Source organism: Argiope bruennichi, chromosome 6 (assembly GCF_947563725.1).
Source record: "Argiope bruennichi chromosome 6, qqArgBrue1.1, whole genome shotgun sequence".
Lineage (NCBI taxonomy): Eukaryota > Metazoa > Arthropoda > Arachnida > Araneae > Araneidae > Argiope > Argiope bruennichi.
The window spans coordinates 44,140,306-44,411,223 of record NC_079156.1 but is presented as its reverse complement, the minus strand read 5'-3'; the positions used below and the strand labels follow the sequence as shown (position 1 = coordinate 44,411,223).

General features: G+C 27.4%; 1 protein-coding gene and 1 non-coding gene across 4 annotated transcripts; one reads left to right on the top strand and one right to left on the bottom strand.

Annotated features, from left to right (window-relative positions):
* Positions 1-184: 184 nt before the first annotated feature.
* Trnad-guc (transfer RNA aspartic acid (anticodon GUC)) lies at positions 185-256 on the bottom strand. Its single transcript has one exon. It is a non-coding gene; the product is annotated as a tRNA-Asp (tRNA).
* A 34,304-nt stretch (positions 257-34,560) lies between these two features.
* LOC129971084 (zinc finger protein 13-like) lies at positions 34,561-241,598 on the top strand. Of its 3 annotated transcripts, XM_056084557.1 has the most exons (4): positions 34,561-34,592; positions 163,071-163,175; positions 205,797-205,842; positions 239,348-241,598. In XM_056084557.1, the coding sequence occupies exon 4, from the start codon at positions 239,368-239,370 to the stop codon at positions 240,823-240,825; it is 1,458 nt and encodes a 485-aa protein (XP_055940532.1). In that variant the 5' UTR covers positions 34,561-34,592; positions 163,071-163,175; positions 205,797-205,842; positions 239,348-239,367; the 3' UTR covers positions 240,826-241,598. The 3 variants fall into 3 exon arrangements, with proteins under 3 accessions (XP_055940532.1, XP_055940531.1, XP_055940530.1); XM_056084556.1 differs by lacking the exons at positions 34,561-34,592; positions 163,071-163,175 and adding an exon at positions 195,504-195,653; XM_056084555.1 differs by lacking the exons at positions 34,561-34,592; positions 163,071-163,175; positions 205,797-205,842 and adding an exon at positions 238,200-238,304.
* Positions 241,599-270,918: the final 29,320 nt, after the last annotated feature.

Sequence of the window (270,918 nt, the reverse complement as noted above, 5' to 3'; positions counted from 1 at the left end):
TTATTGGTATTAAATGACAATTATGCTAAATTTTTAATAATTTAAGTTCTTATTATAAATTTGATGTCAAATTTTTGATAGATGTTAAACCAATCTAATTTACTTAAATATAAAACTATGATATTGATTAAAATAAGCAAAGAAAGAGAAATTATTTGCAGGAAATCATGAAAGAAAAAAAACCCTCCCCGGCGGGGAATCGAACCCCGGTCTCCCGCGTGACAGGCGGGGATACTGACCACTATACTACCGAGGACACAAGCATTGTGAAATTTTAATTTTAAAAACAATTACACCAATCGTAATGTTTTTCTTTTATTTATTTCATTTTTCAGCCGGAAATTTTCATTTCTTTTACATTCTGCTGAATTTCAAATATTTTTAGTAAGATAACAAAATTCCATACACGCAACAAATTTCACGTCGAAGTTTATGCTTTAAATATTAATCTGAATATCAGTTGCCGAAAAAGATGAATAGTGATGTATTGTTGCTTTTATATATTTGTATTTATTTTCTATCAGCTTTCCTCTTTGTCTTTTGTCATTGTTTTATCTTTTTACTCTTATCCTTTTCGAATAAACGTTTTAAATATTTTTAGTAACGTATCCAAGAAATATTTTTTCCAGAAGTCTTATGCCCGTGGCGCCCTCTTTTAATAAAAATTAAAATAACATTTTTTTTTGTTTTTTATATACCGATTCGATGCAAGTTCTTTTAAAGAAATAAAATAATTAAAGGAATAAAAATTAATGTATAAAAATTATCTATGCTCCCTTATATTTGTTTCGAAATTTCAGATTAAAAGATTCTGCAAAGCCAGTAATAAATTAGTGTTGCGATTATTTCGTAAATGCTGACAAATGTATAATATAATATCAATATTTCGTTATCAGTAACAACTATTATTAATTTATGTATTTAAAGAATAAAATATACATATTTTTAGTTTATACATTGTAACTATAAGATACATAGTTTAATTTTCAGTTAAAGCTGGAATTGTTTTTTCATAATTAAAGGTTATTCAACACCAACCAAACAGAACAAAATTGATTCAAGTTTTATAAATTTAAAAATTATTGAATTGAAAATATATTCATATCAGCTTTGGATAATTTATATGTATTTGCAAATTTTTATAAATTAAAGGCATTTTAATAATGAAAGACACACACTCATAAAAAAATGTCAAATGCTTAAAAAAAAAAAAAAAAAAAAAAAAATATTACTTTTAAAAATTGTGGTAGTTTTATTATTTGAACGATAGATGGCGCCTCAGTTGCTTATTTCATTTCAGAAGGATCGTTTTCTTTTTTAAAAAAAGTAACAAGAAAGTATGAAATAAATTTTAGATTGAGAAATAACAAATACTCGAAATTTGTGTTATATTTATAACCTAGAACAGATTCACAAACTTATTAATCAAAATAATTATAGTGATTATATATAGAAGTATTTGCTTAAATAATAATAATAATTTAATTATATATAAAAATATTTACTTAAATAATAATTCTCACTCAATTGAGTAAAAAAGGAAAAAATGTACCGTTTATAACTGCAAAGATTTACTTGTTATTAATATTTTTTTCCTAAAATTTAATTTAGTAGTATCTGAAATATGTAAGCTGAAAGTATGGTTCATAATTATAATTAAACTAATATCAAGATAATGTAATTGATAGTAATACTCATTGTAGTAGCTAGAAATTGCGAAGGACTTCAGCCAAAGAAAGATTTGGAAGAATGCAGGACAATAAATGCATTTGTGGATGAATCGGTACTGTTTACCACTATTTAAAGGAATGTATTGAAATCTCGGAGTTAAGAAAAAATCTGAAAATTATAAATAATGACTTAAGTACAGTACTGATGGTACCAGGTAATCTTAAAACTCTGAAGGACATGATGTCAAAAATTGTCAGTTTTTTACCAACTATTTGAGAGTTTGTAGATAAGGAAGAAGGACAATAATTGACCACTTTGTGGCCAATTACCTCGAGGAGAATGTCAGTTTGACAAATCGGTCAATGCAAGGATGGACAATACTCAAGATAGCAGTCGGCCACAACAAATCCTGTCGATACTGCTACGTTCAGTGGTGGCGGGGTGGTCGGCTGTACGCAAGAAGAAGAAGCCATAGAAAGATACCCGATAATAATATTTTTTTCGTTTATTTTACTTTTTAAGATACGGAATCCTAAGAATGAGATAAAGGAGGTAGAAAAAAATACATACTTAAAATTAGACACCATTTATTCTTGTTACGCTTCTGCTATGACATAAAACATAACATGAAAAAAAAATAATTCATGAAATAAAATCTTATTGAAGACATTCTAAATAAACTTACTACTATTCAAAGATAGTTTTTGTTTTTAATAATAGTATGCATTAGAACTCTTAAAAGTATGGGCACAAAATAAATGAGCTCTTCTGAATGAACATTCACCCTATTGCATCGGTCAACATAAAAATCACTTCTAAATTGCCCCATACAATTTTACGGACTAAGCAATATAGATTGATTTGCATAAGTCATATTATATAATTATAGCTTTCATTTCAATCTTATTATATAATATTGCATATAAATAGTAATTCCTTTTATTGCCTATGTATTTAGTTCTCTTCGAAGTACTGCATCAGATGACAAATTTTAATTAACCCAATATTGGAAGATTAAAATGGGAAATTAAATAAAAATATTTTCAAAAAGAAGTCGGAAAATAATCTCATTTTGAGTTTATCATAATTAAGGAAATGAAGACCATTTATTAAAAAAAGTTTATGTATATAATTTGAAATATGTATGCCTGAAAGAAATGTCTGAATAAAAGCAACTAACACGTATTTTAAAACTATATTCTACTCACACCAAAGTCATTTATATTCACAGAAGAATACGTATTCTATTTTGCTAATCTTATGTCGAGATACGTTTTTTCGGTTTGAACCTTGACATAAATACCGAAAATATAATGCACTGTTTTCTTCCTGTCCTTGAATTCTAAAACCATTGTACTGTATTAAAACTTCTTAAGTTTTATTCCACTCTTATTTATTCCACTCTATTTATTCCACTCTAGCATTATTACATATAAAACACAACGTGATGTAGTTTCATAAGGAATTTTATATAATAACCAGAAAAGAAAGATATTCACTACATAAATCTGAAATTGAATAAAATACATAAATTGCAAGGCAGTTTTCAAACTAAACTACAAAAAACCGTAACCACAATGTATTTTGTGTGTATATTCTCAAAGTTCATTCGGGTATTCATATTGAGACTTATAGATTGGCTGGCATTTCAAGAAATTTTAAGAAATCTTTAATTTCTCTGGTCTAATGGTGCAGCGAAGGTTGTAAGATAGTTATAGTTTTAGCTGGCGCCTTCAGGGCTTGGAAGATCTTTGGGGGGTCATCCTTTGAGACTTTCGGTTTGGTCTGTATCCTTTATTAGATCAGTTTTCGGAATAAAAGTTTGAACAGTTTTTTTCCCACGGCTTTTTTGTGACCCTTGGTATCCGGAAATTCATCCTGTTATTTACGACAGTAAGATCCATCTCCCCTCCTTTCTAAAAAAGCATTCTACAAAACATTCCATTTATCTATGAGTACTGACCAAAGAGTGTCGTCCCCTGACCGATTTCGCTTAAGTAAAAGAAATCAGACAATACCCACTGTCCTCCATGGGTGACATTTGCATGAAAGGGGGAGAAAGGGTAGAAAGATACCATACAAAGTTCGCCTTATGAATATTTTAAAATACTAGAGTTTATAGAAATCTTAAGCAATTTATAGAAATTATGCTTCAAGATAAGAAACACTTTAAAACAGTCGATTTCAGATGAATTCTTGTTGCAATTTACCAGTCTTTCAAAATTATCTACTCCTTGAAGTAATGAGTTATACGTTTTGACTCTTCATTTCATTATCATACTTTAGTCTACTTCAAAAATATGGAAACTTTCCCCAAGTTTATTTTGGATCCACTAGTAACCAAATATTATCTTATCTTAGTATACCAAATATCTTTGCTTACATTGCCGACCATTTATTGGCATTACCGACGATTTGATTACATTGCCATTTATTTTTTATTACATTTACATCCTGTTATTTACGACAGTAAGACTCCTCCCCCTTCCTTTTTAAAAAAGCGTTCTACAAAAGATTCCGTTTATCTATGAGGACTGACCAAAGGGTGTCGTCCCTTGACCAATTCTGCTTAAGTAAAGAAATTCAACAAAATAATATTCAGCAAAATGGGTTTTCTGACCGAAAGGCTTGATCAAAAGGTGCATTAAGATTTACGTTGTTGAAATAAATTTCAACATATTTAATCGCTTTGCCTAATCACTTTTAATTTTTTTCTTTCAATCTGCAAAATATGATCGAAAAGGGAAAAAAGTATATAGTTTATATAATAGTTTTATAACACAATAGCAGATTTAATATGCATCAGATACAAGGTGAATATTGAAATGGGATTTTATTTTTGAAACTCTGATCCACACACACACCATCACGCACTCTATCACTAGAATATAGAGGCCTATTAATTAATTTTTAATTCTCATTTCATTGTTATTTCATAATATGTACGAACAGAAATTAATGATACTTCTCACAAACAGTTTTTTTTAATTGAATTTCAGATGTTAGGTATCTTAAAGGTTATTTTCCTTTATTGTTTTTAATTCTTACCATACACAGTGGGTATTGAAGTAACATGAAGAAACCCAATCAATCTATCTAGAATATTCAATTAATTTACAAACAATCAGGTGAAAGTCCACACTGAGCAAGACAAACAAGAAGAGGCTTGAAGATTGGCCATCTCTTATAGCTTCCATATAGCATAAAATATAAATCAGATATAGCCACAGAAAATGGGACTTTAGAAAGGATAAAATATACAACTATAACAGAATTTTTAAAAATGGAAAAAGCTTGTAAATAATAGCAGGTTTAAAGAATAATAATGTAAAATACAAAATAATAATAATACAAGATATAAAATAATAATAATAATAATAAAACTATAAATAAATGACTAGCAAAATATAAAATAAATAACCCAGTAAAAGTAAATAACAAGAAAATAATATAAATAAAAGATAATTAAATAATTATTTTAATTTAAAAAAATATTAATATGTCCTGTTTTTAAAACAGACTAAAAAGTATGAAATAATTTCTTCCTTATGATTGATAACCTCATATAATTTGTTCTGAAAATTTGTGAGTATGAATTTTAAAAATTCGCAAAAACAAATTTTCAAGGTTAGGATATATAAATTTGTATAACCTCATGCAATTTTTATGGATTTATAACCTCATATAAATTGTTCTGAAAATTTGTGCTTGTGAATTTTAAAAACTCACAATAACAAATTTTCAAGGTTAGGAATCTGTATGGGGTTAGAAGAAATTATTTTTCTCTTTTTAGTCTGTTTTAAAAACTGTGCATACTAACATTTTTTTATTTAAATAATTATTTCTTGAAAAAATCCATAATTAAATATTTTACTATTTCATTTTTTTTTTTTTTTTTGAAATTTGTTATTTAAAACGACTTAAATCAAGGTTAAAATTCACATTTAAAAAAACTGGCTTTTGGAAATTAAGGGGGAGGAGAGGAAAAAAACCGCCTATGAGCCTTTGGTAGGTTTAATATGGTCCTGACCACAGTTCATTTTTAAACGATAAATCAACTCACGGAACTATGTGAAAGGGTGTCTCCGTGAGAAAATCTTACAATAATAATTAAGGAGACCCCTTAGTGATTTTCAATCGCATCCGAAAAGAGGTGAGAACTGAAGCGTAGAGCATAAATTGGATGTGGTCACAACAAACAGCATCGGTCCTTATTTTTTTTCCAGGAAAGGGGACTTGCACACCCTTAGGGGAAAATAGCCCTGCTTCTGAAGCGTGGGAAAAATTCCCCACCTATTTCACCCGTTAAGCGTATTTATTGATAAGCAAGTATTTTGTCTTTACATTTATAGTTGAAATTCAACAAATCAGATTATAACAAATGATTTATATTTGCGGTATAAATTGTCTGTTGAAATTTTTCAATATTTTGCTTTCTCAAACTATTGTAATCGTCAAAAAAAAAAAGTCGGATGCGAGATTTTGAAAAACCTCTAAGTTTTGTAAGTTCCTGAGTTCGAAAAACTTATTTTTGGAATTATGTTGCTATCATGTTAATAGGCAGTTGCTAAGCGTTGTTTAGCTCTAGCGACAACACTTAGAACTAGACAAATTGAAATTTTGTATGTGTCTGTACATTACATTTTTACCAAATTTTGCACGAAATCGATTCATAAGAAGTCAGGCTGTTGGTTGCCCAACACGATAACTAAAAAATGAAGAGAGAAACAGGGATGCAATTTAGAGTATAGATTTAGCATTTAAATTATAGATGTGTAGCAAATTTAAAATCAAATTCATCAAAATGCTGACCGTCTGTCGGTCTGTATTTTTGTATTTATATAAATGCGATAATTCAGAACGAAATTTTGTTCACAGTTTTAATATCTAAAATGTAGATCTTTATAAAATTTAGTACTACATTAGTTAAAGCACTGGCCGTCTGTCGGTCTGTATTTTTGTATTTATATGAATGCGATAATTCAAAACGAAATTTTGTTCACAGTTTTAACATCTAAAATGTAGATCTTTATAAAATTTTGTACTACATTAGTTAAAGCGCTGACCGTCTGTCGGTCTGTATTTTTGTATTTATATGAATGCGATAATTCAGAACGAAATTTTGTTCACAGTTTTAACATCTAAAATGTAGATCTTTATAAAATTTTGTACTACATTAGTTAAAGCACTGGCCGTCTGTCGGTCTGTATTTTTGTATTTATATGAATGCGATAATTCAGAACGAAATTTTGTTCACAGTTTTAACATCTAAAATGTAGATCTTTATAAAATTTTGTACTACATTAGTTAAAGCACTGGCCGTCTGTCGGTCTGTATTTTTGTATTTATATGAATGCGATAATTCAGAACGAAATTTTGTTCACAGTTTTAACATCTAAAATGTAGATCTTTATAAAATTTTGTACTACATTAGTTAAAGCACTGGCCGTCTGTCGGTCTGTATTTTTGTATTTATATAAATGCGATAATTCAGAACGAAATTTTGTTCACAGTTTTAACATCTAAAATGTAGATCTTTATAAAATTTAGTACTACATTAGTTAAAGCACTGGCCGTCTGTCGGTCTGTATTTTTGTATTTATATGAATGCGATAATTCAAAACGAAATTTTGTTCACAGTTTTAACATCTAAAATGTAGATCTTTATAAAATTTTGTACTACATCAGTTAAAGCACTCCCCGTCTGTCGGTCTGTATTTTTGTATTTATATGAATGCGATAATTCAGAACGAAATTTTGTTCACAGTTTTAACATCTAAAATGTAGATCTTTATAAAATTTTGTACTACATTAGTTAAAGCGCTGACCGTCTGTCGGTCTGTATTTTCAAAAGCATGCAAACGAATTAACGAAAAAGCGCATCGATTTAAATATCTAAAACAGCATTTGATTTTATAACTACTACTATAGTTCTGTGTCAGATTTTTGTTTTAACCAATCAATAAAGCCACCCAAAATGTGCATTTGGTAATTGTATATTAACCTCATGCTAATGATAAATTGCTAAAACCCTCACTCTAATAGATTTTTTTGGGTAACTATTGTCCACTGTATTATATACGAATTATATCGACGTACTATCTACGAAAATTTAACCAAATTGGAAACATATATATAGTTTTTTTTAGCAATTTAAAGGGCGGGAGGGAGAATAAAATGAATTAAAAAATGAAGAAAATGAAAAATCCGCCCTGAAGACTTTATCAAAGGTCACCTTCAGGAAAGGATTCAAACCATGAATTTTATCTGTGAGGTGTCAGGCTTTCGCCCAATTATTGACTCCTTATGCACCAAAAATCCCAAGAAATTAAAGTTTTTTCGAAGACAAGAATTATTATAAACAAGCAATGACATTGGAATTGGACAAAAAAAATTAGTAATATTAATTTTGTCGGAAACAATAATATTATTTCCGAAAATATACTTATCTAGGTAATTAATTCCAATAATTTCACAAATTTTCAATTTATAGAAATTGAAAATTTTATTGCTGCTAAAATTTTTACCGAACAGAATTCCAATGATTCTAACTAAATCATTTGCATATTAATTAGAATTGGTTTGCATTATCGAAATGAAGTTATGTTTGGAGACTTTTGAAGAGTTTCAAGTTATATTTGGTTATTGAAGACTTTATTTATTGCATTTCTTCATTATTTTTAGTTATTGTATGTAATACTGTAAAATATAAAAAGCAGGATAAATTTTTACGTAAATATATTTTGTATAAACCATTTTTATCATATTATCAAACATTTTCAAATACAAAATTTTTTTTCAAAATTTATTTTGTCGAACAGAAATGTATTATACGAGAAAAAAATATTTCGTATAATCCTAAGATTCCAAATAGTTTTTTTTTTCTTTCTTAAATATTAATAATACATTTCAAATTATGAATGCTCTGCTAAGTAATATGCTATAAGAATAGCACATTGATATGTTGGATTTTCTAAAGAAATTTATTGACATTCCTTTAAGCACTGTTTTAGAAGAAAGAAAGAAAGAAAAATCGTAATTGGCAGTTTATAAAATTTAAAGTTCTTGTAAAAGTATTTATAATTTGATGACCAAATTTTAATATTTACTTAAATTTCCGCAAACTGCGAATACGTTTTGAATTAATTTTATTAATATTAAATTATTTTTGTCCATGTTGGATTCTTGTTATTCTAACAAGAGTTTTCTTTTTTCTTTTTCTTTTTTTTACGAAGATTAATCTTTTAAGGAAGTAACACAATCCGGAAATTGCTAACACTCTTCATTCCTTAACCAGCTTGTGAAATTTTTAGCAAATACACATCCCTATGCACAAAGATATCTTTATCTTTATAAATCTTATGAAATATTAAACCTGAGAATAACAAGGGAAACAAAATTAGAAATGAAACGAATGCTCTCTAAAATTGCCAGGAACCTATTTAATGGAAAATAGGAAGCGAAATGAGTTGTCCTAACAAAAATAAAATAAAATCGTCTGCAGAAATTTTTCACCTTAACGAGACAGGATTTATAGGCAGGTGGAATGCCGAAAAATAATATCGAAATTAGTACGTTATGACAGATAGGAGTGACGTAAATTTGAGGCAGGTGATAGTTAGGGGGACAGCAGCAGTGAGCCCCTTTTTTATGATGTCATCTTTTGTCGCTTGTCAACTAAGTGGCGCTCATGATTTACGGTGTTTGTACTAAGCTGGCAACTAATCCGAACAACGATTTATCTGATAAAAAAAAAAAAATGGCTAATAATACGGCAATTATGTTGGTACATCGTAAAGCACTGTCAGTAAGAAATTTTTCATTCCTGAAGTTGCCTTATTTTTAAGAAGATATTATTCATAGATCTGTTTGTTATACGAGGCAAATAAATGATGAATGAGCATTCTATTCTTCCTTAAAATAATTTTAAAATCTATTTCAAGGTTGTTGATGATAGTTTAACGCATTTGAAACTTTCTTTCCTATTTTTTATTATTATTATGTAGGGAAGATACCACCATTTCGTCCCTACCACAAGAAACTATCAATTTTATTATTTCCTGTAATAATTAATTCACATAAAATCTGAAAGAGATGATTTAATTTATTCATTCAAATTAAATGTATTTAATCAGCTGCATGCTTACAAAATATTCAGATGCAAACTCACAAAAATGTTCTTATGTTCTTAGAATGAAATATAAATTTATCTAACTTTCTCTGGAAACTATCAATTTTATTGTTTCATTTAATAATTAATTCACTTAAAAATCTGAAAGAGATGATTTAATTTATTCATTCAAATTAAATGTATTTAATCAGCTGCATGCTTACAAAATATTCAGATGCAAACTCACAAAAATGTTCTTATGTTCTTAGAATGAAATATAAATTTATCTAACTTTCTCTGGAAACTATCAATTTTATTGTTTCATTTAATAATTAATTCACTTAAAAATCTGAAAGAGATGATTTAATTTATTCATTCAAATTAAATGTATTTAATCAGCTGCATGCTTACAAAATATTCAGATGCAAACTCACAAAAATGTTCTTATGTTCTTAGAATGAAATATAAATTTATCTAACTTTCTCTGGAAACTATCAATTTTATTGTTTCATTTAATAATTAATTCACTTAAAAATCTGAAAGAGATGATTAAATTTATTCATTCAAATTAAATGCATTTAATCAGCCTTATGTGAGTGAGATATTCGGATACAAACTCACAAACTGGTTTTTATGTTCAGTAAATGAAATATAAATTTATTTTAACTTTCTGAATTTTTTGTAGACTTATGAAAGCATGTCGAATAAAACTGGAATGAACTTTTCTTCTTCTTTTTTTTCCTTTCTTTTTTCTCTTTTTTTATTATTATTTTTTTTAATTCTCACTATCTGGAAAAATACCACCGTTTCAGCCCTACCACTAGAAATCAATTTTATTATTTCCTATAATAATTAATTCACGTAAAATCTGAAGGAGATGATTAAATTTATTCACTCAAATTAAATGCATTTAATCAGCTGTATGTGAGCAAGATATTCGGATACAAACTCACAAAATAATTTTTATGTTCTGTAAATAGAATATAAATGCATTTAACTTTTCTGAATTCTTTATAAATTCATAGAAGCGTATCGAAAAACTGGCTTTGATTCTGTTACGCTAAATTCTTCCGATAGTCAAAATACATATTAGATATTTTTAGTTATTAAAAAGAGCCTTATTTTCGGAGAAAAATAAACACTTTTGTTGAAACATTTTTTCATATATTTTTGTGTCTTCTGAATTAACTTTAGATGCTTAAAAATCTGTTTAACTTGGTTAAAATAAGTGTTGGGAGAAATTTAGATAAAAAAATTATCAGAAGTAGCAGTAATAAGTTGTTAATTAAATTGTTTATCTTTGTCAATAATAATTTTTAATATGTTTGCCATATTCAAAAAATACTCTGAATGAAAAGAAAGTTTTATGAATATTATATTTTTCATCTGTGTTTACGATTTAGATTCCAAATATCTTTATAATATGAATTTACTGTTTTCATTTATAGATTTTTACTCGAATTGAAATCGTATTTTGCTTGAAGCGTGATGACATTTTTTTGTTCGGCGATGAATTTATATAGGGCGTATAAATTTTAATGTTTCGATTTTAATAAAAATTTTGATATGTATTTTTAATTTCCAAGTAACTTAAATATTGATAAAGGATAGAGGAATTATCTAATTTAAAATGTTGTCGACTCGGGAAATTTTATTATCTTAAAAGCTGTTGAAAATCGTTTTTTTTCCCAAATAAATTCGCTTACATTGCATTTTCAAAGAAAATTTTTTTGGTAAAATGTAATTAAAAAATTTTAACGGTTAATATTTTTGTAATTTTTCCTTTTTAAAAAAAATATATTTTTCTCTTATTTATATATATTATGTTGGAAAAGGATATAAAATTTGTTCGGCAAACGAACGTGAAGTAATTTTTAAGAATATTTACTTGTTTATTAGATTTTTTTATTACTTTTTTTTACAGCCACTGCCCAGATTTTGCGCTAGAAGAAATTCGTAACTCACCATTGTTATAAATTTTTTGATCAAAGAAAATAAATACTAAATTTATATATTTACATTGTAGCATCCCATTTCTGAAAGTTTTCTTTTTGATATTAAATAATGATAACTAAAATAATAATATAATTATAATAACTTTTGATACTAATTAAAAATCACAATTAACAGAAGAAGTATCTATAATTATTATTTATTGACATTATATACAAGATCATATTCTGACCAAGCTGCAATGAATAATAAAAAAAGAGGCTATTGTTTGCCAATTGATTCTATAACCCTCCGCGCTTTTTGCGCATGCGTTAGAATGGTTTTAATTCTTCAAAACAGGGCAGATGTTTAGATTTCACAATAAAGTAAACTCGGATTATTCGCGGACTGAATTGAAATAAAATAATACTGTCAGAAACAACACAATACTGACATATATACGTGAATTGAACGAAAATTATCAAATAGGGCGGAAATCAAGGTCAAAGAAGGGCTCTGGAAATGCGTTCATCCTTTCGCGTTATCCCTCTTCGTGAGATAGAATCGTCGAAAATTGGTCATCTCAGGATAGTGAAATAAACAGTATTTCAAGTGAAAAATAAAATTTTCACTTGTTAAACTTTTAGTTAAGATAAAGATAAAATAAAGCTTTTGAAAATCTAAGCTTTCTGAAATATTTTCTCGTGCTAAATCCCGATTCTCATAGATGCTATCTATAGCTCCAGTGTAAGTAATCCTTAGTTTAGCCACTTGCTACAAGAAAGCTAACGATCAGATATTCTCAACACCTTTTGTTACGGACTCTCTGAAGAAGCCGATTTTTTAGAAAAAGTAAAGGGTTTCTTTTCCCACGCTTTTGTAGCTGCCCATTTTTAACAAGTTAAGATCCATTTTCACTTTGTTAAGACATCAGAAAGGAGTGGAAAGGAGATTGATGGGTCTTGCCGACACATTTATTGATGTTGACGCCACGGTTTTCTCTTATGTTGCACATCCCCTTGGACAACAAAAGGTTCTTCAAACAGCTACAGGGGACAAGGGTTAAGATTGAAAGAAGTCAAATGTTTACGCTACAAAGAAAAGAAGTGTCTATGTCACTTCAATAGTTCTATTAAACAAACGATAAGCAAGGCAGAAAGAGTGGCGATTGCACAGTAGCTGTTATTTTGCCTTCTACTTAACTGATAAAGACCTCCTAACGTTTCCCTAGACTTACCCTAAAGCAATTAGGGTAAGTCTAGGCAGTGACAGATAATATTTTCGGGTGGCCTGTTTGCTTTAAAGATGGATAAAGGATACCGCAATTTGGTATGCACCATGACTTTTGCCGCCACAGTCAAAACTCTGCACGGTGATTCCCACTTTTAAAGTAGCGAAATACTGGGAAAATTACTTTTGTTAAACTTACTTTTAACCAAAATATCATCTTCACTCACCATATACTACTAAAATTTGAGCAAATAAATATTTTAGAAGCCGAGTTACTATTAATTTTTTTAGTAAATAAATTCACTTTTATTTAGCTTGATATGTTTCATATTTATGAAAATGAAATTTTTTGTTAATTTTTTTTCAGCTCATTTCTTAATGTACCAGAGTTTTAAAATTATAATTTTTAAAAATTCTTAATGTCATTATATGATTTTAATATTTTCAGATCTTAATTATCGATTAATCGGTCCTTAATCGATTAATTTACTTAAATTTTGATTCTTAATGAATGGCGCCGTCTGGTTGTGGATTTGAGTATTATTTAATAATGAATGACATTATTTAATAATGTTGACCTAAGAATTAAAAACTAAATTATAATTAAAATAAAACAAAATCAACTCTTGATTATAGAAATAAAAGTGTGTTTTTAAAAATAGTTCCTATTAAATTTATTTCATGCTAATATGTGAAATAAAATTAATGGAAATGATTTACTTAACAGGGAATAAATTATAAAAATAAATTAAAAAGAAAAAATATCAATAATTAAAATAAAAAATCAAATTCTTTAGTTCTTATTTTTTTTTCTTCTAATAATGAAGAAAAATGTGTATGGGTATTGGCTCTCAACAGGACAGAAAATTAAACTTAGAGCTACGAAATGTTTCAATCACGCTTTTAGATTAGTTGCAGGTTAATCACTTCTCAATTAAAATTAAAGTTTTAATTTCCGGTAAAATAATTATAAATTAGAAGGCCATCGAACAAAATGAACATAACCGCATAAGGCTTCAAAAATAGTTTAAATCATAGGTCTATCAAAAGTTGAAATTGAAACAAATAATTTCAGCGAACTATCTATTTGGCAGTCTTTTATTTTGGCTAATCTTCACTTTTATTTGTAACTAACTGTTTTTGGCGAACCCTTAATTTGTCGGGATTAATGGCTATCAAAAATGTCCTTCACATAGCTCGTATAATTTGTTTTTAATGGTTTCTTCAAAAAGATATTTCGAGCTTCAAATTTTTATTAAAAAATTTGTATTGTTTTAAACGTCGTACACCGTTTATTGTTCTATGTATTTAACTGATGTTCTGTCTATATCCTTATACATTCTATTAATCGCTCCGGGGGGAGGGACGTCTCAAAAATGGGAATAAGAAGCTTCTGGCATATAGGTTGGTTCTGGCCGCCCTGGTGGGCACAGAAATGGTGTGAAATGGCTCTCTTTACCGATGACGGAAGGTGCTCCTTACGGAACCGGGTGGGTCGTGATCGGTGGTGGGCTTTAGGACTCAACCACAGCTCATGCCAAGGCTGTTGCTGTATTTCGGTAATTCAATTATTCCCCTGAGTACCTCCGAAACCGGGCGAAGTAGCCAATTGTAGCTATGCATCCAACTGTAAATATCACAAAATTTCTAAAATTTTATTAAAAGAAGCCTTACACTAAAACCTACTCTTCAAAGAAGACCGAATCTTCATATTTTGTATCATCAACAACAGAGAAAAAAATGCCATGCTGAAATGTTTAGAAGCAACAATGAAAATCTACTTGAATTTCGCTTCAGCAACAAAATGCTTTGTTGTAAAATGCAATTAAAATATCATTTAAAAATTAATTAAAAAATAGAGAAAAATTTGAATGTATATTTCAAGAATTTATCTGCACATGTTTTGTGATATCATCTGCAGAAATTGCTCGATTTCGTTTTTCTAATAAATAAACTTTATTTTAAAATGATCATTCATATTATCACCAGAAAATTATTTATTTGTTATTGTGATGATGTTTAACTTTGAATATCTGACCATTTAAAAGACTGCCGCCAGAATTCAAATATTTCACTTGTTGAAGAGCATATACAATGAAACCTCATAACTTCTTTATCATAGTACCAAAATAGATGAATATTGCCTGGCGAATTTTATGAATCTCTTCAATTTTTGTTGTTAATTCTCATGCAATTTTCATCGTCCATCTTTATCCTGTCCTTCCTTCTTCTTTTCCCAGTGGACGTTCGATTATTCCATCGTTAGAAGACAGAGTGAGACGGAAACAGAATTATTTTAATTTATTGAGAATTAGTCCTATAATTTCGCATCACTAATCTGTTGTGCTAATTTTTATTAATCTCATATTCCTAAATTCTGGATTAATCTCATATCTTCAAAATTCCTACCAACCCTTTCAGTAAATATTTGATCGATCTGTAATTGCGTCGCAATTACGTAACCCTGGGTAGATATCAAGATAATATGAAAGACCATCATCGGTACAGCATGGAGACAGGAACTAAGGTTGAATTCCAATAGAACCACCGATCAAACCACGATTAATCTCGCAAAAGGTACACCCTCTCTTAGTAATGGGGACAACTCCACTCCAGACGATAATGTTGGAAACTTCTCAGCCCCATATCTCAGGTGTCTTTCAGTGGGAATGGTAGTGGACTGTGAATGACCGTCGTCTTCACAACATGGAGACGGGATCTAAGGTTGAATCCTTATACAGCCACCAGTGACGTCTCAATGCCTCCCACTGGAGGTGTATCCTATCATAGTGGAGATAATTCTACCCCGCAGCCTTAATATACTAAGCAAAATATGAGAACAAACCATCATACTTAGGGATTGCAATACCGGTATACCGGGATACCGAATACCGGTATTTTGAGCCATTTGTACAATTTTGTAATACCGGTATTCACAAGTTTAAATACCGGTTTTTCGGTATTTACTAGAAATTTTTAAATCGTCTCCACTATATGTTCAGGGATTGCCAACATAGCAAAATAATATACGTTTTTGATGTCTCCCTAACGGGAGAAATTAATTAGCTAATTAATGGCTTAATTAATTGCTTAAATCTAAATTAGCGAAACATGGATTATCCCTGAAAGAAGATATTGTATCCATAACGACTGATGGAGCAATAGTTATGAAAAAAGTTGGAAAGTTGATTGGTGCAAATCAGCAATTGTGTTATGCTTATGGAATTCAATTAGGAGTAATATATGTATTATACCAAAAAAATATAGAACAGAAGAATCCAAATACTGTGGATATAGAAACTTTGAATTCCGACATTGAAGAGAGCAAGAGTGAGAGTGATATTGACAATGAAGATAATAACAATGTAATTGTTGAAGAAGATATTGCTAATGAGGATGGAATATTAACCCATCAAGAATTGCTCCCTATAATTTATAAAGTTCGAAAAATTGTTAAGATATTTAAACGTTCCCCTACAAAAAATGACAGTACAATTGATGCATTATGTTTTTTAAGATCACATTTCAAAAATTTGTAATAGTACCACAGACTTAATAGTGACATTTACACTTTTTTGTGATTTAAATAAATAAGTTGTTCCTTTACTTTTTTTGATTCTTTATATGCTGTTATAATTTATAAGTTACATATTTTTTGTGATATTTACACTCTCTTATAAAACTGGCAAATAAAACAAAGAAACATCTGTCTTTTCTTTCTTTTTCTAAAATTTCTAATACCGGTATTAAAACCGGTATCCCGGTATTAAGATCTAAAAAATACCGAATACCGGTATTGAAATTTTGGCCCGGTATTGCAATCCCTAATCATACTGAAAGCTTCTCAGTCCCAAATTTGAGATTCTTCCTGGTGGGAATGACAGATTTGGTAAAATATTTGACACAATTTTATAATAAGACCATATAAAAAATTATATTAATCACATATTTGCCTTTTAATTGTCATACTCACATACATTGATAGACAGACTTCCTTTCGGTACTTCAACAAAATTTGATTAAAATTTAAAATGTAGATATAAAGATCATATCGAATTTCTTTAGTGCAATTCGTTCTGTTTTTTAGTTATCGTAGTAGCAAACAGGCAGATTTATGGCACAAAACTGATGTTCTAGATTGAATTTTCTTTCTCTGTAACTTTCTAAACGTAGAAATTCATGAAAATACCAAGGTCAATTTTTTAATAAAAAATAATATTATGATGAAGGGGAATATATGAAAAAGGGGAATATCCCAGGGTACAAGGAAATTATGAAACGAAAAATACATAAAATTGACTAGAATTTAGTTAAAAAAAATTTTAATTCGTGCCGTAAGCAAGGGAGGAAAGAAGATCAGTAGGTTCTGTATCTAATAATAACTAATCATTTAACGAGACTATGATAAACGAATCCCCGATCTTTTCTCGTTGAAATTGGTTGGGGCAGGTTTGTTTGATTTTCAAATCCAGTCTTATCACCCAACAAATTAAAATCAAAGCCACACCATCAGATTATAGGCTTGCTTGCGAATTCATTTAGATAAACCCTGAAACACATTTAGCAAGACTTCTGGCGGGGGAACAAGCAGTACTAGTCAATTAATCAAGATTAGTGCAGAATGTTAATTCAGATTTCATCCCTCCATACGATCGGAAGTGCAGCGAGAATTAATCCCATCTTAATGTTTACGATATAATTATAGCTAAGCTGAACTCTAATCAGCTTATTATGTTGACAGTAATTTGCTAAAATTGATATACTAGATTGACCTTGATAGGCCAACCTGACCAATAAGAAACAGTCTGGTCTAAGGAAGTTTAAAAAAGTGTAATCCCAAAAGTACCAACTTTAAGCCAAGATAATAAGAGTTTTCCGTTGGTGGAAACGTGACTTTGTCCTATTTTTTTCTTTTTTTTAATACTAGACCACTTTTAAACACTAGTCTGCTCGAAATGTTTGAAAGATAAATAACTAAATAACAGACATGGCGAAGATTAGGTCCATTAATACATTTAATTGATGATCACCCCTTGGGGGGTCAAGTGGTTGTTTGAAGTAAGTAATTACCGTCGCCTCTTTAGAAAAGATACCGTTAGAGGCTTCCTTAAGAAATCGGAGATTATCGCTTCGATCTGAACGTTTTACACTGGGGAGAATCTCTAGGCGAGATTTTGTTCAGTTTCTTTTTGCTTTGTTGTTGCGGCTTTCATGAAAATATATCATTTATTGCTGAAATGACATCGCGGTGTTTACTTCCTGTCGTGTAGAGACGTAATAGACTAATCACGCGTGTTGGGAATAGATATATCAGAAAATCGTGTGGTTACCATTATATTCAGCAGATAGTGCCTGCCTTTGTGAAATTTGCCTCGATCCAATGAATTGCCATGGCCATTAAAAAAAATCCAGGTGTAATGATGGTTTATAATCTTATATTTTGCTCGCCATGTGAATCACGTTAAAGAAAAATTGAATCAAATTTCAACATCCGATATTGCTTTCTTACGTAAGAAAATCAATGGTTACTGGCCTTAATTGCCTCAGAGCAATTACAGTATTGGATGGTTCCGTGTGAAGCAACAGTCAAGAAATTAATCTGTTCAATGACCACAGAAAGAAAAATATATATACGGTGTGATCATTAAATGCTGTAACACTCTAAAAATAAAAATTAATTAAATTTTTTTTGATAAAATTTATTATTTTCTGTATTTTTGTAGTTGGCAACTTTTTATAAGTGCAAATCCTTTTTTGTAGAAAGCAAAAATTTAGAATGCTTTTAAAGATGGAAATCAATAAAATAATGATGATGTCTTTTTGATCATGAAGTTTTGGCAGATATTATCTTTAAGATATTTAAACACCTTGCTTTTAAGATGACACACACACACACACACACACACACACACACACACACACACACACACACACACACACACACACACACACACACACACACACACACACACACACACACACACAAACACACACACACAATTAATAGCTGTATATATCGAGTGAAGCATAGCCGTCCAAGCTGAATTCGTACAAAAGAGCATCTCGAAAGAATGAATGAATAAAAAATGCGCAGAAATTAACAATGATTGTAGGAGGCAATGTGGGCCATATAACTAAGAAAGATACCTCAAATGAAGATTTGTTTTTTCATTTTATCGCAAGAAAACTTAAGGCTTAGTGACCCAAGCAACTAATATAAAGCTATAAATATACCAGAAATTGTTGACCATGCACGATAACAAAAGTGTTGATAATATTTTCCGACAAATAACGGGCTATCCCCCCCTCCACCAAAAAAAAAAAAATGTAGTGTATTAACAGTATGTAGTGGTAACAAGCTTCAAGAATATATCTGAAAATCTCCGAAAGGTTATTCTTTTTCAGAAGAACTTTGTGCTTTGGGCTGCAGTTCCAGACAATGCAAACTGAAATTCATCAATAAAAGGATGAAAATTGTAGGATTTTATTAAAGGGACAAAATGACTACACATTTATGTCGATTGCCTCCCGAAAATTCGATATTTCAGTAAGATTCAGCACTACTGGGGGTTTACTTCAACGTCCCTTTTAGACTATTGCCTCTTTTTGTTTAGGAGGTGGGGACTTCAGAGAGTCAAGTAAACGCCAAATAGGACAGAAAACTTTCAAAATTTCAGTTCCCCATATAAGAGATTATTTCTTAAAATAATTCGGGCCTCCATAGGACAATAACATAAGAGATTATCTCAGGTAATAAATGTAATGATAGTGGCGAATTCGAATAAAGTAGCTTCAGTTAAACTTTCATTTATGATATTCATCATATTGGCGTAATTATCATTTCTTATTTTATATTTGTAAAATAAAATGGCTTTGTAATATTGTTTAGTTGCCAACTTGTGCTTAACGTCTTCACTAGGCGCATATCAACTAACTTGTGCTTAATGTCTTCATTAGAAGCATAGCGGCCAACTTACATTTAATGTCCTTTCTAGGCGCATATCAATCACTCAAAGAAATGAGTAAAATTTCGCTTTATTCTTAGTACTTGATTTTCTTGCTTGATTTAGGTATTCGTTGGACTGTCAATGCAAACACGTTTTACCACAGTCTGAGTATAAAAGGGAATCTTAACAAAAGCCCTTTAGAATAAGATTTATAACTGAATCGGAACAAATTCGAATGATTTTGAGTTTGAAAAAGAAAGGAATTCAGTTCGGCCTCAAATTCGATAATTCTCAAAAAAGGAAAGAAATAATTTTTTGTTGTCTCTAAAAGGTATGCATGTTTCTATTCATTGAGGGATTTTTTTTTTTTTTTTGCAGTTATGATTTTGTAAGGATGATTACTTTATTTGGTTGAGTTAGATATAAGCAGATCCTAAGAATTAAAAAAAATCATTTTGCAAGTCATTATGCAATGCATCTGAAAGTAACCAGCCTTGCTAATACGATCACTTAGCGTTCACAGTTTTACTATGATTTGCTATTTACTATTACACAGTTACTCGCACCAAAAACACCCTACTGTTATAGAAAGAAAGCTAAGAACTGTTACTCGCACCAAAAACACCCTACTGTTATAGAAAGAAAGCTAAGAACTGTTACTCGCACCAAAAACACCCTACTGTTATAGAAAGAAAGCTAAGAAGATACCACAATAGCTTTCTGGACCAAATTAGTTCAATAATCTTTCCTCCGAATGACATTAAGTTTACTCTTTTTTCCCGAAGTTATTAAATTAAAGAACTGTTATCTATTTTTGAATCTGATCAGAATTTCAATTCTCTTCAACAGGATATGATTTCTCATCGAAGGATATTTTATCTTAGATTTTATCATTTAAGATAATATAAGGATACTGTAAAGATATAAGGCCATTAGTGACTGCAGTATCTGCATATTATTATTTTTTCAAAATTCAAGAAAATTTTTTTGAAATGCTTATGATTTTGGCGATAGTATCGAACTTTTTGACAGTTAGAATTTTTAATAACATAAAAAAAAAAAAAAATTTGGTTTGTTTCGATTTTTTTTTCATACATATTGTTATTTCAAACAGAAGTAAATAAGTTTCTTTCACTAAAACAAAGAATTTATATATTTTTGTTATTGTTGCCTGTCATAGTTGAGATAAAAAAAAATCAATATAAGTACATTAATGGAGAAAAATTGGAAAATGGTCGAATTAACTTTATTGGTCATATTAAAGTTTGGATTTTTTAAAGTGATTTTATTGGTCATATTACATAAGGATTAAAAAACCATCATAAATTCATTATTAAATTTTAATTTTGATGCAGAAATCAAAAGAGAAAATAAAAATTATTTTTAGAATCTTAAAAGTGCTAATTTTCTCAATCATCAAGATTTTTAGTTTTTTTTTTTTCAAAGTTGTCTCAACTATTATATTTTTAGTTTGAAATACGGATGCCCAATTATTCTTAAGTATCTTGTGATATTATTCTTTTCTTTACCTTAGTATCATGATATGAAGAATTAATTATATAAATTTTGAATTTCTCTAGTATCTGTTATTGCTGCGAGCGTAAGAGATTTTAGCTGGGTATATCAAAATAAAATAAGTTCTTGCTTGGGCAGCAGGAACTTTTCTTAGTGAGAGCAAAGAATGTCTGACATTTAAGAGAAGGCTTAAATGGGCTTTTTGTTCCAAATTTTGTCAGCAATATAATTGACAGTTTTTTATTATTTCCAAATGTGATAACATTTTGAAATTTCAACAACTTTGCATTAAAAACAGAGAAATACTGACAAGAACAATGCAAAATGCGTATATGTAAAATTTAAATTAATTCAGGTATAAAACATTTGATAAAAATTTAACTGGTTTCGGTTTATATTTTCATGTAAAAAAAAACCCCCGATTTCGTAGATTAAATCCATATGAGCTTTCGTCTCATTTTTCAAGATGAAAGCTAATTTCGCCACAAAAATCTAGTGATCGAATTTTGTCTTGGAATCATTTGCAAAAGTAATGTAATCTATTACAAAACTGGACTCTATTTACTGAAAATCAGTCAATCGTTTCTGTTCGTAAAAATTCATTGCCTGATTATAATATACTTTGCAATATTGTGTGAATCAATGAAGCCAATTGATGTGAAAATAATGTAAAGTCCTAAGAGGAAAAAAAAAAAATTCTTGGGAAATAACAAGAATTTTTTTGTATTTTTACTCATGCATTCATTTATATAAAAACATCAAAAATTTTTTTTAAAAAGTTATTATTGGAGAATTATTTTCGTGCTTAAATAATAATTAACTGAAAAAATGACACATTTTTTGGGGAAAAAAATACTGCTTTATTTTATGCAGTAAAAAAACATTACCAGTTTTAGTTCCGCGAGACCCATTTGAAAAATAGTTTATCATTTTTTGGCAATGAAAATAATTTCATTTATTTTTGTCTGAAAACGTTCTACAGATGGCAGCGAAAAGTTCCATAATGACAAGTTGTCATAATGGTATAAAGGCCAAATTAAATTGTACAAAAATTCTTATATCAACCAATGTTCATGATTTCTGATCTATTTATTAATTTTATCGAAACTCGACCATATAGTACAGGAATGGAAATTTCAAAGATATCTTTAATCTTAATTATATTCTAACTGAAAGGGAGACAGATCGATATAATTATAGTAGACAATATAATATATGTCTACAATAATTATTATCTATTTAATCATTTTAAGACATTATTAATAATAAATAGGTTTTCTATACATTTTTGTATGTGACAGTGCGCGTTGTAACGAAACTACCAAATTTTAGATCCATTGCTCATGTGTTTACAAATTAGTCGGCTGGTTTTCCGAGAACATTAGCTGTGTTTCATTTTCATTCTCTAATGCTCAACTTCGATGTTTGTGATTTAAAAGTATTTTTTAGTGTCAAATTCTAATATATATCATAGCCATTATTTAATCAGCAACAAACTTCTCTGTTTATTTTGTAAATGCCCTTTCTAAATGTAATCAAGTGTTATGACAGCATAGTGACATAAAAAATGTAAAATCGGCGGATAATCTGCCTTTTAATTGCATGCCATCTTTCATTTTACAGTAAATGCATTTTCTGTTGCTTCATATAAAGTGTGTAGATTATAAACAGAATTATTTTTTTTTTTAAATTTTCTACAATGGAAGTATATTTACGCGATTAGGTATTTGATGAAATAAGATTAATAATAAGATAATAATTTTTTTCCTGTTTTTAAAAGGATGAAAAATTGTATTTGTACTGTTTTATGTTCTACAGTTATTATGGAAACTAATAAGTGCCTATTAACTGCCTTAATTTTTAATTTGTAAAATGTAAAAAAAGTCGTTCCCGTGTTTCATTTTCCATTCTTCAATGAGTATATCTGAGCCAAATTTAGTGGTTCTAGCTCTAATGGTCTGTTCTGTACACTGTCGACACGCACACACGCACGCACACGCACGCACACACACACATACACACACACACAGTTTAGTAGCAGATGAAAAATTCTTCTTGAAGATGGTAAAACTTAAACGATAGTGAAGAAATTTTATGAAGAAATACATACAGAGTGCTTGAATACTACCGACAAAGTGTGCAAAACGAGAATCGTCGCTTTGCTTTAATGTTATCCAAATTACCACATTTTTATGACGCATAGGTTTTTTTTTTTTTTTTAAATGAAGCCACCATGAAATTATTGGGGTTTAATATACCAATTTCTTTAGATGTTTTCATAGAAAATAAATCCAAAGGAATCAGGTCTGATAATCGGAATGATCACACAAATCCCCCCCCCCCTCAACCCCATCTCCAATACAGTGAACAGGGCATTCCATTAATTTAGAGCGAGTCGATAGTTTTACATAACAGATGTGAGCCCTAGTTAAAAATCATTCACCTTTTGTATAACTGTAGGATACATTTTTTAGATTTAAAATTTCTTGTTCTTTGACAACTGTTACTCATCCGTTTTGCAATTTCATGAGGTTCAATAAAACTTATTATTCATATGGCTGATGTGACGTCATATTTCTTCTTTTACATTTTTCTAGAAGACTATGTAGCTATGTAGCTACATATACACCATGTTATAGCTATGTAGTTCTTTGAACAAATTTATGTACTCAGAACAGGAATTTGCTTTTTTTAGGCAGTTTATGCAGCTGTTAGCATAGTTTAGAACAATAAAGAAACCTGAAGAAAAAGAAACCATAAAATGAGATGCAAAAATATATAATAATCAGATGTAAAAATATATAATAATCAGATAGAGAAATAATCATGATAGAGAAATGGTGAAATTTCTAGAGGTCAAAAATAGAGTACTCAAAGCTGAGATAGTAAATCTTTAAAAACCTCAGCAAAAACATCCCGATAGCAGATAAGGACATGTATATGCGTATTAGAACATACTTATTAGGACAGATAATATCAATAAGTAGCCTAGAAAACTTCAGCAGGAAGTTTCAATAGTTTTATATCCACAGATGGCTAGTGAATTTTATCAGCGCTCTAGTGTAAAAGCTCCTAATGGCTGGAAAAAGCTACATGTTTAAAATGCATATAGCTGTTAATAATAGATCGTATAAACTACCGATCAGATAATAGGATTGTTAAATGATGCGTTTTCAAAAATAAATGAAGATGAAGTGCTTAAATAATTACAAGAAGCAGATCTTAGGTATATTTTTCAATATTTATGCGACCCATGGACATCTGCAACAATTTTAATGTAAATATTAAAAAAAATGTTTGTTATTCAGGAAACAGCCACTTCATGCACATAGTTACTCTTTGTCAAAGATAGAAAATATTTTAGTTGTTTTTCTTAAATTACTGGATTAATTGATAGTAATTTGTTTTGAAAGGTGTATTCCGCACATTATCTCTCATTTATTATTTAGAAGATTCAATAAAGCAAGCTTGAAGTTGTACTATCCGCTGTTAGAGAGCTGGTTTATCTGATTTCGCTTTGGGTTGTCTGATTATAATTAACATTTTAGATGTTGTTAAAATAAGAGTAAATAAACAAATTTATTTTTTTAAAAAATGAAAATCTGTTATCTCAAATTTCAAGTTATGATCTGAGAACATTATTTTTTTAAAAGTCACTTGGTACAATTCGACAGAAAAAAAATCATATTCCCACATGACTCATATTTTGTAATCACCAGCAGTTAGAAAAGCGATGGTTTTTGACCCTCTCAAATTTTTTTCTCAAAGCCAGAATTTTTGCCTTGTGAAAAGCCAGCTTAAACCGGTTTTAAACAATACCCTCGACTATCAGATTATGCATGCGTCAATATTTAAAAAACGACGTTTTTTTTCCCACCTTAAAATGTTCGAGCTCTAAGACTTGATATAAAAACTTTCGATACCTGACCTCGCTGTTTCGCTTTCATTTCCATTTTCTTCTTTGTGCTTCTTTAGGGAGTATAGCTTCCTACGACCCTGCCCTTTATTGGCTAGACAGGAGAATTGCGTACATGGTGGACATTAGCGCCAAACTGTAACTTCTTTGTTGGTGATAAGTCGCCAATTGCGATAACCTTCTTTATCATTTTCTAATAACCTCAAAAGCGATATATTGCCAATTTTCTGCCCATGGATTTTGAGGTTACAAAAACCCCAAAACAAAACAAAATCATGTTCTCACATGATAAAAATTTAATTGATTCAAACTTTTCTCATTAACTGATGTGCTTGGTAAAATTTCACTCAAAGATCAGCATTCATCTGAGTCAATTCATAATTCGAAAACGTGAAGCAGCGATCAAATTCAGGATTTTGCTTTACCGATTATTCAATCAGTCTTACTCTATGACTCACCTATTTAGGGATTAATTAGTAATTACAGCAAGATTAAAGAAGCCACGAATATTTCAAAAACCAGCAAATGCAATCGTTAAATGCCTCGTGTCAAATATAAGAATCTCAAAATTAAACCTGTTTTAGATTATATCAAATATATACGGTCAAAATTTTATTTATCTTTGATTTGTATAGTTTTTTTTATCATCTCCTTTCTTTTGTCATGTTTCTCAGTGACTTCTTACCATTTTGGATAGATCATTCAAGCATTTTCTATTAGTTAAGAAAAGACGTATTGCTTCATAATTTAAGTGCAAATCGGGGTGACTTTTTACGAAGTTTTCTAAATTGTTTCTAAAATATCTGAAACACGCTGTCTTGTGTATGTGGCGATCATTCACGTGACCTTTTAGATTTTTATCAACTGTACATTAGTTTTTTCCTGAACTAAAAAAGCTTTTTTCCTTAGCATCGTGGCCTTTTTTTCTGCTAATTTAAAACAATTTCTTTTAGTGAAATTCCATATAAAAAAAGCTTTCTCTTTTAAATTAAATCTCTCTTTTTTCTTAAAAAAACCCTTTTTTTTATAAAATTAAAAATTATATTTCAGTTAATTTAATCAATTCAATTCCAATTAATTCTGATATGGGAGTACAAAATTGTTTCTGAATTAGAAGTACATTTTAACTGTGATCCTGTTGATAGATTGGAAACATTATTTTTTTTCTTATATATCCATTTTTTTTAACTGCTAATTTAAAATTATTACTTAAAAATGACCTGAGCTTTTGATCAGTACAAACTACAGATCATGAATATAATGATGGCTAAAAATACAAAAAATTTATTGGAAACTCTAATCTTTAGTCAAAAACATCGTAACATGATATTTCAAAGTTGATATGCCATGGAAAAAAAATCGAAACTTAAGAAAGTTTTTATTGCCAATTAGCAAGCAAGATTTCAAGCAAGCTGAGGCTTGTTACCATTCATTTTCTGAAAACAGAATATCATGGTTATCGAGTTCAAGTGGTTTCCTAAATCTATATCAAAATAATCAATTTCCCAAATAAAATGTTATGTGAAAATAAACGATCAAATTTATCTAGTGTATATATTTATTCTGTGCTTAACTAGGATTATATCAAGCAGTTTACGGAAATGATGCCAGCCTAAAAACAGGATCATGATGAAAACGATAATTCATTAATATTTATTTGTCAGTTACTATTATAATATCTTATCATTCTTATTTATTTTGACTTAAATGACTGTTGAAAAAATAATTGGGATTATTACTTTGTGGTTTATTAAATTTTTTTCACAAATGCGCTCTGTTTAAATAACTTTAAGCTTGATTTTTTTTAATAATCCAATTATATATAAGCCATTTAGTAAAAAAGGTATTCATTATCTTATTTTATTATGGATTAATATTCTATTGTACAGATTCAAAAGTTCATTCACACATTTCCTTTGTCATTCTTTTCCGTATGTGCTTATGATTATGAGATGTATGATTGCACGATTGTAATACATGTGTATGATAAAAGATAATAATGTTATGGCAATGTTACAGACAATTCATGAACATTAATGTTCAGAAAGTAAAAGATTTGAAGGCTTTAAAATGATAATTTTTATAAACAATTATTCGCTTATCAGTTAAGGAAAAAATGTATTACAACTTCCATTTGGAAGGATATGTATGTATTTAAAATTATTAAGAAAATCAAAGAATCAGTTCCCAAGTTTAACCACTGGTTCTATAACCCAAATTTTATTTCATATATAAGCTCATGACCTCTAGATATCTCCTTAGTTGTCATCTGTCCTCCCCCCATATTCGAAATCTCAGAAACACTATTTCACTGTATATTTTCATTTTTAGAAAAACTAATGGGAGTGTTACCCATTCCCAATCACAGCAACAATTTTTTACTTTTATTTCATATGAAAGCTGACTGTCTCTAAGATCTGTTATGAATGGAAAAATAATTATTTAGAAATGGATCAGGATTCTTGAAAGGAGCATTCGGCAGACTATGTCTCTTCCCAACATCTCCCTCTTTGATAGAAGTTTTAAAAATACTGATTCTCTGCACATTACGAATGAGGGAAAAACTTGATAGACTTCCCCACTTATAACCATTGCACTGATGTCGTCAATTTCTATTTTAAGATTCATGATCTTTAGTTATCTCATTTACATCATCAATGACTGCTTACTCCTCATCTTCCATTTTCAAATGATATTGCAGAATAAAACTTGACAGACCCTTCAGCTTCACTCACTGGACCGATTTTGCCAATTACTTTCTCCACTTTGCTTGTGTAGTTAGTTAATCAGAATACTCTATGTTGATTTTGCATACATAATTTTAAATAGTTCTTTATTTGAAGAAATAGGATTTAATTCAGCGTAATTGTTTGACATTACTAAATTTATATAATAAATATAGTGGATGGATACCTGGTCACTGGCTAGTATTTTTGGAAAATCGCAATGCAATGACGTTTTATTAAAATTAAAAAATAAAGTTTCCGAAAAAAATTCTAGAAGAATTTTTTATTAGAAAAAATAAAACATTGTATCACCTAACTGTAGAGCTTTTGAAAAATATTCATTATGATTTTTATATGGAATTAAATAATTAAAATATTAAAATGACACTTCTTTGTAAAAATTATTATACCAAAAAATGTAAAAATAACATCATGTTACTTTTTTTTTTTTTTACAAATAATTATTTATGGAATATTTTTAGTGTTAATTCATAAGCTTTGTATTAATAATAACTGGTTAGTATTTTACTGGTCAATGTTTGTATTTTTTTGAAATTGTAATGCAATGATATTTTATTAAAATTCAAAAATAGTACTTCCGAAAAAGATTGCAAAAGAATTTTTTTATAAGAAAATTTTTTTAAAAAAATGAGTCACGTAGTTGTAATGTTTTTGAAAAATATTCATTAGAATTTTTATCTAGAATTAAACATATTAAAATAACTAGAATTAAACATATTAAAATAAGACTTATTTCTAAAAATCACTACAGCAAAAAAAAAAAAAAAAACATACTTAATTTTTTTTACAAAATAATTAGCCACTGAATATTTTTAGTGTCAATTTTTAAGTTTCCTATTTGATCACAAAGTATTAAAGATTATACAAAGTATGTTATTTAACTTTCTTTTCACTCAGGAACCTTTGCAATTTGCTGTTGAAATAGTTCTAGAGATAGATATATTCTTTCAATCACTCACAAGACATGAATTTTATCTTTCTGTAAAAGGGTTCTGTGATTGGTTAATAGCCTCAATGTTGATGATGAAGAATCATACATCATTGTGAGATCACTGCAAATGAGATATTAATAATGTTGATCTCAACAATCTTTTTACTATTCGTGGCATTATAATTTACCTAAATCGCATAATTTCAGATTGAATGTAATTCCTTTCAGACTGAATTTCTTTTAACATAATAATATTCATAGGCTCGTATATAATTCGAAATTCAAATTCTTTGATGGAAGTCATTAAGAGCTATCTTGCTTAAAATATTTAATTGAAATCTTTAACAATTATTGATCCCAGAAAACCAGCTGATAGACAAGAAACGGCTAGTTTAAAAATATAAATTTAAAATAATTAATATTATGATTATAAACACACCATTTAGGATGAATCAATTTTTAAATGGAAAATGTTTTTTTAATATTTTATATATTTTTGATTCTTTTTAATAAAGGATACAATTTATAAATACCAAGAATTTTTATTATATAGTAACAAATATTGCCATTTTTTTTTGATGCTGTTGACTGCGATACTTTTTAAAGACAATACTTGTATCTTATTTAGCAAAAATTAATCGAAACTTGTGCTTTTTTTTTTCTGAAAAATGTCATCAAAAATCTAATGAAAAAATTAAAAATGATTATAACAATAAATATGATAAAATCTTATGAAAGCAGGTTTCAATTTTCTAATATACTTCAATAATACCTAAGTGTTTTAAGTCCTATTATTCATAGAATTTAACAATCACACAATTTATATTTTAGACAAATATTTAAAAAACTTAAAACTAGTCAAAATATTGACAAAAAATAATTTAACTTATAATATATAGCACGCGAAACCTCTGAAGGAAAAATGCTCACAGCTTTAAGCCTCTTCTAAAAACTTAAAAAATCAATATGTTGCTTTAAAAAGAACAATAAAAATAAATGCACTGATTTTGTTAAACAAAGTTCTTTGTGATCATAAAGGCATTTAACTACTTTTATTTTCTTGACATAAAACGTTTTAGAAAATTCCCTTTTTATACCTATCAATAAAAATTTAAACATTAAAAAAACAAGAAAGCCAAAAAAACAGCTGATCGTTTTCGGAAATTGTTTAGAACCTTGTTTTTAAAATAAAAGACTCCTGTTAGGAAAAAAAAAGTTTTGAATATTTTTTTTCTCGTAAGTTCGTCATCATAGATTAAAAAAAAATAACTATAATTTTCAAAATGAATGTTGAAGACACTTTTAAACATAAGAATCTTTTTTAGTGAAATAATGACATACTGAAGAAATGTGAAAATTGAAAAGTTGGAGAAAAATGCCATTTCAAAAAGGAAAGAAATTATTATAAACTGTTGACGCATTTCCTATTGCCTCGATTCCGATAAATATATTTCAGTACCAAAAAAATTATTTAAAATTTTTTCTTTAAAGATTTATATTAATTAGTAATTATACTTAGTATAAGTAGAGACATTAAATCGCAGAAAAAATCGCCTTATTTCTCATGGTTTATCTGCAGAATATTTGCTTATTACTAAACTCTCATTTTTAAAATGAATTCGTAAGAAAATAACTAGCTGATTATGTATTTTAAAAAGAATTCTAAACATTTGTTTTTTAAATAAAAAAAGGTTTAGTTAAAAAATATTTTACATTAAATGCAAAAAAATGCCAATAAAAATGTTTTAATTAATTAACATTTTTTCCTAATACAACGATTAAAAGTGCATTTTTTTTTCGTGAATGATCGTGTGGTAACAAGTAACAGCAAACGATTTTAATCTCTTAAAAGAATTCCATACTCAATTTTCTTATATCGTTGTTTAAAAGTAATGTATTTTGTAGCAGAAAAAGAAGTTCTATAAGTAATACTGAAAATAATGTTTCTAAAAATATTGAGAAAACTTTAATCTTTATCGTTTTTTCTGTTACGTAAATCCTTAAGTAATGTGATTTTTGTATAGATGTTTTTTAATAAGTCAGCTATAAAAAGCGCAAGGTAATTTTTATGATTAATCATTTTATAAGAATTTTAGTGATACAATATTTCATGATAGTAATAGAATATTGTTTCTTATTGATATCTATTCATTTTTCTATGTGAATGTTTAAATATTATTGTATCCCAATTTTTGTAAAAACAGTTAAGATTAAGATAACGATTTTGACTCTTTGGTTAGTCAGAATTTTACATTTGGATTTATATGCTTGGAACATTAAATTTTAAAATTTCTTCAGTGATTTAAAACATTATTTGCACTTTTAAACAGTTTCATACGAATGTAAGACCATGCATTGGTTTCTTAAGGATAGTATTTCTTAGAATATATTTATAATTGGTGATAATTAATGTAAAATATGTGACATAATATTTTAAAATTACTGCACTTCCTTGTTATTCTGATTATAAGTGTGAAATAATCCAACAATTTCCTCTCAATTTTAATACAGTTATGATTATTTGTTCTTTTGAAAAAAGCAGGGTTTTTTTTTCTTATTTAATTTTCTTTTTCCAATTTTAATTGCTTGTCGAATTAGTTATAGTTTTTATTTTACCAGTATTATTGCCAGAATGTAAAGAAAATTATTACCAGAATGTAAAATAAATCTACTTTGTGACCAATGCATACTATCAATCGCAAAGAATTCTATAGCTAAACTTTCCTGGAAAGAGAAGAACTTGTCTATCAGTATTATTATTCGAATTAATGTTGAATTCATGCTACTATTAAAATAATAATTAAAACGCTAATAAAAATTTAGTATTCTTCTTCAATGCCATACTTTTATAACATTCAGCTAAAGACTGAAAAGCAAAAACACATTTAAATTTTATTTCCAAAGAATTCTGAATATGTATCCATAAAATTTCATTATCTACAATTAGCATTAATTTATCTAAACAATTATTTAACAATAATAGGAGAAATTAATAATTGAAAGTAACTTTTTTGCTTTTATTACATATTTTAAATAATATTTTATTCTATATATTAAATAATTTTGTTATTAAATAATACTTCCCTGTTTTAAAAAGTAACGCAAGTAAGAAGTATTATCTATTATTTTTATAACTTTCAGAAGATGCATACTTATGAAAAAGGTTCTTTAAAAGTTACAAAAAAATAATTTGAGTAACTTTATTGCTGAATTATTGTATAATTTCATAATTTTGAATTTATAAATTCCTCAGTATATTTAAAAATATTTAATAATGAATACTTTAAATTATTAAAATAGCTAATTTTCTTGTGAATTTATAATTTCAAACCTAGAATTACTATTGAATTTTGAAATTTACAGAATTTGATAACGATACTCTAATTTCAGATACCCTGTTTCAAATACTGAAAATTGTATTAAATGTCTTTTTTTTAATTCTCCGGAATCATCCTTCTCAGTTTGTGAGACAAATTTTTAATTGCATATTTTGTAGTATGCGATTTTTGACAAAACTGACTCTTCATAGGTGACGCAAAGTTGATAAATGACACACACACACACCTTGAACAGTGCACAATTTTTATATGCCGGAAGTTGAGATATATGATTGAGATAAAAATATTTGTTTTGGGTATGCTGTTTAGTAGGTTCGTTGTTTAACTGATTTTATTCAGTTACTTTTAAGTTTATTTACTGTTGTTCAATAAAATAATAAATTTTGTCCTTTAATGAAAATATAATAATCGAAATTTATTGGATTTTAGAACCAGCTTCAAAGTATTCCTTTTTTTAAATTTACTTGCTTTCGCTCAGAATTCTAGAAAATCCTAAGTAGATACATTTTTCGAAAACTGATTATCATATTATATGAGTATACTGAGAACGCCCAATGACTTCGAATTTGTTCAATTTTCGAAAGGTTCGTTCTAAAGATTCTATAGTAAAAAAAAAAGTAAATTGTCATTTACGTTTTTATTAATTAATATTGTATGTAAAAAAAAAACACCCTCGTGTTTGTAAAAAGAAAAGAAAAAAAAGACAAATTTGGTTTCTATGATATAAACTAGCCAATTAATATCAACATCCTATTATCAAATAGGAAAAGTAGGTAACAGCCTAAGGATCCATAAGTATAGGGAGTCACAAAATATTTTCCCGATATTTTAAGGATAATCTTAATTCTTTCATTTGATTTACCACAGCCCAATATTCGGAAATATTCAAATTATAACCAATTATCTCAAATTTATGTATATGAAGAATTCAGATTTCCTTTGAACAGATTTTACTCAAAATTTGAAAGAAATCTGCAAATTTGGTGTAAAGACCGTATGCCAAATTCCAACGGTCAAGCTCAATCGTTTTTTAGTTATCTTTGTCACAGACAGACGGACAAATGGGTATTTTTCAAAAAAAAAAAAAAAATGAATTTATGGAGGTCTAAAACGTAAAAATTCGTCAAAATCTCGAATTCGAATTTTTTGACAATTATTATACTTTTAATATACGACGTATACGATAAAGTACATATATTTATAACATATATATATAGCATTTTTAATAAAACCATTTAAGTTAGCAACTGTCAGTATGAGCACATTTGGTAGATCGGAGAATGCAAGGCGATATTCCATTACATTAGCATCTGTGATCCTAAGCTTGAGTTTATCAATATCTTCAACCGATATTGCAAACATTCTATTCTTTAAGAAATCCCAAAATTGAGAATTGAACAACAATAGCCCCGTAGCATCAAAGAATTTATTGATTTTTTTCGTCGCTGACGCCATTTTTATAACAATAGAATGTAAAATAATAATTTTGCCTTAATTGTACTATCTGTTGAACTTACAAAATTATAAGAACACGACTATTCCATAGTAGACATTTTATAGCATTTTATTTAATAATTCTTTCATAATCATTTTTAATAATTGAAGAAAGACTTTATTATTACCCTGTATGTGTCAACTTGTTGACACATGTGCTGATATAATCATTCCTTAAAAATAATTTTATGTCATAATTACAATACTGAAAAAAAAAATCGTTTATTGAATGAATTTCTAAAATTTTGTGTTATAAATTCATGCAGTTCCATTTTCTTTAATGTATCGTTGTATTTTATAGTTATTTTTAAATTTTACTATCTCATTTTCCGCTTACTGGAATAAGAATATTCGTTACCATTTCACCTACATTGAAGTACGGAAACACATGGCACTGCTTATTTACACCCTCCACTTAGAGCAGCTGAATTTTTACTACTGAAAGATGGAGTTACCCTTTGAAAACAGCGAGCACCTCTCGGGCCTCCGACGAAAATCAAGGACAACTTTTTTGAGCACATCTGTCCCACTGAAGAACGGATGTGTGTCTGGTAGTCATGTTGCTGCTGGCTTACAGAGGATTTGTGTATCGCCAAATTTCTCCTGTGTTAACAGGTTTTAAGGAGCTGCCATGGATAATAAGTTCAATTATGGAACAAAAGGATTTGGAAATGAAACTGTGATTAAGCATTCAAGGTTGTGATGGTTAAGGATTGACTTGGAGAGGATGTCAAGAGGATTTGCTGCTAAAGATTTCAGAGGTAAGTGGTAATAGTCGTTTTTAGTTTTAGTTTTGAATAATTGTTTATCATTTAATTATTCAAAGTTGTGTCGTCAGAGATATTAGTTATCTTCAAATTAAAAAAACAAATGGCGAGGATCTGAGAAAAAGCTTGAAGTTTCAATTATGTTGTACCGACTTATGGCAGTGATGGTGTTTAACTAATTATTTTAAGGATGGATTACTAATTATTTTAAGGTTAATTTGCAGCTTTTTTTTTATTAAAAGCGGTGCTAAATTGTTTTTTAAAAATATCGACAAAGGAAAAAGAAAATTGATAATATTTACTTTACTATTTTTTTTTATCTATCTTTAAAATTAATTTTTCATCTGGAAAATTTGAGATTAAAACTATTTAAAAGAATTTTAATTCAAAAAAAAATTCAAAATAATTGTACACATAAATTTTCTGGAATCTGCATACCATGTTACAACTATAATAGGACACCTTGTTTAAAAATAAAAATAAAAATATATATTTTTTAATATTGCTTTTCTGAAGGTTAAAAAAACCCTCGAATTTCTTTAACTTTAAACGGAAGTGGATACAATATTCTGATATAAAATATAAAAGGATTATTAATATTATACAAGATTTTTTTTCAAGAAATTATTTAACCAAATATTGTGTACATGTTTATTACATACTTCCTTATTTTTTGTTATATCATAAATATATATGATAAAAATGCTTTTTGCCCCCCTTTTTTAGAATTTTTTTTATTTAGCTGGATACACTTCAAATCGTCATCAATCTTAAATTATATATTAAATTACCTGTAATAAAACTTTTACAAGAAAAAAACTATATTAAATGTTAATTGACTTTATTTTAATTAATTAACTAAAAATAAAACTAAGAAACTCAGTAACTTCCCCCTTCAAAAAAACAGCTTTAAAAAATTTATAATAATAAAAGAAGTTTTTTTCTGTTTGTTGAAATTTCAAAGAACCAGAACTTTCAATTTGGTACTAAAAAATTTGTTTAAAAATGTTTTTAAATTGAAAAGAATTTTTTCTTAAAAAAATTGAACGTTATTTAAGTTTCAGAAAAAAAAAATATTATGTTTTTTTACTGCTTTTTTTCTAGTTTTTGAAAACAATTTCTGCAAAACGTTGAATTTCAAAAATGATTACTACATTATGTATACATTTTCTTTTCATCGAAATTTTCGATAAATTTTAAAAACTCATATAATAATTTGTGTGCATTATTTATTTTTATTGTTATAACATGAATAATATAAATTTAACATGAATAATATATTCTTCAGTTCTAAAGTATTTTTTGGTTGAACATTAATTTTGTAAAATTTCTTTCTCCTTTTGTAAATTTCGTTTTAAACCGTTTTTGTAGAATTTCATTTCTGTTTCGCAATTTCTGTAATACAAGAGAAAAAAAAAATCATTCGATATTTTCGCTTTTCAAACCGTGTAATAAATATTTTCAGATCATTTTTATCTGTATTAAAAAGAAATTATTCTTTCATATCAAATTGAATCTTGTAAATTTTTAATGACTTTACTTATTTTTAATACATTCAGTTAGTATGCATTTGTGTTTAAAATATTTTATTAGACAGTTTATAGTTTATTTATGTTAAATATTTTATTTTATTTACGCAAACGCTTTTCAGCTGGCAAAGAATTTATTTCCTTTTAAATAATAAAAATAGAAGATTGCTTTAATTTTCTAGCTGCTTTTGTTTTCTATATCTAACTTGGTAACTAATCCATTTGAATTCTATCTTGAGAGAGAATTGCCACGGAAGTCTCCATTTGCATTTTCCCTTCTTTTGCATTTACTTAATCGAAAAATCATTGAACATGATTTTTCACAGAGAAATTTTCGTTGGATGTTTCTTTTCAATTTTATGATTTGCAAAGAATCAAAGGATTTTGTTTCTTTTTATTTGATATTTTATAAATTTTGCTATCTTTTTATTTTAATCTGCTACCGTTTCAATATTATGATAAAGATTCTGCTTATTTTCATTCTTATTTTGTGCGTTCTGGGTCTCAGAAAATAAACGTTAATTGAAATACTTAATCAATATTTTTCCTTATTTGGTTTATTTTGGCTGCTTTTCTTAGGGAGGGGGGTATCATGTTCTAATTTCTTTTCCCTTCTTTTGAATAGTTTAAATATTTATTACTTCTTACATTAGAAATAAAATATCTCAGAGATGGTGAGACGCAATGGTATTGAATACGATCATGATGATAATTATTTAATTTTTCATAGTAATAAATGCCAGTATATGGCCATATAAAAATTTCACTAATTACAGAAATATTATTAGAAGCATAAAATGCGTATTTTGTACTGATTTTAAAAAATATTTTGGTTTTATTTTCGATATTTGATAGAAGTTTGAGAAAAAGAAATAATTTTATATTTTTCTCAAGATAATTATTCGCTAGATAAGTGCAAGTTATTCTTTTTCTCCTCAAATCTAAACTCATTTTTAAGTTCATCTTTAAAGATATTTTGCAATAATACTTTTTTTTTGTTATTTTTCAATTCAAAATGCATTTCTATATATTTTTTGTTATTTTTAATGGTACTTATTTTCCATAGATTGTAAAGTATAAATATATGTTTATTTATTTATTTTATTTTTTAAATTTATTTAAAACTTTGCCTAAATTTTGAATTTAAAGTTGCTATATTTCAGTTTTTTAAAGTTTTGCGGAGAAGTCTTTCTTTTTTTTTTGGGGGGGGGGTGATCACAGAAATAATTTCCTGACTTTTTTTTTTTTTTTTTTAATACTTTTTGGTTTAGAACCTTTTTTATTCGAAATATAAGCATGAAACTCACTTTTTAAAAAAATTTATAACCGAGAAAGTTTTGTTGAAAAATCCATTAAGGGATTAACTTCCAAATTGGATCTTAATTCTAAATTTATGTTGTTTCAAATATTCTAACATTTTGATAATTTCGAATTTGTTAAAAAAAATACAACCTCTAAGACAAATATTCAGAGTTTTGCTCCTCCTCTCGCGAAAGCTTGTTTCTCTATGTTTAATTATTTGAGCAGTATGTGAATTTTTAAGAGAACAGTTCTTTAAATGTTTTCAAATGAAAATGAAACACGGTCTTATAATTATACTGTAAAATAAATTTGTCATCAGAGGAGTTTCTCTTAATATCATTCATGGATTTCAGAGTAAAATGTTAATCGCAAATGTGGAAAATCAAAATAAAATTGATATCGCATGCTAGCTTACTTTAAGATTAAAATCATATAATATAGTAAATTAATCGTTGTTAATTATTAAGTCCTTTCACTCTTAATATGTCTGAAGCACATTACTTTCGAGCTATATTTTATCTCTCTTGAAAGAATGCACGATATGAGTTTACTTTCTTCAAAGTATATATTGTGATTAAAGCTTTTCTTTTAGGAGTAGTTATTAAAATATTTCAAAGGTTTGTAAAAAATTTTTTTTGTCTAATCTTATACTACAGTGCTCTATAAAGCATCGTTTTTAAAATTCTGCCATTACTTTAAAGTGCTATTAAAATTCATTGTGGCCACGACATTTCAACAATTTAGAAATAGGTCAAATGTTCTTCTCATGTAAAAACGTGCATGATTTTTCCATAAACAAAGTATAGCATGAGCCCTTGTTAATGAAAATACAATGGATAGATAATAACGTAACTGCAATACTGTTGTGTACTGCAATAAACGTAAACATATGCAAACTATTAACATTGTAGTTGTAATGATAAAACTAAAGTATTCTACTTGCCTCTAAAATATCTATTAAAGGAGTTAAAATTTCTATAAAATCCTTTTACATTGATCATATATATAGAAAATACTTAGAAATCAAAAGTACTTAATCTCTATTGAGAATAATAATTTTCAAGTTTCAAAATGGCAATTTGAAAGATAATAATAATTTAGCAGAGAAATTTTTTTTAAATATGTTCATGAAATTTTTGCTTAGAAAAATTTAAAAATAAAATTAGTAAATAAATGCAATAGGAACAGAATATAAGCATGAGTGATGCATAAAAAAATACCGGTCTCATAAATAGTTACAGCTTTAGAAGCATTTCTGAAGAATAATTTCAGAAGTGTTCATGTAAATATAATCTATTTTAATAACATATTTCTTGCATTAAATAAGAAAGAGAGAGAGAGTATGAGAAAAAGAATCATAAATGGATACAAAGAATTCTTGTAAGAATTTCTAATTTTTTCTAGACATTTTTCCATAAAAATAAATAAAAGGTAATTAATTAGATAAATAAAATTGCTTTCTTTTTATCCAATTTTTAATATGCACACCTTTAAACGTATATTTTATGTTATTAATAATATGTTTACTTATTTCGGGAAGTACAAGGCGAGCTTAATACTGTAATAAAAAAGTATAGAAAATATTACCATAAAACAAAAGATATCACTTCATTAGTCAATATTTATTGCATCTTTTTTCTGTGTAATTTTTGATTGCAATACATTTTTGCCAACGTATACCTGATCCTCAAAACATATTGTACCCAGTTTTCTGATTATACAGAAGTAATTTTAACCGAGACACTTGTTCAATTTTTTTTATCAAAAATTTAAAAATAATAAAGGAAATGTAAAAAAGTGCAGTGCAAAACACATGAATTATCTCGTAACAATTCAGGCCATTTGTTACGTTTCCTGTGAGAGAGAGTATGAGAAAAAGAATCATAAATGGATACAAAGAATTCTTGTAAGAATTTCTAATTTTTTCTAGACATTTTTCCATAAAAATAAATAAAAGGTAATTAATTAGATAAATAAAATTGCTTTCTTTTTATCCAATTTTTAATATGCACACCTTTAAACGTATATTTTATGTTATTAATAATATGTTTACTTATTTCGGGAAGTACAAGGCGAGCTTAATACTGTAATAAAAAAGTATAGAAAATATTACCATAAAACAAAAGATATCACTTCATTAGTCAATATTTATTGCATCTTTTTTCTGTGTAATTTTTGATTGCAATACATTTTTGCCAACGTATACCTGATCCTCAAAACATATTGTACCCAGTTTTCTGATTATACAGAAGTAATTTTAACCGAGACACTTGTTCAATTTTTTTTATCAAAAATTTAAAAATAATAAAGGAAATGTAAAAAAGTGCAGTGCAAAACACATGAATTATCTCGTAACAATTCAGGCCATTTGTTACGTTTCCTGTGCAAGAATTTCCTTAATAATGTCTAACTGACGGCAACCACTAAGCACCTGTTTTGGGATTTGATCGGTGAATTGATACGCGTTATCAGCGGGTGGGTTACTACAACGTGATTTATTTATGTTGCTTTCTCTTTCTTTAAACATTTAAGCTAATTTAAATACCCTTGTTTTTTGTAAGCTTGCTATCGTTAAAAGTTTTTAAATTTTTAAAATATTTCTGTGGCAGATGTTTTATTGCGGGAACAAATTTTAATTTTAACAAATTTTTAAATTCAGTTACAATCTTCATTTTCAAAAATAGACAATTTAAGACTTTTATATTATTAAAATGAATTTTCTTTTCAGATGATAGCTTGAGTAATGCTAGATTTTGAATAATTCAGAAAAATATTTCATAAAAGTTTGCAGTGTGTGTATATATATATAATATGTGTGTGTGTGTGTGTAATGAAGCATTTAAGATTTTTTCGATCACCATCGTACATCATTCAAAATTATATCATCTGAACGACATATCTGCTTAAGAATATTTTAAACTTAACTAACCGAAATCGTAGTCTCTAAATTATTTTTTTAACCCTTTGTAGGGCCGTAGGAAGTATGCTTCCCACCAAATTTATCAATCTTTGTATGAATTTATGTAGGTTGGCATCAGTTCTGACAAATTTTTTTATTAAGTCAGAAACTTAGATGCTTCAGTTCTTTATCTTACACAAAATGATGTTTCTTGATTTGTTACTTAATTATTAATTTACCAAATTAATTAATTAATCAAATTAAATTTATCTAATAAGCTAAATGAATCCCTTTTCTTATTCTAATTTCAAGCCTAAAAATATTTAAACATAATATGACTAGAAAAAAATGGCCCTTTAAAGGATTAAATTAAAATTAGCCCCAAAATTAATTACTAATTAATTAATCAATTACTCTAACTACATGAAAATATACCAATAAAAGAACACTAATTACTGAAATTAACAATTAAGTTAACATAAAAATTACAGGGGAGAAGTTATAAATTCTCACTGATAAAAAGAAACTGCTTTATACAATACAAACGATGATTGAATCCACAGAAAACCTACTAAACATGGCATTTATTTTAGCTTGTGCAGTTTCTTCTCAATAAGCATTTTTAAAACGTATTTTTTTTCTCCAATAAGCCATTGATAAGCTGTAAATACCCAAGTTGATCAAAAGTAGGAGTAAGCAGAATATTAAATATGTTTATAAAACTTTCACAATGTCTTCATTTTTATAAATTAATTAATATTTGTTAACAATATCTTTAAACAAAGAGATAAATAAAAAAATACACACATTTATAAGCACATTAAAAAGTAGGAAATTTATGATTTTTTCTCTTCAGTTTTTCATTTATAATTCATCATTAGAAATATTGCAGGAATTTAAAAAATTTTGTTCTTAAAATAACTAGCTAATAGTTTTATTAATATTAAGTAAAAGTTTAATAATATTAATCAATTATTTATTCTGAAAATTTTGAAATACTCTAACACATCAGGAAACATTCTGAAATACAGCACATCAGGAAATAAATGAAAAATCGATGATAAAATTCCATATTTACAAACATGAAACAAGTCATTTTTGATAAAATTGTATCAAAATTCATCCAGACTTAAAGTATTTCCTTACTATTTGTTAAGTATATCTTTTATTTCTTCTCTATTTAAAAGTAATAATTTTTCAAAAATTATTTTTCAGTTGCGGGTTTCCAACAATTTTCTCCGAATTAAAACAGCGCCATAAAAATACTTTTCTAAAAAACTTTATGAAATATAAAAAAATAATTTTTCTAAAAAGCTTATAAAACATAAAAACAAATATTTCACTAAAATATTTTTTTATAAAAAATAAATATTTCTAAAACAGTTTCATTATTATAAAAATATTTTTCTAAAAAGCTTATGGGACAAATATAAATAGCCATAGGATCATAGCCTCCAGAAGGTACAGTATCATATTTCATTCATGAATATCGAGATTTAACATGGGTATTATTGGTTCCACACTGCTCAAGTGGAGATTCTTTCTGTGGATTTTTCCCCTCTTCAGATAATTCCTGTATTTTTTTTCTTTGTCAATCTCAGTATACAACAAGTGAGTTAATTTCCGTATATTGAATGTTTTCGTTGATAAAAGTAGCAACTTTTCGGGAAATTTTCGGAAATAGTTGTAGGTATATTCTGATATTTTCTTTCAAAACATTACTTTGAATCCATGAAAACAGAATGTCTCTAAATTGTCGGACTATTCATTGGTTAAAATCTAGAAATCTAAAATTCGTAAAAATCATAAATAGTCTTTCACATTTAGCTTTATTTCAATGGTGCTTCTAATTTTGACAATGATATTATTTCCCCTATCTGCGATATCTATGCCAAAGAATTACATATTAAGCAAACCTTTAACACACTAATATATACATGTGCACACAGGGACACACATACAAAGAAAGAGAAGTGAAAAAAGGAATTATTCACATTACACTGGTTTAAAATTGTCATACAAAATTTAATTTTTCACGCGCTTAGAAATCCGCTTGAGCGTAATATGACGAAACATTATGCGTTTAATAAGAAGAGTAATAAATATATTCACAAAATGTGCTCCTTTTATTTTTTTCATATTTTATTCCTTTCATTTACATAGAAAAATATTTTATATCTTCTAGCAATTGTTGGCAAATATAAAATTCAAATAAATCATCTGCTTAAAAACCTTTTATTCGGATTTATATTTATGTAATAAAAATGCTTATTGAAAAGAGCAGATTAATTTACTCTTTAAAAAGCAATAAATTCTTTTTCAATTCGAATCGACATTAATGGAATATCATTTTCATCTTTTTCAAAGCCTTTTCATACTTTTACTTTAACATGATTTGCCTTTGAAATTTAAATTTTTCCCAGGAGAAAATAATATTTTAAGGAACTCTATTTATTTTAATCTTTTTACGAACGAAAATACAACTCTTTTTCTCTCGTATAATAAATAGAATATGAGTAAAAATTTGATAGATTTAATAGAAATTCCACGATTTAAGGACGAGAGAATGTTATAGGAAGACAGCTATTGTTTTATTAAAATTTTTTAGATGTCAATTTATAGAATTTAAACCAAGCTTTACTGGACGATTACATTTTTAATTAAATAATTTATTATTAAGATAATAAAATAGTTTAAATATATATATATATTCAACTTCGTGCTTTACGTTTTTTTAAAAAATTATTTATTGATGTACATATTTACAATTTTATATTATGTTATATATTAAATGTATATTATATTATTAGATTATTATTATATTTATATGATTATTATTACAATTATATATTACATTATATATTAAAAATTTAGTTTATTATTTTAAGCTGCTTTAATCGGTAGCAAATTTCTTTGAATTACAGTAATTATTTATTTTATTATTGCATTTAGTGTAAATGATATTTAACAGTTACCAAGCTAAAATGAAACACAATCTGTTACCTACGCAGGTAATTTCTTGGTTTATTAATTATTATAGATTATATCGTATCAAACTAGTTTATTAATGTTTTAGAATTTCATAGAGTTTAGGAAGATGAAAATAGTTTTATTTAAATAATAATATGCGTAATTATTCTGGATAAAATCTCAAATAATTACGCATATTATTATTTATCTTACGCATATTATTTTATTTTGTGGATCTCTATCTCAAGCAGAGTTGCTTAACAACATTTAAATCCTAATTGTTTATTTCGTATGAAATCCTTAGTAAGAAATAAAACCAAGTTCTTCAACATTGAAACAAAATATTAACTCTATTTTAAGTGAATAATACAGTTTTGAAAAATAAGTATATATTCTCTCTCTCTCTCTCTTTTTTTGTGTGTGCTTATTATTAATGATATTTCCTTCATTTCTCTGATTATATTCCAACTTTGCATTGTGGAATTTTCTGCCCCTTGAAAATATAAAAGGTAGGAATAGTTGATGTTCTAAATGAAAGATAATCTCAGAAAAATGAAATTTCTGAAAATCTCATTATAGAGTTGCCCCGACACCTAATTTTTTTTTATTAATTTGATTTGACTTTACTGTAAGAAAGTCAACATTCTGTATCAGTAATTCATAATTTTTTTGTAAAAAAGACGTTTTTGTTAAAGGAAAATATTTTAAATGACAAAAATGACTTGAAATTTTGATTTGGATCTGGTTAACGAAATGGCGACGGAACCTTAAATTCTCTTATAAACGATTCGAACAGAAAAAATATTCCGGCCAAATATATAAATACTTGGTTATAAAAGAAGTTTTTCATGTAAGGCTAAAGAAAAAAAGTTTTCATTAAAGATAATGTACGGTATCAGGCCATTACATTCAAAATCTAGCTTCATGACTAGTTTTGAAACCAGCCAAAATCTCTTGTATAAGCTTTCTAAATTAAAAATCGAAACAATATAACAAAGCACACTCAATGAACAAGATGGCTATAGCTTTTGTTCCGGCAAGTATAAGGGAACATACCATTATAATTATAGAATATAGTTTCTTTAATTAGATCGGGTGTGAATCAAATCTCAGTAAAACAGGCATTGCAAAAATTCATTCAAAATTGAACAGATTTTTATTTTTAGAGTAAAAGGAAAATATAATTTCTAGATAGGACGGAATTTAAGTCATCCTTAATATTTTCATATTGGAGAAGAATCTTTTTCCTGGTTCTCTCGTTTGTTAATTTTTCAGCCGGGTCGAAAATAATTATTTAATTTCAAATGTTGCTCATATTTATTGTCAGTTATATTAATTCTCCAAGTATACGTGACATGCCATTATTTTATTAAATATTTTGACTAAACATTGTTATTGCAAGCCTCCTTTTTGAATGATTTTTAGGAATATTGCAGCTCACGTTTTATTTGGATCTTATTCCATTGCCCTGATGTTTAAAGAAATTATTCTAAAATCACTATCTAATTGCTTTTTCAATTTTGCATATAGTTTTCAGCGATACTGAAGGCACTTTCTTTCTATATTTTCTAAAACATCAGTTAGATCTAAAAGATTTATCTAAGCCATTTTGATTATCCCAAAAAGCCACCCGGTTAGCCGGGCTTCGTGCGTGAGATCTATCGATCGTTATCGTCAATGGGAGCTTAAAGCTCTTACTAGCAACAAAACTGTCCAGAAAATCTCCATTTGATCCATGAATGCACAAATGAAAAATGCACAAATGCACAAATGAAATGAATGCACTCCACATGCACAAATATTTGGCAGGTTTTTCATCCATTAGAAGTTTATCCTAGTTTTTTTTTTTAATTATTTATTTCCTCGTATATAAAATATAGAAGTCGTCTCGTAATCTTCAAGAAATTCGAAATCAAGATTTTGATGCACGTTTAAGCTTTCCCTGAATTACACATCTACACATTTAAGCTTTTCCTGAATTCAAAAAACATATTTTGGCATTATGTATGTTTGCGAGCACGATGACTCAAAAAGGTACATGGAATTACGCCAAATTTGGAGATTTCTATGAAATTTTGAATGAAATCCATTTAGAGGAAGTCTGTCTGTTTGTTAGAGTACATGAGAACTATGTAACTCTAAAACACAAATAGCTAAATAGTTAAAATTTGGTATATAGGTTTAATACCTTAATTATAGGATTTTATTTTAATTTTGAACCAAATCCGTCAAATAATTGACCATCTGTCGATCAGTACTTTCACATGCAATGTAAACGAAAGGACTTGTAACTATGAATTCGTTACTTTATCTTGTCAATTTATCTGACCTTGTTTCGTGTCAAATTTTGATGTCAATCGGCCGGCAAAAAGAAGCCGAAGTTACATATTCTCGTAATAGATTCGGTAAAACTGCTAGATTAACATAAAAGAAGTATATTTTCTAACGATCCTTCACCAATCCTATACAGGAAGTATTCGTGGCCTTATCCAAAGCTCAGAATTTATGCGGAGAAATGGGGATAAAAAATTTATTGTAGAGTGCACGAGAAAGTTACGAGGTGATAACAATTGATCGCTATTAATTCTGTGTAATGCTTATTGTTTATCTATTCAAAATTTCAAAGTTTTGCAATGGTATCTCAAAAATAGTACCTCCGTACAACAACTTTTGCTTAGTAAGCCAAATTGAATTTGGAAAATAAAAAAAAATTACCTGTTTTAAACTTTAAAAATAAATCGAAAGTTATTTTGCCTTGTTTCCCTTACTTTTAAAGAGCATATAAACCACATTAATATTAAAAAAAATTGGAATGCTCCTTATTCTTACTCGGATGACTCAATAAAACTGAAAACATTTCTGGCTTAGAAGGTAGTTGAAACAGGCATCGAATTTATGGAGTCGGAGAAAGTCAGATTTCTGAATTCAGGCATTTGAAAAGCTCTTAACACCAAAAACATAAAGCGGACGTGTTAAACTGTAAATAGGATATAGATTGAAACATCATTCAATCATTAACTTTTTAGATGGTAGAGAAAAATTTGACAAATGTGGAATTTTCTCAATGCAGTAAATAAATTACAAATTTGAAATTAAAGTTAGAAATTTTAATGTAAATGATACGGAAAAAATAATAATATGTAGTCTGAAATGAAGAGGAAAGAAAATTTTCTAGGTTCACATTTAATGCTTACTAATCTATTTGAAACAAGTCATGAAAGTAGTTTGCTATATATATATATATAGCAAACTATTATTATATGATTTTGTGGCCACTTTTTTTTAAGGATCTGATGCTTTAATCATGCACTTTAAGTTTGTTTAAAATTTTAAAAAATCGATGAAATGACTTATAAGAAAGAAAATTACTATTTATCGTTATTTCATCTCATGCAATCATGTCATAAATTTTATACTAATATGCCTTTATTAATACAGTCAGCAAATGTAAATTATTAAAAATAATTCGAAGTACTATCTGCTCGAAACACAGATTTACAGAGATTTTATTTTGTGGTAATGTAAATTTGTTTTGTCGTCACTATTGATAGACTCACAAAGTTCCAAAATTTTTTTAATTCAAATTATATATATGCTTATTACTTAAGTAAAAACTAATTAATGAAAAAAATATGTGGGATATCATATGTGCTGAACTAATCAGCAACAGACAGATGCATTTCTCATTTGTTTCCTGAACAGTTTTTATCAAATGATTGTAAGAACAAGGATTCATATATTTATGCTGAATATGTATATAATTTTTTAATGAATCGAATAATAGAATGGGCAGATGAAATCCATCAACAGTTATTTAGATTTTATTGCATACAAACTTCGAAGAAATGATTTTTTTAAAAATAAAATTATCCATATATTAAAGCAGAAATGATTAATCGGCCAGAATTTTTTTTTCTTATTCTTTTGACATTTATCTCAACATTTTTGGAAATCCTCCTTTTCTAACGATTTCAAACTGCAAAATTATGTAATTCTCCATTTTTTAACTTTTTTCTAAAACTCATATTTTATATAATGTCTTGGAGCGGACGATAATTAGTGTTTACCTTTCTGTTTCGACATCTCTTTTGCAAAATAGTTCTTGAAGAAGATTATATTCAATAAAATACATTAAAATAATTTAAATCCCAATTATTAAAACTGGAGAAAGTTTGAATAAATTATATTTATATATTTAAATCTAACATATACCATCATTTTTTTTTCAATAAATTTTTCTTTATTTTTAGTTTCGATTAGCAGAAATGACTATTTAATACAAACTATTTTACAAAATATAAAAAATATTAAGACAAAATATGACTATTAATACAAAGATAATTTAAATCCTGTTTTATATTTTTCTTCTTGGATCGGAATATCTTATACCACAAGTAATCAGACAGAAATCCATGACATAATGTCTTTCATCCCAATGTTAAAGAGAAGAAATAGGAATTATAAAGGATGCTGTTTTGATTAAGACATTCTTTTTAAATAAACAAATGTATTAAATACAAAAGCTTCATTTACTACGAGAAATATTTAATTTAAGTGTCTTGTATTATGTTAGTTAGTTACTTATTTTCTCAGAAAAATCTTACAGCCTAAAGTGGGGTCGCAGGAATTTTTTCAGGTTCTGAAGGGGTCGGGTGGAAAAAAAGTTTAAGAAGCTTTAGCTTAAATGTTTAATGTTGTTAAGTGGACTTTTTTTCGCTTTTAAAAACATAAAATAGGTATTAAAAAAAGTCGTAAGAATTTGAAATTAAAGAGATGATACACAAGTACTTAGTCAACTTAGCTTTTCTTTTTTGTTAAGTGTTCCTCTGGGTAAAGTAGACTTAGATTTCCCATTAAACACTTACTTCTAAAAGATATAAAACACTTTATAAAAAACTTTATTATCTCTTACATTTTAGTAGGCATTTAAAGTATGTCCCTGTTTAAATTTTTAGTTTATTCCTTCAAATTATATTATTTGTCTTTGTTAATTAATTCCTTAAACCTAAGTAATAAACTTCAATGACATTAAAAGCAACAATTTAAAATGTTAGCAAATATCTATCAGTGCTTAAAAAGATTGTTTTATGTAGTATTAACAACTCAGGATTACTCTGATAAAATATTTGATTAAAACTCAAACTGACGCACTTTATTATCAAAACATTATTTTACGTATATAAGTTATCATTAATGACATATCCGAAGCATATTTTGCATTACCTTCTTCTAAAACCAAAGTTAAGTAAAATTCTAATTGATTTAATTCATATTTTATATTTATTCTTCTTGAAAATACTAAAATAATGAAGTAAATGAAAATGAGATATGAAAATACCAATAATCTTCATTTATACGGCAGAAATTTCTGAAAGTTTATTTTCCTTGTAAATATTATTTAAGTTTTTTTAATCAACCTCATTCAAGGAATACTGGTGTAAACAGCAAAACTTTTAAACAGATATTTAAAATATTATTGACTAAAGCTATAAAATCTATTAATTGACACTTCTGACACTCCTCATTTACAGAAGAAATAAATAAATAAATAAATAAATAAAACCTGACATGTCTGTTTTGTAATAAAATCATCTTTAGATTTTAAAAGGAACCGAAATATTTTCTGATCAAAACTTAAACTACAGAGTATTCATAATTAAGGAAAACATTTAATTTATTAACGTTACTATTATTTTTTTATTACGTAAACTATTTTAAAACGTTTTAAATTAAGAATCACTCATCAGAATGACTTGAAATTTGATATGAATGCATTTGTAGGAGTGGGATTTTATTCGATGAAGGTACAATATATCCCCAAAAATTTACTAACTGATAGAGCTATCAAGATTATTATGAGAAATATTCACAAAGAAAAATTAGATGGAAAGTTTCTCCCAAAACTTCCCCACATATTTTCTAATAAATGTGATTTTTCCTTGCCCTTGCATAAATCGTGGACATCTTGTAATGCCATGAATACCTTGCTTGACGCTGGGGAACAACAGTTAAGAAATATTGATCTAGGCATGATGTAAAGTACGAATCTATATTTTTATTGAATCTAACGTGCGATCGTTGCGGTAAATATGTGGTATGCGGTTATTATACAGGTACCCGAAAATCGAATATGAATTTTCATGCCTTTTTTATAACAGACTAAAATCAAAATTTAATATAAAATTTAGTCGTAGCCATAAGACCACATACTAAATTTCATTTACCTAAGTCTTTATGTTTTGGAGTTATTGCGTTTACATGCATGTGACAGTAATGACCGACAAACGGTCAACGCGTTGACAAATTTTATTCAAAATTTGATAGGATTCTATATTTTAGATACGCTATTTAATATATATTTTAGATACAAAATTCATTTATTTTAGTTTTTAGGTTTTACAGATATTGTGTTCACTTGTACTCACACAGCTGGACAGACAGAAATTATTAAATTTATTAAAATTTTTTCACCACGAATTTTATTAAAGTTAACTTTTTTTGTTTTGTTATTAAAGCATTATATATAGAGAAAATCTAGAAAATTTTGAGATTCTCCGTTCTAATCAGCTTATGAACTGCAACTCCGTGGTGTGAGCAACGTGGTCACCTCCACGTCGTAATTTTAATAACAATTATAATTTGTAAGTTAAGGTAAAGTTTAAAATTATTTTAACTAGTTTAGAAGTACGTGTAAAGCTCTAACATCATAGAATTACCTTTGAAAGAATTATTTTCCATATTTGATGAAAATAAAACACACACACACACATGCACGCACGCACACACACATGCACGCACGCACACACACACGCACGCACGCACACACACATGCACGCACGCACACACACACGCACGCACGCACGCACACACACACACATGTAACTAGCTGAAACGCTTAGCTCAAAACGCTTTCACACGCAGACAGATGGACGAAAGGACAGGCATAATTTTAAAAATACTTTTTCGGACTCGGGGTTCTATGAAATGAGGAGTTTCATCAAAATCTTCAATTCGAATTTTACTTGAGTTATTATAACTCAACTCCCCTTTTATATTCTTCGTATGCGAGAAAGTAAAAATAGATTCGAGTGAAATATATTGTATGAGCTTCTCAAACACTTAAATATTGTTACTAAAAAGGAGCTTTCTAGAGGCGCTGAGGCAACAGAAATCTCGAGTTCCATTTCCTCCCATCACACTTTCAAAACCAAAATTTTTTTTGTCGATTTTAATTTAATTTTTAAGTAAGAGGTTTTAAGAAACAAATTTTGACAAAGTGAAATAGTAATTTTATTCCAAATCACTTTTTAAAATGTTTGCATCAATATCTCTCGTATATATATAAAAAAAAAAAAAAAAAAAAAAAAAAATGCAAAACTGAAAACTAAAATTAATTTTAAATAAAATGACGAAGAAAAAAATAAAAATTTTCTTACCACAATTAATATCAGACATTTTTTAAAAATATTATAAAGTGCCATAATTTTTTAGAATTGCAAAATAATACAATATCAAAAACATACAACTGAATAATATAAGAATAATGTTTCAAATGTAAATATTACCTTGTTTTAATTCAAATAAGTTCAGTCGCAAGTCCTTTATAATTAAATAAAAGCCCAAAATACCTCACAAAATATAACCTTTATAATTCAATAATTTTCAAATTTGCGCAATCTTAGGACCTCGGGCCCTTTTCTAAGTAATTATCTATTTATTCATTCAATAACCCAGTCTTAAACTACTAAGCGAAAACAACAAATATATTGTAAGAAACAGTAATATATATGAACAACATCTTTCTTAGAGGCATTATGAATCTTAAATAATCAAAGAAATATTTACCCCCCCCCCCTCCCAAGAAATATTCCTACTGCTTTTCTCTGGTTTTGAAGTAATTTTTTTTCCCTTAGTCCAATAAAATCACATAGTAGTTTCAAATTTGCAGCGTTTTAAAAAACATAACTTTAATTATACACTTCCTGTATCTTACGCGCCCAAAAAGAAATATTAAATATAATAAAAGAATAAACAATTCTTCAAATATCTTAATAAAAATTAAAAATTCTAAAACATTGCTTTATTTGTTGTTACTATACTTATATAAGTAAAATGATTTTCTACAACGATTTTTAAAAAGAGTTAAAAAAAAAATGTATCGTTTTTACAAGATTTTAATAGAATACGGAACTTACTTGGCACAAAACGTTGGAATGGGAGAAATCCCGAAATGGAAGATTTTTTTTTCTTTCTCCCTCTCCCCCTCTTTTTGTTGTTCAACACACAATAGTCAAAGGTGGAGAGGAAGGGTATATCTCTGAAGGTCATTTCATTGACTAACAAATCTCCTAATGAACAAAAATTCAAGGGCAAATGAATGTCAAATCAAATTATTCAATTGAATTAACTAACGCGTGCTTTGATTATATTAATAATTAATTCACACAATTTATTCTGATAATTATGCTAATTTCTAATCATGTATGAGATTTCTTTTACATTCGTACCATTTCTTTTTTTAAAAAAAAATATATTAAATTTGATTCATCGGGAATTTTAAAACAATTTCATGAATTCTTGGTCTGCAGTTTTGATACTACATGCTTATTAGTTGAAAATTAGAAATTTTTGTTCTAATCAAAATCAATCATTATTTTGTTGAATCAATGAAATAAAAAAGTGACTGTGCATTAATTAAGATGTTTTACATTTTAAATAAATTATAAAAATATGTTTGTTAAGATGGTGGAATTCTAAATGATTGTTTTATCCTTAAAGCCATTTGATTACAGAGCTTAAAATCCAAGACTTCCCCCCCCCCCCCAACACACACAAAAGAAACAATATACTTCGGATATTGGAACAATATACTTCGGATATTTAAAGGATGTGGATAACTGATTGTAACCATGTTATATCACCTATAGATTTGATTTTATTAATGAAAAAATCAGTATAAGTATCAGACATTTTAAGACTAAAACTTTTCAAGTTGCTAGAAATTTTAAAAACCATTTTGTTACTTCTTCAGAATGAAGTTGAGTTGTTCCTTCCTATTACCCTGAATCTTTAAGCAGACGAAAGAAACTGCATTTTAGTGTATTCCAAATGCATTCCGAATAAAAGTGAAAGAAAATTGCATGTTCACTCAAAATTTTGTCAATAAACTTTTTTTAAAAATTTTAATTGCTTTTCTTTAAGGTCGAAATTTTGTTTCTGGAAAAAAAAAAAAAAAAAAAAATCCTAAATTTTTTTTTTTATTAACAAGTGAGAAGTAATATGGAATAATTCTGACACTATAGTATGTACTTATATAGATTTTGAAGATTCATACTTCAAGAATGAAACAATGCAATATGATCACATGAGAAGTGACGTAATGAAGTAATTTTTCAAAATATTAGCATTAATATGACGCTAAATATGGCATATTAAATAATTACTTGTGCAATTTGACTACGTTCAAAGAATCAGATCGAATTTAAATGTCTTAATACATTGTAGTTGAAGTTGTTAAAGGCATTTTATAATTGCATTTATTATTTTCAAGATAAATGTGAAGATAAGATTTTAGAAATTAAATATTTGAATTATTATGATTTATAAATTTAAATCAATTATCATCAACATTGATTTAAATAAAAGTTAGATTATAAAAGAAACAAATAACAAAGTAAAGAATGTTTGAGTATATTTTTCCAATTAATCTTGATACGCATTATTAAAATTTTTCGGAGATATTTTCTAGTTTTAAAATATTGATGGCTATTAAAGTGATTATAAATAAAATCATCAACAATACTAAGTCCGCAGAAAAGTTCAAGCTCTTGTTGTTCGTCGTGTATTGAACTAATTGAAAAAAGTTTTGTGGTTTAGTTCCGACTTCGTACCTTCATATTTCCATGTTCAAAACTTAATTCCATTATGGATCAATCATTTATATAAATCATGTTGAATTTCACAGCTAGAATCAAATGTACTCAATTTATAATGATGCGAAAATTTGGACAGGTAATACTGGTTCAAGTTGATGTCTTAATCATCTGGCGACGGTTGAAAATTACGAGTCCGTCTCCTTTCAAAACCAAATCGTTTTTTATTAAATTCAAGGGCGATGTAATACCAAGAGCATTTTGCAGTAAGTTGGAGTTCTCAATTTTCTTTTAAAATATTCATAAAATTTTATTTCATAAACTTAAAAACGAAAAATTATGGACATTTTGAGAACATTTTATGATGAAGTTTAAAGATACATTGAAAACATTTTTTAAAACATTCTTTCATTAGTGAGTAAAAAATATTTATTCTTATTTTTATTACTTTTCATGTTGGATATTTAGTTTTATAATTGATTTTTATCAATATTATAAAATATTAAAATCAATTTTCCTCTGATTCGCTATTAATTAACATGATTAGAATGTAATCAAATTTTATAAAATTAATCGCTTACTATCTAAAAACTATTATTTATTTATTTATTACTATTTACTATTTATTAATCTCTTTTTTTACTATTTAATTTTTTCTATTTAATTTTATCGTTTACTATTTTATTATTTAGAATGTTGTTATGGAGGCTGAAAAAGTGTACAAAATTCCAGAATTCCTTTATATCAACAAGAAAATAAAAATAAAAAAATTACAAAAATCCACTTTTACAAATATATAGCAAGTCAGGTTTAAAAAAATGCACATAAAAATGCATATAGGTTTAAAAAAAAGCATATTTATTCATTAATAAACAAATCTATTATTAATGTTGCCCAACATTTATTTGTTTCGTAAAATAATTCTTTATTCTCAAATTTTATCCCTTCTCTTTCTCATTGTTTATGGATTTAAATCTACCCTTTTGGGACTGCCAATAGATGCAAAATTAATACTGATCAATTGTCTTATTTGTCTTATCAGCTTTTTTAAAATCACACAAATAATGAAATAAATTTATGAAGTTGAACTTTAATTAATGTACTGAATTGCCTCTTTTGATAGCCATAATATATCAATATATACTCAAGGAATTTGTTTGTTTGTTTGTTTCTGTTTAGGAGATCTGATTGATCCAGATTTAGTGACCGTTCACTAAATCTTGTCAGATAGTCATAGTGCCATCATTGTTATTAATATCTGCCCTACTACTTAATACGAACATATTTACGAATTATTACATCAGGCAAATATTTATTTATGTTATATGTTACTCAGATTGTTTATAAGATTTTATAGAAATCCAGAAATGATTGGTGACTGGCTGAGAACTTGAGTTGGAGATGATCTAAAACTCGGATTGTTTAAAAGATCTTAGAGAAATTCAGAAATGCTTGCTGGGACTCTGAGAGCTAGAGTTGATCAATTTTCGTTAAATTGAGATAGGTTGTGTTGTTTAAAGCCCAATTTATTTTTCAAGCTCCGAGAAATCATAAAAAAAGAGAAGAGAACAAACAGAACGAATTTATTACCAGAAGCTGGTGCATAAAAATGATTAGTAATCGCTATGAAGATTCAGGCATTTGTCAGAACCAAATTTAATGTTCCATCTACGAAGAACGTTACTACCAGTGATATGACACTGGCTCCAACGTTACATTGAACCTTTTCAGTAACGTTGGAGCCAGTCTGGAATAGTCTAGAATATCTTTGAATTTTCCTTTAAGGAGTATGTAGCAGGAATGTCTAAGTTTGTAGTAAGAGTATGTAACAGGAATGTCTAAGTTTGTAGTAAGAGTATGTAACAGGAATGTCTAAGTTTGTAGTAAGAGTATGTAACAGGAATGTCTAAGTTTGTAGTAAGAGTATGTAGCAGGAAGTCTCATCTTCAGTTTGGCATATTCGTCGGCCAGCTCATTGCCAGGGATTTCAGCATTCACTTTGTTTTTTTGTTGAACAAAATTTCAAGAAGAGTGTTTAACAGTCTTTCATCCTCGTCCACCTTCATAGAGAATGCGGCTTAGAGTCGAGTAATTTTCATCCTTTCCCTGAATTGTAGAATTGGCTAGGATGCCAAAATATTGATTCTAGACGAATGTCAGGTTTATCTTACATCACTGGGGACAATATTTTTCGAAGTGGGAATCTGATATCTAATCTAACAAATATGAAACATGTCTGAATATTGACGGTAATACCATAAAGTAACCATGATTGTGCATGCGTTTTTATAGTAAATTCATTTTCTTTCTAGTCTTGTCTTATTTTTTATATTTGATTTTTAAAAAAATTTAAAACAAAAGAAAATGACTCTCGTATAAGCATAGAATCCACTTCCAAAGATTAGAGTAGCAGGAACGGTTTCGGTCCAGTCTGGTTTTGAAAGAAAATGCGTTTTAGTTTCCTTATGATATTAATATATATGATGCTTCGGAATTTTTACTGAATCCGTATGACTTTGAAAAGACCTTGAATCCGTATAAGCTCTTAAATTACAAGTTTAAGTACCCTTGTGTAAATACTGATATGGTTATTATAATTAGAATATAAATTTTTAATCCAAATTTCTTTAGAAACATTTCTCCGCGTCATTTAATTAATTGATAAAAGATATAATTAATCTGTAAACGATACTGCTCAATTACAACACTAGCTTATAATCTTAGAATTTGAATGAGTTTCTATGTTATCTTTAAAATTTTATATCTTAACAAAATTATTAACATCTAAAATATTCAAATTTATTAACCTTATTTTAACACTAATTAAAATATATAATTCAAAGTCGCATGCTCGTGATCTTTCATATTAACATCTCATTTCATATTTCTTCTCATAGCTAAGCGAATGCACTTTCAGAATTATGTAGAATTTAACAACACCTACATTAAAATTAATAAACATTTAATTAATTATAAGATCTGAATTTCGTTAACTTGAAATCGCCTATTGCAAAGTCCCTCAAAAACATTTAGTTTTCCTTTAGGCGAATAAAAACTCAATTTTTATTCAAAAATATTTTTTAAATAGTGCGATGTTTTGTCTGAAATCGAAAACGAAATGACATTTTTTTTCAGCAATTAAATATTGGATTTTCTTCTTTTTACGCCATATAATTTTTCTAGATACAAATGTGCTGAATTGGATTCATAAAAATTGTTCTGAGACATTTTTAAGTAGCGATTTTGCAGCGTAAGTAGCGATAGCTGCAATTATTATAAATAAGGGGAGGAGATATCAAATAAATTCCGAATAAAAGATAATAATCTTGTGATTTTTCATTTCTGTGGATAAATTTTTTCACTTGCTTTAAAATTTGTTAACCGTTTATTGCAATAAACAATAGTTTCTAAATAATTAAATTTTGATGTGTTGGTTTTAATGAAATGCACGAAAATTGTAAATTTCAAATCTTAAGCCATAATCAAATCGTTGAATGGATGTTATTATTTATATTTTTCCTTGAAATAATTAGTATTAATAATGTAAGAAAATACAAGCTTTTCATCTTTTTAGATTATGCGAGATCTGGTTGGGTGAAATGATATCAAGTTTTGAGTTAACGAAAAAATTATGTGTCATTTAATCCCATGAGCAGCTGCAATCATCTGAAATTTTTTTGCGACGTATATTTAAAAAATAAACTCGTTATATTTTTATTAATTAAAATTAATTTAGCTTTCAATAAGTATAGCACACTATTGCACAAAATTTCTATCTGCGATCTTTAAAATTCTAGATATGTTTAAAATTATTTTTCAGATATTGCAGATGTCGAAAATTATCGGTACAAAATTCACAGTAATTAAATTTTATTCTTCTTTTTTTGAGAAAATATTGAGGAAACTAATTTTGATTTTTAATAAGTTGGTTTTTAAAATATTATGGAGAGTTTTTTATATAGATAAATATATTCCAGATTTTATCAGAGTGGTTGACAAATGCATTAAGATATTTATAAATATCATAAATAATAATTTTTAACTATTCAGATTTTTTTCTCTTCATGATTATAATTTTTAATTAATTATTTTTTTATTTTAGTTCAACAAAATAATTCAAGATAAAAATGCAACCATGAAACAATCTTCAATAATCAATTCTGAAATTTTATGGAATGATTTCAAATTATTTATATACATGGGCTAATCCGTCGAAAATAGGTTGAAATAATACAATTTAATGCACTTTAAATATGATATTATTTGATAATATGATAAAATTAATAGTAAAAAAATAATATTTTAATTATTTATGGGATTTGAAGAAATCTGATGTATTTACGTTGCTAGTAAGGCACGAGTAACGTAAATCCATCAAATTTCTCCCACCTCTATAAATAATCAAAGCATTATTTTTACTATTAATTTGATAATATTAAATCAATAAACAAAAATACTGAATTCTATGACGTTAGAGCTTTACACGTTTGTCTGAACTAGTTAAAATAATTTTAAACTTTACCTTAACTTACAAATTATAATAGTTATTAAAATTACGACGTGGAGGTGACCATGTTGCTCGCACCACGGAGTTGCAGTTCATAAGCTGATTAGAACGGAGAATCTCAAAATTTTCTAGATTTTCTCTATATATAATGCTTTAATAACAAAACAAAAGAAGTTAACTTTAATAAAATTCATGGTGAAAAAATTTTAATAAATTTAATCATTTCTAATAAATAAGAATTGAATATTATCTTTTGTAACTGGAAATCATGCACTGAAAGATGGATTTCAATTCAAGAAGAATTGTTCTAGCTTAAAATTACAATCAAAATAAAAATTTCTGTTGTATGTGACTAACAATATAAATTATTATTTTAGAACATTGACTCAATAATACATCAAGCAGTTGATCGAATAAAATAAAGGAAATGCTGTCAGATTTTTTGTAAATAAAAATTTTATGAATTAAATTTTAAAGACTAAAGAATATTAGAAAAGTGGTACAGAACATTTTTCATTAATTTGAACATTATGATTAAAAATTTTCTTTAGATAATTTAGGCAATATTTGCATACTTAAAGAATATTTATTAAAGTAATTTATAAAAGTTTTAAATATTTCATTAATTTTTTTACGAAAATTATTTTTAAAAAAATTGCATTTTAACATATACATTCTCCAAATGAAGCTTATGTTAATCAAATTTGCCTAAATATTCTTTTCAATTTTAATTTTCAGTTAATATTCACTTAATATCACAATCTTATGACAAAAGTAATAGCACGAGACACCCATCATTTACTGCATTTTGTCTTCCGATTTGTTTTAACGTCATTGTGCAGAAATAACTTTGTAATATGCTGTTATTTCCGAATTAATTTGTCGGGGAGCATTTAGCGTGCATAATGTGAGGGCGAATTGATTTCACTATAGATTTTAAAAAGATCGCAATTTTATATTCAAGAAAATTGAGGGAATGTAACACAACAATTTAAATGTAAGAGATTGTTTTAAAGCAGTGAAAATTATTTCCTGCATATAAAAAATTTCTTTCAAAGAATTTTGCAAAATCATTTCAGAAACTGAAATGATTTTGCAAACGTTTTTGTTGTTTATACAACTTATATTTAAGCATTTAATTAAGATTAAATTTGAAGAAAAGTATTTATTTCCCCGATTGCGTTTGTAGTTAAATAAAGCATCTTTAATAGTTTCTATAAATGTCTTATATAATTTTATAAATATAGTTTTGGATTTATAAATTTCTATTTTAGATTGAAGAGAATCTACACAATCTTAATTTAAAAAACTTAGCGTTATTTTTTTCTTTCCTGAAAAGTTGGTGTTGACGATAATGTGACAAATCTGTCTCTTTTTTTTTTCGGGGGGGGGGGGGGGGTGAGGCGTTTTGGCTATGTTGATCACAAGTTTTCTGTAAGTAGTTTGTGAAATCTATATCTCACCTAAAATAATAGCTTTACAATTTTTTAAAATCATCTATAAAGAATTAAACTCCTTGTTTTCTGAATATATTGATGAACATTCACGGAAAACTAAATTTCATCATCTATTTCGTTTCTTTGCTCCAAAATCTCTTTGAAGTCCTGATTTCTTAAGTATTCTAAATAAATGAGAATCTTTTAGACAAAAAATGCCTATGATAAAATTTTCATCCTTTTCTTATATACTTTTTTTTTTCAGAAAAAAAAAAAAACTTATCTACTACTGTACGGTTTTGTAGATACAGAAATAGATTGATATTATAAAAAAAATTTAGAAATAAAAAATTATTAAAGTAAATTATTAGACGAAAATGAGAATAGAAACGTCGACTTTCTGTAAAATGTCCTTAAAGATAAAAAAAAAAGTCCAAAAATTTTCCATAAATATCGAATCTATTAGTGAATTAGTTCATTGCCATTTCATCACAGAATATATTAAGCTATCGATATTTTTGAAAAGAGGTTGAAATTCATATTTAGAATAAAATATATTTTCTTATTAAAAGCATTTAAAATCTCTGTTCATTTAATAGCAATCTATGATTATATTTCGTTATTTGATTTTTAAAAAATGTTTTGAGAATTTTTATATAAGTAAAAACTCAAAATACTAATAAAATAAAGTACGTTTTTCATTCTTTCGTTGATATATATTAACTCTTGTCACATGGTGTCTTCATTATATTTAATTTACACGCCTTTGTATAATGAGAAACAAGTACAATGGGTGCTCTTTAATATAGTATCCTTCGGTCATACGTATTCTGTAACCGAGCATTGATCGTGCTGTTCAAGCTTAAATTTCCATTGATCGTATAGTCCTGATAAAAACAGTGCCGAACAGCCCTTTCAAAAATATACTTTGTTGATAAGTTAATTATTGGGTTGAAATCGGCATAATTGTACCGTGATGGAACAAATTGTTTATTGTGAATACGCTAGGGGGAGAAAAAGATACCCATGATTATTTTTCTTTGCCATAACGCAAATGGTTGCATTGTGTTTTAAGTATTCTTCTACTGTGCTAATTTTCTTCAACATTCCCTTCAAAAATGTATCGATGGTCGATAATTCAGTATTGCGATAATCCAAATTATGCTTGATTATAAAACAATTCTGTATATAGTGAAAGTTGGGTGTTTAGTTTGATGATTGGTTACTTATCAAGAGCTCTATTTTACGTCATTAAGAAATTTGTGGTTCTCCAAAATTTGGGATCGAAATTTCATTAGAACACTGAACAGAGATAAAATACATAAAGCTTGCTTATAAGTCTTCATAAAACATCTTTCCCTTTGTCGAAGAAAAAAAAAAGTATCTGAGTGCATGTAAATTTAGCAAATTATTAAAAATTCGAAAAAAATTAAATTTTATTCGAAAAGATATTTTTAAATATATAATGAGACGGATATTATTGTATCCTATGATCAATTTTGAAATATTGAGATCATAATGTTTGAATTTGCCTTTACTCTATTTCATTTTTTAAGGACTTCTACTTTCGTTTTTTAAGACCAAAGGAATGTAAGCACTTTAAGCATATAAACAACTGTAAAAAGCAAAATAAATAAATAAAAAATAAAATTCAGACTATCGACGATCTAATCTAAAAAAATGGGGTTTATGTGGGTTCAATATTCTGGAAATAGGGGAGGGGGGGATATTGAATGTAGATAATAAAAATTCAAGGTGGTTGAGCAATATATGGTTAGATGTAATTAATCAATCGGGAATCAACATCCATCTTATATACTATTGTTTCACTATTTACTGGTTCGTAATTTGTCTTGAAAAACTGTATCACTTGTAATATGCTAAACGTTATGCTACTTAATGTTATAATAATTAGAAAAAAAAATATCTGGATTTCCAAGCTGGTTTCTTATTGTATGGCTTCATTAAGATGAATATTTATGATTCATATTAGAAAGAATTTTTACATCGGGCACATTCCTCGCTTTCTACTTGGGTTTACGCTATTTCTGATATAATACATGTGAGAAAAGGGTTCACTATATTGGACTAATATTGATATAATTGATGAAAATCGTAAATTACAAACTGTTAAAAGAAATGAAACGACAAGAAAAGACTGCATAAAAGTTTGAAAAAAAATCCGAGCGATTTTGAACCTTATAAAGAAAGAATAAAAGAAAAAGGAAAGAATGGCCTAAATTATAATTTTAAACTTCATAATTTAAACCATTTTACAGAACTGATTTTTATTTTAAACAAATTGGCCATTTTCTCCTTGTTATTAGAATGTGATATCATGTCTGGCCCATATTTTGTCCAGTATACAAAATTTGTGATGAAAGCAGGAATCAATCTAATGGGTAAGACGATGTCTGTATAAATTGACGCCAACTTATCTCGCCAGCTAGTTAATAATACTCTTAGAACAATTGATATACAATATGAGAAAAAAATAAAGAGCAGAAAAGAAATAGAAAGAAAAGAAGAGGATGGAAAGAAATAGCATCTAGAGCCAGATAATTCGTTTTTTCCAGGTCACTGATCACTTCTAGCTGGGATCCTTAAGCCCTTGGTCGTTTACGAACATATGATACTTATTTATAAAATTTGGCGCTCTTTCAGATAAAATTCACGCACCAAGTATCTATATCTAAACTTAATATTTTATTTTAACGAATTTTTTCCCGGACAAACAAACATATTTAAAAATAAATTTAATAAGAACAGTTTTTATGTCATCAAAAGTAAATTCTTTATTTCATTTTTTTTTCTATCTGTCAATTTATTTTTATAAACATTACGGAATCTTAAAATAATTTTTTTTCTCAAATTCACCAATAATGTTACTAAACCATAACTATATCAATTAACTAACTGATGATAAAGTTCCAAAAAGTTTAAAATAATATATTATCATTTAGAACGCAATATCCATTTTTGCTTACAAAATACATAATCTCTTACATATCAGTTGCGAAATTTCGGTTTTACGAACACGAAACAGTTCAAGATAAATAAATATGTTTAAAAATGTATTTAAATATCTTTATTTTTTTAACATTTAAGGCCTATTTCTGTTTTACATAAAATTCAAATTATAAACTAGAAAGTAAATCAATAAACATAGAAGAGAAAACATCATACACAGCCTCAACCAATAAAATTTATCAAAATGCAATATTAAAGACTTTGTTAGAATAAAATGTGATTTTTTTTTATTTCAGTTCCAGACAATCAAAACTCCCAAGATGTCTGTTATAGGTTGAGATTTTAAAATTCTTTTAACATTCAAACTATTTCATCTGTCTATTATAAAAAGAAATCCAACAGTGTTTATTTTCCTAATATATATTTGCTATATAATATGTAAGAACTGGTGTAATTGAAAGAAATTGACTGCGAATGTGTTATCATGCAAATTTCTAATCGCAGGTTCTTATTTTTTTAAATATATGAGCGTAAAAAAAAAAGGAAATGTCATATAACAGATTAAAAAAAAGGTTCATAAATTTCTTTGAATTGCCAGAACTGAAAACGATTTTGAATTTAAAATGCAAAATATGTTAATATGAATTTCTATGTCGGGGAAGATTTTTGTATCCATGAAATGTATGCTTTGAAGAACTTTAGTGAGTGAACTTTTTCCTGGGATGGCTTGAAGACGGCATTTTTGGATGATTAAAATATCTACCTTTTAATTTATCAAGCAACTAATGTATCATTTTTACGTATAAATTCAAACCTGATAATACGAAAGATGTTTTTGCTTAAGAGTTTTATTTTTGAGAACTACTATGTGTTTTTAAATATACGTGTATAATTTTATCTGTTTGCTTATATGATGTGATCCATAATTTAAATTTCAGTCTTTTTTCAGGAATGCAAAATATTATGTATGCATTATAGATAAAATAACATAAGTTACTTCAGAATATTGAGAAACATAGCTAACAATAAAAAATTTTCGAATAGAATTCAGTTACGAAGGAACTTTTAGAGATTGTTATTTCCAAAATTGATATTACTATTACCAAATCGGCCTAATTTTTGAAGTAATTACTTAGTAATTTGAGTCGTACTAATGCATGCCGTACATTTCAATTTTTATCTCTTTTTCATTAATTTTATTATTTTGCTTATACATTTAATAATTCACGATATTATACATTAAATATCAACGGTATAGGTTAGACTTTGCAATTAAATAAACCTTGGATTGCACACAAAGTTTGTCAAAACTGCGTAGTATATGAAATGTTTTAAAAGTTCAAAGAAAAATAAATGACTATAATCTTGATTTGAAATTAGCAAGATTACCTGTAAACCACACCATCATAATATATATGTGAGATTTTCACACAAAATTTGCCAAAACCACGAAAAATATGAAATGTTTTAAACGTTCAAAGAAAAATAAATGGAATAACATTGGTTTGAAATTAGCAAAACTATCTGCAAGAAATTAGCAAGATATACATGTAAGAGTTTCCACATCATTTCCTAACATTTCTTCGTCTGACTAAGGTAAATAGGACTTTGAATTTAATAACAAAAGTGAATAAATAATAAAAGCGAACTTGTTAACACTACAATAATTCACTGGAGGAAATGATTTATAAGTGAATTTTTAAAATCTTAATTGAAGGGAGCAAATTGTCTGAAGCCTGATGTTAAAATATCAGCTTACAGAACAAAAGAGAAAAAGATTCTTCCATAATTTAATGAAGATGTAGAGATTGTATATTGTAGTAATATTCCTTAACTTCTTTCCCCGATGAAAACTGATAGTGATTCAGAAAACTGGAGATTCGTATAGACATTTCGACAAGAAATCTGAAATACTTTATATTGTACAACAGCAATCATTAATCTTCCTTGCCAATTTTTAATTCTGTAAAACTTAAAGAAGAGTGTCAAAATATTAAAATGGACTTGCAGAAGCTTTGTGATCAGTAACACCAATAACTTATTTGTGTTAATCTATGAATGATCAAATTTTTGCTAAAACAACAAAGCCGATTTACGGATACCCCTGTTTTATTTATTAATTGGATATCAAATCATTCAAATATCTCCGACAAAAATGAAATATTAAAAATCAGTGACTATGAAAATAACGAATATTAGTAAGGAACGATTGATCGATGGAAATAAGACAATTTTTTCATCACTTCATATAAAACTTGATCGAATTTAGTAGTTTTTTCGGACACTCATTGAAGGTAATAATTGATTCCAAAACATTTGCAAAATATTCCTTAGACTGAGCAATAAAAAGCTACTATCAGGGTTTTTATAAGAACCTCGAATTCGGTGGTTCTACCATAAAATCATTAAAATATCATCGGCAATAAAATAAATAATGAGCAGTGTATTCCAAGGAAATTGCCGCATTCAGAAAAGGGTAGAAATAAATTTCGAACCCCCAAGTATTGATTTGTATCTGCAATCTCTAATTTTGTTTTTCTTTATTGTAAAAAAAGAAAGAAAGAAAGAAATCCTTAGTAATGTATATAATTATCTTTAGCATTTATTATACATGTGTCTTTATCGATCAAAAATTAATGAATAGTTAAATATACTCTGATACTCTGTGATGAGGTATTTTGAATTGTTCAAATTGTTTGTTCTTCTAAAATTCTATCTACTGATCAGCAAAGTTATATTATGTATTTCACGCACGCGATACAAACATGTCACTTAAAAGGTGATTTCAGTGTAGCAGAGTTAATGAAATCTTAAAATTAATATATATCTTCAAAGTTATTTTGAAAAGGATGTAAGGATTTTATTTTTTATCATCGTGATAAAAACTCTTTTATGTTTTTTTTTTTTTTTTAATTTGAGAAGAAGTAAGTGATAAAATATTCTATTTAAATGTAAGCAAAACTTTAATCAGCTTTATAACTTTACTAGACTTTTATTTAAATGGTTGTGTTTAAGTATCAATATATCATTAAACAAATTCAATAGCTAAGAATTTATTCTTTTTCCATTGTTTCAAAAATTTCCTGTATTTTTAACCAAGTCTTTCATTTAATAAATTAATAAAAAGATATTTCATATTTTAACAGCTGGAATTTTAAAGTTCATTAGTAAATTGAATCATTTAACCAGAAATTTTAATATAATTAGAAAATCGGTCAAACAAGATAGACCAAACTGAGTGTAATAAAACAGAAAAATATTTACATGATTTGTATTTCTGTTTCTTACATTTTAAAGAATTTAACTTTTTTTTCGGGTATTGAAAATTTGTACTTCAAAGCATTGCTGTCTTTCATTACGTTAATACCCTTGACTTGAGCGAAAATTCTTCTGTAGAAAATGCTGAAACTTTATATAAAAAAAATTCGTTACAGATTTTATTTATTAAACCTTTTATAATAACGTCCTATTATGAAAATTTGTCTAGTAAATTGAACGCTGTTTTGATGTAATTCGTGAAATATACGAAAGAATAGAAATAGAATTGAATAAAATGTCAGGGGTGAAAAGAAATTACTTCAATATACCTTATCCTCATTTTGTAATAATTTACATATCTATTTTTTTTTTTAAATAAAATCTTTAAATTCTAAAAAGGTTTCGTAGACATCGTATTTAATGCAAATGGTTTTGTTTGCGATATCTCTGACTATTATGACGATTTTGAATTGAATATGCATTAAAAATTTATATAATGAATTTTAGGGGAATTAGCCAAACGATGTTTAATCAAGTTTTCTGAGTGATCTCTCTTGCTTTGTGGATTAAAAAAATTTTTTTTTTAATGCTAGATTTGCTTTTGATTTACCATCGAGTTTCAACAATTTCAAAGGGAAGAATTTTCATAGATTTTAAATTTCATTATGAGGTACGTATTTTAATTGCTTTATCATTTCAGGCATAAATTTTGATTGGTCTTCTAGTAAACATCCATATAATATTTTATTGGATAATTTACAATTTCGATTATCTTTCAAATAGCCACTTGAATTTCGTTCCAATGCGAAATTATATTTCTCTAAGATGCTTTGTGCATTTCATTTAAATACATGATCCTACCCTCATCAATGATATTTTAAACTTCTGGAAAAATATTGGTCGGACCTTTTTACATAGAAAACTGTGAGTATTTGTGCAAATGGCGCGAAAGGGAATATCCATGTTAATCGATCAAACTTTATTGAACGATTCTGCAGATTCCAAATTTCTAAAAGCAGCATATTAGTCCATGGCCATCTTTTTATATCTAAAATTTAAAATCAGCTTAAAAGATTGTAATTAATAAAAATAATATAAAAAATATTTATTTCAGGAAATAAATAATTCAAAATTATCGATTGAAACATGAAACAATTTATAAACACCATTTCTTGATACGTTCTAAGAAATAGTCATTATTATTTATATGACGAAGGCGATTGTTTCGTTATTAATGATATTTATTCCACGAAATTGAAAATCTGTATTTAAAATTCTAGGATTGATTATTATCAAATATTGGTAGAAATCAATATAATATTTGTGCTAAATAAAATCATAATGCCCTTATTTAAGTAATAAAAATTTCTTAAGTACCCATTTCATATTGACTGTCTGTTTCTTTTGACATTTTGATATAATTTTTTATTGTAGTGATGTGAGCTTCACAGTTTAGGACTTCCATTATTTTCAACTACTGTGGTATGAAATTTCACATCTGAAGCTTTGAGACATTGGCGAAGTGCTTTTTTCCCTATAAGATTGTGTTTAATTAATAAGGTCATTTACTTCTTTTTTTATAAAGATGCTGCTTTCACCAGCATTGTATAAATTACTATAAATGCTTTGGGTTATTAGAAAAGTAAAAATTGTATTGTATTATATACTGAGAAAATCTCTGTTAGCTTTTACAAATGAGTAATAATATGCTTAAATATAATTTTTAAACATATAAAATAATATGTTTATAAAAAAGATGTGCTATATTCTATTTCATTCTATGATACACTTAATTTTTCTGATGCTTATGTGTGGTGTCTAATATTCATATAAATTTTTAAAAAATGATGTCTTTACTAGTGATTGCATAAATTCTAATAAATACTTCGAATTTATCTGAAAAATAACAATTGGAAGGTAATTAGGCTCTGAGAAAAACTCTGTTAGCTTTTCGAAATTAGTAATAATGACTTTAAAAAAGAAGATTTGCACGGGTTTTTTTTATATTTATACATTTAATAGTTTTTCTATTACTTATATGTGAATATTTGAACCCAAAATGTTTGCTCTGATTTTTAAATTCTGAAAAATATGATTCTAGGATACTGGGAAACGTAGCATTACAGTATTTGTTAAGGCAAGGAAAAGTGAGTTTAAAGAATTGCGATGTCTGTTAAATTTAGAATACATTTGTAATAAATCCGAGACATTTTTACTATAAAAATTTGATCTTTTTACAGTTTTATGTTTGAAAAAGTCTAGTTTTTTAAATGTCATAATTCAGAATTTTTTTTTCTTATATATTAATCACTTAAATTATGTAACAATATTTTGGATTCAAAATTGTTAGAAAACTCCATTTGGTTTTGTAATAATGTCTACAAACATATGTAGACAATAGACATTTCTCAGAAATATTATCAAAATGATTTATTTGTAAGTAATTATATTATTTTCTGCGCGAATTCTAAAGCTTGCTCAAGAAAATATTTGGGTCTATTTTTCAAATGAATAAATAGCAAACATTTACTGTATATTTTTTTCTAAGGGAAAAAAACATAAAGCATAATTATATAAATATTTTCAAAAATTGAGCGAAATTCTTAATTTGAAAGAAGGACCCTAAATATTATTAATAGTGAATTTTACATCTGAAATCTAACTTACAATATAAAAATATTTTTTTTATTGTTTTAATATAATAAAAAATATAAATTTAAATCGGTGAATGAAATAACAAATTTTTGCCAAAAAATTAGAAATATTTATTTCTTTACATGTTGATGCATTTTTTGGCGAGAATTTAAATCGCCAAACAAGGCGATAAAACGGGAGAAACAGCCATTCCTAGAGTTTCATTTTTTGTTTTTCATCTCTGGCAGGAGAGGGTTACGTTCTTTCTCCTATGCGCCGGCGAAGGCTGGAGTCAGAATAAAAAAAGGAAAATAAAAGATAAAGGAACTCGGGGGAGGAAAAAAAGTTCTGGAAACGAATATGCAGGCGAAGAGGCAGGTCAAGATTTACGAAATAAATGCGAAAATCTCACCTTCTATTTTATTTTAACACGCACTTTTTAGGGTTGCCTCAGAGAAATCCCAGCACGTCGCCGTATCGATCCGTGCTCTTCTAACGTCAAGCATGCGAGTTAACAGATAGTTAGACAAAAAATGGGTGAATAAAAAAAACTAATTGCGACGAAAAGTAATTTTTAATGCAAACTGCGCTCCAATTAAAAAGAAGCGTTTTTATTTTCTTTCTTTGCGGGCCAATCGGAAGACGAGGGTGGGTTCATTAAGGGGTATCCTGCATCTAATTAAAGCTTATCTCTGAATCCTATTATTTTACCCCTTTTTTTCTTCTTTTTTTCTTATTTTTTTTCAATCACGCACGATAGATGAGGGTGGAGAAAAGGTAAAACACTGCACGGTCATTCGCTTACCGCATGGCTGAATTTTAACAACAACTATAATTAATTTTCCTTCATCACGATGCATAAGAAACAAAGCGTTGGAAATTTTGATCCAGAGGGACAGATAAAGAAGAACTCATACATTACTTCATGTCATTATAAGAGAGATAAAAAAAATAGTTGGCCTAGCATTTTTTTTTTTTTTTTTTTTTTTTTTGTAAATCTTAAAAGGGCATAATGAAAATGCATTTCTTTCCCTCCCCACCCCCAACTTTCTCTTGCAATAATACGGGGGGGGGAGTGATATAGCTCAGCTTTGTAACGCGTGCTATCATGATGAAATTTGAAATTAATGCGGATATCCAATGCCGAAATAACCTCTTCTTTCATACACTAATGCTTTGTAATTCTATTAATTCGCGAGCTAAAATATGAATATTCACAAAAGAATTATCGCAAATGTTTTGTAAGACAAAAATAAGTAACTTGAAAAAAAAAATCGTTGTTACAAAACGAGAGGCAATTTTTTTATTTTTTATTAAACATTAAACGTTTCTAGCTGTTTTTATAAAATTAAAAATTCATAAGATTTTAGCGAAAAATATCATAATTTTAATTTAAAAATTATATACTATTCCTTATAAAAAGGTAAATACATTCAATGTGGTTGGAATTGTTAAACTTAAAGTTGGAACTTGAGAAACTCATTGTAAATGAAATGCAAACATATAGGGAAAAAATTATTACATGTAATATTTAGAATATCGTAGACATGTTCAAATTAATCCAAAACAGACTACATAAATTTGCATTAATAATAAATCACATTCGAAAAAATTCAATTTCACATTCAGAATAAGGAATTTGGTGGAATGATTTTGCATCCATACTATCAGCTATATTTAAGGATTTTGTTTTATGATAATCAGCACCTAAATTATTTATTCCATCACCAATTCAGCACCATTTCACTAATATCAACATTATTTTATCAGCACCATTTATTCCATCAATTAATAATTGTTTTGATATTGCAATACTAAATGTTTAATAAAATTAATAAATTTTTCGAGAGCAAGAAATGAATTAATAAACTTAACTATACATTTTTTACTCATAATTTTAATAAATTTGGCATTTTCTTGAAATATATTTTAGGATTTTGTTAAATGATTTTCCCCTTAGTTGCATATTTTTAATTTATAGGAAGTTGATTACTAATTACATGATTAGTTCATTCTGTGAAACAATATTATTATGATATAACACTTTTTTATTTCTAAATTAACAGAGTCAAATAGAACAGAAAAGGACTTGACTTTGATTTTACTTAAAAAATATGTCACTAACAACCATACTACGAAAATAAAGCTGCATTTATTTATCCCTTGAGAAGACACCAATTACTTTTATTTTTTTAATTTATGGCTTTAATTTTAAAAAAATCCCAAAATTTCTTTGTAAAATAATATTTTGCAGTTTGTGAAAAATTAGTTGTTACACATGGAAGATGTTGATACAAAATATCAACTAACATTACATATCAAACATTTGAATATTTATTATCCAAAAAGAAAGATTTTATTCACATTGTCTACATAACTAAGAAATCAAGCCGAAAAGGGAAAACTACCGCTATATGTAATGCGCGACGAATAGCAATTGCGTTTAGCTGACAGATAAGAACCCAGCGAGATCAATACATATTCGTTAATACCCCTTAATTTCCACTGCAGTCACGGTTCCTTTCAAAAAATCTTTTTAAGAATTTACCCCAAGAATAAGAAGAGAAATGCACTGAAATCCAGAAATTCCATACTTTTCCGTATTTCCCCTCTTTCTTTAAAGGTGACAGACAGAGAGAGAGAAAAGCAAAGAAACCCCTTTCATCTGCATAAATTCCTCGAAATCGCAGATGCAAAGGAAGAGGAGCTCGGCTCGTAAAAAACTAGAGACAGGAAAGAGCGACAGAGGGCGCAGGTAGCGGTTGTTAAATTTGTTGTTTCTGTAGGACGGCGGAGAAATCATTGCTAGCAGAAGAAACATGGAGACTCGTCATCGGGGACGGATTACTCGCTTGCAGGGAAAGTAGTGTTTGTTGATTTCTTGCTTGCTCCTCTTCCAGCGACGGTTATTACAACTAAGATAAAACTAGCTCAGATACGACCGAAAATCATCGCTTCATTCGACTAGGAAAGACCGGTAAAAATCAAGGTAAGAAATCTCTTAAAACACGTGCAGCAGATGATATTTTTTTTTTCAGTGGCGCTGTTGTAGTACTTTTTTAAACATTTTTTTCGGCACCATCTGATCTTGACCTCTTCATTCATGGATCTTCTTTTTTTCTTTGCTCTTAAAAGGTCAATACTACGAATTACTACGGTGGCCCATTAACTAACTGCCTTAGATGATTTTTTTCCCCGAGATATCTCGTTGTTTCATTTTTTTTCTCTTCGGACGGCGAGAAACTTTTTGAAAAGTAAACAAACATGGTTTTTTTTTCTTCCATCGGCTGTTATTGTCCGGGATGTTTCCAGAAATGACGCAATGATGCAAAATAAATATTTTTAAAATTTATTTTTATTTGCTTTTTAGTTTTTTTTAGATAAAACTTTAGTTTCGTTTTAATTGAATCCAAATATTAAAAATATTAAATTAAATTCTTTATACTTTTATTATTAGTGGTAAACAAATTATTTGAATATACATGCATTTATTTTTTTATATCCATACTTATGCTGCATTATTTTTGTTTTCGTTTTTGAAAAATAGTTTATACGATTAAAAAATTTTTAAATTTTTTTTCTTAGGCTTTATATAATGTAGACGAAGAACATTCTTACAATTTATTCTCTCAAACAAGTAAACAACAAGAAAGAAAAAACTCTTAAATAATCATTCGTTTTGAAATCAACATGCTTTTTTAAAAAGTAATTGAGTTTTTCAATAAATATTAATGAATTGTCTTCATAAAATATAGAAAATCTAGTAGAAAGCAGAATATTCCTTCAGTCTTTTGTGTAATATTTATAAAGAATTATTGAAGAAAAGAATCTTAACAGCATTTGCAGAAAAGTAGAAAGTAAAATATTGTATAGTAGTTCAAAACAAAACAGAAAACATAATATTTTTTAATGATTTGGACAAAGCTATAAAATTTCCTAGATAGCAAGAGACTATGTTGATGTGAGAAAGGAAGAAGTTTCATATTATTATAATAGTAATTCGGGAAACATTTGTTGACATTTTGATGTTCAAAATATTATGAAAATAATAGTTGTGTTTTCCATAAACTCTTTTTCTGCTTCAATTTCTTTTGTATCATTTTTTTTTTTTTTTTTTTTTGCGAACTTGATAAACATCTGAAACTGTAGAATGCATTTCACATTACCTTACATCAGCTTTTAAAAATTTATTTTAATCAAAACAAATTTTTTAAAAAATTGTTACTCTTCAATTTTTTTCCCCCCTCTCGAAATATGGATAAATTCTAAATGAATAAATATGCCACTATTTGATCAATATAATTTTTTTCCATCATTATATGGCACTTTCAAAAACAATTAAATTAATAAAATAAGTTATGCATTAGTAGATTAGCAATGGATATGATTATACATAAGATCAGTAAAGCAAATGTTGTTAAATAAACAAAGAATTAATTTTTATTAGAAAAAGTCTGCAGTATTTTAAAACTGGAGTTAATTGCTTTCTTTTCTTAAATAACAATCTGTCCAGTTGCTTCAAAATCTTCTTTAAAAAATATTTCTTTTAATATATGAACTCTTTATTTGAGTGTTATTTTGAAACATATTTTGCCAACCCACTTTAAAAAAATATTAGTTCTTGCGTGTGTAGTAAAAAAGACATGGTAAACGAAAACAATACAAATAAATTGACTAAAATTACTTATTTACATAGTACTAATTTATTATTAAATTAACGCAATGTGGCTACAAAATTAATTATTTTTTTAGATTATTTTTCTAAATCAATGTGATTGATTGATTATTAATAATAGTGGGCAAAAGTGTTAATTTTAACTATCAAACTGGCGGTTTTATTAATAACTGATGATTAATAACATTCACCATATACATGTATATGTTTTAGTATGTTTACATAGAAGATTGTTTATAGCATTATGATTAAATGATGACTTAAAAAATAAATGTAGTGCTAGAACAAACAATCTTAATTATTAATGATTCATTTCGAAATTATTGTTTAAATATACATTTGTTTATGAAATTTATATTTTTCATACCTTCATACTTATATTTTTCATACCTTTCATACTTTTTCAAGCCTTTTATTTTAAAAATTAATATAAAATTACATTCTTTGAACTATTTTAACATGAAATTAAATAATAGAAATAAGACTTGAAAAAAAATTATTGTTGACTTCCAAACTTTATTTGGATTAAAAAAAAAAAAAAAAAAGATGTAATTTTTTTGTCATATTATTGTTAACTGATAAGCAATTTATAAAATGAAATTAAAAAATGGTATTAGGAAAGTAGAAATGTATATTAATATGACGATATAAAATAGCATTTAAAAAAAACAACCACAAAACATGTGCTTAACTGAGTGATGTATACGTATACAATCGGAATTTGTTTTATACCTTGGAAAAAATTTATTGTACTGATCAAATGCTTATTTTAAACTTATAAATTCTTTACACTAATGTTAAAAACATTAGAAGAGCTTAGCACTTTTCTTTTTTGAAATTTCTTTATTTTATCATTTAAACAATTCATTAAATTTTCTTTGATTTTTTGAAAAAAAAATTGTTTATCATTACAAAGAAAATAATAATAATAATAATATTGTTATTTATATACTGAAATAAGTAAACATTCCGTTATAAATTAGCGACATAAGTTATTGACATTTAAAATTAAGATGAATACAGAAAGTAAATATTTGTCCAATTTATTTATTTATTTTTGTATTTTAATTGAATACATTGACAATATATAAATAATTGTTGTAGATAGACAATTTTTGTTTTTAATACAAATATTCTTTTCTATATACAGAAAAATATACACAACATCCTATACTTTTCTTTTAAATATATTATAATTAGATATTTATTATAATCTAGTCATACAATAGAATTAATATATATATATATATATATATATATATATATATATATATTATAGTTTTATATTTGGAGACTTATTATAAAATACAGCTATACAATAAGATTTTTGTTAAAAAATAAATTATACATTTGGATATTATATCATCTGATCATACAATAAGAAATCAAAAATTGTAATTGTTCAGCTGCTAAATTTTTTCACAGTAAATGTATTATGAATAAATGGTCATTTATAGCATTTAGGAAGTCATGACAAGGAAAATTTGCCGACGGTTATATATAAGTATTATATGGCATATTTGAAGTTGTTGCTTGACGTTAGTTTTGAATTAAATCTTTGAGCAGTTAAAGAATTAATTTACAATTACTTGGTTATGGCAGGAGTATTTTTGTAAATAATATATAAAATACCCAAGTTTATATACATAAATTATTTTTATATTCTTTGACTTTTTTGGAATTTTTTTTCAAAAAGGAATGTTAAAAGGAAGTAATTGTGGTTTGTAATGTATTATAACAACATTTTGTCGATGATGCAATGTAGTTATTGATCAACTTTTTTTAAATCTGAATATATGGCATTAAATCGATTGAATAGTGCAAAGTATGTTTAAGTAAAATGAGAATATTTACTGAAGATCATTGATTATTTTTCACTTTCGATTTAAATATTAGTAAACATGCTTGATTTTTTTTTTCTTAACCACCACAATTAACCATTATCGAATTCTAGAAAACACGTGCGCGCACACACATACATATATATATGACTAAAAAACAGTGTGTTTACTTTTATCTGGGTAATTTTTTTAGTATATGAAAATAAACATTTCATAATTTTTTTTTTTCATTTGGTATAGGACATTTTTTTTAATTTATAATGTAAAAATATGCTTATGAAATTTGATCTAGCTGAATTATAGGTATTTATATATGATATTACTTTGAAAGTCAAATGAATCTTAACATCAAATTCAGTGCTTTTTTTTCTTATTTCTTACAATTTATTCCAAAACAAAGAAATAAACAAACAAAACTGAAAACAATAAAATTTATTTTCAAATAATTAGAGATGTTATTTAATTACAACTGTCTACATATATTAGCACCCATTGTACATTTATTAAATATTAATATATTAAATAATTTCTTGACAAAGAATTAGGGAATTCAGTTACGCTAGATATCATTAGAGAAATATAAGCATGTATTGTAAATGCGTGGATAATAATTACATTTATAGATATTAATTTAAAAGTAATTTCGTCAGTCGACAACAGGTATATATTAGAAAAATAATCAATAGAAAACTTTATAATTGGCGATTACATAGTTTATAAAGTGTTTTGAAATCAGAAATTCCGAATTTTTGAACTTCATGTATCATTTTTGCAAATAATATATGATAATAATTGATTAAAAATATCTCCTTTTTTAATTTATTAATTTTTTTTTATTAAAATAACAATTTTAAAACAGATTGCATCTTTCTTTTATAAATCATAGAGGAAGGGGATTTTTTTATGTTTGACTTGTAATAATCTTATGCAAAAATAGGCAATAATGCATTATGCAAAAAACAATAGTTAAGTACGAGTGTCTTGCTTATAAAAATAAGTAGGAATTTGTTGTTAGGAATTATAATGATATTTGAATTTTTTTACTAAAACTTACTCTATTTTTTATTACCAGTTTTTTCTTATTTTTCAAATATCTTTTCCATTTTGTTCTCATAGATTTGATGAGCAAGTAAAATTTTATTCCGATATAAATATATACCGACAGTCGAATGGATATAAATATTATCTGTTTTTAGACTTTTAATGGTCAGTTTCTATTTTTATTAATATTATGAGAAAATTTGATATTAAATTGCGAATGAATTTGACCAATATAGACAATGTCGATGATGCTTGCAATGGTCAAAATGTCCCATAAACATCATATATAAGGAATAAAAAGAATTCAGTAAAATTTTGTAAAATCTGAATGTCGCTGGAAGAGATCTAAAATGCAGCAAATTATCCAAATCTAGACTTTAAATTCATTTGGAAATTTGTTTTCTTTATTTTATTCTATTTTTTTTTTCTGAATCTAAACTATATTACATTTTGACAAATGAAGGGGGGAGGAGTCAAGTAATTATGCTGCTGATAAGACATATAGATCTTTTTTTGAAAAGAAAAAAATTAATAATTTAGTTTCTTTGTGTATTTTTTGATCAGGCATTTTACATCATGGTGAATTATAATTATTAAGTGGATGTGTATAATGTGGTTAAAATTTTTTCGGAGAAAGAAATTTTAGAAGAAAATGTTCCCAAAATGCATGTTGGCATTTGTTATCATGGAATTTGAATCAGATGTTTTATTATTATCGTTGTTTACATAAAAAAAAAAAAAAATATTGTTAAGGGGGGGGGTGAGGGGTGAAAAATTATAGCTTTTTCTTCTAAAATTTAAAACTGTACAATTTTTGAAATTATCATAGATTAATTAACATGCTGGAAATAAATAATATAGATAAATAAACAAAAAAAGCTATTGAAAGATTTATGTTTGTGGCTAGAAATAGTTTTACATATGGGTCGATTTATATCCAATACTAGTGTATGGTAAACGAGGTTATATGTCTATATCGAATTTGTTTTATCAGCACATTAACAATTATATTTCGATTAATTTTGTTTAAAAATGCATTAATCAAATCGAATTTCTTCAGTCAGTTGGACTTTATTTTCTTTTCTTGAATTTTAGTCTGCCGTATTGGCAACAAACATTGCATCTTAATGATAAAAAAATGAATATTTTATCAGTAATGACTAATATAGCATTTCTATTTGATAAAAACTGTTGTTAGATTGATAACACTTCAATTTTTTTAAAAATAAATGCTTAAGTGAGTAGTTAGAAGCAATGACACATTTTCTGAAAGGAATATTCAATCTAGTCAAAAACCTGCATAAAAACGAATCAGAGCATAACCCTTTGATAAAAAAGACAATGGGATATTTCTCATTTTACTAATAATGAAATTATGCTGAACGTAAATACCACAATTAATAGGGCATAAACCCTGGAATGTCGTTCACTTGCTTTCGACTGAACTTGTTAATTTTACTTTCTTCAGACATTCGATTGCATTGTTTTCATCTTATTAGTCATGAATAGAAAAAAGCATAACAGTTATAACAGCTATTTCCCGTCGTTATTGTTCGGCATACAGTATGACGAGACAGACTTTTAATTTGAAATTATTCTAAATTTCTAGATCGTGACAAACCATATGTTTATTGCATTCTTGAATTGCAAACGGATGCAGTGTCAAATTTGGTGTTTTAGTCATCGTTTGAAAAAAAAAAATTTGCACTCTTAGACATGAACATAATAATTTAATTTTTTTATTATTATTACCGCATATATTTACTTAAATTTGAAGTTACCTGAACAATTTTAAATATTACTGGCTAAATAATTTATATTTAAAAAAATATTTCTAGGAATCATTTTTTTTTCTTTGCACTTTTATCCAAACTTTTACATGTATAGTCAAAATTTTAAAAATGTTTTATTTTTATTTAAATAACAGTACATCCCTTATGTATTTTAAATTGGTGAATTTGTTGAAAATGAACAATTATCATTTCCATATCAAAATTAAAAGATGAAGCATTTGCACACACAAAAAATAATTAATAACATTTTTTTTTTTCACTAAAAAGCAATTCTTTTATTTATAAGTTTTACCTGCCAACAGATATGTACAATTAATAAAAACACAGTGAAAAATTTTATCGTATGTTTATCGATAGAACTAGTTTTTATTTTAATAGTAAAAACAACACAGAAATATTTGTAATAATTTTCGAAAAATAGAATATAACTGTTATGAATTTCTATTACAGTTATAAATAATTCTGAAAATGATGTTATAATAAATAATTAGTTATAATAATTCAGAAAAACTGATGTTATTGAATATAGAATTCTAATCTTTTAATAATTTTTCCTCATGTTCCTGATTTTGTCTTTAATCTTAATTTAAATTTTACGTATAAGTATTGCAGTTGTTTTTGTCCTAAAAGTGTGAATTAAAAGAACGAAACGTTACTTCTGTAGTCACTTGAATTAATATAATTTGTATACATAACGTTTGTACATTAATTTGCTGTTCTATTATATCATTTTTTAAATCATTTTTTTTTCGAAAAATAATCTATAATGATTTACCAACTGGATACAAATTAAATGTACTTCGAATAGAATAGTTACTCTATTCATGTTTAATAGTGGTCATATTATTCGTTACTTGGTCTCCAGCTGTGGTGGCTGAAGAATTTTTTTAGTTACCCTGTACCATGTCATAAAATAGCATTACAAAAGGATGCTTCCACAAATAAAGTAGTTCGGAGAAATTCTCTTTTGTACGCACATAAAGTTTCTAATATATTCTTAAAACTGTCGCTGTAAATTCCTCGGGCTATTCTATTTTGGAGGTCTTACAGGCGTTGTCGTCTTTCAAGAAACCTGCTGAACAATATTCCCACAGGCAAGATTAACGCAAGGGGTTAGGCCGAATGACCCTTTGAGGACTGACCACTGGGCAAAAGAGTTGGGTGGATGTCCAATAAATCAGCAGCCCACCCCTTTCACTGGAAAACATCTGCTGGTCACAAAATGCCCCCTGTCGTAACTCTTCTTACGTACTGTAACGTAACACTTCTCGTCATCTAGCCTATTTTGTTTCTTTGGGGAGGAAGGTCATGGTGAAGGACATTCCTCAACCCTAAAAGGACCCCTTTCCTTTTTTACCACCCATTTCGCCCCACTTTTTTTTTGCCCCTTTTCCAAAAAAAGTCTTCCTTTTCCTTAACGCTCCCTCTTTGACGTTGCCCTAATGGCAAACGCTATGGGCCATAATCGGTGTTTTGTTGGTTTCCTGTTTACGACCGCATTTTTGGAACAGCTGAAAATATATAACGTGTCAAAAATTCTGTAGACTGGTTTTTGTTTCTTCATCTGCGCTTTAGTAGTACAAAGATGTATTCTCTGATTGACTTTTAGATTTTTGTAAAAATAATAGAGCTATTCAATTAAAATTATTTGTTTCTTTCCCCCCTTAAATTGAAGATAATTGGCTTAGAAATAAGAATATTTCATCTTCCAAGTTGTTAGTTTAAAATAGTATAAATTGGTCTCATTTATAAACAATCTATTTAAAAATTTGACCTAAATTATTTTCTGATAAAGAAACCACTTTTAATTCTACTTTTGACATTTGATGCAGTCATAATTCGCTATTTTAATTTTTTAGAAAACTTGAATCATTTATATAATTATAAAATGAAATTAATGTGAAAATCCTGATTAGTTCATTCAGCTAACCTATAGAAAGAAACATTATTGATTATTTTGAAAATATTTTAGTTATTATGGTTATATAATGTACGGTAGAATTTTTAATCTCTGTGAAAATAGTGATTAATATAAAATAATATAAATTCGAAGGAATTTAAATAACATTTAATGATAGTTATTATGATTAAATAATGTACGATAGAATATTTTATCGCTGTGGAAATGGTGAATAATAGAAAACAGAAAATAATATAAATTCAAAGGAGTTTAAATAAAATTTAATAGATTTATTAAAATAAAAAGGACAAAATATCAAATTCTTTAATCGGATCATTTAAAAATATTTTAATACTAATATTAGAGTTTAAATTTGCTTATATTAATTCAAGCTTTCTTCTTAAATTAAACGATAATGGTCAAAATTTTGATTTATTACATTATAAATATGATAAATGCGTAAAACGATTTCCTATCTAAGTTATCTGAAATGATGTATAGTTTTCGCTTCATAATTTTAATTTGAATTCACTGATATGATACTCACAATGTATGTGATTAAGGTAGGATGTTGTACTAATATACAGTGATTAATGTACAATTTATGATTTTTGAATGAATATGAACGATATGGCGTGATTCAAAAATAAAAGGTTATTTGATTATTCGATATCCACCCCCTCAACTGAATGTTTACAAAAGAAATTAGAAATCGCTTAACATTTTTTAAATAGATAAATGAAACTCAAAAAAAACATAATGTTGATTTCAAAATTAAGCATTTTTTTTAGATTTCCTAATTACATTGAAGATAGTAAACCATAAAGAATAAGCACTTGATTGTCCAGTATTTTTTTTAACTCGCAGGATAAAATAAAGCAATTCTGAAATTTAGTTTGGATTTTTTTAAATCAAAATATTTTAAAGTAATAATTACTATTAAAAGCATAGAAACACGCACTTTTATCTCTTCTCATTGTAAAACAATTATTTAATTTTTTCATATAATTTAATTATATGAATAATCAAAAGACGCAAAGTAATCGGCTACAAACAGTCTAATAACGAAATATATTAACAACGTAATAATATAAAATTAATTTATTATAGATATTGTTGCATATAAAGTATTACACATCTGTTAATCTTTATTTGAATAATGGAAAAAAGAAAGTAATTAAAAAAAATTGAAATTTAATACAAACATGAAACCGGCAGATAATTTTCTGTTTTTAATCTGTACGGCATAATGCAGAAAAGTTTGTAAAATATATCCGAAATGCATTTATAAATTCAAGATATCTATATATTTGATTTGTATAACTAGTTGTCTCCAAAAATAGGGAACAAAGTGTACGGGGGTAGATTTTACTTGGTTTTATTCAGAAATTAAAGTTTTGTTTTTAATGAAATGGTTTAAAAATATATAAAAAGCATTCTTATTATATTAAATAGCCTTAATTGCTTGTTAATTACCGCATGGTTTTTTCACTAAACTGAGTAATTACTTCTGGAAACAAAAATAAAAACAAATTTTCACTATTATTATATACGATAGTAAAATTCTTCGCACTCAAATAAATATTGATACAAATCTTTTCTATGCGATTTTTAATTGATTTTTTTTTAATTTAATGATTTTTTTATAACCTATTGTCATTTTGAAATAGCTGAAGAAATTGTTCCAGTTTATTGAGGAGTAGTTTTAAAGTAAGTTTACAAGTTAATTTTTGTTTCACTTTTTTTACCCCATTTTTTAAAATGCACTTACGAAAGAGTTTATCTCCAATTTAATAATTAATTAGTAGAGCATTTTTCAACGTATCTTATTTGGAAAAGTTAAAACTTTGTACTGAAATAAAAATGAAACAACAAACATTATTTGTGTCAATGAAATTTTAATGAATTCGAGTGAAATTTTCGTCAAAAACCTCAAAATAAAAATAAAGACTGCAAAATACACAGGATGAGAAAATTCTATTATCGTTCGTTAAAGATTTGCTACATCAATATAAAATTAAGGAATACTTAAAATTTTTTTTGCCATTTCTTCTTATTACAACTTACCTCGGAATCCCAGGGGACACAATTTTCTTATTTTGCTTCCTCCTTCTGACCTGTGCGGAACGTATTTTGACAGGATACTTCCACAAAAGAGAACAAATATTTGTATTAAACTCTTTCGCCTTAAGGTGCTAAAACAACCACCGTGTGTACTTTGAACACTCCTTAGACTTCGCCTTTTGGATTGTAAAAATTTGAAAGTACTCGTTCTATATCAAATTAACTTGTTCTTAATTTCGCAGGAGATTTAGCTCAAAGCGTCTCAAGGAAGGAAGAAATTTTCTTCCTTGTTATTATAAAAAGCTTTGCGTCTCTCTTAAAAGGTACTGGATAACTTTTAACCCTCTACTTTTAAGAAAGCGCAGAGAGTGATTTAACAATTAATCTGAATTATGATGAGTTTGCGGAGAATGCGTGGGGAAAAAAATGAAATAAAATGCAAGTTGTTGTTAAGAAAAGATGACATTTGGTAGGATTATTTTTTAATGAGTGGCATCAAAAGATAGTTTTTGGGAAAAATTTTACTTAAATATACGGGATGTTTTATTCTGTAAATGGAAAGCTGTTGAACTATAAGAAAGTTATGATTTTTATTTTTGAAGATTTTTTTTACTCTTAATTTGTTGCAGATTTTCAATTTAATGGCTTTACATTTAATCCATGCTTTATTTATGATTTGTCTGTGATGTAATTTCTATATGTTTTTTTGAACGTATCAAAATTGATGCATTGAAATGAAATAAATCACAAGAACATATTTCACTGTATTTATTCTTATGTTAACCTCTTCACATATAATGACGAGTTTGACTCGTGCATCGAATTACTGAATTTTGAATTTTAAATCTGCAATTAAGTAAAAGTATTATGTAATTTAAAACGCAAAAAATAGTTGAAAACGCTTCGATGTCTTAGATCCTTTTATATAATCTTATAGGAATTAAAATAATAATAAATATGTCAAATAGGATGCGTCATCTAATTAAGGAATTAAGTAAATTCATAGGTCAAGTAGTCAGTAAGAATAGGTATTAATTAATTGATAAACTTTCTTCTTTATGTTTATCTTCTTCAACATAAAATTACGTTTATCTAAAATAAGACTTTATGATTTTATTTATCTAATTACTTTTTAAGAAAAAAAATATGTTGATAAAATTAATTGAGTCAAAAAATGATGAAACATGTGTGTAGTATATTTTAAATTCAAAAAGGAGATAAAAAAAAGTAAAAAAAATTGTTTCAGATATACCGTATGAAATACTTCATTTGTTTGGTTCGTCATATTTGTGATGTATTTATTTAAATTTAAACTATTATTACTATATTATTAAATGAAAAAAATATTATACTATTAAATTATTACTATATTTTTAAATTAAAACTGTTAAAACTATATTAACTTCAGAATAGATCAGTTATCCGATTTAAATGTTGATGCGGTCGATTCGGATTACAACGTAAAGTTCAAGAAATGAATAAAGAAAGTTAATTTAAATTCATGAAATAGAAAACAAAAGTAGCCGCACTTAAATTTATATCATTAAATAATGAACGTGTTATTAGATTTGCATAAAAAGAAATTATTTTTAAATTATGCATAAGGTTTTTCACACACACACACACACACACACACACACACACACACACACACACACACACACACACACACACACACACACACACACACACACACACACGTGAAATGTTTCCCAAACTGAAAGATAATATCAATTAGTTTAAATTATGAAGCAGAAAATATTTCAGCATATATGCATACTTGTTTTTATTCAATTTATTCTGGTGGTTATTTAATCTTATATCTACATTAGCAAAAGTATTAATTTTCTCTCTCCACAAGCAAAAAACCCCGGGTCAATGACAAAATTTATTTTAAGGATAATAAGAGCAATTTCGCCGGCTGAATGAAAGTTAAATAAAATCTCGAAATGAATAAAGTTTGATGAAGAAATTACCAAGAAAAAGATTATTGTAAATAATACTAAAGCTAAAAGAGCATTGATTCTTTTCTCTTTTTCCTAAAGAAAAGAAATAATAATAATAAAAAAAGAAAAGGGTTCGCAATTAATGAAAGCGTATTTTTTTAAAAGTAAATTTTAGTGTTTGCTTAGTTACTTGATATCGATACTAAAACCGAAGAGCAACTTAAAGAATGATTATAAATATTTTGCTAACATTTTTATTCTGAGATTTAATAAAGGCTTTTCTCTCCCACTAATTAATCAAGCTATGTTAATTATACACCATTAGCGTAAAAAGGCGAAACTTCTAGTATCGATGTTATTAATAGCAGAAAACCAATCTTTCTTTTCGGAAAGAATTCATTTAACAGACGATCGATATCTTAAACAGAGAACTGCCGATTTATGCTTTCTGCCTATTTCTAAACCCTGCGTTCATTTCAGTCTATTGTTTCCACTGCCGATAGACTGTCTACTGATTGAATAAATTTAAAGAAATCTATGCAAGCGACACAGCTTTGCTTGTTTTGCTTCAGGGTGAATAAATTTTTGTTTCCTGTTTCCACTAATTAGCGAGGAATGATAACCAGGAAAAAAAATGGGGGGGGGGCACTTTTCTGATCACGCAACAAAAGAAATATTCTATTCTTAATGAATCTGAAACATTTAGTGTAATATTATTCTTTGGCAAATAGTTTGGGTAGGCACACTTCCACAAATACTTTTAGTACAAAAGAATTTTGTTTTTGCAGTGAAAAGTTTTATATTTATGCATAAACATGAATGAAAGTGGCAATTGTTAAGAAAATAAATATCGTTTGTCATTTATGATTTCTACAAGACAGCAGAACTCTATTGAATGTGAATCTTTTGTGGCAAGTTTTGTTTTTTGATAGAATTTTTTTTATTACTATTATTTTTTTCTGTTGCGATGGAATTCGTTAAACCACTTTTCTTAAATCTGTTTTTAACTCTAAACAATTCAAAAGTATTGAATATTAAATTCACATTTTACGAATTAAATTTTAAACCAAAATTTTTGTGCAAATTCGTACTTTAATAAGCTGTAATCATTGATATGGTGGATCACCCTTTCTCTTAAAGTTGTGGTTCTTATGCAATACATAAAAAAAGAAAAACATTTTGGTCTAAATTTTTTAATACTAATTATTCATCCACTTAATAGAATGTTTAATTATTACTAGATATTGTCAATTATAAAAGCTCAATAAATATATGTAAACCTCAAGCTTTTTTTTTTTATCTTTGTGAGTGGATACTTTTCGATGTTAAAAAAATGTTCAATATTTTTAAAAAATACTTTGCACTTAATTGAAAAATTATATGGATTTAATGAATAAATTTATCGGAATCTTATAGATTTATTAAATATACGCAGTAAAAAAATCCCTTTTTTTATGTTTTAGGATTTTAATTATCATGAAATATGTTTAAGCCTCATACAACTTTAGATATAATATGTTCTAATTAAAGAATAACAGCCGATGTCCATCATTTTAAAGTAATTTAATAATTAAACGATTAATTTGTTTTTCTTTAACAAAAAAAAAAGTATACTCTTTCATCTACCTTTAAAGCGGCTTCTTAATTGTCATTTTTTTTTTTTCAGGAAAGCTTAATATTTCTCTAATCATATTTTCTTAATCCTTTGCTTGCATGGATAGTTCGAAACAATTCCTTATTTTTTTTCTTCTTCTGTTTGAAAACTTCTCATCATATTTTAAAGAAATACATGATTAATGATTAACATACTGAAAAAAAAGAGCGTATAAAATATTCAAGCCTTTTATGCCATTTAGAATAAATAAATATCTTCTGAATTGTGAATTTTTGGAAGAGCTTTATTGATCCATTTTTCTTTAGCTAATCGTAGTTATTAATTAATATTAAATGAGTATTATATTTGACCGAATAAGTTTCACTTTCAGTTTTTTTTTTCCATTTATGTTTATATTTTTTGACTTTGAATATAAGTGCATTGAATATCTTTGATCACTTTATCAAAAACGGGAATTTCTGAAAATAATACAACAAAAACTATAATAGAGCACGAGCTTTTTGAAAATAATACGATAAAAACTATAATATTCCTTAGATCACGTTTTAGAATAAAAGTACAATGAATTTTACTTATCTGGCAACATTCTATTTTAATTGACTCGCTTCTTCGTTTTCATTTAATTTTTATGATTTCTATTTAAAAAATTGAAATAAAAATTTTTCTTATTTTTTATTTCAATTTTTTATATTATGCAGTCATCAGCAAATTTTTAAAAAATCATCCAAAAATCGTAATGTATGGAAAATAACCACCATCATTGGATATTTAATACGATTTTTATTTTACTTTCAAATAAATATAAAAAAAATCTTTAAATTAACAAATGATTTTTACCCCCTTATATCTTCGAAACGAATTTGTTTTGATATGTTACATTATAAAGTGCAGTCAAATATTTTTTTAAAGTTTTTAATTAGATCTTTGTCGTCTATTAATTTTAAAATGAGAAATTAGTTTCTAATCTTAATGAGAGTTGACTCTGACGAGTATTAATTAACTTAGTTCCTGATTTCACCTCTTAATTAAAGAGCTAGGGAATTAAGTAGATTAAAGCGCAGAAAGAGTATTCTCTTTAATGTTGCTAAAATGATTGTGCTTAATAATTTGGATTTTTCTTTTTAAATCAAGGCAGTAAGGATGTTGATTTTTGAGTTGGGTTATTTTACCATTTCATGGAAAAAGATGCTGCGATTCCAACTACGATTTGAATTTCACACTATCAAAAAAAAAAAAAAAAAAAACTTATTAGATTAAAAAAAAATTTTTTTTTTTCGTCTCCTTTTTTTAGCAGTGTTAACTATCTTATGGGACTTAGGTCTAGAAATCTTTTAATGTTTTTTATGAATATAATGTTTTTTTTCTTCTTTTACAATCATTAATGCTAGGAATAAATTGAATACTTGATTTCACAAGTTTTCTGGTTGCGATTCGAATTAAAAAAAAGTATTTAATTTTAACGCCTAATTTGAATTATTACAAGTTTGCGCTGTAAACCAGATGCGATAGTGCATTATTATTTTGGGGGACCTTTAAATGATCAGTATTTGTAACCTATTAGTAAATATTCAATCTTTTTATCTCTCTCTATATTTTTAAAAATATATAATAATTTTTTTTAATTATTGTAAATCAAAGTATAGTAATTGTACTATTAACTTTTATTATGTAATAAATTCTGAGACCCTCGGACGTAGCATCTATTTATTAAAAAAATAAAATTGAATTGAAATAGTAACTAAAGATAAAAAGAAAGACATTTTATGAAATGCTTTTAAATAAGATTAAGTTTCTTTTATTAATATTCTTTATTGACATTACAAAATTTGATAAAATGAACACTTCATGTTCGATTTTTTGTAATTTTCAAATTTATATGGCGGAACTTGCTTGATCGGAATCTTATCTAATGGTCAATTGGGCTGTAGCCTAGAAGCAACTTTCATCCCACTGCGGCACTGATTTCAAAAAATTAATATATTGATTTCATTTTATATTATTTAATTATGATTTTAAATATGCTAAAAGTAAAAATATTCTTGAAGCCTTTTAACAATAGAGAGATAGGATTTCGATATTAAGGAGAATAAATAAGTCTTTTATGATCGCATGAAGATAATCTGTGTTGAATGTTTTTTTCCATAGAATATAATATCTTAGAAAATATAGATCAAACCAAAATTATGGTTGTCGTAAAATAAAATATTTAGAAAACGACAAACGTATTTATTTTAATAATATATTCAATGATTAAAATACAAAATAAGAGATGCAGTATAAATAGAGTGTTTAAAACATAATTAATATATGTTATATTTTATATTATTATTATGTATAAAAATCTGTTTATTTTATTGGCCTAATTTTGTTCTTATACTATAAATTAAAATGCATACATATATCAAATCCACGAATAATTTAAAAAATATTAAATAAAAAATGAACCTTCTACATTTTTATGCTAATTTAAAATAAAATATATAAATTATATAAAATATATAAATATAATATTAAAAATATATAAATATAATATTAAAAATATATAAACATAATATTAAAAATATATAAATATAATATTAAAAATATATAAAATAGAGAAATTCATTTAAATATTTAAAATTTAATCTTTCAAATTAATCGTGTATATGATCATAGGTGGTGTAAGTAGATATTTTCAAAGGTCCATAAGGGCTCTTAATTTCTTTTTTTTTATACTGATGAAGGGCAATCATTCTAACCTAGAGTACTGAACTTTCTTAAATTGGGATCTGTGTTTGATTCTAGTTTCAAACTGCTTGGGATACATTATCTAGATAGGGCATAAACTATCTTAAACAGCACAGCCTTTTTTTTGTTACAATATTTTATAATAATGAATTTATCATGTGTTAACAAGATCCTGATATCACTGTCTTTATAAATCAAAAATGACTTGCATTAAAAAAACGCACTAACATGTTTTGTGCATGACAAATAATATATTTTATACTGATGAAGGGCAATCATTCTAACCTAGAGTACTGAACTTTCTTAAATTGGAATCTGTGTTTGATTCTAGTTTCAAACGGCTTGGGATACATTATGTAGATAGGGCATAAACTATCTTAAACAGCACAGCTTTTTTTTTGTTACAATATTTTATAATAATGAATTTATCATGTGTTAGCAAGATCCCGATATCACTGTCTTTATAAATCAAAAATGACTTGCATTAAAAAAACACACTAACATATTTGTGCATGACAAATAATAACAATAAAAAAACAAAACAAAAAAAAAACTTGCATTTTTGTGTGTATATATTGTGCAGAATTTTTAAAAAAAATTATCATCTCTATTGTATTTTGGTCAAACAAACGTAATCAAAACAATTCCATATTCAATAATGCATATTTCTTAGAGGTACCATTATGAACTGAATATTAAATTGCGGGGTGAAACCGATATTTACAGAAAACGGATGAATGGAACGAACGAAGCAGACCCGAGCACCATCTGTTTCTGGATTTCAGGTTCCTTTATTTGTAGAAATTCATACTGTTTAGTTTTCACCACCTGCGTTACGTCATATTAGATAAAGAACCAGAAATTATATCTGTTTACTATAATTCATGGATTTTTGTCATTTCCGAATTTATAAATGTTTTTATAGAGGATTAAAAGTCTTGGCGATATAGATTACTTTTTATCCTAATCATGTTCAGCTGTTGGCGACTATAAAATTTCTCGCGTGCATTTAATGCTGAAAGTTGCATTTTAACCAAACATCAAAGCAGCTGGATTTTTTTTCCCTTACAGCTTTATAAAATTTCTTATTGACATTACTGAGAGGTGAAATTTTTATTTCCGTGGTTGTAGGATATTTTTCGGATGAAAAAGGTTAACAAGAGTGGCTAAGTTAAATGACAAGCTTTTCAGTCTGTCTTTTATAGACTTTTATTCTTTCAAGGATGCAACAAGATACTCAAGTGGGCACAAAAACAATTTTTAAATGCTGCGCCATGGGCCCATTTTGCAGTTGAAGCTCTACTGAACGTGATGAATTGCATTCTTATATAATTCTAAAACTCTTTTAATAAAGATAAACACTTTTATCCGAAAATCTTATTAAAAATCATATCGTGTTTTGTGCGTAATATTAGCAGTGAATATAAAATACAATTTTAGAGAAACTAAGATCATAAATTGATTTTTTAAAAAATAAACATCGACAAAATTTTGAGATATAATTTTTCGCGCCTTTATAAATTTAAAATGAAATATCTTTTAATAAAACCTGATGCGTTATTTTGTGATAATGTTAGGAATGAATTTTAGTCAGCTGGATTATAAAAATAATTTGTAATCAGCTTTTTTTACTTTTTACATAGACTATTCTTAAGGGTTTTGTTTACATGTCAAGAAAATAAATGTACCTTAATGAGTAATTTTTTTATGATTAATTTAATTTTCGTTTAAAATGACAATTCATATAATAGAAGAGTTTAATGCTCGTTTGGACGTCATTTTTGGAGAATCCGTTATACTATATTTCGTTAAATTCAGTGCAATGCGTAAAGTTTATTAGAAAATATTCGATTTTAAAAATTTTCTAGCTTTTTAAAACTTTTTAATTTTTCTACTTTTAAGTTTACAATTAATTATCTTTTAATAAAACCTTATGCGTTATTTTGTGATGCTGTTAGGAACGAATTTTCGTCAATTGAATTATAGAAATGATTTGTGATCAGTTTTTTTTGGGGGGGGGGCGATCTAGAGAATTCTTAAGGATTTTTGCTTACATCTCAAGAAAGTAAATACAACTTTATGAGTAGTTTTATAACTTCGTTTAAAAAGGCAAACTCATATATTAGAAGATTTTAATGCTCATTTGGACGCAATTTTTGAAAAATTTAATTATAATTACATTTCATTAAATTCAGTGCAATGCGTAGATGTTTCATCGTATACATTTTGGTGTTTATTAGAAAATATCTGATATTTGAAAAATTTCCTATGGTATAAAAACTTATTGTTTACATTATTTAATACTTAATTAATAGTATTTTCAACATTTTCATACAAAATATAACCTATAAAGTTACCAAATATTTTGAATGTTAATGAATCTTGTATTGGGGTAACGTATTCGAGCTAAATAATAAATCAAGTATTATCAAAAAAAAAAAAAAAAAAAAATCACTGAAATTCTTAAATATTTTTTCATCAATTTATTTACAGAAACAAACTTAAAAATGACTTTTTCGAAGAGCCACTTCCATGTCGATTATTAATTATTGTTATATTACTCTAAATTGTACTGATAATTCTTTAATTATAACATTAATATTTCACTGCATTCATCCTGAATAAAAATAAAGAGGCGAAAAAGGTTTTTATAACTATAAAACAAAAGAAGAGAAACTATATACAACACTTCTAATTATATTTTAGTTTGATTCTAGGATGTCTGAAATCAGGTTCAGAACTGTTTTTCAGCAAATAATGAATAAAGGCACCCCTAGGAGACAGATTTTCATCTTTGTGCTCACAAACTTGATGTATCAGAATCTGTCTGGAAAATGGAAATCACCTGATATATGTGCTGACCTTTCATTCCCTCCCTAGAGAAGTGAGACTGAGCTTCATGTGGCCCTTTGTTGGTTCAATGAAAGAGGTGTTTGTGACGCTAAGTCTGCCCTTTGTCAAGCCTCTGGGCGTGCTTTAGGAGCTAAAGGGGAAAGGTGGACACAGCTGAAGTTACCCTTTAATGGTCAATGGCTTGTGAGGATTTCGCTGACCAATGGCTATTCACCAGTGACCATTGCTGATCCACTCTTACCTCCAGATTTCTCCAACGAAGACTCATAAATAATGCTATCAAAAATATAATAATAATGTCAAATAAATCATTTCCGACAGAACTGATACGCTAAGTTATTATCTAACTTTTATCAGAAGAAATAAAAATGTATCATTGCTGTTTCTTTTATTTATTGAAATTTTGCCAGGCTTTGAATAAAAAAGAATAAACCTCATTAACTTTTATTATTTTTGTTAAATTATATTTGGGGAATAATATTTTTTCTAACCAATATTTAAAAACATTTCACATTTTTTTCTCAACTATTAGATTTAAAATCTATTTATTTAAATATTCAAAACATAATTTTCTCAGAAAATGGTTTCTTATAGGCCATTTTATGCCACAGCTGAAAGTCATTGGTTGCATTATTTGAGCAAAAGAACCATTTCTACAACAATGCTTGAGAAAATTTATGATTATATTGATGAAATGGAATCGAGAATGCTATGTTGAATACTTCGCAATAAATTGAAAGTATATTGCTATTGGTTTCTTTACACATTCGGGTTTATTTAGTGAATATAACATATGAGAAAGTTTCCTGTTTTGGAATTGATCTTTATATTTAATAGTATCTTTTGTATTTACTGCTTTGTCGTGTAATAAATTATCGATATTTCTAAATGTTTTGTAAAGGATTTGAAAAAAAAAATGATAACAAATTTAACAATTTTTTCTGTTTTCTAAAACATTACTCTATATTTTTTCACTTCATTCCAAAATTATTTGCGTACTAAACTTATTTCTTGTATTTTTTTCTTTTTTGAGTTAAAACAGATTATTTCTTTACATCAATAGCACGAGGATTCTAACATCCAAATTTTTGGTACTTCATGATACTTTATATTATATTTCGGATACAGAAAAGTACTTTAATTTGTGATATTGAAAAAATATATTCATTTTCATCTATTGATTGAATTATTTTCCATAAAGAAATAGTTTTAATATTTAAAAAGAAACTTGTAAGAAAAGTGAGGATATTTCATTTCAAAACAAAGCTTTGAATGAAAAATGGAATATATAATTGAAATTTCTTTACAAACTAAATTAAAAGTGCCTGCATTGATACTTCTTTTAAGTGATAACTTACATAACTAATTATTCAATACTAGTCATCACCGACGACCCGCTGGTTCACCGGCAATCTTGTTTAGGTTAGCTCCAATTAAATTTTTTATGCATTATTTAATTTCATCATTCACCCAAGAAAATATTTTTAGCATCAAATTGGCAGACATAGTGCTTCTTTAATAGACTTGTATATGTTTTGTTCATTGTGCTTAGTTAATTTGCTTAATAGAATCAAGTGTATGACATCATACAGCCATTAAAAACATAACTTTAAAAGTAAACTATTGTATTGTTATTTCACTTTCTTAGTTCCATATAAATTAGAAAGATAATTAGTAAATTTCTTCATTAGCTTGACGGAAAAATGGAAGAAAATCTCATAGTTTAATATTTGAAAACGGTTTGAACTTCAATTCAACAATGGAATGTATTGTTGAAAATTGCCGAAATTGAGGACATTTACAGTGAGATACAAGCTGCATTGACAGTGATGTCATTAGAAGTACATTCTTTAAATTTTAAATTATGTAAAAATCAATTCTTTTGCAATAATGCGATTGGGAAATATTGCGGAAAACCCCTGAAATCTTGCTTCATTTTAAATGAATTTAAATCCTAAAATTAAAAAAAAAAATGCTTTGATGAGCATATTCCTACTTTTTAAAGTACATTTGAACTAAATTAGTAGCTCCTGGTGAAAAGCTATATCTTGTAGAAGTCAGATTATAATAAACGCAATGAATTCAGTTTTATGGTGTAATAAAAGGATTGTGTTTACAATAATAATTTATACAAAAATAGTTTTTGCAATATATATATATATATATATATATATATATATATATATATATATATATATATATATATATATATATATATATATTGTACGTGAAGTATTTAATTCCGAACAACGCCAGGTATATCAATAATAAATAAATAAAGGGGTTTTAAATCGATAATTTGGTAGAAACATCGCAGCATGATAATATTTCAGACTTGATTTGTCTATCTTTATGTTATTTTTCAATTTTTTAAAGCTTATTTTTAGAATCTACCACGTGCACATACACAAATACACGAGCTCGCGCGCACGTTTAATATTGTCTCACCGTGCATGCGTAAAATTTCTGTAATTTAATCAATGAAAAATAGATATTGCATATGTTGGTAGATATGCTTAAAAATTGTTTTTAGTTATTAAGATGTAATAAAAGATTGAAAAGAAATAAAAGAAATATTTTGAATCATTGAGAAATTAGGGGAAACTGAAATTACAGAAAAAACAAACAATTTGATCGGCGGGACAAGATAAAGAAAGACTTACTTTATGTTCTTAATACTCAAACTTCCATCACCTTACGGAACATTGCTAGCTCCACTCGGCTAGACACTAAAAATTGGCTTAGTGATATTGCTGCCACCATTTCATTGTTTATAAAGTGATGTTCATGCATTTTCACTGACGTTTTGTAATTTTCAAGGTCTATTGTAAGACAAATATATATTGATACTCACAGTCAGAAATATATTGTTATTCCTTTTTCTAAATAAATATATTGAACAACACACTTTTTATAATTACTATTTGTTCATTCATATCTTATATTTGGAGCAGTACAATACACTTTTTATAATCACTATTTGTTCATTCATATCTTATATTTGGAGCAGTACAATACACTTTTTATAATCACTATTTGTTCATTCATATCTTATATTTGGAACAGTACAATACACTTTTTATAATCACTATTTGTTCATTCATATCTTATATTTGGAGCAGTACAATACACTTTTTATAATCACTATTTATTCATTCATATCTTATATTTGGCGCAGTATGGAAAGATAAGCTCGTGCGCCAAAAAACCACATAACAGCAACATATCTTATATTCTTGTCAATCCTTCCGAAAGAATCAACCTTTTTAACGCTTTCATTCGGGGTAAGATGACTGAGAAAAGTTGGCGGTTCTCGTCATTTTGATTCAAATGCTATTTATTTTTTTCTGTTTAGCGTTTATATGCATTTATTACTTATTTCCTGCGATTTTCTTGATCAATATGAACCACAAACTGTTTCAAATCAAAGTAAAAATCATAGATCTGTAGATAATATTTTCGCAGCTTCTGCTTTGGAAGACATACAAATTCCAAAGGTAACAACACATAAAGCAAAAGACCGTTTAAAATAACAAACGCAAATTAGATTTAAAAGTCGAGATAATTAATAATAATAAAATCCGGATACAAAAAAAATGTTAATAAAAAGCTGACATTTTTCATGACACTCATGGTGTGAGCTCAATGTAAAGTGAGAAAGTACTGAACGTGTGTAAGAAAGCACAATGTAATTCTTGCATATTGTGAGATTTATTTTGTTTTTCTACGGGAAAATGATATAGAAAACATTTAGTAGCAAAAAGATGCTCAAATTCAGAATTTGTATTCAATTTTTTTGAAAGTAAAAAAAACAAACAAAAAAAAAACAATTTCTTTAAATTGTCCAATTAAAACAATTAAATTAAATTGTCATGAACCAGATTTTTAAATACAGCTCTCATTTCATTATATATTGTTCCAGAAAACGTACGTAATATGCTATCTTACATCGGCTGAGAATAAAAAACATATTTAAAGTTTATAAGGACTGTCATCTTGCCAAAAATGAAGATATAAATAAGATCAAAAGGTTAATATAAATAAATAATACTTTTATAAGACCAAAATCATCTTGTTCGGTATTGAGTCTAGATGACATTTTTGTATTATCTATTCAAAATAGCAAAATAATGTTTATTATATGAAAATAAAAATTTATTCAATTAGGGACAATGCATGAAAAAGACATTCTAATAATACAAGTAAAAAAAAAATATTATTTCAGAAAATGAATTAAAAAAAGTTAACTGTTAACATCGTTATATTTTCCCGGTTGTCCCTGTATACTTGAATTTTAATGTAAAAATGATATTTGTACAATAAAATGTTCCAGGCGTACAAACGAAAAACTTTGATATTTCGATACTTTTTAATTAAAAATATAAAGTAGTAAGAAATCATTAAATTCTGGAAATTAATTTAGATGTTATGGATGAAACATTTTCAGTAAAAACAAAAATTAAGGGAATATTTGGAAATGGAGGAAATTTCTCTATAAAATGCTTGTCAGAACAAATCGACGTAAATAGATAGATTTCGATTAACATATTATTGGGCACAGAGCAATTTTTTTCATTTTTTTTTCAATCGCAGTGGTTTTGATGTGTTATTTCCCCCTTTTTTTAAGCATTTTTTTCCTCCCTCACCCCTTTTTTTAAAGAAAATATAAAGATTTTTTTGTATTCAGGGCATTGAAAATTTTAAAAGATTTTGAAATAACGAAGGGGTCTAAATTAAGGATTACCATCTCGATCAATATAAAACCGTGCTCATTTATTTACGTTCTTTTCTTTTGAATTGGCTAGTCACGAAAAAGATGTCTTATTTATTCGAGCATTATAATAAGTATTGTATAGGCAAAACACCGTAGAATCAACGAGTGTAGGCCTATATAAACAACATAAATAATCTAATCAATCACTGTCGCTTGTTCGAGTACAGGTTTCTTATGTTAAGATGACATTGCAACAGTTTCACATGCCAATTTAAAACTGGCGTTAAATCGACATTATCTGTTCTATTTACGCTAAGCAGATTACACGACTTCGCATCAATCTGCTGACTGTCTGTCTGAGCAGAGCAAAAATAGAGTATTTTCAGCATTTTTTTTCTTCTGATTATCCGATCATCGGCTATATTTGTCATAAAAATAGACATGAAGTGAGATTTTACAGTTCTTTAGAGGCGATTTCTTTGCGTCTCTTACCAGATAAAGACGCATCTCTTTTTACTGCCTTGATGGTTGAACTGCCCCATTCTTTAACACTGAGCGCTGTTTGTGTGCCCAGACAATGACAAAATGCCGAACTGTAAAAAGAAAAGGGAAAAAAAGGCAGCTGTGGTGAGAGTTTTTTTCACACGCAAAGAAAGGATTGAAGTGAAAAAAAAGGGGAGTCCATGGTCAAGTATGAATGGGACCTAGGGGGTCAGGCAGTAGCCATAAAAAAAGTGAAGGCTTTGTTCGCCCAGGAAGATTGATATGTGCCTGATGCTTGACCGCTTTTCTTGAGTTTTTTTAGTACAGGTTTGTTGAAGAGAAAAAGCGTCTTGTTAGCCATTAGCATTTACGATTTACAAAGGTATGTAGATGCTGAATGAACACACTTCTACGTTCTTTTATGAAATTTTTTTTCATATTTGGAAATAAGTTTTTAAGAATAAAGAATACAAACTGCTTTTTATAGTTACACCATATTATTTTTCGCACTTCTTTTCAGTAAATAAGGGTTTGGATTACTTTTTAAGTTTTTCAGACTTGAAGGAAAAAAAAAAAGTTGTATTTTATGACTTGGTATTAGGAAATTTATTCTTCCCTGTATAACTTTCTTCAAAGAAAAATTATTGTCTTGTATTCTCATTTTTTAACTCATGTTTTTAAAATATATGACAGAGATATTTCAATATAAAATAGATATAAGTGATAATTTTTGTAATTTAAAGCTAAAGTACTTATTAAAGTAAAAAATTATAATCGAAGATCATTTAAAGCTTTTTTAAACAATAATATAGAGATTTATACATTTTTTAAAAATGATTTTGAGTAATAAAAACCAATTTTTTTACGTAACATTATCGCACTTTTAAGTGTTTTATATAATTTCTCTTGCTGTTAATTATGATTCCACATTTATTATTGCAGACAAAAATAGGATTTGTGAAATTAATATAAGCATTTCATTACCTACTGACCACAGCTTCCCAAACTCCGTTAATAATTTTACATATACGGTCGTCCGTTCTTTCAATATTCCAAATGCCCATGTGTGAGAATGTAATGATTCAACAGGAATATTAATATATATGTTTCTAATTTAATTTGTTTTCCAAAAATTTGATAGTGGATTTAGATGAATTGTTATTTGGTTTGTTTTGATAATATAATTCAGCTACATAGGTGCATAAATAAAAAAAATATGACTTTTCTTCTTTAAATCTCTAGTAGTAATAAAGATAAATATGTGTGTTGGCCCACTACAGACTGATAGTTTGACCTGCAGCTGCCACATTTGACACAAATATATTTTGGAGGGTAAGAATTTGCATTTCGGATCGAATTTTTAAAAATTTAATTCAGAATTTTTATTAATTAAAAGTTAAACTGAATTTGCAATTTTTCTGCGATAACTACCAAAAATAATATAATGCAAAAAAAAAAAAAAAAAATGACACCTTTTCAAAAATTAAAAAAAAAAATATTTTTAATTTTTCCATTTTTTTTTCTAAATTTTGTCAGTTTTTTTAAAATTAATCTCCAACAACGTATTGCATAATTTTTCTGAAATTCAAACCGATTTCATTATTTTATAAAAAATTAAATCGCGTGACTTTCTTCCATTCTTGAAAGCTAAAGAAGAAGTATTCTCTCTACTGTCTGTTTAGTTTACGAGGCGAATAAAAAAAAAGAAAGTTACAGTATCGCCAAATTTAGAAGTTAAATGAATGGAATATTTTAGCTTTTCATAGCACTATGATGTCATGGAACTGGTGTCAGAAAGGTTCATATACACAATGGAGAGAACTTACAATTAAAATGGCAACGGCAATTAAAATGGCACGTCTTTAATGACTGACAATTTGTTGGAATCATATACTGGAAAATGTATCTAAGCAATTTAACTGAATTAGATACAACGAATATCGCCAGCGAAGCAGTTGGTCGCCGAAAGCGACTAGTAATATAATAAAATATTGTTTTAATAATGTGAGAAACTGATTTTTATCTTTCAGTTGCCCTTATTCAGTAATTTTCAATTATATCACTAGGAACCAAAAAACTAACTTTTAAGCGATAAACAGCCTTACTAAAAGTTTCTTTAGTTCTTTTTTTGGGTAAGATTTCAAATTTTCTTCTTGATAATAATGAATAAAACTTTCTTTTAAAAAGTTTTCTTCGCTTTATTTAGTTTCATCAAATGTGGCTATACGTACCCATTTTTCAGCAAGAGACTTCTGATACAGAATTCTGGATCGATTTCTACTTTTCTGCTGTATGCCTAAGATGGAAAAAACAAACAAACATATGTTATATATAATATATTTAATCTAATTATATTTTAAACTCAAAGTGATATTAATCATTTTTATTCATATTAATTAATATAATAGCTTAAGCGATTCATTGATTTTTCTACATTTCTTTGAGTTGGTAGACTTTATTTTAAAATAAAATAATTTACTTTGAAACTATTCGCTAATTCTTTTGATTCGCTATTTTTCTTTTTGATATTTTTAGAATTATTTTCGTAATGGGCTAAAAATTTTTCCATTACTGTTAATAATAATATTTTACTATCTTTAATGGATTGAATCCATGGCGTTTGCAGTGTTTTTTGAATAGCAGAATCGGAATATTTCTCTTTCGATAAAGTGAAAACACGGACTCCTATTCATAATTTATATGTAAACATTGTTTCCAAAGAAAATTTTGTATTATCGGATGAGAATTTTAAGTCTCAACAACTAATTAATTACTAAGAAAAACATATTTCAAACGACTACGATTATTTATAAATTCAATTAAAAATATTCATAATAAGATGAGTGTGAGGCCTCTATAGCGAACAAGAGCAGTGCTGAAAACAAGTTTCATATTTAACTATTTCTATTTCTGTTCTTATTAATACTAGCAGTTCGTATCTTATTGAAATGTAATTTTTATCGATTCAACATCCGATTATCTTCAAAGAGAAAATTTTATTATTCTAAATCTCACTGTACTTCATACTTTAAATATTATTAATATTTGGGAAAAATAGACCTTATTAGATCTAATCGGCCAGGTTATTAATAATGGTATGAAAATGCTCAAACTGGATGGTTAAAATATTATAGCAAACTGACAGCTTTGATTTTTAATAGCTGTTTTTGTCATATTACCTTCATAATAATGACAGCATCCGGTACCAACTATTTATGAAATTAAATACTAAAACTGAAGTCAAATAATATTGAAACTATTCTATTAGAGGCAGATATACAGGCACATTAATACTGACATTTATCCTAAAAAAATGAGACTAAAACACAAAATTCCGGCAATGTGTTTTTTTTTAAATAAAAATTTTGAAATGGGATAAAAGAAAAAATTTCCCTCTTAACCTCTATCAGGAGCATAAAGACATATTTCTTAACCTCCTTTTATCTCCCCCTCCCCCGAAAGAGTACTTTTTTTCCCTTCCTTCTTTTGAAACGGCCTGCCGTCCTCTCTAACTCTTTTCTATTGTTGTGCATTGCTAGACTTTTCCTCGTGATAGATATGTTTATTTTTTTTCTGGATTCTTTTCTTCTCTTTTTATGAATATGATTGTTAAATAATACATTACGCCTTGTTTTCCGTTATTTTAAATTCATCTTACTAAACATAGCATGTCATGCCATTGATATAATAATTATACGAAAATTAAGTGGTTTTAATAAAATTTTAATTTTTGTTTCGGATTCAGATAGAATATACATTGTGAAGTAACGAAATAAATTTTGATGAATTTATTTTTATTGTTCAGGTTCATTCAAATTTTATTAACTTTATTTTCGAGTGAAATTAAATTCGCTTTAGGGTATTTACTTCTTAAATTACAGATAGAAGTTCACAAGTTGTGATACATGTGTTATTTAGAAATGAGATTCAGTTTTTAGAGAATGTGCCTTAAAAAACAAGTAGCGGTTATAAAATCTACATTGTCATTGTGATGCATTTTATAAGTATTTTTTTTATTTATGTTCATGCATAATTAATGAATATTAGGATACAATTTATTAGATTTTTATTAGCTATCACAATTGTATATTTCGATACTTTTATAAGGAATTGGCTACATTTAAATTTGTAATAGGACTACGGTAAATATCACCAGTATAGATCAATCGAATGCAGGTGCTTTGTTATTATCAATTTTTCTCAATTTCTTGATCATATCTAAAAATAACCAATCCAAATTCTTTACGTCATGTTTATTCATATTGGTTTTGAATAACGATAAAGAACTTTGGTGCAAGCATATCATAGCGGGCAAATTGCATTTTATTTGATTAAAACAAAAACTTAAAGCCAACATTTAAGTTTTGCGATGAAGTGACTTGGAAATCTATGTTATATAAATCTTAATGTGTCATTTATCAGTATTTCTAATACATAATTGCTATTTTGTGGATGTTACATAAAATTTCGTATTAGTTACTTTAAAGTTAAATTTCGTACTAGTTACTTTAAAGTTAAATTTCGTACTAGTTACTTACTTACTAGTTTAAATCAATAATAAGAGAATTCATATTACAAAAATTAATTTATCTTTATATTTTTGTGGATATATTCAGTTATTACACATTAAGACTTAATCTCAAAGTATTAGTGCATTAGAAATGCTTGGCTTCAGAAAGAATGCTATTTAATTAGGCAATTATTGCTAGGTCATACAAAATTTAATGCTTGAAAATCAAAGGAAAAAGAATACTATTAAAAAAGATATGGAGTGTAAAATGCTGGTTTTAATTGTTTTAAAAAAATGAAATATTATTAAAAAAATTTTTTTAAGCTATATTTATCCTTATTTTTTCAATTTAGGGGGGAAAAAAAAGCCAACTTTGTAATTTAAGAGTAAAACTTGTGTGTGTGCGTGTGTGTGTATGTGTGTGTGCGTGCGTATTGTAAGCAACCTTATAATAGTAGAAGAATCAATAACATGTTCAAAAACGTTTTTATATAAGCCAGTAAATTATTTTCTCTTAAATTTATTCGATACCAAATTTCACATTTTATGTACAATTCCAATATATGAAATTTTTGGAATTGTACATTTAATATGTGTACAATTCCAATTTAAGGCTGAATAATTTATAATAGTGTAACTTATTGTATCATTTATGCCATTAGTAACTGCTAATTAGAGATGCATGAATCAGAGCTGGAGTCTCATTCCGATATTTGTTTGTATGAAAAATTCTATGTCCTTTTCGTCAACCGGGGTTAAAATGGGATCTTCGAAAAATATCGACATTTTAATTAATGAGCCTTTAAAGTTGAATGCAGAAGTCGCTTATATGAGGATTAAAGAAAGATTTTTATTTAGGTAAGGAGTGAGTTGGGAAAGGTTTAACTAACTTTGTCGTTGTAGCAAGAAAAGGGTCTCAATGCGTTTTATTGCCACTTAGAGCGATTACAAAATATGTTAAATAAGCAGCTATGTAAAGGTCTCGTTGCGAATTGAGTATGTGCATGTGCATTATTTTCACCGATTTAATTTTAATTCTGAGCTCTTTTTAGAGTTGACTAGCTAAAAACCGTATTATAGTAAGTAGTAGTTAGAATGTAGAATTAGTATATAGAGCAGTAGTATAGAGTTAATGCTATACTTATAAGTAGGGATTGCAATACCGGGATACCGAATACCGGTATTTTGAGCCATTTGTACAATTTTGTAATACCGGTATTCACAAGTTTAAATACCTGTTTTTCGGCATTTACTAGAAATTTTTAAAATTACCTTCACTATATGTTCAGGGATCGCCAACATAGCAAAATAGTATACGTTTTTGTTTTTATGTCTCCCTAACGGGCGAAATTAATTAGCTAATAAATGGTTTAATTAATTGCTCAAATCTAAAGTAGCGAAACATGGATTATCCCTGAAAGAAAATATTGTATCCGTAACGACTGATGGAGCAACAATTATGAAAAAAGTTGGAAAGTTGATTGGTGCAAATCAGCAGTTGTGCTATGCACATGAAATTCAATTAGGAGTAATAGATGCATTATACCAAAAAAATAAAGAACAGAAGAATCCAAATACTGTGGATATAGAAACTTCGGATTCCAACTTTGAAAAGAGTAAGAGTGAGAGTGATATTGACAATGAAGATAATGACAATGTAATTGTGGAAGAAGATATAGCTAATTAGTATGAAATATTAACCTATCAAGAATTGCTTCCTATAATTTATAAAGTTCGAAAAATTGTTCAGATATTCCCCTATATAAACGTTCCCCTATAAAAAGGATATATTACTAACATATATACTAACTGAAAATAAAACAGAATATGTGTTAATATTAGATTCTAAAATACGTTGGAACAGTTTACTCCTAAAGATGGAACGATTTTTGATCCAATCCAAGAAGCAATAATCGACTTAAACCTGTAAATTAATTTTTTAGATAGTGAATTCGACTTAATATCCAGAACTATATCAGCTCTACTTCCAATAAAACTGACTATTGAAGCATTATGTCGGAGAGATTCTAATTTATTAACAGCTAATGCAACAATAAATTTCATGTTGCGGTCACTGAAAGAACAGCACACATTACTATATGAAGTATTATATGTTAAATTGAAAAATCGCACAGAAGAAAGGCATACCGAAATAGAAAATGTCTTATGGTATTTACATAATTATAATGATTTTAAAGATGAAAATTAAAAAGAAGAAAAGGAAATAACCATTTCGAATCTGATTAAGTTTAGAGTAAATTTTCTTAAAATTTTTTACGCACAAACCTATCCACATTCAGAAGAATTCGGTTCAATTATCGAAGATTATGATATCACTACTGTCGATATTGAAAAGGAATTGTCTCTTGAACAAAAATTAGAATTAGCGATAAATAAAAAAAAATCAACGAACCAAATTACAATACAGAAATCAGCTATATCAAAACCATCTGACGAGAAATCGATTTATTTGAAGATGAGGGATTTAGAGGTAAATATTTGGAAAAAGTATATCGCGCATTGCTAACAGTACCACCCACTAGCGTAGAGGAAGAAAGAGCGTTTTCGACAGTTGGTAATTTTTACACAAAATTACTTTTCAGGCTTAATGACAGTACAATTGATGCATTATGTTTTTTAAGATCACATTTCAAAAATTTGTAATAGTACCACAGACTGAATAGTGATATTTACACTTTTTAGGGGATTTAAATAAATAAGATGTTTCTTTACTTTTTAGTGATTATATACTGTTATAATTTATAAGTTACAGATTATTTTTGTGATATTTACACTCTCTAACAAAAATGGCAAATAAAACAAAGAAACACCTGTGTTTTCTTTCTTTTTCTGAAATTTCTAATACCGGTATTAATACCGGTATCCCGGTATTAAGATTTAAAAAATACCGAATACCGGTATTGAAATTTTGGTCCGGTATTGCAATCCCTACTTATAAGTTATTCTATTAATTCTATATTCTTATTAGAGTTGATTTAAGTTTCACTACACTAAGAATAGTGTAATTAAACTTTTGTAAATTATAACTAACTCTCATGTATATTCTAGACCATTATTCTTAAGATTTTTTCCCACAAGCTTTTAGATTTGGTGATTTATAATTGTGATCTTTTTTTATTCTTATACTTTTCTTTTTCATTTTCCTGACGAATTCACAAATCAACAGCTATATATAGCAAACGAGTATTTAGATAAGAGTATTAAATCAAATAAAATATATGTGAATTGTTTTAGATATTTGTTTTTTAGTACAAAGTTTTGATTACTCAGTTCTAATATACTTGAAAGCAAATCGGAAAGTTTGGAACGATTTTTTTTCTCTTATGAAATTTATACAGAAGAACATTATTAAAAATTTTCAAAGCTGTTGAAATTTATTTCCTTCAAACAGTACAGAGGCAGATTTTGAAAATTGTTCCATAGAAACACTAATTATATAGGGTCCTATTTAATCAGTATTTTTATGGAATAGAGATGCTAGGGTCCATGTGAAAAATAGGTTATCATTAAGGTGTATGTACACATTTAAAACTCCGAAAATCGTTCAAATTAACGAATATTTTTTTATTGCTTAATAATGTTCTCTGATCCTTTAGCTTTCAAACGATACCAAGATGTCGATATTCGAAATATTTCTCGAGGTATAATTATTTTTCTTGAGGTGCTTTCATTAAAAACTCTAGTTACGGTGTTTTTAAAACTCATTTTATGAAGAATGATATTTTTCCACTATGTTGCTTCATTCAAACAATCATAACTCAACAAGAAATTAACCAAATACAGTTATTTATATATCAAAATAATCTGTATGAAATAGCGGATGTTTTGTGCCTCAATCAAAGTTATATTTATGCAAATAAATTTTTAATAGCTGTTTAAAAGTTAAAATTACAGAAAAAAATCTCCCTTTTTCTTCTCATCGTTGATGAAAAAATTGTTTAAAAAAAGCTATAAATTTTTATAACTTTTTTGAGGCAGACAACATGAAGAGTAATATTAGGCATCATTTCCAACTAGAATTGTGTGTCTGTACAAATTAGAATTTAAGATATCATTTTTCAAAAAATAGGCTAATTAGCTCATTAAATCTTATTTAATTAATTAATAATTACTGTAATATGGTTTTTTCTCACTAAAAGGAGTTTAAACATATATTAATAACCTACTGTGAAAAAAATGGACTTTTAAAGTTAAAATTTTAAAAAAAATCTTCTAGTGTGTACGTACACCTTAATACTAACCGATTATCCACATTGACCATAACATAAAAACCGCTATTTTCTATGAGATGGAATGAGTAAGATGTTGAACTATCAATTATTGATATAAAATAGAAGATTTTGATTTATTTATATATTCCTGTAAGATTAAGAAACCAAAGACAAAGCAATTGATTATTTTATTTAAATATACATTAAAAAGTAATTAACTACTTCTATTATGAAACCTCCGGAATAGTAGTTTCTTCAAAACAATACGTGATGTGAACTCTTGAAGAATAATAAAACTATTCTTTTTGAAGGAATGGATGTCCAGCAGATATGATCCATACATACCTGAAGTTTCTTGTAGTTTAAAGAGGAGTGGGGGGGGGGGGCTTTTAGCGACAGTTGAAAATTTTTATGACTGTAGTTGCTAATGATGTGCCTATCATTATCAGTAAAAGTGGCGAAGGACTTTGAAAGCAGCACTGAAACTTTTTCTTAAAAAGCGTGAAGAGAAAACTGTTGCAGTTCGACCTTGGCACAGTGGACACTCCCTTAAAAGTATAGTGGGGATCTCTTATTAGTTAGTATTAAAAAGGAAATGCGTTCCTATCTTTTTTTTTTTTTTTTTTTTTTTGTCAATGTGGATATTTAAGCAATTTTGAAATAACAACACGTATTGTCACCTAACATGTAACTATAGATTGTCTTATAACACATTCTTTAACGTAGCGTCATTTTTAAATTTGCAGAGTGAACTCTACATTAGCACTGTGCATATGATGGATATCACGTGGATATAAACTATTATTATTATGGAAATCTTGTTATTTTTCCAGTATTGCAATGAAACAGTCATTGTAATACTGGTAAGATTCAAGGTATTCTTCAATAATTACACGATAATTTCATTTGCTTACTAATGGAATCTTATTTTTTTTATTAAACTCGTTTTAGCAAGGATTTCTTTCATCAGAAGGACCATATACAGGATTACCTTTAAAAATTTCTGATCATTAAGCTACAATAGTTTTAAATAAAGATCTGTAAGATCATTAATATCTGTAGGAATCGCAGGCATGACACATTTTCACGGAAATGTGAATTCTATCTGTTTTGAGATTGATCAATTTGTTTTTATCTAATAATTCTATAATATTTTAAATATCATAAACACTCTATGTATACATTCAATCATTTTATTGGTTAGTTGATCACAGTTATTTTACGTCTCTGTGAATATGTTGGTAAATTTATTATTTATTATAAAGTTCATTTTTTTAAAAAAAAAATCTGTATCATGTTTTCAATCAATCTGACCATTTTAGATATCAATGCAGAACCAAAGAAATCTAATAATTAGTAATATTGTTAGTTGAACCACTAGCTTAAGTATTAATGACGAATATATATTTAGCATAAGTATTAATTATGCTAAAGTGCTGAAATTCGTCATAAGTATTAATTATGCTAAAGTGCTGAAATTTAAAGTATTAATTATGCTAAATCATAAGTATTAATTATGCTAAAGTGCTGAATCATAAGTATTAATTATGATAAAGTGCTGAATCATAAGTATTAATTATGCTAAAGTGCTGAAATTTTTTATTTTAAGTATTAATGACGAATATATATCAATGCAGAACCAAGGAAATCTAATAATTAGTAATATTGTTAGTTGAACCACTAGCTTAAGTATTAATGACGAATATTTATTTAGCATTATTAAAAGGAAGTGTTGTAAAATCGTTTATCATATGATAGACTCCTTTAAATAATAAAGTAAGTGAACTTTTCGACTATAAATTGAAAAAATATGCTATGTGTAGAAAGCTAAAGTAAAAAAGAAAATTTAAGTGAACAGTATGCGCTACTTTTGAACCTCACAAACAGGTATTTGACATAATACAGCGAAGCTTTGGAATTTTAAATTACGGATTGTATAAATGTGGCTTTGAAGATTTGTATTTGAGATTCTCTTCTATATGCTTTGATATTAAGAGAAAAAAATGATCAGAAAACCTTTTTTTTTTTTTTTTTCATTTGTTTCTTTCTTTCATCAACATGCGAAACAGTTTTGAATCTTCCTCATAACTTGATTCAAGAGCGAGCCAAATTTACTCTAAATTATTTTAAATATATCAAATCTTTACTTTCGTATGAATTGTCTGATTTCAAGTGTTTCGAAGTTATTTATCATATAACTTTTTAAGTATTTTTTTTTTCATATATCAATTATTAATCAGTCGTCAAGTTTTATTTTATACTTGTATTCATTTGGATAATGGATAGTAATATTAATAATCGAATAAACCGAAGAATGGTCTCGTGAAAAGTTTTAAAAAATCCTAAAGATATTTTGCGCAGTAAGAAACTCATGCAACTTCATGCAGACTTGCAAATAGAAAAAAGGCCCGGTTCTCTAATATTTTAATTTTCCATAGACAATTTTTAAGAGTTTTGATTTAAGTTTTCGTAGAACCGGATTAGGAAAAAAAAATAATAATAATAATAAATTCCAGAACGATGCATCACTTTGACTATTTGCGTGTAAAGAAACGTTCTTTTATTATTAAGAATTTTTGAGAGAATTACCAATGCTTGCTTTGTTGGCTTAAAATTTAGACGAGATTCTTGTAAAGAGTGTATGAGCTGTCATGAAATTTCATTTGAATGGTTAAAATTTATTTATTACAAAACAAGAGACGTTCCTCGGATTATTAAGAATTTTTTAGAGAATTACCAATACATAAACCATAGACAAGAATCTTATATAGATTGTATGAGCTGTCATGATATTCCATGTGAATGATTCAAATTCATATCAAAACAAGAGACGTTCCATATAATATATTATTGCATATATTATAAAGAGTGTATGAGCTGTCATGAAATTTCCTTTGAATGGTTCAAATTTATTTATTACAAAACAAGAGACGTTCCTCGGATTATTAAGAATTTTTGAGAGAATTACCAATACATAAACCCTAGACAAGAATCTAATACAGATTCTATGAGCTGTCATGATATTCCATGTGAATGATTCAAATTTATATCAAAACAAGAGACGTTCCATTTCAGAGAATTACAAATGTTTGCTTTGTTAACATAAAACTTAGACAAGATTCTTATAAAGAATGTATGAAAGGTAATGAAATTTCATTTGAATGATCAAATGTATTTATAACAAAAATTTAAAAATAGCATTTCATAAATACATTTTATAAAGAAATGGCGAATATTTTTTTTCTTCATTGTTGTGACTTATCTTTAAAATTCATCTTATCATTTTAATCCTTCATATATGACTTATTTTTCCATTTCTTAAAAATCTAGATTCATATGAGATTTATTTGGTATAATTTGGCTCATGTTTACTATGTATTAAGTGTTCCTAAATACGAATAAAGTAGTTTCAACTTTTTTACATCAGCCTAGCGCGGAAAATTCATATGCCAGAAAGCTGAAAGCAGAGATTTTTGAAGCATCTTCTCCTGCGTTGTAAATTAACCTTCTCTCACTGAATAAATACTCAACCCTCTTTTAAACCGAAGCTTGTTTGAAAAATAAATCGAATCAATATCTCGCTCTTCGAAAACAAAACTTAAAAATAGCTGAATTTTAAAGACCGCTACAATGAGCTTGTTAGTATACAAACTCGCGCTCTCTCTTTTAAAACAGGGGGGGGGGAGAAAACAAAACAAAACAATAAAAAACACGTGCTTTTCCCTCAAAAATCAGTCTTTCCGCTAACTGGCAACCTTTTCCTCTCCAAATTGGCGAGGTTTAAGAGTAAAAGAGCATCGGGAGCGAAGGGATGGCGATTACCTTCCCATTTAGGCAACCTCCCCCCTGGATCCAAAATAAAGAAGAGAAAGAGAGAAAGCTACAGCTTTCTTAGAAAATGCTGCCGCTCTTTTAGCTCCATCGATCCCACTTCGAAGAGCAGATAAGGGTAAAGACGTTTGGGAAGGGGGCTGAGCGCGAGAAATAATGCTTTTGGAGAGATTTGTCTTCCTGCTTTTCTCTCTGCACCAGGCAGATATTTCCTTTTGCAAATAACGCATCTCTTCATCCCCTTACCCCACCCTCGGAACTGCGGTCGCTTTTCGCCAAGGCAAATAAGGCGAAATCACATCGACCCAATAGCTTTTTAAACGCTCATGCATTTTTAGCGACAGGAATATGGAGTGGCAAAAAGATCTCTTTCTCGTTCTGTCGATTACATATTGCATTTCCGATATTGTAGTGTGAGCGGTATTGATGGGTTTTTTTTTCCCCTTGTTATAAGCGTGCTGATTTTTAATAGGAAATGATCTGTAAAAGATAATAACATAACCTCTAAAGAATAAAAATGTTGGTTCCTTTTATTCAATTCTTTCCCGCTCGATTATCTTGTGCTCTGTTCGAATTCGTCAGAAATTTCATATCTCTTATTTTATCTTTTATAACTTTTAACACTTTTATAAAATTTTTATTTATCTCCTCTATTTTCCATAATACTTTTCTAATGCAGTTTTATTTATCTCGAAATAATTTTTTATTAAAAAAAATATCAATGTGATGTGTCTTATTAGAAAAGTCACATTTATTCTGTATAAATTAATTTATTATTACTCTACTTTTTTGTTATTTAGAATTCAGTTTTTTTAATACATGCTATACATTTACAGAGAGAGATTAATACTAGTTGATTAAAGCATTATATGGCTCTAGAACAAGAATCACAAGGAGAAGGTTATGGGTTTTATCTGTCGCTATGCCCCGTGCCGGATTTAAACTTGATAAGAATTTAAGGCTATTTAAGATAAAGACCCCTTTTTAAGTTCATTTAAGTAGTACATTTAATATATACGACATTTGTTCACTTGAATTTTTTTTTCGTCGGGAGTGGGTCGCCCAAGAAACTAGGGAGCCTATGCTATAAACTTGGGTAGCTTATATATATATAAATACGGCTTTGGTTGTTTCTCTAAACCAGTTGAATTTTAAGACTGGTAAAGTGATGTTCGTTTCAACTTTGGAAAGATTTTTCTGATACCCCCCCCCCTTCAATGTGAAACCTCAACGGGGGTTAGTTTCCTCCATTGATTTTTTTATATTTTTCCATATTGAGATCTCATCATAATAAATCAAAAGAACGTAGTGTCTATCATTTTTGGGGAAATGAGCGGTTGTTTGCCAGTGAGTATCTTCTATTTTTTGAATTTTAAGCCGTATTTATATCATCCAAATCAAATTTATTACTGAAAACCACATGGAAGAAAATATATTCTTCAATGCTGTAATATCAGATTTTTTTAAAAAATAGTCTGACATACTAATGAATTGAAAATTTTCTGAAATATTTCTTAATCGAAATGCAGAGCATAGACTGGAGAATTTCAGTTTTTTAATTCGGATCATTATAGAAATTAAATTAATTTTTTTTGGCATTTATATATATTACAGATTGTCAAATGTCGCATAATACACGTTTTCAGATGCCTGCATGTGCTCGTACACCAATAAAAATTTGAAAATACATGATATATGTAGCGTTTAAGAAAAAAGTATGAATAGTCTTTTGAAAAATTTCATTTTTCAAAATTCTTTGAACGTTCAGGAGACGAGCAAAATGCATTAAATGTTTTGTAAAGAAACCGTTTTGTTGCTATGTTAATATATTGATGACATAATTGAAAGAATATATATATATATATATATATATATATATATATATATATATATATATATATATATATATATATATATATATATATATATATATATATATATATATATATATATATATATAACATTATTTTCGTTGAAGCAGAAGGCAGGTTTGAAAACATAGGCGAGACGTTGTATTTTTAATTCTCTTTAATATCCATCTCGGGAAAGCAATTTATTTACAAGCAGACGCAGCGTGACACAAAAGCAGAAGTAAGAAAGAAGCAAAAAGGAAAGAAACAAATGATCACTAGCCTTATATAACATAGGGTTTCCGGCCACGAGCCGAGGGAATACATGTTTTTACATCAGATAAGGGCAAAAGTATCATTTTCATTTGATAATAGTTCTGATGGCGCATTAGTTTTACAGAGGAATTAATTAAACCGAAAGTGGAATTGCATCACGAAATAAGAGAATATTTTAGAATGAAGTTACGATGGGCTAAATTAAGATAAAGTTTTGGAAATTAATTTGGATTAAATTAAGAGTTTAAAATATCATTATATATATATATTGTTTGTTTGTTTCTTATGGCACTTGCCACTAACAAGCCCGCTGTTACGAAGACAGCGATTTACGAAGACAGCGATATATATATATATATATACTTTATTAGTCTATTCATATATATATATATATATATATATATATATATATAACTGTAATGTCTAAGACATCGAAAAGAAATTTTCAATCCGATCCGAGTTTCACTCGCTTTTCAACCTAACTTAACACCTCGCCATAGGAATTTCATCAGTTGCATTATGCCTCACTCTCTTTCATCTTTATCGTGGATTTCCCAATAAGCATATCAGGCAGCTGGCAAGAATTATCCGCTGAGATGGACCGTAGGCAGATATTTTTTAAAAAAATAAAACTTTATTAGTCTATTCATCAAATAAATTAATTTCTAAAAGCTACAAATTTTGAGAATTATAATACATTAGAATACAATTAGTACTTTATCTAGTAGTACTATTTGCAATCTACTCGGTTTCCATCCGAGTTATATAAATTCAATACAAACTGTTATCTAATAGCAATAATTTACCTTCAATTTTTTTTACAAAAATTAATTTTAATTTTAAAAAATCTCCGCATTTAAATTATTTTTCTATCTCAATTGTAAGGGAATTAAGGGGAACATATAAATGTTAACCTTCCGCCATTTCCCCCCCCCTTTTAATTTGGATGACTCATCTATGTACTCAGGCGAGATTTTTGTCCATAATATAACATATTCCTGGTTCAAATCCAATCAAATTTTTTAAAATTATCTTTTTCATAGTTAGTATAAAGGAAACTTTGCATATGGTCATATTTAAAGTTATTTTGATTTCACTAGTAAGAGCAAATCAAAACAAATTGTTCATTCGCTAGCATGCGATCAGATATTGTAAATCATTGATGTAATTTTTATAAAGTAATTTAAAATTAAAAGTTCTTCGGGCATTGCTAAAGAGGACAATACTAAAATGCCTCAATTTCTTTTATTTATTTTAAATGCAGTCAGTTTGGATGAGGTTTACACGTGTTCAATGTCGAGTTTTGCAAGTAGAGCCACAATCATTTCTGGTTACTATGTGCAGATAATTTCAATATTTTCTGAATAATGATTTCTGTATAGCAAGCATATCGTATTACCTGTTTTTTCCCGTAAAGGTTTCTGATGTACATACATTTCTGAATGTTTTAGAATTTTAGAACGAAGAACTATATCAACAACAAATTCTTTACTAATTAATTATTTTCGCTGATTGAGATGACGAAAATGAGCTGAATTTTTTAATTTTTTTATTTGAAAACTTTTGATGCTTCTTAAATTGTTTTTTTTGTTGTTATTTTTAAGCATTTGAAGCATTTAATCTTTATATCAAAAATTAGTTTTTTAATGATGTAGTATTAATTTTATAAGTAATGCAAATATTTACTTTTTTATACGCAAACAATTTTTATTTGTTTTACAAAGTTTTTCTTATAAGTGTGAACTATAAAAAGAAAAAGAAAAATTCGGCTTTCAACTTTTTTTTATTATTATTATCATTGCTGCGTAAGACAAGAAAAATAATTAATAAATATATGCTAAAATTGATTTATATACTTTTCTCTGTGACATAATTCTCAATATTTTTCAAGTCACAATTTTTTTAAAAAAAAGATTCATTGATATTTTTTTAAAGTTTTGTTTTATAGTCGGAGGCAAATTAATGGGAAGATGAAGAAAAGAACGTTGATGTTGCTTAATTTTCTTTTTATAAAGCACGAGAAATTCATAAATAAAGCAAATGCTAGTTTCGTTTAAATATTAAAAAAATCTATTTTTCTACTACAGTTTAAAAAAGAGTTATATAGATAAATGAATCTATGTCTTGCATTTTTTTTTTCTTTCAAAATAGCATATTCTGATTTTGTGATGTTATTATGGTTATCTACAATTTCTTTATTATAATATCATTATCTGCAGGAGAAATAATTTTTTTCACTGGCATTTTTATTATCTAAATTTCCTTTCCTCTCGTTCTTCATACCCATCTGCGCATCTGATTGCTTTAAGGAAGATTACATCAAATTTAAAAAAGCAAAAGTTTTTCTATTTGGATTTTCTTTAGAGTTTTTACCGTTTTTCATTGTATTTTATTTTGTTGATAAAAAGAGAAATTAAATAGTATGCAGTTTTTGCCAATTATGTTGGGTTGTCATCAGAATGTCATTATTTTGTTAGAAATCAAAGAGAATGGAAATGTTTACTATTTATCAAAATTGTATTCGTTTCTGCATTAAAAATGCAAGAATAAATTGCTAAATTATGCTTTTAAAATAATCTTGTTTGGAATCTGAAAACAATCACAGAAAGTATTTAATAGAGTATATCAAAATTCAATGATGAATGGAAACTGATATATTAGTTTAAACCTCTTATTTATTAAAATCCATTGCGCATTTGCCACAGATACATAATAGAAATAAAAATGTGTGCACCAAAACAATATTTATGCAATTTTAATTTAAATATTGCTGAAATTTAAACGAAATTGTGATGTTTTTTTTTCACCATTACTTTCAAAATAGTTTCAGCAAAAGATTTTTTGCATCATTTTAAAATTTCAAAAGATTGTATTTTTAATGATTCGCTTTATTTGTAGTTCATATTGTTTCATACATTTTTAATTTATTAAAAATATTTTGAGTGAATTTAAGAACAATAATTTCACCATTCTAAAGAAACTTAAATTGTTTTCATTATTGCTACAAATATTTAATAATTTTTTCCCCCGTTGTGGAAGATTTGCTAGGTTTCGGTCCTCCACCCCCATAATCAATAGTTTACAACAAAGAATTAACCTCACAATTTATAATGTACATATAAGCAATGTAGAAAAAATATTTTAAGTGTGTACATTTTTAAAAATTGCTGCTTTCTCCTGCAATGTAGTTGGTTGTGTAAAATCATATTATAATTCCTATCGCTTGAAAAGGGCTTTCTTATAATACAAAATGGAGTTATGGAAATTTTTATTGATAATTTAATTTTTATTAAATTATGCAATAACTAAATAGTGAATAAATTATAAAATGTATTATAAAAAAATTTCAATGCTGAACGATTCTATCTTATGTACTGATATTTTTTTTTAAATGTTTGGTTTCAGCAATTTTTTTTTTTTTTTTTTTTGTGTGTGTGTGTGTGTGTGTGTGTGTGTGTATTAGTTGGAATTTAATCATTTCCATTTCAAATTGTAGTGCAAATTTTAGGTAAATGACAGTAAATTCGAGAAAGACATAATATAATGAACAGAATACTGTAAGGCTGCTATAACAGTATGAGTCATTTGATTACGAAGCTTAAAATTATTTTTACGTAGAAAGCCATTAAAACCAAATTACATAAAATATTTAATTGGAAATTTTAATAGCTATTAATCCTGGCAAAGTAGCTATGTCGCCAAAGCGGCTTGATAGGCATATAAAGTAAATTAGACAATTAAAAAAAATAAGATAAAAATGAGAAAAAAAAATCTCACTGTCAAACAATGAAATTAAAAATTATTTCATATTTTGCAGAATTTCATTTAAAAGATTGTTTGTAATTTTTTATCGGCAAAATATGTAATTTAATATCCATCCCGATTCTGGAAACTTTATTTAACAAATTGAATCTAATCATTCTTTCAGATATTTAATCATTGCAACATTATGAAATTACCAATGATATTGAAATAATTTTTGTTGCATATAAATCATTTCATTATTTTTTTCACCATTATTTTTTTTGGAAAGATAATAATGATACCTAGATGAGAAAAAAAGTCATTGCATTGTTATCTACAGAACTAGAAAGCTTCTAACGATAATGAGGACCAATTACTTAATTTAAATGAGTTCATTTATGATTCCTCTTCCCGAATATTGGATTATTCAAGATCTAGCAGTCTTAAGAGAGAGCTTAGCTGAAAAGCTTGGGTATTGTATTCGGTGAAATATATTTGCATTTGCATATAATTCAGCATTCTAACGTTGTTTTAGCCTTTACCTCTAATAAAACGGCATCTGACATTCTTCAATTGTTGGTCTGCTTCGCTTTTTTTCATTATTTTTTTGTATACACACTCGTTTCTTAAGATTTAATTTTTGTGTTGTAGATCATAAAGCTAAATATAGATTTTTATTGAAAAGAAAAAAGGAGTGAGGAGGATCTATTTAAATGATGTCATCTTTATCATTAATATAAAATGTATCATTGGATAGTTTGAACACTATGATGCAAGTTACAGGTTTATTTTTGAACTTTTGTAAATACGGGAGCAACTTCCGAAGATTTAACTATGCTTAAGTGTCCAAATATTTTTTTGAATAATATTAAATTTGAAATAGAAATAGTAAGAATTTGGTATTAGTTAGAATTTGAAAGCAGGTGATTTGATATGATTAAGTTTACATGTTAAGAATTATACAATATATTTGAAGCGATGAGTTAAAAAAAATGTAAAAAAAATATTTATTCAATGCTTAAATGGTTTATTTATTTTTATTTAACTTATATATCGAGATTACTATTCATCAATCTTTATTAAACGAGTGATAACCAAATTCTTCTTTACACGTTGGCAAAAGAGTTTTAAAATAATCACCGTGATATATTCCAATCATATTGTAGAATCGAATTCTCAACTTCGAACCTGTATCACCAAAATTAAATTTAAAAAGTAACAGTAAAATCATAAAACTAATTTTTATTCATTTCGGTGAAACTTGTAACATTTTTTAAGTCTTACTTTTATGTTTATTTTATTTTGGCACATATATGAAATTAATAGATGAATGTGATATTGGTTCAGATCTGTGTCCTGAGAGAGAGAGAGAGAAAAATGTAATGGGGTGATGGTAGATGGAGTTTCTTAAAAAAAAAAAAAAAGCTGACCCTGATGAACTTTAATTGAATAAGATCGTTTTTTTTTCCCCTTCTTTTTTATTTTCTTTCTGAGATCCATTTGTTTATTTATTCGATCGAACAGTTAAATTTAATTACTATAATTCAGATTTTTTTTCGATCATTGTTATATTTTTTTGATAATTGTTTTATTCAATAGTCTCTAATAACTATTTAATTGATAGTTGTTTCGATGTTTTTTAATTAGTGACCATTTCAATTATATTTCTCGGATCGGCATGAATAAAAATTTTTTTATATCAATTATACCAATTATTTTTAATTGGATTGCATTCATAGTATCTTTCATAATTATTTTTAACATTCCCACATTTTTTTTTTTTTTTTTTTTTTTTTTTGTTAAATAGTAAAATTGACGATTTTTTTTTTCGAAAAAAATGCTGACATGCTCTTTGTATTTCAGTATTTTTTTCATTCAATTTGTTCTATGATAGTGGTGCCTTTTCTTTTCTTTGGCTTGTGTTTAACGTTTTTCATTGGAAGGGAAATACGAAATAAAAGTATAAAAAACATCTCCATTGTTGTTTTCTCTCTACATCGGTTAGTTTTCATAACATGGAGATATGAAGAAATTTCTGTAGGAAACAGTGAACATAGTAAAAAAACGGAAAAGTTTTTTTCGTTTATTTATTAACAGAAAAAGCTTTATTTGTTTTTATAGCTGGTGTTTTTTTTATCTTTATTTTATTTTGTAACTTAGAGAGACTAAAATAATATAAAAATGTAACTAAAAAAACGAATTTTACACTGATAATGATAAAAAAAAACCAGCCAATCAGAATTTTGTTAGTTACATTTTATATTACTGATACTTTATAGAGTCTGATTTGATTTGTGACATTTAATTTGTTGTGCAAGTAGATATTTTTATAGAATTTTTAATGGTAACCCTCATTCTTGTTTTTGTTTGAATATTGAGTAAAGAATTTTTATTTTAAAATTAGCAATGTTATTAACTTTGAGGAATAATGTTTATTGACTAACAAACTTTTCTTAATACTATGTTTTTACACAAATATGAATTGATATAATCTTAATATTAACTTGTTATAATTCGTATAATTTTATTTTGAGATATTCAAACATTATTTTTTTTTTCGGTTTATAGTAATAAAATAATTCAGAAATGAAAATGAAAAACTAGAGATCTCACATTTTTATTTCATAATATTTGCAATGGATGATTTAAGAATAGATAGTTCTTAACATTAATTTAACGCTTAATATAAAATAAAAGTTTTACTAGAGGATTTTTAAGTTAAACAGTTTTTAGCCTTAAATTAGTATTCAATCCAGATATTTGTGATTTTGTATTGTTACACTTTTTTTATGTGAATTTTTAAATTATGTGTCTACTAGAGATTATGCCACTGAACACTCAAACCCATTGAGTGTTCAGTGTACCGTGATTTTTCACGTGATGGAAAACTTGTACCATTTTGGGAAGTGTCAATCGTAATCGTATCAAGAAAAACCAATTCCGAACCCACTCATTGTTCATAATATATTATATGGATGCGTATGTAATTCCTGAAATATATATTATATGAATGCATATATCTGTACATATTCTTATATATTTTTTCTCCGAAAGCTGCTGTTTTCTGACGTCTCATCTCAATTTAGTAGTAACTGAGTTGTGAAATTGATATTATGATTCCAACTAGGTGCAAGTGTAATGTCAAGAACATTATTTTTGATTTAAATATGCAAAGCTATCATAAAATGTTCGTTGTTAAATAAGAGATATCGGGTGATGTAATAATATTGAGAACTGCTGAGAGAATATAAAAATTTGTGCACCATCTTCGCGTGTACGTCATCTCTGTATCGAATAACAACGGAAAACTCTACCCCTTTCAAGTTTGGTCTAATCTAAAAAAAGATTGTTCAATTTTTTTTCATTGTTATAAAACTAATTCAATTTTAAAAAAAATCTGCTCTCTTTTTAGATTATTTTGAAAGCCATTTAAGGCCATGATTGTAAATATATACTATTTTATGTATATAAATAATTTATTATGGGTTATACAATTAATTTTTTAAATTGTCCGACAAAGTTGTAAACTTGAGTAAATAAGTGTGAGGAGAGGAAGGAAAATAATTGTAAGTCATTGTTTTTTAATATAACAGAAATAAATTAGATTAAGTAAATAAAAGTAATACTTAATTTCGGAGTTAAATTTCCTTTACTAAATTTTTTTTCTATTCCGAATTTAGAATTGATTAATAATTAATTTTATCACTGAATTATTAAATTAATTCAAAATCAATTCGATAATATGAAAATGATATTGTCATGCAGATATTGTGGAATGTAGATGGTATGCTTTAAAACACAAGTTCAAATTAAGAAAATTAAATAGCTAGTTTTAATTATAAGTGCATACATTGATTGATATATCCACTTGTAATTAATTTGCAATCATTGTTTTATATATCGGTAATATCTTTTTTTTTCACCTTCCAAAATTAAAGAAAAATAATTAATTTTTCATCATTTTTACTTATTAATATTTTTATAAGTAAAATTAAACTGTTGATTAATTTATTGAAAATAAATAAATAAAAAAAGGAAAAAGATTTCAATAAGATATTTCTCAATTAAATACAAGGGAAAAAAATCAGAATCATGTGACATAGGGTATGTCTGTAACGTATAAATGCCTCTTATATGTTTGTTATATGTTATTATAACAAATATTGTAAATAAAATACTATAATATAAACCTGATTTTATCTTCTAGTATTCGACCATATTTCATCAAAGCTATTCATTCAGGTAAGAAAGAGTTGAGAAGTTTCTAGAAAGCCCAAGGTAAAATTTATTTCTTTACCCCCTGCCCTACTTACGCGGGGAAGGGAGCAGTAAAAAGAGCGGGAAGTAGGCAAAGTGTGCTTCCTTTTTTTTTTCTCTTTTTTTTTCCCTCTCCTTTCTTTCTTGTAGACTCTGGTTTGGAGGAGAAACTTATTTAAGTTCCTTTTTTATTTATAAAGATAAAATGTAATTAGTTTTCTTGTTATTTTTGTATTCAGCGCATGGAAATCCTTGATTTAATATTATTACTATTTTGCCATTTATATCAGATATATTTTATTACATTTTTGAAAATAGAAATAGACAATATTACATCATAGTGAAATGAAATATATCCCTTCAGTCGATTACTATTGTTGTATTAGCTTCGACGATGTAATATCAGATAATAGAACAATAAATTTTGTGAAGGAGACATTTGAAATCGTATGTTTAACAAACAAAGCATTTTCTGAAGTTTTAATTTTTTTATTTTTAACTATTCATAATTGTCATGCATTCTGTTAAAATTTTAATTGCTCTATACATTTTTTGAATAAGAAAATAGACATTTAAAGAGTTACAAGTAATGTCTATTTATACGAAGTATATTTACAGATATATAGAAATGTGGAAGCTGATGTTTTTTTATTAATTTAATTTTGAAAATCAACTAGTATTTCCTTTTTACAGATTGACTTTAAAAATTCATTTTCCATGAAGCGGTAAAATTATTCATTAAATATACTAATATAAATTATTTTTTTTCTTTAAGTGGAAAAAAGAAACCATTTTAAGACCTTTATGAAGGTTGTTTGATTTATTGTTGAGTTAGCATTGATGCATATTTTGAAAATTTTTCAAACTTTTTGAAAATAATAGTAGTTACTGAATAGTCGGGAATAGTTATGAAAATAGATAATTGCGTTTGCAAATAATTAAGTATAAATCATTAAGAATTATGCTATCATTTGTGATATTATTTCGTTCAGTTGATCAAGCACGATTAAAAAGAATCTCTGCATATTACTCTGAACTGCTTTAAGAAGATTTTTTTTGAAATTTTAACAAATCAGCTTTTGTTGATAACGGCAGCCGAAAAAAAAGTTGTAAAATAATTAAAAAGTATTTTCTTTAAAATAGTAAACACTTAAAAAAAAAAAAAACAGAAACAATTTGATTTCGTTTGTTATTGAACTTTTAAATCTCTATAATATGTGTTTATGTTTATAGTTTTATAATAAGCTCACTTTAAACACTTAAAAAAAAAAACAGAAACAATTTGATTTCGTTTGTTATTGAACTTTTAAATCTCTATAATATGTGTTTATGTTTATAGTTTTATAATAAGCTCACTTTAAACACTTAAAAAAAAACAGAAACAATTTGATTTCGTTTGTTATTAAACTTTTAAATCTCTATAATATGTGTTTATGTTTATAGTTTTATAATAAGGAAAGAATTTTTTGGACTTTACAGCCAGCATTTATTTAATTTAGCGATGTTTTAAACTCAATGACTACAATATTTTATAAACTTATATATGCGTATTACATTTCTAAAGATTAAACTTACATATACATATTATACTTGTATAGGATAAACTTATATATGCGTATTACATTTCTGTAGGATAAATTTACATATATATACGTATAATATTTCTATAGGATACACTTATATAAGCATATTATATTTCTATAGGATAAATTTATATATGCGTATTATATTTCTATAGGATAAGGTTATATATGCATATTATATCTTTGTAAGATGAACAATTTTCTTTATGTATTATTAATTAATTTTTTAAAACTGCACTCATAATTACCGGTACATGCATTTATGTCTATTTGATAGAAAAATTTCGCGGTTTATTATTTTAATTAATTTTGCATATAAATTCTTCGATTTAATTTATATTTCATTTAAATTTATTTAAAATTTGTTCCCTTTCTTAATTTTTATAATTTTCAATCTAGGGGCAAATGTGTTGAGCTAGTTGCATCGATACCCTCCAAAAAGTATTTTAGCTAAACGTTTTTATTATTTTATTTTTTTTAATAATTTACTATATAAATATAAATGTAACGTAAAGTGAATTAGACTATTAGATTTTTTTCACTTATGGATAGGCATATACCACATTGCCTATAAAAATAAATAAATAAAAACATTTTCACCTTTATAACATTCCAAATTTCAATTTATTTTTAACTTTGTGATATTTTATAATTTCAACATTTGTTAGGGACCCTTGAATTATACCGTATTAAGTGAAATTCAGTAGTTTACATTTTAATTTTTAATTTCGGAATTAGAAAACTCTGCTTTCAGGTAATTCGGAAAGAATTTCCAGAGTTTTTATTATGCGCAATTTTGCAACTGCACTTTCATATAATTTTTTTTTTATTTAGAGGTTCTAAATTCAACTGAAAATTATATCTGCTATTAGATATTTTTATTATAATTTTTTCTAGATATTGTTAAAGAAATAATACTTTATTTTTTACTTTTCATTTCATACGTTTTTTTGCAAAAATGCAAATTTATTTCTTGTATTGATCTAGTTTTATTTCAATAAATAAAGGCCTGCATAAAAAATTTAAATTTTATTGATCTTATAAAAAAAATAGGTGGAAAACCCAATCTTAAAAAATAGCTCGAATTTGCAAAATATATTTATTTTTAAATATGAAATAGTAAATCATCGCAACTTCAATATTAGTAAAGCATAGAAGTCGAGTCTTTTCCCTGCCCCTCCTTTTTGCTGATCTGTAATTTTCCATTAAAATTCGGCTACTAATTTATTGTTCGCGTTATTTAAATAATTCCCTACTGTTTTTTAAGGCAGGTTTGAAACCAGGATGTAGTTTTTTTATTTATTAAATTTCCTTTTAATATCAAACAATTATAACAATATAATTAATCTTAAAAATATTAAAATTTTGCAGCAGCTATTATTATTATTATTTAACGAAAAAATTATATAAAAATTAGTTTGGAAAGATTATTGGGTTAAATATTTTAGCTAAGAGTTTCGTTAATTAATACCAATTATCCAAACAGTACTTTTTAAAAAAAATAAAATAGTATATCTAGAGCCTTTACCTTTAAGTAAACTGAATTAAAATTGTCCATACATATTGACTTAATATGAAGACTGATTTTTTAAATTGTAAAATTAATCCTAGCATAGAATTATTTTAAAAATATCAAAACATCACATTATATAGCACGATTTCTTATCATTGCAAAAGCATCGAAATAGATCTAGGAATACGAATGCAAAATATAAAAGCAGAAAATAGAATTCGTGATTTTTTAAAACTATCATATAACTAAGATTTATAAAAATATATATTATTATAGTTTTTGCTGTGTTTTATATGATAGTGAATGATATATATATGAAATATTATTCATTTAGTGGGGGCAATAAAGCATATTAAAATTTTTTGTAAGTAATGTGTTTTATGGAATCGAATTTTCGAAAGCATGTATATGGTTTTAGTTTTGCAACTTTTATTTATCTCCTAATAACCAAATCAATTAAAATTATTTATATTATAAAATATTGAAAATATTACTCTCAAATTTAATTTGACGATGACCTAAATTCTGTTTGCTAGGTTTTCTTTTATTTTGTAATATTTTTGACAATAGTTAAATGTCAGTCAGCATTTATAATTTTTCTATTTTCTTTCTAAAGAGTGTCATCACCAGCTACAACGCAATAGCTCTTTGGAAAGTCCTCGAGCGTTTTACAAGGATTTTACAAAAAAAAAAATCATATCCTTTCACTGACCTTTAAAATTTTTGAAGGTCAGGGTGAATGGGACGCGAGCATGGCACACGACTTACATCACAAAAGCGAGGCCCGTTGCCCTTATTAAACCGACCTGGAAAATAACCCTCTCCTACCTTTCGCATATATTAAAAAACTCCCCCCTTCTTCGAATAGGTGCACTTACCATATCCGTACGCGTGGCCCGCTCCAACCCTTTCTGTACCTCCGAAATCCCATTGTGAACCGAGCAACCCATCATATACAAGTGGCTTCAAAGGGTGAAAAAGGGGATGGAAGGGTTAAAAAAGGGACGAATAGGGGACCACTGCAGCTGCTGACCTTGGGGTAACGCACATTGCATTTGTCCTACTTCCCCGCTGACATGCATCTCTTATGCAATTCCCCTTTCGCTGGTTCTCCTATTGGCTTGTAATGCAACCTCAACCCTTCCCTCCCCGCTCCTTTGACAGCCGGCACGCGCCAGCCTTTCTATTGGTCTTTCCTCGACCAATTGAAACGGTAGTCACATCGCCTGCCTTCCCCCCCTCCTCCTCGTAGATGAGGTGCTCTTGCTACTCTTCGATAGTACAAGATTTCTTTTACGGGGAGTGTTTTCTTTCGGATCTTTTTTTACTCCTTTCACGTCCCCCCTCCCTTCTGATGTATCGTAGAAGGGGGATAAGGGTGTAAGGCTTTTTTTTTTCTGGATCATCTGGTCGTCTGCGCCGTTTCTTTTATTTGCACTCGTTTAATTTTGTTTTTATTTCGTTTTTGATACCATTTTTTTTTCTTTTCCGAGGCACTTTTCTTTTCTTTTTTTGTTCTCGTTCTTTTTTTTTTTCAATGTGGCGCGTGGCAACTGAAGAGTTGTCCTTGAACTTGAAATAAAATTGAAATTTCAGGAGGGGCCATGAAAAGGTAATTTAACAAAAAAAAAAAAAAAATGTGCAGCGTGTGCGTGTGGATAGTTAGTTAAGAGAAGGAAGAGTTAAAATGTGGAAGGTGACCTTCATTTTGGCAATAACTGTTTTACTAGGTTTGATTTGCTCGTTGCGTGGAATTTGTCATTGCAGCAAACAAGGTCAACCAAATGAAATAACGCTAAATTTTTCGTTCATTTTTCGTTTTTTTTTTTTTTTTTTTTTTTTTTTTTTTGTAACAGATATTAAAATTTCGAAAACTTTTAAAAAGCAAAATACATATATTTTCTGTTTCATGCTCTTATATAAAATGGAAGGAAAGACAATGAATTTTATTGTTTTATGGCATCTAATTTCCTATTGATAAATTTGGCAGTATCAAAAAAAGAGCTCTTTGATTATATTTAAATATCTAAAAAGTTTTTACAAAATTATAAAATATATGAACAATTATTTCTCTCTTGACATTCTCAAAGTTAGCAAACGGTATTGAATAAGTACTATTAATCCGGATAAATATTAACAAATAATTTTTAAATGCACCTAAATTTTATTAAATTGTGTCATGTTACTTTTCAACAATTAAAGAAAGTGTTAAAATATTTTTATTTTGAAAGAGCGATTTCGAAGTTTTTAAAGCTATTATTTCTTTATTTTCGATTTTAATGTGATTGCCTTGTTTTTCGTAATTAACCTAAAGATAATGATTTTTTTTTGTCCTGCTGTTCATATGTGTTCTTAATAGAGTTATTATAAATGTATTATTTAAATTAATATGTTATTATAAATTTTATTAATTTGTAATTAACTTATGCGTACTTAATGTGTTATTAAAAATTAGAGCTCAGATTCAGCTCTAAGCTCTAATTTATAATAAAACGTGCTCATTCAAGTATACGATAATATAAACGAAAATGCATTGAATTTTTAAAAACCAATGATATCAAAGGTTTGTGTACAAGTTTTTTTTTTCTTCAGTTTAAGTAAAGAAAAATTTTAATTTGCAATTGCTATGCATGATAAGATATCAAAAATTATCTTCGGTTTTTATCGTATATTAACCATTCTATTAATTAGGAATTTGAATTTAATTCTATTCTGGGAATTGTCGTAAAAGGTTCGCCACCCTTTAAAAATATTTTTTGTTTATTTTTTAAATGGAATGCTTTCGAAGAGAAAAATTCGACATCCTGATATTATTTCCATAAACAATCATTTCTGATATGAACTATAACTTAAAAAAAAATCTCAATCCTTTTATGGCTTAAAATATCTTGATTATGATACATATATTTTGTACATATCTAAACATTTTAATTAAAAAAATTAATATTTCATACCGCTTTTAATTCGTTTACATGTGTATAAGTTTTAACGATATCTACTGATGAAATGTCTTCGAACTTTCCTAATAACAAAATAATAAAACTAACTTTTTAACCGCTACGTAATTATCTTAACTGTTTCATAGCAAATAACGGAGATAATCGCTATTTTTAAAAACTATTGAAAATAGAATATATATATAATTTTCATGAATAATTAATTTTTTGTAATGAATGTAAATGTCTATTTAAAATATATCAAATTAAAATGTTTTAATTCTTTAATTTTCTTAAATTTCTTTATATACTTAATGAAGAAATTATCATATATTTTAAGAGGTAATTAATTACCTTTCAAAATTGGATGAAAATAAATAAAGCAAAAACCTTCATTTCAGATTGGCACATATTGTAAAAGTGTATAATAATAATTTCCGATATGTCATAATTTTGTGTAAATTTTCTCACATTTTTTCTCACATTTGTAGCTTTAATGCACACGCACTAATAATCCACGCATTCAGCAATAGGTTATTTATTACTCAAATCCAGTTAATTTTTTGATTAATTAATGATTTTAATAACAAAAAAATATATAAAGCAAAAACCTTCATTTTAGATTGGCACATATTCTAAAAGTGTATAATAATAATTTCCGATATGTCATAATTTTGTGTAAATTTTCTCACATTTTTTCTCACATTTGTAGCTTTAATGCACACGCACTAATAATCCATGCATTCAGCAATAGGTTATTTATTACTCAAATCCAGTTAATTTTTTAATTAATTAATGATTATAATAACAAATAAAATATATAAAGCAAAAACCTTCATTTTAGATTGGCACATATTCTAAAAGTGTATAATAATAATTTCCGATATGACATAATTTTGTGTAAATTTTCTCACATTTTGTAGCTTTAATGCACACGCACTAATAATCCATGCATTCAGCAATAGGTTATTTATTACTCAAATCCAGTTAATTTTTTGATTAATTAATGATTTTAATAACAAATAAAATATATAAAGCAAAAACTTCAGTTTAGATTGGCACATATTCTAAAAGTGTATAATAATAATTTCCGATATGACATAATTTTGTGTAAATTTTCTCACATTTTGTAGCTTTAATGCATACGCACTAATAATCCATGCATTCAGCAATAGCTTATTTTTTACTTAAATCCAATGAATTTTTTTGATTAATTAATGATTTTAATAAATGAAATGATTTGCGTCTCTATTTCGCAATGTTGTTTTCCGTAAATTTCCGTAGCTGTTGGAAAAGGAGAGGGGGGGGGGGTAAGGTTAAAAGAAACAAATGCTCAAAATTCCTGTGAGATAAATGTATAATTTTCACTTCTAATTCATTCTCTCCATTCAAGTTTAGACGTGAAATATATTGCATTTCATTTATAAAAGCATAAAAATGATTAAAATAATCCGCAATTAATATGAAGTTATGATACATTTTTTTGTGTTGAATATCTATAGATTGATTCATGTGAGATTAATGTTATTAATGAATGCTTTAATGTCTTTAATGATGGATTTAAATTTCATCATTGATGTAAAACAATCTTTTCAAATCGCAAAAATATTTTTTTTTTTTTTTTTTTTTTTGAAATTTTTCACTTTAAATGGAAAAACAATTTAACTATGTGAAGTCTGAATTATGTTATTCTGTAGCTCAGTTTTGAAATATCACTCATCATAAAGAGGACAACACAGTTTCAAAACCTTGTATTTGAAAGAAATTCCTATTTTAACCTTTTTTTTTCTCCCCCCCCCCCAAAAAAAATTAAATAAATAAAATAATAATATGAAAGCGAGACGGAAATTTGAGTTAATTCCCTGAATGATTAACAACCCGAATCCTTTCCTATTATTTTTATTTTAAATTTATTTAAATATATTACTTCCGTCATTTGATTTAAATATTTATATTATCATTTCAGAAAACAAATTTCGATAATATTCATTTATTGACGATAGTATTTTCCTTAATGTAAGGATGCGCATTTTTTGGAATACCTGAATTGTATAAGGTAGCTGTTGTTCAAAATGAAAAATTTAATTTTATATTCAGAGTCCTTCATAATTTTGAAATTTTTATTTCTTTAAAAATATGAAACTGTTGAATTAGCGTTACCATTAACAGAAAAAAGTAAATTAATAAATAAACAAATAAAATAAATAATAAATAAACTGAAAAAATAGCTATTACGTGGGAAATTTTCAATTCAAAATTAAACGAAGTAGTAAAGTAGCATTCAAATTATTAATATACAAATTACGAATATACGAATTTATTAACATTATCGTGAATGTAATATTAAATTCAATAATAACTTAAATTATTCCTAACTAAATATAAATGTTTTTTTTTTTTTTTTTTTACTTGAATACCTGTTTATAAAAGAGAAAAACTTAGCCATTTTTATTATTGTGAGTTGACTTTCTGTTTCTATTATAAGTGCTATGTATCAATGAAATACCTAGAGAGTAATGGGAAAATTATCAAAGTTAATTAAATTAAATCCATAAACATATACTTAACTTTAAAGTCTTTTGTAACCCACTAAATAATAAGCGCAAGTTAAAAAAAAATAGGTAAAATAGAACAATATAAAACATTTTTTTCTTTCTTTTGTAATCCTAAAACTATAATAAAAGAAAGACAGGGAGAAAAAAAATCCTGTAATGTTGTACATTCTGACCATTCTTAGAATGCAAAAGTTTGGTTAATGAAAGTTCATAAAGGAAAAAAAAAAAATTATAATAAATTACCTATCCATCAATGTTTATGTGCTCCGGAAGTCATTATTTTTTATTGAAATGAGGGATCGCATTTTTGCTACTCTTTGCTTATGAAAAAGTAACACCGAGAGGATAACAACAAGTCTTCAGGAGGTCTTAATGTGCATTGGAAATAGAAGTATATTGAAATTCTAATAGACAGACTTAAGGTGAAAATGCATTTAATTGTTCGAGGGGATTTGTTAAGTAGCCATTTCACCGTTTTTTGTCACAACAAAAATATTACCTTCCTTGTCACGAATTCAGTCTAATCCTATAGTTTTGCCTCGTAAAACATGAATATGAAGACAAATTTAATAATTTTTAAAATTACTGTGAAGATGGATTTAATAATTATAGAATTACTGTGAAGAGGATTTAATAGTTTTTAGATTTTTGTTATGATGCATCTTTAAATTCATATGTAAAATTATATTTGTTTGTTTTCGGCAGTTAAAAAAATCTATATGTTTGTATTTTGTGAAAAATATGCTTAATTCGTTCATAATCTAAGGCGCCCTTTCAAAATTTTAATTTTTCTTTCTTAAAAAAAAAAAAAAAAAATTAAAAATTGATGAAAATCTATATTTAGCTATTTTGTTTCCTTGAATTTAAATTCTTCCCATGTCCAAAATTATGCATTGAGCCTTTTTCTGAAAAGTTCTTAAATCCATTAGAACCACAGTTTTTATTGCATTACTTTTCTTTTTGTGGTTATAAAGGAATCCGATTGCGTTTTGTAGCTATTTAAATAATCCCGTGTATTACTGAGAGTAAATGTGTTTTCTTTCTACTAATTTTACCGAGTTTTCTGTCTAGTCTTGTGTATGGCTGAAAGCACAGCCATTTTTTAAAAGCGTTTTTAAAATATCGTTTCAAACATTGACGAAGTTAGAAAAAATAAAGTGAAATAAAAATTTTGAAGGTTGTAGTTGTAAGTTCTGAAATGCATTTCGGAATTTTAGGAGCACTTTTAATCGCCAGCTTTATTTTCTTTAGGATATTTTAATGAAATACTTTCCACTTTGCTTTACCAATTTTTAAAGTACAATTTTGGTAGCATTCTTGTAAAAATATATGCATTGAAGAAAAGAATTTGGGATATTTTTTTTTAAATAGGTAAGGTTCCCCATCCATTTCTAAATTTACAGAATTTTTTGATTATAAATATGAATTTTCCCATGCCGGTGTCTTATAGACCAGACAGTTGGATCTAGAGTTTCAAAACTTTCTCTCTAGAGCTCCAAAATTAGAGGGTGAATATGTGTGTCTAGTAGAATTTTTTTTAAATATAAATTTGAATTAATTGAAAATTGAGCGATTTTTTTGGTTCTTCCCCATTGAACTGACAAAAGGAACCATTAAAAATACGTGAATATTTTCATGTCACATTGTGAAATGGTATTAGAGTGTGTTTTGTCTGAGACATTTTCATATTCTATTGTGACGATTTTTTAATTTTTTTTTTAAACTTATTTCTACATATAAAAAGGGAGAATGCGTAAACGTTTGCGTGTTGTTCTTCTATAGACCATATTGTTTGATCTATAATTACCAAATTTGGCACTTATATAATTTGGATGGTGCGACTTTTTTAAAATTTTAATAAATTAAAAATTAAAAGATTTTTTTTGACATTCTTTTGGTATTAACGTCTGAAAAATCACTGTGGCGATTTGATTTTTACATCGCTTAGAATTTTAAAATTAATCTTATTAAACATGATAATTCACAATAATTACGGGTTTTTTTTATATTGTTTGATCTGGAATTATCAAATTTGACACTTGTATCATTTGGATGGTAGAAATGTATATTTTTCAGCGACTTTTGTGAAATTTTAATTGATACAAAATTAAACGAGATTGTGACATTTTTTTGGCATTAATGTCTGAAAAATCATTGTACCGATTTGATTTTTACATCGCTTTAAAATTTTAAAATTAATCTTATTAAACTTGCCAATTTACTATAATTACAGGTTTTTTTTGTTTTGTTTGATCTAGAGTTACCAAATTTGGCACTTAATTAATCTGAATAGTAAAGATACATTTTTTCAGCGACTTTTGAAATTTTAATTAATTTAAAATTAAACAAAATTTTGACATTTTTTGGCATTAATGTCTTAAAAATCATTGTAGCGATTTGATATTTTTTACATCGCAGTAGAATTTTAAAATTAATCTTATTAAACATGCCAATTTACTATAATTACGGGCTTTGTTTTTTGTATTGTTTGATCTTGAGTTACCAAATGTGGCACTTATATTATCTGAATAGTAAAAATACATTTTAAGCAACTTTTTTGAAACTTGAATTAATCAAAAATTAAACGAGATTTTGACAATTTTTGGTATTAACGTCTTAAAAATCACTGTACCGATTTGATATTTTTTACATCGCTGTAGAATTTTAAAATAAATCTTATTAAACATGCCAATTTATTATAATTACAGGGTTTTTTTGTATTGTTTGATCTTGAGTTACCAAATTTGGCACTTAATTAATCTGAATAGTAAAGATACATTTTTTCAGCGACTTTTAAAATTTTAATTAATTCAAAATTAAACAAAATTTTGACATTTTTTTGGCATTAACATCTTAAAAATCATTGTGCCGATTTGATTTTTTTACATCGCTTTAGAATCTTAAACTTAACTTTATTAAACATACCAATTTACAATAATTAATATATATATATATATATATATATATATATATATATATATATATATATATATATATATATATATATATATATATATATATTAAGGTATATATACCCGAAGGTATTCGATATTGCAATGAAATTGAAATCGTTTGCATTGTTTCTTTAATTATTTATTGGCATAATTTTCTAACACTGTTGAGGACTAAAGAAGAAAGATTCAGATCTTCGCTAGTTTATATGAGGAATATCAAGATAAAAATTAGAAAAGAAATAAATTTCCGGTTTAGCTTTATGGTTTTATGATGTCATAGGACTCAACTTCATTAGGATGGTTTATGTGCTCACTAAATATATCAAATCTATTGTAACAACAGGGCTTTATATCTATCGAAGTTTAATGTTTGAATTTAGCTTGAATTGAGCATATTATGCACGAGGGATTTAATTGAAATTAAATATTACCAATATTCCCGCTGAACTAGTTGGTTGTCAAAGATGGTTAGTTCTTAAATATATATATATAAAAATTAATAATAAATTAGTTGTATTTTTCATTTTTTTTAGTAAATTATTATAATTTGATTATTTTACGGCCCATATTGAAAATAGCTTAACATAGTTATTTCCTGATCACTTAGGTGAATGCTTGGGAACTTGTTTAATGAAAAAGCACAACTTTAGCTACAATTTTCTATAATGATTCTATTGTAATGACTCCATCACATTTTAAATGCTGTCAAGTATAAGTAATAAATGCTGTTGCTTGATATCCCGAAGCGTTTTCGCTTCCTCCTCGCAAGCGTCTTCAAATTTCACCACAAATTATACCACTTCGCATGTAAGAAGCTGGGTGGAGTTCTTTAATTCTTCTGGCAACCGAATTAATCTTCTCAGCTTTCCCGAGTTAAACACTCAATCGTATTTTTTTATGCTTTATGCTTGCAGTAGATTTTTTTTCTTCCTCCATGAGGGTTTGAGGCCTGTTTAGGTTGTCTTTTTCAGAAGTCCTAAAAAAATATTAAAAAAAAAAAAAGAAAAGAAAAAAAATTATGGAGCTTAAACTTATAACTATATACTGATTTATTTCTCTGTCTTATAGAAAAATTGAGGGTATAATGAACCAGCAGGAGTGGTCATCCAAAATTTTCTCGCTTACTCTTTAATAAAGGTGTTATCTCAGAGAACGCCTTGTTTGGCAATGGAGTGCAATAATTACAGACTATGAATCTTTTGCGTGAATTTAGCATTTTTATTGAATATATCATGTGATCCTTGACGAGTTTTTTTGGGGATTAATATCTGGCATGCGATAAATAGTATCCGAAAATAGAATTTGTATTCTAGATACGTTTTCCTCTACTGTTTAAAACAAAAATTTGACACAAAACTGCACCTGTAGACGTAGAATCTCATACCAAATTTGATATATTTACCGAACCGAATTTTCCCAACCGATTGAAATGAAAATTTGACTCAAAGCTACTCTTGTAGTGACAAATTTACATGCCAAATATGATATATTAAAGTCATTCCAGTTTTGAGTGATCGCATTTACATGTTTCTTAAAGTACAGACAGACAAAGTCAACCTTTTTGTTGGATTTGGCTCAAAATTTGATAGATATCTACACTATCGATACTGCACTATCGATTATGCGTACCGAATTCCATTTATCTAGCTCTCTCCGTTTTATAGTTATCGTGCTAACTTGTATTCGAATAGCAGAACGGAACATACTTTCTTTAAATGGATTTTGCTCAAATTTTGATAGAAATCTACAAATTCGTACAAAGACCATGTACCAAATTTCACCCGCCTAACTCAAAGCGTTTTTGAGTTATCTTTGTCACAAACAGACTGGCGGACTGACATTTTCCAAAAGTGTGTTTTCTCGAACTCAGGACGGCTTAGACGTGCAGATTCGTCAAAATCTCGAGTTCGAATTTTTTTTTTATGATTGCAATACTTTTTCATATACTACGAATAAGAGAAAATAAAAATGTTTGTGTTATTATCCATGATTATAAGTAGTAGATCGATATATTAAATTTTAATTTTCTATCATATTTAACAGGATGTCGCTGTTAAACATTGGTGTCATTTGGCATCATTCGAAATTTTTGAACACTTACGGTGAGCAGTGGTGTAGTTGTGTTTATATATTTTAAGTGTTTACATTCATTCGGATCTTTGCTTGAAGGCTCATGCTAAAAATAAAAATTTCAAATTTTGTTTTTATGAATATTATTCGAATTTAAACGCCTTTGTATGATCTGCGATTTCTTTAGATTCGGTAAGTCTATTGTCCATTATATTTGAAAAATGAAAATTTTCTCTTAACTTTCTCCAAATAAAATTAAAGAATATTTTGCAATTAAAGAAAAGTCTACCATGAGAGGAAAAATTTATATCTCATATGGCACCGGTTGATATAAGCTTAGAAATGAGAGCGTACCATAACTTTAATAGGATCAATTTTTAGTAGCGTTTTGCTGTGCTTGATCTAATATTAATACAAAGGCCTCATAAAAAGAATTATAATATTGTATAAAAAGCAAAAACTATCTAAACTATTTATACTTTTTCCTATTCACATTTGAATGTAATAAATTCTAGATTTTTCAAGTCGAATGTAATAAATTTTGGTTCTTCAAGGAAAGCAAACGGGACATGGTTGTTACACATGGTATTGTGAGAGAAGATTTATGCATTTAACTTACTGACCTTCTCGAGGACACTCATACTATAGTTAATGGACGAGTTATATTTTGTATGAAGTATTCATATTTTTGTGGACATCATTCATGCATTAACTAACGATTTATCTATCATCTCAGGTGAGAAGCTGAAGGACATAATTTTTATTATTATCGAATTATTATTCGTTCTTGACTATTGTCACCTTCAATATTATTTCGTTTTTATTCTAGCAAATATGTTATTTGACGATAATAGTAATGGTATATCATAATATGCTTAAATTCTGCAAAATCATATAAAAATAAATATATATATATAAACGGAAATTGTAAGAAATGAGAGATTTCTTTTATGACAAGTTTAGGGCAGCGATTAAATGATTTTGGCGATAGTCTTTATATTAAATGGTCTAAAACTCAAGAACAAACCATAAATGTAAGCATGAATGAAACTAATGAAATAAGTTTTTGTTCTATAAATATATTTTTCACCATAGGAATAAGAAATAATTAATTTATTTCACGATAAAAATGATAATTTTTTTAACAAATTGATAAATGAAATAATAAGTAACTAAATAAATTGTTATTGATATTTAAGGCATTTTTGGGCTAAATTTTAAGTAGAATTACAAGGAAAGGGATTTATTTATATTAACAGAAATTTCCAACTATTGTAAATCTTTCAATTTAAAACTGAGCAGTTATAAATTCTTTTAAGAAACAGTCATTTCACTTGATTTTTATGCTGAGAGTTGCATTTATTTCTAATATCCGGAAAGCTCTCAATAATTTCTTTAAAAAGGAATTATACATTAACACCAAAATTAACAAAAGTGAAAATAAAATTTTCAGAACAATCGATCCTAGATTTAATTTTTTTTAAAATCCTTTATTGTATGCAAAAAAAAAAAAAGTATCAGAATTCTCAATATTTTATTATTTGTTTAGATTTTTAGAATGTATGTAAAAATTCTAAACAAAATAATAATAGTTTCCCGTATATAATAAATGTATTATCATTATTATGACTTTTAAGCAGATTTCTTAAGAGAAGATTGATAAAACCTACTTTAATTGTTAACACTTTCATAATCATTAGAAGAGTATTAACTTCTGACTGGAATATTAAATAGTCTTCTTATTAGTCAAAATATACTTATTTATTTTAATGAAATTCTAAGTTTAAGAACTACAATTTAAAATATTAGCATAGGGCGATTTAGCCATCAGTGTTTCTGTTTTTATTGGTAGAAGGATTTTTTAATATACAAATTATATTTTACATCTTTCAGAAAATACATTACCTCATTCAAAGGAAAAAAATTCTTATCACATGTCTGGAAAATCTAAATCAATGTTGGTATAAATAAATTGCCAAATGAGTGCAGATTTAACTGTAAAAGACAACACCAAATAAGGTGGCTGTGAAAAAACATTCTGAAAATTTTAGCAGCTTATTTTTTCCGATTCTTCAAAGTTATTAAATTAAAATAGTTTATAAAATCCTTTTGACTTCAAAAAATCTCATTGAAAAATTCTCAAGCCTCAATTCAAGCCTCGGGCTTGAAATTCTTAAAAGGCAAAATTTTCTGACAATTTTAGTCAGCTGCAAAATTTTCTAACTTGAAAAAGAGTGAACAAAGTTATTCATTCTTAGTATAGAGAAAAGAATGGTCTATAAAAAGCTGTTGATTAAAAAGTATTTGAAAACAGATATTGCTATTTTCAGCTGATGAAAATTAATATCACAGTTCAAAGAATTAAAGCAAAGCAGAGATTAGAATTTTATGAATATATCATGAGTGATTTTCGTTTTCATATATGGATTAGAAAACTTTTCTTATTCTAAACAAAAAAAATTATTCCCTTTATATGGAAATATTTATATTAGATTAATGATAAACCAGTATACTGCTATGCTTGTCATTATTTTGAAAATTATTGTTTTTCCTTTACTTTTAGAAAGAAAACATTTACTGCATTGATGAAATTATTACTTTTGAAATCATTACATTGTCATAAGAAACAATATAAATATTAATTTACATTGCATTACTTTTTGCATTGTTTTGATACCTACCCTTTTAATTGCATTATTTTAATTTTATTTTTTGTTAAGAATATTTTTAAAAAAATCTTCGTATTCACTACAAAAATCTACATGAAATGAAAATTTAATTTGAAATATAAAAATTATCCAAAATCAATATGGTTTAAAAATTTTAAGTATTTGCAAAAATAAATTATTTGAAATGAAAACTATAAGTGAGGTGTATAAAAGGTGTAAATGTTTATAAAAATATGTACTTTTGAGATTAGAATAGATTTGTTTTCGGTATAAATTATAATTATTTAAACTAAAAAATGCTGTTAAAATTCATAAAAAAAAATTCAAGTTTTCTTTTAAAATTAAAATTTTTCCCAAAATATATTAAATTGTATGACCCATATTAATTAAGATTTGTATTTGAAATTCAGATAACTGTTTCGGTATTCCAATAGAATTCTTTTTAATGAATATCTTAGATAGGTGAAAGTAACACATAGTAAAAGTTTTTTGGAACTTTGAGAATTTCTTCTTTTTTTTTTAAAGTAACTACTTAAATTTAAAAATCTAAACAGTCTTTTGCTTTTTAATATATTTTATATATTTGTATATATTTATTTCCTTTTAAATGAAGGCAATCTCCCAGGAAAGAAATGATGCGGTGCGTATTAAGCTAACAGAGGTAGTAAACAAATGCTTAAAAAACAATAAGTGAAATAGCTCTTTAATCTTTTAAAACTTGGAATTAGTTACGTCTGATTTATTATTAGAATCAGTTCTAATATTCGATACAATTCGTGAGTGCGTCATTTAAGGATATCAACCTAATCTACGTTTCTCAACCTAAGGTATTTATTTTATAGCTATTGCCTGGTTTTAATTCTCCTAAATACTTTAAACTATTTTAATTTCATCAAAAAAATGTACACTTTCTCCCAGACAGAAAAAAATCTTTTATTTCCTTTTAAAGTCGACATCATTATCTTGTGCTTCATATGTGTCAATATGATTAAACAGCTTTATATTTTTTCCCAAAACTAATTTCAAACTTTTAATCTATTTCTTTTTCTGTTGATATCCAAATATTATATACCATCATAATCATAATGGCCTATTGTTATTAACCTAAATATTTATTAGAAGACACAGATAAAATAAATTTAATTTATGCAAATAAATTATAAATTAATTATTTTTATATTTTTATTGATAATTTTTTTCTGCCTTTACATATATATTTTTAATTTAAGGGTAGAGGCATTTCAATGTCAACATTTTTCAATCGAATCACATATGTATTAATACGGAAACTCATTAAAATTTTATTTGTGAAAATCTACTTTTGGAGAAGAGGGATTTGTATTTGCATAACTTATGCGATTCACTTGTATCATAGCCTATAGAATAGCAATTTAAAATACAAATTCGTGAATTTGCATTCCTTTAAACATTTCGTTTTGGATTCAATCTTGTGAAAGAGAGGGGTGTAGCATAGCATTGATTATGATATAATGCCATCAAAGAACGCGGCTAAATGTCACCAGTGTTTTGATTTTTGCTAAATGATATATCTTAATCAAAGCTTTTAAAAAGAAGAAAGAGTGGAAAACGGATGTTTACGTATATCTTGGTAGAGGACAACGTGTGAGATACAACCATTGGATGATGAATCATTTAGACACAATTGAATTATTAGTTTTACATAATTAATATATTTTTGAAGCTTTTTTGAATCGCTCAACAGACTTGTAAGACTCTTTACAGTAAGTTGATAAGATTTCCGGCTTACTTAAAAATATGATGTTGTACCAATTAATTAATTAATTGCAAAGAATTAAAATATACCAAAAATTTTTTCATTAATTATTATTAAAGAATCATACTTATTTAAATTACTTATCATATTTACTTTACATTTTAATTTCAGTAAATTATTTTTAGCTCAATTAATCTTTGTAAATGAATTTTAAATCTATCTTATTTAATACCTTGACTTGAGAATTTGTTTAACCTCTTATTCAGTTGACGAATACTATGTCAGACATTTGGTATTATTTCAACTCATTCAAGAGTATAAAGAACACTTGTGACACTTATTGGTGTCCAAGTGATCCCCTGATCTTATTACTTTTGTTTAGGGATTGCAATATCGGACCAAAAGTTCAATACCGGTATTCGGTGTTTTTTAGATTTTAATATCGGGATACCGGTTTTAATACCGGAAGTAGAAATTTTAGAAAAAGAAAGAAAACACAGGTGTTTCTTTGTTTTATTTGCCAGTTTTATTAGAGTGTGTAAATATCACAAAAAATAATTTGTAACTTATAAATTATAACAGTATATAAAGAATCACAAAATTAAAGGAATATGTTATTTATTTAAATCACAAAAAAGTGTAAATATCACTATTCCGTCTGTGGAACTATTAGAAATTTTTGAAATGTGACCTTAAAAAACTTAATGCATCAATTGTAATGTCATTAAATCTGGAACGTAATTTTATGCAAAAATTATCAGCTGTCGAAAACGCTCTCTCGTCATTTACACCAATTGCTGGTACTGTTAGCAATGCGCGATATACTTTTCCCAAGTATTTACCTGTAAATCCCTCATCTTCAAAGAAATCAATTTCTCGTCGGATAGTTTAGGATATAGTGATTTTTGTATTGTATTTTGGTTTATTGAATTTTTTTTATTTATCGCTAATTCTAATTTTTGTTCAAGAGACAATTCCTTTTCACTATCGACGTTAGTGTCATCATAATGTTCGATAACTGCACCGAATTCTGTTGAATGTGGATAGGTTTGTGGTTAAGAAAATTTACTATAAACTTGTTCAGATTTGAATTGGTTAGTCTCTTTTCTTCTTTTTCATTTTCATTTTTAAAATCATTATAATTATTAAATACTGTAAGGCATTTTCTATTTCGGTATGCCTTTCTTCTGTGCTATTTTTCAAAGTAATATATAATTCTTCAGATAGTGTTGTGTACTGCTCTTCAGTGACTGCAACCTGAAATTTATTGTTGCATTAGCTGTTGATAAATTAGAATCTCTCCGACATAATGCCTCGACAGCCCGTTTTATTGGAAGTAGAGCTGATACAGTTTTGGATACTAAGTCGAATTCACTATCTGAAAAATTAATTTGCAGGTTTAAGTCGATTATTGCTTTTTGGATTGGATTTCTCAGTTTCAAAATTTCGTATTGATATGTGTAGCCAAAAGTGAAAAAAAACTTTCAGAAATGATACGAAGAAAATTTTACATAATATCATTAAATATTGTGACCAAGAAGCAGAAAACGGAGAATTAAAATATTCCTGAAAAAATTTAATAACATAGAAAAAAGAAACGTTTTAATATAAAAAGATCATTATTATTTTATAAAAAAATAATTACCAAATTTTAAGAACAGAAATTTTTTCCTTTATTCTTCATAATTTAATGTTTATGTTCGTTATATTAAATAAAAATTGCTCTGAAATTTTTTACAGTGCTTTAGTACCTTTTTCCTTCTGTATTATTAATTATCTGTAATGTTTACGTCTCACAAAACTGCTAGTCTTCATTGTTAAATGTCAACATCTCCTCCTTTCAATTTTCCTCTCACCCCTATTTTGTCGAATTAAACCCATCCTATCATATGCGCAAAAGCGCAGAGGGTTTTACAATCCGTTGTCAAACAGTATTTTATCACTTCTTGCTTGTACGATGCAACTTTGTATTCTTAGTCTAATTAATTTCGCCCCTTAGGGAGACATAAAAACAAAAACGTATGCTATGTTGGCGATCCCTGAACATATAGTGGAGACAATTTTAAAAATTTCTATTAAATACCGAAAATACGGCATTTAAACTTGTAAATAACGGTATTACGAAATTGTACAAATAGCTCAAAATACCGGTATACCGGTATTGCAATCCCTACTTTTGTTATATTGATTTATATGCTTTGAGTAATTATAAAATAAATTTATTTTGAGCACAAAGAAATTCTTGTAACATTTCAAATGATTGCGATTCATATATTTCAGTATGCATATTAGATTTGCATTCTTTAAAAACAATTAGATGCATCTAGATCTTCGATATTTTTCATGAATTTTATTGCTCAGATTGCAAAAGCTCTTAAAAGATGTTAACAGAAAAAGTAAAGCTCTTTAACAACCATAAGCCAAACTAATTTATTCCACTAAAAAAAAGAAAGAAAAAAAAAAGAATGTGCAAATGGTCTTAATTAAACAATAAAAATGTATGTGCGTGTATGTGTAAATGGTGTGCGTTGACGTTTTACAGGACGGTCTATTTGACTTACAACGACCAAATAGGAAATATATATATATATATATATATACTTTGGAGAGTAAAAATGTGCACCTCAAGCGAATTTTTGAAAAATTATTTAAAATTTTAATTAATTAAGCTAAATTCTAGTGTTTTATCGCAATAATTTCCTAAAATATTATTGCTAAAAAATGAAATTTATACCGTTTTAAAATTTAAGAAACTGTCTTTTGAATGATATCAATTAATGAAAAATTGACAATTTTTCCCCGAATGTTGGCAATACTTTTTTTGTGCCTAATTTCCAATAATGGAAGACATTATTGCATAAAATTCAAACTGTTTTTATTGTTCATCGAATATTTAATCACGTTATTTTCTTCCATTGTTCTATATTCTGAAAATGAAGGATTCTATTTAGTATTCGTTTAATTTATTAGACGATTTTAAGAGTGGAATTAGAATAACGTGAAAAGTGTAGAGGATCGATGTATTGGGTATTTTCGTTTTCAATAGTGTTATGATGTTATGGGACTACTCTCCATTAGAAAGGTTCATATACATAATAAACAGAACACAAGTAAGAAAATTAAAGTAACATCGGTTTAATGTCTGTAAAAATTTGGTGGACTACTAATCTTGGCGAACCAATTGATCGCCATTGGCGGCTAGTATTCATTGATATTCAAAAATGATCTTATATTTTTATTTTATTTTATAATTTTAAATTCACTTCACTTCAAGCACAAAGAGATTTCCCAAATGATCATAAATCATATGTTTGAATCGGCATACTATCATTTATATTCATTAAAATCAATTAGATGCGTCTAGATCTTCAATATTTTTGCATGAATTTTATTACTGAAACTATGAAAATTCCGAAAGCATGATTTTATCTTTTTTGTTGTTGTTCAGAATTTAAAAGCTTTGAATAATTTCAAAATTAATTCATTTTCAAACACAAAGAAGCTTTCCCAGGGAATCATGAATCATAATGTTTCAGTCTGTATGTTATCACTCATGTGTCTAGATCTTAAATATTTTGGCATGAATTTTATTACTCAAACTATGAAAATTCTGAAAACATGATCTTATCTTTTTTTTTTGTTGTTGTTGTCCAGAATTTAAAAGCTTTGAATAATTTCAAAATTAATTCATTTTCAAATACAAAGAAGCTTCCAAGGCCCTAGGGAATCATGAATCATAATGTTTCAGTCTGTATGTTATCACTCATGTGTCTAGATCTTCAATATTTTTGCATGAATTTTATTACTCAAACTATGAAAATTCTGAAAACATGATCTTATCTTTTTTTTTTGTTGTTGTTGTCCAGAATTTAAAAGCTTTGAATAATTTCAAAATTAATTCATTTTCAAATACAAAGAAGCTTCCAAGGCCCTAGGGAATCATGAATCATAATGTTTCAGTCTGTATGTTATCACTCATGTGTCTAGATCTTCAATATTTTTGCATGAATTTTATTACTCAAACTATGAAAATTCTGAAAACATGATCTTATCTTTTTTTTTTGTTGTTGTTGTCCAGAATTTAAAAGCTTTGAATAATTTCAAAATAATTCATTTTCAAGCACGAAGAAGCTTCCAAGGCCCTAGGGAATCATGAATCATAATGTTTCAGTCTGCATGTTATCATTCATGTGCGTTAAAATCAATCATATGCGTCTAGATCTCCAATATTTTTGCATGAATTTTATTACTGAAACTATAAAAATTCTGAAAATATGATATTATCTTTTTTTTTAGTTCTTGTTGTGTAGAGTTTAAAAGCTTTGAATAATTTCAAAATTAATTCATTTTCAAGCATAAAGAAGCTTCCCAAGGCCCTAGGGAATCATGAATCATAATGTTTCAGTCTGCATGTTATCATTCATGTGCATTAAAATCAATTAGATGCGTCAATATTTTTGCATGAATTTTATTATTCGTCTTTCTGTATCCGCTTTGAAATCGACGAACGACACAACAAAACACTTGTATTTACCCAACGAGGCGCAATACCCGTTATTAATAAAATTATGATTTATCATCTGTCTGCTCCCATGTTCGCTGTTCCATTTTTGATAACAACAGCAAAATTTCCTGTCTTCTGGCCCATTTCATTCCGATGTACTTGTCTGGACAAAAAGCCCCCTCTTTGCGGCGGCCTCTTTTGATCTTCACGTCGCAGCTTCACGAACCTTTTAATGATCACCTTGTTCTTCAAAAACTTGCTGAGGTGCAGTAGGGGGAGGGACTACAGGAAAGGACAGTGACAAAAAGATCCCAAGCTCGCAGCGGTGAAAATAAAACAATTCCCTTCCCGACGTCTTTGTCCTTGTGAAAACTCAAACGCACATTCGAAAAGCCTCTATAAATCAAAACGACCCGTCGCACCGCATTCAAATCATTCGCTATTTTCGTTGTTATTCTCCGCCTCTGAGAGGCTTAGAAGGCTGTTACGTCATTGTAGATAGTTATCTGCGTGTCTCTTTATTAGTACATCTACCTGGTGTTAGAGGACGGCCCGCAACGTCCATAATGTATGGAAATTCATCTACTTAGCCATCCATGACCAAAACTGCTAACAACAGACCTTCGCGAGAGATGGCCTCCGTTTGCATACAGTAGCTTGCAGGTTCCACCTCCAAATTGCCGCACGCATGCGATTTCTGTGCCCGACAGAATAAGAATTGAGCTGACAATTGATTTCAATCGCCTTTTAGGAAGAATACTGAGGGATATGCGCCGTTTCACGTTTATATATGATAAATTATTTCTCTGCAGCGGAAAGTAATTATATGATGTTTCAATTCTGTTTCCCACCGTATCTGTTTAAATATTGATTTGGCATACAGTCGAAATAATTTGTCACCGAGGCAGAAATGCAAACTCGGCTGTTGCTTGTTTTGAAGCGGCCTTGATAGCCATGAGAACACACACTCTCATCAGTGTTCTGCACATTCCAATAACAACTGTTTCAACCTTCGAAAATAGATATGTCCTTTTTTACTACAGTAATAATTCGTTCCTGACAGTGTAATGTTTTGTGGAAAGCTTAAAATATTAAATAAAAATAGTATTTTAAGCTTACAAGGTGTGATGGATAACTGAAGAGTTTTTTTTTTTTTTTTTGTATAAACTATGCGTTTTTAATTCCTTATTTTTAAAATTATCTATTACTGTATTTTTTGAATTTATAATTTTAGTTTTTTTTTTTACTCCCCCAACACCTGAAAACTTTCTGAAGTAATGTTTCCTTTCTTTTAAAACATAATTATTTATTCAGTCTGGAAAATACATTATAGCTCCTTGAAATATTATGCTTGAATTATAAGTGATGTTCTAATTCATTATAGTATTTATTATTTCTCAATGTAATTGACAGTCATTTTCATAAAATGCAACCACTTGATAAGTAATTGCAATACCTTGTGAATACTTATATCATCTATTATGCCCGGAGGTAAAGAACTTCGAATTCAAGAACTCCAAATTCCCATTCCACAAATCAACAATATGGTACTGAATTAAAACTTAATCACTGCTTGCTTTTACTTAGTCGGCAATGCCTAACGAAGGCATTATGTGTATGGCTTAATTTTGCAGTATCATTGTTTATATTTTAATAATAAATCTTTAAAACAGAGAAGTGAAAGAAAAATCAATTGGATATGTTTTTTTTTTTCAAGGATTAAAATCGAGATTGGTTTTTCTTTTCTTTAATTTTTGTTATAAATCTAAAGAAGAACGAAGACAATAGTTATTTTTTCACTTTCATTTCATACATAAAACATCTTAATGTATAAGAACTCTTTTTTTATAAAAAAAATGATATTGAAATTTTCAAAAATATGTCAACACGTTGCTAGTTTTGTTAATACTTGTTTACGAACCTAGTAGTATCTCTTCGTTTGCATTATTTCGCATTATGACGTAATATTGACTTATGAAATCTTGAGGAAAATGTATTATATTATACGCGTAGTTGCAAAAGGGTTAAAATTTTGAAAATAATACTTTTTGTTGGCAATTACTTTCAGCAGGTTGCTTGGTGACAGTAGAGAACATCAAACTTTGTAAATGGCCTTAATTTTTTTTTGTTGCAAAAAGCTACAAAAATATCCTGAAAAAAAGTATCAAATAATGTATTATTATTATTATGGTGTTCCTAAGTAATTCAAAAAATACACTCATTCGTGCTGCCATTTTCCATAATAAAAAATAATTCTACTTAGAATTCTGAGTGCGATTACTTTGCATAACTTTCTTGCTATATTGAATAGATTTATATGTTTTTGAGCCCCCCCCCCCAACACACACACACACAAATGCTTGATTAAGATAATGTAATGTACATATAGCCTTGAAGTAAAATTGGGATATTAAAAGAAATAATAATGCTAATTTTCTGATTACTTTTAGTCATTTTTTTTTCGATGGAAAAATTGTTGAAAACTGAAAATAATGAATGTTTTAAATAATAATGCTAATTTTCTGATTACTTTTAGTCATATTTTTTTTCGATGGAAAAATTGTTGAAAACTGAAAATAATGAATGTTTCAAAGCAATATACTTCTATCAAATAAACAAAGACGATTTCTACCAAAAGTTCTTGAGTATTTTAATCAATGGCTTATTATAGTAAACTGTATTCTTCGACATATTAAATGTTGAGCAATTTTCCAAAGCCATACTTCCTTCTTTAGAGAAAGTTGATTGTAGTAATTATGTGTAAAATCAAAAATATTTGGAAGTACAATTTAAAATACTTTTAGTGTACTTTTCAACAGTTCAAAGCTCGATTTTTTTAAATGTTTATATTTTAATGTTTTGCATTACTTGTTAAGCATATGGTTCGAGTCTTGAATTTTTTTTTACTTTTCTTTAATCCTAATGTCATGATATGAAAGTCTGAAATAATTTTTTCTGGTATAAAGAAATAATCGCAAATTTTGCATATATTTATCTTCATAATTTTGACTTTCCATTTTATTGTTATTGGATTATGCTTGTTATATTATAAAAGGAAGATTTTATTTTCGTTATGCAAAAAACTGATTAGAATTTAGGATTCATTACTTAATTAAAAATGATTGGTAAGGAATCATTATACAGATTCAGATTAATCTGAAAAAATCGTCATTTATGTGTTTATAAAAATTAAAATTTTATATTAGTTAAAAAATTTTAATTTATATAATGTTAACCAAACGAATTTTATAGTTCTAATAGTCTACTTAACATTCGGGTAATTAAAATTTAGATTTTTAATAGCTCAAAAATTATCAATAAATATGTAATTAATAACTTTTAATTCTCGTAAATTACTTAGTATTCATAAGGTTTATATTACAAATTTAGTTTGAAAGTTGAGATATAATTATATTTAGGATTCAATGATTCTTACAAAGTACATATCATGTTGCTATGAATAATGGAAATACCTTTTTTCTTTTTACATATTTGAATTTTTTTCGCTTTTAACAAAAATTTTCAACTAAATTTCATTTTAATTATAAAAAATAACCTCATTAGAAAATTCTAAGCATGTTATTAAAACCTTTTGTTAATTCGTGTAATCATCATAAATTAGTGTCATATTATTAGCTTACAATTATTTACATGATGTATTGGTCTTGATATATATGCCTTAATATTAATTTCTAAGCATGTTATTAAAACCTTTTGTTAATTTGTGTAGTCATCATAAAATAATGTCATATTATTAGCTTAAAATTATTAACATGATGTATTGGTCTTCATATAAATGCCTTAATACTAATTTCATACAAAACATTATTTGTTTGCAAATCGAAAGCATTTTGGTTGGCAGTATTTAGATTAAATAATTTTGAGAGTATTAATATTTCCTAAATTGTCTCATCTTTATGAATAGATATGCCATATAATTGATACCTTCCAAGAATATCTCGAAGTGTCTCTTAGAGATTCACAGTTCTTCGATGATTCCTTTAATTCTTAGATTTCACTTTAATGGACTGAATATGCACATGAACATTTTTTCAAAGCCTCATTTACTTTCAACGAAAAAATCAAATTAGCATTCCAAAGTACAAGTTTATTGAGTGAATCACTTGATATGCTTCAACATTTTGTGTACACTACATCAAGAACTAACTGTTATGGACGTCAAGAATCATCTAATCCATCAATAAAATGTGATTATAATTGATTTTTGAATAAATATTTTTCTGATCTTTTGTAATAATTTAGGAATTACTAATAATACATGTTTTTCTTTTAATTATAAGAACTTTTAATTGATTTATTGTTCCTTTTCTCACCAGAACTTATTAGTTTTTATCATTTTTAACTCCGTTAAATTTTTTTTTGTTTATTATTAAAATTATAAAAAAAATCAAAATTTTATCGAGAGAGTAAGCTTTAAATAATTTCAAATATTTTTTTTTAAAGACGATTTTTTATGGAGAAAGATTAAAAGCTTATTAAATTTTTATATCGCTTTTGAATGATAGAATTCAGCACAATATGATTATATTTTGAGTAAAAGAACTAAGTGTACCAATGAAGAATATTGAAGATAACGCTACTGTGGCTGCATTTTATGCTTGAAGTTAAAAAAAAAAAAAAAAAAAAAAAAAAGAATATTAGCACTTTCAATTCGAAATCTGTTAAAATTAATGAGTAAAGTGAAGGCCTTGATGTTAATTATCAAACAGAATGCAAATGTGGATAATCAGGTTTAAATTTCTTGAATAATTGGAATGTTTATCAGAATAAAATAACTGTTAATGTAAAACGTATTGAAATAGCCGCTAGAACTACATGCATAATAACTACATTGCTATTAGAATTACATGCATAATAACTACATTGCCGCTAGAATTACATGCATAATAACTACATTGTCGTTACAATTACATGCATAATAACTACATTGCCGTTACAATTACATGCATAATAACTACATTGCCGTTAAAATTACATCCATAATAACTACGTTGCTTCTAGAATTACATACATAATAACTACATTGAATTAATACAAAGCTTATAAATCGTATTTTGAAAGCTACGATTCTGATTGCCCATACTTAATTATCTATAGATGACTGAAAAGATCATTTCAAAAGGAAAAAAATCATTTTTATATGACATAAAATTGCTCAATAAAATATATATATGTATATTAATAAATACTTACTTCAAACTTAAGAAAACGAATGAAAAATCTGGTTTAGCATTTTCCAAATCTATTTTTGTTACTTCCTCAACAAGTAGGAGCCAGAATTTTACTTTCAGTATTGTTTCAAAAGCTATGAAAATAATCATTTAACCAAAAATGTACAGCAAGATTATTTTTTATGAAAAAGGCTGATTAGTAAATATTTTTCCTGTTTATGTTGTACGCATGAAATCCCCCGTTAAACAAACGCGGAAATGTCACAATTCTTATTTGATATTTGAATGTAACTGTTAATCTAGGATTCTTTGTTTTATAAATCTTGTTCAATCAGTTTAAAGCAGGAAAAACGAAACGAACAAGAAAATTTACATTAATCTTTTTCCTCTTGCCTATTATTTTTCTCTTGTATTATTCAAATAACGTTGGTAATTTTCTTTTATTACCTTTACTTTGTTAAATTTAAATATTCATCCATATTTAATGGAAGATTATTATGCATATTTTTAAGAGGATTAAGTTTGCTCAAAATAACCAATTATCTTCCAAAATACAAAATTTCCGCTTAAAACTCGTGTACCCAAGAATTTTGATCTTAAACTAAGGATAAATTAGAAAAATTAATTCTTGTAGTAAATGGATGTGCAATTTTTAAAAAAATTAATATATGCCTCTTAAAAATGAATTGTTTTATAACCCATTACATAATACTATAGCAGTAAAAAGTATACATTCATTTCATTATAGTTGCAGCAAATATATGTTTGGCTTTCGTCTGTTTGTATATGTGTGATAGATTGCGTTAAAGGCTGGATTGTAATTATATATATTCTATAATGTCATTCTAATAATTGATCACATATATAAACTATCTCCTTTTGCAAAATACGCCTTCATATTTTTTTTCATTCGTTATTAAAATGATATTTCGTAAGAAAAACCATCTTTTTATTTGTTTAGAAATATATGACAAGATATTAGACTAAAATATACCTTTCTTAGGTAACTATTACTTTTTTTTATGAATTTATTTTAGTGTCAGAAATTAAGTCCATCTTAAAAATGAAATTAAATTGATATTGTTAGCAAAAATATGATACAATGCACAATAATGTATAAATGTATCATCAATACAAAAATATTATTCAAATGCAGCATTAATAATATTATGAGTAGATCTAATAATGATCAGACTGGAGCGTGGCCGAAAAAATTGTAATAATAATTTTTAAATAAATTAATAAAAATTGAAATTTGTTATTTAATTATATGATTATTAAAATTTTCTTTAGATAGGTGAATTAGAATTATAAAGATTCAGAGACTCTTCGATTCGATATCCCTTTGGACTGGTTTAAAAATGTGTTTAATGGTAAAAACGTCCAAATTCTTTTATTACTGAAATATATTATCTAATTCCATGAACAATATTTTATTATGGAAAATGAAAAATGTAAGAATCCAGGCTGAAAGTCTTAAATTTTTATTTGGTCCTGTTGTATTAACTATTATGTAGTGATTAGCCAAATTTCATTTCAGTTAATGAGTTGCATAAAAATGCTTTCATTATACTGACAGAAGAAATTACCTATACCCATATCCATATTTTTGCCAGGTAATTAATTTCATGAATTGCAACTGCGCCATCTTCTGCCATAAATAGGGAATAGCAAATAATAATTGAAACTTATACCATTAAAATAATAATAACGTTATAAAATCATTTGTAATTTTCATGATAATGGAATTTAATACAGCAGTTTCTTTTATATTCATGTCTTTATTAGATAACAGTGTTTTATACACTTTATGTAAATGAAATTCAGCTATGAGAGGTGTATAATTTTTTGATATATTATTAAATTGAAATTTGAACATGAAAAGACTTTAAATCCATGAATGATATCGCTCAGGAAAAAAATGGAAGAAACAAAACATAACTAGTTAAAATTGGTAAAAAAATTGTTTTAAATTATGTTAGCATGATTCCTTGGGCTCTTAGTATGGGCAGGAAGATAGGTAGGAAATGGTTTCGTATTATGTCAACACGAGTCCTTGGGCTTTTTAATTTCGTGTGAAAAACTGAATAAAATGGTTTCAGGATATGCTAACATAATTTTATGAAGTTGTTTATCATGTTGTACATACAAGTTTCAAAAAATTTTAAAAATCTATCGTAATGTGATAATATAATTAAGCCATGATCACCAAGTTCAAATTAATTTTTGCAATTTATCGTCAGTCAATCAAAACTGAAAATAATCAGAACAATTTCTCATACAATTCTGTAGTTTCCATTTGTGAAGCTATTGAGAATTTGAAAATAACTAACGCAATAATAAACACCAATAATAACAATTATTAATATTAACAATAATTTATGATTACCAATTAATAATAAGTTGACTAGAATTAGCATTATTTTTATATGCTATTTTCTGTTTATGCCAACTTACTTTGCTCATACTCAGAATTACTATACTTCTTTTTTATATATATTTTATAGTTTTTATTTTTTATCATTGAAATGTCAAATTAAAAAAAAAAATAGAGAGAAAATCTGAGTGTCATCTTGGCAATCCATGCAATATACCACTAGTTAAAACTTTACTGGTTCTCTAATCAAAACATAAGTTGACCCAAAATAATTTTTATGTATTTTATTTATAAAATATGTTGCAAATTTCCTGCAATTATTAAATATAAGATGAATCATGACATAATTTCACAGCATATAGACATGAATTTTTAATAATAATTGGAATCATCTTATTAATACAGGCAGCAAAAATTAAAAAAAATTTTTCTTTCGTTTTTGAATCATTTTAATCTTCATATCCTATCAAAATTCTTATAATTTCACACTATTTCTGATCGAAACATATTAAATGATGAATAGATAACCTTTCACACTTCGATAAAAAGTGATTTATGAAATAAAGATTTTTTTTTTTTTTTAATTCTTCTTCCTTCTTAGCTTTAGTACTGAAGCAAATGGTTTATTTTTTATTTTTATTTTCAAACAGCGGCAGAAGTACCATGTTCTAATAGGATGGTTTTCTGATTTAATCTTTTGTGTAAAACATTTCCTTCTAAAGCTGCAGGTTGAACCCAGGTGTGCAGTTTAAGGTGAAAAAGAAAACTTTTCTTTTTTTTTTCCTCCGTGCCATCTTTCCTCGAAAAAAAAAAGTTCTTGTATTTATTGTAAAGGAGTACCCTCTAGTGGTGCTATGGAGAACTATTTCGGAAAGAATTATTTTTCATTTCTTTTTTTCATTTACATCTTTTTTTTTTTTTACACATTAAAATTCTAACTATTAATTTTCAGTCGTTTGCTTTTTATTTAGTTTATGTCAGTTATCTTACATTCAAGGATTACATTTTAATCTAATTACTATTATTATTATTATTTTCGTCCTGTGAATATTTCCATTATTTTATTTCTCTTATTTTTATATTAAAAAAATAATCGCTTTCATACTTCTAAAAGAAAACAAGATGACAAAATTTATTAAAAAAATATTTCATAATTTATTGTCACTGTCTCTTGACATTTTAAATTGTTATAATTGTTTTTCATTATCCGAATAGCAAGTAATTGAATTTTACTAAATGAATAGTCATATGTTACCCATACCTGCTCTCTTTATACAAACAAAATTAAAATGCAAGTAAGTGAACTAATTAATTTACTATAAATTAAACTGAATAAAAATGAATAAAATATCTTTCTCCTTCGTTAATATTTTTATTTGCCTTTTTGAACTCATTTTTAATTAAAAGAAAAATTCTATTTTATCCTAACTAATTGGATTTCGTTGAATAATTTAATCATTATTTGAATAAAAGTGGAATGTGTTATCGATGTTGAATGGATTCTGATTTTTCTTTGTTTTATTCCATTTTCGTATCATCTTTGATTCTTATAATTTTCTTTCAAAGAATTCGCGATTCTTTTTGTTTATAATTGGAATGCTTTGCGTTGTATGTAATTGAATATTTTCATGTTTAATTTTATTTATTGGTATGTCATGAAAATATTTAAATATTTTCTTGGCTGCTTTAAAATTTTTCCTCTCTAAATGAAAAAGTTTGAAGATTGATTTGCCATATTTATCAATTTTCATTTCACAAATTTGCAAAAATATTTTCTTAAGATCTTGCTATAATTAAATTTTTTAAATCGGTCGGATTTAATATCTGCGATTTTTTTCTCAAACATAAGTTGAAGAAGAATTTTATGGACTCGAGCATAATTGAATTGAAAATTTTGATTGTAAAATTTGCTTGTAGTTTGATTTTTGTGAGAATTCTGGAATGCCCTTATCCTCCAATAAAGGCTTATGATTCTAATAATTCTTTTTATTCTTATCTACCCATATTTATTTTTTCGTGTGCATTCTATTTAATATAAAATTTTCTACTATACAATATAATGAATATGAAATATGGCAATTATATTTTCGATTTACTTTTTATATAATTTTTTATTATTCTTTTTATTTTTATCTATCCATATTTTTTTTCCGTATGCATTCTACTTAATATAAATTTTTCTACAATACAATATATTGAATATGATATATGACAATTATATTCTCGATTTACTTTTTTTACATAATTTTTTATTATTCTTTTTATTCTTATCTACACATATTTATTTTTTCGTGTACATTCTATTTAATATAAATTTTTCTACTATACAATATAATGAATAGGAAATATGACAGTTACATTGTCGATTTACTTTTTTTTTATATAATTTTTTATTATTCTTTTTATTCTTATCTACCCATATTTTTCTACAATACAATATATTGAATATGATATATGACTATTATATTCTCGATTTACTTTTTTTACATAATTTTTTTATTATTCTTTTTATTTTTATCTACCCACAGTTATTTTTTTTTCGTATGCATTCTATTTAATATAAATTTTTCTACTATACAATATAATGAATATGATATACGTCAATCATATTTTCGGTTTACTTTTTTTAATCCAATTTTTATTTAATATTCGTTGTAATTTCATATCATACATAGCATAATGAAATTTATTTTTGGTCATGTGTAGATAATAAAATATTGTAGATGATACTATATGATATACAGTAATTTTGTTCGTCAAAAATTAATTTCTGTTGATTTCAATAACACATGTGTCACCTTAATTATTTATATGAGCAAAGATGGCTAGATCTTACAATAATGCTTCTTGGAAAAAATACAGACAATAAAAAGCTCTGTTCTGTTGATGAAGAATAACGGTTTTAATATGAAAATCCGAGCACTGAACCATTATCTTCCATCATTAATCTTTTCACTTCACGAAGAGAGAGATAAATGATTTTTGCTAAACAAGAGACTACAGAATTGGATTCCTTATTACTGTAACTGTAAAAGTATATTTTTCAATAATATTAACCAGTGTTTTATTACTTATCAATTATAGCCACGTGCAGAATCCATCCGGCAGCTATGTGTTCATGCACAGCGTAATGAATTCAACATAAGCGAATAAGTAGAAGTAACTGTAACTGCACCTGGTGAAAATATAACATATTATTCAGCGAAGCATTGCGGTTTGAATTTCCATGATTAAGTTGATTTAGGAAAATATCATCTGTTAGTTGACTTTTATAACTGATCAGATTGTTTCTGAAATAGGATGTAACATTTACAAAAGAAGGAATTGACAGTAAAATTAAAAAATAATAAGAAGAAATAGACAGGAGAATGAGTTGAAAACTTTTAAACTGACAAATGAGGCAAATACTTTTTTTTGGCAATTTTATTAAAATTTATCTAATCATTTTTTACATTACAAAAAAAAAATTACTTAAGAAGAAGAAAGGGTAATTTTAATTATTACAAAAGGAATTGACTCTTAAATCCAAATATTTTTTTTAAAATCAACTTAAATTAACTTATTCATTCAAGTGAAATAATAATATAAATGTAAAATAATAATTTAATGAGAAACCATTAATGTATTAACTTTTATTTCTGATTAAACCATATAAAAGGATGGCTTTTAAAAAAGACGATTATATCATATGTTTCTTTACTTTTTTTTCGGTAGTAAATTATGAAATTATTAACTAGTTAACTATTATTTCGTTTCTATTTCTGTATGCACTGTGATACTGCAACTTTGGTCTTTTTTATTAAATTAATTTCATTATTTAATTTATTGACTTTCATCATTTCATTATTGAATGACTTCATTTAAAGAACAATTTCCGCCTTTTTTATGATTAATGGCTGAAATTAATGGTAGAATTTATTATTATTATTTTCGCTTTGCTTTATTTATATGAGTTTACATATTTTTTTATCAGTAAGTTTTATATTATATAACAATGTTATTTACATTTATTAAGAGCAGTGCGTGAATTCTTTTAAAATTATAAATGATACTAAAATATAATGAAAGTTTCTATATTAAAAAATAAGAATGTTTTAGTTTAAAAATCATCGAGTTATCCAAAAAGAACATAGTTTGCTTTTGTAAATTAAATAATTATTTAAGTTTGTATTAATTAATACAAATTTTAATTTGGATGTTACAAATGACGATAATATATTTATAACATTCTTCTTGCAAATTAGTAAAGAGTATTATAGATTAAAAATAAGACAAAATAAATGTAATTATTTAACTCACAAATGTTGAATTCATTAATTGTGGGCTATCAGATTGAGATATGTGATTAAATAATAATAGACAATGAACTGAAATAATCTAATACATAGATGAATATTTAAATTAAAGAATGGACGTTGATAAATTTTCCATTAATTTTTATTTTTTAATAAATTAAACAGACATATTTTGTTTTCAACTGAATATCAGATAAACCTTCATTTGATTTAGGACAAAAAATTTTATATTCATTTGTATTGAAGGCACGATATAAAATAGGATAAAAAAAATGACAATATTACTATTAGTATGTAGGAGTTTCAATAACAATTAAATATTTAATAATAATCATGACCTGAAATATGGCTGTAACTCATCTCGTATCTTATTTATGTCGAATTATATTTCTATTCCGGAATACATTAATATTCCGCTCTCACAACCCTCTAGGTATAAGGCACACCTACAAAATCCCTTGTCTTGAAGAAAGAATAACCGCTTCAAAATTTATAACCTTTATTAGCGGTTTTGGGTTTGGCCTTATTGAGTTTTCATAGCGTATTCTCTGTTTAAACGCCATATGCTTATGATAGCTATTTATACAGCTAATAGAAACCATTTGATGATTATATTTAGTCTGGTTTATCATAATAATTTTCATATAAAACTTCATGCATGTGTTTGAAAAAATGCTACTAGTTTTGATTTATGATATTTTTCAATAAATGTTTGGTAATGTTTTATTTTTCAATAAAACATTACCAAGAGGCCAATAAAATGTGGACTAAGTATTTCTGTGCGGATTTTTAAGAATTTAATTATAATAATAATGTTAATAATTACTGGATACTAAAATAATCATGAAGACTTATTACTGAGATATTCGTTCCAAAATTTGTTTTATTTAGGAATGATTTGCATACCGATAAAATTAAAGAAAAACCAAGCATTTTTATTCCTTTTATTATTAATTTTATAACCTCTGGTTTTTAAGCTTATTCTAATGTATTCTTGATTCGGAGTAAAAGGATTTTTTGCTACTTGTTCTTTCGAGAAAATTCCGAGAAAAAAAATTATCTAACTAAATATTTTTATAATAAGATGCGGTAGTTCAAAAATATAGAAAAACTGTTCCAATTTAGTTAAATAATTCTTTTATATATTTGCATAAAATCAATTGTCTAATTGAAAAAATATTCGATTGGATAATTCCATTTTAATTAATTGAATTAAAAATATATCAATCAAACATTTAATAATGTTTACTAAATATTTTTCTTTTTCTACATTTTTTTATTTATATTATTAAATAATTACAACGTAAGAATTCCTCGGTTATATATATTTGTATAAATATATAATATGACACCATATTCATTTGTTGTTTTTCCCTTTAATTCCGCTTTTATCTAAGGAAATATTTGAGCATTACTTGCTGTTTATTTGGAGGAGAAAATATGTTTATAATGAAGTTCCTTAAGGAGAAAATAAATTTAAGTATTGCACTAAATCTACTCTGCGAGTATTTCGTAGTTTGCAGCAAACCTTTCTCACCTATCTAGATGGCGCTGCTATAGCAGTTCTCACAACGGATGAAAATTCTACTGGAACACGTTTCCGTTTCAAAGGTATTCGAATTTAATGGGAAGATGATAGGTTAAGAGACATTATATCGTTGTAAACGGGTAACTTAATAACTATTGCAAATGAAAGTAATAAAAGGAAACTTTTGCTAACAGTGCATGTTACATTAATAACTGAATCTTTGTATTCAGTTATTGTATATCTGGATTTAAAATATAATTTTGAAAATCGTATTTTCAGATTATACCGCCGATTCTCAATTAATCTCTGTTTAATCAGTTAAAAAATTAAATTTGCTTAGTATCTGAATCATATGTATTTATAAAATATATTTTATTACCTAATTTATATATATTAACTTTGAAAAATCGCCAGTTTTTTGAAGATTTGTCAATTTTATTTGTAAAAACTATGTTTGAGCAAAATTCTTTATTCTTTGTATCGTAATTAAATAACAATTATTTCATTGGTGACTAATGTTTTTTTGAAGTCATATTTAGAAATTACAAATGATTATTGAGGACACAAATATTTTTCGTTTGTATTTATTCGTATATCTTTGTATTTGCTGTTGCCGTTTCAAAGCAAAGAATTGATTTCACATGGTTTTCCAAATAGTTTAGTCAGGTGAGGTAAATAAATTTTTGTGGATATGTAAATGAAATCGTCATAAGTTTCTTTAAAATATCTAATGTAAAAATGTAGCATTTGCTTTAAAGTGAAGTGGTATGCTATCACCCAAAGATTTAAATGAATGAATAATGCCCATTTCTTATGTTAAATGGAAATACTTTATCAAAATGTTTATTCTTTTGAGTTTTTTTTCTCTTTTTCAGCTTTTAATTGCACTGAATACTTAGATTCATTGACACATGACGCCATGATGTTGTTTTTCTCTATATTATAGTCATCGTTATAACAAACATAATTTAACCCTTTTGCACTCTTAAAAGTAATTCGGTGCATAATTATTCACCTAATACAAATAATTTTTTTATTGCTTTGAAAAAATTAATCTACAACTTTTTACCATTTTGTAGGCGTTTTTAATAATCGAAATTGAAAAATAAATAAATAAAACGTCAAAATGATGCACCGTCGTGAATGGTGAGTGAGAGGCACCATCCGAGTGCAAAGGGTTCATCAGAATCATAATATAACCATGACTGTCATCATAGAAAGATCTTACAGTTTGTTTATTAAATGGAAAATGGATGTAGCATTTTTTACGATTAGCCTTTCAAATTAAAAGGGCCACACAAAAAAATTTATCAACTCGCTGCTTCCTAACTTCCAAGAAGAAAAAAAAAAAAACTGCTTTAACTTTTTAAAACCTATTTTTGAAGTCCTCTTCCTGCATTTAATATCACTCTCTAGTTATTTAAATTTGCTTCCAAACCCAAAATCTCGTTGGAAATGGCGACCATTAGATTACGCCTGCGTAGAGAACGAACGCTTTTAAAATAAAGCGTCTTTCCATTCTAACGTGTCACATTTTTACCACAAGGCGGCCGCGGAAAACAGAAAACAAAAACCGAAAAAGCGAGCATGGTGATCTTTTTTCCATCCCCCATGTGCTTCTCTGACTCTCTCCCCCCCCCCTTCCTAACCTGCGCGCCACCCTCCCAGCAGAAAGTACGCACGCGCCTTATTCCCCCAAAAAACTTTTTAGAAACTCCTTCTAGAAAAACTTTCTGCAGCAGGGAAAACTCTTCCTTTTCTGTCAAAAGCGGAGAGCGCACGCATGTGTTCCTGATAACACAAACGCATTCACACACGCATGCATCCTAAACAGTATGTAGTATGTGCATACACATACACACACACACACACAACAGCAGTCGTTAATTCGTTCGAAGCCCGGTCGATAGAGGCGCCAAAAAGAAAAGGCAGGCGAAAACGCTCTAAAAATTAAAAAATAAATAAAAACAGGAAAACGAAAAAGAAAGTAAGCAAAGGGCCTTTAATTAACGTTTCTGTGCCGTTCGGTAGGGGGGGGGGTCTTCCTAATGAAATAAGATCGATACTGAGCTGAAAAGAGTTTACAGTGGTCATGCGTTCATACATCCAGCATGTGTGGAAACGGCGGGAAAAATAAAATTCTTCGCCTAAACGACTAATTGCGCATATTTCGAGGTTTTTGTAAAAGCTGGAACTCCGCTAAAAGGAGTTTTGCAGATGGGGGAATTCTGATCGCTGCGACGATAGAGCGAAAAAGAAGTCGCAGTTTATTCAGGGAGCGGCGTGACGCAAAGTTAATTCCAGTTAGGGAAAAGCTCACTTCTTTTTATTAGTAATGTTTGCTGTAAAATAATCATGCGCTCGTTCGGAAAGCTCTTGTTTATCATCCAATATGGCGCCGTCTCCCCTAATGCTCGTCTTTTCTTTATGCAGCACACGAAATGGAGTTCGATTTTCATTTCGGCGATGAATTTTGAGAGATATCTAAATTTAACGTGCTTTTCGTCTTTGGTTTGTTTAAATACTCGTTGATTTAATTTTGCACTTTAAATATTTTGTTTGAAGGTGGTTTTTTTTTCCTCTCCCGCTCTTTTGTTCTCTCTCCTGAATTTCATTTCGCAGGTCGCGCCCAGATATATTCGATTCGCTATGAACGGATATTTTTCTTTATTAGAATAATTTTTTTTCTTTAGTTTTAAAAATATATTTTATTTCTTGTTAAATGATTTCATTCCAAGTAATTTCAGAATTAAAGTTTACATGGATTTCTGCTTTATCATTTAAGATGATTTATACATGATGTAATTGCAGTTCTTATATTTTGGGAAATTAATATGCATAGATAAGTGTATTTAAGTAAATGCGTCGCAAATAGAACTAGTTTATGCTTTTAAAGTTTTAATTATTTGATAGAAATATAAATAATACGATAAATTTAGAATCTTTTAATATGGGCAGTTTTTTTTGGGGGGGGGTTCAAGTAAACGAAAAAAAAATCCCCTTTTTTGTTTAATGAAATACAGAAGTAACTATTTAATGAGATTTTCTTTTTCAAAAAGTATATATTGTTTAAATTTACCATTTTAGATGTCAAACTTAAACTTTTCTAGCATATCCTAACAACTGCAAATATATATATATATATATATATATATATATATATATATATAATTTTAAATCGCTGGTGTTTTATTAATTACAAAAAAAGGACCTATAAAAATAGTGTATTTACTCCTACCTATTTTGCTTAAGAAATTATTAGATAAACAAAGTTAATATATAAAAAAAGAGAGAGAGAGAAAGGGGGAAAAAAAGAAAAAGGTTTTAAGAAATTTGAATTTGGGTTAGATGGGAAAATTTGGATTTTCAAGAATCAAAGCTAAATTTCTTCATTACACTAAAGTTATTTGCAACAAAATAATTTTAAAAAAAGCATATTTTATCAGACTAAATTGCTGTTAAATAATTTTGATTATTTTTAAATCAGTTAAAAAATTCTAAATCCCCTCTTTGGGTAGTATTAATTAATTTTAATGGTACGAATAATTGTTGTTCAAATGGCATGTCTAAATTGGCGACATGTACATGTGCGTTGGCGAAAATACATGCGATATAACTTTCACTATTTAAAAAGCTATCCTTGTCATTTACCTCTCCTCTTGTAAAAAATGCAGCGGAATCCAAAGGTATATTTATGTAGCGTATTTGTTGTAAGATGAATTTATTCCATTTTGGTAGTGTGGCAATGGGGGTAGGAACAAGATGAAGTAGAAGCCCCTTATGCAAATCCTTTCAAATATTAATACTTCCATTTTCTTTTATTGGCAAATACAAGCGAAACAAAAAAAAAAAAGTTGTTATTCTAGTTGCCAATTATCCTTAATATGCTTCTAATTAATTGTCTGTAAGTTTAACGAGAAAATGAAAGTTTTTTTTTTTTATTCTAAAGGTCATATGTATATATTTTCATCTAGATTGTGACACCTTTTATATTTCTTATAGACTATTTTGTTCGTCACATGATTTTCTGGTTGTGCCGTAAGATAGAAATAGGATTTAATTAGAGTGCTGTTCTTTATCTTAGTATTCAAATAATTATTGTGATCGTGTTATAAAAACAAAAATTCTACGATGTTATAGAAAATCATACGGAGTTATAGTATTTTGAATTTCGATCCTATGGAGCATGGAATTTTTGTATCAAGTTTTACTTTATGATATTTTAATGATCCTATCAAGATGGTGATCGTTACGAATAAAAAGCTTTGTTTTTTACTTTTAAGTATGTCATTGGTTGAGTTATTACCGAACTACCTTGCAGTACTCTGCGTTTTAAGTGAAGCAAAAGTGCTTATATGTAATTGAGGTATTTAACAAAATTATTTTGAATATAACCATTCTTTTTCATGAAAATAATTAATCCTTTATTCATATTTGAATTGAATTCTTTTAATTATTTTTAGAAATATAATTTACAATTTTTTTTAATGTTCAGATAGATTTTTTTTTAAATTCATGGATGATAGATTATGATGCACAAAGAATTATTTATTACAAGGATTTTCAGGTAACAAAATTCATTTCGATACAATATCCATAATATTACTTCTGTATCTTATAAATTTTGAGTATAAATCATAACACTTACTCGTAATATTTATTATGTTAGAAATAATTTATTATAGTTCATTTTATATATTGATATGAAGCGTTAAGTTTTCTTTTATTTTAATTCTCTAATTTGAAATTAATTTTGGAAATGATAATTATAAGAAATTTTACTGTAATCAAATATCAAATCCTTTGTTGAGTTGTTAGGTGTAAACATGATATATATATATGTATGTATATATATCATGTTTACAAATATATATATAAACATGTTTATATATATGTATATATATATATAAACCAAATTAGTAAAAATACCAAGTTAATATTAGCAAAAATAATATAAATAGAATTAACAAGTAATATATAAAACAAAATTTTTAAAATCAATTCCTACTTAGGTCAACAATTAATTTTTTTCTGTGAGGGGTCTGAATTTTGTCCAACAATATTGACCCCTCGTGACCCGAAAATCCCCTGAAATTGTGGCCTTAGAGATAAACCATTTTTTTTTACAGAAATAAAACAATAAATTACAATATTACAATTATATATATTTAAAAAATATGAATATTATTTGCATCAATTTATTTAATTCTGTATCTTCTAAAAATCTAATGACTGCACCAAATGATTTTTAAAAACTATTGGAAGTTAATTTTTTTCTTAATTTATCAATAATACACGATTTAAGTAAATATTGTGAGTGGCAAGTGGGGGGGGGGAATAAATAAAACGATTTAAAATAATCTTTTCAAGATATACAAGCAGCAAATTTTAATTAATAAAAAATGATTATTTAATTCATTGTTATAAAATATTTGCTATAATCTGTCTTATGCTTCAAAATGTAGTTGAAGATATTAAAATAGAAATCTAATCAGTTGCTTAGATTTCTAAAGCATATAAATAATTTATGATTTTTTTTTCCTTATTATTAACGTGTATTCATTTAAAATATTTTATACTACCTCCTAAAACTGCATTGTTAAGTCAAATTAAGATATTTTGAATAGCAAATATTTTATCTAATATTTCTAATGTTTCCTTAGTAAGTTTCAAAATTATTAGGAAAACATTAAATTTTTTGTGTACCGAACTAATGAGCTTTTATCCTACATTCACACAAATGGAAATTAAAAAAATAAATAATAATTTTTAAAAGTAGAAGAAACGAAACTCTAAATAAACTGGAAAAATGAAAATGGAGAATTCACGAAATTCGAAAATAAACGTAACGAGTTCTAGTCCTGCATCTTAATTCGTATTCACCCCGTAAAGAAAAAAGCATTAGTATTCTCATCTGCTTTTCCTAAACGACAAAATAATGCAAGAAATTAGCCATTACGGGTTAAACTGGATTAAGTAGTTTTCTCCTAGCTTTTCGATCGCTACCTTTTCGCTTTTGAAAATACTCCTCTATCGAGTTTTCCGCACTACAAGAATTACTCTTAAACACAAGCAGATGTTGCGATGAATATGCCATCTTTCTTTCTGTTACTGTAGGGAAAAAGAGAAACTGAACATCTTTGAAGATACTTTGACTTGTACCGGAGATCACCCAAACGAAATGAAAGGAGGAATGAAGACAAAAAGCATAATTTCATTTCATTGTTTGCTCGCGTCTTATAGAAGATATTTGATGCGTTCCTTTCCCAATGCAGGGTTTGTTTTGTTAGGGAAAAATCTTTACTGGGTTCTGTAGTGATAATAAACAGAAAAACTAAGTGCGCCCTGAAGATATTTGTGTTTAAATCCTTGTTTAAATAAAGTGATGGCAATTCTATTTTATAGAGCGAGTTTATGTAATAAAGATACAATTCACACACAAAAAAATATGAATATATTCACAATTAAATTGTGAAATAGATTTCCAGAAATTAAAAATGTTCTCCAAATAATAAAATATGGAATCCGATGTGTTCATTATTTGTTTGATCTCTTTTTTGATGTGAGATCTACAGAAATTGATAAGTATTAATATTGTTGAAATTTATGAAAAAAAAATCTTTAAATATTGAGATATCAAAGTAAATATTATCAGTTGAAAATATACCTACTATGCAAATCCTACAGATTTGTCTCGTATTCATCACTAAGGGATTTATCACTCAGAAAAATGAAATATTCTCATTTTTGATAAAAGAAAGTTCTCAGTTTCTGTACGATAGGAAATTAAACTAAATAAAGTTTGTACAGATTTAGAGTTACTTAATCTTTAGCAAACCGCTATTTCTTTTTATTTCAATGAAACTCAGTATGATATTAATATCATTGCATCTGGATTACATGTGGAGATTTAAATCATTCAAATATTTGTTAGAACAAAATGATTTTTAAAATATAATCCTTTAAAAAAGTAAGAAATCAAACAATTATTGAGGTACCGTTCTTTTTATAATTTTTCCAATTAATTTAGCTTAAATTAAACGTTGAGAAAATTTAATTATTTGAAGAATTCTATTTGTAAAGGAATGAACAATTTTTCACGTGGAAATGATGTACCATGCTACTCAGTTTTAGATTTGTTATACTAAATTCTTAATTAACATTTTCAAATATGAGAATTAAAATAAATCCTTGAGTCCTTTGTATGCTTTTTTATGCTTTAATCCTTTATCGAATATTTCTTCTTATGTTTATATTAACACTATTTAAGTATTTTGTTTTATAGTTTTTATTTTATTTCAGTTTTATATATTTATTTATTTGGCTATTAAGGATTAAAAATGTCTAGATTAGTATTTTAAAGCTTAAAAAAGAAAAATCTTTCTCTAAATTATGATATTGACTTTGAAGAATTTTCATAAGAATGGTTTTTATTTATTTGTTTATTTTTTTGGAAAGCGAATTGAAATGAAATTTTAAAAACACATGTAGGCAGTGTATATTTGTTATTTATTATAAAAATAATTGAAGTTAAGCATTAGTAATACTTAATACAGTTCTTGATTATAAGACTTTCTCGATGGATAATTTTTAGCGTTCTAATATATATATATATATATATATATTTCTATTAACTTGATTCTAATACTTTTGTGTGTATATATATATATATATATATATATATATATATATATATATAATTTTTTTCCTGGAAATTAGTGATTTTTTATCTAGACTACTGCTATGTAAAACACAATAAATCAATAGCAATTCTACTTTTAAAATTTCAAAATTTTCTATTATTCAAATTTTATACAGGAAGAAAAAATACGTTGGTAGTATTTTCGTCTAGACTTTCACAATATAGAGTGTTTGTGTTTATCTGTATCTTAATTTCAAGATAATCGATTATACTCAACAAATTTCATTTATCTAGCTGGTTGCGTTTTCGAATTATTGTGTTTCACATACATATATATGAACAGATAAACAAATAATCTCTCCTTCTTAATTTTTTTATCCAAAATGTGATTCAGATCTACAATTTCGATTTTCAGTTTCTACAATTTTGAATGCCGGCGTCCTGGCATAGGGGTAGCGCGTCTTCCCCGTGATCTGGGCGTCCCGGGTTCGAGTCCCGGTTTGGGCATGGTTGTTCTTCTGTTGTTCTATCTGTGAGATGTGTGAATGTGCCCTCCTGTGAAAAGGGGTTGTGCAAGCGAATGAGTGATGCGTGAGTGGCAAAGTCGTACTCTTGGCCCTAGTTGGCGCTGCTATAAAAAATAAGAGACGTTCCCCTCAGGCTTAAATCGCTGTCTTCGTAACAGTGGGCTTGTCAGTGGCAAGTGCCATAAGAAATAAACAACAAACAAACAATTGTAAATATCGCATGCCAGATTTCATCCAACTAGCATGCTCCGATTTTAATAAATCGTGTTGACTGATATACACGCAAACAGATAGCACATATCCCAAAATTGCCCTTTTCGGCTTCGGGAAGATCTAAAACCTGGAGATTTATTTCATCCGAATAGTGAGCCTTTTTTGTTGTTGTTGATTATTGTAATTTACTAATGTAATTATCATTTTAAAACATTCAGCTAGTATAAATAACATAGACATTCCGTTCAAAATTGGATTTAAAACTGTAGCAACGAGGTTCATTATGAATTTGAAAGTTAGAATAAGGTGTTGATCCGAACCCCCAATTAGTCCGGATATTCGACGGTCCACCGTAATTGTTTAAGGAGATTAATGAGGCCCTTGAAGGCGGTCAAAGAAAAGCGAACTCTTTCTACTTTCTTCCATTGTAACGCATTTTGTCTTTCGCAGGTGACCTTCAATGGAAATGCAAGTGCGTGTCGAGATCCAGTATGATAGGAGACGCCATTGACCATGAATCGGTGAAGGCACCACGGCGGCAGCCACCACCCTCTCGTAAGTATAGACCGAAATTATTAGCATGTACGGGGCATTCTGGTTGGGCCGCTTTTACAGAGCTTTTGGACCGATTTGATTTACGGCATTAGGATGCAGTCGGTTTCATCTACCTACATTTGTAATGAGTGCAAAGGCATTGGAATAAGGTCTGGTGCAATCTCTGTCTGGAAATTATAATATTAAATCAATAAATAAACAGATAAAATAAATGTCTTGGAACGATTTTGAAGATAAGGCGTAGTATAATCCTTTGGTTATTGTAATATTATTATACATTTTGGGACGTTTTTGTATTTTAATTCTAAATTGCATGACTTTATTTCCCTCCCAAAACAATAATATATGTGTTTTGAATAGCTGCATATAATTTAGGAAACTCATTTTTAAAACTTTTTTAAATTATTTTTTCGTGAAACTTTTTTAAATTGTTATATTATTTGCAAATGGTTACATTGTGAATTAAACTTTATTCTAATACACAAATCACATTATAATAATTCTGACATAAAAATAAAAGTTCCCTTTTACTAATATAGTTTTTTACAATGCAAAACAAAAATATTTTGATATTATTTTAATGGAAGAATTATTCATGCGACAGCCGTCTTAGTATTTTTTCCAAGTTTCCTGTTTAAATCTAATTTTGTTCCGCTATTGGAATACATCAGTCTTTTCTAGAAACGTTTATCAAAAAGCGTTTAAAAAAGGATTTCTAAATACTTATTATTGGTTGTTTCGAACAAACATGTGAAGCTTATAAATGGAAATAAAAACGTGTAGCCAAATAGTTACACAATGCACTGTAGGATTAATATTTAGTGACATATTGTAATATTATACATCTGAGCCGTAAATGTGTTTTCATTAGCCTTTAGTATAATTGATTCAATTTAATAGTTGTTAATTTAGCATAGAGGAATTTGAAAAAAGGGTTTTATTTCAGTTTAATTGTTCCGAGAGTTATCAAACGATACAAAAATTGTAATTACAATTTTGTTTCAATCTATCCGTTTGAAATTTTATTAAAATATGAATAATTTCCATTAAGGTTATTTTGACTGTTTATTACGTTGCGGTAGCAAATGGAAGATTTTCAAGCACTCTATAAAGGAAGGAAAGAATTGCTTTCTTTTAGTGAAAAAAATCTGGGATAATGGGGGGGGGGATAAAAAAAACTTGAAAATTTTTAGTGCCATTACTCTTGGGTGCTTGTTTTGAATTTTCCTAACTTTCTGATTATCTGAATCTAGGAAGTGTTTAATTATGAGCCGTATTTAACCCTTTATATTGCTGATTAATTATAAGCGATTAATTATCAAAATTTCTAAGCTTCTATATCGGCCTGACAATCTGTTGCAAATATTCCTGGATATTAATTTCTAATTTTCCTGACTTTCTGATAAGCTGTATCTAGAATTATGGGTCATATTTAATTATGGGTCATATTTAACCCTTTATATTGTAATTATAATCGCTAATCAAAATTTCTATATCGGTCTGGCAATCTGTTGCAAATATTTTTAGGAACATCACAGAAACAGAGTGCTTAAGCAGCTGTTTAGAATTATAACTATAACAAAGAAAAAAAAATTACTCCCACAGACGGGGTGAGGGTAAAAAAGCACCCCACTGTAGAACTGAAAAAATAAAACGAGGTTAATGATGACTGAAAAGAAAGCAAAAAGGGGAAAAAAAAAAAAGCGGGATACCCACAAGAACGTACGCTTTGTACATTTTTCACAGCTGTTTTTAGAGCACCCTCTTCATTGGTGGGTTCCCGGAATAAATCATTTCCATTTGTATCACGTAATTTCCAGAGTACTTTTAGGGTCGTGATTTAGCGCCCCTAATGTATGTCACATTCTAAATCCACCCAAAAACTGAAAGAATGTTTCCAGACAATGGAGATAATTCTTTCCAGTCTCTGCTCTAAATGTGGTCTCGCGCACGATTCCCGTTTTGCATTTCGTGTCTGCCGGAATCGCTTATTCGGTTTGGTTTCGGGGCTGCAGGCGAAATTTTAGTGAACACATCTATTATTTCGCTTTACCAGCTTTCTTTAAGCCCCCTTAGGCGATGTTTATTTGAAACTCTGCCCTCCTCCCCCTTCAAATTTTCAAAGGTATTTTTTATATCAATTTAAATTTTATTCTTTTATAAATAATTTTAAATAGGAAATTCTGACAAATTGAAACAGCAAAATACTTAATTGCATATCACTTTCTAAAAATTATTTCTATTATATGTCTTATTAAGAAATAAACAATTAAAATAAAAAAGGCAAAATATTTATTTAAAAAAAATAGCAAATTTTTTCTTAATGCAATCTAAATATAATTTCATAATAGGATCGGGCACTTTTTAAAATTATAAAGCAACAATTTTTTTTGAATTATAAAATAACATTATATAGAATTGTTAAGTGTTAAATAATACTAAAATAATGTCCCAAAATTTATTTAAACATTACTTTTTTTAATATGAAGAGGCTGATTGTCAAAATTTCAACATACTGCCAAAACATCTCGAGGGCTCGAGCTCCTTTAAAGTTGTCGGTTCTCTAGGGAATTGTTGATTTTGACCATTTAATAATCTGGTACTGCGAGTTTTTAATATTATTTTTAAATGAAAAATGAGACAATTAATTAAAAATTAGTTAAATAATATTTAATAATAGGATCGGATTACTTTTTTAAATTATAAAGCACCTTTTCTCCTTTTTTTTAGATTTATAAAGTAACTTTATATAAAATTTTGAATGGTAATTGACAAGGAATAAGGCTAAAATAATGGACCAACATTAACTTAAACATTATTTCTTTTAATATGAATAAATTGATTGCACGACCGTTAAATTTAAATGAAGAGACAAAATTAAATAAATTTTAATATATTGCCAAAACATCTGGAGGGCTCAGGCTCCTTTTATTTTGTCTGTTTAATAATCTGGCCCTACCAGTTTTTAATATTCATTTTAAATGAAGAATATGTTTAATAAGTGCGGCAATTAGTTAAAAATTACTCGCAAATTACTGACATATTTAAAAATTTGTCTTACTAAAATACTTGAAATACAATAAACGACTGTAGACGAATAACTGAAATATTTTTCAAGAGAATCCTAAGGATGATAGTCAAAATAAAAGTTTTTCTTCTTAAATGATTTGTTGAGAAATAAAAGTAAGTTCATCGTGAATAATAAGATTGAAGTAAGATCATCTTAAATAAAAAATAAAGTAACTGATTTTGTTACTTTTTATGAAAATTTATTACTTATATAAAAAAGGAAAAGATATTTGGTAAAATTGATTATATTTTGTAAAATAAACAGTATATTACTTATAAATTGAACGCAAGAGAATTTAAAAAAAAAAAAAAAAAAAAAGAAAGAGTATTTTTTAATTTTTTGTTCAGAAAATATTTTAATGATATATTTTTAATAATAAATAATAATTTTTGGGGAAGTAACTTATTCGATTTTTGTTGTTTTATTTATTTGAAACTGATACTTAAAAAGCCATTTTAACCTTTAAATTAATTTATTTTTAAAACATCTTACGAATTCCTTTAATTTGATATATGACATTCCATGGATATGGATTCATCGAATACATTTTATTATTGAGTCACTTCAAAGTATTCAAAACATCTAAAATGTCGTTCGAAACATAGTATGCTATCATATATATATGGCAAAATGTAAGCAAATTTATGATTTAACTATTTAAATAACGTTTCTTAAATTTAGTTTTATATTAAATTATTATATATAATTCTGATTCTTTGTCTTGCTGTTACTAAGTTAGACCAATTATTGAGTGCTTCTTTATAGACCTATGAACATTTTACCTGGCAGAATTCATATCAATAGAAGTAATAATAAAGTTAAATGGATTTATTTATTTTATAGTGCTAGATATGTTTTTTTTAGTTAAATATGAAAGCAATTATTGCAATCTCTTAAAGATTATCTTTTATGTGCACAACAAATAATAACTGCTTTTCTAATAACAATTTTTTTTAAGGCTCTAACTTTAATGTAAATTATTGTTACTTTTATTTTTTCTAAAAATTTATTGGTGGGAATTCAAATGTAATACATACTAAATTAAGTCATTGAAAAACAATAAAAATCGTTGTTTGATTTTTTTAACATTAAAATCTTATTTAGAAAAATTAATATTTTCACAATTTTAATTAAGAAAATTCGGTTTTGAGTTAAAAAATTACACAAAGATTTATGAATTACTTTATTATCTCTCATATGTGTCATTATTTATTGTGGTCGTACTGACTTCTTGTATACATCACAATTTTCAACTTATCCTATATATAAGTTCAGACAGGGACATAATAAAAGAAACATTTAGTATGCCATTGAATTATCTATAAAAGCATATAAGTTATCATTGCATATTCTTGTTATTTTGCCATTCTTCACAAAAGAAATGGAATCATAATTTAAGTAAATAAAATATTGGAGATAGCAGTCAAAATTTTTGATAGATCAGCAAAAATGTTCTATTTTTCGAAAAAATCTTCATTTCACAGTAAGCTTGAATGAGCTGATAATTGATTGCAATTCAGCAAACCACCCAACTCAACTCAAAGCACGTGCTACTTCTCATCTAATTCTATAGGTCACAAAATTTCGATCGTAAAGCTGCTGGTGGAATCCCGTTATACGCTCGTTGCGATTGGCCGGCCACGGACGTGTGGACGTTAGCTCGTATAGTGGGCATTGTTATAAAAAATGATGGAAACAAATGACCCCCCCCCCATGAAAAAGGAGGCACCTCTTATATCATAGATGGGGAGGTCTTTGCCCCTACCCACAGTTTATAACCAGGTGTCTCAACGAGGGTAAGGGAATCAAGAGAGCGAGGGGTGAGGTAGGGAAAAAAAGAACCACTGGAGTTCTGGCAAAAAAATCGTTTCCCGTCCTCTCTTCATGACAAAAGCGACGGACGTAACGCGGAATAAAAAAATAAAATAATCGGCTGAGCATTTTTTTTCTTTCGTTTTCATTCGATGAGTTCTCTTTGTTCTTCGGTTTGAGTTCGTTGCCCGTAGGCTGGTGGTGGAGTTAAAAAATGATTTGGGGGTGAGAAAGGGATAGAAGAGAAAAAAACGGAAAGGTTTAAAACCATCTGGGACGGGACGGGTTTTTTCTTCCCCGACCGAAACAAGTGTGCAAACGGGACTGACGGTCGGGTTTCCGTCTAAGAAGAGGAAATAGCTCGTGAGAAGGACAGGGAGAGGGTTTCCTTTTAGACCTTGAACTGTTATTTCCCATTACGCAACCCTGTGTTATTCACAAAAAGACACTTTCACTGGATAGGGTTGTATTCAAAAAAGGTTATTTTTTTTTCTTTCTCAGAGAAAATCGTATCGAAAATTCAGCTTCAGAATTTTCTGTCGATAGCAAGAGGATATATTCTTCGAAAATAACAATGAACTAGAATCTAAACATTATTATTTTGTAATCTGTTGTTTGTTTCTGAATTTTTCATATCAAAGATGTTGTTAGGAATGAAACAATAATGAGTCATAAACAGATCATATTCGCGTTATATAAACACAAAAGGATGTCCTGGTAAAGTAATGACTATCATGTTATCAGTTATAACAGGAATGACTATCATAGTTGGATAAATTATCATGTATTTCAGGGGTCACGGAAATGACTGTCATGTAAAGGATTATATTTAAAAAGATTTTTTTCCCTTGCTCAAAGAAAATTGTATCAAAAATTCAGCTCCAGAATTTTCTCGTGAAGAATAATATACTAGATTTTAATATGTTGTGTATTTCTAAATTTTTATATCAAAGATGTTGTTAGGAATGAAACAGTGGCATGTTATAAAACGAATTACATGCACGATATAACATAAAAGAATGGCTTATAAAAGGAATGACTATCATGTGTATCAAACATCACAGGAATGATTAACATGTCTGGACAAACTACCGTGCCTTTCAGGTATCATGGGAACGACTGCCATGTAGAGAGAGGGATGTATTCAAACAGATTCCCCTTGCTCAAAGAAAATCGTATCGAAAATGCAGTCCCAGAATTTTCTATCTGTAAGAAGAAGATTAATTCCTAGAAAATAATAAAAATATGCACAGGATCTTTATCTGTTACATATTTCTAAATTTTTGTTATTTAAGATATTGATAAGAATAGAACGTAATATTATACAAACAAATCACACGCGTGATATATAAAAGGAACCATCATACACAGCCAATAGATAGACAAAAGTTCGGTACTATTTGGAAAACTTTTTTGCAAATGGACGCATTTTCGTTCAGATTTACATTTTCCACTAATAAATTCGGAATGACTGACGATGTTAATGATGACAAAATACGCTGCGTATTTCCAAAACAGAATTTTCTCTGTTACTTCGGAAGGACATTTAATAATTGGACTCAGAAATTAGTTATTTACACTTGATAAACATAACTTAACATATCATCTAATAAGTAATTTTGCTGTGTAGAGATGCATAGTTTTTTCTCATTGTACAAACAAAAATTAAGTATGTTTTGAAAACTTGAATTCCTTTCGCTAAAGTCAGATTGATTTCCGAATTTCCCTCTTATTTGAAGAGGGATTATAACTTACATGGATATCCTTTTGAAATCGGAGAAAGTAAACTCATAAGGAATATCGGAGTAAGCATTTGATATTTGACTTATTGTAAATATTGAGAAAATACCAATGACAAAAGTTTAGAGAAATTATAAAAAAAAAGTTTAGACAATCATTTAGGGTAATATTTTGAACTAATTAAAATTTGTCATTTATTAAATACGAAACAATTTAAAAGTGATGCAAAACACCAGACAAAGAATAATAATACATAAATACCATTTTTAAACTTTTTCAAATCGACTAATATATTTTTTCCTCCTGTCGGGCCAAAATTATTGATCTGTTATTTTATTGTTATAATTCATTATTCTAGTTAATTGACTATTATTCCCTGATTTGTAAGAAACGAATCTTCATAATTGTGTTTGTTCAACGAAGCGCAGTTTTTTTAAACAATATATAGTCTCTACTCTAATTGTGGATCAACCTTTAAAATCCTGAACCATTAGAAATGAGCATATATTTCCAAATAAAAAAACAGTTCCCATGTCCCATTAGTCATAGTTAGTAAAATTTTTTGCCTCTAGTATATTTTAAAGAAACAAATCCAATTTTTTTCGTGTTAAAACTCTCGGGATTGTGATGTTATGAATTTTGTTATTTTAAGTTTTTATAAATTTATATTAGGTAGGTGAATTTTGTTATTTTTTACCATATAAATGGTTTAAAATGTTGATATTCAATGCTTCATAATGGACCAGTTTGGGTTGCAGGAGGGGGCTCTATAAAATTTTGGTCCGTCAAAAATTAATTACTAAATATGACTAACAGAATTAGCAATTATAAGAAAAATTATATTTTAATTTTTTAAGCATTATATTTATTGATTCAAAAGGTTTAAAGTATAGCTATTCACCTAATTTAAAGGTTTTTTTTTTTTTTTTTTTTTTTAAATATTGGAAGCATATGCTTGTTTATAAAGATTTAAAAAGTAGCGGTTGAGTCATCACGAAGAGAATGGACATCCTATATATTAATGCACCAATATGATAAACTCAGCTCTCCAAGCAAATGCAAAAGAAAGAAATGAAAGAAGTGATATTCTTTTCTAGAATTAATTCCTAAGTAAATTTTTTTTTAGTTATTCTGTAGCATCGAAGTGAAATAATGTATTTATAAAATTTATAAATTTTCTTATTTTATAAATAATTAATAAACATTAATGTACTAAGCATATATAAAACGTGAAGAATTTTTTTTTTTTGATTTTATACTATTATTACTACTTGGAGTAACTATGAAAATGTCATTTCTTTGTAAACTTTACATTTATCGTAATCAAATCATTTCAAAATTGAAATTTTTGATTGCAATTTTTTTTTTTTTTTTTTTTTTAGCTTGAACTATATATTTTGAATATTCATGAAGTAAATTATCTTTCTGAAGAAAAAGGCTTAACGAAAAGATTAATTTAATGATAATTTAACGTTCGAGCTGTCATTCTCTGACATAACACATTGAAAGAATTAAAAATTTATTTTGTATTGTTGTTTTTTATTTGCTGAATATAATTTATTATGTAGTAAAATTTTAAGCATTTAATTTGTTTTTGAAGGAAATAAAGCAGTTGATTTGATTCTCCATCTTTCCTTTTATTCGTGTGTTTTATTTTGAATTTCAAATTTCTCTCTTTTTTTCCCTTTGCTGCCATTTCTGGAGATAGTAAATTCAAGTAGTTAATAAAGTTGAGAAGAGTAGTAGAGATAGTTAATAATAAATCAGTGGTAAGTTTAACAAATTAAGAATATTTAGATATTTTTTTATAAAAAAATATTTATTAGGAAAAAATTTTATGAATTATTTAAAGATTAGCTAATTTTTTAAATTAACATACCGTTGTATAGTTGGATAAACTAAATTAAAATTTTTATTTTATCTAATTTTTTTTTAAAAAAAATTAGATAAATTTTTTATTTAATCCAATTTTATCTAACTCTACAATTCTGCAATACAATCCGGAATACAATTCTGTAAGTTTTACCTTCGCATTCTTTAAGACCAGTTTTTTTAAAAATTATTATTTTAAAAAGATAATACTGTGGTAGGTTAATGCGCATAATATTTACTTCAACGGTAGGTTGAAACTGAATGAAGATTTTTACACACAGTTTATCAATATCTAAGCTTTGTTTCTACAACCAAATAAACATTTTTCTCGCGATATGTACTAAATCTATACACATTTCTCAGAAATGCTCTTGTTTTAAATGAGATATTTTTTGTAATAAAAAGTACATTAATTAGTCGCGAATCCGTTTCATTATTATGAAAAGCAAAACAAGCTAAGATATGAACATTTATTTATTTATTTAATTTTGGAATATGAGATATTGTTTGCTTTAAGTACGACATACAAACAAAATTATCCAATTTCCTTCAATTGATTCCATTTGCTCCTGCCTATACATAGATACCAATTTAAATTTTCGTACGGTTTGAAAGAAAATATTTTTTAATTAACCGTTTCTATATTTTTGAAAATTGCTTTTAGAAAAAAATTAACAAGAAAATAAAATTCTTTTAAAAAAAGAATCAAGTCATCGAATATAGTTGATGTGTTCAATGTTTTTATATTATGTTTCCAACGATCTTTTCTATTTTATAAAACTTGATGTAGAAGTGTATCTGCATTAAAAAATGAATTCTTCCCAAAATATCCCATTTAAAAAAATATTTTATCTCTTGCGCCAGAAATTAATTGGTTTCTTGTTATTAACTAAACTTTCTTGATCTGTTTGATTTGTATTGAAACGTATTGTTAATTACGTATAAGCAGAAGAAACAAATATAATAAATTCTTGCACCATTAATATTCTTTTTTTTCTCTGTTCTTACAGATAAAGAAGGTTACAATAAATGAATGATATAAATTAAAAGATAAAAAAATGAACAATGGCAATTAAAACGTCTCATCTTAATAACAATTCATCCATTTTGTTGCATATGTTACTGCTGGTTGTTAAAAAATAAATTATTGCATTGTTAAAATACTACATCATTATGGATGTATTGAATAAGTAACAAAGCAATTCACATAAAAAAATACATTAAAAATTGTGAGATTTCTTTTTTTCTACTTCGAGAAATCGAACCTGTCAAAATAAATGTGTTGAAGAAAGGTCAGTATGTTTTTAAATTAATAAAATATTGGAATGACGTTCTGATTTTATAATTCGTAAACAAAAATTTATGATAAATGTTTTATAGGTTAATCTTCATTTCTTTTTCCTATGATAATAATAAAAATACTTCATTTAAACATGATAATTAAGTATTCTGAATTTTCTAGTTTAAATGCTATCGTTTAATTCGTCCTTTTCATTTTAATGTAACATTAAAAAATTAGTACAGTTTTGATGTATAATTTCTTTTTTAGTATTAGAATGCAATTAATCTTTTATATTTGTCTGTCATGAGTTTTAACTAATTTTTTTTTTTTTTTTTTTTTTTTTTTTACTATTTTGTATCCGTAGTATAGAAAAAGTATTGTTACCGTCAAAAAATTTGAGCTTGAGATTCTGGTGGATCTCCAAACAAATTTTTGAAAAATGTCTGTCTGTCTGTCTGCATGTGGTAACGATAACTCAAAAACGCTTTGAGGTAGACAGACGAAATTTGTTATACTGTCTTTACATCAAATTTTGGGCAATATCCGTTCAGAGCAAGTCGGTCTGTGCAAAACGAAGAGAATTAGATGAATAAAATTCGGTCCGCATATTGAATAAACGGAAGATGCCTGTTAAATTTTGAACTAAATCCAACAAGGAGTTGGCCATCTGTCGGTCTAACTTCAAAAGTATTATATTATATTATTAAAAGTATTCTCTAAATTCAAATTTAGATATTTGATTTGCGATTACAAGTGTAATTCCGTGACGATTTTATTTTCAGTTGGATGGGAAAAACGCATGTAACACACAAATACGATTTTCGGATACTATTGATTGCGTGCTAGGGATTAATCGCCACAGAACTTTAGAAGGTTAACATAATGGATTCAATGAAAATGTTAAATTCACTCCAAAAATTAATTTTGCATAACCACTGAACGCCAAAGTCATGGAAAGAGTTCTCTGATTTAGCATCTTTATTGGAGAATATGCGAAAAAGAGTTTGGGAAACTGCAATCGTTGTTTTTTTTTAATATGGTTTCTAATACAGTGTGAATACTTCTTTAAAAAGAATTTCTAGAAGTTAGAAAATCATTTCCCCATTACCCAAGTTATCTCGGGTTCCTTTCACTCTACTAACCTCCTCAATTTATTTGCTCATATATCCCCCCCCCTTACTACCACCATAACCCCCAAGAGGAAATTGGTAGAACATCCTTAGTATAAGCCAGTTGTTTACTTCAAAAAAGCCCACCCGGTTCACTAGTAGGTCGGTCGTTACCCCTACAAACCTCTCTACTCAGCGTCTTCCCGACAATTTTTTTTTTTCTCCAAGCATCTTACTCTTCAGGGGACGGGGATGTGAAGCGGGGAAGGAAAAAAAAAAAAGAACTTTTTATCACCCCTTGGGTTATATATTTTGAGGAAGATGATGGGGCAGGGGGTTCTCTTAGGGCGCCGAACAGCATCCACGTGGTGCACTAAATGAATGCTTCGGGGTAATGAAGTTCATTATTAATAAGACGTCTGGGTTCCGTCATGCTAAAAGGAGGGAAGATGGGTCCTCCCATTCAGGAAAAACTGACGATGCGAAATTTTTGCTGTAAACAACTGCTTCCCTCCCTACGCTATCTCGTGTGTTGTCTTTCTTTTTATATTCCCCTCCCCTCTTTCTTCGGCAGAATGGTATACGCATGCATATACGTGTGTATTTTCTTCAGCGCTTTAGTGTTCTGGGAACAAGGCGCGTTGAAGGATGAAATATTACCGCTTATTATTTTGTCACGGAATTCCGTGAATGAATATATCATGAGACGCTAATGTGTCAGATGATTCCTCCGAAATTTGAAAGAAATATTTTCAGCTGTATGATGAAAATATTTTTTAAATATATATTATCAATCTATTTTGTAATCTTTGTTATATATACATTGCGTTCTAAAATCAGTCTTTGAATAGCTATTACGTAAACAAACAAGGAAATCACCACCAAAATTAATTCATGCAATAATTATTTTGTATTAGAAATTAACTTAAATCTTGCTTTAGCCTCTTCGTCGTCCGTAACGCGTCTAGCGCGTTCAAGTAAACCTTCTGTAGGACGGTCGTAACGCGCTTCAAGCGTTCTTCTACATTTTAAATTCTTTGTTATATATATACATTGCGTTCTAAAATCAGTCTTTTAATAGCTATTACGTAAACAAACAAGGAAATCACCACCAAAATTAATTCATGCAATAATTATTTTGTATTAGAAATTAATTTAAATCTTGCTTTAGCCTCTTCAGCGTCCGCAACGCGTCTAGCGCGTTCAAGTAAAACTTTTGTAGGACGGTCGTAACGCGCTTCAAGCGTCTTCTACATTTTAAAACTTTAAAACGTTTAAAACGCTTTGTAAATGTTTACTTGTTTGACTTTGTTTTTTGTTTGTTCTAATGCGGCGAAAAACAGAGGAAAAATATAAATTTTCGTGGATAGAAGAGGACGGTGAAAGGATTAATAGAATTTTAGAGAAAACACTTTTGTAATATTAAGATATAAGCACTCACAGATTATTACTCATGGCAGATTTATTTTTATTCGAACAGAGTTCAATCTTAGTTGACAAATTAGGATCAACTATTCAAAGAAATTGTATGTGCATACCAATTGATATTTGCTATCCGTTCAGCTAGGTTTACCAGCAAAAAAAGTGCTTGGATGATAAAAAAAATTACCATTTTGAACATTTCCAATTAATTTACATAATTCTTTATTTGTGTTATTAATATGGTTAATCAAATTTTCATGAATACTATTAATTCTTCATTTAATAATTATAATATTAGATGTGTGTGTATTTTTCTGTTTTAATCTGTCATATCACTTTTTTTTCTACTACTTTCTAAAAATGTTTTGTTTGTTTTTGTATAACTTGCATGGATCAAGGAAGAAGTTTCTTGTAAAGGCGTTGCTTGTCGTTTCATTTTGGTATATAAATTAATTTAATTTTAAAAAATTAGTTGGCATGTAATGAGATATTGTAATAGCATTGATCTATGCGAGTGAAAGAAGCATAATTAAGAGAAAAATATTCCCGCCAAGTGATTTTGTTATTATCATTTAAGATTTGATTAGTAAGTAGTTATTTTTGATAACAGATAAGTAGTTTTTTTGATAACAGATAAGTAGTTTTTTTGATAACAGATTACTTTGTAATCGAAAATTTAAAAACCATAGTATCTGATCCATGGTTAAGAGAGAATCTCAAATACATTTTTTATATGCGCTTTTCTCAATTGTTAATGTTAAAATGGCGGAAATTATATGAACCTATACTAATGCATTATAGAAAAGAATACTTATTGTAACCAAAATAGTTGAAGAATGGAAGGTATAATTTACAAGAATTTTAATAATTAATAATATAAGGAAAACAGAAACAATTTTTTAAATCTCACATATTTTTTGATTTCCGTTTGAAATAAAAACTACAAGAAAAAATGAGAGAATATACATTTGTAATCATACAGTAATACATATGCATACGTAATATGTATAAATATGTATTATTATTTATTGTAGATTTTATATATATATATATATATATATATATATATATATATATATATATATATATAATTGGCAATAGTAACGTAATTGCTATTAATATTGCTAATGCTTTTGTATTTTCTAAGCATAAAATTAGGCTTCGCGTTAAATTAATATAAATACCACATGCATTGTAATTATTTGATGTCTTTGTATGTTTAATAAAATAATCTTCTTTTACAATGTATTAATATTCCATAGAGCATAATATTTTATATGTAATTTACCTTGTGAATTGTACATCGTTGTTGAAATCAAAGCTGATAGTAAGTTAAAAAATGATAATACTTATTGTTTTCATCGCTTATTTTAAAACAATAACATGATTTTTCTTTTTGGAATTTGTTAACCTAATTGATTGTTTTCATTTTTCATTAAAAAATTATATGTTTGATTTTGTTTTTAGATTTTACTAAGTGTACATTTTAAAGATTTTTCTTTTATCTTGTTTGTACATTTTATGATTAAATTTAAAATAAATTACTGTTATTCTGTAAATTGAGCGAAATCATCACTAAACAAAATTGAGAAGCAATTTATTAAAAGAATTAGAGCAAATATTAGAAGAAAAAAAAATTATTCCTAATTTCACGCCATACGACTTGTTCTGCAGCAATAACCATTCAATCCATCTCAAGCTGATTTTTTTCTTATAGGCCATAAATATCCTCCACATCCTGATATTCATCATTAAATCACTAACCTGCCTGCCAGGTGCTTTAAAGTAGGATCAAACCTAGTTTACACAAATCCAGCACTCCGATTCCGGTGGAATAATCTGGAAACCCAAGGGGTGCGACTTCTTCAACTCTTCTCTCTTTCTTTTCCTACCCTTCCCCTAAAAGGAAACTAAAATTATTTTTTTGTTCATTATGGCTGCAGGGTAAGAGTTATTTGCTGGTACCCACGGAGAAACCCGGCCATGGCCAAATCCAGTGGGGCAACGACCTCCGGTTTTTCACCCCATCCCATGAGGGATAAAGAAACCCCAGACGAACTTTGGGATCCCTACCCCTGATGGACTTTTTTTTCCACCACTCCTCAACTAACCCGTACTCTTGATACGATCTTTTCTGGTGAATCTTGTCGAAGAGTTGGGAGTCCTTGCCCTTAGTCCTTGTGCCACCACATATTTCCCACAAACCCCTCCCCCGCCGATTCGCTTTCCCTTCACTATCCCATCCCCCTCCCTCCCTTTCCCGTTATCGAAGTTGAGCAAGAGGCATTGATGATAGGCCATTGTCGTTCCTTGTGTTACGCAATGTTCTACTTTTCGATGGTCCAATCCGAAAACAGAGTACCTGCTCGTTGAAGCCCACATGGCATTTTTGCCTTTTAATACTTTTTTTAGGATTGACCCCCTTCATCTCTGCTTACCCCCTTCCGTGCCCTTTTGCGTCTCTTCACCCTGTGTTTCCACTTTTCGGAAGCCTTTCGATTACCACCTCTTACAACACCCAAATCCTCAGAGGTGAGCAGAACAGGTCCTGTCGCTGATGAGGTTTAACCCATCCTTAGACAATCACTCACCACCGCTTGTGTTTACAACTAGTCTACCTTCGGTATCTGGTTGCGGTTCTTTTGCTGGAATTCTGACAACGGATTCTTTGTTAAAACTCATTTATAAATTAACTTCCAAAAATTATATGAAGATCTTATTAAGTGTTATTTATATGCCGGACTTCGAATATTGACTCTGTGTATCTTGATAAAACACCAGAGGTTCATCATATCAGCTGATCCGTGGGGAACTTAAGAAATATCAGTGCATCATAGAAAGGAATAAGCACTTTCAGTTTCTGCCAGCGAAAAACTGCCATTATCCTTGTTAGCTTTTTTCGTCATTTTTCTTTCTTTGCTGGATTTGTTGCAATTATATCATTTATGAGGTAAGTTTTGAAACTTTATTTGATAAAGAATGAAATTTTCTCACATAATTTGGCAATAGTATATTATAAAAATTATTTCTTTGAACCGAATCCTGTACTTTTAAGTACAAGATTCGGTTCAAAGGAAACAGAATTGTTGAACTTCTCTTAGTAAATATTGGTTTTCAGTTTTGAATGTGGCTCTAGTTATTTTTTTGAGAAAGGTATTGAATTTCCATTTTGATATGCTTTATTCGGAAATTAAAAAAAGCTATCAATGGATGTATTATGATGCAATATTTATGTTGACAATATTGTGTTATAAAAATATTTATTTGAACCGAATCTTTACTATAAATTCTGGAATCGGTTCAAAGGAAACAGAATTGTTGGAATTATCTTAAAAAAAGATTTGTTTTGAGTTTTGAATGTGGTTCTATTTATTTTTGAGAAAAGAATTGAGTTTACATTTTGAAATGCTTAATTTGGAAATTAAAAATGCTGTCAATAAATACATTATGAACAGATGCAATATTTATGTTAATTTTTTTTCGTTTTAAAACGGAACTGATTTTACATTTTGAAATACAACTAATATTGAATGAAATGAAAGTAAAAAAGAATAGCATTAAATGCTGAATAAATTAAAAATAATGTTTTATTTGGTTTTTGGATTGAAAATTGATTCTTTTGTAAGCTTCAAATTGTTTACTTAAATTCTGGGAAGATTTCTTTTGTCCCTATATTTATAATATCCGAAATGTGAAGCTTTTGGAGCATTTCTTAAAGTATAATTTATCATTAAAAATTTAACTTATGTAATTGCTTCAATTATTATCAAATACAATTCTTCAGATACTCTACAATAGAGCACTCAAATTGTAAATGATTTTCCCCCCATCTCTTTTATTATCGCTACTTTAAGTCATTTTACTTTTTATTTATTTTTATTTTTTTACATTTATTTGACTTTTTATTCCAGTCTTATATTATAAAATATTTTTAATTGTATTTTTTGAAGATAACTTTAATAACTTTCTATTTTAAAAAGGGGAAAAAATATTATGAATCGTGTTTATAGTTTAGTTTTTCTCTGAGTAAGATATACTTTGGAACAGAATTTATAATTACAAATTATTTGAAATTTTACATTTACTTGTTTAATCTAAATTCAAGTTAATCTAAAAACAAATAAGCATCTTTGTATATTTATGTTTTTGAGTACACATTTTTTTTTTAGGATAGAACATGATTTGAGTAAAGAAAGAAAAATTGCAAAAAAAAAAAAAAAAAAAAAATGATTTTTTTTTTTTTATGTACTATATCTGTGAAAAAAAAGTTTTTCTTATTCATTATTGTGTTCAAAGTTTTTTCATGACAATAAAACGTCTATTACACCCAAATGAAAATTGATTTGAAATGTAAATAAATACGCATACCGTTCGGCAAATAATTAATATTTAAGTGAGACATTTGATTCATTTTTCTTCTATACTTACCGCATGATATGTTTTATTTAATAATTTAAAACTGACAGTAAAACTGCAAAAAGCAGGCAAAAAAAGTAAGAAAGGAAGTTAAACTGTTCTTTCTACAGTCATTTTTTTTTCAACCCCCAGAAGAAAATATTTCTTTCCACATCTTGCTGTTAAATTCTGTTCAACAAAAATTGACTTCACCCTCCAAGTGCTTGAATAATTGATCCAGGTGCTTTTTTATTATTTATATTCAAAAGAGCAACCCACTCAATTTTTATGATTGTTTTTAAAACTTGGAACTTGCCTCTTGAGAAGTGGAAACTTCTAAAAACATTAACAATTGAGTGTTTTTATTGTTCAGTAAAAAGTAAAATGGGCTTAGTTTTTTTTTTTTTTTTTTTTTTTTTAATTTTTTTTTCATTATTATTCCCCATTCCTCTGTTTTTCAAGTAGATTAACTTTGAAATAAACTACACGTAAAAAAAAAGTGTGTATGTTTTTTCCTCCTACCTTTCTCATTTTATTGACAACTAATGTCTAAACTTGTTTCAGTTAAAAAAAAAAAAAAAACAAGATGCGGAATGTTTAAAAACTTGTTTACTCAGTGTATTTCAGAAGAATTTGCCATGAATTATTATTTCCCTTCATTATATCTAACTGTTTTCACTAAAATGACAGTAAAAAAATCAGACAACTTGTTCATTTTAACACCAATGTACACCTTTAAGCTCCATATCATACAATGCATTTTATACCATATTTAATTAGTTTAAAATTAAAAAAAAATGAATGAGATGACTTTCTTATGCATTAAACTTTCCGTTTTATAGTTCAGTTAAGTTATAAGATATATATATATATATATATATATATATATATATATATATATATATATATATATATATATATATATATATATATATATATATATATACGCAAATTAACTTAATTATGTATGTAATAATTAGTCTTTCATGCAGAATAATGATTTTATTATACATATTTATTTGCAGTTATTATTTTTTAAATTCGTTATATTTCTGAAAAATTATTCAATAAGATTTTCAAAATTGCTTTTTAAATAATTAAAATCAACTTTAAATGTTTTATTTTAAATAATAACGATTAAAATCTAATTTAAAAAGATTATAATCATAATTTTAACAATTAATTCAAATTTATGTTTTTTTTTTGTTGTTGTTTTTGAAAAATAATTCAGTTTTCCCTTCCAGATATTTCGAAAATTAATAATTAATTTCTTTATTTTCCGAATCTTCAATGGATAACTTATCACACGCCGAATAAAATTTATTTTTGCTTTATCTGCTTATTATTGTTCCGTAAAACATTGTCATCGAGTTTTTGACGTAATATTCTTTTAATTACAGTTTTCTTTACAATGGTTTTTATTGCTGTTATAAAATGCCATTTCGTAACATAAATTTAATCAGTAACGCAATAATTAATCAAAAATCACTTTTTGCGATTGCTTGATTTTGTTTTAAAATCAAAAAGAAAATGAATTAATTAAAAGTGCGTATTTAATACGTATACGTGCATAAAGGTGAAAAATTTATATTCAAATACTTAGTACACAATTTAACGAGGGAAATATTGTTTATATTTTTTTGGAGATTGCTTTATTATTTTAAATAAAAACAAATTCTGACAGAAACATTCTTGATGTATAGAAATAAAACTTCATTTATGTCCATTGAAATTACTAATTTGAATTTTAATAACATGATGAAAATAGGTTTCATCGCTAATTTTCCTATTCGTTCTATCTGAAATTAACTGATGTTGTGTATTATTTTTATAAGCTATAGCTCTTAGTATTGACGAGCAGTCAGAATCGTTTAGTTCCAATATATGAATGTGTGCAAAATTATTATATCAGTAAATTTATAATCAATATGATGCATCCAATTCCAGTCGATCAGAAATATCAACTATTATTACAAATTTCTAGATTTTTTTCCCCCCTTTTCCTCTTGTGATAGCTTGAAATTTTAGTTTATTTTACTTGCAGGATTCCAAAAATTGTAGTTTCTGAGACCTATTTTATATGTTTTCGATTCGAGTAAATAAATATTCAATTTTCTGCGTCTGTGTGCTTTTATGATGCTTTATGCATATCAAAAACTTGTGCCATAAAAATAAGGGATTCGTTGTCATTATTCTGGTCAACTATTTTTTCGTAAGAAAAAATATTTTATATGTTATACATTATTATAAATTGCATTCTGTTTGGCATCTAAATCTTTAAAGAATTCTACGTTTTATTTTAATCTAGTTTATGTCACAGGGTTCAATATTTTTATCGTTGTTCTTTTATTAAACATTCTTGCTTTCAAGATATTTTAAATTCACTTTTGATAAATGTATTTAATGACTATTTTTAGAGCTCTATTTATTTTTTGAGAAATATATAAACGAATAAATAAAATAAACTTTTCGAAATACTTGAAAATTTATACATTTTTAAGCAAACTCATTATTTTATTTTAATAGATTGCTCCAATATTCCTTTCGCAAATGCAAATATGTATATATATATAAAAAAAAATACTTTTTTTTTTTTTTACCAAATAGTGAAGATGTGTTAACTTATTTTTAAGTCTTGTTTAATTATCGAATTCATTCTATTTCATCTAACTTATCGAATTATACGATTACCGGCAACGAATGTATAGTATCAGTTAGTTTGTGTTGTTATTAAAACGAATAACTAAAAAGGAAGACTGTTTTTAATTTTCATAAAAAAATATATTGGATTATTGCAGTCATTTTTATAAATTGTAATCTTCTCATAATTTTAATTTTGTTTCTGCATGGTATTTGGAAATGGAATATTAATTAATTTTTTTAACATCATAATTATTCAGTAATGGAAATTTTTTTTTTTTCGTGCAAAACTTGTTGGAAAAAGAAGGAATTTCTTTTCATCTTAAAATGGAGTTTAAACTTGCAAACCTTTTTAGCGTTAATACTAATCGAATATGCTTATTAAATAATTGACTTAGTAATTTCGCTAAATTCCAGATTTTTTTTATCTCATTTTACTTTGTTTCATCTTATTTACTTAGAAATGCCTAAATTTTCTTAGCTCAAATTTTCTCTGTTTTAAGATTTTTTGTTTGAATAATAGCGCAATTCTATTGGTAAAATAAAACTTTCTGAAATGATAAATTGCGGTAAGTTTTTTCTAATTAGTAGCTCATTTACAGAATTGGGGGGAAAAATGGAACTTCTAATACCTTTATAAACTGCCAAATACATATATATGATATAAACAACTTGACTTCGATTTATTCTTATATGCAAAACTGATTATTTTATTCGGATTATTCAAGTGAACAAATGCTTTGAATGAAACTTCTATTCACAAGATTCATACTGAATTTAAAGCTACTAAAACCAAATATTCTTCATTTTTCTTTATTTTTAGATTTTGTTTGTATATTTCATTTTTTTGGATCGAATTTGTGATCTGAATGAATTTCTGTTTCAGCATTGTAGATCAAGTTCTCATAAAACTGTATCCACTTTTGTTCCATTTTCATTCGAATTTCTTTATTAGTTTTGATTTTAATTGCATTTTATTAAATAATTGACCACTGCAAATATTTAATAAAAAAAGTAACATAATTTTATTCAAAAATCTGTATTTGGCTATAACTTACTTGTAATGAAGTTAGGAAGGAAAAGTTTGAACACATTAGAGAAGGAAATGTAAAGTTTTTTTGAGGGCTTTATATGACTTCTTTTGGTCCAAGGGGTAACATCAAAACGGTATTCCATTTCATTATTATGTGAAATATTCTCCAAAAATATCTTCATTTTATTCATTGTTATACAAAAATCAAGCGTTAGAACAGAGACTACAACATATCCCAAAGAACGGAAGACAAAAGGAGCAATTTAAGAAGATTTAGATAGTTACATGCATGCTCTGCATATGACTTTCGAAAATTCATTAATGGCTGCTTAACATGCTTTGCACTGCAAAATGACTATCTTACGGATAATATGCGTGTGACCAAGTGAAGACATTTAAAACAACCTCATACTAACAAACAATATTTTATGATTGAATCTGTATCGTGCTCAAAATATTACCTCCTTTTATTGTTTACAAAGCAATTACATCTATTTATGCGTATGACTTTCGATGATTCATTAACGGCTGCTAACAGGCTTTACACCGTTTAGTGCGAAATGACTATTATACGGATATTACGCTTATGACCAAGTGAAGGCATTTTAGACAACTTCATGTTCATAAATAATATGTTTTGATTCCATCTGTATTGAGTTCAAAATATTGCCTCCTTTCATTGTTTACAAAGCAATTGCATCTATTTATGCGTATGACTTTCGATGATTCATTAACGGCTGCTAACATGCTTTGCACTGTTCAGTATGAAATGACTGCCATATGAATGTCACGCTTATGATCAAGTGAAGGTATTTAGACGCTTATGACCAAGTGAAGGCATTTTAGACAACTTCATGTTCATAAGTAATATGTTTTGATTCCATCTGTATTGAGTTCAAAATATTGATTCCTTTCATTGTTTACAAAGCAATTGCATCTATTTATGCGTATGACTTTCGATGATTCATTAACGGCTGCTAACATGCTTTGCACTGTTCGGTATGAAATGACTGCCATATGAATGTCACGCTTATGATCAAGTGAAGGTATTTAGACGCTTATGACCAAGTGAAGGCATTTTAGACAACTTCATGTTCATAAATAATAGTTATCTGTATTGCGTTCAGAATATTGCCGTCTTTCATTGTTTACAAAGCAATTGCATCTATTTATGCGCATGACTTTTGAAGATTCATTAATGGCTGCTAATACGCTTTAGACTGTTTAGTGCAAAATGACTAACATACGAATATTACGTGAGTGGCCAAGTGAACGCATTTTAGGTAACTTCATGTTCACAAACAATATTTTATGATTCCATTTTGTATTGTGTTCAAAATGTCTCCTTTCATTGCTCATAAAGAAGTTATATCTATATGCAATCGGTGCTATTGGTTTAAAAAATCCTGCATATGGAATATAATAAGTTTTATTATTATTATCATTATTCAAGGGAGATTTGGGACAAATTTAATTAGATTTAAAATTCGGAATAGTTGTCGGATTTCTTTTTTTTTTTTTTTTTTTTTTTTTTTTTTTTTTTTTTTTTTTTGTCAGCTTATGGGTAGTCTAATAGGAGTCAATTTTTTACAAGTCCCAAATTTATTTCTTTCAAGTCTTCTTGCGTTATTGATGGTGGAGAAGAAAAATCACTTAACACCCCATGTTTCTGCCAATATCTCACTTATTTGTCAAAAAAGATATATATATATATATTTTTAAAATTATATTTATCATTTGGGCTTGTGATCTAGTTGAATTTTCTGTTTCAATATTTTAAATCTGGATCTCATCTTTTTTTTCTTTTTTTTTTTTCTCCACGTAACTAAGTTTTAAACATTTTTGCCTGTCATTAAATAATATCTAACTTTCCTTTTGTCTTTTCTTAGATATATTTTTTTTTCTGTTGAAAAGTTGTTTGCACAATAATAGAGGGATATAAAAATTTTCCTCGAAAACTTAAGAGTGGTAAAATTTTAGAACCTTTGACCCTTAAAAGGTTCTAATTTGAGGCCGCGACCCCTAGTTAAAAAAAATCTCTATTCTGATTATTAGCTCTTAACACGATTAGTCCTTCAAATTTTTCACCATCAGCTCCATTCAACCATTTCTTAAAATCGGGAGCGGTCGAATTCTGCGGTTTGCTATTTGCGGCGAAAATCCTTGACCTTAGCAAATCTCAAGTGTTACCGGATATACCCTTTACATACAATTGCGCCTGAACCTCAAAATCTGGTCCGGAAATGCCTTTTGCAGCCTCCAGAATAATTTTACACAGAACTGCATTCTTTTAGTATTTTTTTAGAATGTTTGCATGGCCGCGCCTTTCTGGTTTTTCCTACTAACCTAGTTGCGGTTGATCGCTATCAAAATGTTGAGAAAAATGGAAACAAAAATCGGCAAGGTTGCAGCTTCCGAATGGGTGGTTTTCTTCCCTCTTCGATATTCCAGGAATATGTTAATTAATATTATTTTTTGTATTATTTTCTTAACTTGGAGAATTTTTAAGAGGAGTTACCTAAGTTATGTATTTTTATTTTCTACACAATTACCAGAAAATGCAATTGCTTTCTTGTTTAAATTTTCAACCTAACATGCACAGGCATATTAAAATTCATAAAACAATGGAATGAGGTTAAATTCATGCAACTTTATATTATATGGTAAGCATGCATTTCAGTGCGTGTCTTGTACAATTTACATACACGTTGCTCTATATTGTGACATTATACTGTTATGTACTTTCTTTCGCCACAGAATATCATGACATTATACTAAAAGCAACAAACGCAACATGGTCAGTAACTATCAAAATTCAATTTGTAATCTACTCTTATTAACTGTAAGAATAATTGTATTTAAATTTATTCATAACATTTGTTAATTTTAATTATCAATTGATACTTTTCTTTAGATATTATTATTTAATAGTAATAAAATGCTAAAAAATGAAGATATAATACTTGGAAAAACATGCGTTTATGGAGATTTATTTGTTAGTTATGAATGTTTTAAATACTGAAAGTATAAAAAGCTGATACCATGGATTTATATCATGGATCTATAGAATTTTATGTTATTTTTGGTTCATATCTATTGCTTTCTATTGGAAATACGTTTTTCGAGTTCCTTCAAATACTGTTAGAAAAAATAGTCATATTGTGAAGATATCAGCCGGATTTAACCGGTACTTTAAAGTACTATCGACAAATAAAGGGTTAAGCAATTTCAGAAGAATTCTACCGATGTATATTGTCAGACTGACCAATAAATTTCTCACTGATAATAAATTTTTTAATGAACTTTTTGGTTTATTTGAGAAATTATGGCAATAATATTTTTGAGATGAGAGAACTGATTTCAGGCAGCCCATGCGTCATACAAAACAGAGCAATTTTTTCAATATTTTTATGCGATAAAATTCAGTAAAAAAGACTGATATTTTGACAGAGCGGCTTTTACCATGTTCTACTAATTATTAACAGCATTCAACAAATCAGAAAGACCACACATTACTCAATCTTCATCGAAACTTTATCTTTAACATGGATATCAGTTTTATGACTAATATATATTTTTTGTGGCTAGTTGACAGCTATGACATCCTTTGCGGAAATTTGGCCCATTTGTAGTGGTTTACTTAACTGGTTTGTGGATGTGGTAGACAGTTTTTTTCGGATGCTTCATTGCAATATTGGAATTTTCTCTTTTCAAAAATTATTGTTTTTTCCCTGCATTAAAAAAAAATCTTTTCTCAAAAATTCTTCTATTTTTATTTTCCACAACTTGCCTTTGCGACATGAAGAGTGCATAGATTAATACTCGTGTAGTGGTGTGTTGTGGTTTTCTAAAGAACTGCCCAGTTTTAAATACACTATTTTTAATCTTCATGCACACAGCTACACTACAAAATTCACAACACTTATTACTACAGGCACACATAGAAAATTAGGTTAAAGAACAATATGGTGGATTGATTCCACGGTTTCCCGCCGAAAGCATTCGGTGTTAGGGCAAGGGTGCGCATGGGGAAAAAGTCGACTTCAGGGTGCAGGTTTGCCGTTCCAATGGTTGTCTTCTGCAAAACGCGGTATCTGCTCAAGAGGGAAAAGAGGCGCTACACTCGTAGTTTATAAGACAAGTGAAGAGATGTATTCTGAAGTTCTATAGCAAGTAACATTACGTGATTTGACTCATTTGTTTGAGGTATGCATGAAACTCGTTGTGTTTATTACATAGAATAGTCTTTTATCATAACAATCCTTTTTTTATGATATTGCTCAGAAAAATAAAATAAATAAATAATAAGAGGGAATGAAAACTTTCTTCATATTCTATAATAAACTTGTCATGCCAGAGAAAGTCTTGCATTGTACTGGCGTGCAATAGCTACGAAATGTTAACTTTTGGCTTGAATTTAGCATTTTTACTGAATCTATCGTGTCATCCTTCGCGAGTTTTTTGGCGATTAATCTCAGGCGTGCGGTAGTATCCAAAAATCGAATTTCTGCCTAGATAGGTGTTTCCCAGTTGATTAAAACAAAGATTTGATATAAAATAGTATTTGTCGTCTCAAAATCTCATTCCAAATTTGATCTATTTAAGTCATTACATTTTGAATGACTAACGTTTTACGTTAAGTCATTACGTTATCTTACTTTCTCCTTATTTAAGGTTAAAGTTTTGCTTATTTTTAATATATTGAATAGCATTTAATTCTGGTAATTCTAATACAGACAAATTTCGAATAATACCAATGGTTAATACCAAATACCAAATAATACCAAAGTTATCACACTAAAAATCATAAAGTTATTACAACAAATTAAATAATCATTAAATTCATCTTCTCTTTTTAGAATGAAGTTACACCAATATAATGTAATGAATTGAAGTTATAAGGGACAGATTAAGAAATCGAATCAGATAAAGAAGCTTGTTTTCCCTTCTCATTTAAAAATTGCTATTATTAATTATATAAATTTACAATATTATCAAACATAGAATCGGAGTATTTTAAATTACAAAATGTAGTTACTAAATAACGACTGAAATAGAATAGTTATTATTTAGTTACATTAATTAGTTAGTTATTATTAGTAATTACAATTAAACTTATTTTCCCCCTTATATTTAAAGATGCCTTGAAAAAATATGTAATCTGAACCACTCTTTCTCAAATAATTGACATTAAAGCATTGCAGTTCTTAATTTAAATTTATTTATAGAAAAGTAGAATTTTATCAGCCGTTTCATGTTCTCGCGACAGTTTTTATTATCCAGGCGTGGCAGATAAAATTGTTAACGACACCTATTTGGCATTTCGGCGCATTCTTTTCTCTGATGTCGTTCGTTCTCTATGACTGTTACATACTCATTATATTTCATGCATCCCCACAAAAAGATATTCATGGGATAAGATTTTGTGAATGCGCTGCCGGAGAAAGGATGGAACCTGTTTTTCAATTAACACTCCGTTAGTCGCGTGTTTTTTTCAAACAAATATCGTTGCGCTGTATCCATCAATATATATATATTGTTAACATTAATAAGTAATATAATTGATTAAGTAATATAGACAATAGAATAATATAGATAAATAAACACGATTTAAAGTCGACACAAACCAAAACACAAATTTTTTTCCTTCAAAAAAATATTTTTAAAAAAATCTGTCAGATATAGCGTTATCTAGTTATTGAAAAAAGAAGTAATCGTGTATCTGTCAGATAACATGCGACTAACGGAATTTTGACGGGCTTGGGTAATCGTCTAGAGGCGCAATAACAATAATATGCTTATCCATAGTTCAGGATTCATTATTGGAAGTGATTAAAACAAACATTAAATAGTCTATGGTTAAGACTGGTTGATTGGTTTAGCAAAAATATCGATTGAAATGAAATTCAAAATCTGTCTTGTATACATACATTATCTACAGCATAGGCAAAACAGGAATAATTTTCTTACTAAATATTTAATTGTATCGTCTATTTGGACATAACTGGAAATGCATATTAATGAATTATTGATGCCTAAGTTATGTCAATGAAAATTATTGCTATGTTCTAGTTTGAATTAAAATTGCGTTTTCTTATTAAACAAATGATTACGAATAATTAATGAATTATTGATGCCTAAAATATTTTAATGAAAATTATTGGCAAATGTTTGGTTGGTGGTGTTTCAACTCAATGGTGTTTGAATTCAAATTTCAATAGTTTCTTGTTAAATAAATAAATAAAAGCATCTCTCTTATTATTCTTATTGCTTAAAATTGAGTTACTAAAATTATATTGTGAATTATTGTGCCTAAATATACATGTGAATATGTAAACTCGTCATAATAAAAAAAATGCTTGAACCTTTCTTTCTTATGGCCACCTGCTATCCTTTCACCGTGACGTGTTTACGCCGTGAAGGTGAGTGTTACTCCTTTTAATGATGAAGGAGTAACACTTACCTTCGCCGTAAGGATCTATTCATCAGAGTTCCATCAAAATAACCCTCAAGTCATTATTATAATATGATTACTCTGCTGAAATTACCATTATTCATCCTCATATATTATATTTAAGAAGCTTGGTACAACTCATTTTTGTCGTAAGTTTATGTTGTAGTTTATAATGTTACAACTCATAATATTTTCAAAGAAATCAGAGTAGTCCCCTCAAAACTTTCTAGCATATTCTCTAATAAAGGTGTTATCGCAGAGAACGCCTTGCATGGCACAGAAATACAATAGTTACAAAGTATTAACCTTTGGCGTGAATTTAACATTTTTACATGATTTATTGTGTAATCCTTGGCGAGTTATTTGGCGTTTAATCCCTGGCATGTGGTTATTAGTATCCGAATATCGAATTTGTGTTTTAGATGCGTTTTTCCCAACCAATTGAAACAAAAGTTTGACCCAGAACTATACTTTTAATGGGGGAAACACACACACGCGCGCACACACACACACACACACACGCACACAGCAGCTTTGATATATTTAAGCCATTGCGTCTTTGAGTGGTCGTATTTAATGTTTCTGAAAGTATGGACCGACGGACGGTCAATTCCTAAATCGATTTGGCTCAAAGTTTGAAAGGTATATTGATTATAAATGTTAATTCTGTGTGCAGAATTTTATCTCTCTAGCTCACTTCGTTTTGCAATTATCCTGTTAAATTATATTCGAACAGCCGGACAGACAGACTTTTCTGAGCGGAGTTTACTCAAAATTTACTAGAAATCTACAAATTTGGTTTAAAGACCCAAATTTCATCCATCTTGATCAAAGCGTTTTTGTATTATTTTTGTCATAGGCAGACAGACAGACTAATGGATATATTCCAAAAATGTGTTTTTCGAACTCAGGGTCTAAAACTGGGAGATTCTTGAAAATTTTGAGTTCGGATTTTTTAACGATTATTGTACTTTCTCTTTACTTACTATATGAGAAAGTAAAAAATCCACTTATTCCATTCGCTTATAAATTACCATAATCGGTTCATGTATGATAAACTTACATGGTATTACACTATTAAACAAAGATTTTAGTTGAACCTGTTGTTTCAAAGGAGAAACACCATTTTAATTGCAAAGAATTATTATTACAAAAAACAAAACAAACAAACAAACAAAAAGAACTGTTAAGTGGAATAATTGAAATTCTGACAGCTGAAAAGATTACAGATTTATTAATTAATTTGAACTATAAAACTTTAGCATATATTATTAATGATATGTGTAATAATTATTTATCAATTATATGTACACATTTTTGAAGGTCAGAATTGTAGGTAGATTTCTAACCATGTCTGTTGTGTTCTAAAGTAGTTTAAATGATATTCGCACTTCCGTAGTTGAAATCTATTTGAATAAACTTAACAATTCAGAAAGATAATTATTTTGCGATTATTGACTCGGCTAAAGAAATCTATAACCCAATGTTGTTATCAAGTTCAATTAAAAAGACATCTTTTATGACTTTTTTGCTCAAAAAAAAAAATCTTTTTGTAGCTAAACGGAATCATAATATCCAAATAGCAACAAATATGTGATGGTATAAACTTTCTTTTCTGATCTTTCTTCTTTATATTCTATTATTAAAGGAGATCTTCCTTGAATAATGTTGTTTTTTTTTCAGCTTTGTTTAACAAACATATTTTTACTATTTTCATCTATATATTCTAACATGAAGGATTGTTTCAGAAAAATTTAATTCTTAATTAACAGTAACAGTACAAATTAATTAACAGTATAAGTTATGCAGGAATCTATCTTTATTAATTATTATTATTATTTAAAATGTAAAATTAATTTTAAAACTAAAGCTTTAGCCGTCTCCCTTCTTTTTTCTAAGACGACATTTATGATCGAAAAATGTTTTAATTTTGTTTGCAACATTTTGAATAATATAAAAAACAGAAAAAAAGTGATTATATAAATAAAATAAATTTGGAAATAATTTAAACTAAATGCTATCATTTAGATAATGAGTTGAATAAAAATAATTTAAGATAAATTAAACGAAGTTTCAACTCAATTAAAATATTGAAATCAAATAGAAATACTTTTGCTTGAGCAGTAATAATTTTATTAGAATTCGCATTAATAAAATGTTGATATAAAAACTATATAGTTTGTCTGAGGATTCAAGATCAAATTTATTATATACATATTTAATTTTAAGAGTAAATTCCGAATTTGATACCATAGTACCATGACCAAAGATACTGGGCAAGCTATCTCATATTTAATTGAAAGTTAACTTATAATGAGCAGTGATATTCTTTTTTTTCTTGTGCAGCATTCAAAGTTAGGATTAGAAGTTAACATCACTTGAAGCTTAATTCGCCCTATTAAATATTATCAAATTGTATGTATGTATATATATATATATATATAACCAAAAACCAAATTAAAATGATTATTAGAAATAAATATTAAAGCCAAAGATTTGGATAGATAGTTTCTTATAAATATTAAAGCCATATATATATATATATATATTGAAAAGCATTACACACCACCATATATAATATTCAATTTTAAATAAACTACTTTTGATTATAGCAAATTTTATATATTCATGAAGAAAGAGGATGAAATTTATATAAAAAAATCTTGTATATCTAAGAAAAAGCAAATCTATGTTTTAAAAACAGAATTAATGTTAGCTGCTTTTATAATCCGCCAAATTAGTTTGTCAGCCGCCAGCTGACTCCTTGAAATATTAGACAAATTGTTTTGATCAGCAAATGCTTGTATGTATATACAAAACTTAAGCAACTTTGAAAATGTAAATCAAAGTTCTCACTTTCTCTTTTTTTTTTTTTTTTTTTTTCTGACTTTATTTTCTAAATTGTGTTTTCCGTTCTGTGTCATACATGTATAACTATAATGATATTAAAAAAAAAAAAAAAATTGTTTTATCTAACTAATTCTCAGGTATTACATTTTTTCCATGAAGGAAGAAAAAAAAAAAAGAATGAAAATCCGTTACATGTCATTCAAAGACTTCCGCGAAGCGTCAAAACACCGGTTGTTTACGATGTACTCTCGTCCAAACATTGACCCCTTAAGATTGTATTTAGAGTATACTGATGCAAATGTAGGTCATTTGAGATGAACAGACGGTGTCCAGATGGTACTTGGAAATCTGATATTTATCATTTGATTATAAATTTTAGCTTTATTTTGAATATTCTACTAACAGGGAGCAAATTCAACGTAAATATAACTAAGAATTAAATGGGGTTGAAAGGAAGGTACGTAATTCATTTTTGTGTGAAATAATAGTAAAAGAATTAAATAAGATTTTTAAAATATTTAATTTAATAAGAATGCTTTAAAATATTACATGCATTTTCATTAAATTTTTACTGAGTGTCCCATTTTTTTATATATTTTAGAATACTATTCTACTTGATAGATTTTTTAAATATTTTTTTATTATATTATACAAAAATATTTATTTTTCCATACTGAAGTTTGTTTCTTAAGCTTAAGTTACTGCAAAGGGTTAAAATTAATTACAAATAATTAAAACATTTAGTTTATTTTGATCGCTTCTAAAAACAAATATTCACTTCATAAATAAATAATAAACAAACAAATATTTTTCTTTATAGAGGGAAAAAAAAAAAAATCATATTTGCTTCTAAGAAGTTAAAATTTTGGTTCTACTTTAACCCTCTGCACTCGGATGGTGCTTCTCACTCACCATTCAAGACGATGCATCATTTTGACTTTTTATTTGCTTATTTTTCAATTTGGATTGTTCAAAAGCCTACAAAATGGTAAAAAGATGTAGATTAATTTTTCAAAGAGATTCGACTTAAAACAATTATGTACATTTATTTTTCAGAGTATTAAACAAGTCTTTGTATTAGGTGAATAATATGTATCGAATTACTTTTCCGAGTGCAAAGGGTTAATATAAATGGTAAACAGATGTAGATTAATTTTTCAAAGAGATTCGACTTAAAACAATTATGTATATTTATTTTTCAGAGCAATGAACAAGTCTTTGTATTAGGTGAATAATTATGTATCGAATTACTTTTCCGAGTGCAAAGGGTTAATATAAATGGTAAAAAGATGTAGATTAATTTTTCAAAGAGATTCGACTTAAAATAATTATGTATATTTATTTTTCAGAGCAATAAACAAGTCTTTGTATTAGGGGAATAATTATGCATCGAATTACTTTTCCGAGTGCAAAGGGTTAATATTACTCAAAAACTTCTCTAACAGTAAGACAGTGGCATAGCCCTAGGGTGACATTATTATTATTATTGTCTTCTTGATGTCTCTCTTAAAAAAGCAATGCTCATATAATAATATTCTATCCTTATGGCTGCCCTTAAGACTTGCGCTCGGGACATTTATACTCCAATTACCTCCTCCTGGTCGTCACGCCACTGAAGTGAGTTTCCGACCACAACCCGAAATATCCAAATCTGAAAATCAGTTTAATTGCTTGTTTCAGTTTTACATAGAGCAGTTATGCAACCTTTTTGGTTAGATTAAATAATGAAAAATAAGTAAATCTAAAACTATTCGAAATTTTTATAATCGTACAGAACATTTCTAAAGCCTACTAAATTTCCAAGAAGAAGCAAAAATAAAAACCGGTCTTATATTTAAAGTACATTAAGGAGGAGGAGAAAATTCTTCTTTATGTACACACCAGCCCCGCCCATCTGTTCACCTAGACTGAATTTCCACTAAATCAAACACCGAGAGGCGGCAAAGCCTGTCTTGTGGTCAACTACAACCGCAAATTTCTTATTGACACAATAGAGTAACAGATTTCAACCGGATATGTCACTGCGGCGTCACATTTTCCAAATCAACAGCTCCGTGATGGTCGACCTATCCACGGGTCAGCGACCGTCCACAGCAGGTTTCGCCCACCACCAGAAGGAGCGGGAAAAGAAAAAAAAGGAAGAAGAAGAAAGACCCTGGTCCTTCCTTTCCACACCCAGCCGCAGCAGCAAGAGCAACTGGTGTTTACGGAAGGGCTCTCAAGGTGTTTAACGGGTTTTTCGGTAGAGAGAGGCAAACTATATCATAGCACTCGTCCAACTGCCATCCTGCTCCCTGACCCAGTTACCTTGAAAAAAGGCAACTAAACGAATGAAAAATTGGGCACAAAAACTACAACCGCATCCGGCTCTTTTTACCCCTTTCTTCCCGGGAACGGGTTAGGGGTAAAAAAACAGTTTTTTTGGCAACAAAAGAAAGTTCGGGGAAAAAACAAGACAACATGTGGGCTTATTTTTTTCATCCACACCTTGGCCTCTGGCAAAAGGGTTGCGGTTTGGGACTTGCCCCCCCCCCTCTTCTTTACAACCCGTACACTATTTTTTTTCCTGCCTCTTTTCCCCTTTCGTATTACTTTTTGTGCAAGGCCACCGTTAGTTCAGAGTAGGGAAGGCAGTGAGTCAGTGTGGATGGGTTGAGCTAAGCTAGCTCGCTGCGTCGAAATGCTTTGTGGGTAGACAAGACCCAGACTCACCCTAGAGATGCAAATGGAATACGCATGCACATAGCTTCTGCGGGAGGATGCCGAATGGTTATATTTTTTACGCAATCATGAGCTCAGGTAAGGACTTAAGTTACATCATACTGTGAAATTTAAGAGAGCTGAATCCATCTAAGTGTAGCACATAGCTGCACCCTCGAAAGCGTGCAGTTAAATTTTACTTGCATCACAAATTAAAATCTGATTCATTAAAGTACTTTTTAAATTAGCAATCACTTTTGTTTTTAGATCTTTATTAAATGTTTGCGAGCTAATTTCTTTGAAGTGGGTCAAGCAATAAGCATACATTGCGTTGTTTTCATTTTTTTTATTATTCAGAAAAAAAAATTATTTATAAGATTATTTATATTTAATACATAAACTGAAACAATGTTATAAAACTATATTAGCAGTATAATTTCTTGCCTGAGTGTTGTTTTTTTTTAAATCTGAATTCTTTGGAAATAATATCATGCATATTTTGCCATTAACAGTATAAATGATATCAAGTTTGTTTACGATTTCTTTGCAATTTCTGCAACAATGTAGAAAGTTCTGATATATTAACATAGTATTATGCATATGATATCTATATACATAACATTTATGTATGAAAATAAGAGTAGGCAACGATTATTATTTTTTATTTATTTTCATTAATAGTATAATTGATATATGATAACATTTTTCAAAATTGTTCCCCCCCCTCGTTTTTCTTTCTTTTTTAAATGTAAACAATATAGAGGAAAATGCAATTTACACTATTTTGTTTAATATTATGAATTTTCTTTTCAAAAGAAATTTATTCAGTGACTCTTATCGTTTTTATCTTTGCATTTAAGTTGTATATTTTTAATATTGTTTTTGATCTAAAATTTTTATTTTTGCAATTGCTATCAAACTAATTTTTATTTAACTGAAAAAATGTATATATTGCACATTAATAATAATAAAAAAAATATAGTAAATTTTTAACGGAAAGTGATAAAATATTCTATATTTCTCACAACTCACTTTTAAGCAATCAATTTCAGTGATTAAACTTACTTTAGATTTGTTATTAAATGATTTTAAATAGACTGGATGAGAAAATATAACGAATGCAGAACATCTTCACTTTAGTAAACATTCATAAAGATAAATTAAAGTTACGCTAAAAGGTAATAAAAATGAAAATAACTTATAAAAGAAAAGTAATAGTATAATATAAGTCATTGTTTTCATTCAAATTATTTTATCCAGCTTCTTGGAGAAAAAAAAATTCTTCAAAATTAATTTTTAGTATCACTTACAGAAATAAGAATATAATCATTATTATTGTTATTTATTTATTTTCCTGTAAATCGTCCGTTTACTAGTGAAAGTGCATCAAACACAATAAGATGTTCTAAAATACATATTAAATATTTGAAGTATATAATGCTTTTTTTTAAAAAATTGCATTAGTTATTTTATAATATTTAAAAATACATAAAGTTTTGATACTAAGTAAATGAAACATATTTACTTATTGGGAAATATTAAAAAAAAAGTTATTAAATCCATTGCAAATAAAAAGTATTTTTTTTATCGATATGCAACTTAATTGAGTTTTCTTGAAATTGCTTTGGAATTTGTTATTGCTATTCAGTTAGATAATTATATTTGTAGTTCCTTCGTTCCGATAGAAATTTTATTTCTGCAAACATACGAGTTAAATATTTGAAATATATCTACTTCACAAATGCATTTGTTCTTATATTGTAATTTAAAATGATAAATAACGAAAGAATTATACCGAAATTTTATTTGAATTTATGCTTTGTAGCATTTTCAAATTATTTTATGTTAAAATTTTCATTTTGTTTAGAGATTTAAATTTTCGTATACTTTTAGTTATGTTTTATTTCCAAGAAATTGAAAATATGCAATCGCTTTCTTTCCAACCTTTCAATAACCTTTTCTTTCTTTCTTTTCCTCCTAGTGTAATGTTACAAATTCTTTTTATCTGCTTCTCATTTAAACAGAAAATAAAATAGCGCTCTTATATTTAAAATACTTTCATTTTGAAATATTATAGTATTTTTAATACTATTTCCTTTCTGTTTGATTTTATTGCAATTATTTTCCCCTAAAACCAAATATAAATTGAAGTATGAAATGAAATATGACTGTTAGTTTTGAAGTGACGCTTTGTGATTGGAGCTAATAAAGTAAACCATGAGCCTGACGCTAGCCTAATAAATAATATTTGATGGAGCAATATTATTAAAAATGTATATTCCTGCATCATTTAAATACATAAAAATTTACTTCACATCAATTAGATTGCAGTTATATTATGAGAATGCATCTTAATGTTTTAATAAGAGTTCAGTGGATTTCAAATAATTTAGTTTCCTGTATTTTACTTAACTATCTTGTACTTATTTTCAACTGTTGAATCTAATTCTTTATCGAAGTGCTTCCGTGACTGTGGAATAAATGAATTAAAAATAAATATTTGTAAGCTTCAATGTCATTTGATATTACAAACAATAAATACTGCAGACGACGCAGCAAACCGATTTTTACTTAAAACTTTTTTTGTTAACGATCATATTTACATTAAATATTTTTTTTTCTATGAAACGTGATGAACTTTAAAGGGTGTTTCTTATTCTATCTGTATTCTCTATTCACAATTTTTTTTTTTTTTTTGAAAACTAGTTATTTAAAATATACTTTTACGAACCTTTCTCGGAATATATTTAGTAATTAATTATTGAAATCAAAATTTTATCACGGTTGTGCATAGTAATTCTTTCCTGAATAAATAAAAACCAAATTTAATGCACCCATTTTTTTTACTGTGTTGCAATTGTGTTTGCAAATTTTATGCGTTACTAAGGGTGCGGCCTTAAAAACAGTCACGTCAATGAATTTGTGGAATTTGCACCTCGCTTATTTTCATCTTATTCATTACTTAGTCTTCTTTCAACTAGTTAATTTTATATCAGCATTCGTAAGCTGTAAAAACAATCCTAACATTCGAGATTTTATCTAGTATAATTTTTTTCTTTTCCTTTTTTACTATACAATTGTTATTTTCAGAGCTCATATATTGTGAAATCAATTCCAAGCTACAAAATCTTATTTCATATATTTTAAACATTGTGAGTCAAAAGCGAACGTATGAAGCTGTTTTATTAACATTTTTTTATGAATTGGATATAAGAAAACACCTTCATAAGTTCGCTTTTGACTCGCATCTATCCTAATTAATCAGGAGTGGCTCTAAGAACAGCAATGTGACGTAGTAGTTGCTTTATATTAAACTTATAATCTATCTGGCATAAAACACAATGCAGTGTTAAACCTACTTTAGTGCTACTACCTGAAATTTTCTCGCATATTCTTGTATAAATGTGTATTATTAACTGCCACTTGAGAACAATAGTAAGGAAAAACCTAATAAAATGCGATCATTGGATTTTTTTTAGGCGATTAATAGCTTTAATGCAGTTAATAATAAAAATAAAATAAAAAAAAACCCCACCATATTCTTATATATTTTGAAAGTTTTATTTTATTTTTTAACATCTTTTAGGAGTGATTAAAACCAAAATTTAACACAGAGTTGCAAAATTAGATAACAAATTTCGTATATTTAAGGTATTGTGTTTCTGAGTTATCGCATTTGCATGTTTGGGAATAAACACACAGACAGACGGTGAAATCCTGGAAAAATTTAGTTCCAAATTTTATACATTATTTACTTCAGATGTTAAATTTGTATTAAATCTTATTCATCCAGTTTTCTTCATTTTGTAGTTACCTGTTAACTAATACTCGAATTCTACAAATTTGATGCAAAGAAAATATATTCAATTTTATCCGTCTAGTCAAAACGTTTTTTATTTATCATGTTCATAGACAGGCAGACATAATGTCAAAAGTATGTTCTTCGGACACACGGAGGTCTGAAACATAGTTATTTATTAAGGTATATGACTATGTTCGAAATGAATTTTTTTGGAAAAAAAAAATTTGAAAACTGTTTTATTTTTTGAATATTTGCATGAAAAAGATAGAAAAAAACATATATGAAATCAAAATATACCAGGTAAGTGCGAGAAGTTTTTTTTAAATTTGGAAAAAACGGTATTTTTGGATGGGAAGGCTAAAAGGAGGTATAAAGCAAAACTCTTCTCGCTTAGAGGTTTTATCAAAGGATTTACTTCACATTTTTGCGGATAGTTTAAGGAATATATTATCTAATTCCTGAACTAAAAAAATAAGCTATATTTCTATCCATTCTTTAAATATTGATGTTAAAATGATAAATAACACGAAATTTTTAATGTTTTTTCCCTTATACTGAAGCACTAAATGAACCATAAAATATTTCGAAATGAATAACTTACTTATTTTCCAGTTCAGAAACTGCAGAACTTATTGGGAAATTATTGTACCAAATTTGAACAAAAAATATGCATTATATTTTAATTTATGAAGTTTTTCATAAAAAAAATTCTTTCATATTCTATATTTGAGTATGTAAAGATATAAAATATCTATATATAGATATAGATATAAAATCTATAGATATAAATATCTATAAAGATATAGATCTATATATAGTATCTAAAGATGTAAAATAGCATTAAAATATACATAGTTTCGCAAAAAATCTACTTTTTAACTACCTTAAAATCTCGGATTTGAATTTTTTCTTTGCATACTTCACGTACGAGAAAAAAAAAGGGGGGGGGGTGTAAGAAAAATATGAAAACAGAAGGACTTTTAAAATGAACTGCACGGTGCTAGAGCAACCCTTTGACAGCAGAGAAGAATTATCTCCCACCCATCATCCCCATATTATTCATAAACTACTGATGTTTACGTGATTCGGTTGGTGTACGCTTGACCGCAGTCCAGTAATGACTTTTTCGCCACAGCACTCTATTATTAGAAGTATGTGACCCGCAAAGGGACATCTGCTCCCCTGCCGGGACACAATACCCTACTAATTCCTGGACAAAAAGGAAACACTTCGTTTTAGTCATACTTTATGGAAGATTTGTTTGGATCACAAGTGGTCAGTCGGCGTTTGTAAACATATAAAACTTGATACCTAAAATGTCTGCGTAAATGAACATTCATTTTAACAGTTCAACGCTAGTCGAGGCATAGGAAGGATCAATTTTAATAGTAATTTAGCCAGTTGTGGAAATGAACATTCATTTTAAAAATTTAACACCCAGCATAGGCATAGGAAGAATCAATTTTAATAGTAATTTTGCCATTGCAGCGCTTGATTTTTTTTTAATTAATTGTCGTGAAAACATATTGAACGCTTTTTTCAGCTAACAAATAGCAATTATTTTAATTGTAATTAAATAATAGAATGTTGCTATTCAGTTAAAGGTCAGAATCATCAATGTTAATTTGATCAAAGAGTATCGAATTTAACAAATAGCACAATATATTTAAAAAAAAAATTCTAAAAATATTGAGATAGCTTCCATAAATTCTTAAATAATTAAATTTTTAAAGTCAAATTCTTTACCTTCTATTGAGTTAAAAAAAAAAAAAAGCATTTTAAAACAGCAAAATTTTATTTATGTATTAAAACTGTCTGATGTATGAACTCCATATTTCAATATTCCTTCGATACATAATATTATTAATCTGATGTGTCTTTAAAAATTATTTAATATTTTCTGGTGTGCATGGCAATTTAAACAAATATCTATAAAAATTAGAATCTAAGACGAAAATAATTTATAATAATATAAATAATTATCGAAATTTTTTACGTTTCTTTGAATGATGCCATCAGTTGCAATGGTGTTTCAAGATTAGATAACGATTTTACGAGCCAATATGTTAATTATATAGAGATATGCTTTAATTTTCTTTGGGACTTGTTTCTTCAATTTTTTTTTAACGATAAAACTGCTAATACTTAAGGTATGTGACATTTTCAAAATCAATTTTTTTCAAAAATTCTATCAAAATTTAAGTATTTGCGTTAACTACATTAGCAAAAAAACTTACGAAAAAAATGTATCAATGTTAAAAAAAAAAAAAAAATAGAAGGTATAAATTAAAAAAACTTCTAGTTAAAACTTTTATCAAGATAATTGTTCAAAATTATGAAGGTGACATAAGAAATATATTATCCAGTTACTGACCTTTGAAATATCGGGTCATTTTTTTTATCTGGTTTTTCACTACTGGTGCTCGATTGATAAATGGCATTAAATCCCCCCCCCGTATTATGAAGTATTAAAACAGCTATAAAACTTATTAAAAGTACAGGAGAATTTTTTAATAGTAATTCTGGAACTGCAGAATATATTGAAAAATTATTCTGTCAAATTTGAACAAAAAAATATATACATTGAATTTTAATTTATGATATTTTCGTAATAATTTTTACCAAAATTTAGAAAATAGCATTTAAAGATGCAAAATAACATTAAAATTTATTATAAATATATGCTTCCAGTGTGATAAATAATATGCTTCCTATATAATATATAGTATAATAATCTCTAATTTCTTATATAATATATTTCTAAATTAATTATTCAAAATAAATTCTATTTCTAAATAAATTATTCTAAAAGAAATTTATATTCTATATAATAAATATAAATTTCTTAAGAATGAATATAGACACAGTAGGCAGACGGTTTTATACAGAAATTAAGAATATCGAATAAAAACGATATTTTCTCTAAAAAATCAACTTATATGTTTCAAAATTAAATTTCTAATAATTTATAACAATAAAATTAACCTCTTTGTAATCTACAGTAACTAACAGCAGCAAAACAAATAAAAGGGGCAAAAAAAAAACATTAAATAATATTCAAATTTTAAAATGTAATGCTACTTCATACGATTTTCACGCCATAATCTACTTATTCACGATTTTCTGCTTGAAAAATACTCACAAAGTCAGAACTGAAAAAGGGGTTCAGTTGTTGGAAATAACCGAAATTACCAGTGGACATGTTGGTCATTAACCTGCTGAAAAACAACCCCCTCAGCTGGGCTATTAGGGAAACCTCAGTGGTCATTTTTCTTTGGTCCCCTTTATCACCATCAGCGTTACCCTTTCCCGGTTCGGTGTGTATCATACACATGTGTTGTTTGTTCTCCCCGTAATTTTTTTTTCCCTTCTTTTTTTGCTTGTCGCCCTATTCATCTACAAGTCATTGCACGTTTCCCAAATGGACTGTAAATTCCCTCTACCCCAGGGTTAGCAATTTTTTCTCCATCTCTACTCCCCACAAGGGTTATTTTGGGGCTCTTTCCCCATTTGGCCCTGATGGATGCGAGATTTGCTTTTATCCTAAGTCAGCCTCGAGAACGTTCCAAAGAGGGTGAGTGGACCACAAAAACAAGTCACAAACCGTAGAAGTATTAATACCAATATAAAGCCATGGGGCTTTAGTAGCAAATACGGACAAATCCCTTTCAAGTTCCTTAATAATAAAAGAATCTGAGTAATAAAAAAAAGTATGTTGATTAGCTGCTTAAAGCAGGTTACTAATATAATAATGCTTAAATTTTCTGAACAGACAATTTATTTAAATATAAACTGAAACGGTATTTTTTCTTTATTTTTTTATGCATGTGTGTGTGCTACAGAAATCCAAAACTATGGGATTGATCTACAAATTTTGGCTTAAAAATGTTGTAAAACGTAAAGAAAGCTTTGATCAAGATTCCATGTTAATTAATTAAATAATTTATTTCTTCATAATTTTTGAAATAATAAATGTATTAATATCCATTTTGAATTAGACAATAAAAAAGATCAATTTTGCATTAAGATTGATTTTGAATTAGTGTTTGTCAATAAAGAACTTGAATAACTGCTTAAAGTAAATTGCCGTATAATAAGACTTAAATTTTCTGAACGGAGAATCTGTATTAATATAAATTGAAACGTTATTTTTTCTTTCATTTTTATGTATGGGTGTTCGCTACAGAAATTAAAACTTCGGGATAGATCTTCAAGTTTCGCTTAAAAATGCTGTGAAATCTGAAGAAGGCTTTAATGAAGATTCCATGTTAATTAAATAAGTTATGACTTTATAATTTTCGAAATAATAAATGTATTAAGATCCATTTTGAATTAGTCTTGTTTATCAATAAGGAACTTAGCTTTTGATTTTGGGAACATAATTTTATTTCAATTTTTTTTTTTTCGTATAAAGTGTTTTACTTAAGAGATTTTTTTAAAGGATAATTTTCTGATTTTAAACATTATTTGGAATTTTCTTGTATATATTTCTATTTAATATATTTTATTTTTATTTGCCCTGAAGAGCGCGTTGAACTTTTTTTTAAATAAGAAATTTCTACTTTTTAACCCAAAATTTGTGCATGTATATTTTGTGCTTAAACATCATACTAAAAGTTGAAATATAAATCAACATTGAAAGAGATCTTTATTTTCCATGACCTTTACACTTTTAAAATGTCAGATAAAGCGATACTTTGCTAAATGTAGTGTATAAATAAATATATTTTTATAATTTTATTTTAAAGAAAGTTGCAGGCGAAGAGAGAATTCTGTGTATTATAAAAAATTTATTATAGTTTTTACATTAAAAAAAAGGTAGATATATAGATACTGTCATTCTGACTTATTCTGTTTTGGGGAGATAATTTCCACTGGTTATTTATATGGTGATAGGTTTCATTATATCATGAATATGTATTTTATACCTATCATTATGTATAAATAATAGATGATTTTTTTTTTGTGTGTGTGTGTGTGTGTGTGTGTGTGTGTGTGTGTGTGTGTGTGTGTGTGTGTGTGTGTGTGTACAGTTAAATTCAGATCCTCAATGATGTGACATTCCTTTATTTTTACAGGAAATTGATTGAATCTTTTGTTATTGCTGTTTTTATTATTTATGGCATTAATGATTCCTAAGCCATATTTCCAGACTTATATACTGAACAGATACATTCTAGAAAGATTATTAAAGATACATTCTGGCGAAAGAGTGAAAATGCTTATAAATTTTTCTGTGGAATAAAAACTGATTCACTTTAAAATGTAAATTTTTAAAAGAGGAAATAAATTTCGACTTCTGTCAATTTTGCACAGAGGGCTTTAAAAGAGCATTGTTAAGCAAGAGCTTTTATTCTCTAAAAAATTATTCCTATATGCATGAAATTAGTGGTTGCACATTTGGTAAAAATACTTAGGATTTCAACTACCCAATTCTTAGAGCTACATTTTATTTAAATAAACATATTTTCTATAACTTCTTATGCATTTTTGCAAAAAAATTTTGATATAGAGTTTTTATATAAACTTAACTCGATTTCATGCTGAATTTTTGTCATCCATTTTATTTAATGAATTACGAATTTTTTTAACTAATAAATGCTTTGCTTTTAGTATTTACCTGTACAATCAGTGTGTTGTTAATGTTTTAATTATTTTAATTACATTTTTTTCATGCATTTAAAAATATCTATTAATTTGATTTCTATGTGTGCTAGAAATTCTAAAAATTTCTTCCGAAATATTCTAAACAACAATCTACTCATACAGTTTGCTTTCTGGTGGTGACTTAAGATCATATAAATCACGAAAAATGTTAAGTTGTTTTTCTCTATATTGTATCTTTCTAATTCAGAAAATTTTAAGATTCAAATCTTTAATCTAAAAATCGTAAAATTATAAATTTTCCAAGATTGATTCGTCTATCTTTATATTATTTTTAAAAGTTTAATCTTAACTAGAGCAATGAAGCACGTAAACAAAAAATATATCTAATATCATGGCAAACTGTTTGTGAGTATGTATATATAAACGCAGTTATTAAAACAATAAAATATTGTTGTAAAACATACTTAAATGTATATATTTTTTAAATGTTGAAATCAGAGAAGATTTTAACTGATATAAAATAATTATAATGCAATAGTAGGCTCCGATACTAAGGCTAAACGTTGAAATTTATTTATTTTTTAAATAAAAAAAAACACAAATAAATTGAAAAATAATTAATTTAAAAAAACTTTTTAGTGAACATCTACTACCCAAGAAATAACTGCTTAATTTAATAGCTTTAGGTCCATTGGTCTGTCCCATAGATTTTTAATCATGCATATAGCTTCACACAATTTACAGAGAGTGATTCTGTTTGTTGTTAATTCTGTTTGTAATTATTGTTATGCTAATATCCGCTTTAGTAAAATGATTAATTTTGTCTCTTTCAGGTAAACGGGAATTCAGATGTAGCTTTCACGGTGGATCCAGACAAAAGTAAGTACTTTTGTCGTTTAACTTTGTAAATAATGATACCATTAATAATAGATATTTTCAAAAAATTTTCGATTTGCTGGATTTTATATCATTTAGTTCATCATTTGGTAATTTCACATAAAAAATTTTTAGTTATTTGTTAAATATATGAGCCAAATTTATTCGACAATATGATTAATAAAATAAAAGGGAATTTTTTTTTATGATACAGATTAAAAACCCAAGTTATTTTATTCATTGAAAACGAAAAATAAATATATCAATTCAAACGAAAATATGTTGAAGCGCTATTTTTGGAATGTGTACAGAAAAATAGATTGTCTTTATTTTCCTTTTTTCATGGAATACGAACATTTCTACTTCGAGCAAATGAACTATTATTTTACTTATTATTAATATTTTTGAGGTGAAAAAATGAACGAAATTCTTTATCTAAAAGATCAAAAAGATTTGGATTTATGTCATTTTCTTTTTAGAAATTTGAAATGTTATGCATTTTAATAAGCTCACCTCAACTTTTCTTTATTTATTTTCGAAGCAATAATTCTATTTCTTTCTACCGTAAGTTAGATGTTTATCTTTTATTATAAAGAAATTAGTTTTCGTTTTCAACTTCTCTTTATGCATTCTTTGTTTAATATTACCTTTTATCTATTTTTTGTTTTAAATAGACATCAGAAATCCGATAAAATATTTTTTTTATTGGCAAACCAAACACTCGTGTTTGTTTTATTTTACTTAACTAAAATAACAGTTTTAAAATTGAAAACCTCCGTCGGGGATTGATTTAAACCAGAAAGAAATATATAAAATAATATTTGGGAAGCGAAATATCAAAATTTTTTGGAATAACAGTAGACAGGTAGTTATGCAGTATATTTTTACTTCCAAATTTATTTATTTTTTGCTTTCATTTCAATTACTATCTAGAATTTGTCTGTTAATCTTTAAGTTAAAAATTTTAAAATAAATAGTTCACGATATTATTTAAACAACCGAAATTATTTTGATTTTATAAGGAAAGAGACTTGTTTATCTTTTATACTGAAAACGAATCAATTGAATCTTAAAGAAAGTTAATGTAACATTTTAATAATATCCCAGCTTTTTTTTTATAAGTGGTCTATGTATATTTCGATGTTCAAAATTTTCACTTTTAATTTTTGCTAGCCGTTTGACCTATGCATCAGTTTAACATGATAATTCGAGAACTCGTTTTATGGAATATTTACTATACTTCTACCTGTATAAGAGCATAAAGAACACATGAGATACTGAAACAGGCCCAAATGATTTCTATCTTCAAAATTAAGGCATACTTAGATATAAAGACAGTTTACATATCAACAGTTTTGCAATTCGAGTCAGATAATTCATTATAAGAGGAGGCGATAAAGAGATAGAAATCATGTAAAATTATTTGAAAGAAATCAAGGAATATTACTTCAGGAAATAAATAAATGTGACTACTGAATAAGGAAATAAATATTCATACAGAAAGATAAATGCAGAACAACGAAATATGTACGTTTGTAAGAATTTGATTTCGTTTTATTTTGAAGTAAATTTAATACTAAACGAATATTTAACCCATTCACTGCCATTTACGAGATATCTCGCAGGAAACTACTGTAAAATTAAGCACTCGTAAATTTCGTTTGCAGTAAATAGGTATTCTGTGTTTTGTTACATATTTTTTATACTAAAATTCTTATTGTAAGAGCAACATTTTCTTGTGTGTGTGTGTCTCAGCTTCTTCAGGTTTCATTAAGTTCAGTATATTGTTTACGAAATTTCAAATCTTACACTTCAGACATTTTCAACTACGATGACATACAAAATAGAGAAATTAAAAAGCTTAATTCTGCCATTTATTTTTCTTATTTGTTTCATTTATCCAGATCATAAATTGCTACATATTTATAAACGATTTTATGAAGTATTATGAAATATATGATACAATAATTGTTGTATTTTATTAAACTGAAACAATGAATATCAAATAAATAGAATAACAAATCCTGTTTTATTTGCCAACCTTATTGAGAATCATTGTGCTCATTTTAATGGGTGGAGAGCATGGGAGGTCTCAAACCTACTTTCTCATTGGCAGGCACGAGTTTCTGACACTTCACACTAGTGCCGTCCTTCAAACAGTTCATCAAACTCATTTTTGCGTATGGACGGACAGATAGTCGTGAGAAAGCACCTATTCTTCTCCTTTCGATTACGACAGATTTTCCTCTCTTACAATAATAAATAACAAGGAAAAGTTCCAGAAAATCCTTACAACCAACAAAGTGCGGATCTCTTCTCTCGGGTTTTTTTTTTATTCTATTACATGATGGCAGTGCCGATTTTTTTTTTATTCGATTCATCTGTAATTTTTTTTTTTCTTCGATCAGGAGGGGAGTAGGATACGATATGAAAAACGAGGAAGTGGGGCTGAAAGGGGGGTCGGGCTGGGGTCCGGAAGCCACACACAGACTGAAGGAAGGCAGCAATAATAATGGTGGGAAGGTAAGAAAATAAAAGTAATCGAAAAAATCCGGATACCTCTACTAGAAGGGGTCGGGCTCACACTAGTGACCTATTTTCGCTCCATTCTTAAGAGTGAGAGAGATAAAAAAAAAAAAAAAAACTAAGAATGAACGGGTAGCAGAGAGGAAAAAGAAAAAAAATTTCAAGGATACGGTGATACTAATCGGGCGATGACCGAAGTAAGAAAAGAAATACACGCTGGTGGTTTACTTCTCAGAATTTTTTTTTTTCTCTCACGAATTCATCCGAAATTTGTTTCTTTATTCGTAATGTGGTGAGTGTAAGGTGAGATTTCTTTTCAATGTAGAACGATTCATCGTATTGTTATTTAAAAAAATAATGTTACTTCATTTTCTGATAGTTGTTGTCTTTAAAATGTAAAGATATATATATATATATATATATATATATATATATATATATATATATATATATATATATATATATATATATATATATATATATATATATATATATATATATTAATCTTGATGTATTTAAGGTGCGTGTTATAATGACAAATGTATTGACATTTTTAAATAGACAATCTTAATTTTTTAAAAATATTTAAATTTAATGTTTTTTTTTTGTTTTTTTTTGAAATAGAGTACATGCAAAGCAATCTGAGCCATAAGTTCTAAATTCGTAGGGCATTCTACATCATAATCGTAACATAATCTCGACAGCAATAAGATTATGTTACAATTTCTATGTTTTAAATTTAAATAAATTCTTTTAAATATTATAGCTAAGATGTGTGTTATAAAGAGAGATAGATGTATTGGCATTTTGAAATTTTTAAATAGTCAATCTGAATTCAAAATATATAAATTTAAATTTATTAGGATTTTTTTTTAGAATACATGCAAAACATTCTGAGCGTTAAGTTTTAAATTCGTAGTGAATTCTACGTCATGCAATCTTGACTGCAATAAGATTATATTACAGTTATTATTTTTTAAATTTAAATAAATTCTTTTAAATGTCGATGGACCTAAGATGTGTTATAAAGACAGGTGTATTGACATTTTCAATCTGGATTCAATAGTCAATCTGGATTCAAAATTTCCATTTAAATTCCATTTAAATTTTACAGGATTTTGAGAGAATTAAAAAACACACACACACACAAAATACATGCAAAACAATCTGAGCATTAACCTCTAAATTCGTAGTGAATTCTATATCATACAATCTTGATAGCAATAAGATTATATTATAATTAAAATGCAAAATATTCACTTCAAGTTTGACTAAGGGTACAAGCATCCTAATTTGCTTTTACATGACAAAAGCTTTTTAGATTCATATATTAATTACATTCTTGTATTAATTACAAAATGCTGGAAATTGCGAAGAGTATATTAATTTGCGTATGCTATTTGTATTATAGAGTTAATCAGAAACAAAATACATTCCTGGCTACTTCTTAGTAATTGAATTTGCCATTTAGCCACATTTTATATCATTGTACAATCCCGTAAATGTAACACATAAAACAAATATTTGCTGTTCAAAAGTATTCAAAGTTGTCACTTGCATGATTTATGATGTACTAGCCGCCTTTGGCGACCAGCCGCTTTGCCAATCTTAATGCTCGTTAAAATTTTAATAATTAAATATTTTATGTAATTCCTATTTTAATAGCTTCTTCATCAAAATATTTTAAAAGCTTCACATTTTGATAGTCATATAATTCATTCATAATATTTTGTTTAATGTTTTCTCTTTTGAGCGGACCTTTTTACTGTTCAATACGCTGTTTACTTTTCATAGAGCAGATATGCAACATGTTAAATATTTGACGAAATTTTAACTATTGGTTAAAAAAAACTAAACTACAATTTATTTCAAATTCTGTTTGATTTAGCTTTAAAAATCTTTAAAATTCAACAAATTTATCTTCTGTATAAAGCATATATCGTTGTTTTGGAGGAGCCTAACATAAATGCAACAATACTATTGCTTTGAAGTTTCATCATTTATTATTTCAATACGCAGATACAAATTAATTAAATAAATTTAATAATTCCGTTCAATTAAATAAATTTAATAAAACTATTTTTTTTAATACATAATTGTAAATATTAAGGAATTTTGAATTCAGCTTGTTCTAATTCAGCTTGAATTCAGCTTGTTCTAAAGATGGCGCTGTTTATATAGTATTGCAATTTAACTAAAGTAATTGATGGTTAAGTTCAGAAAATATTAAAGTAGCAACTTGTCAGCAAGAACACATGAACATTTACAAAAATCGAAATCGTTTATGAAACAAATGAAGAAATGATTACAAGATTGCATCTTACAGATATGAAATAAGTCATTTTATATAGATGTGTGTAATAAAATAAATTGCAGCAGATAATCAGAGTAGAATTAATTCATTAATTATATTATTCGAATTTACGCCATCAAAATTAAAAGGTAATATTTAATCCCATTTTTATATCTTCATAGATTAAATTAAACTATTTTCCTCATAAAAAAGAATTAACAAGTAAATTTTTCTTTACACTGCAAAATAGGAAAGGACCTATGCATTAACATACGGCACTGGATATGGCTATTCTCTCCATTTATAGGGAAAGTGTCTTGTTATTTTTTTAATGTCATTTTGGAATATTTGATTCTGAAATATCAGCTAACTCTATTCGAATATTTTCAAGAATATGGCACATTATCAGTTGTATTTACGTTTTATATGAGTACCTATCACCGAATCAGTGCTTTTCTGGGTTACCTGTGTTCCCAATTTCACGACTTTAAATATCAGTATGTAATAATTATAGGTTTATGTAAAATATAGAGCATTTGAACTTATAAACATTTGCGTTTTTATATAGATTTTTATAATTCTTTATTTTCAATTTTCGTAATTTATTGGTTCAATATCAATACCCATTTTTCTAATATTTTCAAGAATATGACACATTATCAATCACATTAACAGTAGGATATTTAAGAAGATTTCTGATGTTTACCGTATCGGTATTCTTTTCAAATAACATATCCATAATTTTATGAATTTCAGTTCAGTTATAGCCTATTAGAGTTTTGTATAAAATACAAATAAACAAGGCATCAAAATTTGTAAATGTTTGCGCTTTTTATTACAGACCTTTAAGCTTCTCCATTTTTAATTTTCTGGTCTGTTACTATGTCAACCATGCCACGCCAATTTCACCTTCGTCCCTGCATTTGATTAGCATGCTATTGATTTCGCTCTTTTATTAATTCTCGGACAGACTTAACAGAGTGTCTTTGTGTCATTTCCTGTTTGAAGGACGAAACAAAAGGCAGAGATATTTATCTGTATCGTAAGTCTTCAATTCACTTTCATCATGAATGAAAGCAGTCGATCCCTATCTCGAACCTGTCTTTCGAAGTAGCAGCGTCGAAAGGGTTAAGAAGCGTGACAGGTTTCTTAACCCTTTCCTTCCCGCGGCAGGTGGTAACTACACGCAGTCAAAAGGAAGTTATTTTGCCTTGCAAAGGGTGAAGTTAAGACGGGCGGCTTCAGACTTCGCGAACAAGTGCAAGTCGAGGGGGATGAATATTTCCTGTATTTCCGACTTTCAAATTATTGCATATTGACGTTGTTATTGTCATCGTAGGATTATCTTTAAAATAGATTTTAGAAATTGGAACGTTACTTTTTTTTTTTTTTGCATGATCAGTTTTTTTATTTATTTTTATTTAATTTGATGCATTTGCAAGATCCATACTTGCATGACGTATTTAAAGTTTTGTCATCGATTTAAAAAAAAAAAAATTTAGATGTATTGGAAATTTGGATTTTATCCGTTTGTAATTTTGAAATTGTGTACATGATGGCAATTTTTTTTTTCAAAATTTAATTTTCAATTAATAGTCAATATATATTTTCAATGCTTATAAGAGGCGCCACCTGATTGTGAATTTGAGAAAAAAAATTGATTTCAAGATTCTATAACATAAACGGATAATAAATTAACATGGATAATATATTCAAATAAATGAAATACAAAATATAGAAAATAATCAAAATATATCCTTTTTATTACATTAGAATAAAAGTGTGTTTTTAAATACTATTTTTATTTTCATTTTTCCTTATTATCATAAAATAGAACGTTACAAAAAGGATGGCCTCTGAAGAAGGCACAGTAGGGGGGGGGGAATCATAACTTAAGAAATAAATCTATATTTATGTTATCAAAGTAGACAACAAGATAAATATGGTGAATTTGTAAAATGTGAATTATTACTAAAACGACAACTATTAAAAAAAAAAAAACTTTAAGCAAATGCATTTTGCAAAAACAACGGAATGACGGGTAAAAGAAATCTATCATCCTAATACTATTATGTCACTTTTCGATATTTTTTTCTAGCAGGCACACAGGAAATCACGATGAGTGTGATTTGCATTTCTATTCGGAAAATGATTGTGAAACTGATTTTTGCTTCATATTTTTTTCATGTGAATGAGTAATATTCAGAGACATACAAATTTATTTATCCGTTATTAAATAAATAATAACTGATATTGAGATCGTCTGATAAAAAAAAAAAACTTATTCAAATAAAATTTAATAATTTTTTTAGGTAAAGTTATCAGCTTTTTTTGGATCAATAGTATTCTTTCTGTTGAAAGTAAGAATCATGATATCAAAATATATAAATCCTTGATCGATGCTTTAATTTGAGTATAAACTTTAGCATTTAATATGAACAGGCACCGGACTTTTTTCTTTTTAAGAGCTATAGAAATATTTTTTGGCAGTCTGTGTTAAATAAGATTTATTATTAAGTCAATTCTTATTAAAATGAACACTTTTGGAGACCATATGATTCACTGACATATTTGTTGCGTTTAATTTAAATTAAATTTCTATGTATTAATTGATGTTTATAATTTTCTCTATAAAGTATTTTGTTATCAAATTATAATAAGTTATATTAAAGTTATATTATGGTTATATTAAAGTAGTATTATTTTAATAGCCTTATACGGGTCCTGTTTATCATGTAATTGAATAACTCTAATTAGAATTGAATTCCACGACACCATAGTGCTTGCTATTAAGAACCTAATCATTCGGGTAATTTAGCTTCTAATTCTATGTTGTCTTTTACAATGCTGGGTTTTCTTATTCCTATATGTAAACACTACGCATAAATTGAGGGAATCTTCCTTCCTTAAGGTGGTTTTACATTTAGCCAATTATGAAAAAGGAATTGTATATGCTTTGGAAAAGAGGACAATAGTAAATTTTTGCCTCGAACGGACAAGTATTGGCTGTTGTACAGCTTCTGCATATGCGTGATCTTAGCGAATTAACTGGTGAAGCCTGAATATAAATCCTACTTTAGTTTCCAATAATGACAGAAACCTATGGCGTTAAATATCTGTAGATATAATGAAAACGGTTTGAACTTCATAACAATATATTTTTAATAAATTGCAAAAATGCATAAAAAATCATGCTATAATTTAAAAATACAATTTTTTAATTTTTAAAATGATATAAATATTATTTTTATTTCTCCCTTTGTTCTCGCTGGAAATGAGGAAGAAATATATTCACTTCCTCTAATGAAGGAAAAGTTGTGCTCTATTTCACTCACATCAAAAGGAATTTGCAAACCATATTTGCAAACTTATTTCCTTAGAATTTCTTTAGCTTTGAAAGTCTGAAATGATGATATATCATAAATAATAATTTAATTTTAAAATTAAACATTCATTATAAAAGAAAAACCATATTTTTTACCGATTTTGGCTATCAGTAATAATTTTAATATTTTATATGATTAATATGCATTCAGAAAGCATTTGATTAACTTTTCTATCGTCGATTAACATGTTGATTATTTGTGAATAGTAACTACAATATCATATGAATCGAATAAAGTGTATTGAATATTATTTCTTCATTAGTGTTTTGTCAAACAAAATAACTTAAAAGATTTTCCTATAGAACACATTGTGTCTTTAAATAATGTCTGACTTTATCATCACATGTCTGACCTTCACATGCCTAAATTTATCATCATTTAAATTAGATCCTGAAAATTTGCTGCTAGTTAATTCATCAATTATATGGATATTATAACTGGGGAGCGACTCTCGCAGTTATAATATCCATATGGCAGTTCCCATACATACTCCTCGAGATTGATATCAAAGTTAGTGGGGGAAAATGAACCTGACCTTCACATGCCTAATTTTATCATCATTTAAATTAGTTCCTGAAAATTTGCTTCTAGTTAATTCATCAATTATATGGATATTATAACTGCGGTGTAACTCAGCAGTTATAATATCCATATGGCAGTTCCCATACATACTCCTCGAGATTGATATCAAAGTTAGTGGGGGGAAATGTATAACCAAAGCTTTGAATCGAATGAACGAAGTGTTTAACCGTTACAAAAATCGTGAAGGAATCGAAACGATGATGGAATAGTTTGTAAATGTAAATTGCAAATGCAAATAGTGCTTTACTATATGCAAATAGTGCTTTGTAAATGCAAGTAGTGCTTCACTATATTCTTATATTCTATATTAAGTGATATTACGAAAAGATACATTTCAATACACAGGGTGGTTTTTACCTGATTATGAAAATTTATTGTAAAAAAAACTACATAATTTGGCATAAATTTTTGTTGATACATTGTAAAGACGTTTATAAATTTTAAATAAAATCACTTAGGGTTACTGAATTTGAATATGAGCATCCTTAGTAGCTCTAAGAATGCCAAATTGGTATTCTGATTTCTCGCCAAGTACAGTTCAACATTATGGTTGTCACAATAGACACATCATCTATTATCTTATGCTACTGAGTATATCAGTATCTGCAGCTGGCATTGCAAACACTCTGTTCTTTATGTAACCCAAAAATTGAGATTGAACAACAATGACCGATTCAAATTCATGAATCAAAGAATATATTGAATTTTTTGTCCTCGTTGGGGCCATTTTGATAACAATCGAATGTTAAATCACAATTTTTATAATTTGTTGCACTAACTGTTGGACTAATAAATAAATTAATGATAGGAACATGATAATATACTTGATAAGAACATGCAAATTCATGGAATCAAAGAATGTACCAAACTGTTTTCTTCACTGAGGCAATTTAAATAGCAATCGAATGTTAAATCACAATTTTTATAATTTGTTGCACTATCTGTTGGACTAATAAATAAATTAATGATAGGAACATGATAATATACTTGATAAGAACATGCAAATTCATGGAAACAAAGAATGCACCGAACTTTTTTCTTCACTGAGGCCATTTTGATAACAATCGAATGTTAAATCACAATTTTTATAATTTGTTGCACTATCTGTTGGACTAATAAATAAATTAATGATAGGAACATGATAATATACTTGATAAGAACATGCAAATTCATGGAATCAAAGAATGTACCGAACTTTTTTCTTCACAGAGGCCATTTTGATAACAATCGAATGTAAAATCACTATTTTTAAAATTTGCTGCGCTATCTGTTGAACTCATAAATAAATAAATGAAAATACTAATATATAAATAAATAGAAAATAAGAACAAAGTAAATATTTTACAATATTATATTTAATAGTTCTTTGGTCATAATTTTAAATAACGTGGAAAAGACTTTATGACCCACTTGTATTTTATTTTCATAAATTAATATTCCCGATGCAATTGAAAGGAAGTGAGATATTTTAAAATTTTCTATATTTCCTTTCAAAGTAAGAACGGAGCCTTAATATCCCGAACACGACGTCTTAAGCCACGTTCGTAATTTACATTCGATTGCGGTTCGAAATAAATTAATTGCTTAATGCGTTCGGAACTTAAATAATTCCAGATGAAAAGAAATTCATTAAACAAGACCTTCATGCCTTATTCATCAGATCGAGAACCACACTCGAGGTTCCACTCGGAGGCATCAATAAGCCTTTCCAGCCCTCGACAGGTGTTCAAAGGATTAGACTGATTCCTGGCGCGTGTCTTATCCTGGGGAGGTTGCAGTTTTTCTTCTTGCCTCACTGTTTTTATTTAATATTTTTTCTGCCCCCGGGAAACTTCAACGCTTTCGCTCCCTTTAACAGTCTTCTTGGGCATTAAAGGAGTGCAAGTATGATTTATCTACTTCTGCTGCTTCTTTTTTGTACTGCCGCACCTGCCAATGTTATGGTTGTGAAAAAAAAAAAAAAAAAAAGCGTAACTCGGTTGTAAAAGATTTCTTCAAGGATCGCCTTTCTCGGGAGAAAGCTCAATAATTACATACAAGACACGGATTTGAAAAACGTGGGCATTTGACATACTTAGCTTGATGGCTGCATTATGATGTTAGGGAAATAAAAAAATAATGATAATAAAATTATGGCAAGGTGTATCGAAATTTTTAAAAAAAAATTGTTTTTGTTTGTATTCCTTGTATCTTTTTTCTTTCTTTTTTTTAACTATATTATTTTTGTGACTCATAATTAGAAAAAAAAAAAAAAGAACGATTGTTTTAGGTGGGTGGGTGAATAATCGTTTTGAAATGACATTCGATTAATAAATTATTATAATTAATTTTTTATATACATTTTTGCTTTTTAAAAAAATCCGTAGCGTGAATAATATGCAGTTAAAATAAATATTGTAAAGCATTTCATAAAAAGAATACTAGGTTTAATGACAATTCTTATGTATTATTATAACATTTATCATTAACATTTGTCAAAATGATTTAAGAAAAAAATTACACAGTTTCTTTAAAGAAGAACGATTAAAAATGGCACAATTATACATAATTATCTAATAATCGGAATTTTGATATGTGTGTACGTATGAGATGCGCATATGATTTAAAATAATTCACATTATATTCATTCCATGCCAAAAGCTACAAATTTTCTTAGTAGCGTGAGTAGTATGTAGTTAAAATAAACATTGTAAAGTATTTCATTAAAAGAATACTAGGTTTAATGACAGTTCCTATGTTATATATCTCTATTAACATTTGTCAAAATGATTTAAGAAAAAAAAAAATTTCATAATTTCTTGAAAGAAGGCAATTAAAAATGGCATAATTATACATAATTATCTAATAATTAGAATTTTGAGATGTGTGTACCTATGAGATGCGCATACGATTTAGAATAATTCACATTATATTCATTCCATGCCAAATGCTACAAATTTTCATAGTAGCGTGAGTAGTATGTAGTTAAAATAAACATTGTAAAGTATTTCATAAAAAGAATATTAGGTTTAATGACAGTTCCTATGTTATATATCTCTATTAATATTTGTCAAAATGATTTAAGAAAAAAATACAGTTTCTTTAAAGAAGGCAATTAAAAATGGCACAATTATACATAATTATCTAATAATTGGAATTTTGTGATGTGTGTACCTGAGATGCGCATACGATTTAGAATAATTCACATTATATTTATAACATTACATTCATTCAGAGTTAAGTTCTATAAAAAAATTTTAATTTCGTTTATACATGTCACAAACAATATATTTTTTTTTTTCTGTACAGACTCGTTGGTTTTATTTAATTTGCAACATCGCTTTTCTGTATCGGGATCTTCCAACACAAAAATGCCGAGCTCAGAAACCGAGCCAATTAACTGCTCATGTTTTAAAATTAGACGTTTGAAACAGACCAAGTCTGATATATTCTCAAATCAGTAGCAGAACAAAATACAAAATGCTTCATTAAGATTGTAATGGATCAGAATTATCTGCTCCATAAATTTAATGTTAAATGGAAACTATCATGAATATGTTGTATATGGTAGGCATTGTATATGATATAAGTTGTTTAGGATAAAATATGGTAATGGATCAGAATAATTTGCTCCATAAATTTAATGTTAAACGGAAGCTATCATAAATATGTTGTATATGGTAGGCATTGTATATGATACTCTAATGTGGTATAAGTTGTTTAGGATAAAATATGGTAATTTTTTTCTCTACAAATTGCCGAATAGTTATTTACATTCTCTTCATTTATTACTTTCTGATATACCAACATAAGTTATTGTAATAGGCGAAAAATTCGTGGTCTATATTTTGATGAAAATGCATATTTGAAACTACTCTGAATCCGAAAAACACATTTCAGGAATTCTGTATGTCTGTGAATACGATAATTCAAAAATGCTTTGAGATATTTGGATAAAATTTGGTATACGGATTTACGACCAAATTTGTAGATTTCTATCAATTTTGAACAAAATCTATTCATAGGAAGTCTCTCTGACTTCACGATTACAAGTGAACTCGGTAATTACAAAACGAAGAGAGCTAGATGGATAAAATTTAGTACTGAGGCTTAGCATCAAAAATATTGATCCGCATTAAATGTGGAATCAGATTTGTCAAAGGATTGACAATCTGCTGGTCTATACTTTCTCGTACATATAAACGGACTTAAATAAAATATAATATCCAATCTTGTACTTACAATTTTTCATATGATCTAACAATCAGATATAAGATATTTTTATTTATTTAATGCATCGTGTCAGAGTCTGCTTTCAGTTCGGTGAATATAAAAAGGTGTCTAAAATATGTATTAAAATATGTATTCTATGTATTTTTTTTCTCAAAAACTTTATTGCCATTAATTATAAAAAGAGAAAAATATTTTAAAATTAGAAATGCTGGATAATGAGAATTGACAGAACAAAATAAAATAGTTGAACTCCTTAAATGATAGATATTTTAGTTACTTTAAATGATATTAGGTAAACAGCGTTTTAAAATTCGCCACTCATATCAATAAACTTATTTCATACGTATATCATTCCAGCATTCGTGATTTAATTTAGTTATATTAATGACACGTTTTGAAGCAACATGAAGGATATTTTGTAGTGTGGTTACACCGAGGCACTTCGAACATCTCAGTTATAAGGATATTTGTTCCATAACAAAATTAATCTGCATTAGGTTCCTATGCCGGGATTATCCTTTTTGAAATCGGGTCTCGAATTAGAAATCCTTAAATTATGAAGCTGCCAATAAATCGCAAAGGCCCATCTGTTAGTGAACTGAAGACCCGATAAGAATGTTACTTGATGAAAATTAAGTTATAGGATTTATCTACAATTAATTTGCATTTAATTCCTTTTTTTGTGTGAATAAAATGAATAGTTTTTATTACATTAAAATATGAATAAATTTAACAGGGCTCACAACAAATTCTAACACAAGTGTGCTGTAATATGGATAAGAAACATGAATCAAAATATTTTTCTGTCTCTTGACAATATTTATTTTATTTGAGCTCATTAAAAAGCCTTGATAATTAAATAAATACTGGAATAGTCCATTTCATTATTACACAATTTATTTAGAACGCTATTTCTTTTTCCAATGCTTTTGTACCAAGTTGTAATTTATAGAATAATTTTAATTTTAAAGAGTATGTATGAGCAAAAGAAAAGGATAGTCATTTATTAATGTGAAAATAAATGAATTTCTTCTTTTTTCTTTTATATATTTGTTTCATTTCTTGTTTTATTGCATTAAGCTTATGATTCAGATGATTTCAAAATTACAGAATATCTATAAAAAAAATCTGTTCACATTCCTTCCAAATTTAACAAAAATTTGCAAAATGAATAAATAAAAATAAATTATTGCTCTTCGAATGATTATAAATTGTAATTTATCCTCATATAATTAATTTGTAATGTTGGTACTTATATTGAATGATATGTTTAAAGGAAATTGTATTAGTTCGAACCAATCTGAAAATTTTAAAAAAATTGAATATAAAAATTAATTTCCGATGAATGCAAAATTAAAAAAATAATTATAAAATGATTAATAAATGAATAAGTTAAGTATATAATAAGTAATTATAAAACGAATTAGGTAATTAAGCTGATAAATAGGTACAATTTAAATTTTGCTATTATACCAAATTAAAAAAAATATGTATAATATGAATTTTTTCTCATATTTATAAACTGTTTTAAGCATTTAAAATTGAATATTGATGAAATTATTTTATTTATTTCTATTGATGAAATTAATTATTCATTTTAGACTGTTAAAATAAATTATATTCAATGACTATATCAACTAAAATTCTAATAAGGTTCCTATACTTTTCTTTCTTTTTTCTTTTTGGAAATATAAATTTTAGTGCTTTTTATATAGGTCAAACCAAAGGTTATTTACAAGTAAATGCCAGCAAAACTGTGCATTAAATAATTATTTTAAAACAAAAGAAATCGAAAAAAAAAATAAAAGCATAATAGTATTTCCCAATCTCAACTTGCCGATAATTTAATATTCCATTATTCTGATGCATCATTGTATAAGGGTAGTTCCGATTTTTTTTTTTCTCTATACCAGGCAATATTTATCAACTTCCAGTCTGTTCCACTAATGCAACCTACGGGCTGAAGCCCACGGCAAAGTCCAAAATAGCACCCATAACTTTTTTGCGAAATGAAAATGAATTTAGAGTAGGAGGGGAAAAAAGGGGGGGGGCTTGGCACAACGTGCGGGCTACGTGACAAACGATCAAATGCCTTATGAAAGGGTTAACGTGAGGGACTGGTGTACGCCCTTTGAGCCCAGCGATTGGCTTCCGTAACTCCTTCACCCACCCTCTCATTGGACACCGCCTCGTGCGAAAATCTCTCATTGGCTGGACAGCATTATGCTCTTTTTTTCTCTCTCTCTTAATTTCGCTGGGTGTATTTTTGGTAAGGCAGCGGTTTTTCAGCAGGTCTTTTCTTTCTTTCTTTTTTTATTATCGTCCCAGTTTCACTTTTTCGGTATATTACGCGGCAGTCAAGCGTTGATTTCGCTGCAGTTACGTGCTGCTGGTTGGAGGTTAGGTCTGTAATTTATGGTTAAAGATGGAATGACTTTTTTTTTTCTTTTTTTCTTTTTGCGTTTCCAAGTGTAATTTGTCAGGAGTTGAGTGGAGATGTATCGAATTTCTATCGAAACTAAAGAAAGCATGCGCCAAAATGGCTTTTATAGACTATATATATATATTTTCCGCTCATAGAAAAGGAATTTTTACACCTTTTAAAAACTTGGACTAATATTTTTTTTATTAGATTTTATTTCTTTTGGTGGCTTCAGCTGATGCGTTTAAACTTTTGTTATAGTGTGGTAAGATTAATTGTTAACAGGTTTATTCAAATTTTGTCAGCTCATAAAAAGCATTTCTAAGAAATGAAGGTAATGGGTATTTTTCGCAAATTTTGCTTTGATATATTTATTTAAATTTAATTTCAAAAACAGGAAATAACTTATTATAAATACTTTCCTAATTAACATTTTTTACGAAGTAATAATGAATTATTTTATCGCCGTTATTTAGAAAGGATTAAATAAATATAATTTTTATACTTCTTAATATAATAAATGCTAAATTATTATCGGGCCGAAATTATTATCTGAGCCGATCCATACAAGGATCGGCTCAGGGTGAATTGAACAAAATAAGTTTTTCCACAGAAAATGTTTTTTTAATAAAAGGCTTCAGTTAAAGATATAATTGACTACATCATTACGAATAAATCTAATGGTTTAAGATTCAAATTAAAGAATTGCTACAATTTGTATCGTAATTACAAAAAAAAAAAAAAAAAAAAAAAAATGCGCTTCATTTCTTAAAGATCCAATTAGGAACATACTTTTTAAAAATTATAACAACGATTTATTTATATTTTCAGATATCTGAAGAGAAAGAAAAAAAAAAAAATGTACACTGTCGGAAGCCATGACTTCGAATCACAATGATTATTTTATTTTGAAATTCTCCTAAATTTCTTGAGTAAAGCTATACAATTTAGACTTCAGAGCATTCTAAATGGTGACTTGTAAAGACTAGATATTAAAAAAATATATATTCGACCTCAAATATTATAATATTAATTTATCATTATTTTTTACCCCTTTAATTTCTTGACAAAAAATGCATTCCAGATATTTAAATCTCATACTCATAAAACTTGCTTGGTTAAAAAATGAGTTACAGTAAATTCTTCACTCCTTTTCAGCTGGTTTCATTTTTATTTATTTGAGTCTTTTTGTGTCTTGTTGATTAATAGAAAAAGTTCATACATTTAAAATATTTGTATAAAATGAATAGTGATAAATTTATTGATAATCATTCATTAGTTTTTTATACTTAAAAAGTTAGAAAATAACAAATAAGTAAATCATTGAAAAAAGTATAAGGATTATTTTATTTTTGGATCATCTGTATTTTTGCAAATACATAATTAATATTATATTAGTCATAATATTAATTTACATATTCGATATTTGTAGAATAAATTAATAATTTTCGAATGGTTTTGAATTGTTGCGGGGAGTTGGTTTGATATTACTATCTTAAATAACATCGATCCCATTCTAAATTTGGACTTCTCTAAACTTTGGATCGCAATACTAAATGAGGTCACACTTATGATTTACGGATATAGAAAAAAAGATTTTAATGTTGCGTTTTTCTATCATATATTAGAATTTAACGTTTTTCAGGCTATTCTGAACAACTCTTTTCTGTTGGTTTTTCTTTTTTCATCAATCGCCTATTATTACGTTTTTCGGTTTTAACAACGACCAAAAAGCGCAAAAAAAAAAAAAAAAAAAAAAAAAAAAACCACGCTAAGTTATAAAAATATACTCAAGTATCATGTTATATAATTATATGCTGTATAGTTTGATGATTGAAATCACCAAATTAGCGATTTTTTTTCTTGGAGCTTTTTGGTCGCAGTTAAAACCGAATTGTATCCCGTTTGATTAAATGCGGTATTTGATAAATATTAAAAATAATAATGCAGAACTTGAATATAAACAGTTAAAAATAATAATGCACAAAGTGAGTATGAACAGTTAGAAATAATGACGCATAACAATATTCATGTACAAATAATAATACACAATTTGTGTATAATCAGATAATACAGGTTAACTAAATTTAAATTCATAATGCATAAATTCATCTAAAAATAATAATGCGTCTTTTGTGTATAATCAGATAATACAGATTAACTAAATTTAAATTAATAATGCATAAATTCATCTAAAAAGTAATAATGCGTCTTTTGTGTATAATCAGATAATAAAGATTAACTAAATTTAAATTAATAATGCATAAATTCATCTAAAAATAATAATGCGCCTTTTGTGTATAATCAGGTAATACAGGTTAACTAAATTTAAGTTAATAATTCATAAATTCATCTAAAAATAATAATGCGCAATTTGTGTATAATCAGATAATACAGGTTAACTAAATTTAAATTAATAATGCATACATTCGTCTAAAACTAATAATGCGCAATTTGTGCATAATCAGGTAATACAGGTTAACTAAATTTAAATTAATAATTCATAAATTCATCTAAAAATAATAATGCGCCTTTTGTGTATAATCAGGTAATACAGGTTAACTAAATTTAAATTAATAATGCATACATTCGTCTAAAACTAATAATGCGCAATTTGTGCATAATCAGGTAATACAGGTTAACTAAATTTAAATTAATAATGCATAAAATCATCTAAAAATAATAATGCGCAATTTGTGCATAATCAGTTAATATAAGTTAACTAAATTTATTGGCAAAAAAAAAAAAAAAAAAAAATACAACTTGCAGCAAAATTACCTTGAAGAAAATTCCATAAATACACTCGCTCTGATTTGCTCTTCGTATTTAGTTGGCAATGAGTTCTTTTTTTTTTAACAAGCTTACTCGCTCGATAAATCTTTTCCCTATACTATCTGCTTTGTTGAATGTTTCTCCTAATATGATTCTCAAGAGATGGAGCTGAATTATTGTTTCATTTTCTCGGTTTTTATTTCTTTTTACAGTAGAAATTTCGTTTTTGCTTTACTTAGCAATATTCAAAATAAGATTAATTAGTTCCGAAAATAAGATCAAAATAAGTTTCACAAATCATTCATAAACAAAGAAAGATTGGTTTGTTTATTCAGGAACATTTTTTTTTTAGATAATGTTACAAATTATTATATGCAAATTTATTAGATAAATATGTTGGCCTCATGAACTAGTGTGAGTTTTATAGGAGCCGAGTTCTTTTTAAAGAATAAAGGGAGGCAGAGAGCATAATATATCGAGTCATTTTGTAATTAGATAAATAAATAAATAATTATCAAATACAGTTTTATCGGAAAATAAAAACCTATTTAGAAATATAGAAAGTGAATACACATATTTTTCATTTAATTACTTTCTCATATATAAAGTATAGAGAAAATATTGTAATAATCAAAAAAATTCGGACTTGAAATTTTGACGAATCTTTTTTCATTTTTGGCATTATACTTGTCTGTCTGTGGACACGATAACTCAAAAGTGCATTGAGATGGACATGTAAAATTCATTATATGGATTTTAGACCAAATTTGTATATTTCTATTTCATTTTGAAAGAATTTGTTTCTGAAGACTTAAATGCAACCACTTTCGAATCGAAATGACAAGTAACGAAAACACCTTTTATACTGCTTATGGAACAAGATCCCCACCTTTAAATATTCGATTAAATATGTGGTAAAATCAAGCAAACTATTACAAACATTAAAAAAATTTCTTTATGTTTTATTTTGTTTCTTTAATAATACTACTCAGTCTTTAAAATTAAATCAAAATTTAACTATTCAAGTAACTTTGCTTTGTGGAGTGACACACTTGGCGTCATCTACAGTCTTTTGATTTGTTCTTTATCACAATGCTAGTTACCTTTGGCAATCAGATGATCCGCTGCGTTTAATAATTACTAAGTATTTTTGTAAATTCATATTAATGGCTTCCTTCCTCTTCAAAATATCTTTAAATTTTTTAATTTGATAGACACATAAATCAAACTTATTTAACAACTTTATGTTCATTGTGCTATGAAGTTCCCTAATTTTTCTGTCCATATTTTTATACATCCGTTTATACCACAGGAAAGAGCAGCAGTGTTTAAAAAGCGGTCATATTGTAAAAATCTTTCACCACTGTTTGATTCTGAAGTTAAACTTTAATTCTACGTACACTAAAAATTTTTATTAAAAACATGCCTTATATTCAACAGGGGGGGGGGGGATAAGCCAAATCTTCAAACCTTAATCGTTAATAATGGGAAAAAATCTTGGATGAAATATTAGTAAGAACACTAAAAACGATTTGAATTTTATTTCAGTAATGAACTGTATTGTAAGATAGGCTTAAAATATTTTACTAGATTAATTAATGAGAGATTGAGAAAAAAATAGTATAAATGAAATTGTACCACTGAAGGGTATTTTTTAAGTGCTTTAAAAATAACTTTTGTGCTCTAATATTTTCAGATGTTACAGGAAAAAATACGCGAATTTTATTTAAATTTTAATTAATTAAACTATAAAAAAATCGGCTCGAGGTGCACATTGTTAGCATCCAAAGTATATCAGTGCCGAACGGTAGCTCTAGCTCTAACTGTTTTGCCTGTATAGCGCCAACACACACGCTCACATTCATCTTCATTATTAGTAGAGATATAATTTTCTCTTTAAATATTTCTAGATTTGTCTTGAAACGAAAGGAGCTTACTATCTCACTTTAGTTGTCGACTTCAGCCTATAGACGAACTCATCTGACTCAGTGACGTCACAACATCGCTCGCACATTACTCGTTTGGATCACGTCCAGAAACTATCACCTTAAAACAGCTTAATCAAATTTTTGCTCCTTTTGCCGTCATTGCCTTCACAACATTAACAACAATGTGGAAAAGTGTAGCGTTTTCGCCGTCAGCTCTGACAGAGAGGGCAAGGGGAAAAAAAAGTTTTTCTCTGGAGGTCGTAGCTCAAGAAGCCGATGATTATTTAACATGTAACTGTGGCATTTTCTGTAGCTAAAAATAAGCAGACTGGGGCGTCTAGACGTTACAGAATCCGTTTGTCTACGCACCTCTCCTCTCAGCAAACTATTTTCTTAAACTCCCCAACTTCGGCTGATGGCGGCTGCGGCTGTTTTTTTGCTGATTAACGCGTCGCCGTTTGGAAACAAATGCTAAATGAAGGTTGAAAAGGTATACGACACTTAACGAAGATCTTGGCAACTAGAAATCAGTCAGGCGTTGCCTTAATGCTTGTTAACAAAATCCTCGGCGGCTTTTGCCTTTCTTCTGATTTTTTTGATGTGTTTTTTCAAACGGTCAGACTAATTCGTAAGGCGGTACTTGAAAGTTTAGTATCTCCAGCGAAGATCTGTGGGGGTATGAAAATGTCTTTTCGAAGGAGTTTTTTAATTGGTGCTGTTGTTGACAAAATAATGAAAGTGTTCGGTTGAAAGTTCGTTGCCAGCTCAATATGGAAGGGTAATGCCTTTTGCCTTTATGTTACTTAGTGATAGGAAAGATACATTCAACTTTTTGTGATTGATGGTTTCATTTGTTTAGTATAATTGTAAAAGTATATCTCGTTATTAGAACAGTACAGAAAGTGTTGTCACACGCACTATATGTAGTGTGTTTAGAATTACAATATTTATAAATTATGGTTCAATTATTGCTTTTATTCAAAAATTCTTAAAAGTGGGCTACAACTGAAGTTGAAATCGTTGATACTAAGGAATGAAGAAACATTAACCCTTTAACTTTTCCATTTCTCTACTATCTAATTAGATGAGAGCTTCTATTCTGAAAATGTGTTTGCCCTGCCGAATAAATTAAAAATCCATAGAATACTTGAAGTGTTTTTGCATTATGCACAGTTTTTGTATTAAATTATAGCTTTATTAAATGATTTAATTTTAACTGAGAGTTATAATTTCATGCATACATGATGCATGGCCTCGGTGATTAACGGGTTAACAGTATTTAATTCTTTGTTCTTCACAAATATTCTTTTCTTTAAGAAAAGAAATTAATCTGATTTGAAATTATCTGATTTCATCTTCCGTTCCAAAGATATGTTGTCCTGTAGATTGAATTAAGAGTCCATAGAATACTTAGTGTTTGTGCATTATATATAATTTTTGCATTAAATTATAGCGTTATTAAATGATTTAATCTTAGCTGAGAAGTATGAGGAGTAATAATTCGATGCACACATGATGCATTGGCTCGGTGATTAAAGGGTTGACAGTGTTTAATTCTTTGTTCTTCACGAATATTGCTTTAGAAAGGAAATTCGTCTAATTTGAAATCATTTGATTTCATCTTCCGTTCCGAAAATATGTTGTCCTACTGATTGAGCTAAGAATCCATAAAATATTTGAAGTGTTTTTGCATTACATATAATTTTTTCATTAAATTATAGCGTCATTAAATTATTTAATTTTAGCTGAGAAGTATGAGGAGTAATAATTCGATGTACACATGATGCATGGACTTGGTGATTAAAGCATTAACAATGTTTGATTCTTTATTCTTCAAGAATTTTCTTTTAGAATAGAAATTCATCTGATTTGAAATATTTCATCGAAATTCGATTAATAATATTAAAAAATGCAATTAAATTGAAGTTATTTCAGCAAATTGTTTCTTGTAAATTTGAAGTAGTGATAAAAATTTAATGAAAACCGGTTTTAAAAATGCACTTTTCTTTTACTTATGTACAGTATAAAATCTACTTTATTTTCATCATTTTTTCTTCTTCTTAAACTTTAACTAAGAATTGCTGTAATTATGAACTCTTGCAATAAATATTTTTTTTCTTTTCAAATGCGCTATTAGGTGGCATCACTAGTATAAAAAAACTTAATCGCTTAGCTCATACTTAAGCAATAAGAATATTAAAATAATGTATCGTCATAAGGTACACATAAAAATAATTAAAAAAATCGTTTGTTTCTTCCTGCTTCCCATTAGGAAGTAAATTGTGAAATTGATTCTCATTAGGAAGTAAATAAAAAAAAAATCAATTTCAAAATTCCGGTTTGAAGCACGAAACAAATGAAGTTAAATAAAAGCCTTTAATAACAAGATATGCACGTTCAATCAATAACATATGAGTTCTTGATGGCCGAATAGCAAAGATTTGTTTTCAAGATTGATTTATTGTGGGATTAAGACCTGATTCCATGAAAGCTCTGCTACGTAGATAACCTGATATATGGTACTCTAACGCCGAGATTGAAACGTTTTTATATTGTTGCTTATAAGCTTAAAGGATAAGGTATCTGCTCAGGTGTCGCCCCCATTATCTGATCACGATTGACAGATGAAAGATTCATCTCAAAATAGCCATCATATTCTTTTAGAACTCAGGGATATTTTTGGAATTAACCCTCTAAATACTTATCCCACCACTTCCGCCGGCTTCCGAAGTCATTTCGTTTTATACCGATTTCCGCGATTTTCGTGTACAAATATGTACATCTTTTACTGTTACATCATTGAAGTACATTATTTTATTATAGATTAGCATGTAAACAACAGTTCATTATAGTTTTGTTTTAAAATATATTTAAATTTGTTTAAAAACTTTGCATCTAATTAAAATAATTTAAAAATCGGAATTTAGAGGATTCATCTTCCGAACAAATACACTAATAATTAAATTTCATTTATTAGATGGATTTTTTTAAGAAAGAAAATTAAAATAATTTCAAATGTTTCAATGTGTATGTAGTTATTTATCTTTTTAATTGTTGCTAGGCCAATTAACTTTTCAATTACAATGATTCACTATATTAGGAAACAGAATCTCAGGTGAATATTAATTGCATCTCATTGGAACTACCTGTAAATTTAATACTAATCAGTCCTCTAAATATGACATGTAATGCTGAATTATTTTTATATTAGACATAAACCAGTCAAATAAGGTCAAACTAATTGCATCAAAACCAGTCTATCAGCAACTTTTATTAGTTTTAGTGTATAAATGATGATAAAAATGTTTATTGTCAACATCTGAATTCTGCTAACTAATTAAATTTAATTTTCGGTTTGGAAACTCTCTGGATGCTCGGTTAACAGAAATATCTGTCATTAACGGTAGGTTTTCCTAAAAAAAAACACAATCTTTTTTCACACTGAGAAAGAGATATTATAGTTCAATCAATTGCCTGAAATGGTTAAAAGCACGACTTTGAAAATTGTCCATTTAAACAAGTTTAAGGAGGAAAGAAATATAATATTGTGATGAAATTTCTTATCGCCTGGCCAAGTATGATTTAATCAATAGTAATATTTGATCGGTATTCGAGTTAAAGGGTCAAATAGGAAATATGTGAAACAAAATTTTAAATTTAATGAAGATTTAATAAAGTGCTGTTTGAAAGTTTGATATATTCGTTTTTCAGACAAGATATATTTGCAATATTTACTTAGTTAAAATGTGAACAACAACTGGGAAGCTGTAATTGAAAATTTAATTTAATTTTTTATTTTTAAAATTAAATTTATTTTTTTCAATTCAACATTGTTTGCAAACTTAATTTTTACATCTCTTAATAATTCACTAAGCGGGATTTTTTTTAAAAAAATATCCATTACTTAAAATATTTTTACTGACCCTATTAACCAATGCTCTGTTTAGTTAAAGTACTAAAGCTTAAATGTGCATGCTATGCTTTAATGGGATTTTTAAATACCTGCCACAGGAAAGCCTCATTCATTTAGTTGAAAATTTCTTACTAGTATTGTTTTATGCATTAAAAAATTAGTTCATTAGAACTGATATTTTTAAATATATCATCTTTTTAAGGACAAATAAGCCGTAGTTAAATTTATTGTCTTTTCATTTTTTCAATCTTGATTCAGATCAGCAAATATCATGTCTGCGCAGGACGCTTTTGTATTGATTAAAAAGCATTAAACTTAGTTGAAGATGAAGCAATCATTGAGACAATTAATTGATATACTTTACCATAAATTCTTGAATCTTTACCACTTGATTAAATTAGTTATTAAATGTAACTAATTAGCAATTTCGAATGAAATCTTTTATATTATAATTGCTTTCTTATTTATTCGTTCTCGGAACTCACTAAAAACCCTTATGAGTATTTTCGTAACCCCCAATATTATTTTGCGCAATATCACTTTGAGCTATGACCTATATTTTAAACTCTCTAACCTAGGAAATTATTTAATCTCTTAATTAAGTGACATATGTTATTTTAATTATTAATCTTTAATTCAACTTTAAAAAATAAAGGATTCCTGTGATACTTATGCGTTTTCAAGTGATTTTTGTCTTTTATATTTATTATTACTTTCAATTTATAGGATAAATATGTTCTATTCCACAATTGAACTCATCATCTATGTGAAAGGGATATGAAGGCTTGTTCTATATTAATATTCTATTTTGAAAGTGAACGGAGACTCACTTCTCAATTTGGAATCCTGATTACTTACCTCCGTACCTCCGACAGATTTTCAGAAATTTTCAACTTTAGAAACATTTATTGACTTGAAGTGGAATTAACTATTCCCAACTGCAATGAGAATCTGTTACTAATATTTTAACGACATCAAAAGGCATGATAAAACCATTCTTAATTCAGAAGGACAAACTCATTGGAATTTTAAATGGCAAACCAGCTTTCTTCCATCAAAAATTTCATTAGTTTTGCTCTGTTTACCTAACAAAATCAAGCTTTACATAGACGTGAACTAATTAAAAATAGACCGCACTCGACTAATGCTTAAGTGTTTTATGTTGGCGGAACCCATTCCTTAATAACCTATCCCAACCAATGTAGGATAGATCCAATATTGGTTTTCCATGTTTTAATAGAATGTCCGCATGTTAGTTCTCAGTGCATCTGTTACTTTCACTCTTCCTATATTATACTAAAAGTCATCCTTCACAAAGTTCTACATCCTATTCTTGTTAACCTTTAAAAACAATTAGTCTTTACTTTTTCGTATAAGAAGTATATAAAGAAAATGTGTTGAACTTGTTAAAAAATTCGAATAAATTTTTCGGGCGCTTCAATATATATATCGAGATTTTGACAGGTTTCTACATTTCAAACGTCTTTGAATCCGAAAAATATAGTTTTGGAGTTGTATGTCTGTCTGTAAATACGGAAACTCAAAATTCCTTGGAATTAAGAAGGTGAAATTTGCTAAATAGTTACTGTTCCAATTTTGTAGATTTCTGTCAAGTCTTGCACGCAATTCAGACAGAGGAAATCTTTCTGCCCGGCTATCTGAGTATAATTTAACTACAAAAAGTAGAAAGCTAGACGGACACAATTTGATAAACAGATTAATCATTTTTTAAACTGTAAGTATGGGCAAAATTTAGAACCAAATACGTCTAAGTGTTTACCGTCTATGGATCTTTACTTTCAAAACTATACAAATATTAAAATTCAGAATTGCGATGATTTAAAAGTAGGAAATTTGTTATGTGATTACAATTGAAATTCTATGACAAGTTTGGTTACAACCGATTGGAATTGCAGCTGAATTTCTGTATCAAATTTTTATTTCAATCGGTTGATAAAAAAAAAAAGTCTAAAAATGGTATTGGATGTTCTGGTGCTTATCTAATAATAATAATTTAATAATTAATCTCAAAGATCGCATATTAATAAGCTCTTTTGTAACTATTCTTCGCATCACCAATGGCATGCAATTAATAACACCCTAGTACATTTATTAGTAAATACACGAGAAAGTTTCGGAGAGTACATTTTCGTTGTTTTACTGTTTGACTTAATTTTTTTATTCAGGTTTATGATTAGGTATTATTGTTTTAATATATATATATATATATATATATATATATATATATATATATATAAGGGTTTTAATCTACATATAAGGGTGATCAGATTGACAAGTCTTGGCATAAGATAGGATTTTTAAACAATCTTTTAACTCAGAATCATTTTTATCCTGATCTATATGTATTTACACATTATATGTTTGACCCGAGGGGTTTTGTGGCATTGAATTTAGTCAAATCTAAATCAAATCATTATTTTTAGGAACTTATTTGCTTAGCATTTTCGTGTAAACATAGTAATGGAATTTAATCTTTGGGGGGGGGGGAGAACCTTTGAAGACCTAAAAATGTTTGCTATAACAAAACATATAACACACAGAAAATACTCGGTCGAGTCGCACACATAGCGATACATTTTCAATTTTTGTTTTCGTATTTAATTGCGTTCCTACGTGTGAACTCTGCGGATGATATCTGGCCCATGCTCACAGCAGGACAGCTGCCAGAAACCGAACCGTTTGCGAAAATTCTCCCGGATCGACCCCCAAAATTCGCTAAACACCTGGGAATATGAAACTGTCCTAATAACAGCTCTCTGTATATTCCATCACAAGCGTCATAATCGTTCCCCTCCGATGCCTATCAGCCCCCCACCTCCCAGATTTTACAACGTTGTTATAGGGCAGAACGTCGGTGCTTTGATTAAGGAGTCCTGAGCGCCCCTCAGCGCAAGATTTGCTTCTTCTGATTGCCGAGACAGGCTTAATAATACGTTCCGAAGTGTTCTGTTTGTACGCGCGAAGTCGGAAAACGATCCTTCCACAAGGGGGCCTTCCATTTTTGAAAAATGTTTTCGTAGCGTGATCTGTTTTCGAGATGCACACGGATTGCTTTAAAATCACTTCGATCTCTTAAACTGTTTGAATAGGATGCTCAATGTCTTTCGATCTTTCTTTTATTTTTGTGGTGGAATTGGACTTGGAGGGGGCTTTTTCTTTCTTATGTAACTTGATTTTCCTCGAGGCGATATTGATAATTACTTTATAGCACTCGCTAAGAATTAATAGGTTGAAAAAAAAATTTCTGAGTCTTGATGTTTGATATGTGAACGTTTTGTTTTACTTATTATTTACAATGATGTATTTTTAAATTAGTAGATATAATCTTTAAGCAGGAAACTGAAGTGTTAATACTTTTTCATTCATTGTTCCACTATGGGAAAGAGCAATTTAGTATTCTGCTATGCATTAAGACAATGATCGATTTCTTAATTCGAAAAATTATAATTACTAGACTAATAACTAAGAGCTTTTAACAATGTATATTGCAAACTCGTTTTTCGTCCATATCGACCAAGGAGAAATAATTTTTAGCTACTAATTTTCTAATGTTTCATACTTATTTAATATTAAATTACTTTTCTTTTCTCCCCTCCCCCCGTAAGCAGAATATTCGGAAATTTTTTTTGTTTGAAGCCATTTGCATCTTTTTTTTAAAATGTTTGTAGGTTAGCAAAAGTTTGATTTAATGATAATTTAGGCTACACTTGATTTCATGCTATTTCGCTAATTAATTTATGCTACTTTTGATTTAATGGTAATTTGCGCTACGTTTAATTTAATGTTACTTTTTCAAAAAAATAAATGTTTGAATTTTGATTTAATGCTACTTTGATCATGTTTGAATATTGCCGGAAGATTTCAAATTATTTCTTTTTATACAATTTTAAATGTGTTCTATTTTGTTGGATCCCAAACGAAGATGACAAAAGTATCTAAAGAAAAGCCAAAAATCATGCAACTTTAACTGCAACTGCAGATTACTGTGTGAGATAACCGATTGCAACAATTATATTAAAATTCCTATGATTAATTTCAGATTTAAAAATTTTTAATCTCCCGCATTTCGAAATAGATAAACGAAAAGAATCAAGGCGATTATCATAGTAACAAATTATCAATCATCGTCGAGAATATGATGATATAAAGCACTAAAATCTCGAATGCGTGTAAGAAATTACTAACACTTATCTTCTCTTTTATAACTTATCTAAGTAAATAGATGAAAAAGAATAAGATATTAACGTTTTTATAAAAAGAATAGATACGTTTTGATAAGAATATCAACAAATATTAACTCATTGCGTACGTGTCACGAGTTTCTCGTTTTTAGAAGGCCGAACGTTATGGCCAGATCACGAGATATCTCGTTTTCATGTTTTTTCGGCTAAATCGGTATGTAACCAACCAGAGACAAATATTTAACACATTAAGGACCGCAAAGAAATTTTTAAGACATACACCTGGGACAAACTTATACGTTCTAAAATCATCATAATTTTGTTATTTATGAAGTAATAACAGACGGGACACGCAACACGAGAAAACTCTTGAGCGATCCGTAACAGTTGGGACTCGAAAACGCGAGAAAATTCGTGATAATATCTTAAAACATGTCCTTAATGTCTTAAAACAAGATACTGCTGCAAATCGTGCCGAACACCATTGCACAAGGAAGTATGCTTTACCAAATATCACATTCTAAAGATTTATTCAAGTCTGTGAAATAAATAATAGTTAATATGTAAAAAAAAATCATATATAATAAATACATATATAAAATATATAGCAATATTTAAGAATACTTTATGTAAATATAATATACCAAATGCAAATTAAAAATGTGAGCATGTATGCATCCTATTACTCCAAGCATGCTTCTAGAGCTTTCAGAAATATGCTGGGCCTGGTCAGCGCGCAGAGCGCCGTACGCAATGTGTTAATTGCACTGAAAACACGATTTCTGGGATTTATTATAGCTACTCAAATGGCCTGGTGGATGGCTTCTAATCTACTGAAGGTCTACTATGCACACGAAGAAGGCCTTCTATGCTTAGGGACTTTAGAGATCATATCACGTAAAAATATAACGCTAATTGGTAAATCAGCTGTGTGCCTCTTTGATATCTGACCGAGATTTAAAATTAGTAGCACCATTCTCAATAGGTTTCATGTAGTTTCAATAACAGGGCGTTAGTCTAATAAATCTGCCAAGATGGCGAGGAATTATAACGCCAAAATTGATGCTTGCTTAGAGATAGATAACACAGCAGTCTGCAATCTGATCCTTCTGTTACAATTTAAGGCTAGAACCAAAAAAGCATTTCAGAATATATATTAAATGTTACTTTAATCATTAATTCTCCCAATTATTTTGTTGACCCCACCTTTATAAGTTTGTGACTAATGAAATACGGGTCTTTCAACATAAATAATAGTTCGTAAATTTATTACCTTTCCCATTATGTATTACTCTGCTTTGATATCCCACAACCAATTGAAATGTTGCTATAAATTTTGCCCATTGTCTGATTATTTGGCGTATATCTCATTTTACCATCATACGCCAACCAGAATAGCGTGGATTTTATTTTACGTAGGGCTGCAATTAACAACTTCTACATAAATTTCCCGACAGTTAAAAGATTGTTAAGACTCTGTTACCTATCTGGTGGATTAAAATCTTTCAAAATTATCCTGTTTTAGCCTTAGATAGCTACGATGAGCTAGCCACACGCTTGAAATTTCTTTAATTTTTCGAAAACAACTAATCAAAATAGTTTAATTAGTCCCCATAGAAAAAGGCATGTGCAAAGTAATTCCATTAAAGTTCTATTACCCCATAAATAATCAAAATATTATTTAATATTAATAATTATATCATAAAAAATTTAATCTAACAGTTCTACCAAATTTCATGACGTTAGAGCATTATGCGCTCGTCTAAACTAGTTTCAATTAATTTCAATCTTTCCCTAAACTTACAAATTGTAATAACTATTCCAAGTTATGATATGGAGGTGCTCGTGACCACTTTGTCAAACCGCAGAACTCCGAAACATCACTTTGCTGCATTCTATTCTGTTTTTAATTATAAGATGCATTGTACGAATTAAAGAGAAAAAAAAATTACCGGTTTAAGGAAAAGAAAATATTTTTTATGCCATAAAGTTCTTTTACTCAAAAATTTCTTCCCTTTTTAATTCATATGTTCTGCAGGAACAATATTTTTTCTAGTCCTTTAAGTTTTTCAAATTATATGCTTGATTCTCATAACGCCGAAAAATAGAAAGGATTTAAAAAAAATAATTTCGCTTCTGAATCAAGATCTGAGAGAAAATAGCCTTGTTATTTGATAATCCTAGAAATACTGAATTTTAAATTTAAAATTCTAAATGATTAATAAACCTTAAGAAATATAGCATATGGATTATTTTTTTTAGATTCTAAATTTGTGTCAAAGAAAATAAATGTTTTGTATCTCGTTTAACCCTTTCTAAGGTCGTTGGAAGTATGCTTTCCACCAAATTTATCAATCTTTGTATGAAATTATGTAGGTTGGCATAAGTTCTGACAAATTTTTTAGAAAGGCAGAAACTTAGATGCTTCAGTTCTTTATCTCACACAAAATGATGTGTCTTGGTTTGTCACTTAATTATTAATGAACCAAATTAATTAATTAATCAAATTAAATTTATCTAATAAGCTAAAGGAATCCCTTTTCTTATTCTAATTTCAAGCCTAAAAATATTTTAACATAATATGACTAGAAAAAAATGGCCCTTTAAAGGGTTAAAATTATTAACCATTGCATTTGTTCGGATCCTCTAAAATATAAACTGGTGCTATAAACAAAGGGATTACTGAGAGATTAAGAATTTCGTTAGTCTTTAAATATCCCTGAAAATATTTCTTAAGAGCCATGTCTTTCTTCCTGTGACCTTAATTTGGTCTAAAAATTTATTTCTCTGCTCCATTTTTCAACAACAACAACACAAATTCTTAATTATTTATTTATTTTACAGGCGTGAATGTAATGTTATGCTTAAAATTTAAAAACAATTTGTAAACAACAATTTCAAAGGATTTTTTCTCATGTTTTATTTCAGAGTTATTTGATGAAATGAATGTCTTTAATTCGATAATGAATGAAATGTCTTTAATTCGATAATATTTTCAATTACTAAAATTACCAGTTTAGCAAATTTGATTTTATCAAAATTTCTACTGGAAAGGAGAAATGCTTTTCCATTTGGGGCAATTTACTTCTTCGCATTCTAAAATCTTTAATATGTTAATCAATAATTAATTCACATTGGCAAATAATATAACAGACATATTTAGTTGAGCATGCTTAAATCTTTAACGATGTTAATGATCTTTGTGTTTAAGTTGGCGGTATAGCAAAAATAATAATTACATTATAATAGCTATAATTATAACAAACAGGATGTGTAAGTTAGTTAGAATGCCAAATAATATTTCTAAATCTCAAGAGGTTAAAAGGATTTTTTAACATCTTTTTTAAATTTGCAAACTATTTCTTTTAATAATTAATTCACATTAATTCTTCTATAATTAATTCACATTAATTCTTCAATAATTAATTCACATTGGCAAATAATATAACAGACACATTTAGTTGAGCATGCTTAAATCTTTAACGATGCTAACGATCTTTGTGTTCAAGTTGGCGGTATAGCAAAAATAATAATTACATTATAATAGCTATAATTATAACAAACAAGATGTGTAAGTTAGTTAAGATGCCAAATAATATTTCTAAATCTCAAGAGGTTAACAGGTTTTTTTTTTTTTTTTAAACATCCTTTTTAAATCTGCAAACTATTTCTTTTTCAAAAATATCATACTTTCACTAGATAAAATTCTTTCAAAAATTTCAAATAAACAAACAGAATAATATTGCTAATTAATATTTAATTTTGCTAACAGAAAAAATTCCATTAAATGCTTTTATTTTTATTACTCGTTAAAGTACAAAAAGTGATTTAAAAAAAATTTGAATCACATTTGTATTAAGAGAACCTAAACAAATTAGCTTCGTGTATGCTACCACACTTTGGAATTCAAATTCATAATTAAAAAAAATGATTTAAAATACAAAAACAGGAATACCAAAATGAGCCATTTAAAAAAGCATCAAATACTCTGAATTACTTTACTCACTTAGACAATAGGGCGACAGATTTACTTTCCAGAAAGCTATCAAAGGCATTTGTCGCGCATGCGCCTTTGTTTCCCTTTTTAGCATCATACCAAACACGTTTTGTTTATTTAGTTTGATGGAGGTTGAAAGATGTCGCTAGATCAAAAGTTCCGACACTGTTAACGAGGCGCTGGAAGCCACGTGCCTATCTACTACCAATAATCGTCTTTTGAAAGGTTTCTGGTGAGATTTTGACTTAAATCTTTGACTGCTAATCGTAATTATTGTTAATTAAACTGTTAACTGGAGAAGAAACTTTTGTTCAACTCATTTCATAATGGGGACAATGGAACGTTCATATTATTATGGCAAATTCCCATGATGAAAAATGTGCTCACACCTATTGTAGTAGTAGTTCGTGTATGACAAAATATTTTGCCATACACAGTTAACAAGTTAATATATGCAGTTGATAAATGTAATTTATTATTACCGGCAAATTTGTTTAAAAATAATTTACCTTTATAAACTTCAATGGGGCGTGTCTAATATGACGGATCGTTATACATGAAATGATTGCATAGTGCATGCCGCGAGAGAAAAAAAAAGGGTTCATCTTTTTTTTTTTTTTTTTTTTTTTTAAAGTTGGGAAAAGGAAGATTCTTTTCCCCGAAAAGCGTTTATTAACACATAAACTCAAATCATACTGTAGAGGCATTTATTGGCGCGTAACCTAATTTTTCATCAAATTCCGCTTTAACAATAAGGGATAGGTTGTCACGCGAGTTGAAGGAGAGAGAAAAAAAAATAGGGGTGGGGGCAAGGAAAATATCATCAAAGAAAAAAAAACTATGAGGAGGAAGAACTAAGAGCCCAAGGAGTAAATATTTCCCATCAAGTATTTCTCTAATGTGTACCCTTCCCCTATTCATCATCCTTTTCAGTTCGAGGCTGTGATTTGCCCTCCCCCCTTCTCCCCGAATGTTTGCGCTGACGGAAGGCTAAGTTGCGTTTTTCTTTGTTTTCTCGCTAACTCCACCGCCCCCGCACATGAAAAAGAACGGGAGAAATACTTTTTACGTCTCGCGTCAGCCAATTAAAAGCGTGGCGTATCGGCGGTCTAATGAGGGTGCGGCATAAGCAGGTACAGCGGATCGTTTGTTTCGCATTGATTCGTTAGGCATTAGCATAATTTTATTCCGCGCTTCTCTTTTAAAAAATAATAAAAAAAAAGGCTCTAATGAGATTCCTCGTTACTTACTGCTTCTTCTTGTTTCTGCTCGTAGGTTAACCGTGGCCGCCGACTATGAAGGACGGGCCGGAGGTAGCAGAAGGAGTGAAGACCGCCAGCAGCGCCACCAACGGCGGAATCGACAAGTGCGATATGAGATCTCTGGACGAACAGAGTCACCGTAACGGTGTGGCCGAGGTGGCCGTGGACATCAATGCCCTTCCAGTGGGCGGCACGCTCATTACCGATGCCGCCACCACTAATGGAGACAGCGACAAGTCCGGCAAGAACGGCCTAGTCAAGAATGGAAGCAAGAAATTCTACTGCAGCATCTGCAACCGCGAGTTCGGTTACAAGCACGTGCTCCAGAACCATGAGAGAACACATACAGGCGAGAAGCCTTTTGAATGTCCAGAGTGCCACAAAAGATTTACGAGGGACCATCACTTGAAGACGCATATGCGTCTCCATACTGGAGAGAAGCCTTACCAGTGCTCACACTGTGATCGCCACTTTGTCCAAGTGGCCAACCTCCGGCGACATCTCCGGGTGCACACTGGCGAGCGACCCTACGCTTGCGAAAGGTGCGACTCGAGGTTTTCCGACAGTAATCAGCTGAAGGCCCACATGCTCATTCATAGGGGAGAGAAACCTTACCAGTGTCCGGATTGCAAAGGAAGATACCGCCGGCGACATCATCTGAACCATCACAAATGCCCCAAAAACGAGTCCAACTTGGGAAAGCCGAGAAGGGGCAGGCGTCCGAAAGCTTATGAGGAAACACCGTCGGATCACGACGATAACGAAGATCACGACGAAGAGCTTCTGCATCTGTCGGACAATGAAGAAAACATTGCAGACCACCATAATTCATCTTCAGAAACGGAACAACCATCACCGGAAGCTGTGCATCCGATTAACTCCGTTGTGCATAATAATAACAATAACAGCCATCATTACAATAATGGGGAGCTCACGAATCACAATCCTCTCATGGTGATGAGTAACGGTGTGATCACCAATGGTAACAGACGGAAACCTAGTAGAACCATTAGTATTCTCACCCCGCAACAGAAAGAACTCTTTCTCAGAGACAAACGGTCCATGCAAACGCAGGCAATCGATATGAGCTTGTCACCGTCCAACGTGGATGTTAAACCAGTTACCGTTATCGTTCCGAATCGCTTTCTGTCATCCGTGGAAGGTGTACTGGACCTTTCCAGTTCTAGGAGCGATTCTGAAGTAGATGCCATCGAGGAAGATGCTCACCATGAAGAAGACTATGATTACCATGTGAATAATTACCACAGGAGACCTCTGTCTCAGAGGATTGCGAACCAGAGAAGTAAACTATTGGGCATTGCTACAATGATACAGCCCATAAATGGAACGAATAAGACCGTAGTACATCATAGCGACGATTCTAGAGAATCTAACCCCCCACGCCTGAATGGTGTGAAACATTTAAGTGAAGATGATAGCAGCATGGTCATTCCTCTGACGGCTAAGAAAGCACACATAGCGACTGCGTGAGAATGCCATTAGGTGATATTTGGTAGATGTTCCTGGACCACGTCGAGACGTGGACATTTTTCGCTCCACCACCTGTGTGGGACTAAGACTTGAACATTTTTAAAAACAATGCATTTTTTTCGTGTGATGAGAAAAAAAAAATGACACTTGCAAAATCTTATGTGATTTTCAGTTGTAAAATCATAAGCCGCTGTCGTTGACATCAGCTGTAGTGAGAGCATATTCCCTTCTTAGCTTAGTAGGTTTTGTTAACCCTGAAATCAAAAGCACGATACAGAATCAAATGTGTTGAAGCGAACCGAAAGTAAACGTTTTATTCATTAAGGAGCAGGTATAGTAAGAATTTCTGAGAATAGAAATCGACATTTCTGTCTCTTGAACCATTCCTCTATCATGCAATCTGAGATTCATCCTTTTAAAGTTATGGTTCCTTATATAAAAGTTTATATGAATTTTTGTGCAATGTATTGCTGGGGTTAATTTGAGATTTAATACTTTGGAAAATATAAAGTTTGTTTCAGCGGGATAGTAAAAAGATGCACCTTTACTCAGATTCAAAAAGGTTGGAAATGATACCTAAAGAATATGGGATGTTTTTTTAACTGAATTTTAATGAGTTATTAATTATAAAACTTTAAATGTTTAAATAAAAAGATTTAAAAAAAAATTACGAATTTTGTTTACAATCGCGCTCTAATTTGAAAGTACCTTTTGGATTAGTTTGTTATTGTAATACACTTTTTGTGAGATGTCTTCAATGAAATAATTTTAAAGTTGTCTCATCAATGCTTGAAGTTCATCGAATTTAATCGTTTTTGGACATTTGTCACTAATGAGTTAATTGAAAATAGGTTCTCTGTTTTAGATATAGCAATGTTATTTCTGCTTATTAAATGTTTTCTATCTGTTTAGAGATGTTTCTAGATGTTTTGTTAAGTTATTGTTCCTAAATCATTGTTGGAGATCTATGTGTTTATAAGTCAGATATCAAAGTCTTTGGTTTAAATGTTCCTAAATGCTCTCACTGAAGCGGATGTTATGCAACGACAGTCATGCAACACACTAAAGAGCTGATTGATTGATTCCCCACGGAAGGCAACGGTCTCTGCAAAGACGTTATTTTACTCAAGTTTTATTGAAAATTGACAAGGCTTTTTAATTTTATTTTGCTGATTTATGTCGTGGATTCATCAGTATACTATGACTTTCAGTTAAGTGCTAAGTTTGAAATTTTATTTAGTCTCGATTCTTATTTGGAAGTTTTTATTGAAAACTTATTTCATTATTAACCTTTTTTTTAATTTTACATTTGTTACATTTGTTTAATCTGAAATGAATGATTTTTTTCCTATTTTTGTGTTGCGTTTGAATGTAAACGGAATTTCTACTTGAATTTTTTACTTTCCCTTTAAAGTTCCTGAAATCTGTATATTTACCAACAGAAATGAAAGACATTGATTATGATATTTTTTTTGTTCTTTTGAATTTTTATCAGTTATGAATCTAATAAGCACATCATTTTGAAAGGCAACTTACTTAGTTACATGTCTTTACCAATCGAAGACTACGAAACATACATGTTTTTTATACTACAATGCTCAGAATGAGACGAAAACCACCTGTTTTTAAAACTCATTTTCTCATCTCAGGGTCATAGAAGCATGGTATTTGTCACTAATGAGTAAAAAAAAAGGAATCAAGCGATATCCTAATTAATTTTTTTCTATGCATCATATCAATCTCTTTAGTCATTGTATCCATAGTACACGAACGAGTTATCAAGCTATTTGTTCATATTTGTAGATAAGTGATGTCGATATGATCTGTGATCTTTTGCAGAAAGAATTCAATTGAAGCAAAGTTGTGTATTTCAGATATTTTTCCGAAACAGCCACCGACAAAATGTACGTTTTTGGGTTCTTTGTATACATATGAACACTAAGCATTGCTTTCTTGTAAGTATAGTTAGCTTTGTGTGATTAGTTAAAACTTTCATGTGATGTAAAATTTTTTGATAAAATGAAATCTAATCTTTTGTTGAAGTGAAAAGTTAACAAAACTGTGGAATTGTGCGTGTTAAAGGAAGAATTTATTATAAAACATGATTTAAAATTTTATTAAGAAATACTAATTCTGTTACATAAATAGAGGTATCAAGAAACAAATTTTTAGCAAAATTTTTTAATTAATTGCTTATTTTTGTTTGATGTGCCGTTTGTAAACACCCCTTAAGATCTTATTTGTATTGGTATTAAAAACTAAAAATTTCATTTATTACAGCAGGAATGCTCCAAAAATTAATGTTTTCAATTCTTTAAATAAAATGCGGTAAAATCCCATTTGTAATAATAAATAAAAAAATTCTTTGAAATTCTGGATGATTATATTCGTTTTCATGTTAAAAATTTTTACGATAAAGACAGAGAAAAAAAATTAAGTTCATGTTTTAATCTCATATTTCAATGGTATATTTTTAAAATGTTAGTGATGCACTTTGATTAACTTTGTAGTATGTTATTATAGTTGAAGAAAACGATATTGGATCTATTTCGTAAGAAAGGAGAAGATTTATTAACTTTTCTTATTGAAAAATATTATTCTTAGAAATTTTTATAAACTATAATATAGTAACTCCAAAATTCAACAAAAGCTAAGCAATTTCAAACATAATGCATCCAAAAATTTTAAATATCTATTAAACGGTCGATTCGTTCTTTTTGACTGAAGCAACTTACTTAGTTGGCTGCTTTTCCCGAAACAAATTCGCCAAGTGATCATTTGATTTAAATGGCCATTTCGTGTATATTAGGTTGGCGTACATAAAATGAATTTTATCATAAAACGAAGCCAATATTCTAAGTACTACTCTATAAAATGCATTTAAATGTCTCATTTTCTAGTTAAAATTTTTAATACTTATTCAATTAAACAAATTTGAACGTATATTCTCCAGTAACAAAATAATAAAAGTAACAGATTAAAATCATTGTAAAAATATATTGTAAAAGTAGCAGGGCTGTGCCAAACAATTTTTACCCTTACTGCATCACTTTCGAGCGATCAAATTGCAATTCTGTTTCATGTCATGGTGTGAAAGTTCCTCAATTGTTTTGTTTGTAATCATGTCCATGGTACAGAAATCAAATTCCGTGAAGACTCATAGTTGATTAATATGTTTACTCAATTCTGTATAATAAAACATGGTTTCCATAAATCTGAAAAACAAAATTTCTGTTAGATCCATTTAAATTTTTCTATTTTTTTTAAATCCTAATTAATTACTGTAATGGATAAGTTTACACTTAATTGCATTTTCTTACGATTTCCAATCAGTGCATCTTCTGTCATAATTTGTTATTCATGATTTTATTTCTTGACAACTGATTGTTTACATGGAATCATAGTACTTTATTACTGATGCAATTGTAAAACCACGTGTATCATGAAAATTCTGCATTGCTACAAACATCTTTCCTTCTTTAAAAATTATTAAATTTTTATTAAAGTTATTTTATTTTATCCAAAAAATTTTATGTGTTTTAGGAAATTTTTAAGCATACGGACAAATGAAGATAGATAGTGCCTGAGCTGAATCTATCTTATTTGATCTGTCTTTTTTAGTACAATTCAAAGATTAACATAGACGGTCTTTAAATTTAAAAATCAATGATTTTTTACGCTATCTAGTTGACTTAAAGTTGCTATTCAACCTAATGAAACAAATTCTGGTACTCTATTTGTTGTGTTAATGCGATGCTAGCTATCTAATTTTTTGGAAAGTAAAAGTTTTTCTTTTCTGTTTAGGATCTGGGACATATTTTAACAGACTAATCTTTGTTATATAAGATTATTTTCCATTCCTGAACATAATCTGATTAAATAGCAGATTCTTTTGAGAATGCTCTTTAGAGGAAAAACGTAGTGTTGGAAGAAATTCTTTGTCTCATTTCATGTTCTAAATTTTAAATCTTGGATTTTAAGATTCTTACCATTTTTGTTTATTTGGGTAAATGGTATTTTTAAAGGTTAAATATTTCATATGAATGAATATGAAAAATATTATGTATGCTTTAGAAAAAAAAAAAAAAGAAATAAGATTTTAATTAAGAATCTCAATCTCTCAAGTTATTTGAAAATGTTAAAGATTTGGAAACCATGTTAAATACACATTAATTTAAAAGTTATGTTTGAGGAGAGCTAGTCTCTATCAACTTTTGGGGAAAAAATGCTAAATTTTAAAAAAAATTATTTTTTTGTGCTAAAAATATAGGATATTGTCTTCACAAGTTGATTTCTGTATCATCTGCTATAATCGTTTACATTTTGTATAAAAGTGTAGTATACATATGTGTAGTGAAATGTTTAGATCATTCTTTGATCCTTTTTCATGCTATTACAACCTGCATCTACCTTGAAATTTATGTTCCATTGGTTGATCCTTTGTTTTGGACAACTGCAGATTTTTATTTCTATTATATTCTTTGCTATTACTTTTTTTTGCTTTGCTTTTTTTTGTTTTTTATATACATAACTAATCTGCTTATACAAAGAATGATTCTGAGTATTTTCGCTATGGTGTTTTCTGGCTGGTAGAGGCTTACTATTATTTTTTTTTCTTTATATTTTTGATTATGCTGGTGCTGTGTTTTATGTTGCATTCAAAAATATAATGATTTAAATTACAGGATGAAATAAATCAGAATTTTTATCAAGATTTAGAAGGACATGCACAAATGGGAAAGAGTTTTTTTTTTCTCCTAATTATGCCATTATATTTTTTCAGGTATACATTTCCTAAGCATATCAAAATTTTCATTATTATTAAAAAAATCTTTCGTTTGACATTTTTAAAAAAAAATAATCAGAACATTTCAAAGTAATTATTTATCAGTCATAAATAATTTAAAAAATGTGATTCAGATTTTTATTGATAGAGAAAGTTTTTTAATGCAAAGCGATGGTTTTAAATTTAAACCAAGAATAAATAATTTTTATAATAATCCTTTAAAATTTTGAATTCTAAGTAGGAAGAGCGAAAAAAAAAAAATCATTTCACACTGAATTTTTCTTTTTGGCCATACTTTTAGATTGTATGAAATCTCCATTTTTGCAACAATATGTGTTTTTTATATTAATTTTCAAGCTTTTAGTTATACCATAATCCAAACCCATAAATAAATAATCGAATATTTTTGTAACTACTAAAACTAGTAGTTTCATAATTCAAATAATATACGTGCCCCCCCTCCCTTTTTTTCCCTTTATAAATATAAAGAAATGACTTTTTCGCCATTTGACATGTTCTTCATTACATATTTGCACTAGTAACTGTGCACTGATTTGTGTTTGATTTTTCTTTATTTTATTTATTGGTATATATATTTGCTACTTGCACTGGCGTACGTAAGTTCCTTTTGTTTATCAAAAATTCTTTTATGTTCCTGAATTAAATATTGAGCGTTTACAAGTAAGCGTTAAATGAGGCAATTATAAATTTTAGTTTATTTTTATTATATATTTATAAATTGTATTTATTGGGATAAGTTCCTCGATATGTAATTATTTCTTATGTATATTGTAAATTTTGTCTTTTTCTTTTGCACCATATTTTTAAATTTTACGATTTCATCTTTTAATCCAAAATCTAGCGTTTTCTTTTCTTTCCCTTTCCCTCCCCTTTCAAATCTAACGATTTTCTTTTCTTTTTTCTTTCTTTCAAATCTAGCAGGGGTTTTTTCTTTTCTTTTTCTTTTTTTTAAATATAGCATTTTATTTTTTTTCTTTAAAAACCAGTGTTTTCTTTCTTTTTTTAAAATTTCTTTTAATTTGAAATCTTTTCAGTAAAATAATTTTACTAGTAAATCACAGAAGATAATTATTTTATTCCCAATAATAACTCTTTTATATATTGCTGATTATATTCTGTGAGTAAATACTTTTGCTTGAACTCTATTGCTAATAATTGATTAGCAGTTGTTGCTTATGATTTTTTTCCCCTTTAGCAGCAAGCTTTAAGCGACAACTGATTGAAATTTGGATTTTTTTAACATTTAAAATTAATAAAATTTAATCTCTTTTTATTGTCAGAAATTTAACTTGCTATATATGTATATGTAGAGCAGTGGTGATTGTTGCATATAGCTGTTACTTTGGAGAGTCAAATATGTAATATGTTTAAACATTTTATCTACACGTATGAAAGTTCTGTATTTTGAATTTGATGTTTAACCGTTTCACCCACCATTCATTATGAGTGTCATTGTTTAAGCATTTGCATAAAACAAAGTTCCTACAGAGGCTGCGAGGTTTTGAAAAAAAAAAAAAGTTCAAAAAATGGTGATTTATATAAAAAATTGAACTTTTAATTGTGCAGTGTGAATTATTAAATTTTTAGAGAAATTTAAAATGTAAAATATTACTAATGTTTAAGCTGCCAAACTTTATTCTGAAATAATTCGGTTTATAAAAAAATGCCAATTTTTGAATAATTTGGGAAAATGTGTCATCAAACTAGTGATTAGCCAGAAATGTATTTTAATGTGGGCCTCAAATATTGATCATCGCTATGATTTTTGCAAATTATTTGAAAAATAAAATTTATGAATAATACTTATTGTTTATATAACCTAAAGTAAAAATATTAAATTAAGTGAAAAAAAATAATTTAAAATGATTTGATATGTCATTTCTATACAATATTTGTTAAAGAAGATTAGGCCATGCTTAAATTAAAAAGAATATTAATCCATAAAAGCTCATCTTGATTCTTATACTGGAAATGCTTTATATTGTAAGAAATTATTTTCCACTGGAAATAATTTCTTACAATATAATTAATAAGTTTCTTTTCTTTTATATATATATATCAATACGGAATATAAACTATCTTAATATATTTGAATTCTATCAAAATCTTTTTTTCCCCTTAATATTTTACAGTTCTTCTATTAAATTATTATCTGAATGAAAATAAGAATTTAGGATTAAAAACTTTTTTTAGTGTAATTAGGATTTTTTTTTTTTTTTTTGGTTTATGTATGAAATAGTTCATTTTTGAAACTTCAGCAGAAAAACTTTATAGATAATTTTGTAAATTCAATAACTTGTTAAATAAGGGTGAGTCTAAATTAAACTACAAGTATGAACTGAAATAACTTCTGAGTTTTTGCTGATAGTACGTCAAATTTTTTCTTTACTGGAAAAAAAAAAGTCCAAAAAGGAAAGGAATTTAATCTGCAATGTTGTGAAAGTGAAGAAGTAACCTGATAGCAAAACCTAGGTTCTGGAGGGAAAAAAAAAAGTCATCTTAAGCAAACCAAAATTTTTTGTTGCTCTAGAAGGCTTGGCTTTTAAAAAAATTGAAGATTTGGTAGAATTAATATTGCATTTTCCCCGCTTAAATAATTATTTTTTTTTACAATAAAAATATGATCTTCGGTTGAATATGAAAATTTTGAAGACATATTGAAAAATATCGGAGAGACATTAAACATTTTGATTTTTGTTCTCTTTTAATTACGACTTACAGTAAGTTTCTGAGAAGTTATTTCTATTCAAATTTGCTTCATAATTAAAACTCATTGTTCTTTTATACTGTTTTAAATAAAGGGTAGTTCCTTCTTGGGGTAGTCACACTGCACCAAAACTCGCAGTCCATCTGCACCTCCATTAGTGTCATGTGATATAGAATCGTTTTCGTTAAGTTGTTCTCTTTTTTTTAATTTCTAAACTTTATTACATCGATTCTAAATGTTGTTTGTGTGTCGTTAAAAAGTAGTATTGGAAGAAATTTCTGTCTGTACGAAATGTTAGTTGTGAAGTGTTCAGTGGCATCATCTAGATGTTGCATCATTGTGTTGAGCATTTCTTTATAAATCATTCAAATCAGAAAAATCTGAGTGCTGTCATATAATAATATTCTGGAAATATAACATTAAATAAAATGTACCATGGAGAAAAAAAAACTATTGAGTTTTTTTGTAAAAGATTTTTACAATAGCCTCGGCAAAGCAGTTTTTTTATTTTGAATCTCTTTATGGTTGCTATGGAAATCTTGCATTGAAATGTCTGTGCAGCCCATAATAACGATCCCTGTAGTATATTTGTTTGTTCCCTGGTCCTTACAGCACAAGTATGTAAATAATGAAATGCAAGAAAAGTATTTTTAAATCATTTTTTAACGAATAAAGATTGCTGCTTCTTGCCTATGTTTGCTTTCTTTGTCATTTTATTACTTTATAAGCTTGTAAATAGAGTAAAGGCAGATTTTTAAAATCATAATTAAAATTAAAACAGCTAAATTGTTTAATTTTAGATTTTTTTTTTAAATACCATACAACATACAATATTGGAAGTAATTTACTGAAATGAAACTGTCAACTACATTTAGAACCTTTTGAACTGGTAAGGTGTCTTTCGAACGGCGTTATAAACGCTGCATGATTTTAACCCTTTACACTCGGAAAAATAATTCGATGCATAATTATTTATTTACCTAATACAAAGATTTGTTTATTGCTCCGAAAAATTTATATAATGTTTTAAGTCGAACTACCCCGTTTAATTAATTTGCATCTTCTTACTACTCTACGGGTATTTTTCACAATCAAAATTAAATAAATAAATAAAAGGTCAAACTGATGCACCGCCTTGAATGGCGAGTGAGATTCGTCATCCGACTGCAAAGGGTTAATATTGCTTGTTCTTGACAGTTTTAAGCAAAATCACAGCATTACAAAGAGGCGTTTATTATCAACCAATAAAATTTTATTTTTCAGATCACGAGTATTAAAATCAGACCTTAATACCACGTGAAAACGTATGCATCTGAGTCCTAATTCCTTCCTTAGGGCAAAAAGATTCAAATTATACAATGCATACATTTAAAAGTATCTTTTATCTATCAAATCCAAAATTTCGTTACTAGTCGCACTTGTTGCCAGGGATTAAAAACTTTCTCTGTAGAGGAATTCGAAATTAAAAAAGTTCAAATTCCAGAATGAAAATTCTGAATATTTTTAGCTTTAATGCAGTGAAATAAATGTAGGTAATAATTAATTGTAAAGAAAAAGGACATTTAAAAATATAGGTGGCAACTTCAAATTTAATAACCTAGAAAAATTCAGAATCATGAAATCTGTGGCAACATATGGTTCCATTTTACATCTCAGTAACAATCAGGCAAATGTACAACGTCATTCAAATTGGAAGAATTCATCGAAATTTTTTGAAATCATCGTTAAAATATATTTATATGTATCTACATCAAAAACACAGTGAGTACAAATTTTCTTTTGAAATTTTGATTTATAAGAAAAATAATATAAATAAAATCATTGGTTTTATATTATAATATTAAGCAATTCCATAACTTAAGAATTGATTGTGTCTTGTGTGTATTCCAAAGATATTAGTTTCTGATTTTTATTGAAATTATTCTTAATTTACGATTTATTTGTTATATTTTGGTCATATTCCTGTGGTATTTCAGACAGGTTTCACATGCATCTCGCGTAGAATGTTTGTGTCATGAAATATGTCTCCATTATATAAAATGACCTGTAGTAAGCACACTTGTAGATTAAGATCCTAGTTTTGTCCCTTAGCAACCAGATTAATTAGTATAGCTTGAAATTTCATAAAATTTTCGCATTTATTTCGAGCATAATTTTATCCAAAACAAATCCAAATGATCCCAAACAAACGAAATATTATGAAAATATTTATTCACAATTAAAATCGAAGTTACAGATGGGTGCTGGTAATTCCTAAATATATAAACTGTTGATAACGAACAAATATTGAAATTGTGATCTTCTTATCTATGTTATAAGTAAACAATTGAAGCTTCAACTACATGTTTCAACTTAAAATATCTCTTTGAAAGAAGTCCTAAAATAATTTAAGACAATTGATATTTGTTAGTTTCAAAGGGGAGGGGGGATCCAATTATGATTGTAAAATGACTTCAATTAAAGAAACCTGCCTATTTTATGAAACTTACTGTCAATAAAAATATATAATCAAATAGATTTTCTATTATGTTATGTCACATTTAATTGCAATTTTATAATGCAAAAAATTAATATAAGATGTATAAAAGGATATAATGAAGATGATTGATTACTGCCTCAAAGATAGAAGCTAAAGGTCATTTTTATTTATTGCTGATTGTATTACCAATTTCGTCGTTAAGAATTGAATTGAAGCTTTCGTTCTAAAGCAATCCAAATTTCTAAAGATTCTTCTATAGCCATAAATATTGTCTTTTAGTAAATCCAAATTGAATGTAATAATTTGAAGAACTATTTATTCCTAGCATAAACTATTGGACATTGTATTTCCACCACATTCAAATTGTAGTAAGAAATTTTAAATTGCTTTTGAATTTGTTAATATCATCATTGATTGCGGCATTTAATTAAACCACAGAGGCATTAAAAAATAAGTCTTTATTTTTCTGCATAGAATAATCATAAATTTTTGAAGTTCTTTTTTTAAATCATCTTTCAAAAGATACAATATTGGAGTAATTCCCAAATTATATCAATTTTGAGTTATGATCGTTTCTAACATTAAAACATCTTTCTCTTAGATACAGCAGCATTGGCACATATTTTAATTCAATATTACTCAACCTTTTATCCATTAACTAAGCACTGAATCCTGTATTTCAAAAACAATAAAATGTTTAGCTCAATATTTCACTTCTCGAGCTGTGCCAATAATATAGTATATATAAACAAATACATAGCCGTTATGAGAACTTTTTCCTTTTATTCAAGGATTTATTTCCTTCTCTCAATCAAAACTGGAAACATACAGATACATAAAAAACACTTAAAAATAATACAATTGTATTCTTAAAAGAATTTTTGAGTGTATGTATTAAGCAAGCATTAAATAAAGAGCATACAAGATTTTTTTAAATTTCAAAGCTTCCCATCTTAGCTGGTTCCAGAGAAACATTTTTTTTTATTATTAAAATGCAATACAAGTATAATCTAAAAAGAATGTAACATAATATAATTTCAAAGTGTTTACTTTAACCCTTTAAAGGGCCATTTTTTTCTAGTCATGTTATGTTAAAATATTTTTTAGACTTGAAATTAGAATAGAAAAGGGATTCATTTAGCTTATTAGATAAATTTAATTTGATTAATTAATTTGGTTAGTTAATAATTAAGTAACAAATCAAGGCACATCATTTTGTGTGAGATAAAGAAATGAAGTGTCTAAGTTTCTTTCTAAAAAAAGTTTGTCAGAACTTATGCCAACTTACATAATTTCATACAAAGGGTTAACTGAAGGATCATAATCGACAAATTAGGAATAAAAAGTAATTATACAATATCAATTTTACCTTATAAGAGTTTTGGATTTCCTGTCTAAAATTATATCTAAATGCATAATTTTATTTTAAAAAATGCAAAGGTTATTATCTTAATTGTTTTGCTAAGACAACCGATTTTAGACTGTTCTTTTGGAATTGTTTACTTAATTCGTGCTCACGGTCACTGACTTAACGTCTTTAAAAATGAATTCCTAGTTCGAATCCATTAATCTTTCATAATATGTACTTTCAGGGAACATACTTTCATTGAAAATACTGTATTAGTATCGGCTAGTGTATTAGAAGCCAATCATCTAACAAATAGTATATTTGAATAAATTCTAAGCTGAGCAGATAATGTAGATTCTTAGCAGAGTTATAGCCATTGAAAATGTGATGCTTATTTAAGATCTTAAAACATATCAATGTAAAGAAATCAAAAAGATTTCAAAAGTGTGATTCGCAAACAGGAACTTTCTGCCCTTCAGAATTGAAATTTTTTAGGGAAAGAAAAATGGGATCATGAAATGATTACAGTAAAAAATGATGTAGAATGTGAAGACAAATTGGGATATAAATATCAGCAGTATTGAATGTAATGAAATAAATAGTTACCTATCACAAAAGTGGAAGGACAGAAAACGGAACAAGCATATAGTAGATATAACAATATAATGTAATTAACATATATAGCAGAATAATTAATGTTACTGCCAATGTATGAATACCGAGGCATTTTATAGAGCGCCTAAAATGGTCGGCAATGTATGAAACGATAAAACATTTCACATATCCTAAGCATTTCATAGAACATCTAACCATTAAAATATGAAACAAATAAGACTTGAAAAAAAGTGGATTAAACCAACGTAATGTTGACATGCTTAGCGAAGAGATTTGTTTTTTATACCCTTTGTGTGCGTTTAAAATAAACAAGCAAATCAAAAAAATGCTGTGGAAAAAAAAATCGTGCTTTTGTGAGCATGCTTGTAAAGATGATAAAATGGAAATTTTGTGTACCCTGTGTTTCAAAACTGAATAATAAGCTTATCAGGATATTCTATCAAACTGTGCCAAAATAACATTTATTATTCTGTAACATGTCTAAGTATTATATAGAAGGTCTAGGAAAAGTATATAATAAATCTTATATTTCATACTTTGCCTAAAAATACCCAGTATTCAATTCAACATTTCATACATTGCTGGTCATATACACATAAGCCACAAACAGAACACTTGTCAAGAAACGGTTGATAGAAAGAAAATGATGCTGGAGAATGTGAAAATAAATTTTTGGTTATCGCAAAAGTTGATGCAAGAGATTAATTCGAAATAAATTAATTGAAGGTAGATCTTATTTTCATGCAGATTCCTTAACTACAAAAATAAAAACACATTCATTTCGATATGTCTCAAAGATAGTAGAGTTTTAAAAATGAAATATCCGTAACGATTTCTAACATTGTGATAAGTTTAAAATCGTAATTTTCTATTAAAATTGTCCTTTTGATACGATTTTATTTGAGAAAAAATAATTAAATATGATTAAATTATCTTCTTTTATCAAATTCTGGAAATAAATATGTTAAAGATATTACAAAATTTTAGAAACCATATTTAAGTAGTTGAAAGAGATTGACGAAATATAATTTATCATGTCATATCTTTATACTTAAAGCCAGAATTAATACGAGTAGTTTTTTTAAATTTAATAACAGATTGTTTTATTTTGATGATTTTCTAATTTTAAGTTTATAATTCATTAGTAAAGTTTTTAAGAAAATTTGAAGTCAATTATCTTCAAAATTTAATACTATGTAGTGTTATTGGTAGAAATCAAAATTTAATGACTAAATTAATCAGTATTAAAATTTAATTAATTAGTAATTAATCAATTAAATAAAATATTGAATTGTCATCAAAAATACACAAGTTTACGAAATTTCAAAATTCCATAGCATATTAGGAAGTGAGTTAAAAAAAATTACTGAATACAATGTTTACAAAGAAGTATCTTTAAAAATTTAATAAGTAAAATTTAATACATCTTTACCAATTAAATAAATATGTAAAAAATATAATAAGTATGCGTGCATTAAATAAATAAAAGTGCAGAACACATTGTATTCTGCACTCATCATGCGATCACTTCGTTTTTAGTTTCATTTATTGCGGCATTAAGTATGATGATTAATTAAGAAAATGGCGATTTCATCTCTAAATTCAATCATTTTTTCAATATTTATATGTTTCTACCTCCCTTTAGAAGTAATAATTATTTTTACGTGAAGCATAATTTTATTAGGTTTCAGAATCATAATATTTGTGTCCTGAATTCGGTTTTAAAATTCATCAAAGATTTGCTCGGTATAAGGATTTTCTTACGCGATAGCTTCGGTCTCGAATCAAACGACTTTTACTTCCGCTGTAAATCATCTTTATAACAAGGCCTTGGTGAAATACTAAATTGAATAAAAATGTGATTTTCTTTTATAATTTAAAAAAAAATTCGATTTGTTATTGCTGTTACTGCATAACAAACAAATGACAAAGCTTCATTTGAATATTCTTCAAGCTTTTAGAATTTCTTACTTCTAAATTATTAACCTTTCCAAAGACACAAAAAAACATCGGAACTGAAAGTATATTCCTATATAATTTGTATTCTTAATTTTGTGCAATATATCATTAAATATTACATTAACTTAAGATATTCTTTTTGGTGTGTTTATTTTTGACAATATTAAGTAACTTTATAATTTTTTTAAAAAAATATAAGAATAATTAAGCATTAAAGAATAAATTTTACCATTTTTTATTCAATGATATATCAGATTCTTGCATCGAATTACAGAATTTACGGTACTTAAATTTATATTTAAGTAAAAATAGTACTTAAATTTATATTTAAATAACAATAAAAATTCATTTAAAGGACAAAAATCTGTTCAATAGGATTTTTTTTTTTTCGTTCTTATAAGAATTGAAATAATTAGAAATGCGCTGTTATTTAATTAGGAAATGACAATGAATTCGACACTCGTAGGTTTAACCCTGCTTTTCAATGGCACTAAGGAGTTCTCAATCCTTTACGTATCGTAGACCCCAAGAAAAAGGGGGGAAATCATTTGGCAAAATTTTTAAGCAATTTACTTTAAGTTTATATGAATAATCGTGAGGATACTGTCTTCGAAGATATATGTCAGATTTTAACGGATATTTTTTGACACATTACATTTTTCTTTTATCTCTTTTGACTGAAGACAGGGTCTAAAACCTTTGTTGTACGCTTTGTTGAAAATCGATTACTAATTTGACGAATAATTTTCAAATCAATTACTATTTAAAAAAAATCGATTGCCTATCCTAATCGATTACCTAACATGTTTTATTTTATTACATTGAGTTTTTATTCCTTGATAATGAATGTCAATTAAGGATATAACAACGTTTTTCTGAAAGAAAAAAAAATTACCCAAAATTAATTCTTGCATTCCTTTTTTTATATTTCTGTACCTCATTGCATTTGAATATCATTGAAATATTAAAATAATTGTTGAAGAATAACACTTGACTTTTAGCATAACACCTTCGATAAGGTTGGGTTGGTATTGTATTAAGTTTTTACTGGCCCACAGCTCCTTTTTGTTTATTGATAAAATTGGAAAATATAACTAAAATAATAAAAATAAAGGTTCACTTTAAGCCAATCCTAATGGCTTCACTTTTTTTTTTATAAAATCAAACTATGTGCAAAGTTGGTATACTAATCCCAAATTGATAATTCTTGATGACAATGCAACGATATAAACTACTTAAAACATGTGGTTTAGCTAAAAGGAAACGTTGAATCGAAACAAAATTGAAACAAGTTATAAGAATTACATCATATTTTGGAGACAAAATCAAGAGTTATTATTAATAAGAGTTATTAAGTTATGATGAATGATAAGAACTGGATACTTTCTTAACATGTTACTTCTGTTTAGTGGATCTTTCAATTCCTCTTTACTTTAGAAAATACAAAGTATTTTATTAAAGTATTAAATAATTGAGTGCATACGTACTTATGTTGAGTGTAGAATTGAGTACATGTGTACTTATACTCGCTTAAAATATAATTTGATAAGACAAAATGCTAGATGACGCATATAAAATAGGCAGTGTTGGAAATAAGATATATTGTAAATACTAAAATTATTTTTATGAACATGTAGACAGTGCATACATATTCTGGGATGTACAGAAATAACAAAAGTCATTGACAAGCTGGCATATGAAAATAAGTTATTTTAGAAAAGAATTTCATATCTCAAGTACAAAAGATAACACAGGTGCTTTTTTTCAGTTAATTAAGTAAATGAAAAGGATCCATTAAATAAAATTCACAAAGCAGATTGAAATGAATATTTATTTATTGTAGCTGATAGAATTAATTTTGATTAAATTAAGTAAAAATTAAGCAAGATTTGCGAGTAATTGTTGATAAATAGAATTATTTTTTTTATTAAATTAACTGAAAATTAAGTGCACCACGAGATTTCTTTTAAAAAAAAATCAGTTTGTGGTGCATATTTACTCCCTCCAAAATATATCTGTATAAAACTTATAGTTCAAAGGACTTTTTGTGTAGAACGCAAACGTGCACCCTCATACTTGCAAATTCTCCTCTATTAGTAAAGATTTGATCACTTTCTAAGACATTGTAATGAAATAAATATTCAAGCCTTGAGTAAAATATTTAATACTTTTTAAATCAACGTATGAAAAAAGAAAAACCTTTATTATAAGGATACATTTGAACTTAAAACAAAAGATACATGAATTCTAGATAAAAAGGAAAATGTTCCCTTTGAAATAATTGCTATCAAAAACCAGAACGAAATGGCATTTTGAGTTCAACTTATTATATATTTATATAAAAATTCGATCTTACATGTTCATTTTACAAACCTCGACGATGTCTTAAGACAGCATTGTCTAGAAATAAATGTGCCGCATTTTATTTAGATGCCTTATGTAGAATGTTTAAATTTCATTATACACAGGCAACGAGACCGACCACAGATAACTATTAGTGTGAGATGTAAGATTATAGAATAAAATAAATTATTATGTTCATTATTGGTATACATACATCGAAATAGAAATGAGTCTTTTGATCAAAATCGATTTTGCAACAGTGGAATTGGATTATGCTCTTGACATTTCGGTCTTTAGAATTTCATACCATATTAATGCTAAGGTGTACTGATTCTCCAGGTTAGTAAATGTAGAATCGGCCTGCAAGGCAGATTTTTGATGACATCCCGATTCTTACCTGTAACAAAAGAAAGTTTGATTCCATTAAAGCAATAAAATCTAAACTTTGCATAAATGTTCAAACAATATCGTAAATGGAACTGTGATCTAATGCTTTGAAGCATATGAGAACAAAGCTTGTAAAATATTTTAATAAATAAATAAATTTACCCAATATTATACTATTTACTGCTTTATATGGGAAAAAGTAATATCTGGTGAAAGTTCCATTATAAATTTAGAAACGTTTATATTTGGAACATAAGAAAGTTAAGATATGAGTTTAATTCTTATTGCCATACGAATATATTTAACTTTGATTAGATGACACCTCCTGTTTTGTACATTTATAGTTTTTCAGAGTTTTATAATAATATAAGGAGCTTTGGAGATATTGAAGCGTTTCCAGGTGATTTTTCAATTTTTAAATACTTAATTCTGTCGTTTAATTGCAGACTTAAAACTAAAAATTCAGTAATTCGATGGGAAACAGAACCTTTTGACTATTTTAGATCGGGGAAAAAAAAACAAATAACAATTTTTTTTTTGAATAAGACTCTAAATTAAAAAAATATGGAAAAGATTTTTCATGCATTAAAACTTTCAGATCTGAGTTTTATGAAACTTTGACACAAAGTTGATCATAATTATAAGTTGAACGCTACTAACAGTTCAGTTAATTTCTAAACAAAGCATTTACTTTTCATGGAGCATTTTAATCAATATTTTATATGTAAAATTAAGTAAAACTTATATACAAATAGAGAATCCAAAACAAATATTTGGAAAAAAATGTTCGACTTATAGCGATATGAAGTGGAATTGCATCGCTATCGAAAACCTCTAGCTCAGTTATAAGCCTCTGTATCTTCAAATACTTTGACTTCATTATTGATTTGTGAAGTTTTAATTTATTAGCTAATTGACTGAAATTAAATTACAATATTAAAGAGAAAAAATGAAACAAATTTAAAATAAATAGTATTTCACTATTTTCCTTTCATTACAGATTTAATCATTCTTGAAACAGTTTAATAATTTAGAATCGAATTTAACTATAAAGGAAAATTTCCTTTTTCTAATTGTTCTGTATCATTACTTTCTTTTATTGAATTAGTACTCTTTTCATAGTTGTTGAAATTAGTACTTAATTTTAATTTTCTATATATATCATGAAAACGAAAAGACTATTAATATAAAACAGCGATTCTTAACCTATGGGTCGCGACCCAAAATTGGGTCGCGAAGCATATTTCTTGGGTCGCGCTGAGTCGAACCAAAAAAGTTAGTAATACACCAAATTTCAGACATTTTAGAAATGACGACTTGAATAAATATCAACAATCGAAAATGAATGTGATTAACAAGATCAAAAAATATCCAAAAAATATAAGATCCCTTTGCAACAACATATATGTGTGAGGTTGGTTTTTCGGCTCTGTGTGTAATCAAAAACAATTACCGGAACAAGTTAAATCCTGAAATAGATATAAGGTGATCCTTGACAAGCATTCAACCGAGGTTTAAAGATCTTTCAAAATGTATTCAAGCACAAGGTTCTCATTAAAACTGTATGACTTGCATTTAAAATTTATAAGACTTAACATATGTATTGATATTTCTTTATTTTTAGGAATAAGTTAAAATGTCAATTATTTTCAAAAAGTTATAAATATATTTTAATTTGGTCAATAAAAATTATTAAAAACACTTGATTATTAATTAAATTTTCCTTGGATCGAAAAGTACTTTTGTTTATCTTTATTATTAAAAAAATAAATAAAAAAATTGTAAGTTGAAAAAAATCATCATCTTAGGATTGAAGATTTTTTAAAAATACGATCTAAAATAAAGCAATGAAAAAAATGTGACTTTTTTTTGGGTCGCGACATGAACATATTTCTCAAATTTGGGTCGCGGCTTAAAAAGGTTAAGAACCACTGATATAAAACAAATAACTGAAATTGCGGGTAAAGGATCATTAAATATTACTCATTTTTAATGAACCTTTCTGCATGATTAATAAGGAGAAAATATGAATAAACGGTTGTAAAAGATTTCTTTTAAATACTCTTTAGGCTATATCTGTGCATTTTTTTATTAAAAGAGATCAAAGTAATGTAATGCTGCTTCATATGGATAATAATATAAATATTCCAATGATAAAAATTGCTCGCCACAAAAGAAAATGTTTAAAATGCTATTTCATGTTTATGTATAAACATGAAAACAAATTGGCATATTTCCGATTTTCCCTCCCTTCCCCGAAATTAGTCAATGGAACAATTTATTCAGTTTGAGAAAGAGAAATTAATAGTTTTAATTACGCTTATGAATCTGAACATTTTTCTTTCTTTTATTTTTTTTAAAACAAAATGCAATTCTGCCCTATATGAAATATTTCATTTTTAAATCGAATCGGAACATAATAAAACTAAAAGGTTTGTAAAAATGATGGTTTAAATAATAATGCGATGGTTATTTATAACAAATGTGGTTTTAACCTTTTATTTACCGAATTATTTTACCATCCATTTTTTAAATTTATATTTGAACCATTAGTAATGTTTTGGTACAGAATAAACCCAAGAAGAAGAAATTTTTTTTACTTAATTAAAGCAAGTTAATTAATTAAATTATTAATAAAAGATTTTTAATGTTAACTTTAATTGATATCTATTGCTTTCTATTCAAAAATACGTTCTTCGTGCTCTTTCTTCTACTATATTTAGAAAAAATAATCATATTGTAATGATGTCAGCCGGATTTAAACGGTACTTTAAAGCACAGTTGATAAATAAAGGGTTTAAATAAAAATGAGGTGGGAAATCATTGACTAAATCAAAAACTTTAGTCATTGATGGGAGAATGATGTTGGAAAAAAAGAATAAAATTTTAACTCTTTAAAGGGCAATTTTTTTCTAGTCATATTATGTTAAAATATTTTTAGGCTGGAAATTAGAATAAGAAAAGCGATTCATTTAGATTATTAGATAAATTTAATTAGATTAATTAATTAATTTGGTTAATTAATAATTAAGTAACAAATCAAAACACATGATTTTGTGTAAGATAAAGAACTGAAGCATCTAAGTTTCTGACACTAAAAATATTTTTCAGAACTTATGCCAACCTACATCATTTCATATAAAGATTGATAAATTTGGTGGAAAGCATACCTCCCACCGCCCTAGAAAGGGGTAATTTGATTCTGAAACATTATCTATGACAGCTTTTGTTCTATGAGAAAGGCTTGATTCTAAAGCAAAGAATTTCTGCATCTGCATTATCAAAATGCTGATTTGCAAACTTTCCATTTAAAATTTAAAGGCTTTACTGAAAAGTTTGCTTAAATATCGTTTATTATTACAAATTTGATAACGAAAATTCCAAAATTAGATTGTTTTCGAATTATAAAAAGTTTTAAATTGCAAATGTTAATTACATCTTTAAAAAATTGATTCAAATATTTTTATTTAATAATTAAGGAACTTCACCCCTTGCCCGAATTTACTCTCCAACCTGATGTTCATTAGTTCCATTAGTATTAGCAAGTATTTAAACTTCACTACCCATTCGTTCAACGTTGGAAGCTTTACGTTTACGAAGCATACGTTTGCCGATCAACTTACTTTCTACTCAGAACTCAAACAAAGAACGAGAATCTTTACTTATATCTCTAATATCACAATATTGCTTAAATTTTTCACGTTTTACCGCCAACATAGCAGCTTCACGATCAACTTTTCTTTTCAAATTGTAGATTTTTGCTTGGTCTTTCTTCGCATTCCCCCCCCCCCCCCGCTCCCTTCATTTGATATTGCTGGAAGCCCCATTCCCATTTAAAAAACAATGCAGAACTAACACGTGTATTGTTTAGATATTCAGACGATTGAAAGCTGAGAGATGAAAATTTTTTGTTACTTTAAAAAGTCAAACAAACCGGAAAGTTATTTATTGCCACAAATGGTGTGTCTAAAAGTAGAATTAACAAATAATATTGTTTTAAACTCGTTTACTGATAATTTAGTGTTAATTTAAGCTTTATTTTTCTTTTTTTGGCATAATTTCCTCATCAAGTGCTGTATAAATATTTAATATGGCATAATAATACTTCTCAATAAATATTCCAAACAATACTGGCAAAATAAACCTCAAATGTGATGAATCAGGTGATTCGCTTTCTACCAATCACAAAGTCAATCAAACAGCAACTTTTTTATATTATAGACAGATTAATGTAAAATAACAATCTTGTAAATCAAAAAAATTAAATCATTATGCAATTTGGTAACAAACTCTCATTCTAAGAAGGCAGTAAAAAAATAAATTACTCAAATATAAAAAATATATATAATATACAAAATTTATTATTACTGAAATATAGTACAAATTTTTGGACAAATTTCAAGAGAGAAAATACTGAGAATAGATTTATAGATGCAATTCATGACAAAACGTGAGATTGAAATAGGATGTATATGCATGCATAAATTAGTTTTAAAAAACTATAACATTTAGCTGATAACATTTAGAAACAAAGAATATAATTGTTAGTTGAACAATGCTAAAAATTCATATTTTCTACTGGTGGAAAACTTCCACTAAGGTACAAAACTGGGGGGAAAATAATTGTTAGTTGAACAATACTAAAAATTCATATTTTCTTCTGGTGGAAAACTTCCACTAAGGTACAAAACTGGGGGGAAAATAATTGTTAGTTGAACAATACTAAAAATTCATATTTTCTTCTGGTAAGCATATTTCCATTAGATTCATTAAATTCATAGCATAACATGAGATTGAAGAAGAATACACATGCATGCATCAGTCTGATGATAAATTTAAAGTTAAAAAAATATCGATAATAGGAAAAATACGATTATTATTTGAACAATATTCAAATTCATATTTTTTCACCAACAATAATATTATTGAAGAACTTATACACAGATACAAAATTGAAATGTATATATAAGAGTATTTTCATTAATATTTTGAATTTAATTATAAAGTAGCTCTTTGTTATTATTCTTCATATCGATATTTCTGTATCTTTTGTAGCTCTCAAGTTATGCAAGGATTACATTTCCAATTCTGAATTCTGCTTTATCTCGGATTATATATATATATATATTGTATATTATCGTATTTTGCCATATATAAAAACTAGATAAACGAAATTCATAGCATTTCTAAGAGACGTATTTTGAAAAAGCAGTATTTCAGCAGCTTAATATACATAAAATGGTCACTGAGTCTGATGGCAAAACAGTAAAAATTTTTAAATTATTTTTGTCCCGGATTAAAAAAAATACATCGGATTTTCTGTTTTTTTCCCGTATCAGGAAATATTTCATTTAAAGAAAAAGATAACTACATTTAATTTTTAAAAAGTTCTTGAATTTTAATGTATGTAATTATTTTAATATGAGCATTGTCAATGAATTAATTTGAAAGAAAAGTTGTTATAATAATAATTATTAATAATGATTTATAAATTATACACAACGAAATAGAAAAAATTAAAATGCTTTTCCTTTTTAATAAAATGTGTATCACAAAAAAGATTTTTATTTTATTCATTATTTTTTAAAGTAGCTGTACATTAGATCGATTTAAATTTTAATATATTTATTTTCTTTTGTGAAGTTATAGGATATAAAATTGACTCCATTTATTCAAATGACTGATTCATATTCTAAAAAAGTAAACATTAATATCAAAATAAGCCAGGTAAAACTTTAAATCCTAGGGAAATTCGCTATTTTGTGTATTATGGTCCATTATTTCCGTATGTATGCGAAGAAAATGTTCTGCGCATCAGCCGAATAAGTGTTCGTTATTTGGTTGATGCACGGACCATCAGTTACTTAGATTTTTAGTCACTTAAAGAGACTTTTTTACTTTCAAGGGAATTTTTATTTTTAGACTTTTATTACTAATTAATAATTAGTTACTTAAAGAGACGTTGTAGGGAATTTTTCAATCATTCCAACTCTTTTATTCAGAGTTTTAAGTAATAGCCTTAGCTTAACTCTATTAATTACTTAATTTGTTCATACGCCGTAAATGAATCAAATTACAGTACTTTCACACTTCTTAACTCTATTAATTACTTAATTTGTTCATACGCCGTAAATGAATCAAATTACAGTACCTTCAACTTAACAATTCATGAATTTTATAATACAAATATCATCTGGAAAAAGTACAACATCTGGAACAAGTAAGAATTTCAAGTACGTTTTCATTTGAATTAAAACAACAAAATATTCCTAAAATAAAGTGTCATCTAATTAGATAACAGAAAAGATAAATCGATGGTTACAAAAGTAAATAAAATTAATAAAATGCTTTACAAAATGAAAAAACTCTAATTCTTATTTTTTGACATTGTTTGACCTAATATTAAAGTATAAATATATTTATGCAAATAATGTTTTTACGTCATGTATTCCATTCTTTTTTTTTTCGAGGGGAGTTTCGTGTAATATAAATTTCCCTTTACAAAGAGACATTTATACAGGAGAAGGATTTTTAGATTAGATGACGAAATTCTCAACACAACCTTCAGTGTTTCTTACAAAATAAAATTAAAAAAAAAAATGACCCTCCGACAATATATTCAGTGAGTTCTAGGTTTACTTGTAAAATGAATTTTGGGTGGAATTGGATTTCGAATTTAAAAAATCTTAATCGTTCAAAATTGAGATCTGCCATGTCGTAAATGTAGACATCGAACTCATTGAAATTTTCAGTCATGCATTTTTCATTATATATTAATTTAGTTCATTTATTAGTGAATTAATAAATGTAGCAAAAATATAAAAGGAATTTACTAACAAAGGTGAAAATTAATACTCTGTAGTTGAAATAGTTTGGCACAGAGCTTCCAAATTTGTCAATATTGCAGTTTGGGGGTCAGGAATATACCATGGACCAGTTTTTATAAAAAAATAATTAAAATTTGATTAATTAAAAATAAAGAGGGACGCTGGCATTTTGTGCCATAATTTTCAAAAATATTATTGTAAAAAACATGCTTTATATAATTTCTAAAGTTTAGAAAATTGTTTATAGTCATACCAATTTAGTCGTACAATTTTTTACAGAGTTTTGATAGTTTTTAATATATTATTTTGCATAATTTTTAATAATACTTTCACCCTTTCCAAAATACTTTTATTGTTTCATCAAATAATTAATCGGGGGGATTTTCTTCCATTTTTGAAAGATTACGACGAATGTTTTATTTTAGTGTCTACTCTATTTACAAGCGGAACGTGGAAATCAACAGTAAATTAAAAGATAGATTGCTCTTTTTAAGTGGATTTATTTTATCATTGAACTTGCTTCCATTAGGAATATTTATGTAAACTGATACAAAACTATAAAAATAGCATGACTTTGATATTTGAAAATACTTTGTTCGAGGAATAACTAACATAAACTTGCGAATTGATTACACTTAAAATTTAATAGAAATCTCTATATTTTATGGAAAGGCCACATTCTATCTGTGGAACTCAAAGCGGTTTACAGATTTCTTATTCATAAATATAATATCAGAAATGTATTTTTTCGGACATATTGCAGCAAACTTAATTTATTAAAATTTTGAGTTCAATTCTTCTGATGGTTTCAATCCTCTTTCTTTATATCTTTCGTACGCAAGAAATTAAAAATTGGAAAAAATAAGCATGAAAATGAATGCGGTAACAAATTGTGTTCTTAGAATTGTTCAAATCATAAACTTTAATACGCTATAAATTTTTTACCATTAGATAACGCAACGACAGAAGACGTAAAAATTGTTCTGTGCATGCTTAAGTTATTTGTAACTCGTTTTACTTTTAAAAGATTTCATTACAAGATTCACTTCTCAAAATAGTTCAACCAAGACTTTCTCCCAGTATGTAATATGAAACTGAATTGTGAATTCAGAAACTCAATAAGGCTGTAGAAGATATATTAATTTTGAAAAAGTAATATTCGAAGATTACCAGATATGAAAAAGTACATTTTTTTTCCTCTCAGTATAATATCAAGGAAAAAGATATAACAGTATTGTAAATGGGGAATGAAATATAAATAGAATGAAATCAGTAAAGTTTAATTTGTAAATAAATTTATTCATTTATTATATAATATTTTATGAGAATAAGTTCTCATTATTTTACTATATAACTATTTGAAACATGGTGAAAACGAAAATGGTGTCTCTGAAATCTTCTCCTTTTACTTTCCAACTAATGTCTTATCCTCCTTCTTCCGCATAAAATTGTGGACATTGGTAAAGCCCGCAAATATTTTGCATTACATTAGTGAGCAATAGTAACGAAATATGAATTTTTGGCATGCATCTAATATTTTTACTGAATATATATTTTGAGCCCATTTTTTATCTACCGAAAGAAATCAAAATTTGGCCCCGAACTGCAGTTGTAATCGTAACACAACCTCCTGAATTTTATTGATTTAAATCACACCGTTTATAAGATATTGCTTTTGCGTGCATGCAAAATTACAGATCAATAGACGGTAAATCCTTTGATAGATTTGATTCAAAATCTGATAATCTATACTTTAGATGGTAAACCTGAATACCAATTTTTATCTACTTTGCTTTTTGTGTTTTGGAATTACCGAGTTCACCTATAATCAAGCAGCTAGACAAACTTTCTGTGATTGAATTTTATTCAGGAATTTACAGAAATCTACAAATTTTGCCATTGGTTCAAATACCAAATTTCAGCAAACATAAAGCATTTTTGAGTTATCGCATTCATAGATTGACAGACAGACATAAGGCCAAAAATGAATTTTTCGTTCTCAGAGATGTCTGAAACACAGAAATACTTCAGAATCTCGAGTTCGCATTTTTGGACAATTACAAAACTTCCTTTGTACATCGTATACAAAAGAACAAACTTTTTTTTCCAAAAAGTCGAAACCACTAAATGTGAAAGGCGCACTACAGTAGGAGATTGAGATAAAAATATTAGTGCGTTTATGTTATTTTGTAAGGCCAAGTATAACAAGGAAAAGGAAAAAAAATTATAAGTTCTGGATAGAAGCTACAGTTGCTAAGTTGCAATGACAAATGGGATTGAAAAAAAAAAAAAAACCCCCAAATTAGGCCCGAGAATTACATATGCCCTCTATGACAGAACTGGAAAGTAATCCAAACATATTTTCTCTAGATTATGCCATTATAAACTAAGGGATGATACTATACATAAATCTAAGTCCAAACATTTACTGTTCATTCTCGGATTCGAAAATAATCCATATTTTGCTCATGCTGCAGTATACGTTTATTTAGTTAACCCTTTCTAGAGCCGTGGGAATTATGCTTCCCACCAAATTTATCAATCTTTGTATGAAATTATGTAGGTTGGCATAAGTTCTGACACATTTTTTTAGAAAGACAGAAACTTAGATGATTCAGTTCTTTATCTCACACAAAATGATGTGTCTCGATTTGTTACTTAATTATTAATTAACCAAATTAATTAATCAAATTAAATTTATCTCATAAGCTAAATGAATCCTTTTTCTTATTCTAATTTCAAGCCTAAAAATATTTTAACATAATATGACTAGAAAAAAATGGTCCTTTAAAGGGTTAAAATAGGGGTAAGAAGAAAGATGAAAGGAGAGGATTTTTTTTTACATTTCAGAGTAAGTAATTTTTTTTGTCGCTACTTCCTTTATACTTCGTGTATGAGACGGTGAAAAAAATCTATAGTTTGAAATGTTAAAGAATTTTATTTTTAAAATGTGCAAAACCGATGGTTGCACCCGTTCATCATATGCGAAAATGATGCTCTTTACAAATAAGAATTTGCTTTTCTATCTATTTTCTATTATAATTCGTTTTGAATAGTTCTTTTTATGTAAAATTTTTCATATAAATTCATATCACTTTGCATATCATTATGTAAGATTTTTCAAGCTCAAATTTCTGAATTATTTTTGTAGAAGTTTATTTTCTAAAAAAAGAAAAATATTTTAGGATGCATGAAGATTAAAAATATAAAATTGTGATAGTTGTTCGCTGTCTCTACTATGTAATTAGGTATACCCCCCCGTTTCGAGAAGAGTTTTAGGCATTCTCTGATCTTCTCATGCCTTTAAAAACCGATAAAATACTTGATCACACAGATTATGTGTAAATTTTGTATTGAATTATAACATTTTAGGATTATTTAACGCTGACTTCTAAGTTTGAAAAGCTGTAATTCAGTAATACGAACAATAATTTGACAATAAATGGGTTAAAATTCCAAATAATAGATTTGTTGTTATACTATTTTCTTTAAAAAACATTTAAATGTTGTTCATTTCCCAATTATATTGCAAAACACTTTAAAAAAACACATTCAATTAAGAAATTGAATTGTATAGATATATCACGTGATTTTATAAAGTTGATGAATGTTTCTGGCATGAAAAATAGCTAATGATTTTCTTTATCAGTTTTATTAAAATTAGACTAATTTAAGATGGCACAACTTTAACAAAGAAACTTCAGTAAATTTCTTCATTAACTGAATCTGTTTACATTTATGAAAATTAGTAATAAATATCAAGGACACAAATTATTTATGCAGATTCTCTTGCCTGCAGAAAACTGATTACATTTAATTTTTCTATATTCTTTATGTAAAACAAGAAATTTAAAGAATTATTTTAAATTTGTGGTAACAACTATTGAAGAAAGGACTTATTAACAGATAAATGCTGATTACTTTTTAGTAAATAAATCTAATTTGAAATTGAAAATATAATTCTCTAGATTTGTCGCTTATTTTCATGTAAGAAAGATAAAATAACTGGTGATATTAAATGCACATATGCTGTCAAATTGTCATCAGGAAAAATACTCTAAAATTACCTTAAATAACTTTTTTGCTGTTGATATATATCATGTTCGAGTAACATGAAAGCCTAACTATGTTTTTACTCTATTAGCTATTCGAAATGAAATTTTTATTACATTTTAAAATTTGGAAATTCGAATTTTATGACATTTTAAAATTTGAATATCATTCTATTCATTACCAATTTGATCGTCGAGCTGTTTTCATTGCATTCAAAATAATAACAACAACAACAAAAAAAAATCCACTGACGGTATGTTGTGGTCTAATGATTTAAAGATTTACCGTCATTGCCGCTCTGTTAGCATCCGAAACTCCATTTTTATGGCATTTTAAGATTAGGAAAGTTCTTTTTTTTAATTGAATTCGATTATTAAGCAATTTTTTTCCTTGATTTCCAAAATATATTTGAAAATTCATTTTTAATTATAGTGCACTGAAATATTTATAATTTCTTTGAACAGAATATCAAAACTTCTTAAGATTAAAGGTAAAAATTAAAAATACATAAAATGCTTTTCTTTTTTCCTGGAAGTGAATGTTAAAATGAAAGCAAATAAATTAAACAACTGTTAAAAATATATATTTTCTTTGGACGTGATCTGCAATACACAATATGTTAAAAAATAGCATTTTCCACAGTATATTGTAGAAAATTCAGAATATATTTTGAAAACTGTACCTTCCTATTAATGAATTTCTGTGAATATTTGCTACAGATATATATTTGATGTGATGATAATGCACCAATTGTATATTTCTTCATCAGGTTCTTTAGATTTTTAAGTCATTGCGCTCCCAATAAATTGGAGATCGATATTCACAAAATTTCATAGTTTCACAGTCTAAAAGAGATCAGAAACCGCAACACATCAAAATTTCGCGATCTAATTATTTTATTCGATTTCAATAATTAATTTTTTCGTGTATGAAAGAGTAAAATTTTTTAACTGAAAAGCTACAAGAAAAATTCTTGTAACTAAGAATTCATTCGTAAATTAACTCTTTTAGAAAATGTGTATATCAGAAATGAATTCGGGCACTACATATTCATCTGCTTAAAAGTCTTAAACATTGCATAAAAAGACATTCAGATCATAGATTTTTACAAATTTATTTTTATTATCTGTCTTTGAGTAAAACATTTTGAAGTGGAAATTACTGTAGACCTTTTCAATTCAAATGTTCCAATAATTAATTTTGAAAAAAAATGACCAAATTTAAAATAAAAGATGATGTTAATAAGACTATTTCAAAATAAATAAATAAATAAATAACATTCATATGTATGGTGTGATTGAATAGATTGGTTGGATGGATTTTGAAGAGTAAAATAATACTTCTGAACTTATTCTTTCATTTAAAAGCTGGTTAGAATTTTGAGCTCCTTTAAAGCTTATAAATATTTAATCAATAAGTTTTCAATACATTAATCTAATAGTGTTTCTATAGATCACTTCTCAGTATATGAACTTTAAATCAACTGATATGATCATTTGAAATAATGATCTTTTTATCAGATGCATCTTTGATAACGTACTGTCGAAGTCTTCTGGTTCAGAGGAAGATTTTCAATTGGTTTTACAGTTATTTTTTACATTTGGGTTGTTTTTAATTTAATATTTAAAAAATGGCAGAAATGGTAAAAAAAGGGAATCACCTTTGAAAATCAAGAGTTCAAACTTTATTTCTTTTTAATAAACTGATTTTTCCCCCCTTATGTGGAATCTATTTATCGCAAGCGTTATAACTTACTTTATTCATATTCATAAGAATTAAATCCTTGTCACAGGTTTTATTGAACCTTCTGATTAGATGACTTAGAACATTAACCCTTATGTTCATTTTGTATAGTATACCATACATACAACTTTTTTACATACAACTTCACTGTACGTGTAGCAATGTATAGAATAGTATACATCTTGTTTTCCAAAATTTTCATATCACGATTTTTTTAATTTATTTTTTGATGTTTTTTATAGAGTAAAGAAGCTACCTATATACATTTTTTTTTGCTTTTCTTCAAAAAAGCAATTTTGCAACGATAAGGGTTAATTGTTATTTAATACGTATGTTGAAATAAATTCCACCTGAAAAACTGAAGCCTGTTTAAATTATTTGTCTTTTTAGATTATCAATTTGACTTAATTGCAGATTTAAACATAAAAAAAATCATAATTATTTGAACAAATGATTGCACTATCCAGAGCGAAGGGTTTAAAACTTGAGACCGCTTAAAGGCTTTTCACGAGCGAACAATTATTTTAAGTATATCCATCGCTTCTCTAAAACGCAATTATTATAAGCTTCCTAGAAGTGTTGTGTGGTTCGGACCATATGGACATAGCAGGATTCTAAATATGTACCCACAGCCCTTTTCTTAGAATTTTACCGGTGGTACACCGGTGCTAGAATCGTGTAGGTAGTTCGTGTTTTTGCGGTTTTAGGCTTACCTGAGCTATAATTTATCTACGCACAAACTGCCTCTAGAATTTCTGTTAAAAATCAAAGAACAGTGGGCATTCGATTATATTTAATGAGCTCTGATGAATAAGGATGCACCAG

Excerpts from the sequence above, each read along its gene's own strand:
- LOC129971084 (XM_056084557.1), top strand. The coding sequence starts at position 239,368 with ATGAAGGACGGGCCGGAGGTAGCAGAAGGAGTGAAGACCGCCAGCAGC.